This window comes from Muscardinus avellanarius, assembly GCF_963383645.1.
Source record: "Muscardinus avellanarius genome assembly, chromosome: 1".
NCBI lineage: Eukaryota > Metazoa > Chordata > Mammalia > Rodentia > Gliridae > Muscardinus > Muscardinus avellanarius.
Genome location: NC_137786.1, coordinates 38,589,877 through 38,878,234, shown reverse-complemented (window position 1 = coordinate 38,878,234; position 288,358 = coordinate 38,589,877).

Sequence of the window (288,358 nt, the reverse complement as noted above, 5' to 3'; positions counted from 1 at the left end):
AAAAAAAAAAAAAAAAGAACCTCAATCGAGAGCCAACACAATGGGAGATTTTTGCCACCCACTCCCCTGATAGAGGACTAATATCTAGAATATATACATAACTCAAGAAACTCAACACTAAAAAAACAAATAATCCAATCAAAAAATTGGCAAGTGAACTAAATAGACACTTCATGAAAGAAGAAATTCAAATGGCCAATAAATGCATGAAAAAATGTTCAACATCATTGGCAATCAGAGAGATGCAAATCAAAACTACCCTGAGATTTCACCTAACTCCAACTAGAATGGCAATCATTCAAAACACAAACTACAACAAAAGCTGGTGAGTATGTGGAGAAGTGGGAACTCTAAAACATTGTTGGTGGGATTGCAAATTACTGCAACCACTTCGGAAAATAATATGGAGAATCCTAAGAAGAATGGGAACAAATTTATCATTTGATACCACTTCTGGGTATCTACCCAAAAGAAAGTAAATCAATCTACCAAACTAATGCATGTGTTCATAGCTGCACAGTTCACCATAGCCAAATTATGGAACCAGCCAAGATGTCCATAAACAGATGAATGGGATATGTAAACAATGGGATTTTACTCATCCATAAAAAACACAATTACATCATTTTCAGGGAAATAGATTGAACTGGAGGACATTATGCTAAGCTAGATTAGTCAGTCACAGAAAAGAAATCAGATGTTTTCCCTAATATGTGAAAGATAAGGAGAAATCAGTCATAGGAGGAATTCTAGATGAAAAAGGAAATCCTATAGAGGAGCAAATAAGACAACCTAACTGAGGGAATGGGAGGGGGAAGAAGGAAACTCTCCAAAGCACATGATGTACTTAAACATATCGAAGCCAACCATTTAGCCAAGTATGAGAAGGAGGGATGGGGAGGGAATGGGGTGGGAATTGGGTAGGGGCTAACTGGGTGATGTGTGCGTGTATGTCTACACAAGATTTTTACCCCATTATGATGTATGAATACAATGCACCAATTAAAAATTCAAAAAAAGAAAAAAATCATTTGTTATAAGAACACTTCTAAATATAAAACTCTGTATTAAGGTATTCCTTGTATAACAACTCACAAATTTTTGCATTTTTTATCACTTCCTTTGAATTTCCATTCCAATTGTCTATGTGTGCCCACATTATATATTGTCTATTAAGGCAAGCTCAGGGTATCTTATTCCTTTTCTTATCTGTCACAATAAAGTTCACCGTGTAGGTACTCAATAAATATTTGTGGGATGAATAAAAGATTATCACAAGCATAGCTATCTAGTCTCACAGGTCACAGGAGATAGCAACCTAAAAATGAAAGGAGATTCTTAAGGTTGGAGAAAACATCCCTGTAGAGAGATTAACCAGTGAAAAATTTTAACCACACTATTTTGTACAAGATAAATTAGGAGCTTAAGTCAATATAAATATGTTTAATGAATGAGAGTTTTTGCCTAGACCCAAGCATAAAAGCTAAAACCATAAAAACCCAAACCAAATATGTTTAGAAAGAGATATAGGATAATCTCTTCATGAGTTGGGACTTGATATATAAATTTCTGAGTTTAAAGAAAGCAATAGCCACTTTAAAAATCAATTGTATAGCAAAAAATAAAATAGCCAGGCATGGTGGCGCATGCTTGTAATCCTCCCAGTTGGGAGGTGAGACAGGAGGATCACACAGGTTCGAAGCTAGGCGCGCTGGCTTAAGAGACCCTGTTTCCAAATAAAAATATAAAAAAATAGGTCTGGGAGTATAGCCCGAAGGTAGAAGGATTTCCAGGAACCCCAGTACCACCAAATAATAATAATAATAATAATAATAATAATAATAATAATAATATAAAATGACTACTCATCAAAAATGGAAATTAATGGTTAATTATGGTTTGGGAGGTATTTGTCAAACATACATTTGACAAATGAGTGGTATCCAATATAAAAATTATTCCAACTTAATAATAGACAATTCAAAATAAAAGAATGCTCAACTCACCTATGAAAAATGTTCAACCTCATTAATTATCAGAGAAATGCCAATTAAAATCAAAAGGCTACTACATATTCACCAGAAGGAGTAAAATCAAAGGCTGTAAGACAATCAGATGTTGTCATTGGAACACTCAGAATTCTCTTATTTTCTTGACAACATTCCAAAATGTCATAGTCACTTTGAAGAAAGTTTTACAGTTTCTTATAAGACACTAAATAAGGACTTATTTGATGGCCAAAAATTCTGTTCTTGACAAACAAAAGCATAAGTTTAACAATAAAAACACAAAAAATTAGAACACAGACACATCATTGATAATGTTCCAAAACAGGAAACAGTCAAGTGTCCAGCAGTAAGAGAATGAATAAGCAAACTGACAAATTCAGCACCACTGAGTAATGAAAGGAAATAAATTGTTGATGCACCAAATTGAATTAATTCATACACAAAGAAAAATCCTAACTACAACTTCATTTCTATAATATTATAGAGTAGCAAAAGTGTGCTGCCAAAAAGAAGGTCAATGGTACTTGTAAGAAGATGGGAATAAAGGCCAAAAAAAAAAAGTAGTCATAAGGGAACATTCTGGTTGCTGGGGATGTTTTGTGTCTAAAAATAAATTTGGATTACATAGGCATATGCAAGTGTAAAAAAAAAACCACTGATATATACACTTATGAGTGCATATTTCCTTGAATATGAACAAAAGGAAAACATGTCAAAATCTAGTTTAATGATCCTCAAGTATTTAGGGAGTATTATTGATGTCAGTAATTTATCTAAATTCAAAATAAGGTGAATTTGTAGGTACAGAGAAGATAGAAAGATAAATTTGTACATGAATAAGAAAGTAAGGTAGAACCAGGCATGATTGCACCTGGTTTTAATCCCAGTATTTGGGAAGCTGGGCAGAAGGATTGCAGGTTTAAAGCCAGTTTCTCAATATAGTTAAGTCCTGTATCAAAATAATAAAATAAAATAGGCTTGGGACATAGCTCAGAGGTAGAACACTCCTCAGTTCAAGCTTCAGTTCTAAAAAGGAAAGAAAAAATGAGGAATTATAAAAACAAATAGATTAAAAGGAGATAAACGGAAGGACAGGGAAATAAAATTTTAATCTGAAGTTTTGAATACCTTTCCAAGCCTGTCACTTCCCAAAATAGTTTTGTTCCAAGGCCCATCATTTCTAAATTTCTAAAAAATCTGAAACTCTTATAACTATCATAAATTGACTTACAAAAATGACATGTGGAGTTAATTAGCCTAGATAATACATAGATTAAGTAAAGAGGGATGATATTTTATAAGGCTATAATTCAAAGGTATTTTCCAACATATCTTCTGGTTAAATAATGGAGACCACATCAGCCTAAGGATCCTGAGCAGACAACCATAAACTCTTCCATAATCACCAGACTGATGTCATCTTCACATGCCTTCCATGCCCACTTCTTACCAATTTTTTTTTTTAAAAAAAAAGCCTGAGAACCCTAAAAGCATCACTCAATCTCCAGATAGCCCATGTTTCCCTTGAAGGTGTATCCACTTTCCTAAATAAATCTCTGTCCGTGTCTCTGACTAGTCTGTGCTGAAATTCTTTTCCATCATTTATATCAAGCACCCTCCTCATCCTAAGTAGAGGTGTCCCTTTCTGTTGGTGACATCTCTCTTATAGTAAAATGTTAATGGTAGACTCTGTAGTTAGTACATATGTGCTCAATGTAAAATTCTTTCCGTTTTGTTATTGGGAAAAATAATAGTTTGCTTATGTGTTGTATCTGGAGATGCCTTTTTATTATACACCCTCAAGAATTGTTGAGAATTCTGCCATAGTCAAATGTCTATAAAGATGAAGCATTGCCATATTTGCATAGATAATTTGCCTATGTAAATTAACAGTGTCAAAATTATGCTCTGAAAACTATAGTTAATAGTAAGATAACAATTATATATTTACAGGAAACATGAAGTCATTATGTACAAAACTTAAAATTACTTAATATTTAAAGATTAGGGCTGGAGAAAAAGGGATTAAAATAGAGAAAAGTATCATTGGCACGTTTTCTGCATTTTGATTTGTCTCTTTAAAAAAAACTATTTTTTACTCAATTTCTTGAGTATACCTATACTTATTACTATATAAATATTTCTAAAGTTTCATTTAAAACCAGAAAACCCTCCAAAAGAAAGCCAGTAATTGATTTCTTAGAATTCCACCCTTTTACATCTGTCTCCACTCCTGCTGTTTCCTTATTCCTTCTCTGTAGCTATTCAGTTTCACCCGGTTGCTCCTTGTTTTTGAAACATTGTGTGTGTGTGTGTGTGTGTGTGTGTGTGTGTGTGTGTGTGTGTGTGTGAAGATTAACTCCCCATTTCCTCCTTTTTGATCTTCATTTAGTCTTGATTACAAACCTAACTGAATTATGGTCAGCATGACATAGCTCCTTCTTCCACCCACTCACCTTTGTGAGGCCATTCACATCTTCTACTTTAAAGAGGTTTTATGATGGCCCACTTCTCAGTGATAGTTTTATTGTAGATTAAAAGGAAAATCTATGCTATAATATCTAAGTTCCTGGAGGAAGCAAATGCTAAGAGAAGAAACTCTGGAACTGATTCCTGAAATTTTTTTTTGGTAGCTTAGGGTTTAGTTGAATATATAAAAATACACTAGAACAATATTCAAGAAAAATTCTAATACAAGTTAGAATTCTTTCGTCCTCTTTTTCCTTAACGGGATCAGTGGTTCATCAAACCTGGTAATATGATGCTTTAACTTTTCTCTGATATGAAAGTCATTCACTAATTAAGAATGACAGTTTAACATCTTGAGTATTCAGAAGATAGACATAGATTAATGGGAGGCTACTGAGTCTTCCCATTTTTGACAGCCAGAAACACCATTTCTGAAATCATTTTAATTCTCTTAGATTTTTTTTGTACTTTTCTGAAATCCTTTTTATTAATATTCATTTAAAGGATTAGTGAAAGGTGACTAAAATTGAAACAATATGAATTATTTTCTGACTTTAGCTACACTGTATAAATATATGGAATCCATGGTGTCTATCATAAGTGTGAGAGTCATAAACTGGGCACAGTGGTGCACACCAGTAATCCTAGTACTTGGGAAGTTAATACAGGAGGATCGCAGGTTCAAGGCCAGCTGCAGCCACTTGGCAAGACCCTCAGCAACTTAGCAAGACTTTATTTCAAAATTAAAAAAAAAATAAAAAGAGCTAGAGGTGTAGCTCAGAAGTAGACTTCATCTCTGTTCAAACTCTAATACCCAAACCCTCAAAGCAAAAGAAATAAAGCAGAAACCAAGCATGCCTATAATCCTAGTACTTGGGAAGCTAAGTCAGGAGGACCTCCATAATTTAGGAAGATCCTGTTTCAAAATAAAAAATTGAAAATAGTGCTGCGGGTGTGGCCTAGAGTTAGAATGCTCCCAGGTTCAATCCTCAGTACCAATATATATATATATATATATATATATATATATATATATATATATATATATTTTTTTTTTTTTTTTCACAATACAAAACTATTTCCTCAATATAAATCTTCTGATTTCAGGCCCAGGCTTATTTACATCACCTCCCGATTCATCCCATTAAGTTAGTATTATAGCCTTAAATATAATAAATGTGCAATATGCATATTTCCACAAAATTTGTGGAATACGTCTGCTATTTCTTTTTCTTTTTTCTCTGAGAGGAACAGACATTTTATCTTTATCTTTTAGAACATTTCAAAATTTATCTACCAAAACAGACATTGTCAGGAAAAGTTAACATGAAGGTCATTATTTGTCCTATTCCTGTTCTCTACCTCAACCCATGACTAAACCAAACCAAAAACCCCTTTGAAGTAGCACAAAAAGTCCCTGCAAGTAGAAAAGATCCTTATTTTATAAAGATTTCAGAATTAAACCTTCAAAATAAAGCATTTGCTAATAGTTAGCAATTGATCTAATATTTCCTATTCCTTATCAGATGCAAAGTAATTTGGTTATTTTATTAGTAAGTTGTTGACAAAAGATCACATTTCATCAATGCCTCCAATAAAAATTTGAACAGGCAAATTCAAAACCTGTCAATATCCTGCTGGCAAATTTTATTCCTAAGGAGCCCAAAGAGATAAAACCTAAAACAGTGAAAATAGAAAAAAGAGATAGTATGGAGGAGAGTCCTTATTCTCTTAAAATTTTTTAATTCCATATCTTTATTTTAGAACAAAACATTTCCACAATAGAGACTGTCGTTTTAATTCTTTAGAAAATAAACATTTACAGAAACAATTAACCGCCAAAGAGATCACTAGAGTGAACTCTGGCTTGCTCTGGCCTCGGAGCCTTCCCATCTCTGAGAGTTACCTTCAAATACTTGCTCAGTGCCCCAAACACCAAGGCCAAAAAGTCCTATCCCTTTTCCAAAATCTGTGCCTTCTAGCTAAAAGTAAATACAAGACAGCTCAAATGGATTCTTATTCATTCTCAGCCTACAAATGATTCAGTGACACCACCATGACTTGCTGTGTCACGACTCAACAAACTAAAAAAGTAGGAAAATACAGCTACTTCCTCAATTGCTAATCTCTTAAAAAATAATTTCAAATCCATATTGACTCTGCATTATCGAACTCCTGGTAACCGACTAAAATTGTATTTCTGCTTAATCAACCAAGCTAATTAAGGCTTCTATTCTGTTCTTTGGATGACAAGGCAGAGTGGCTTCAATCAAATTGCTGGTTGACTCTTGTATGGGCCTAAATCATACCCAGTAATGTAATCAAACCGGTTTGGCTAAATTACACACCATATATCGGTAAATGACTTTTCTGGGTCACCAGCCTACACATGATCTGGCATTAAAGTAGAGCAGATAAAAAGAGATGTTTTAACATTTCCAAGAAATGCACATGCATTACTTAAGGTTTTAACTAATAAGAAACTATTAGAAGAAAAAGAGAGGGACATGAAAGCAAAACAGCATCGTGTCCATCCCAAATGTCATTAGCTGCAATCTTTAATCAGGCGCTCATTCCAGTTACTGGGCGGTATCACCAACCTCCCAGAGGGAAGGCAGCCACAGACCAAGAATGAGAAAACCAATTTGAAAAAAAAAAGAACCTGAATGATAACTGAGCCCAGATGGGAGAAAAGAAAGGTTAACTGTGGGGCTGGTCTTATTTAAAGGACACCACTAAATTTAAGCTAAAGAGAAACCTGCCCAAACAGGGAAAATACTGTTTCCCCAACTATAGTAAGAAAAAAAATGGATATGACTGTAGTCAGTTGGACCCACCACTAGAGACTCTCTCCAAAGTTTAGTATGGAACAGAAGTCTCATGAGCAGAAGTTATAGGGTAAATACTGCACTGGAGCCATACAGGAAAGAAGCAGCTGGTTCTTATTATTTGTGTATATTTTATTATCGGTAAAAATGTGGGCAAAGTGCCACAGTGCACCGCTGTGTGGACCTCCCAAAATGGCAGGGGCAGAGTACTGGCTTTCCTCTGACACCACAGGAGATGTGATCAACAGAAAGATATCTATCCAAAAGGGCTCCAGCAGCAATAGCACATCCCATGTGGCCCTTGACATGCACCTCTGTAAAAGTGCATCTAAGAATCTGATAAAATGGAACCCAGAGGGACTGGACCTAAATACAAATATGAAACATCATCAAGTCTTTAGAAACCTATGCTAGTTGTTTATAATTTTTTTTGTGTGTTGGTGCATTGTAGTCATACATCTTAATGGAGTACAAGGTGGTACAGGCATACATGCACACATTGCTCCTTTAGCACTTTCCCAATTTCTACTCCACTCCATCCCCCTTTTTTCCTTCTCCTGTTTGGCTTAATGATTGACTTTTATATGTTTGTGAATGTATATCATGTACATTAGTGAATTACCCTCTTTCCCACTCCTATCACCCCCAGTTAGGCCTCCTTATTTGCTCATCTATGGTCTCTCCTCCATCGTCTAGAGTTTCTCTTATGACCCTTTTCCTTCCTAGCATCCACATAATTTTAAGTGGCATAGCATATAACAAAAAGTAGAGATGCTACCAAACTAGGGTTTGGCAAGAAGGGCAGCAGAAGAGAGGAATACCCAAACCTTTTCCTCATCTCCCTTAGATCTCCTACAACTACCTTCCATTGCACACACCCATTTGGAAGTGAAATTCCAGGCAGCCCAGGGCTGCAGCAGCAAGGATGAGAGCAAGGGAGAAAAAAGGAGAGAATGACTTGGAAGGGCCCTGAAAGGGTGACCTGCACCCTCCTCTAGAGTCTGCTCTCCACGTTGCAGTTAAGAGGGGGCCTTTTAACCTTGATCAGAAGTAGGACCTCCAGGGACTTTCCATCACATCAAGAGAAATGCAGTCTTCACAAAGGTCTGCAAGCCCAGTGTGGCAGGCACTTCTCCTTCTCCTCTAACTTTTGCCCCTCCCTCACCTCTCCTAAAGCTTCCACTGGCCTTCTGGTTCTCAAGCACACAGTCTCTGCTGGCCCTTGCTCTCCTCCAGGAGCAATCTTCCCTGAATTAAGGGCATCCCATCACCTCCAGCAGACCTTGGCTCATAGGTCCCTTTTCAGTGTGACCAACACGATTGCTCTATTCAATGTTCCAAGTCCTCCCCACCCCTCAAAAGCCAGTCTTTCATGATGTTGAACTGTTTGCCACTAGCCCCACTCTGATTTTTGTTGTTGTTGCTATTTGTTTCTTTAATTGTCTGCCTTTCCCAACTAGAATATAAGCTTCCAGAAGTACACATTATCTGTTTTGTTCTCAGATATAACTAACTCAAAACACTTAGAAGAATAATGCTGGGCACAAAGTAAATATGCATTATTTCTTGAATGAATGAAATAATGCATTAATGGGCAATTTAAGATGTTTCATCTTAATGTACTTTTGATTGTTAAGTATTACTCATAGTGGCAATAATCAATACTGCCAATAAAATGACTTGTGGAAATAAATTCTTTCAAAGTTTGATCAGAGGTTTTTTTGTATTTAATGTTGGCTGAGGGACAACAGTAATTCCCACAACCCTTTCTTCATGTTATCAAGCAGCATTAAAACTGAACAAATTGCTTTAGACAAGGGAAAATGACCTCTCTTTGATTTCAGGAACAAAACAAACTTTTCTCCTTCTTAATGTGGAGTTGTAGGGTCACAATGAATGACCTACTAATTACCAAATCCCACAAACACTCCTCAGTACTTATCTTTCTTGACTTCTCTGAGTTATTTGACACTCCTGAATACCCCTTCCTTTAAAAAAAATTACTCAGTGATTTGATTTATTGTGGCTTAAAAATAGGTGGGGGACTAGTTCTTTAGTAAAATTAAATCTATTTGTTATATTTGAAGCAATACAACTTGCAACTTAAAAGTAACATGTAAAGTTCTATGAATATATAAGGAATTCATACTCATAAATTAAATCAGAAAATGAAGAAGAAAATTAAAATTCTGGCACTAGCAATAGTCAATTTAAAAGCCTGATGCACCTTTTATATACATATACATGCATTTTTAAAGACATTTTTGAAAAGTAGTTTTTCACTTTAAATTATTAGTTGTATGTATTCTTATTAGATAATACACATATACATCACTATCATATCATAATACTATAGAATATCTCATTGTAGAAATAGGGCAAATGTATTTAACCCATGCATCACTGTTACATACTTAGACTGTTTCCATTTTTCTATAATATAACTTGATTAACTTTCTTGAACATATATTTTTGTGCAATTAGCTGTTTGCAATTAACTGTTAACCTATCCTCAAGACTAGTTCTTAGAGGTATAACTGTTTAGTTATAACACCCATAACTACTAAAAGTAATGTTTGTTGCCTACTATTTATTGCCTTTCCTTTATTTGTTTTTTTATTTATTTTTTGCTGTGTGCTTTGGATGTTATTTTGGCTAGACTGAAGAATAATAGCAGATGTGCTTACTTTATTCCTAACATTAGTACAAATAACTCATATAACTGCTATTTTTTTTTTACCAGATTTCTGAAGCTTAAGAAACAACAGTAACTACACTGAGTACACGAGTACAGAATTGAATACTTTCCTAAACCTGAAATCACAAGTTCTCAGTCCTGTTGAACACATATTGTTTAAGCATTGTTGCAAAGGAATTTGGGAGGAAAATCTGAGGGAAGCTTCAATGAGAGGAATAGAGACAAGAAAATGATTTCTGCTACTGGGAATGGTAGGAAATTGAACGTGTATGTTGGTAGTCAGTAGTCATTTGAGCTTCTCCTGTCTAGAAGGCAAGTTTATATTCTTTGCCCATTTCACCAATGGTATGTTCACCTATTTCTTACTTGAAAGTACTGCTTCTTTATTATAGACGCAATTCTCTTTCCACATATATTGTCCATTATCCCTCACTTGTCATGTAATTGTTCACTTTGCTTAAAGGACTCTTCAGTCTCAAGGTGTCAAAGTTATGTACACATATCATTATGCAGTAGGACTCCATTGGTCCCCCTCATGATTCTGTCCCCACCTATGAGTTTACTAGGGCAGGTTTAATTTCTCCATACTTTGCTTTCCTCCTCTGTAAAGCAAAACTAATTTTACTACTAATCATTACTACTCTGTGGATTTCTCTATGAGGATAAATTTTTTTTTTACATGTGAAGAACTTGACAAGAAATGACTGTACAGAAATAGCTGATTTCTTGATTTTATGCTTTAAGGTTCATCCAACCTCAATAGCTTAAATAATTTTAAACTATCTTCTTATTATTTTGTTTTATATTAAACTATTAAATAAATGTCTAGTTATTTTGTCATATGAGGGGCACTCTCATCTCATTTTATATGATTGTTAAAATTCCCTAGCACTATTTGTAAAATAATTATTCCTGCTTCACTAATTTGAAATACCACCATTTTAACATGATGATATACCAAGTATATTTGAGCTTTTTTATGAGGCATTTTATTGTATGCTATTTTTTTTTTGAGGAATACTACCCTGTTTTATTTTATTTTATTTTTTTATTTGCTTCTTTTTGTGGGTCTGGGGATGGAACCCAGGGGTATTCGACCTCCGAGCTACACCCCCTGCCCTATTTTTTATTCTTTATTTTGAAACCAGGTCTCACTGAGTTGCAGAGGGCCTCACTAAGTAGCTGAGGCTGTCTGCGAACCGCGATCCTCCAGGTCTCAGCCTCCCAAATGCTGGAATTACAAGTGTGCGCCACCATGTCTGGCTACTACCCTGTTTTAAAATGGTAGGTAAAGCCAGGTGTGGTGGTGCAGGCTTGTAATCTCAGCGTCTGGGAGGTTGAGACAGGAGGATCTCACAGGTTCAAAGCCAGCCTCAGCTACTTAGTGAGGCTCTCAGCAACTCAGAAAGACCCTGTTTCCAAATAAAGTATAAAATAGGTCCGGGAGTATAGCCTGGAGGTAGAAAAGCCCCTGGGTTCCACCCTCAGTACCACCAAAAATAAATAAACAAATAAAAAATAAAATAAAATGGTAGGTAGAAATATTTTCCTAAATATTTTTATCATCACATCCAGCAAGCTTCCCCTCATTTTTCCTAATACCTTATTGACTAACCTTAACCATTTTATTTTCCATTTTAGTGTCAAACTGTCTTTATTGTACTTTCTCTCAACCCCAAATATACCTAAAAAATTTAATCATGAAAATTCTGCTCTAAAGATTTTGTTTTTATGATTTTCACTTAAAACCACTGTATTGGTTGAAAATTTTATTTTCCTATTCTTGTGTCTTCCATGCACTTGCTCACCATTCTTACAGTTTCCTTATTTCTAGCCCAGATATACTGAACTCTAATATACATTTCCCACTATTCGTTGATTTCTACAGGAGTGAACACAGGTACTGACTGCAATCTGTGTCACAAAATGAAATTCTTGTTTCTCACTTAAAAATCAATTATGCTTCATATATTTCCTAACTCTGCAAATAGAGTTCATTTTTTCTATATCTTAGTTAAGGGGGGAAAGAAAACACCTACCCAATGGCTGCAGACATCAACCTAATCTTTAGCCTCTTCCATATCCAATAAATCACATTTTCACCTTAGATATACAGTTTGAATATATCCTTTCCCTAATACATTAATGTTCAAAATCTCATCACTTCTGCCTAAAATGGTATTGCAAAAATCTCTTAAAGTCTCTCTCCATATCTTCTCTGTTAATCCATCTCATCTATACAATGTATACCTCATATTAGAGTTATCTTTCACTCATAAAAAATAGATCCTGTCTCTTCTTTAAAGACCTGTGAATCTTGCATTTCATTATAGGAACAGAAGACCCTGAAGAATTTTAATTCTTTCTTAATTGACAACAGCACTCCTTTTATATGTTCTAGAGCCATTGCTCCATACTAGTGTTCCATTTCATAATCAATAATGCTTCTCTCCTTTTGGGGCTATATGGAAACCTCCTAGTATTGATTCAATCCTATTAAAAAATCAACTCGCCGGGCGTCGCACGCTTGTAATCCCCGCGCTTGGGAGGCAGAGACAGGAGGATTGCACAGGTTCGAAGACAGCCGCGCGCGCTGGTTTAGGAGACCCTGTTTCCAAATAAAAATGTAAAAATAGGCCTGGGAGTGTAGCCCGGAGGTAGAAGGGCTTCCAGGAACCCCAGTACCACCAAAAAATAAAAATTTAAAAAAAATCAACTTACTTTTGTATTCTTCATCAAAGCCTTTTTTTATTTACCTGATTTTATTGTAGTCACAGGTTTATATAGTTGGCTTCTCTATTAGACTGTGAGTTCTTTGAGACTGAAGCTATATCTAATGTTTCTCTGAGTCCGTGGGACTTAGAAATAATTAAGTACTAAGTGAGCATTCAGTGACCACATATAACTAATACAAATATATCTTAAATACCTGCCATATATTTCAAAAATAAAAATAGCATATATAATTAATAGGAGGGAATGATTAAAAAATCATGATTTTTTTTTAAAAGCAAGGGCTACCTACCACTTTAGATCACATAAATAAAATTACAACAATCTATTCCAAGCAAACATCTCAAAGGAAATTAGGTTTTTTTTGAGAAGTGGGGAAGAAGCAATACTTCTTTTACAAATATTATAATTTAAAAGTTTTTATGAAAAAATAATGCATAAGACTAAGACTCTTTCATTTAAAACATAACTGTATGAAAGGAACTTTCCCTGAAAGGCATTAATCAGTATTTATAAATCTACAGTTAATAAAGTAGAGTGGTACTGCTATAAGAATAGACAAACTTCAGCTGAGAACAGTGGGGAAAATGTGACCGAGATAATTGTAAAAATACAATTTTATTTATCTATTATATCTCTCTTGCAACTAGTATTTTTCATGTCTATCTTAGACTGTGATTTCTTCAAAATCAGATTTTTTAAAAATCTGTTCATATTTAATTCCTATACAGTGCCCACGCCAGGAATGGTGGCATATGCCTGTAATCCCAGTACTTGAGAGGCTGAGATTGGAAGATTCCAAGCTCTAGGACAGCCTCAGCAACTTAGCAAGGTCCTCAGAAGCTTAGTGAGACACTATTTCAAATGAATAAATTGAATAAGACTAGGGGTGTAGCTCAGAGGTAAAACACTTCTGGATTTCTTCACAGTATCACACACTCATAATTTAAATATCAAATTATGTGGTTCTCACATGTAAATGCACTTTTTTTTTTACATCCAACCATCTCAAAGTACACTGTCCCATATCTATCTTGGTTATCTTTTTTTTTTTTTTTTTTTTTTTGGTGGTATTGGGGTTCCTGGAAGCCCTTCTACCTCTGGGCTACACTCCCAGACCTATTTTTACATTTTTATTTGGAAACAGGGTCTCCTAAGCCAGCGTGCATGGCTGGCTTCGAACCTGCGCGATCCTCCTGTCTCGGCCTCCCAAGCGCGGGGATTACAAGCGTGCGCGACCACGCCCGGCTATCTTGGTTATCTTCACTATCTATAAATAATCTGGTTTAAAGAAGATGGTGGGAAATCAGAAAGTAAAACCAATGAGAAAATCAAGGAGAAAACTCAAGATTTTTAACTCTATTAAAGCTTAGGCATAACAACATATCTGGAAACTAAGACCTTTCCCATGCATTTTACATACAAATAGTTCATCTATAAACCAAATTCTCAACTAAAATGTAGGTTTACCATCAAAGATATTAAGGTTAATTAGTAAAATATATAATTAATTTGAATGTTTTTAAATGTGAATCATCACCATTCCTGTATCTTTTATTTGGAAAAATATAAGCCCAATAAACATTTCTATTAAAGAAAGGAATTTAAACCTCAAAACCTAATTATTTTTAAGCAATATTAAGGAAAGGAATTTTGATTTCCCAAACATGAATATAATAAAGCCTAATTTTATAGACTCATATTGGGCCTTGAATCTTTGTCAAAGAAAATGAAAAACTAATGAGACATTGCAATAAATCTACATGATTTTAGACAAATATGTTGGCAAAAACCAATTGTTTATGTTTGCTTTAGGCAGCCAACATACCGGGAAAATGGCATCCCTATAGCTACCACCAATCTTTCTCTTAAATGAAAGAATTTTCTTATGTTAATGGGAGATCTTTTGACCAAATTCTCATTTGCCATTGAAAATACAGCTAAAGCAGTTAGCCAAATTGTGTTACAGAAACTGAATGAAAGAATATAAGGGAGTTTGTAATAAATATTACAAATAAGATGAATTGTCATTAATGATATTTACTTTTGCCCTAGGTAACAAAAACCTATGGAATAATTTCCACTAGATGGTAATAATTATTGTTAATGGAAAATTACAAATTATACCAAATGAACCAGTTTGTTAAAAGTACATCCAAAAAGGAATTTTAGAGCTCAAAGTTCAATCAAAGGTGTTTGTTTTGTTTTGTTTTGTTTTGTTTGGAATACTGGCAATTGAACCCAAGGGCATTCTACCTCTGAGCTATACCCACAGCTTTTTTTATTTTTCTTTTCTTTTCTTTTTTTTTTTTTTTTTTTAGGTTACTGGGGATGGAGCCCAGGGATATTCTACCTTTGAGCGACAACCCAGCCTTATTTTTTATTCTTTATTTTGAAACATGGTCTCACTGACTTGCAAAGAGCATCACTAAGTTGCTGAGGCTGTCCATGAACCACGATCCTCTTGTATAAGCCTCCCAAATGTTGGGACTACAAACGTGTACCATGATGCCTGGCTATTTTCATTTGTTTTTAAAACATGGTCTTTCCAGGTTGCTAAGAGTCTCGCCATGCTGCTGAGACTGTATTTGAACCTGTGATCCTCGTATATTAGCCCCACAAGTACTCAGATTGCAGCCATGTGCCACCAAGCCTGGCTCATGGGTTCTTACAGAAGCAGCTGGATACTGGCTTGACATGTTGTACAACAAAAATGTCTAAGTTTTTATCCTTAATCACAAATATTTTGGGGGAAAGTAATAAGATTTTGAAAGAGTTGTTTACAGATCACCACTTAAAAGTAGTGGTCTCTATGAGAGTATGTACAATAAGTCTGTCGACCATATGAACTGCCTAATATAGAGAAGACACCTGCTGCCTAACACAACATCTCACTGGCCTTTCCTTTTTTTCTACAAAATTTTGATGTTAGCAGTAAATAGGATCCAATCAAATGAGAAAATATTTTGTGAGTCACAGAACTTCAGAGGCACTAGCTACAACTACAAAGTCTTTGATCAGAAAATGGATGTATGGTTTTAGATTTCTTTATACTGTGTTCAATTTATGAGTTCTTCAAGGTGACATTGAGCAAAATTAACTTGTAAGATGTTTTCTGTCTTCTTTCATTCAGTTTTTGTATAAATTATTTTTAAAAGGATTGTTAAAATAGTAGCCAATATTTTGTCTCCATCTTAACTATTTCTTTGTAATGTGGCTATATGGTGATTCTTTTTCTGGTTTAAATAGTCTACCCTGTAATCTCTGCCACATTTACAGTTGAAAAGTTTCCTATTCTTTCTGTGAGCCTTTGGAGGCCTTGAATGAGGCAGTTTCTAAGCTTCAGTCTTACTCACAAATTGTGTTGCTGTTAAAAGCTCTTTTCAGAGTCAAAAAGTCAACCTCATAACCCCAAACTTAGGTCTACCTCCCTATTTTAACTCTCATATTCTGGATGCTCATTGTACCTCTGTCCTTTGGAAGGTAAAAAGGAATTGTAGAGAGGAAATTCTTAAAATTAACAACCCCAAACTCTAGACCTTGAGCCTACAAATATGAAAGGACACCGTTGCCAAATTGACACCAGTCACATAAGACTTTGAAAATTAATTCAGAAAGAGTTTGCACATGTTGCCAAATCCCTGAATAATATTGCCCTGATCCAAGTGAGCCATTATGGAAAAGTCTGAAATCTCCTATAACAAGCAAATGATTATGGGTGAAATGAGCCGCATTGATTGAAGTGGACATTTGACATCTGGGCATATTTTCCCATCCCTCAAATAAAGAGATGGTTCACGTGTTCTGGAAACACAACCACCATTTCCCATGAGAGTTTTCCTTTACAGCAGGCTACTTTTTAAGTTTGGTACTCTGGACCTAACCCAGGAGCATTCTACCTTCAAGCTACATCCCCAAACTTTTTTATTTTATATTTTGAAACTTGCTATGTTGCTAAGGCGGACTGTAAACCTGTGATCTTCCTGTCTCAACCGCCAAAGTACTGGGATTACAGACATGGGCCACGATACCCAGCATTTGCAGAAGATTTATCATGGAGGGCAAGCAACCCAAAGTCCTCTTGATCAAAGATGGTACATGGTAAAAGTGACAAAATGAATAATTCATATCAACATTTTAAAAGTATATGCAGTATCATACACAGAGGCAATCTAAAGATTAGAGGACAGTAACATCCCTGTTTCTTTATTACCTGGAAGTTGATAGCATCTGTGAAATTCTGTTTTGTTTGGGGTTTTTTTGGAACCCGCTGAGTAAACCATCTCTTTTCCCTTCTAACCCCTCCCAAGTCTTAGATACAAAAATAACTTTCATCATTCATATTTTAGGTTTATTTCTACCAATGAACGCACAGTTTTCAGAGAGTTATCTGCAGCACTCTACTGAAAAGTGAAGTATAAATAAACCTTACTATTGGCAGAAGTAACCAACCTGTAGCCCTCTGCTATGATCCTTACATGATTAGTGAGGAAAACTGGTCAATAAGGCCAAGGGAAGAAAAAACATGTCCTAACTTTGAAATTCAGATAGGTGGTTTTATGGTTTTAATTACATTGTAATAACTACATAGATGTAAATATACTCTTCCTGTTTTAAGTTAGGTGAACATCTGTCATAAATAACGACAGTGCTCTTTTCTTTTGTAAACTAATTACACAATAGCCCCTATAAATTCATGGAGTGTTAGAATGCAGAATTTAATTATATAATTCACTTAACCACATTTTTGCTCTTACTTTAGTGGAGTCCCCAGTTCTCCATTTTCCCAAGACATGTAGCAGAAACATATTACATAATGCCTCATGGGAATTTTGGATTCGAAAGGAGGATAAATAAGGCTTTGTGACTGCACCTCTCTCTTTATATCTGAACAGAACAAACTAATGTCATTCATTCTGAAACAGAGCTTAAATAATTACTCTTCATGTACAGATACATGTACTCTATTTTTAAGTCACTTAACCTACAAATGGTATGTTTTTATAAGTTTTATGAGGAGAAAAAAAGAATCTTCATTCACTTATTCATTTATTATTCATAAATCAGTACTCATTCATCTGCAACTGGATACAACACAATGGATTATCTGCTGGGGTTATAAAGAGGGACAGAAACTCTCACTATGTTGGGGAAAACAATATACTTTGTTGAAATTATTCTGCAAAAGATGTATGCACAAAACATTTTAAAATCCCAAAGAGGTCATACAGGGAGGGTGTAAGAAAAGACTTCTGACACATAAAATATAAGGTATATCTTCAAGTTTCTTTTGAGATCAAAGATTCAATATGCATTGATTGTGAGGGATATTTTTTGTATTGATATATATTACCTAAAATCAAAACTAGAAAGTTTCAAACAGAAAGTCAGCTAAAACCAAAAAATTTCCCAGGTACCAACTACCTTCTCTGTCCTTTCCCAAGGAACACATATTTTCACTTAGCAGGATGACTGCTTTGTTTTTTCTTCTTGCTCTATGATCCATTCCAAAATGACCCTTCTCGCATTATAGTCAACCACTTGCTACTGATGATCAAGACCATCAATATTTTCTAGTGCAGATCCAATTAATACAGAGTATTAGACAGAAACCTTTCTAAAGTCTCCTTAATGGCATCCAGACAATCTGAAGATGGAATATTTGGGGGTTTAGACCAGTCCTAATCCAGTTACTGGCATTCCTATCTAAGGACCACTCTATTATATGTGCTACTGTGTAGAATACTAAGAAGCAAGGTAATATTTTTAGAAGGACAAGTTGAATCTTATATGGTTCTAATGTGAATATATTGTTCTAACATATGAGTGTAGAAAAGGCTGGAAATATGTCTAAAACACATGTAGATAGGAAAATAGAATAATAACAATGATCATGGCAATAGCTACTCCTTATAAAATTTCTATTGTAATAATACTGTGATAGTGCTTTTATATCTCAAAGATGCATTAATAAGCTTTCCATCACTGTGACAAAATACCTGAGAAAAATTCACTTAAAGATGGAATTTATAGTGACCCACAGTTTTGGAGGCTTTAGTTCATAGTCAGCTGGTTCCATTTCTTCTATGCTCATGGTGATGCAGGAAACATAATAATAGAGAGTGTGGAGGAGTGTGGAAAAAGACATCTATTTGCTTCATGGCAGCTGGGTTGCAAAAAGTGTAGCAACTGAGAAGTAAAGATGATATAAAAACACAAAGCACTGATGCCTTTGAGAAATTATATGTTCCTTAACAAATTTGATTTTCTTTTTTTGGTGCATTGTAATCATATATCTTGATGAAGTTTAGGGCAACAGAAGCATACATGCACATGACACTCACTGAGCCCTCTCCCAGTTCTCACACTATTCCCTTCCCCACCCCTCCTTCCCACGCTCAGCACAGTGTCTGGTTTTGATAAGTTTGTGTATTTACATCATGTTTATTCAGGTGTTTCCCTATTGCCCATTTTCTTCATTAGGTGAAAAGGTTTCTTCTTTGTTTGGAGAAATTGGCACAATTTCTCTCAAGCTTCCACAATTTAGGAAGAACATCTGACTTGTTACTTTTTGTGACTGACCAATCTCATTACTAGCACAATATTCTATAGTTCTATCCATTTCCCTATAAATGACATAACTTTGTTCCTCTTTGTGGCTGAGCAAAATTCCACTGTGTACATATCCCATAGTTATGTAATCCATTCATCAGTTGATAGAAATCTCTACTATTTCCATAGTTTGGCAATTATTAATTGCACAGCTATAAGCATAGATATGCATGCATTAGTCTGGTATTTTGACTTCCATTCTTTTGCATAGATACTCAGCAGTGGTATAGATGAATCACATAGTAGGTTCATTCCTATTCTTTTGAAGATCCTTCATGCTTTTTCTAAAGTGGTTGCCCTAATTTGCAATCCCCAGAACAGTATATCAGAGTTTCCACTTCATATCCTTGCCATCATTTTTTATTGTTTGTGTTTTTAATAATTGCCTTTCTAATTCAGGTTAGGTAAAATCTCAGGGTAATTTTGATTTGCATCTCTCTGATTGCTAATTATGTTAAACATTTTTTCATACATTTATTTGCCATTTGTATTTCTTCTTTTGAGAAATGTCTATTTAGTTCAGTTGCCCATTTTTTGATTGGTTTATTTGCTTTTTTGGCAGTGTGTCCTCTATATATTTTAAATATTATTCTTCTACCAGAGGAGTATCTGACAAAATCTCCCATTCTGTCAGCTCTCTCTTGAGGATCCTGATAGTTTTTGTTGCTGCACAGAAGTTCTTCATTTAATTCAATTCCATGTATTGATCCTCATTTTAATTTCTTGTGTCTTTGTGGTCTTGTTGAGGAAGTTTTTTGTTTTGTTTTGTTTTTACCAATGCCTATGTGTTGGGGTGTTGTTCCTCTGCCCTCTTCAAGTAGCTGCAATGTTTTTGGTTAATTTTCAGGTCTTTGATCCATCTTGAATGGACTCTTGTGCAGGGTGAGAAAATGGGGTTGATTCTCATTTTTCTGCATATGAATAGCCAATTTTTCCAGCACCATTTCTTGAAGAGGCTATCTTTTTTCCAGTGTATGTTTTTGGCCCCTTTCTCAAAAATCAACTGGCTATAAGTCTGTGGATTTGTTTCTGTGTCTTCTGTCCCACTGCCCTAGTCTATTTGTCTGCTTTTGTGTAAATACCATGCTGTTTTTATTACTATGACTTTGTAATATAGTTTTAAGTCAGGTATTTGGATGTCTCCTGCACAGTTCTTGATGCTATTCCAATGAATTTAAGGATTTTTTTTTTTTTTGGTGGTACTGGGGTTCCTGGAAGCCCTTCGACCTCCAGGCTACACTCCCAGACCATTTTTTACATTTTTATTTGGAAACAGAGTCTCCTAAGCCAGCGCGCGCAGCTGGCTTCAAACCTGCATGATCCTCCTGTCTCTGCCTCCCAAAGCACGGAGATTACAAGCGTGCGCCACCACGCCCGGCTTAAGGATTGTTTTTTAATATCTGAAGAATTACCCTGGTATTTTAATGGATATTGCATTGAATCTATAGATTATTTTTTGAGGAATGGTCATTTTTTTTTTTTTTTGGTGGTCCTGGGGTCCCTGGAAGCCCTTCTACCTCCAGACTACACTCCCAGACCTATTTTATTTTTGGAAACAGGATCTCTTAAGCCAGTGCGGCTAGGCTTCAAACCTGCGAGATCCTCCTGTCTCCGCTTCCCAAATGCAGGGATTACAAGCGTGTGCCACCATGCCCAGTGAAGGAATGGCCATTTTGGTGATATTTAATCTATATATCCAAAGGAATAAGAAGTCCTTCAGTCTTCTAAGATCTTCTTCAATTCCTCTTTCAATGTTTTATATTGTTCTTTTAGAGCCCATTTACTTCCTTGGCTAGATTTATTCCAAAATAGTTTATTGTTTGGGGAGATATTGAGAGTGAAAATATTTTCAGAATTCCTTTTATAGTACATTTATGGTTGGCATAAAGAATAACTTCTGGGGACTTCCGAGAAGATGGCGACCAAGAAAAGCAGCATTTATGAGTCCTGCTAAAACTTGATCTCTGTTGCCATAAAATCAGCACTCTTTATAGCCAGAAAACACTAGCAACAGAGAAATAAAAATGTAAACACAAGGGACAGAGAAAAAAAAAAAAGACTAGAAGAACAACCAGACACCAGAAAAGAAATCAAGCCTCAATGCAGTGGTGGAACCATGCCGGAACCATCTTCCCTCACAGCACCAGGCTCCAGAGAGGAAAGGTAAACAAAGAACAGAAGTAGCAACTATGGATCATTCAGGTGTAATTCAGCAGTTCTTTCAGCACAAAGAATGTTTAAAACTTCCAGTGGCCAAGCTCATCATGCCTTCCGGGACTTAGAACAGAGCTCAAAACCAGAAAATAAATACTCATGGCCGAGGGCCTGGCAGTGGCGCCATATTGCCAGCAGTGAAGGCGAGTTCACAGCATCCTGCGACAGCTCCTGATCAGCATGCACAATAACTGTGAGTGAAATTGCGGATCCTAAAGGAGAAATCCCTGTACTGCACTCCCAGAGACTTGTGCAGCTTTGATAATCTCCTTGGGTCTGAGATTTTGCAGTCCAACCCAGTAAAGGAGTAGCGGTGGCAGAGATACCACATCCTAGTCACAGCTCCCTATGGGAAAAACACCTAGCCTGGCACCCCCATGGTCTTGTGCAGCCTCGATTAACTCCCTGGGTGTGAGAATTTGCAATACAACCCAGTAAATCAGTAGTGTTGGCTGAGATTACCACAGACTTGAGATACAGAGCACCCTAAGTGAAGTCCTAGTGACCCAGGGAAGGCACAAACTTCTGAAATCATGGGAAAGAGGAACAACAATAGGGTAATGAATGCCCACAACCCCACAACATCAGAACCTGATAACAAAGAAATTCAGAGATCTCCAGAAGATCAACTCAGGAATATAACTGTAGAAATAATATAGGACCTTCTGAAAGAATTTAGAGATAGTCTAAAAGAAATAAAGGATGCAATCATTGAGGTAAAGGCATCAATTCAACCTATAAACAATAGATTAGACCACATGGTGAATAGAATCTCACTCCTAGAAGAGGATCACTCCAAAAATGAATGAATAATTTATAACTTAGGAAAAAAAATAAGACAGCAGGAATCTGACATTGAAGGAATATGGGCCCATTTTAAGAGAGCTAACCTAAGAATAATCGAAATAGAGGAGGGAAAAGAAGGTGAATCCAAAGAGATCAATAATCTCTTCAAAGAAATAATAGCAGAACATTTTCCCAACTTAGAGCAAGAGGTCGATACACAGGTCCAGGAAACATATAGAACTCCCTTTAGACAGGATCAGAGAAGAGGATCACCATGCCACATAATTGTCAAAATGACCAATGTGGAAGGCAAGCAGAGAATCTTAAAGGCAACAAAAAACAAAAGGCCAAGTGATATTCAGAGGCCAACCAATTAGAATCACTCCAGATTTCCCAAACCAAGTCATGAAAGCCAGAAGGGCTTGGAGTAACATATTCCAAACTCTGAAAGAAAACAACTTCCAGCCAAAAATTTCCTACCCAGCAAAACTATCTGGTAAGAAAGAAAGCAAAAAGAAATATTGAAATGTTATCTCTAAGTGATCAAAAGTTTGATACCAGACAAATGAATCTGTTATGTGAGATAATCATTATGTGAGATCATCATTGTTAATTTTGGATAGATTGCTATAATATTAGATGTCAACCACTAAGCCAAGCATGGGAAGGAAGGATGGGGAGGGAATGGTGTGGGGATTGGGTAGGGGCTAACTGGGCGATGTGTGCATGTATGTCTACACAAGTTTTTTATCCCATTATGATGTATGAATACAGTAGACCAATAAAAAAATTAAAAAAAGAAAAAAGAAAAAAAGAAAAACTTCTGATTTTTTAAGATGGATTTTGTATCTAGATACCGTGCTTGGAGTCTGTTCTTGGACATAGCAGAGGCTCAGAAAAATTCAAGCCTTGCACCAGTGGAAAGTATGGAGGGAGACCTATGCTTAACACTAGATCAAGTAGTAGTATCTCCAGGATCACCACTGATCACCCAATCATGGTAAATGGGAAGAAGTAAGACCAGACCAGGCCTGGCTGTGGAAAACAGAGACTTTTACACTGTTTGGTCCCAGAGACATCCACCACCTATGCAGGCAGGGAGAGACTCAGGCTTCACATCCATGGAAAGCTTGAAGGGTGACCTAGGCTTAAGCCTAGATCCAACCCTATTGATACTGGCCATCTGCACAGTCAGAGAAAGACTCAAAGTACCAGGCTTGCAGCAGGAGGGGTGCCAGTGGCACTCAGTGTTTGCAGAGAAAGAGACTGCAAAGGCCCAGTCTACTGAATATTTATCTATTTGTAGGATTTTATCAACTATGCTTTCAGACAAGTCAGACCTCAACAAGCTTATCAGAAGAGACAAAGTAGGTCATTATTTTTACTAGTTAAAGGAATAATCAAGCAAGAGGAAATAGCAGTAGTCAACATTTATGCCCCAAACATAGGTGTAGCTATTTTCATAAAACAAACTCTTTGTAACATTAAGTTACACATAAGTTCCAATACAATAACACTGGGAAACTTCAACACCTTTAGACAGATTTTCTAGACAAAAGGTCAGTAAAGTGCTTCAGACCTAAAGAACACCATAAACCAAATTGACCTATTAGACACATACAGAATATTGCATCCAACTACAGCAGAGTGCTAAACTATGAAAGTTTATTGTATTTTTTTTCATAATTATTTATTTTTTCTTTGAGACAAAAATTTTGCTATATTGCCCATGTTGGTTTCAAAGTCATGAGCCTCTTTAGTAGCTGGACTTGGTTCTAATGTGATAAAAACTATGATTTTTAACAAGATCAATTTCACCAATAGTCTTTTGCTTGCTTATGAAATAATAGATTAACTTTTTAAGGTTTATAATAAGTAACCGACACTATGCTCTATTTTAATATTACCTCACATTTAATATTTCTAGGTAATTAGAATATTTGAAATTTTATAGATGAGGAAACTGAGAATCAACAAATTTAGATATCTTTTTCAAAGTCAAATGGTTAGTAACTGACCAATTTAAATTGATAGTTAGAATTATATATTTTCCAATATGAAAATTAGGATTTCCCCAGAAGATGCAATTACATAACTCTGAAACAAAAATAATTATAGGTATAGTAGAAGCATCACAAAGTTTGCAAAATGTAACATTGTTTTCTCTTGGATCATTTCATCTGGCAAAATATTTTAAAGAATTAAAAAAAATTGTAGTCATAAGACCTGTTTAGAAAACAAATATAGTGAAGTATACATGGCCACCAAATTTTGGTTTATAAGCAATAACATCCCTGTGATCTGCTTCCCTGTTCATTAACATGTGGTTTATATTTTGGCTTGCCAGTGAGTTGTAGTCAAAATATATTCAAACACAATTTGAACAAAAATGTGTGCCTTTTATATCCAAATGCATCAATGGGAAGAAAGTATTTTGATGGGATCTAACAGAAGCAAGTTGATTGTATTTTCTATTTTCATAAACCATGGCTCTTTTATATATGTATGTGTATATATATTATACTATATATACATATATGTACATATATGTGTGTGTGTGTATATATATATAATGTGGAGGGAGTAAGTTTTAGGAAAACTAGTATTTTCTTACTTTTTTCATAATCTTTTGTTTCTGTTGAAAAATAAAAATGAGTTATACAACAAATATGTTAAATAACATAATTGTCTTTAACATCTGAAAGTCTTACCATCATTATTACCAAGAATATTTAATAATTCACATAATAACTTCAAAAATTAGGTAACAATTTGGATTTTATCAAAAGCAAAGGAATAGTTTGAGTTTTATTTTGAGATATGCAACAGATGTAGGCTTACATAGTTTAGAAAATATGTATAAAAATTACTTTAGATGTCTTTCAATACAAAGACTTGTCTACTATTAGAGGGAAACATTTACTGGATCACCATAAACATTTCTGTATTTTAAAAATAAAAAAATTATTTGTGCCATAAGGCAAATATTAAGTGGGTATGATTTATCAATAGAAAATGTTAACTTTTGAATGAAAGGATAAATATTTTCTTTGACTCTTGTGTTTAAAAAGATAGACCATATACTTGGACAAATGAAAGATGAAAAATATAAGTAGTAATTGTGCAGGTTGTGTTAGCTTTTCATTACTGTAACAAAGGACCTGAGATCATTTACTTAAAAGGAGGAAAGATTTATTTTGGCTCAGTTTTCAGGATTTCAGTCCATAGTCATTTGGCCCCATTGCTTTCAGACTTACAGGAAGGCAGTACACAGTGGTGAGAGAACATGAGGAAGAAATCTATTATCATGATTTGGATCTGGAAAATCTCCCAAAAGGCTCATATTTTGGAAGTATGATACTCAGTGTAGCAAGAATCAGAGATGGGGCTTTCAGGCCATGATTGGATCATGTGAACTCTGGTTTTATCAGTGTACTAACCCATTGATAGCTGAATGGGCTACTGGGAGATGGGACACAACTAGAAGGAGTAGATCAGAGGAGCGCTCTGGAAGGATCTGTCTTCTCCCCACCTACCTCTGCTTCCTGGCTAACACGAGCAAGCAGGTCTTCTCTGCTATGCCCTTCTCCATGATGTTCTGCTTCACCTTAGCCCAGAGCAGGTGGAGCTTCCCCACCATGGACTGAATCCTCTGAAACAATAAAACAAAATAATTTTTCTTCCTCTAAGAAAAGAAGTAGGAAGAGAGCAGGGTCCCAAAAGACCCTCTGAAGGTACATCCCCAATAATAAAACCATCTACTAAGGCCCCAGTGGCTAATTCTACCCAGTGGCTCTACTACCTTCCAATAGTGCCATGGGCTGGAGATCAAGACTAAACACATAGGACCTCTGGGGACACTAGATATCAAAACTATAGCAGAGGAACTGCGTTAAATTCTAGGGAAGATCCACTTCAGTAATAATAGTATGAGTGCTCTGTGAACCCTCCAGTAAAACAACCAAAAGCATAAATAAATAAGGAAATGACAACAACCATTTAAAGTTGGATTATATTGGAATTGTTGAGGAGTACTAAGCAAATGAAGAAACACTGTCAAGAAAATCTGATTTGAGTGAGAACAGTGAAAGCCTATGCACTTGAGCCATGATCCATTTCCTTCCTCCTCCCTCAGCTAAGGACAAAGAAGGCAGTGCTCAAAGCAAATGAGTTCAAAGATAGGGGCTCTTTGTTCATGACCGAGTAGTGACTATGACATGACATGCATAGTAACAAACCACCAAAAATTCTCATCTATCTCCCTCCACACCTCACTGTGGCAGAAGCTACATACCAGGCAAGTGCGACTGTGAGGCTGAGGGATCCCTTCTTTCACCCAGCTCCCACTCATACAGTGAGGCTCCACCTCAGTTATGGCAAAAAGTGAATACAGTGCCAAGGTCACAATCGATCCAGCTACCTCAGATGGCAGAGGTCCCACACCAGGAGAGGCAGGCCAGGAAAACCAGAGGTTACTGCATACACCCAGAATACTGCATGTAACAGGATTGTTCCTCTGAGAAAAGTGGGCCACCATCCTCTCCCCTAGCCCCAGAGCAGTGAACTAGAGATTTTGCTAAAGAAAAGAGGCAGAACGTAAAAACATAGCGTTATAAAACATTTTCCAAAGGGACTTACATTGTATCGAATCGAAAATGTAAAAGTTTAAACTGAAAGTGCTATTTTATAAATACAAAGCGTATTTGGTGATAAGCAGTTAAGACACCCAAAGAAACAGGATAGTTTTCTACACCATGGCAACACCACACACACACACACACACACACACACACTCTAGAAATTTCCCATGAGAACAACTACATGTTGAATTTAACACACAAAGATTCAAGCAAGCCATTATAAATACTTTAAAGAACTAAAAGAAAGCATTATCCAAGAAATAAAGGGAGATACAAAAAGTATCTTATCACATGTAGGCCATCAGCCAGGCTTGGTGGTCACATCTGTAATGCTAGTATTTGGGAAGCTAAGACAGGAGGATTGCAGGTTTGAGACCATCCTCAGCAACTTAGTTAGACTCTATTTCAAAATTACAAAAAATAGTGCTGGGAGTATGGCTCAGAAGTAGAAAGCTCCTGGGTTCCATTCCCAGTATCACAAAAAGAAAAAAGAAAGAAAGAAACATTTTACACAAGTGAAATAAAAATGAAAACATTCCCAGATTTTAAAAAAGGAGAATGTTGTTGTTGTTGTTGTTGTTAGCATAACACACCTTACAGTAAGCACTAAAGAGACTTGGAAAAAAAGATTTCAGTGAGAGTTTATCTAAGTAACTACAAAAAATAAAGAAGCAAAGAATAACATTAGAAAGTGCTGGAGCAAGAGTTGGACATCTGTACATAGAGTTACTACAATAACAAAATTTAAGAATTTTGTTATTTAAGGGTAGTATGACCTGAATGCAATGAAACAGGATAGAAAAGATAATATAAAAAGATAATATAAAAGCACATGTTTTTTAAGAGACTGTGTAGATGCTTATATTTTATTTTTTTTCCTCATCCTTATTTTTAAAAATAAATTTTAAGCCGGGCGGTGGCGCACGCTTGTAAACCCCGTGCTTGGGAGGCGGAGACAGGAGGATCGCGCAGGTTTGAAGCCAGCCGTGCTGGCTTAAGAGACCCTGTTTCCAAATAAAAGTGTAAAAATAGGTCTGGAAGTGTAGCCCGGAGGTAGAAGGACTTCCAGGAACCCCAGTACCACCAAAAAAAAAAAAAAAAAAAAAAAAAGATTTGTCAAAGGCCGGACGTGGTGGCGCACGCTTGTAATCCCTGTGCTTGGGAGGCAGAGACAGGAGGATCCTGCAGGTTCGAAGCCAGCTGCGCATGCTGTCTTAGGAGACCGTTTCCAAATTTTAAAAAATGTAAAAATAGGTCTGGGAGTGTAGCCCAGAGGAAGAAGGGCTTGCAGGAATCCCAGTACCACCAAAATAAATAAATAAATAAATAAATAAATAAATAAATAAATAAATAAATATAAATTTTATAAAATATTATGTAATTTTGTTATTTGGTTTGTAATAAATAGAAATGCACTATAAAATAATAGTAAAAAGGGATACATAGAAGCAAAGATAATTAACATTAGGAAATTATATCAAATGTTTACATTCTAATCAAAAAGCAGACACTGTCATACTAGAAAAACAGCATTTGGAATAATGAAAACTGAACAATCAAAAAATAAATCAACAAAGTAGTTTCACTTACAATATCATAAAAACATTTGAAGAAAGAATTTAACAAACAGATACGAAACTTAAACTCTGAAAACTATGAAACACAGTTGAAAGAAATTGGGAGCATAAGTTTAATAAAAATTAACAGTATAATAATAGAGTATATGCTTCAGAATGTGTTCTAGTTTTGCAGCTCTTGTGTTAAATTTATTTTTTGGTGTCTGTGGAGGAGTGGTAATGGAATTGAAGCCAGGGTCACTCTACCACTGAGCTATTGTTTATATTTAAGACAGCATCTTGCTAAGTTGCAGAGGCTGACCTTGAATTTGTGATCTCTCTATGTCATTCTTTTTCTTTTCTTTTCTTTCTTTTTTTTTTTTTTTTTTTTTTTTTTGCAGTACCAGGGATGGAACCCAGGGGCATTCTACTTCTGAGTGACACACCCAGCCTTATTTTTTTTTTTTATTCTTTTTAATTTCAAAACAGTTCTCACTCAGTTGTGAAGGGCCTCGCTTAGAAGCTGAGGCTATCCGCCAACATCAATCCTCTGGTCTCAGCCTTCTGAATGCTGGGATTATAAGGGTGTGCCACCACACCCGGCTTATGTCAGACTCTTAAGTACTAGGATTACAGGTGTGTGGCATCATTTCTGGTTAAATTTACAGTTTTTATATTTTTATTGGTGCAGTATGGTCTCATATCATCATTAAAGAAATCCAAGTAGACTTACTATAGAACAATTCTCTTGGTAGCCTTGAAGCAAACAGTTCTTGCCCTTTTCAAGCTTGTAGTTCTCAAGAATAACTGTTAGACTATAGTAGGTATATAATATCTTGGGAGAGAGGAACTACCTGACAGCCTTTTTCATGTCCTTTCTGGGTAATATAACATCTTGAGGCAAGTAGCAACTGCCTGGGACAGACAGCACAGGCATTTTTCCTCTCCCCTAAAAATAGAATGTCCTTCAAAGTTTTGCCCAGTATGTCATATTGACCCTGGGGTGTAGTACCTTTCTAGGGTCCATACTTGTGGTATAAATAGGCATATACACTGAACAAATGTTTGATCATTCATGTGCAGTTTTCTTGAGCCATAGGGTGCCAGTTCACAATAGATCATAGGCTTCTGTTTTCCCATGTTGTCTATTTCCTTTTTTTTTTAAGTGGTACTGGGGGTGGAATCCAGGGGCCTTTATTTTTTTACCTCTGGGCTAAACGCCCAGAACTATTTTATACTTCATTTGGAAACAGGATCTCAGTAAGTTGCTGAGAACCTCACTAAGTAGCTGAGGCTGGTTTTGAACCTGTGCGAGCCTCCTGTCTCAGCCTCCCAAGCATTGGGATTACAAGTGTGCACCACCACACTCTGCCCCATGTTGTCTACTTCTAACTAATACATCATCTGTATAATTTGTATGTTAGCATGTTTTTTCTCACTAAACTCAGGCATCAGTAACATGGTAGCTCAAGATGTAGTGAGTAGAAATTTTGGGACTCATACTATTATACCTGTGTTCAGCACAACATTTAATTTTTGCTGTTCCCCACATAGTAAGAGTCTTTTCTTTAGTGGATTATCCACAAACCTGCTTCTCACCTGTATAAATGGAAAGACATAAAATGTTCATTATTCAAATAGCTGCTTATTTTTAAGATTACAATATTCCTGAAATTGATCTACAGATTCAATGCCATCCCTACCAAAATCCCAGCTGTCTGCTTTGCAGAAACTGAAAAGATAACCCTAGAATTAATGTGAAAGTTCAAGTAACCCAAGATAACAAAGAAAAAAAGAAAACAAACAAAACTCAAAGCAAAGAAAACCTTGAAAAAGAAGAACAAATACAGAGGACTTGTACCTCTGGCTTTCACAAATTTATTCAGAACTATAGGAATCAAGACAGATGATGGTACAAGAATGGACATATTGAGCAGTAAAATATAATTTAGAGTTCAGTATAATCCTTCACTTTTATGGTCACTTTTATGGTCAGTTGATTTTTAATGAGGTCAGCAAAGTAATCCAATAGGGGAGAGAATAGTTTTTTCAAAAAATGATGCTGAGGAAACTGCATATCAGCCTGTGCTTGTGTGTACACAACACACAACACACACACTCACAAACATGAATCATACCTACCTCAAACAATTAATGAAAAATAGATAATATATGTAAATGTGTAAAAATTTATAAAACTTTTAGAAAAAATGGGTATAAAGTTTTATGGTCACACATTAGGCAATATCTTCTTAGATATGATGTAAAGCACAAGTAGGAAAACAACTAAGCTAATTAAAACTAAAAACTTTAATCTGACATAAGTTTTTTCAGATGGGTCTTCTCCTAATGCTTCTTTCTCTCTTTCTGCTCCATAGGTATTAGTCCCCTGTAACTTTTGTTCAGTTTCTTAACACCATCAGAGTCTATTTTCTACAGATTCCAAACCATGAGAGTTGGCACCCACAGTAATCCCAAACATCAAAAGGAAATACATTTGTTGAGTAGATCACTTACTGTCTGGTTATAATAAAGACCTCTTCTCCAAAGTTAGACAGTGCTCAATTGACTGGTGATAGTAGGCTGTGTTCAATTGACCCCTTGCTCATGATAGACATCCAATTTTTAAAATATTCATTCAGAGTGAGCAAGGTGGCCACCCAATGAAGTAGAATTCAGTGACAAAGCAAAATAATGCAGGAGTTATAAATATATGGCGGAGCCGGGCATGGTGTCTCACTCTTGTAATCCCCATGCTTGGGAAACTGAGATGGGGCTGATCGCGCAGGTTCAAAGCCAGCCTCAGCTACTTAGTGAGGCTCTCAGCAACTTAGTGAGACCCTGTTTCCAAATAAAATATAAAATAGGTCTGGGAGTGTAGCCCGGAGGTAGAAAGCCCCTGGGTTCCATCCCCAGTACCACACACACACACACACACACACACACACACACACACACAGAAATATATGGCAGAAATAATTAGAATTAAATGGTTGTTAATAGATTACAGACTTGATACTGAAAAACTGGGATCCATAGACATTAACAAAAATGCTTTGATGTTTCCAAAGAAGCCCTTTTATCATGCAATATGGAAGGACAAAAATCAAGTCCAGGATTTGAGAATCATAGTGACTGAATTCAAAAGATAGTTGAAGGCTTAGTCAAGACATATCTCAGAAACCTGCATTGTTTGCATATTGAATGAGAATATATAAGTAGGCATGCCCAAAGATTTGATTCTTAATACTTTTCTGAACTTTTGCCACTTACACAATTGAATGATCAATCCCCATTAAGAGTTAGCTCTTGTTCCATATAAGAAGAAAATTTAGAACATTTTTCCTTATAAGACAATAGGTGCTTATCTAGAGGATGAAAAATAGATAATATATATTATTATCTATTTTTCTCCTGGTTGCCAGGATTATAATCAGAATTAAGGAAGAGCATAACCCAGCCACAAAAGTACTGGGTTGAAATGGAAGGAAAATACTATATCCTAAAGCAACTCCAACTCCTATAAAAGCAGGTTCCATGGAAATGGATTTTGAAAATGCCAAATCAAGAGGGGCAGAATATGAGACTTCAGAAGGACCAACTTATCCACTTAATGGTTGTTTCTTTAATCAGAGGATTTCATATGCCACTAAGAACCCTGGAGTTCAGTCATAGTGGTGCACAGCTACAATCTCAGTACTTAGGAAGTCGAAACAGGAGGATCACAGGATAAAGCCAGCCTCAGCAACTTAGCAAAGACGTTTAGCATCTGGGTGAAAGCTTATTTCAAGCTGAAAATGGCAAATGGCTTAGGGTATAGCTTGGAGGCAGAATGCTTCTGGATTCAGTTCCCATCACCATAAAAATAAAATTTAAATTTAAAAAAGCCAGAAAGTGGCACACATCATGTACAGGGGATGTCTCCTAGTGTGTACAAAGCAATTGCCATGTGAAGAAGTTTAATGCCAGGATCACTGTGGCAGGCAGTGGAAGAGATTAAAAGGCTCAGAGAAGTAAGCATTCTAGAGTGGACATACTATATAAGTCAAAAGAACCACCACAGATTATTTTGATGGGAGGGACCATAATTCAGAGGCCACAGCATTCACACACAGGCCACCAGGAATGCACTGATGAAAGGGGTACTGGTATCACTAAGGAGTTTAATGGTGGCTCTCCTCTGTAGACCAGAGTTAATGGTAGGCAAGACTGTGTTGAACTTAGCTCACTGTTAATCATGGGGTAGATAGAACCCCCAAATAATAGAGGTAGGGTGGTGGCCTTAATCACCAGATTCCAGCGGTTATAATCATGGCTAGAACCAACAAGTTTGAGTGGTAGCTAAGTGGGCCTCACCTGTAAAGTTATAGAGATGAATAATAGAACATAGCATCATAGGGGCAAAATAGATGAGAATCCAACAAAGAAATATATATATATATATATATATATATATATATATATATATATATTTACATGTAAATTTCACGTAAATACATGTTTTTACATATTTATTATTTATGCATAAAACTAATGATGGATGTGCGGTTACCTAAGTAAAAATTTATAATGCCTTCACTCACTTCTGAACCTGAGCTGATTTCCAAATCCATGATCTGTTAACTAAAGTCCCTAGATACTCAGAGGAAAGGGCCCGGTAACACCACAGCAAGTAAAGAGAACCACTAATGCTCTTGCCCAGTTCTTCCTCAAGGAAACCTTCAGCCATTATTTGTGTGGGTGCACAGTGTGTCATAGAGAATACTCTGACATTTAGAAGAAATTTGGCACAGAGTCCAAAGTGGCATTTATACGTGGAGATCCAAAATGTCACTATTGTGCAGTTGGTAAGTTAGGGGCATTTCAGAAATAGGTCATAAACAGGATTGTGGCCAAAGTCTAATATACAGTGAGTCATTGGGTCCACAGACTACCAAGACCATTTTTTAAATTCTAAAATATAGAGTTGTTATTGGCATACTAAGACACATTGGGTTCTTAGTATGTGGGACAAGAGTCTTTATTGTAAAAAAGCCACATAGAAGCTCTTAAAAGTGCCCAGTAACACACTTAAGTGTAAAGAGAAAGTCAAAAGCAATAGAATATTCTGGGAAAATAGTACAGATTTGTATCACCCTTAAAAATCTAAAGGATGCAGAATAATAGACACATTCCCATTTAATTCATTAGTTTTGATTCTTTAGAAAACAAATGGATACTGAGAAATAACTGTGCACTATCACAAGTTTGGTCCAGTAAAATTTAACCCTGATCAAAGCTGCCAAACACACATGCTATCGTTGCTATAGCAGATTAATAAAACCTCAGATACTTGGTGTGTGGCCCCTGATGTAAAGAATGTACATTTTCTATCCAAATCAGGGAAAAGCATTTAAAAATTTATGTGCATAGGTAATAAATAAGAATTTTTATCTATGGTTTGACCTTTCTTTTTCTCTGTCAAATTTCACCCAAAGATACATGGACCACATAGACATCCCACATAAAAATTACATTGACCCATTACATCAGTGACATTGTGCTGACCCATCAGTATCAGCCAGATGTCATCGTCACAGTGGGAAGGCCTTGGTGAGATATGTATATTTCAGATAGGATAAACCTTATAGATTTAGGTCTATCATTTCAATAAAATTTTTAGGTGTTCACAGGTAAATGGTGCCAAGATCAACTTCCCAAAGTAAAATATAAAATTGCTTCATCATGTATCCCCTATCTTGAAAGAAACAAATGACTAGAAGTCCACTTTGAGTTCTGGAGGCAACACATTCCAGACTGAGAAATAGTAGAGTGACACATGCATATCCACGTGTATAGCAGCACGATTCCCAACAGCCAAATTATGGAACCAGCTTAGGTGTTCCTCAACAGGGCAATAAATGGCAAAACTGTGGTGTATAGAGACACAGTGGAATTCCACTCCGCAATAAAGAACAATAGTATGTAATTTGCAGGAAAATAGAGGCAACTAGAGAATATCATGCTAAATGAGATTAGCCTGTCTCATAAAGTGAAGAGTCATATGTTTTCCCTCATATGTGCCTGATAGAAACAAAGGGGACCTCAGATAAAGATACAGTAGAACAGTGAAGGGAAGTATGAGGGGGGAAAAGGAGACTTGATGAAGAAAACAGTTCAAATAATATTATGTCCATATAGGAAGTTATTAATAGTGATCTCAATAGTATGTACAGAAAGGAGGAGGAAGCAAGGTGGGATCTGGAGGAAACACACCAAATGCTATGCTATAGGCACGCACATTTCTATCACGCTGAACCTCATTATGATGAATAATTACAATGTACCAATAAAAGTATATTAAAAAGGAACTATTATTCTAGCCCATATATAGATGTCATAAAAGCCTACTAACTCTGAGTAGAGCCTGGAGCAAGGAAGGGCTCTACAGAAAGTCTAGACGGCAATGAAAGTAGCACCACCACTTGGACATTACTCTCTAGCAGGTCCTACAGTGCCGAAGGCATCAGCAGTAGGAAAAGATGCAGTGTGGATTTTATGGCAAGTCCCAGTGAGAGAATCACAAATCAAGCTCTTGGGGTTTTGGAGCAAGGCCATGACATCTGGAAAGGAGAGTTATACACTATTAGGAAAACTGCCTCTGGCATGCTACTGGGCCCTGCTAATGATGGAATGTGAACATATGGACACCAAGTGACCATGCATCTGGAATAGTCCTGTTGTACCTATGAAATCATGAAACCAAGAAGGCCTAGCATACTCCATCATGCTATGGAAATGGTATGTTCAGGTCCCACCATGAACAGACGTAAAGGGTGCAAGTAAGTTGCAGGAGTGGGTAGTCCAGCCTGTCACAATGCTCATTGCAGTTACATCTGTGCCTCTGTCTCAGTGCACAATGATGAATAAATGGAGAATCTTATATATTCACCTTAAAATTTTTGTAAGGACTGAGCTTGGAGCCAGGTAAAGTGGCATTTGCCTATCATCCCAGTATTGATGAGGCTCATAGAAGATCACAGGTTCAAGGCCAGCCTCAGAATAAAGAGCTAAGGGTATAAAATGCACCTGGGCTCATTCCCCAGAACCAAAGAAAATAAACAAAAAAATGCACACAAACAAACAGAGTTTGGATTATGGATGGATGTGAATAATGAGATAAAATTAAAATTTATAGAAGCTACATCATAGCCCCATTCAAAAGTGATCATGAAAAACAGTGGCAAGGGTGGTGAACCTGGTCACATGTTTCTTACAGTCACAGATTTCATGTGCTCTATGTGAGTGACTAGCTTTATGTGACTAGTGACTATTTTATTGGATAATGTAGGGTTGGAATATGCAGAGATACATGGATAGGATAGCAGCAAGTGACCTAGACAGTTGGTTAAGGGCCAGGAGAGAATAGGTTGGAGGATGAGCTGCTAGAAAGTCTAGAATAACATGAGGATGGGCTTATGGTGAAGGGATAAAAGGGGAAAGATGGCTGTACCACACATGAACACCAACGAGATACTACGTTCCAGGCAAGAGCATTAAGTAGACAAACTGTCTTTGGCCATTTGATATTAGGTAGCCTTTGTCAGCAACCACCTCAGTACTAATAAAATAAGCTCATGAACCAGTTGGTCATGCTAATAGAAGTGAAGGCTACACATATGTCCAGTGACTATAACTCCCATTTAGCACGAATGATTTATTTATTTTTTATTTTTTTGGGGGGTGGTACTGGGGTTCCTGGAAGCTCTTCTACCTCCAGGCTACACTCCCAGACCTATTTTTACATTTTTATTTGGAAACAGGGTCTCCTAAGCCAGCGCGTGCAGCTGGCTTCAAACCTGCATGATCCTCCTGTCTCTGCCTCCCAAGCGTGGGGATTACAAGCGTGCGCCACCACGCCCGGCTAGCACAAATGATTTAGCTTTTCCCACTTCTAAATGTCTAACTTTTCAGTAACAGAGACCATTAGACATTCTTTGGGGGGGGGCTACTATTTCTTGAAGGGTTCTACAAGCTGCTTGGTAGAAAATTAACTACATTTGCTCTCTTCTGGCCTTAAAGGGTCAAGGAAATAGTTATCTATTATTATATGTTTCACTGTCTGACCATAGTACCTCACTATGCCATGCAATATAGCACTGATTTCTAAGTTTACTCTCGGCAAGAAAGGCCCTGGAGTCTGGGCATGTACCTCTGGTAGAGTGCTTCCCTAGCATGATTGAGGTGCTAGGTTCAATCCCAGCACTATTTTAAAAAAAAAGAAGAAGAAGAACTAGAGAAGTTGCTCTCCAAATAAAAATAGAGAATTAGGTCAATTCAGCACTGTATCAGACAAAGAGATGAACATTAAGAATCATTTTCAAGATAGGACTTGCTGTCCATCTGTGAAGAGTATGGTTAATTGACAGCCTCCAGGTATTATCTTCATCAGATCCTGCCTCATTCTTTAATCACAATTATGCTAATTTCAGAGCATTCCATGGCCAGTGACTGAGCAAGGTGGTGATAGACAAAAGCACACTCTAAATGGGAGAGGCCTGAGCCAATGAACAAGCAATGGTAAAAGGACCTAAGAATTTCTACCCAATGCCAGATTCTCTAATAGGCCGTCTTTGATCCAGAACCCCCCATTGGGCTGTCATATTTCCAGCAATAGCTATGAAATTTCATTCCCATTCTTTTTCTTTTCTATTGTCTAGCAACACTTCACACCTGTGTAGTCATCTTTCTGTTATTATGACAAATACCTGAGATAATCAACATGTAAAAAGGAGGGGTTAATTTTGGCTCATAGTTTTTGAGGTTTTGTCCCATGAAGAATCAACCCCATTGTTTTGGGCCTGTGATGGCACAATGTATCATGGCAGAAGCCCATGGTGGAGGAAGGCCCTTCAATTCATGGTGGGGATGCAAAAGAGAGGGTCTAGATTTCTTCTATTTCCCTTGAGGACATACTCTCAATGACCTAAGAACTCCCTCTAAAGGTAAAGGCCTTCATCTTAAAGGGTCATCCAACTTCTAGTAACACCAGGCTGAGGACCAAGCTTTTAATACATGGACATTTAGTGGATACACCAAATCCAAATAATGGTATCATCCCTATTTCCCTCTCAGATTCACATTATGGGAATATTCAACCCATATCATGCAGAAGTCAAAACCACAAATTATTTCAGATGCTAAAAGAAAAAGTGAACTGATTTTGATAGAGTGAAACTGAAATATGGAATGTAGATGGCCTTTTCTATAAATAGCACATTAACCATTTTTCATATTTAAATGGAAATTATATTTTTATAGCATATAAAATTTTATTAATCAAATTTAAAATCTTATGTGGAATTTGAAAAAGAAACACATATATTGTTTTGCTTCTCCCTAATGCAGTTCTTATAATGTCTGTAATTTATATAAATAATATATAAAATATAACATCTTACTCATATTTTACTTGATAATAGGTTACATTCTCTTATTCACATCTTGCTCAATAATGGAGCCTTATAACTTTTCATACCATATGTCAAAAATGTGTTTCTGTTTCCATTGGTAAAATCAATATCTTTCTTAATATCAGAATAACTATTAGTTATTAGCTTTTATTAATTATACTTAAGAGTTATTCAAATAAAGTAAATTGGCTTAAGCTGAAATTTTATGATCAGGATATGAGAATTCTGCAAAATCTATTTTTTTCTTGCTTTATGGTGCTTGGAACTTAAATCCTAAATAGTCTTGCATCCAGCCATTAGTTTAGTACAATTTCTGTTGATCCAATGCTTACTCTCATGGTAGTAGAATCTTGAACTATTTTTGTGTATATAAGTCTCAAGGGATGCTCCAAAAGGGGTAGAAAACTAGAATTTCATAAAGCTTATTATATAGGTTATATAAACTACTTTCTCACGCTTACTAACAGTTGTTAGTTTAACAAATGTCTGCATGCAGTGCATAATGTTTTCAAAACTTGTTTTCATTATATATTGGAAGAAGTGATGAAGAAGTAAATAACCTTTTTCCACTTCAATTTTTTTAGACTAATTATATGTATCTTCATAAAACTAAAAGGTATTAGGAAAAGATTAGCTATCTGTAATAGAAGTCTTCTAGCATCTACTTATAAAATATAACATTACTGGAGAGGCTAGAAACCCTTCATAATATTAATTTTAGTAGTACAACAAAGAAACCAAATACAATGCCTTCAAATTACATTGAAAATTTTTAACAAGATTGGAATTTTTTATTTGGAGAATATTAAATGATTCATATTTAAAAAACTGTTGAAATCTATATGGCTATGTGATTCATGTAATTAGCTATTTTGAGAGAAATTTGGCAAAAATAAAGACATAATCTTCAACAATTTGATGATTCTACTGGGAGAATATTTGTTGACATTCAAAGTAAGTATAGTCAAATCCTGGTGAACAGATACAAGTATGTGTTAAGTATACTTGTACAGTAATTTCTAATCTCAAAGCTGATTTTTAAGGAACAATTTCTTTTAAATCAAGAAAGAAATAGTTCAAGGCACATCTTCAAACTATCATAAATTTATAACAAAATGAATTCTTATAATTTTTTTTCAGTGTCTCAAAAACTGAACATAGTTGCCAGGCATGGTGGCACATGCCTGTAATCCCCGCATTTGGGAGGCAGAGACAGGAGGATCACGCAGGTTCGAAGCCAGCCTAACTGGCTTAAGAGACCCTGTTTCCAAATAAAAATATAAAATAGATCTGGGAGTGTAGCCCAGAGGTAGAAGGGTTTCATCCCCAGTACCACCAAAAAAAAAAAAAAAAAAAAAAAAGTGAACATGGTTAACCTGTGGGTTATAAATACTCCATATAGGAGTAACTCATTCAATAACCCTCCAACAGACCTTAAATAGCAGTGTTCTGTGCAAAAAACACTGTAATAGTAATACCATCTGCAAAGCAGTTACACACTAGTTAGATTTTAAAGGCTGCAAACAACAAAAATATAAACAGACCCATATTAGAGCAGTAAGTTGAAGAAATATAGAATAAACCAAAATTAGAAGATTCCCAAGGAAAAGTTTTTGCAGAGTTTTATTCTCAGCTTTGAAAATAAGCCATTAATAAACATATTAATAAAAATAACAACAAATTTATTTTTAAATAATATTACATATCTAGTAACTATATTATATTTTAATAAAGTTCTGGATCATATGTAATTTGAAATTAACATGTATTCAGTTTTACTAAACCCAAGTTAAAATACATTGTGATGTGTGTACATATGTATATGTTTGTGTTTAACTCATGTTAGTCAGAACTTTATTGCTAAAATACCTGACATAAACAACTTAAAGGAAAAAGTAAAGATTGATTTTGGCTTCTATTTTCAGAGGTGTCAGTCTATGGTCATTTGGCACTACTGCTGTTGATGAGATAGAACATCATAGTGGAGCACATAACAGAGAAATCTGCTCACCTCATCATGGCCAAGAAGCAAAGGAAAGAGAGAGGAAGTATTGTGGTCCTGATACCTCCTTCAAAGGCATATATCCAATGGTCTAACTTCTTCCCACTAGGCCCTGGCTCCTCCACCACCTCCAAATAGCACAGTGGGCTGGTGACCAAGCCTTTAACACATGAGCTTTTGGGGGACACTTTGAAGGTCCAGATCATAACAAACTAATGTTCAAACTTAAAGCAATTAAAACAGACTGAGTAATTAAAACTTAAAATTATAAAGTCCATCAAGTTATGGTTATTGCCTTAGCCTTTGGGCATAAAATTGGTTTTCTGGGCTGTAGCTCTCCATAAAAAAATTTAAGCTCTGTCAGATTATTAGTAGATAATTTAGTGTTCTATTAACGCAATATATGATAATCAACACAATAAAAGAAAGTAAACCAAACTACCAAATCAATGCATGCATATCTATGTTTATAGCTGCACAATTCACCATTGCCGAACTATGGAACTAGCCAAGATGCCCATCAAAAGATGAATGGATTACAAAACTGTGGGATATGTACACAATGGAATTTTACTCAAGCATAAAAAAAAACCCACAATTATATCATTCTCAGGGAAATGGATGGAACTAGAGGACATTATGCAAATGTGATTAGTCAGTCACAAAAAATAAGAAATTGGATGCTTTCCCTAATATGTGAAAGCTAATAAGAAATGGGTCATAGGAGGAACTCCAGGTGAAAAAGGAGATCCTATAGAGGAGCAAATAAGGCAACCTAACTGAGGGGATGGGATGGGGGAAGAAGGAAACTCTCTAAAGCACAGGATGTACTTTAAACAAACATACTGATGTCAACCACTAAGCCAAGCGTGGGAAGGAGGGATGGGGAGGGAATGGGGTAGGGATTGGGTAGGGACTACCTGGGTGATGTGTACATATATCTCTATACAAGATTTTTATCCCATTATGATGTATGAATACAATGCACCAATAAAAAAGAAGTGATAACAAAGGATTTATAAAATTCTACAAACTTAATAAGACAGCACCAGAGTTTGATGCTGGACTACTTCAGTTTTGATAGAACTGGGAAAAATGCTTTCAAACAGAATTGTATGTGATCGAGAAAACTTTCACAAAAGAAAAAGTCAGTTGAGATAGCACATTACCATAACCTTCCCAACTTTCAGCAAATAACAACCTAATTAGTCATCAGCCATCGATACTGAGAAACAATACTCCCAGCAAAAAGATTACAACTCACTAAAGGCTCAGATAATCATTAGTATTTCTTTTTCTTTTCTTTTTATTTTTCCTGTGGTACTGGGTGTGTAACCAAGGGGCTTTTCTACCTCTGGGCTGTACTCCCAGACATATTTTATACTTTATTTGGAAACAGGGTCTCACTAAGTTACTGAGAGCCTCACTAAGTAGCTGAGGCTGGCTCTGAACCTGTGTGATCCTCCTGTCTCAGCCTCCCAAGCGCTGGGATTACAAGTTTGTGCCACCACACCTGGCAATCTTTAGTATTTCTTAGCAATAAAATATTTTTAAAATTAAATAAAAAACAATAAGAAGGTTATTTAAAAGATTTTGGAAACAAATATCCTGTGTTCCATATTGAGCTCTACAACTTACTAAATGTGTCACTCTTAGCAAACTCATTAATTCTTTAATGCCTCATTTTTCCCCACTTAATGCAAAGATAAGAATAGTCCTGAGCCAAGTGTGGTGTTGCACACTTATAATTCTAGTACTGGGGATGCTGAGACAAGAGCATTATGGTTCATAGACAGCCTCAACTACTTAGTGAGGTCTTCTGCAACTTAGTGAGAACTTGTTTCAAAATAACAAAATAAAAAAATAGGGCTGGGAGTATAGTTCTGAGGCAGAATGCCCCTGGGTTCCATTCCCAGTTCTGAAAAGAAAAAGAAAAAGAATAGTACTAACTACATACATTCTTATGGAGATAATATTAATAATGTATTTAGGAAAGAATCAAAGTACTAACTTTTTGTAACTGTGCTATTAATATTATTATCTTTAACAAACTGAGAACTCACTTTATACAGAGCACAACATAATGCAAAAAGTCAGAAGTATATTTGAGTCATGCCATTGAAGTGTTTTAATAATCAAATCAAAAAGCTTTGGTGTAGGCAGCACTTTAAAAGTAGGACTGTGCAGAGGAGACTAAAATGGTCCAGAATAAAGGTGACATTAAATTTCATGAAGTATTTTATATATGACAAAACTCTATTGGATTTAACTGAATAATAAAATAGAAGCCCCAAATTGTATTATTTGTCTTAAAGACCAGAATATTAGATCCTACAGAACTGAAATAAAATCTATTTTAAGAAATATATATTTACTTATATGTACAATATATATATATACACATATATATATGTATGTATGTATATATATATATATATATATATATATATATATATATATATTGCACAACCGCCTGACAGAACTTCTGATGAATCTGCAACATGTAGCGCCAAGCAGATATGGAGGGCGTAACTACTCCCCTTGTCCCCGCTAGACCAATTTGGTAATGTTGAGCCAATCTGGCTCATATAATGCTTCCATCCTCATGAACCCCTGGTGCATTGAATAAAGATTGGCTACAAGTTATGTGCTTTGAGCATGCAAGAGTGACCTATAGCACGATAGGTTAGAATAGTTTCCTGTTGGAAATCACCCTTGCATTTTTTTGCTTTTTTTTTTCTTTTCTCATACTTTTTTTTTTAATTTATTTTTTTTATTTTTAATTGGTGCACTGTATTCATAAATCATAGTGGGATACATACTTTTGTAGACATACATGCACACATTGCCCAGTCAGCCCCCACCCGATCCCCACCCCATTCTCTCCCTATCCCTCCCTCCCATGCTTGGCTTAGTGATTGACATCTAGTATTATAGCAATTTATCCAAAATTAAAAATGATAATCTCACATAACAGTTTCATTTGTCTGATACCAAGCTTTTGATGACTTAAAGATAACATTTCAATATTTCTTTTTGCTTTCTTTCTTACCAGAGAATCTATTTTTTCTATTTTTTAGGTGAAACTATCATATACTTATATATTTATTTTCAGAAAAAAAATCTATCCTAATATGGAATATGGACTCTAGGTACCCACAACGATCTTGAAAAAGAACAAAGCTAGAAGATGTATATTTTCTGATTTCAAACCATATAAATACAATAATTGAAACAGTGTAGTACTATTCTAAAGGCAGATATATAAACCATTGGAGTTAAATAAAAGCCTAGAGCTAAATTCTTCCCTATATTGTCAAGTTATTTTTGACAAGGTTTCCACGAACATTTGGTGGTGGGAATAATAATCTTTTAACTAAATATTGTTGAAAAATAATAATTACATGGAAAAGAATAAAATTGGACCCTTACCTAATCCCATATACAAATATTAACTCAACATAGATAAAAGACCTAAATATAAATCTTAAGACTATAAACTTTTAGGAGAAAATCTGGGTCATAAAACCTCACAACATTGAAATTGGCAGTGATTTCTTGGGTATGATTTCAATGGCACAGGCAATAGAAGAGTATACAAACACAGCCCCACCGCTGATGGGCTGGACCCGTCAGTCTGGTGCCCTGTGTGAGGAACTCTTTCTCGGTGAAACGCTGACAGGCTAATTGGTACACGGGTGAGTGTCCCCTCATAACATATGGGGAAGTCCAGTTCTAAACCTGACCCTGCCCTAGAATCCCTTTGACTCTTTCTCAAGAGCTGAGAACTTAATCTCTCCGATAACCAAGCCACCCAGGCCTGGGGATACCTTTTAAAATCTGCCCCATCGCTCCCCGAAAGTAATCTTTTTGATTGGGACACCTGGGATGACATTGAGAGACTGGTTAGGCGAGCCCAGACAGAGCAAGGGGAGATCCCCCCTCCGGGGGTTCTCCCCACCATCTCCATGCTTAAAAGTTGTTTTCCCCCACAACCCCTGAAGAAACTCACTGAATGTGGCACCAAACCAGTGGAAAAAGGGGCTGCCGAGCATACAACCCCCTCCAGTCCCGAAGACCCTAAGAAACCTCCCGATCCCTCCCTCGATCCCTTTGGGGATGCTCCATCGAAGGGCTCAGCCAGTCTCTCAATGTCATCCCAGGTGTCCCAATCAAAAAGATTACTTTCGGGGAGCGATGGGGCAGATTTTAAAAGGTATCCCCCGGCCTGGGTGGCTTGGTTATCGGAGAGATTAAGTTCTCAGCTCTTGAGAAAGAGTCAAAAAAGGGGCACAGCCCCTTTTCCCGGCCAATTCCTTCTCCATACCCTCTTCTCCACCGCTGTTTGCGGGAGAACGGGGAGCCAGAAGAACTGTGGGCCTCTTTCCTGTCAACGTCAACCCAGGAGGAAACCTCCCTGCAGCCTGGTACCCCTGGGAACCACAAGACCTAAAAGAACTTAAAAAGGCTATGACAGAAGACAGGCCTAACCCACCTTGGGCAGACATCCTTATAGAAGGATTAGCCCACCAGGTGCTTGTCCGTGCGACTGGAGAGACCTCACTAAGGTTGTGCTCCCTGGGACTCTTTTTCTTAAGTGAACAGCATATTTTCAGGAGAAGTGTAAAATTCAGGGTGAACAGAATCAAGCTGCTTAACCTGTTATACCTCTAAATTATGGCATGCTCTCTGATAACAGGCAATCAGTTCACCACTGGTCTCTAACAGGAGGCCTTACCCTCCCCCTACCAAGACCAGGTAGGGACAGCCACTTTGACAGCACGGAGGAAATTAGATGAAGGGCCTACTGAAGCCCCTATTTCTGGGATAACCCAAAAAGCAAATATACAAAAGTCAATTAATAAGGCATTCTTAAGGCGATTTAATCCCACGCTGCCTTTAATTTTATGTTTTCATGGGAAGCACCCTATACATGGCTCTTTTGGCCCAGATGGGAGAGCCCATTCATTGGATTCATCTTGCTATAGGAGGGGTGCCCTGGGTCTACAAAATAATTGACCAAATTGCTGATTGCATAATTAAAGGAAGGGACATTGCAAATCGTCTGTTTGGAATAAACCCTCATGAAATAATAATTCCATACCAACTGTCAGATTTCACTTGACTACAAAAAAAAATAATACAAGGATAGTGATTGCTATAGAGGGGTTCCTCAGCAACCTGGATTCCCACTATGGTCCTTATAGGTGGATGCGCTCCTACATACAATTAGAATGGAGACCGACCCCCAAAAAATATTTGTTTTAACTCCTAATCCAAGTTTCTATTCCATTTTCACTCATGGGGGTCATGTGGGGGCCTCAGTAATTGTCTACCCCCCTTCATTAGTGGTGATGATCCTCAACCTGTACACACAATATCTCATCCAATAGAGGGCTCATCCCAGTTTAAAGAGCTTTTTGCTGTGACTTTGGCTCTACAAACAATACAAGAACCTATACATTTATTTTCAGATAGCCTATATGTGGTCAACCTATTGCCTCTTTTGATGGAAGCTTACATTAAATTGGATGCCAATCCCATTACCCCCCTAATGATACAAACACAGTGTTTACTTAAACAAAGGAGTAACCCAATCTTTGTTCAACACCTCCGTGGCCATCAAAATTTACCTGGCCTCCTTTCCAAAGGAAATCAGGTTGCTGATAAATTTGCTCCCTCTATCTTTACCCTAACAGAAGCCACACATTTTCATCAGCTTACTCATACAAACTGGAGGGGGTTAAAACACAAGTATCCACACATACCAATAACAGATCTGAAAAAAATTGTGCAGACTTGTCGATCCTGCCAACCCTTCCTTCAAATACCCCCCTACAAATCTTGGGCAGCAACCCTTGAGGATTGCACCTCAACAATCTTTGGCAAATTGATATAACTCATTATTCCCCCTTTGGTAAATTAAAATACATTTTTGTATCAGTTGATACCTACTCCCGAGCATGCTGGGCCTCAGCCCATGCAGGAGAAAAGACCAAATATGCTATTGGTCATATGCTACAATGTTTTGCCACCCTCGTGTTGCTCGACCAGATAAAACTGGATAACAGACCAAGTTTTATTGACAAGGCCTTTGCTGTTTTCCTCCAAACCTGGAATATCTCCCATACTACAGGCATTCCATATAGTCCTAGAGGACAGGCTATTATAGAAAGATTTAATCATACCTTAAAAGTTAAATTACAAAAACAAAGGGGGGACTCATTATCCCCACATGACAGCCCAGAACTTTCACCATTCCAGAAACATTGGTCATCCTCAATAGCATATGGTAAAATGGAAAGACCCACTCACGGGCATATGGAGAGGGCCCGACCCATTGATTATGGCTGGAAGGGGATTTGGGTGTGTCTTCCCTCCATATCAAAAAAGACCCCTGTGGGTTCCAGCAAGGGACATTAAATATCTTCCGCCATGCACTAGTAATTGTGATTCCAGGAAAAAAGAGATCCCTGAGATTAGCTCTTTCTTCTTAATTGCAAAAAGAGAGATACAAAATGGAGACAAAAATCCCCATTGGTCTGATTCTATTAGCACAAATTAGGTATAGTATACATGGATTTGGAGACTCAGGTAAGACAAGGGAGATCCTTAATAAAAGGATGGGGCGGCCCTGTGATTGTGGAGGGGGTACCTTCCCAGTACTCCCAATAGATGGACAGGCTATCCAGAGTAATCCATTTTACAAGCCACCTTTAGACTCCCTTGCAGATGTAGAGTTACAAAACCGAAAAGAATTAGACTTGTTAACGGCTGAAAAGGGAGGGATATATTTGTTTTTACAGGAAAAATGCTGTTTTTATACCAATACATCGGGTTTAGTCCAGCACAAGATAAATCAACCCCAAGAAGACCTTAAAAAATGCCAGCAAGATCTACAAGACAACCCATTATGGACAAGCTTCAATAGACTTTTTGCCTTATTTTTCCCTCTATTGGGTCCCCCTTGTGTCTCTCCTGATTGTCTGTACCCTGGGCCCCTGTATCCTCAATAGGTTAGTTCAGTTTGTAGGAAAATAGATCAAGTAGAGATTCAATATCAAAAGCTTACAGAGAGAGAGCCCAATCAGTACGACTGGCATTCTGACCATGAACATCCCTCCTCTGCTCCCCATGTACCCAATGACGGGTCAGATCCTCAGAGGAGGACAACCTAAGACAGGGACTGGGGTGGCTTGTGAGTGGCTATCAAGCATGAGTACCCATTGATGCGTAAGATCCTCAAAAGAGGACACCCTAAGACAGGGACCATGCATTTTGCCCTCATATATAAAAAAAGAAAGGGGGAGATGTTGGGGTCTGCCTGACAAAACTTCCGATAAATCAGCTACATGTAGCGCTGAGTGTGTTGGGGTCTGCACAACCGTCTGACAAAACTTCTGATGAATCAGCTACAAGTAGCACCGAGCATGTTGGGGTCTGCACAACCACCTGACAGAACTTCCGATGAATCTGCAACATGTAGCGCCAAGCAGGTATGGAGGGCGTAACTACTTCCCTTGTCCCCGCTAGCCCAATTTGGAAATGTTGAGCCTTTTTGGCTCATATAATGCTTCCATGCTCGTGAACCCCTCGTGCATTGGATAATGATTGGCTACAAGTTATGTGCTTTGAGCATGCAAGAGTGACCTATAGCACGATAGGTTAGAATAGTTTCCTCTTGGAAATCACCCTTGCGGTTTTTTGCTTTAAATTGTGTTACCTGAGAGAAATAAACGAGATCCTGCTTGACTCGACTCCCAGCTCATGTGTTTCCGTTCCGGCCATCGGCACTCACTTTCCTACACAGCCCCACTGCTGATGGGCTGGACCCATCATATATATGTATATACAGTGATTAGACACATTCAAAATAAATCTCCATGCTACTAGCTCCTTCTTTTGAGGAAAGGTTAATAAAGAATAATAGACTGGTTGTTTGGCTTACTTATAAGTTTTGAAAAGGACATAGTGCTAAAAAAATATAAACTTTGGCATCTGATACTACAAAAAATGTTGAAATGCACCTTTTAAAATACCTTTCAGAGCCGGGTGTGGTGGCGCACGCTTGTAATCCCCACGCTTGGGAGGTGGAGACAGGAGGATCGCACAGGTTCAAAGCCAGTTGCGCTGGCTTAAGAGACCCTGTTTCCAAATAAAAAAGTATAAAATAGGTCTGGGAGTGTAGCCCAGAGGTAGAAGGGCTTCTGGGAACCCCAGTACCACCAAACAAACAAACAAACAAATAAAAAACCTTTCAGCAGGGTGTGGTGGAACAGGCCTGTATTCTCAGTACCAGAGGTTGAGATGGGTGGATCACAGGTTCAAAGACAATCTCAGCAACTCAATGAGGCTCTCAGCAACTTACTGAGACCCTGTTTCTAAATAAAAATAAATAAATAAAATAGGGCTGGTGGGTATAGCTTAGAGGTAGAAGGGCTCTGTGTTTCACCCCCCAGTATCACAATTAAAATACCTTTCAGTTCAGGTTCTCCTGATTGCGAAGCTGGATGCTGGTATACTGTATTGGGATGAATTTCTGTTTCGTTGTCCTAACAATTCTGCGGGAATCCCTGTTGGGATTTGGATTTTTAGGCCTTTTTAGATTGGGGGTATTTATATCAGAGGCAGTTATGTTTAGGCAAGTACATTTGGATTTTGACACGTGAGATGAATTTCTTCCATTACTGTATAAAGAACAGAGAATACAAACAAAAATTAATGAAGCCATTAGAGCTGTCTCGGAAATTATTGCTAATCCAAAGACAGATCACAGGCAAAGAGAAAGTTGGAAGATGAACAATTTAGGATTTCAGTTTCTCATTTTCTTAGTATAGTCAAAGCCTATACATGATTCAGTAATGTATAAGAAAACCAAATGTTAGCTTTTCAAGAAATGGATCATTCTAAATTTATTATTATTATTGGTCATGTTTTTCTCTCTAATAAGTATCAGAGAAAAAGAGAAAGGAAATATGAACCAAGTAAAAAATACTTGTTACAAAGATGCTCATTTTAGCTTTATCTACAGTTGCTAATTGTAGGATGCCAATAATAAATTAAAAATTAAAAATTCTCTGTTGAACTGTCTGATGTTACACTGCATCTCAAAGTAAAAACATCTGAGTATCTATCTATCTATCTATCTATCTATCTATCTATCTATCATCTATCTATCTATCTATTCTAAATCAGAATCCTGAGAGCAATTCCTTAAGGTAGAAATGAAGACTTTATTTTGACAGGAGATTCCGTTCAGAAAGTATTGGCAATATTGTATAATACAGCTGGTAAGTGGTGAAGCTAGAATTTAAGGTACACCTGCCAAGTCCAAACATCAGCACATATCCAGGCTAAATATTCTCCCTTGAATATTCCCATTTCCTCTGTATTTCTTGTTCTGCTATCTGAACAATCACATTCAAATATTTGGTACAACTTCCTACCCCATACGTCAGTAATCTTTTTGAAAGAACTCTTGGTATTTTTCTTTCTTTATTAGTCTCCCATATCAACACTTTATATCTCTTAGCTGGCAATTTGCAATTGTTCTGTTTCTAGTCCCCTTGACTTTCTTCTCTGCATGCTTTCAATTCTAAGTCTATCCCCTTCACACTCAGGCATTTACATTTACTTGTTTAGCCAAATCACATCCTGTACAGGTTGGAGGCTCATGCTTGTTGCCTAAACCCTTCCCCCTTTTTGTTTACAATCAACCTAGGACAATATATTATCTACCAATTTTAATGTATATTATAGTCTTCAAGTGAATTTTCAAAGGTGTTATTTTATTTATATCCTAAATTTTCTTTCTTATGTGCTTATTGTAGTTTTTAATTCCAGAATTTTGTCCCACAATGCTTAATTTTCAGTTTTCTCCAGTAAATGTAAATAGTCTCCTGAACAAATACTTAAAGAATTGGAAGAAAATAAACAGCCACAGTGGTGCTCTCCAGATGGTGGATGATATTATATTTATTTTTCATTTTCTCCTTATTATATTCTAAGTCATATAGCATGAGCACTTATTATTTTATCATTTTAAAACTATGATATTTAGTAAAATCTTACATACATAACAAGACATATTACTTTCACACAGAGATTTCCCAGAATATCTAACTCATTAATATTTGAACATACCGTACATAGAAGCAACTAATACCTGTCAATATATGGTGATCTGAGTAGAACTTAAGGAAAATATTGGCTAAAGCCATTTATGTCTTTTTTGACCAAACTGAATTCTAAAGCATGAAGATAGAGACTACAGAATGAGAGAGAAAAATCTGCTAGCTACTCTCTGACAGAAGGTTAAATATACTTACTATATAAAGAGCTCAAAAACTTAGTACCAAAAATGAAATTAACCCAATGAGTAAATGATTGATTGATTTAAGTAGACATTTCTCAAAAGAAGAAATATAAGTATCCAACAAATACATGAAAAATATTTTAAAGATTCTTAGCAATAAAGGGAATGCAAATCAAAACCACTCTGATATTTTATCTCACTTTAGTTAGAATGGTAATCTTTAAGAATACAACCAATACCAGGCATGATTGTATACGCTTATAACCCTAGCATTTGGGAGGCTGAGACAGGAGAATTGTAGTTCTCAGACAGCCTCGGCTATTTGGCGAGGCCCTCTGCAACTTAGTGAGAACCTGTTTCAAAATAAAGAATAAAAAAAAAAAAAAATAGGGCTGATGGTATAGCTCGGAGGTAGAATGGCCCTGGGTTTCATCCATAGTACTGCAAAAAAAAAAAAAAAATACTGTGGAGGATACATGGGAAAGAAACACACATTGTTGGTGGGATTGTAAATTACAACTACTATGGAGATGAGTCCAGAGTTTCCTCAAAAGATTAGGAATGAAACCACTTTAAGATCCAGCTATACCACTTCTCACTTTCTTTCTAAAGTCAGAATAGTACAGTGAAACATGCATGTCCATGTTTATAGCAGCACAATTTACAATAGCCAAGTTATAGAACAAACCTAGGTGTCACCCAACGGATGAATGGACAAAGAAAATACAAATGTGCTATATAAGCCGGGTGTGGTAGCCCACATCTGTAATTCCAGTACTTCAGAGGCTAAGACAGGAGGATCACAGGTTCAAGGACAGCCTCAGCAAGTAGTGAGACTGTCCTCAACCTAGCATGACCCTGTTTAAAAATAAAAATAAAATTAGGGCTAGGGGTGTAGCTCGGAGGTAGAATGTTCCTGGATTTAATCCCCAGTAACACACACACAACACACACACTATGTGGCACATAAATGCAATGGAGATTTACTCAGCCATATAAAAGAGCACAATGATATCATTGACAGGAAAATGGATGACTAGAAAATATACTTAATATGTCAGCCATACTCAGAAAATCAAGAATTTTCTCTCATCGGTAGAAATGAGAGAGAAAAAAGAAAAGAAAAGGGACCTCATGAAAATGAGAGACCAATAGAAGAGGAGAAGGGGATGAAGGAGGCAGAAGAGGAGGGATAGGAGAGGTTTTGAGAAGAAAAGACCAAGTAATTTATGTTCATACATGAATGTATCACTATGAATCTCACTCACGTACAATTAAAATATACCAATAGAAAAGATTTTTAAGTTTAAAAAAGAATTATAATTAATGCAAGAAAAAGACAAGCTAGACTCTGGGAAAATATTTTTGATGGCTTTATCTGTCAAAGGAGTATTACAACTTAAAAACAAAAGGCAAGCCTCATTTTTAAAATAATGAACAATATCTTTAACAGACATGTCACGGAGAAGCTCAAATAAATAAATAACCAACAAGCCTATGAAAATGTGCTCAATATGATTAGAGTATAAAGAAAACAAATCAGAAGCTTGGTGAAATCTATCTCCCAGCCAAAATGTCTAAATGAAGACTAATAAGAAGTTTGGATGAAAACATGGAGCAACTAAAATGTTTGTTGCTGGACTGGGTATATAGTCAAAGCATTTCACTCTCATGTGTGAGGCCCTGGGTTCAATTCCTAATGCTGAAAGAAAAAAAAAAGTGCTTCTATATTGATTGTGGGAATGTAGAAGGTATAACCACTTTGGAAAAATACATGGCAATGTCTAAAAGAATTAAACATCAACTAATTTATTATGTATTTTCACTCCTAAATATATCTCCAGCATTCCTAAGTGCATGTGTCAACAAAAATCATTGTACAAGAATGTTTATAGTAAAGCCGGTGTAGTGCCACACGCTTCTAATTCTAGCATTCGGGAGGCAGAGACTGGAAGATAGCAGTTTGCAGACAGCCTCAGCTACTTAGTGAGGCCCTTTGCAACTCAGTGAGACCTTGTTTCAAAAAATAAAAAGACTAAAAAACAGGGCTGGGGGTGTAGCTCGGAAAAAGAATGTCCCTGGGTTCTGCAAAAAAAAAAAAAAAAAAAAAAAAAAAAAAAAAGAAATAAAGAAAGAAAGAAAGACTGTTTATAGCAGATTTATTCATATTAACACCCAGATGAAAACAACATGTTTGTCAGTGAAAGAATTGAAAAACAAAGGGTGATAGAAATATTACACAGCTATAAAAGAGAATGGATTACTGTCATACTTGTAACTTAAAGAATATGAAGAATCTCAAAAGCAATTTATTGAGTAGAAACAAGAGACAACACACACACATACTACACACACACATACTACACACACACTATATGATGTCATTTATGTAAAGTTCTAAAATAAAAAATCTTTGATAACAGAAATCAAAATAATTGTTGCTTCAGGTAGAGAAAGGGGCACGGTTTAACTGCAAAAAAGGCACAAGGAAACTTTTTGTGCTGACAGAAATGTTCCTATTTTTCTGGATTTAGCTGTTGAATGCATGGTATGTACATTTACATAATTTTCAGATTTTATACTTAAGATCTGTGCATTTGACTTTATAAAAATTATCTCAATACAAAAAAATCTCAGAAAAAAAAGTACTGAAGAGTGGACCTTAAGTGAACCAAAACTTGTAAAAGAATGCTAAAACAACAACAAATGCTTTTAAAGTTATGTTCTGAGTAAGAATAAAAAAAGATGCCTCATTGCTTGGCCTGCTTCCACCTGTTTACCACTTTTTTGCTTCCATCTATTCAACAAAGGTGAATGACTTTTACATAGTGGGAAAAACATAAGCAAGAGGGGATTGAAGCCCCAAAGAACTGTTTAGTGAGCCCTGGCAATGCCACTGACTTACATTGTGACCTTGGGCAATTTGCTTTACCCAACTGGACCTCTGCTTCCTTGTAAGAGTATGGAGCTCCAGCTAGATAATTCCTAAGGCACACTCCATCTCTAACATTCTGTTTGTGACCCCAAATGGAGTTCTACAGCCTGATACAAAGAACAGCACCCAGAGTCCTATGGTGACCTAATGAAAACATTTGGCACTGTCAACAGACCTGAAATCTGGCAGATATTTAAGAATGTTGGGTTGCCAAGAAAAGTTTACCAAGGTCATGAGCCTATTCCACAATGATATATTGGTCATGCTAGTGTTGACAGCATCTCATATGATCCCCTCCCAATTGCTGGTGAAGTAGAGCAAGAGGATGAATGGAATCCAGGGATACCTAATTCTCTGTATGAAACACTCTTAATAGATTCAAGAAAAGACTTGGAAGCTGATCTTGAGATCGGTTCCCAGTCCTTTGGAAAACCTTTTTAACTCATCAGACCAAGCACTCAAGAAGGAACAAACAACCAATGTTCTAAATAAAAGCATTCCTGTGGGCTTAAAAAGTTGCAGTATCCTTAAGCAAACTTCTTTCTTAAAAAAAGGTTAACCATCTTTAACTTCCAATAATATTAATAGAACTTGAGTGTACTAAAGGCCTATAGAAAAATGGCAATTGTTTTTCTCATTTACCAGATACCAACATCTTTTACATATTGAAAAAGAAATGCTTGCCCAACTCCCAAAGCTATATGAAACCAATACAAAAGTACACTGAGTTCTGTAGAAAAGACACTAATGTATTCAGTTCTCAAGGGCATTGTTCTGCACATTTCAATAATAATTGGCTATATTTGGGTAGACTAACATGATTTATCACTCATCTCCCAAGCCTTTTTAGCTCAGGGAGTAACAGGACCCTTTTCTTCCTAAACTATTCATGGTTCATGACTACTGAATAAAAAGCACTTTAAAAACAAATCCAAAAGTGATTTTATAAAGGGAAAAGAAGTAGATTTCTCATTTTGCCACTAAACACTTAAATTCATCCTGGAGGTATCCCGAGTGTAATAAATAATACATATATCATTTTCTGCAAGAATCGTTTGTTCATTGCTTTTGAGGGAAAAATAACTCTCATTTTTTATAGGATATCCTAACTGCCCTCTAATAAAAAATGACCCCAAATTTATGAGAAAGAATTTAAGGGTAGAAAAAAATTAAGGAAAGTATTTCATTGTATTTCAGTCTTGTGTTACCAGAAGTGATGGAGAGATGCAAAACTCTATAAAAATATACCAGGTAAATCTGTAGGTTTCTGAAGCATTGTGTATCTTAAATTAATTTACACTTCAGTGTAGTTAACAAACAATAGATTATTATTAACTAAAAGATAATAGTGGGGATAATTAACCTCAACAGAGTAAATTATCACCAAAAAATATTCTCATAGTGCATTTCAACATAGAGCCACCTTACTAAGATAAACTTTTTAAGTATAGCCGTGTGTGTGTGTGTGTGTGTGTGTGTGTGTGTGTGTGTGTGTTATATGGAGTTTTTCCTGCATAACTAACTTCAGAGACTCAAATAGATGGTTTTTTTTATTCAAAAAACATGTCTAAAACCTTTCTTGGGCAGGAACTCATTCAAAACTAATTTCTTTAAGGAATGTTTTATTGTTTTATTCTCCATTCTGAAGGATGTGGGCAGTTGAAGAAAAATCTATATGACTTCAGGATTCAAGTGAGGTTCAAAAGCATTAGTATTTCATCTTCCAGTCATATGCAAGTGTGAGAGAAAGTGCCATGTACTTCCATGATTCAAGTCCACAGAACTGAATTATGTTTTTTAAAAGCTTTAAGATTCTCTGTAGAGCCAGAGTTAGTAAGAGGATTTTGACAATGGATTCTGGAAAAATAGCACATTGGAATAATAGCACAGATCAGAAAGTCCATTAGGATTCTGGGGAAAGCAATACTAATCAGATAATTGCCCCACTTTAAATTTGCTAGTTGCCGAGGACCACAGAATAACTGAAAAAATAAAAGCTGTCATGAAGTTTTCATGGTGTAGTTTATCCTCATTATTTGTAGATCCCATATTTGCTATTTGCCAACTGGCTGAAGTGTACTTGTAACCCCAGTACTTCAGGTGTTTTTACAGTTATCCATGACATACACCGATGAGCAAATATTTGAGACACACCACGTTCATGCTTGCAGCTGAAGTCAGACATGGTGATAAAATGCTTACTCATTTTACCTCTCAAAATGTAAACAAATATCTTTGCCATGGTCTGTTTAATACCATTTTTGCATTTGTATAATTTTTTTTATTTTGTTTTGTATTGAGGTTTAAGATATCTCCCAGCATTGTGCTGAAGTACTGGCTAGTGTTTATACATTCAAAAAGGTTAGTATTTGCCTTTCTGAGAAAAATCTATGGAATGACTAAGCTTCTTTAAGACATGAGTGAAGGTACTATACTCCATGAATTCAGTGTTAATGATTCAACAACAGATATTAAATAAAGTTTTTTAAATAAAAACACACATATAACAGAGATATGTGTTGATCTATTGAGGAAAACCTGTGACCAGAAACTTAAAAGAACCTACAGTTGTGATTCCTCTTTGAGGCAATGATTCAGAAACCACTAATTCAGTGTTTACAAAGACTAGAGAACGCAACTACTGTGAAAAAGGAGAATCAAATTTAGATGTATGTATTTCAACAAAAACAAAAATTAGAAATTCCAAGAACTATTCTTTCTTGAAAGATGTAATCAGCTACTGATTTGTCTTAATAGATGTTAAAATTAGTTTTAGATATTATTTCTTTGTTGTACAATAAAACTGTGTCCGTAGTAAAAATATTTAAAATGCAAATAAGCAACAAAAAAATAAAAAATGAAGGATTCTTCATAATATCACTATTTGTAAAAAAAAAAAAAAAAGTACTGCTACTTTTTTTTTTTTTTTTTTTTGGTGGTACTGGGGTTCCTGGAAGCCCTTCTACCTCTGGGCTACACTCCCAGACCTATTTTATATTTTTATTGGAAACAGGGTCTCCTAAGCCAGCACGCGCTGCTGGCTGTGAACCAGCGTGATCCTCCTGTCTCCGCCTCACAAGCGCGGGGATTACAAGCATGTGACACCACACCCGGCTGTACTGCTACATTTTGAAGCTTATATTTATAGAAAAATGTGTATACATGCTATTATAAATTAGGAATAGATTTGTCAGGTTGTCTTAGAGGCTTCACATTCCACATAAATTATTGTGAGAAAATACTTTCCCTACACTCTAATATTATACATTAGAATTATTTGTAATATTATTGATGTAATCTGATATTATAATTTAAATCTGGAATTATCTGAAAAGCTTATGTGTGGAAGGCTTAATCCTCAAGGCAACAATGTTCATGGGTGGAACTTTTAGGAAGTAATTTGATCCTGAGTTCTCTGACCTCATTCATGAATTAATCTATAGACGCTTTCCTGGCTGAATGGACAACTAATGGAAACTGTAGGATGTAGGACCTAGTTGAAGAAAGTGGGTTCTTAGGGGTTTACCCCCTAGGACTATTATTAGTGCTAAACCTCTTTCTCATTCTCATTCTGTCTTTCTCTCTCTCAACCTATTCCTCCCCCCACCTCCCTTTCTCTCTCCCTTTTCTTTGCCACCATGAAGTGAGCAGCTCTGGGCCACCATGCCCTCTTAGCTATGACACTCAGTCTCACTGTAGGCCTAAACTCAATGGAGTCAGACAACCATGGACTGAAGACTGAAACCATGGGCCAAAATAAATCTTTCCTCTTGCCAGGTGTGGTGGTGCACACTTGTAATCCCAGCATTTGAAAGCTGAGACAGGAGGATCACAGTTTGTAGACAACCGCAGCTACCTAGTAAGTCTCTCTTTAACTTAGTGGGACCCTGTTTAAAAATAAAGAATAAAAAATAGGGCTGGGGGTGTAGTTTGGAGGTTGAATGCCCCTGGGTTCCATCTCCAGTACTGCAAAAATTTTAAAAAATTCTCTTTTAAAGTCGGGCGTGGTGGCGCACGCTTGTAATTCCTGCGCTTGGGAGGCGGAGACAGGAGGATCGCACAGGTTTGAAGCCAGCCTCAGGTACTGAGTGAGGCTCTCAGCAACTTAGTGAGACCCTGTTTCCAAATAAAATATAAAATAGGTCTGGGAGTGTAGCCCAGAAGTAGAAGGGCTTCCAGGAACCCCAGTACCACCAGGAACCCCAGTACCACCAAAAAAAAAAATTCTCTTTTAAGTTGATGTTCTCAGGTATTTTGTCACAGTGATGGAAAGCTGATTAACAACAAAAGATAAAAATTACTTATTATTATAGCTCTAATTGGAAGTTAATTCTGCTAATTTGAGTTATTTTCATTAATTAGGTAATTATGTACTACTTGTGAAATGCGTTTTTATGGATTTTGCCTATTTAAGTGGCATTAAATAATTCATTTTTGATCATCTATTTATAAAAAAAGTCCTTTTATGTCAGTGGAATAGCTCTACCATATCTTGCAAGAATTTCTTTTCACAGTACATCATCTGTCTTTAAATATTTTGTTTCTTTATATTTGGTAGTTAGAAATTTTTAAGGCATCATCTTAGCAAATAATTCAGACTTTTTTCTGAATTTTGTTTTCTATATATTAACTTTTTCACTTCTTTCTATTATATTCTTGATTAAAGTCTTATGTTCAAAGAATATATCTTAGATACCTTTTGAATGCTGCAACCAATCTTGAAAACAGTCTATGCAATTTGTTTTATTTTACAATATTCATTCATCTAATTCACATTATTTTTTCTTACTCATCTTAGATCTAAGTAGGTCAATGTTTACATACATTCTATTGAATTGACTATTTATTAGCGCATCACCATTGTGGTGCTAGAGATTGAACCCACACACTCAATCACTGAGCTACATCCCCAGCCAAATATTTTTGTTTGTTTTTCATTCACTATTTAGATTTACTAGTAAAGTGCTCAGCAAACATATCCTTTCCTGACTTTTACCAAATTTAAATAAAAGGAAGCAAAGAAAGAAAACTTGTCATTTTAATGTAGTAATATTTCTGCATTTCTTACGTCTTACTGCTCTAATACTCCAAAAAAGTTGTAAATAATCTTTCAAAATGTAATATCAGTTTGCACTACCACAGTATCTCCCTTATAGCACTTCTCTACTACAAAATGTAGTTTTAAGATGCATGTACTACTATCTGAATCTGTTAAGGTTTCTATAAAAAAACACCAAAGACTAGGTAGATTATAAACATAAAAAATTCATTTCTCAGTTTGCGGAACTTGAAGATGTAAGATCGAGTTGTTTCAGATTCAGTACCTCATAACAGTTCACTCTGGTTCATTGATGGCACCTTTTAGCGGGGTCCTTACAAGAAGAGATAAGACAGGTCCCTGGGCCTCTTATTTATTTATTTATTTATTTATTTATTTATTTATTTATTTTTATTTTTTGGTATGTGCTAAAGATGAAACCCAAGGGTCTTCTCCTTCATATTTTTATACCTCCACTCCTTTTTTTTTTTTAACTTGGAAAAAAAGTCTTGCTAAGTTGCTGAGATCTTCACTAAGTTGCTAAGGCTGGTTTCAAACCTGGAATCCTCCTGCCTTGGCCTGCCAAGTACTCAAATTACAGAAGTATGCCACCATGTCCAGCTTCTGAGCCTCTTTTTTTTTTTTTTTTTTGGTGGTGGTACTGGGGTTCCTAGAAACCCTTCTGCCTCCGGGCTACACTCCCAGACCTATTTTATACTTTTATTTGGAAACAGGGTCTCTTAAGCCTGCGTGGCTGGCTTCAAACCTGCACTACCCTCTTTCTCCGCCTCCCAAGTGAGGGGATTACAAGCGTGAGCCACCACGCCTGGCTTCTGGGCCTCTTTTAAGGGAGCTAATCCTACATGATAATTAGGTTTCAGCATTTGGGCGTGGGTACATAAATCTTCAGCACATATCATTCACCATCAGTTTCCCTTACATTTGAACTTTTGAACAGCCTCTAGGATTTGAAGTTGTCTGTTTGGTTTATAGTAGATAGCAAATAGAAAGGGAAACCCAGCAAGGTGTAGAGAAAGGATGGGAAGACGGCACAGAGGAGAGTGCTCAGGTCTCGGTTTATGAATGAGAGAAACAGTGGATATAGAATACGGAGCATCTCCTGTTTTTCTCCTCTGTTTTGAAAAGCAAACTCTAGATACAACATGGAACAGAATTTGGGCTCTGTTTACCTCTGTATATAGGCCTACCACAGAAAAATAACTATAGCCTGGAGCATCTTGTGATTTCATAAAGTTAAAAAAAATGCCCAAAAGAGGAAAGTAAAATGAGAGTATGATAAAGGTCATACAAGCCACTCAAACACAGTTACCAATGACAGAAGTTGGAGCGAGCCAAGTGTGGTTTCATATGCCTATAATCTCAGTACTCAAAGACTGAAACAGGTAAGCAATGTAAGCAAGGTCTTGTTTTGAAATAAAGTGCTGGGTGTGCATGGATGTCTCTACCATCTTTTACTCCATTAAGATGTATGATTACAATACACCAATTTTAAGAAAAGTGCTGGGGATGTAATTCAGAGGTATAATGCTCCTCGGTTCAACTCCCAGTACCAAAATAAAAATAAAAATAAAAATTTGGAACAAGTTGAACAACAAGATAAATAACAATATTAATTAATTATTAATATAAATAATGATGTATAAATAAATGAACAAAGAAAGAAGGAACAAAGATGTACAACCACTGAACCACTGTATAGTAAATTCTAATTAATAAATGTAGAGGGAATTAGGGAGTTAAAAATTATCATTAAGGCCTAAGTAATCATTAATGTGGGCAAGACTCTTAATTTAATGGACAGAATTTTAAGCAGCAAAGGGATATTTACAACATTTCAAAGTATTCTCCCAAATGTTTAGCACTTACAAAGAACAAAAGCAACTTTAAAATAGAGAATCCTAGCAGACATCATCTAAGCTAAATGATCAAGGTTAATTCTATTAATAATATTGCACTGACAGCATGTGCTCTGCCAGAGGCAATTTACAAAAGCACATCATTCCCAATGATGGATAATCTCAATCTAAGCTTGAAAAAACACCAAATGAACGCCAATTCAGAGACATTTTATAATTAAACTGACCAATTATCTTTAAAAGTTCATGAGATAAAAAGGAAGACTGAGAAACTCACAGATTGAAGAAAATGAAGACAACTCAAATACAAAATGGAATCCAAGACTGGATCTGGAACAACCTGAGTAATTCTGTAGTTTAATTATAGTCTTGTACCATGGTTAAGTTCTTTACTTTGATGTGTCCTGAGATCATATAAAATATTTGCATAGAAGGAAGGTGGGTGAAAGGTATTCAGAATTTCTATGTAAATTTTACAACTATTCTACAAATTTAAAATTATCTTAAAATAGAAAGCTTAAAAACCACTTATCCTGATAAGATACTTATTTTGATAAAAAATACTTATCTTGATAAAAATAATCACATATATTTCCTTTCTATCTACTTAATAAAATAATTTATAAACAAAATCTATATTCCCTTTGTCTTCAACATTACAATAACTCAGAATCTTAAAATTTCTTCCAGCCACAATTAATTTAACTTTTACCTATTTTGGAATGTTGAACAGAATCTGTACATAGATTAGATTTTATTCAGCACTGTATGCAAGTGTTACTAGAAAGTACCAATATTTATATTTCACCTAGTCTATCTTTGTCTTTTATCATGGTCACTATGTAGTTTAGAGTATTGCACAGGTTCGAAGCCAGCCTTGCTGGCTTAAAAGAGCCTGTTTCCAAATAAAAATATAAAATATAAAATAGGTCTTGGAGTGTAGCCCGGAGGTAGAAGAGTTCCATCCCCAGTACTACTAAAAACAAACAAACAAACAAACAAACAAAAAACCTGATAATTCTCTCAGCTTGTATGTTGCATCTTTAAGTTTAAATTTTATCATTTTTTCAATAATAGCACACCATCAAATTTTCCCCATAAAATGAAAAGTTCGGCTTAAATCTTAAGAGGTTTATTTCTATTAAAAATTTTTGCAATGGAATCCAGGTTCTCTCTGTCTCTGTCTTTCTCACAAAACCATTAACAACTTTCAAAGGCAGTTAGGATACAGTAGAACACAACTTAATCTCTGCATAGTGACTTAAAAATCTGAAGAATACAAATTTGTTCCAGTTGTAATTAATTTTGAAGTTTCCTTTCACATCTTTATGCATACTTACTTTTGACTTCTGACATTATTTTTTAGAATGCTTAACTCATTAAAATAAGATTCTAATTTTATTCAAGATAAATAATAGACAATTCTCAGATCATAAAATAAGATTTATGTACTATGCATGGGAAAAGATAGCCTTCCTTCATAACTTAGAACCAGCCAACACAAACCAAAGATGTTGCAACAGTGAGCCTAGCCTCTAGAAACACTTAAAGAAATAGTAATATTTTAGTCCTACTGAATTCCTACCTTGTAGATCCAAAAAAAAAGAAAAGAATAGGAGAAGAAAGGGAAGAACAAACAGAAGAATAGAAAATGACAGTTGAATTAATATAATATCCTCAAATATCACTAGATCCAAAGTCAGAAAACCTGAGCTTATCAAAAAACAAGTTCAGTGATGTTGGAAGACATAACACACACTATCTAAACTAAATGATACCCATGGACCTTAATATTAGGAGACAATTCTCCATGGGCCTCAATGAACATCTAATGACTTTCTACTGGGAGGGAATTCTTAAAGAATGTCTTGTATTTATGCACATCTTGCAAGCACAAATACTGATTGACTTTGTTCTAGACTTTCTTTGCAAGAATGTTTGTAGAGTGAGTGAACAACCTTAGTTCACTCACTCTACAAACTCTAGTGAAAGATCATGTCTGTCCTCAGAACAAAAAGGCAATTTTGCTTACTGTCTAGCAGCAAGGTAACATCTCCATTTGGAGCAATAGAGAGAAATGCATACTACCCATTATAAAAGATTCAGGTTTCCTAAAATTAGAGATTCTTCCTAGTAACTCAGCCCATACATATGTCTACATCACTGACTTTATACACATCATCCTGTAGAAATTTGGGCTCAGGGATTTGCTATAAGAACATGCTCATACTCTGGATACTACTATTAAGAAAACCCTTTGTTTCTGACTCAGAAATTTCATATTTTTCTGTTAGTATTCATGAAATGATAGCATCTTTCTAGTTTGAAAATAGAGCAATATCTTAGAATTTTCATAGAGCTCAATGCATTCTAACCTGCTTTCTTGTACTCAAAGTAAAGAACAAATTAGAGTAATATATGTGTTGGAATGTCAAATGCCTAATGGTGCTTATGTAGTATGATGTAACTAAACACAAAAGGTCAGATAGAGAAAGTGACAAACTGTTGAACTTGCTATTTGTTTAAAGGGCTTGGCTGTCATGCCAGTTGATTGTTGTGGACTTGGTGCTTCTAGACTTGTCTGATATTTTTGAGAAGCCAAACTCTTCTTTAACATGAGAAACACCTAAATTGTAAATGTTGCTTCAAATTATATTTGAGCTCAATAACATATGTCTAAGGATCAGTTAGGTCATAGGTATTACTTTAGTCTACATGTCTAAATGTTACATGAGAGAAGTCTAGATTCTACTGCTTATGAACTACATTAAGTGACCCATTTATATACTCTATATTTTCCCTCAACAAAATAAGTTCCTTATTTGTAGAATACATAGAGTGGACACTTTCAGAGTTGTTTTCTTTAGAATCATTCAGATATTTCGAGCAACCTTGGGAGAGAACATGGTAAAACCTATGAACAGGAGAGAAGTTCAGGGGAAATAAATTAAGCACTAAAATCCCCAGGATAAGACATGCTTTTGCCCCCATGTTCTGTCTTTGCAGAAATGAGGCTTGCAGTTTCAGGAAAAATGAAATGCTGTGTCTTGTTTATTGGTTATTCAATCAGATATGCACCACTGAGTCTTTAGCATTGTGTTTTAGCTGTTCTGCATTTGCTGGCCAAAGATAAAGAAAAAGTATATTAAAATAAGATGCTGGTAAGAACATCAAAGATTGGATGAAAATCTGGGCTGCTCCATTTGCAGTGTAAAAATGCCGAACTCTAGAATTTTCTCACAATTAGAATGTCCTATTGTGATTTTTATATAACATAGCCATCTCCAGTAACACAACAGAAATATTGTCTGAGAATTTCATGAAAATATTCCAGATGCTTCATCTTTAGAACTTAAAAGAAGATATGTTCTCATTCTCCATTATTATTTATTTCATCTTAAAAGCTGTAAACCCAAAAGTGATCTTTGCAAAGCAAAAACAAAGATGTAAACTGACATGGGAAATACAGAGTTTAAAATCAATGTTGTCTTAGCCAGATAATTCATATTCAGGGAAACCAAAGGTTTGGTTTAGAAGAACTCATGTGATCTTAGTTGCTGTAGGGTTGAATGAGCCAGCCAAATGGGATATGTTTTCCCCAAGTGTACAGTGCTCCTTCCAGCTGCAGAGCTGCTGTTCTGTTCTTCCATGAGATTGCCTTCCCACTGATCTTCCTTCAAATTCCAACTCAGTTGCCACAGAATGATGTCTATATTCTTACAAGACTATAAGACCCCAGAAAGATCTGTCTGTTTTGTTTCCCATTCAATCCTAAATTCCCAGTTAAAATTTTTACATACAGTAGATACTCAACTCAAAGTTGTTAAATACATAAATAAGCAGAGTCCAGAGTCTAAGCTCTAAATCTTCTACCACCAAATGACCTTGAAAAAATCATGTGGTATCTTCACTTGAAACGTGAAGAGTAAAGTAATAGGGATGTGTTAATGATTATTAATTTTTTTCATACTGGGAATGGAACCCAGGGGTATTCTACCTCCAAGCTACATCTCCAGCCCTATTTTTTATGCTTTATTTAGAAACAGAGTCTCACTGAGTTGCAAAGGGCCTCACTAAGTAGCTGAGGCTGTCCTCGAACCATGACCCTTCTGTCTCAGCCTTCCAAATTCTGGGATTGCAAGCAGGTGCCACCATGCCTGGCTGAATATTAAAATTTTAAAGCTGAATGCCAGCTATTTTATTTTCACCCTCAGGCTGATATTTATGGTTTTGTTTTTGTTCTGGTTGAGTATTTTCAGTATAATAGAGGAATCATTATTTGCAATGAACAAATTTTTGCATTTGTATTGAAATCCTAGAATAATCTTCTTTTTTATTAGTCCAAAATATTTGAAAGTAGAATACTAGAAGGGTTCGAGAAACTTTATATTACACAATTAAATCATTTAACTATTTTTAAAAACTAAACGTGCCTCTTAATTGGTGAAGGTCTCAGTGAGTGTACCTGTTTCCTCTTTAAATCAGCAATGTTTGTCAGAAAGGTAACATAATATTGTAAGATATTCAATAATAACATTGAGTTTCTATATCTAACAGGTATTTACTCAATATCACTATTTTGAGTATGAATTTACAAGTTCTATTTTCTCATTGATGGTCTGCTTTAGAACGTAATCTCAGGAACTTGTGACCTTATGTTATCAATTTTTTATTCATTTCAAAGGTCAATGACTTATACAACTATATAAGACTTAAAAGTATTTATTTTAGCAGGGTGTAGTGACACACGCTTCTAAATCCCCACACTTGGGAGGCTGAGACTGTAGGATCACACAGGTTTGAAGCCAGCTTCAGCTACTTAGTGAAGGCTCTCACCAACTTAGATGCTGTTTCCAAAGCCAGCCATGCTGGCTTAAGAGACACTGTTTCCAAAAAAATAAAAAAGTATAAAGTAGGTCTGGGAGTGTAGCCCGGAGGTAGAATGGCTTCCAGGAACCCCAGTACCACCCCCCAAAAAAATTTTTTTTTAAAATAGGTCTAGTAGTATAACCTGGAGGTAGAAAAGCCTCTGGGTTCCACCCCCAGTACTACAAAAAAAGTGTTTATTTTATTTTCTTATCAAAAAGATGATCTTAGTATTATTTGAGGGAGTTATACAAATCAACATTAATAACAAAAGGGATGTTTTAGCTCTCATTGCCTATATCATTAAACGAAAGTTGAAACTCTCCAATTTAAATTCATACTTTAGTAAAAGTTGACAATCCATTAAACAAAAGTGTTTTGAGAAATTTAAATATAAGTGAAACTCCAGAACTTGTAAAGAAATACTGTGTGCAAAGGGCAGGATGAGGGAAACTAGCAGAAATGGTAGGCAGGGATTCTAAATTTGTATCTGCTTTTATCTAGTAAACATTGTTCTGACTTGCAGTTAATATTTATTGGAGGGAAAAAAATCAAAAGAGATGAAACTATTTATTCTTCATGGGGCTAATTCATGGCTCCAGCAGTATATTAGTGTGTGTGTGTGTGTGTGTGTGTGTGTGTGTGTGTGTGTTACTTATTACTGGGGATTGAAATCCAGAGTTATTCCACATCTGAGCCCTACCTCTTTGTTGTGGTAATATGAATTGAACTCAGGAGGAATTCTACCTTTGAGCTACACCTTCAGCTCTCTTTTATTATTATTATTATTATTATTATTATTATTATTATTATTTATTATCATTATTATTATTTGTTTTGAAACAGGGTCTGGCCAAGTGGCTGAGGGTTTCACTAGGTTACCCAGGCTGGTCTTAAACCTGAGATCCTCCTGTGTCTGCCTTGCAAGTACTGGGAATATAGGCTTGCACCACCATGCCCAACTAGCCCTTTTTATTTTGAAACAGAGTCTTGCTAAATTACTCTGTGCTTGCTTTCAACATGTGATTCTCCTGTCTCACCCTTTCCAGTCCTGGGACTACCAGTGTGTATCACTTTGCCTGCCCATTGTACTGGTATCTGAATATGTATACATTGATAACTAAGTTAACTCTAAGGACTTGAACACATTGCAGTGTTAAATTAAATGGCTTTATTAAGTTATAGTTAACATACTAAACAATTCATCCATTTATAAATTATACAATGCAGCAGTTTTGAGCATATTTCACAAGGTTGTGCAATCATTGCCATAATTTGAGAGCATTTTGTGTGTGTGTGTGTGTGTGTGTGTGTGTGTGTGTGTGTGTGGTCCTGGAGATGGAACCCAGGGGCTTTCTACCTCCAGGCTATATTCCCAGGCCTATATAATATTTTATTTGGAAACAGGGTCTCACTAAGTTACTGAGAGCCTCACTAAGTTGGCCACAAACCTGTAATTCTCCTGCCTCAGTCTCCCAAATAGTGGGATTACAAGTGTGGGCCATCATACCCAGCTTGAGAGCATTTTTACCACTCAACCCTATTTTTTTATATTTCTATGGCCATTACAGCTTTCTTTGATTTGCAATTTGTGTGGTAAACCTTTTGGGATCATTTTACTTTCAGTTTGTATTTCTAAATCTAAAGTGATTTTCTTGTAGATAGTATGTAACTGAATATTGATCTAAATAATTTTTAGTTTATTTATAAGAATAGTTATTGAGATCAGTGTTAGATTTGTCCTGACTCAAAGCAGATTGCTCTTAGCTGTGTATTTCCCTGGTTTTCTCTGGTACAGTTTCTAGTTCATGCGTGGCTCATATCCCTAATCCAAAGGAATTGGCTTTAACATTATATTGAATGGGGAAAAACTGCAAGAATTTCCGCTACAGTCAGGAACAAGACAAGGATGCCCACTATCACCACTCCTTTTCAATATAGTCCTTGAGACTCTTGCTGCAGCAATCAGACAAGAGAAGGAAATCAAAGGAATTCACATAGGAAGAGAGGAATTAAAATTATCCTTATTCGCAGATGACATGATCCTTTATCTGGAAGACCCAAAGAACTCAACCAAAAGACTTCTGGACCTGATTGACAAATTCAGCAAAGTCGCAGGTTACAAAATCAACCTAAAGAAATCAGTGGCTTTTCTTTATGCCAACAACGAATCCACAATGAAAGAAATAAAAACAACAATTCCATTCACTATAACCTCAAAACCAATAAAATACCTAGGAATAAACCTAACCCAAGATGTAAAAGACCTCTACAACAAAAACTATAAAACATTAAAGAAAGAAATTGAAGAAGACCTTGGAAGATGGAAAGATCTCCCGTGCTCATGGATAGGCAGAATAAATATCATCAAAATGGCCATTCTGCCAAAACTGATCTATAGGTTCAATGCAATTCCCATTAAAATACCAGTGACATTCTTCAGAGACCTAGAAAAATCAATCATGAATTTCATATGGAGAAAGAAAAGACCTAGAATAGCCAAAGCAATTCTCAATAACAAGAAACACGCAGGAGGCATTACAATCCCAGACTTCAAACTATACTATAGAGCAATAGTAGTAAAAACAGTATGGTACTGGCACAAAAACAGATATACTGACCAGTGGATTAGAATAGAAGATACAGAAACAAACCCACACATCTTTAGTCAATTAATCTTTGACAAAGGGGCCAAACACATACGCTGGAGAAAAGACAGCCTTTTCAACAAGTGGTGCTGGGAGAACTGGCTAACCATTTGTAAAAAGATGAATCTAAACCCCTATATCTCACCAAACACAGGAATCAACTCAAGATGGATCAAAGACTTAGAAATTAGACCTGAGACTGTGAAGCTAGTAGAGGAAAGCATAGGTTCAACACTACAACATATTGGCACAGGCAGTAACTTTCTCAACAAAACCTCCAAAGCTCAGGAAATTAAAGCAAGAATAAACAAGTGGGATAACATCAAACTAAAAAGTTTCTTCTCATCAAAGGAAACTATCAATAACCTAAAGAGGAAGCCTACAGAATGGGAAAGGATCTTTACCAGCCACCATTCTGATAGGGGGCTAATATCCAGAGTATACAAAGAGCTCAAAAGACTCTACACTAGCAAAACAAACAACCCAATCAAGAAATGGGCAAATGAACTAAATAGACACTTCACAAAAGAAGAGACACAAAGGACTAATAGATACATGAAAAGATGTTCTTCATCACTGGCCATCAGGGAGATGCAAATCAAAACTACACTGAGATTCCATCTAACCCCAGTCAGAGTAGCAAGCATAAAGAAATCAAATAACAACAAATGCTGGCGAGGATGTGGGGAAAGAGGAACTCTTTTACACTGTTGGTGGGAATGCAAACTAGTTCAACCACTATGGAGATCTGTGTGGAGATTCCTAAGAAAGGTGGGAATAGATCCACCATATGACCCAGCTATACCACTCCTGGGTATCTTTCCAAAGGAGTTGAATTCAGAGAACTACAGCAACATATGCATACCTATGTTCATAGCAGCACAATTTGTAATAGCCAAAATATGGAACCAACCCAGATCACCATCAACAGATGAATGGATAGCAAAACTATGGGAAATACACACAATGGAATTCTATTCAGCCATAAAGAAGAACAAAATTATATCATTTGAAAGAAGATGGAAAGCCCTGGAGAACATTATGTTAAGTGAGATCAGCCAAGCACAGAAGAAGAAGATACATATGTTTCCTCTAATATGCCCAAACTAGGAAACACAAAGAATACCAGAGGGACTCCAGATATTGAAGGGGAAATACTAGCTAAGTTTGGATGGTAAGATAGGAGAGGAGGAAGGCCGGTCTCGATTAATAAGGGTCTACACTTGAACATGTGTAAAATTATGAATAAGACATGGTTAACCTGGACAACCATTGGTGTGTGTGGGGGGGGAAATGTGGGCGGGGGGGGGGAGGGCACCAAATATAGTGTAAATGTATACTATTTATGTTCAATAAAAAAATTGTTATAGAATAAAAAAAAAAAAGCACAAAGTTAGGAAAGATTGATGAATTTGACTACGATAAAATGAATAACCTTTATTAAAAACCCCTTAAACAAATAAATGTTGAACTTCAAAAAAAAAAAAAAAAAAAACAAAGGAATTGGCTTTCACACATTTGGTTGCAAAGAAAGTCAGTTCCTTTGGGAATAGCTGAGCTTAGTTTTATGGCCTGCTATTTCCTCTATGCAAAAATGTCTGAGCTACAAATAAGAAACTGAGGGCAAAAATATGTTCTTCTGAGTGACATTCCTGCTTCAGGAGCCTTGCACTCACTGTTAGAAAAAGGGAGAATGATAGCATCTAGTTTTCTCATCTTACATCTCCTTGCAAGGAACCTCTACCCCACAAATGAGCTCAATGGATAGAGTCCCACTGTGATCAGCACGTATGTCCAAGCTATAGCCTCCATCACCTGAGTGGAGAACAGTGCAAGAAGGAAGCAGGCCTCCCTTGATGGGACTATTCAGAAACAGAGCCTCCCAGGAATGGTCCTGCCTTCCCCAGGAATTCAGCACAGGCCTCCACTGGGAGCGTGGAAGAAGAGGAGCTGTATTCTTAGCTGCATCCACCTGGGCTAGAGTTTCCTTCACACTGGACTCAAAGAGAGAAAGGGAGGGAATGGGTCATAGTTCAAATGCCATTAACTTGCTGTTCTTACTATGTTTTAATAGACTGTGTTTGTATAAACATCTCTTCTACTAACCAAGAAATCAAGAACAGGGTTACAATAAAAGCAAGCACAGTTCTTATTTGGGTACAGAATAGATTTTCAAATATGGAGACACAGGTCCAGGGAGAAATCAAAATGTTCCATCAAGAGTAAGAACTGAGTTGTTAAAGGGTAAAAAGGGGAGCCATAGGACAAGGTGAAGTAACTTGTTTTGAACAATATTCAGTTGCCCCTGTTAGTTACACAAGCTGTTTTGAACGGGTTTAGATTGGCACTGGGGTTCTGTGCATACATTGAGTGATACAGGATCAGCTGCTAAGGGGTTATCACATGGAGGTTATCAGCCAGCAATCGTCTTTTGAAATAGCAAGTCAGCAGAAGTCCCATGATTGGAAGTTGTTGCAATCTAGAGTCTTGAAACCACATTCTTTCCAAACAACATTCTTTATCTGGAAGTTAAAGATTGAGGGACTCATGTCTCTGAGGCAAACTGCAACCTGCCAAATGAGATTTCTGAAGCTCGCAGAGAAATTTGACTCCCTTTGGGCCAAACTATAGCCATCTTAATTTTTGTTTCTACGCTTCATTTGTTGTGTGCCCCGAGGACCATTCCAGAGATCTGAGTCATTATATTTTTTGAATAATTTTAGCCAATGTCACTGGCAAGTAAGTCTTTGAGCTTCTCATATTGTGCTTACAGAAATAGCTCTTGCAGTCAACTTTTCTACAACTCAAAGCGTCTGTGGTTCTCTTTGTTATCATTCTTGTACTAACGGTAAAAAGTTGACTTAGTTTATTGAAATTATTGAGAATTTTATTCCTCATTTGTACATATTTCAGCTGATAGAAGATCTATCCATTCTTCTTCACATTGATTTCCATGGAAATTCCATCCCATGCCAATTTGAAAAGCATATAGCTTGCTAAACATAAGATTTCAAACAAATCTCATTCTTCAGTACATTAAATATATGACCATATATTTTTTGATTCTTTTTAGGACTGTGTTATCCTATGTATTATGCAATGGTCTCGATTACACTTTTGTAGCAGTTTACACACTGAAAATACTGGTGGCAAAGTCATCTGTATAGGGTGTAACTGCCTGTCCTAGTTATACATTTTACTTACTTTGAATTATCTAAAAAATAAACAAAACCATGTGTCTTTATTGTCATATTTAATCTTTCATAAAAATTCTTGATTAGTAAGCTCTTTAATTTACAGTGAAAGACACTGAGAAATCATACTTTTTATGCCCCTCTCTGTTTTGTTTCCAAATGAATTTGTAGTTTTGAAGTGAGGGAACTCAGAATTATTTGACAGAATTTTGCTGCATACCATACTAGACAACTAGAAAACTGGTTATTTTATATCTCCTAGAAATGAACCTCATATACCAAATGAAAATTATTATTGGACTTTTTTCACTTTGATTTTTTTTTTCTTTTTGGTGGTACTGGGGATGTAACCCTTCTATCTCTGGGCTACACTCCCAGACCCATTTTTATATTTTTATTTGACAACAGGGTCTCTTAAGGCAGCACTAATGGCTTCGAACCAACGTAATCCTCCTGTCTCTGCCTCCCAAGTGCGGGGATTATGTCTGCCACCAGGCTTGGCTTCACTTTGATTTTTGTACTATACTTCTTTAAAAGGTATGGGTTAGTTGGCTGGTTATTGTTGCTGTTGTTTTGTACTATTTTGACACTCTTATTTTTTTTCTTACATTTCTATCAGTTTGGTCCACACTAAATGGAGAATTAGTTAACCTTATACTGACCTTATATTATTGCATCTACTTTCAAAGTTTTTTGAAGGGCTATGCTAAAAGTAATGTAAATTGCTTTTAGCAGAAGGGGAATGATACCAGGTGAGAATTTGCATATGAAGGAAAGAAAATTCTAGAACTATCAATATGCAAATAATAAAATATTTTTTCTGAGTTACTAATTTATTTTGTCCTGGGGATTGAACCCAGGGGCCTTCTGTCTCTGAGCTAAACAACAAGGCCTATTTATTTGGAAATAGTATCTCACTAAGTTGGAGAGAGCCTCATTAAGTAGCTGAGTCTGGCCATGAACCTATGATCCTCCTGTTTCAGCCTCCCAAGTACTGAGATTATAAGTGACTAATGTCTTTAAGTGATAATTAATGCAAGATGAAAACAATGTATTATAGAATTCATATGAAGGTAAATTATGATGAATTTAGGATACATATTGTAAATCTCAGCACAAAGCATAATCACTGAAAAAGAGAAAAAAAGAGAAATAATTTAAAAGCCAACAGAAGTCATAAATGGAATATTAAAATGTATTCAATTAATCCAAAAGAGACAGAAAAAGAGAGAAATGGAATTAAAAATAGATAGGAAAATTAAAGTCAAGTTGCAAGAAAGTATTACTTAAGTGAACATAAAAGGTTACATTAAATGTGAATTATGTAGCCATTCTTATTTTAAAAAGAGACATTTTCAATGTGGAATAAAAATCCTTACTATTTCCTGTTTATGAGAAACCCACTACACAAAAAAACACGTTAAAAGTAAAAGTAGAAAAACATACCATATACATATGAATCTTAAAAATGTAATGCTAATCTATCCAGAAGATAGAAAATCCTAAATGTATAAAGCACTTAATAATAGAGCTTTATAGCCAGGTGTGGTGGTGCACTCTTGTAATCCCAGCATTCGGGAGGCTGAGACAGAAGGATCATGGCTCCAGACCAGCCTCAGCTACTTAGTGAGGCCCTTTCCAACTCAGTGAGACCCTGTTTCAAAATAAAGAATAAAAAAATAGGGCTGGGGGTGTAGCTTGGAGGTAGAATGCCCTTGGATTCCATCCCCAGTACCACACACACAAAAATAATATTAATAATAGAGCTTTAAAATACACAAAGGGGAAACTTAAAGCCCTGAAGGGAGAAATAGGAAAATCCACAATGAGAGGTAAAGATTTAAACATTCCTCTCCTAGTAATTGATGAAACATATTTTTTCAAATCCATAAAATATTTGCTAATGTATCTATATGTATAAAAGACTTAAAATCAAGTAGAGTATATTCTCTGAATAAACTAGAAATTAATGGCAAAAGACACAAAAAAATCCCCCAATATTTTGGAATCAAGCAGTGTACCTCTAAATATATTTTAAAAGAAATTAATTTTTAACCTTAAAAAGCTTTCCACAAAGAAAACTCCATACCCAAGTTGCCTTCACTTGAGATTTCTGTCAAGGAGATATGGGATAGTAGGCACCAATTGTATACATTGTTTTTCCTAGAAAATTAATTCCACCATGGAACTTATTACTGTCCTGAAACCACCTGTTTCCATGTCTGCCTCATCTATTACTCTGAAATTAACCTTTCACAATAACTAGGATGGTATAATGATTTGTATTAAATACAATCTACTGGTGAACATATGTAAAATATTAATTTTATGTTTCTAGCAACATAAAATTCCATGAGAATTCAAGTAAATATAAAAATGACATGAGAATTCTGGTAGTTCCACATTTTAGCCATATTTTATCTTTTCAGACAAATATTTTTATTTAAGCCATTTCTGAGGGTATATCGTGGTAGGTTATTGTGGTTTTAACTTCTATGCTCTCTCTAATAACATAAATATCTTCACAAGAGTATATTGACCTTTTGCATTCATTCCCTTGCAGAGTATCTACACAAGTCCTTGTTCATTCGTTATTTTTAATCTTTTAATCCCTTTTTGTTTATTCAAGGTATATTTTATTTCATATGAAATGAAACACCCTTTACAATATAAATTAGAAGCCAAGTGTGCTCATGTCCACATGTCATCCCAGTACTTGGGAGGCTGAGACAGGAGGATCACAGGTTTGAAGCCCTCCTCAACTTAGTTAGACCCTGTTTAAAAACAAAGAATAAAATATAGGGCTGGTGTTGTACCTCAGAAGCAGAATATCCCTGAATCTAATCCCCAGTACCACAAAAAAAATTAAAAAAGAAAAATATATAAGTTAGAGCTGATCAAGAACAGGAATTTTGAAAGAAAATTTGAAAATGAATGTGATATGATAGGTCAGTTTAAGGTTAACTGAGATTCTCTATATAGTGTGGACCCAACCAACAGCAATATAAGATATAAATGAGTGTCAAAATAAAACAAAACAACAGCAACATCAACAAAAACCAACCCTATTTAATTTATTTTGAAATAGTGTTTCACTAAGTTGCTGAGGGCCTTATTAAGTTGCTTAACCTTTGAGCCTCTTGTCTCAGTCTCCCAAGAACTGGGATTTTTAGGCATAGTACAGCAAGCCCTGAGGTCTAGTATTTTTTTGTTGTTGATGTAGCTTAAGGTTTGTTGAAATTCTTAAATCAGTGACTTGGTAGATTTCATGAGATTTGAAAAAAATTGTATCTATTATTTCTTAGAAAGATTTTTTTCTGCCATAATTTCTCTCCTCATTACTTTTACTGCTGCAACTACACACAGTTTAATGTTATTCCACAAATCACTGAGGCTTAATTTTTTAAGTCTTCATTCTCTCTTTCATTTCATTTGGATAGGGATAGCCTGTATTGCCCATATACAAATTCAATGTTCTTTGATTCTGCAGTGCTTAATCTAGTGAAAATTTCAATTTTAATATTATGTTTTCAATTAGAAATTTCAATGGGTTCTTTTATTATTATATAAAATTCATTGCTATACTGATTTCCTATGTGCTCCATCATTATTATTATATTTTCTCTGAAATTCTTGAACAAATTTATAGTAGCTATTTTAAAGTTTTATCTTGTCTTCTTATCTTATTGCTCTTCATTATTTCCGAATCCATCTTTACTGACTGATTTTAATCCCGATTCACAGTAATAATTTTCTCCCTCTATAAAATATCTTCTTTGTAGTTGTTGGATACTGTAGATGTATGTTGTTGAATTTATTTTGGATTCCTTAATAGAACATTGTGTTTTACTCCAACTAGGTATAAATTTATCTGCAAATCAGTTTGATTCATTTTTCTTTCATTCTTTCTTTTCTATTTCTTTCTCTTTCTTTCTTTCTTTCTTTCTTTCTTTCTTTCTTTCTTTCTTTCCTTCCTTCCTTCCCCCATTTCCTTTCCCTTCTTTCTTTTCTTTTTTGTTATGTATTACTGGTTATTGGATGCCAAAATAATGCTCTGAGTTACTCCAAGCCTTATTTTATTTTTTTTTAATTTTGAAACAGGGTCTCAATTACTACACACTGGCCTTGAATCTGCAATCTTCCTGTCTCAACCTCCAAATTATTGGGATTATAGTCTTGCACCACCATGCCCAGTCTGGCTACTTTGATCCTTTCAAGATTTGTTTTCTGTTTTTGTTTTAAACTTCATTATTATAAGTCTACTATAGATTTTACTCTATATTAGTCATACTTTATAGGTGCGATATTTTATTGGATTCTACTAAATGTAAAGATTCTCAAAGATGATTCTTCACTCTGATCTGAACTTGAGAAATAATTCGATAATAGTTTTGATATAGGAAGTAAGAAAAGGAGAGAAATTACAAGTCCATAGTTCTTATTGATCAATTAAATGGAAGATGGTATCAGTATTGAAATACTTTTGTACATGTTTCTTTATAAAATAAGGACTGTGTTTTAAGAACATATTTGTATTATTTTACTAGGGCTGCAATTACAAAGTACGACAAACAAGGCAACTTAAAAATAAATGCACTGTTTCAGAGTTTTGGAAATAAAAGGTACAAAATCAAAATATTGATACGATTGATTACCCCTGGGGGTTATAGGGAAAGACTGCTCTAGTACTCGGTCCTTGGCTTCCATTTCTCCCCAGGACTCTGCACAGCATCTTTTTCTCTACGTAAATCTCTGGTTCCAAATTTTATAAGAACACCAGTCATATTCTATTAAGGCCCAATCTAATGGACTCGTTTTAACTCGATTATTTCTAAAAAGATCCTATCTCCAAATAAGATCACATGATCATATTCTGAGGTACTAAGTCTTTTCTTTTCTTTTTTTCCTAGGTACTGAACCCAAGTATATTCTACCACTGAGCTAACGCCCAGCCCTTTCCATTTTTTATTTTGAAATAGGATCTTAGTTACTGTGAGCTGGCCTAGAACCTAGGATCCTCCTGTCTCATTCTACTTAGTACAGGGATTACAGCCATGCGCCACTGCACTAGCATTAGGATTAGGCCTTTAGTATATAAATCTTGGGGCATACTGTCAAACCCATAACAATAGATATCTCTGGAAAAAAAACCTTAAAAGCTGAAACCTTTTAAACTAATAATACTTTATAAAGTTTTAAACATATATACTAAATGGTAATGCAAGCTTTATTCTATGATCTCCAGGATATACACTGTAATATATGCATTAATATTCACTAAGATTTTAGAAACTTATAAATGATTTTATACATGATGATGCAATGCTTCTCAATGTATGTGATGCATACATGGGTGTATTGACAATTGACTCAAATATTATCTCTTGTTAACACTATTAGTATTGCTTGGTAACACTAGATTTCAAAAAGCATATTTTAAAAATCATCTCAGTAAGAGATCTATACTGGAAAGTATTAGCATAGTTGGGGTAAAGACAGAAGGTCAAAAGAAAAAAATAACTTAAAATGTTCATGATAGCAAACAAGGTAATAGTTTAGTTTTGTGAGTAGAATCTTGACATAATGAACATATTTATACAAACTCACACAATAAAAAAAGAAACTTTTTATGGCTGGGTGTACTAATAGAATATATTGGAATAAAAAAACACTAAGAAATAGAGACCACACAAGTAAGAATCACTAAATGAAAATATGTCTCCAGATCTTCAATGAGGTAGTGGTAGTTCTTTGAACTAATACCAAGAGTGATGATTTGTGCTGTAAATTTTCCCTCTACATTGAAGCTATAATACAAATATGTTGAGAACAAACAATTTCTTAATGTGTTTTACATATGTTCTAACTTTTAAGTCATAGATAATAATTTTGTATAGTCAAAGCTCTCATAATCATCAGTTTGTTGTTAACTGGAAAAGAAATTGTATGAACTTTCCCAATTTAGAGAACAGAACAATAAGACAGGAAATGACAAGTTTATTCCAGAATCAAACACAGAATTTGTTTGATTCTGGAATAAATTGTCAATATGGAGCCTTAGGTTTGAGAATCTCATTCTGAGACTTAGACCAAACAGTTATTTTTCCTATTATATATTTTCAAGCCCTTTATTAATATTATGGTAGTATATAGTGAGTTCTATGTGTATCCAAGACTATTCGTTCATATGGAAACACTGAGGTAATCATGTCTCCTGAATCAATCATCTACTTTTTAGACTAAGAGAGATTTAATTTAAGCAAAGTGAACGTTATGTTTGAACAATATGAGAATCCTACTGGGTTCTCTAGTCATAAATATTATTGATTAAAACAAAACAATGATAACTACGTTTCAGCTATGTTCTTGCAGAGGAGTTGATAGTTTTATCAAAATTATCTTTTTAATCCTTTTATGTAAAATAATTATTAGAAAATTCTAATTCTATGATTTAAAAAAATCTAATAAGGTTGGGTAGTTAGTATTCCCTAAACAAAATTCTAAACAAAAGAGCAAGACACTACCCACAAAAACAGCAGACACAAAATTTTCTTTGCCCATTCATGTCTTGAATGCCCTTTGGTCCTCAAAGTAATAACTGAAATAATGTGTTATTACTATGTCTAGAAACTGTGAATACCTGAAACATTTATAAGAGAAAAAACAAACATCATGTGATATCCAGTGACATATGTTTTAAATTGTAGCACATGAAGTAAATGTTTGCAAACAATTTTGAGTAAGTAAAAGAGATCAGGGAATGAAACAATATAATACACACTGAAAAAACATCCATATCCTAAGGCTGATGTTTTATACATTCCTTGTTTTATACCATAGCAGAAACATAGGATGTAGGAGGTGAGCTTTCTGCCGCTGGGGTTTCTTGCTTGCTAAAGTCTCGTAAGGGGGTTGTCTTCTCTAGTATACAACATCCTCCTAACCACAACAGACACTATCAGAGCGTTTCAACAGCCTGAAGAAATTAGCTTCTCTCCTGCTTTCAATTCCAAATCATCCTCCTTCTTCCTCTCTCCTATTTACAGCTATTTGTTGTAAAATTACCAACTGCTAAGGAAGGATAAGCACCTCGCCCACCTAGGTCTAAAACTTGGTCAGAGCCATGTGAGTTTCAATTGTTCTCCATGTTCACACCATCAGCATCTGCAGCCCCAGTCAGAGGTGCAGAGAGTGCAAAGTTTGCTTCCCGGTCTGCTTCTGACTGCTCTCCTCCTACGCTTGGCTTTGTGTTCTGTCTTCAAATATTTTCTTCAGACTCCAAAATCATTTTTAAAAAGTACTTTGTGCAATAAAAATTTCATGAAATAAAAAAGAGAGAGTCCTCACTATATCCCTGATCACATGTATTACAAGGATGGTGTAGAGGGAGCTTGAACTCCTCACCTGTGATCAAAAATAGAGTATGCATTCAGTATGGGGGAGTCAATAGTTCTCTGACATTCTATAACACCCAATCTTTACACTAATATTTAGTCTTTAGTTTTTTCAACATTCAAATGAACACAAAATTCTAAGACTAGCAGAGTTAAAGTGAATCTTTATCTTCACTAAAGTGTGCTCCATTTTCCAAGACACACAAAAAAAGCAATGAGACATTTTTTCCTATGTTCTAATACAATATTGCTCCTGTGTTTTTGCCTAATTAAGAATGAGTCCCACACCATAAAAATCTTTCTTCCTGCTCTCTTTTAAGACTTAGCGTTTTAGGTTGCTTTTTCATTTTTTTTCTAAATATATTTTATTTGACCTAGCTTCAAGAACCATAAAATATTGTCATAGTTCTGACAACTAAATTTACTATTATATTGAAAAGACTGAAAACAAAATACATAGTTTTTCCCCTCACATAAAATCATTCTTAAAATTTCTTTCATTCAAAATTTATCTTTTATGATTATCTAAAGATATATATGTATATATGTTTTTATATGTGTATATGTATATATAGATGTATGCATACAAATACATAGGGGTATTGCCAAGTTACTGGGCATTGGCCTCAAACCTGCAATCATCCTGTTTTAGCCTCCCAAGTATTGAAATTACAGGTGTGCATCAGCACACCCAGGTGCATTTTTATTTTAATGAAAAAAATTCCTTAAAATAACTAATGGTTTATAATGATATAAATGCTATCTTATGAAATATTTAATGTTTCATTACAAATTTTAAAATATACCTTTCTGTCCATCAAATTGACAACTATTTTTAAAATGTATGTTAGCCTGGGTTGATGAAATGGTAGTAAATTTGATATTCTCAAACATTGCTACTGAGAATGTAATTGCTTCAGTTTTTCCAGGGGCAATTTGGCAACCTTTATCAAGAGCTTCAAGCTTATTATATAAATCGATTTGGTAATGTGCACCCAAACCATAAAGGCTGTGGGTCATGGTTTATTTAGACATATTAAAAGAAAAATATTAAAAACTGCTTCTCATTTCTAGTAGGGAAGTATATAAGTAAATTATGTTATAGGCACATATTTTAATATGTATTCACTAAAAATCACATTTCTAAAGAAAACATAATAGGTAAATTCTCATATTGTCAGTGAAAAATGAATGAAAGATATAGTCATATATAAATTATTATTTTATGTGTCGGGGGGTACTGGGGATTAAACGCAGGAGCGCTCTACCTCTGAGATACATCCCTAGCTCTATTTTATTTATTTATTTATTTATTTATTTATTTATTTATTTATTGACTGATTGATTGATTGATTTTTGGTATTGGGGATAGAACCCAGGGAAATTCTACCTCTGAGCCACACCCCCAGCCCTATTTTTTAGTCTTTATTTTGAAACAGGGTCTCACTGAGTTGTAAGAAACCTCATTAAGTAGCTGAGGCTGTCCTCAAACTAGGATTCTCCTCTCTCAGTGTCCCAAATGATGGGATTACAAGCATGTGCCACTACACCAGCTATTTAATTTTTTATTTTTAAAGAGTATCTCACTAAATTTCTGAGGTTGCCTTTGAACCTGCAATCCTCCTGGCTTAACCTCCTAAGTACTGGATTACAAGTATATACCATCACACCCAGCCCAAATTATATATTTTATATAACAACAAAAATGGTCATACTAAGTGCCTTTTCTATCAACTTCTCTTGAATTATATTCTCCTATCTGGCTCTCTCCTCGACATCGCATTACATGATCATTAGGTAGAAACTACCTTCCTTCTTAGCAAACAAACTCATTTCTTCATAGGAATATTTCATTATAAAATATCTTCAAGAAAAATACTATTGAAAAATCAACCACTGTTATTTTTTATCACTCATCACACGTTCACTGTGGATTTTACAAAAGTTGAGTTTAATTGACAGTGACAATGAAGTAGCCACTAATATGGAATATGTCCTGAGTAATGTGTATGTCAAAAGAAGCCCCATTGTCTTTTATTAGTGTAATTGCATAGAAGATATTTATTTCAAAAATCTTTACTTTTACTGAGTTAAGCATTTATGTGGTAGAAGTACTTCTGCAACTCATCAATAACTTCAATATTTATTTAGTAGTCAATAAGATGACAAAAGATAGTTGGTAAACTGCTACACATGATACAAGGAGATCGATAGTCTATGTGAAAAGAAGGAGAAGGGTGAAGACATAAAAAAGGAGCCAGCGCAGGTGTGGAGCCTGTGGACTGTGCTGGGAACCTTCCCTTTCACTCAGCACTGTCACCAACCACAGACACACGCGCTGCTGACCGGCACTGCCCGGCCTCTACCCCCACCTCACACAAAAAACACTGATAAAATGCTCCTGACACAAACCAGGCCTGCTGTGAGAGAATCATTTTAATGAAACCGTGAAATGACCGATTCTGCACCGATGTAAGATGGCAGATCCCAGCGTAGACGCCAGATGTAGAGTGACACTTGCACTAAAGGCTTCCTCCACCTACCCCACCTGTGCCCGAGCTCGCCACAGGTGCCAACACAGATAATGTGACAAGCTTGGGAGTCCCCAACCTGGCCCTTCTCACCTCAGCAAACAGCGGGGGCGGCTCCCTAAGGCTGGTCTTCATCTGCCTTGTTTCTCCAAGTAAAGCAACGGAAAAGGCAAGAGCGCTGAGCATTCTCCAGAAGGAAGACCATGGTGAAGTGGGAGACCAGAAGCAAAGGGAGTTTGCTTTCAGCAGCTTCCGCTTCTGGCTCCTTGCTCAGAGACACTCTCCCTCTCTGCCTGTTCCTGCCACTTTGGCAAAGTGATGTTTTTCCTACTCTTGCCTCACTTTTCCACCACCAACAATTAGATGTCTTGACCCTGCAGTGCTCGGTGCCTGTAAAAGGATTTGTTTACGTGAGACTTCATGCTTTTCTGGAAAATGATGTTTCCCTGTTCTTCTTAGATAGTTCCTTTTTCTCTTTCCCATGGGCCTGTTTCAGCTGCTTCCCGATGACAGAGAACTTCCAGAGAGGTGTTAGGCTGGCTGCATATGTAATCCAAAAATGCCGACACTGTTGTCCTTAGACAAATAATGAGTCAAAAATTAAAATTTCTCTTCTCTTCCTAAGTAGCAACCAATGCCCTCTGATAGTTTATTTTCAGAACCTCAGAATCCAAACTTTGACTGTTAGGAACTGCAAGGTTTAGTCACTGAGTTCCTAGGAGAGCCTGGTCCATGGGAAGGAGCCGCGGGCTTAGGCTCTTTTTCCTCCTGACCCTCGCAGAGGGACCTGCTCAGCCACTTGAATAGAAAGGTCACCAGTAATCATCTGTTGCGTATCATATATACCAATCCCTCTTCAACCCAAAAGGCTTCTCCATCAAAAGATTTATAAAACTTTATCAATTTACTGCAAACAGACTTTATTGTATTTCCATATTTTAAGAGAGTCTCATACATTAACATCCTTTCACCAACACAGGGAGGTAGCTGTGATTTTGAAGGTGTGCAAACAGAATGTCAGAGAAGCTAAGTAACTCTTCCAGACCCCTGCAAAGATTAAGTGGCAGTGGAGGAACCCAAATTCTAGCCCTTTCCCTCAAAGCCAATACTAATTTATTTTCATCATCTCATTGTTGAAAAAATAAAGAATCTAAATGTCTAACAAGTTGAATCAAGGAACATGGCATTTTTAAATATATGTTGAGGTGTGTTTTAAGCCCTAGAAGCAATAGTCTATTTTCAGTGTTAAAATGAAACCTACACGAATATAAGAGCCACAACTGAAACTCAGTTCTTTCACTCAGATCCACACTGCTTTCTAGACTCAAAGTCCACTCATTCTTTTCTTTTTTTCTTTTTTTTTGCCATTCAAGCATGTTTATTTTCTGGCTGATATAAAGTATTTAATGTAGATTGGCTGAGTGACTGAATGAATTGTCCTTACATAATCTGTTTTCTTTTGCCAGATCAATTCCCTGCAACTCTGCCTATGCTTTAAGGGTGCTGAGCCTGCACAGTTGTTGCGCATACGGCATGCTCATTGGCTCAAGACTCTTAAGGTCCTTGAAACATGGCATCCAAAAGTGCTAACGTGGATGCTGAGATCATGTGGCTCTCCGGAATGGTGATGAATTAGTTGCTTAGGTGTCTGTGAGAATCAGTCCTTCACGATGGGAAAACATGACTATTGTGTATACTCTTTGCCCAACCACATGGGAATGCTACTTAACAGCTCTCTAGACAGTTTTAAGAGACTTAGCTCCACTCTCCCAGACCACAGGGAAGAAAGCCATCTTCTTTGAGCAGAACAACTTTTAACATGTTGTTTATCCTCTAGTCTCACCATAAGCCACGCTGAGTTTGTTCCTTTGTCGCTCACAGGAACATGCAGCTCACGCGTGGCCCTCCCTCGCTCAAGTTTGCATTGCCTTGTAAAGTTTGATTTTGTCGGACTGCATCATGCCATGCACTATAAATCACATTTGCATCCCATTTAGAACATAAACCACAATAGACACTGCAATACAAAAGGAACCACAGGCCCGGCTTTTGACAAAACTCCCACACGTTGATAATTGGAAGCACATAAATCTGTACACAGACCGAGTCTAAATCTGCTGCTTCGCCTTCCTGCCCTGGTTTCCCAGCCTCGCCCACTTCTAATTCTGCCATCAAACCCCCTGGAAAAGTGTGAAGAGCAAGAAAAGACTGACAGAAACGTTCAAGAGAGCAAGAGGTTGTTGGACCAATGAAATCTTCATTTCTGAAGTCTTCATTTCACCAAGACCCCTCCAGTGTCCATAGAGCATTGGATTGATATTGTTAGAATTAATTAAAATTTAAGTTAATTATTTAAAAAGCTGGTTACTAACAGGTTAAAGACCATCTTTTGGTAAACAAGTCTTATTTAAGTAGCCCAAAATTATTTTCAGAACTATATAAGAAAATAATTTTGTCCCTAGCCTATATAAATAGATTCAATCAACAGCCTGGGGTTTTCTGAATGTGTTTAATTATCCATCAAAATTCCACAGTTCTAAACTGTACCAGATTCCTTTACAATATGGCCCCTAAATTTAACTACCATGTAGGGTGCAAATCTAATGGAAATTGAAAGGCCTTCCGTTTCCATAGGATACACAGCAGCTGATTTTGCTTCACTGCTAGATACACTTTTGTTTGTTCTGCAATACCAGCCAATGCAGTATGGACTTTAGGGTGATATGAACCACCTCTAAGTAACTAAAAGAAAATTATCTCCCTTTAAGGTCAGAAAAACAGTAGATCTGATCATAGCAGGTCATCCTCTTCGGGGAATAACCTGAACATTAACACAGGTCAACTCTATGGCTAAATTGTCAAAAAAAGGCTTAACTGTAAAATGTTTTGCTATAAGACGTTGAATGTGTTTCTGGCTTGAAATAATCTGGCTGCAAAAATAGAATTTAATTAGATTATCAGAGAGCTATTTGTTAAATTCTGGAATGCTGATAAATTTTAAAAGCCCTTCTAATCTGGAGATAATTAGTTTCAATCATTAAACTTGTTCTTGATTAAGAATCTGAAAATGAGCCTGTTAAGCCTTCAGCAAAATAGTAAGCCCAATAAAACACTGAAAATAACACTGCCAAGCTACCAGGAAACTCAAACAGCTACTAGTCCTAGAATCTGCACAACTGGTAGAAATTAAACTAATGCTCAAAAAGAGACTGATGCATCTTGAATGAATTCTGACCTCGGGTAAGCTTTTGGGACCTGCTTCAGAAAAATCAAAAGAATGATTTATACTTGGATAAATCTTTGAAAAGTACCTAAAGAACAACACTTTCTTATGCTTCTAAGTGACCGAAGTGATAAAGACAAAGAATAATGTTGACTTAACTCCTTATCGTGGATTCTGAATATTTGAGAAACAGGTTACAAAGGGAAAAATCACACATCAAATATATATATTCAGTATTAATAACTATGAACTCCATAACTGGATAGTGATAATAAGACATTCTGTTTATAAGCTTTCTTCTGTACATCTTACCTTCACTAGCTGGGAACTCAAGAAGGTAGACAACTGAAGCCCACTTAGATGTCTTCCAGTGTTCCAAAAGGAAAAGATAATAATATTGATCTTTGTTAAATGGTAACGACCATATAAGACTTTCTTTATTACATATAAAATACCTTCCTGTCTAATATCTTGTTAGAAATTACTGTCGGCCTAACAGTCATTATCACAGGTAAAATGCAGGTGTTAATAATTATCTTGTTACTCAGTAAGAGAAAACAGGGATAAAGTGAATATTTGACTTTCCCAAGGTTTCATAGTAAGTTTAGAGGTAAAACTTAATGAAAAACACATTTTTCCAATATCTAATCTGTGCTTGGAACTAGTTGATGGTTTTTTAACTCAGACCATCTACAGACCATTTACTAAGCTGTTGCTAAAATTATTTGTGGCCCAAAACAGTTTACAAAGACTCATGGAATGGCTTTGGCATACCTTTGTTCTATAAATTACTGAGCATGTACAATGTGCCAGGTGTTGTCCTCAACATTTTGTATTGTGCAAAAAATAACACAGAAAGAATCAGTACCTGCACCCTTGAAGTTTCATTTTGGCTTAGGAGAAGAACAAATAAGGCAACCAGTAAATAAGATAATTCTGAATGGTTTTAAGCGGAAGGAACCAAATCTTAAATGTAACAACATTTCCCTTGGAAGCAACTGTGGGGTCTCAGATGACTTAAGGGACTAATGGCATTTAGAACTGGGACCAAGGAGGCTAAAAGTCTCTTCATGGAGGACAGGAGACAGCAAAGAGAGAAGTCCCACAAAACAAAACTCTGTCCTACCCTAAGTGCCAACAATGCCCATTGAGAAACAATGTCTTCTTAAATTATCAAACATAATCAACACTATCATCAAATATTCCTGCTATGGGAAAATCACTGTATTAGGCAATAAGAAGGAAATAGAAGAATTATGAGATACTTTCTGTTCCCAATGAACCTGGTCTATACAATAAATTATAAAAAGCATGCAATAACTGGGGAAGGAGACAGGTCAACAAATGCCAGGCAGCACCATGTGCGGATATAGAAGCTCACAGTTTAAGGAAATTTTTTTAGAAGAGAGAAAATTAAGCCATTTTAAAAGCCATAAACAAGGAGAGAGAACTTTTGAAAGCAAAGGAAAAGGCATATAAAAACAAGGAGACATTCTACTGGGAGTATGGTAGCTCTCTGTAAATACAAATACAAGAGCAATGCAAAATCTGAATTTTCTTGGATGGATACTTCTCAATTTTGTACCTAAAATTTCCAACCTGCTAAGTTGGCCTTCATTTCCCAAAAAAACCTAGCATTTCTGTTCCTCTTTTTTTTTCCACTTTTCCTCATTTCTAAATGCTTTTCAATTACCTTTGGTTCTTCTTGGTTCAGCCCATCAGGCCAATTTACTTTATTAAGTTTCCTATAAATGATTCCCAGGCAGGTTCATACACATATCCTCTGCAATAGACTTTATTTGTAAATGACCACAAAGCAAGTTTGTTCATAGTCGTTAAAATTATTGGGCAGTCTGAGAAACAAAAAATCAAGTTGTTGGGGGTTTCTCACCTACAGGCTGACTGTAAAAAAAAAAAAAAAAAAAAAAAAATATATATATATATATATATATATATATATATATATATATGGAAAAGCAGTACTCAAACATAACAAAAATGCATTTTTGTGAAATGTTACAAATATCTCTGACTTCCTTTCATGTAAAATTCACAGAGCTTCTTCAAGTGAGTTCTTCCCGTTCTTCCTGTGGTCACCCAGTGAAATCTACTGGATAGGATATTGCCACATTTCTGTTCACACAATGGGACGCAGAGCACCAACCAAAGGAATGGGATTTAGAAGTCCCCCATTATGTGGTCAATCAATGGTTTATGGAAGGCGAATTCAAAGGTATTTAAATTACATGTGACACAGATGCTATAAACCACTAAGATTTCTTACCAAGCCACACGCACACACAAAGACATGTTTGTTTCAAACCAGTTTAGAAGTTGATCTGAAAATAATGATACTATGCTAAGATTCTTATGCAAACATTTATTTAAGTCTTACAAGGAACAAAGCCAAAATATTTGTGCCTATACATTATATGATGGTTGGGTTCTCTAAGATTGGCAGGAATATGCTACATCGCTGACATATTTTTAAAGATTTTTTAAGGCGAAGTTTATATCTAAAGTAATAAGAGAACTTTATAAGACATACTAGATATTTTCTGGGAGCAAACACTGATATAAAATGTGGGAAAACCCAAGGAAGTGGAGGCGAGATGGGCTTTCAAAATAGAGCCATTCAAACACTGGCTTGCTGCCAACTCAAAACCTGGAAAGACATCTTGAAATCTTTAAATACCATAATTTTCAGCTGTAAGGAATTCTCTTTGTGTTATCAATGTGCTGAAAAAAGTATTCTTTTATAGATTTCCAGATCCAAGGTTAAAATGCATTTTAGGAGATGTTTATTTGAAAGTATTTTTGCTGCTTTTCTATACAGTCCATTTCATGGAAAATGAGGTCAAATGGAGTTCAAATGAGATTGTACCAGTAAATCGTGTAAATGGAGCAAACCCCAAATTTCTTCCTCAATCTGGCAAGACAGAGTTACACAAGAGCTATTTTTCAAAAATAGCTTATTAATTTTATTTTACATCTTACTGTTCAAATATCTCAATTAACCACTAACTAAATTACAAAGCAATTGAATTTCAAAATGCTTTGATTTAGAGAATCTTAACTCGGTATTGTTTCACTTGCCAAGTAGTTTTTCGGTCGTATATAAAAGAAAAGATGTCATAAACATGGAAACCTTTTTGAATATATCTATTCTAATAGGATATTGTATTTTTCTACTTGAAGTGATGGCAATATAGAGTCTTGTTTAGCCAGAGACTCATAAAATCACATTTCCCTCTAAGCCTGAATAACTCATCACCTATCCCCATTATTAACCATTAGGTTAACAACTCATGATGCCTAGAGTTCGCCCTTCCACCTTACTTACCAACGACTAGCAGATTCTAGAAAGGATATTAGAGAAAAATGGCTAGAAGATAAACAGGTATCAGGACAAATAGTAGGTATAGGAGCAGATAGGATTAAGTGTTCATGTGATGAACCTGGAACACCTGAAGCCAGGTGAGTAACACAATGGAAGGTGCATCCACAGGCAGAAGACACACATCAGTCTATGAAACCCAGGATACCCAGAGACAAGATTCATCAAACCAAAGGAGATGCCCAGAGGCTTCCACACAAAGAGTTAGAAGCACCAATTTCCAGGAACTGTCTAGCACCCAGAAAACCCGCTCCGCACACATCCTGTGTCTCAAAATGGCAAGTCCCATCACTTCTACCTTACTAAAATACTTGGAATCTGATTGCTACTTAAGCACTCTCCCTGGTACAGCCTCTGTTCTATGTTGCCTGAATTCTAAACCTTATTCTTGCAATGTAATCTCATTGCAGAAGCCAGAAATAGCCTTTTAAAATGCAAGTCTGACCGAGTCACTCTTCTACTTAACTCTGCTCCGGTTCTCCACCTGTGCAGATAAACCCCAAATACATTATAGTAGATAAGACCCCAAGCGACTTCTCCCCTTCCTTGTAAAGTCTCTGAACTCATCAGTGTCTATGTTAACCCTGGCCCCCTTCTTGTTTCTAGCATACTCCCTGACTACGCTCCTACTCCTGTTTCTCTCTGTATTTGGAATACTCTTCCCAGATAACCTCTTTCAAGGCCTTGCTCAAAATGTATCTTCTCAACAAGACCTTCCTTCCCTTACTACTACTTTAATTCTGAAAACTCCCTTTACCTCACACAAACTCCTAATCCTCCTTATCTCTTCAAATTTTTCTTCTATCTATAGCACTTGCCTTTCAATACATATTAAGACTGGATTATTTATCATGCTTATGGTTTATCTTTTCTCCTCACCAGAGTGCAAAGACATGTAAAAGGAAAAAATCTTCTGCTTTTATTAATTGATATATCCCAAGCACCTAGAACAGGGTATAGCCACAGAAAATCTCAATAAATATTTGTTCAATAAGAAAATATCTACAAGTATGAAATCATTTTTATTGAGTCTTGCACAGAAATTCTTTAAAGTCACTTACTGGCTCAATTTCTAACAAAATTTCTTAACTGTTCATCATAAAGAGCTCCTTTTTTATTTAATGTGGTACTCAAGATCTTAGATGGAGATACTATAGATGAGCAAATAAGGCAACCTAATTGAGGGGATGGGAGGGGCAGAGGGAAATTCCCTAATGCACAGGACGTACATGAACAAACATCAGAGTCAATCACTAAGCCAAACATGAGAAGAAGGGAGGAGGGAATGGGGTGGGAACTGGGTAAGGGCTAATTAGGTGATGTGTGCATGTATGCCTCTACTATCTGTGCTCCACTAAGATGTACGACTACAATGCATCAATATAAGAAAATTTTAAAAAAGATTCGAGATGGAAGTGTTCTTGTCAAGGGAGCTCCTCTAGCTCCTCAATCTACTCCTCCCTCACTTGTGTTAGCCATACTCAGACTCTCTTTAGAAATTCTTATTAAATATTTATAAGAGTGACAGCATTTATTGCTTTGTAATACACTATTATACCCAAGAACTCATTTGATTAACAAAAGGAAATTAGTATTACCAAAAATTCCTTAGCTTTAAATAAATATAACATTAATATTAATATGGGTATATATTATATATAAGATTTATTATTCATCAATTCATGGTTATTTAGAGAATGTGACATGGTTCTAGTTGCCCATACTTCACATATGTTTCTATTTATATTGTTTTGTAACATATCTGTAGGGTTAAATCACCAGAATAAATAATAGCACAGCTATAAGTAGTTTCATTTTCTTTGCTCAACTGAAAATAAGTAATGTTCAGTCTTAGCACTAAGAATCCACTGTTTTATGATTCTATTCATTGCACACTTTTGATTAAACAGCATGTGCAGGTGGTTGTACCTATTCCTACATCATGTAAAAACTCTCAGCACGAATGTTCACATAATTAAATTTTCATCTAAAAAATACCTTAAGTAAGAGCTATAACTGGCAATGTATGTAAACTATAAGGGAAATATGAATTACCAAATAAACCTTTGATGCAAAGTATATTTCTCTCTGACTTTCCCTGAGGAAAAATATAAATCTTTAAATAACTTCTAAGAAATTATATGGGCAGTAACAGGGGTTGATGAAGTAACAAGTGCAGCTATGCTTTGCCCTCCTGTGTATGGTCAGACCTTTCTTTTAGGCAGCTAGTCAGCCTCAGTCGTTTGCCCTCAATAAATTAGTAAGCTCTAACTATTATAGACAACCATGAAAGACATCTCTATTAAAATGTATTTTTCTGCCGGGCGTGGTGGCTCACGCTTGTAATCCCAGCGTTCAGGAGGCTGAGACCGGAGGATCGTGGTTCGCGGACAGCCTCAGCTACTTAGTGAGGCCCTCTGCAACTCAGTGAGACCTGGTTTCAAAATAAAGAATAAAACATAGGGCAGGGGGTGTAGCTCGGAGGTTGAATGCCCCTAGGTACCATCCCCAGACCCACACACAAAAATAAATACATTTTTCCCTTTGTGCAACTTAACACATAAAACTTAACACATAAAAGACTCAAGGTAGTCATCATAAGTAATGTAATAAATTTTCTAAAATCTCTATTATGCTCTGAAGACTATAATTTTTTAATTAAAATAAAGGCTGAAAGAGGGCTAAAACACAACATTTTAAAGAAATTCCTACCCCACTAGTCAAAGAAATGCATATCAAAACAGGATACTCTTTTTCATCAATTAAGTGATATACTCTCAGCTGGGTATGGTGGCACACGCTTGTAAGCCCAGTACTTGGGAGGCTGAGAAAGGAGGGATGCAGGTTGGAGGCCAACCTCAGCCACTTAGTGAGGCCCTCCGCAACTTAGTGAGACCCTGTTTCAAAATAAAGAATAAAAAATAAGGCTAGGGGTATAGGTCGGAGGTAGAATGTCCCTGGGTTGCATGCCCCATACTGAAAAAAAAAAAGAAAATATTTATACACTCCCAAGCTGATTAAACAGGCAGGGTTTAGGATGCTGGTAGAAATTTAAACTTATATGATATGTCTAGAAAGATGAATTGAAATATATATTCAGGGCTTTATAAATATGAGGAGGGGACCAATTCTGAAAAAAAAATCTGGAATGCAGTAAAAATTTTTTTTAAATATTTCTTATCTTTATTTTAATGTGCTTTATTGGTGCATTATAATATCATATCATAATGATCATAATATAAATCATGTTGACAATGGCATATGTACACACAGCTCTTGGTGGGCCCATCCCCCTCACCTTCCAATTTTATTCGCATCCCAATAAACAGTACTGAGACTGATGGCAGTATATTCACATATATACACATAGTCAATGGTAGTTTTTCTTCATTAATGAACCTCAGTCTTCCTCCTGTTCTTCCCTTAGACCTCATCCCTGGCTCCACTGAAGTTTCTTCTCCATTATCTGGAGTCCCTCTTATATCCCAATTACTTCCTAGCTTATGCATATTAGAGAAAACATATAATAATTCCTTTCTGTGATTGGCTAATATCACTTAACATAATGTTCTCCAGGTCCTTCCATTTTATTGCAAATGATATAATTTTGTTTTTCTTAATTGCTGAGTAGAATTATGTTGTGTGTATTTTGCATAATTTTGTAATCCATTGATTTGTTGATGGACACCTGGGTTGGTTCCATAATTTGGCTATTGTGAATTCTTCTGCTGTAGTAACATGGGATTGAAAATTAATTCAGCCTCTATGAAGATCAGTGTAGAGATTATTAAGAAAGCTGGGAATGGATCCACCTTAGGATCTGGCTATACCACTCCTAAGTATCTTTCCAAAGAGGTTGAAACCAAAAATGTTTATGGCATTGTTAATTTGAATGGAAAAAATGATTAGCAAACTATTGTCCAGTAACAAATTACTTAAGTATATTAAGTTTATTTGACCATTTAGCTTAATTTTCATAGAGTTTTATGTAACTTCAGAAAGTAGGCTTTCTGAGAAAGACAGCAACAAACTAAATGGCTTATAAGATTCTTTAACAAGAACTAGCCATCTAAAACAAGTAAATTGTAAGGGGAAGAAAAATGACTTTGTTACAAGGGAAACTAAGATGTTAGGTCAACCACATATCTTCACCTTTGAGAGATATTTTCTCTTTCATATCTAGGACAAGTTAAACCAAATTGGAAATTTCATGAGGGCAATTTAGTATTACAGAAAATATGTAAAGAAAATGTGTTTAATCTCATTAACATTTCTGCTCTCTAATCTGTCTTCTAGCCTTGTTTCCACCGCCTTCCAATTGTTGGTGTTCTGTTCAAAATTATGCTGGTTTCTTTCTTTTGTCAAGATGTTGTTTTCATGGTTAAAAAGTGTCAGCAGGACTGATATGTGCTGCTTCCTTTGGTTGCCATCTTCCCGGAAGCCCCAATTTAAAGAGAGGGTTTTGTGTAAAATCATAGGTAAAAATGGTAAAAAACCTCAAGGAGAAGAAAAGAGGGAGTCATATGCACTGGATTCTTTGGGCTCATCTTCTCATAACTACTTAGGCTCCTTCTATAGGAAAGAAACTCAATTCCCCAATCTGAAAATATGCTTTCTGGAGGTCACAGAAAGAGGTGTGAGACATTTGCATAGATCTCCTGACACACTGGACAACAAAGTATTCAGAGTAGCTTCAAAGAGAAAGGGCATCTGTGTCTCCCACCCTCAGCCAAGGTAGGGTGGGGATGGGCTTTTCCTCACTGGACCTCCATTACCCTGATAAACTCATCCCCAGAACGGGTACCAATCTCAAAACACATGTACATGGTGATTAATGAAGTGCACTCAAGGAGGATAGCACCAGCAGACTAAAGTACTAAGAACTTTTTGAAAGAAACAAACCAGTTAATATCAGACTGATGGAAAATTTTAGAAGAGCTGAGAAAATATGAGCATTTTGACTAGAATCAAGAATGTCATTGCCAGTGGTAAAAACTGGGTGTAAGAGTAAACTATAAAGCTTTAGGTTGGAAAAATTTTTAGCCAAGACTTTTGAACAACTATATCCATGTCCTTTATAGTACCTAGTCCCATATTTTTCCCTCAGGACAAAATCTTCTAGTTCTAGTAGAAATAAAAGAGAAGGTACAAATAAAAGAGAATAAGAGATAAAAAGAGAAGATACAAGAGAATCAATGTGTTTTAAGATTTAAAAATGGGTATTTTTAATATCTAACCTATTGATTTATTCAATAAAAACAAATTGAGCACCTAATATATACTGACATCATTTTAAGCACTGGTTATGGTAATCTAGTAGAAAAATATGTTATGAACACATGTGCCAAAAAACATGTTTGAATTATTTAAATCAAATACATTGGAAATATATTGTATTAGACTTCAATATATCTTCTCAGAAATATTCATATTAAACAAATAATATATAATTAAGTTCAGAAATGACTTCAATAACAAAATCAATAGACCATATTTAAAATGTGCATAAGATTTTATATTCAACTGAGAATGTATTTTTATACTTTCTCTGAATATTTATTTCAAATAGTTCTAAATTTTGTTACAATTCATCAATACATTCTTATTTTCCAATTTCGGCTAAAGCAGAGGAGTATAGAATAAAACTTGAAAGTCTTTATCCTATTTTTTAACCTTTATTTTGAAACAGGGTCTCACTGAGTTGCAGAGGGGCTCACTAAGTAGCTGATGCTGGCCTTAAACTCTGACCTCCTGTCTCATCTTCCTGAATGATGGAATTATGAGCATGAGCCACCATGCCCATCAAGAGTCGTATTTAAGTAGAAAATACAATCATATTCTTCAAGAAAGCCTTTTGAAGTCCTTTTTCTAACATTTTGCTCCAGGCAGGTGGACAACAAACTGAACTCTGGGGATCCCTTTTTAAGAGTTCACAAAATAATGGCTCAAATCCCTTAATATTTTGTTTCAGTTACTGCATACAATTGCCAAACCACACAATCTCAGTTAGAGAGAACCCTAGAGCTTATCTAGTTCACCTTCAGATGGACATATGAATTTTCTTGGCACCAAGAAATCAGACGGCTTCTGGCCAAGTAATCAGACAGCTTCTCAGATTCTTCATAAATGAAGGGGTCTATTCATTTAAGGGATACTCTAGAGACTATCTTTTCCATTCTTTGATATTTCAAGCCAATAGAAGTAAATCAATTCTTTAATTTTTATAATACATTTTTTTAGAATTGTCCCTTTTTTGTCCTTATTCTGTTTTCTAAAGTGACCCAGGGTAAGCCATACGTGAAAACCACTCAAATAAATGAAACTAGCCAGGTATGATGGTGCAGCCTTGCAACTGAAATACTTGGGAGACTGAGACAGGAGGATTTCAGACTTAAGGCCAGCCTCAACAACTTAGCAAGACCCTGTTTCAAAATGAAAAGTGTTGGAAATGAAGCTTGGAGGTATAATGACCCTGGATTCAATCCTCAGTATCAAAAAATAAGAATGAAATAAATGGAAACAACACATTATATCTCGAACAATCAACCCTGTTTCTCCAACTATTCTTAAGAGATGATACTTTATTTTTCCTACCTATCCTAGTAACTATACACTTTATTGACTCCAATTGTTCCCATCTCTTTTAAGCACACACACAAACAGACAGACACACAATTACACACACACACACACACACACACACACAATTTTCATGGAATTGTTTGAGGAAAACAAATCAAAATAATTGCTTCATTGTTCTTGATTACATAAGACAAAATAAAACAACACTAATATCTATAATAGAAAGAGACCATAATAACATCCCAGTACAAGTAATTAAGATTTGCATCCTTTGGGAAAGTGTTTTGTACTTCACATTAAGAGTAGGCTACAATACTGGGCATGATGTACACACTTGTAAGCCCAGTATTTGGGTGGATGTAACAGGAGGATTGCAGGTTCACAGCCAGCTTCAGCAACTTAGTGAGGCTCTCAGCAACTTAGTTACCTGTTTCAAACTAAAAAATAAAATGGGGGATGGGGAAATGTAGCTAAGAGGTAGAATACCCCCAGGTTCAATCTTCAGTATGAAAGAAAGAAAGAAAAAAGAGTGAATAGAAAAAGAGAGAGAGAGAAAGGAGGGAGGGAGAGAGAGAGAGAGAGGGAGAGAGAGAGAGAGAAAGAGAGACTACAATCAATGGCTATTGTATAGATTGTGGTTTTCAAGAGAGAATAAAAATCTCTCCATAGGAGAAATGGTAGCAACAGTAACATCAAGGAGTGATACCAAAAGAAATGTGACAGATTTTTCTAATCTTCCCAGGATTGGCTACCTGTTCTTAAGTCCTGGAAGAGTTATAAAGCTAAAAACAAGAATAAAGTTTACCCCAAAATATCTACATCTATCTGAAAAAGAAAACAAGCTCAGCCATTGACAGAGGATGAACTGATTCTCAGTCTGCTCTTGCTTAGGAAGTCTCAGGGTCTCTGCAGCCTTGCACTTAGTTTGAACATAGGAATGCAGTAGCTTTTGTAATAATTACATCCTCAAAATAATTGTTTTTATCTTGAACTCTCATCCTGAATTCCAAATATTTCTGTGTGTGTGAAGAAAGAGGAATATGCTACTGACCACATTCCATGAATATAACTGTGTGAATACTCATAAAATCTTGAATGATTAGACATGTAAGCAACCCAATAAGATATTCAAAAGTAAGTATTTTAGCTCAATTTTCTAATACAATTAAAACACTATATTGTGAAAAACAAGTAAGAAAAATTTAGAACACTGGGCCCAGTTTCAAAATAAAAAATAAAATGGCTCTTACTGAGACCCTGTTTCAAAATTAAAAAAAAAATTTTAAATGCTGGCAATATTCAGTACCAAATGGTAATCCCCAATACCAAAAAAGTGAAATATAAAAAAATGAAAATGCACTCAAATCTCCTTACTCTGTTTATGAGATTATAGAATATTTTTCCTACCCATTTCTATGAAAATGAGCCCTAAAACCATCTCAACTACTAAGAAAGCTTCAGCCATGCTGATGAGCTTCTCACCAGCCACTGACCATACTGGTAAAGATAATCCAGGTTTAACAGTGAGATATGCCCCTGAAGTTTTGCGTGGAGATTCTATTCCCGGCACAGCTGCCTCAGCCATGATTCTTTCCTACTTCTGAGTAGGTGCTGACCTGAAGCTGGGATGCCCTTTCTAGAAGCATGACCTCCAAAGTCTGCCCTCATTAACAAATGCTGGCAAGGATGAGGAGAACCTGGAACTCTAATACATTGTTGATGGGATTGCAGATTAGTGCAAATACTTTAGAAAACAGTATGGGGATCCTCAGAAGAATGGGAAAGAACTTTCCATATCATCCAGCAATACCACTTCCGGGTATCCACCCAAAAGAATGGAAACCAAACTACCAAACTAATACATGTGTATCTATGCTCATAGTTGCACAATGCATCATTGTCAGACTATGGATGCAGCCACAATGTCCATCAACAGAGGAATGAATTACAAAATTAAGAGATATGTACACAATGACATTTTACTCAGTTATAACGAAGAACAAAATTACATCATTTACAGAGAAATAGATGGAACTGGAGAACATTATGCTGAGTAAGATTAGTCAGTCACAAAAAATAAGAAATCAGATGCTCTCCCTAATATGTAAAAGCTAGGGAGAAAATGGGTCAAAGATGAACTCTAGACAAAGAAAGAGAAACTATAGATGAACAAATAAGGCTACCTAACTGAGGGGGATGGGAGAGGAGGGAAATTCCCTAACATACAAGATGTACATTCACAAACATATCAAAGTCATGCACTAAGCCAAACATGAGAAGGAGGGAGGAGGAGGAGGGAATGGGGTGGGAATTAGTAAGAGCTAATTGGGTGATGTGTGTATGTATGCCTCCAGCATCCTGTACTTCATTAAGATGTAGGACTTCAATGCACCAATAAAAAATAAAATTATAAAGATTAGTGAGCCGGGCGTGGTGGCACACGCTTGTAATCCCCACGCTTGGGAGGTGGAGACAAGAGGATCGCGCAGGTTGGAAGCCAGCTGCACTGGCTTAAGAGATTCTGTTTCCAAATAAAAAAGTATAAAATTAGGTCTGGGAGTGTAGCCCAGAGGTAGAAGGGTTTCCAGGAACCCCAGTACCACCAAAAAAAAAAAAAGAGTAGTGAAAATAAGCTGGGCATGGTGGCCAATTTAACATCATTGCAATGTCTGAACACTCTTTTCTGGAAATAATATAGAGATTTATTTATTTATGATGATAGACTAGTTGATAATAATGATGCAAATACCATAGTGTAGCTATTTAAGATAAAGAGAATAGTTGAAACCATCATAGGCTAGGATCCATCTTTGGTAGTCCATAAAAAATTTTGGCTGCAATGTTCGCTTTAAGAAGAAATATAATCTTATTTATTATGTGACAGGTATTTGAGATTATTGTCTATGCTCTCTGAAAATAAACTCACATGATTTATAAAGATTTTTCATCAAATTTCAAGACTTGGCTTGAATCCTTTATCACTCACACTCTAAATGCAAAAAGTCCACCACCACCAAGTATATAAAAGACATAGTAAGATAGGAGGATATCTCTGATATTGCCCCTGAAGAGTGAACATAGGGAACAATATAAAAAGAATAGCACAAATTAGATCAGACAGCAAGTATTTGCTGAGGGCCATGGCATGCTTATGCAGAAAAAAACTTCACTCCTCCTCCCTTTAAAATAATGAACTAAGCGAGGTGTGGTGGCACACGCTTGTAATCCCCGCGCTTGGGAGGCTGAGACGGGAGGATCGCACAGGTTCGAAGCCAGCCTCAGCTACTTAGTGAGACGTTGTTTCCAAATAAAATATAAAATAGGTCTGGGAGTGTAGCCCGGAGATAGAAAGCCCCTGGGCTCCACCCCCAGTAACAGAAAGAAAGAAAGAAGAAAGAAAGAAGGAAGGAAGGAAGGAAGGAAGGAAGGAAGGAAGGAAGGAAGGAAGAAAGAAAGAAAGAAAGAAAGAAAGAAAGAAAGAAAGAAAGAAAGAAAGAAAGAAAGAAAGAAAGAAAGAAAGAGAGAGAAGAGAGAAAGAAAGAAACCCAAAATATTTAAGGTCTCAACTGTACAGATCTACAGCATGTACCTGTTTACTGATCCCACCATTCTAGAACTGGAGGGAGGGAAGACGGGAACAGGGGGAAAAATGGAGGGTTGAAACAAACCCTTCAAATGTAAAAATGGAAAGTATGAATCAATTTAAAACTTGTAATTGTTGGCACACAAGCTTTAGCATCTGTAGTAACTATTGCTCTAAATAAATGAGAGAAAAGAAATATTTCTGTTTTGTTCACTGAAGATTTCCAGCACCTATAACAGTCCCTGGAATAAATTAGACTCATTGAATATTTGTAAAATGAATAATAAAATAATAAGTGAATAAACAGTAAATAACTAAGATTTAATAAATTTAAAAAGGAAATTTGAATGTTGTTCAGCAACCAATAGTCTACATAGTATTATAGAGGAAGATCCCTATGAGGGGAGAACACTGACTGTCTTTCGTTCCCTATCTTGAAAATTATACAAACACCCATTTAGGAGAGAATATCATTGAGATCTCCCACTAGGTGGGAAGCATTTTATGCAGGATATTTATACTTCATTGAGGGTTAGTCAAAAGTTTAATTTTAACTTCTACTATAAGATATAAATCATACTGCCTCTCTTAAATTTTTTCTTCCATAAGGACAAGATGACCTGGTAGAAACAACATTGAACATACATTAGAATACTTTACCAATGCCAATCTCAATATCTTGTATTAGGAAGTAGGAAAGTTGGGAGAGAAATGAGGGGAAACTCACCAAGTTCTGTGTGCATTTATGTCACTAACACTATGAATTACATTATGATGAGAGACTATAATGCACCAATAAAAATATTTTTTAAAAAGTTCCACTCAGCCATTTGCTGTGTGATCTTGGACAAATTAACCTCTCTTAAGCACTTACATGTTCTGAATTTTATGTTTCCCTTTTTAAAAGTATATCATGAGAATTAAATGAGTTTGTACATGTATATGAAAGCAGCTATTTTTATCTGCATGTTTGGCTTCCTCCTGCCTTTTCTTCTCCTTTTCTTTTTGCCCTTCATCCAAGTATATCTGTCTATGTTCCCCCTTTCTCCACATATCTTTATCTTGTGATACAGTCACTCAGAGTTTACCATTTAGCCTATCTTTTTCACACAATCCCAATACTTGCTACTCAATAGTTGAATTTATATTTGAATAAAAATGGCCAGGCGTGGTGGCACACGCTTGTAATCCCCGCGCTTGGGAGGCGGAGACAGGAGGATCGCACAGGTTCGAAGCTAGCCTCAGCTACTTAGTGAGGCTCTCAGCAACTTAGTGAGACCCTATTTCCAAATAAAATATAAAATAGGTCTGGGAGCATAGCCCGGAGGTAGAAAGCCTCTGGGTTCCACCCCCAGTACCACCAATAAATAAATAAATAAGTAAATAAATAAGTAAATAAATAAATAAAATATATTTGAATAAAAATGGATCATGAATAATAAGGCATTAAAGTGCTTATGACTGGCACTATGTTGGCCCTCTTCTATACTAGAGCAGAGACTACTGTAGACTTTTAAATGTAAATCTAGTCATGCCACTCCCCTGCTGAATGTTTTTCAACAATCTTCCATTTCCCTTAGGATAGACTCCTGCACAAACTTCTAAGACCTGGTCCAATCTGCTTTTTCAGGCTCATCTCAAACTGAATGCTCACTTGGTCTTTATGATTCTGCAGTATGAATTTTTTAGTCCGTTGGCTAATATGTACTCATGTTTCAGGTCCAAATACTTCCCCAGGAGGCTTTCCTTGACTCCTAGAATGAAAAAAAAAAAAAAAAATTACCCTACTACCAGTTCCTATAGCATCCCACATATTCAATTTTGTTTTCTTAAGAAGTCATATTATATGAGAGGGACTGATTGCCTTAATCCAAAAGACTGTCTCTAAATTGCCATAATTTTTAGTTATTAGAAGGCTTCAGTTAAAATATGTCGGAAAAGTAGTATGATATAAGCCATTTACATGGTGCTCACCCATAGCACTCCCCAAACTGTATGAATAAAGTAAAATACCGATTTGAGTTAGATACAAAAGTAAGGCACATTATCTATAGGAAATTTCATTTAACAAATATTTTTGACAGCTGTAATATATTTAGATTCTGTTTACTCTCCACCAAGTAATTTGTTTCTAGTACTATGGGTCCCATCTCTTTAAATGTACCTATTATCCAGTGCTCTTTCTTTAGCATATTAATAGAAGAGAAATAGTATCCCAGATGCCTACATCTCCTTTTAGAAGGTCTTATCCATAAGTGGAGCAACACTGGAAAGAGGATGACATAAAGTCAACAGAACTGGCCAACTGCAAACTCTAAGACCTGATCCATGTAAGCATACAAGTCCAGAAAGCAATACCAGGTTATTAGCTGAGAAAATAAAAATACTCCTTGATAAAACAGTAAAAAATAGTTTCTATGACGTGAGAGAAGGAAGATTGGAGGGAAGAACAGTCCTCTATTTTATAAATTTTCCTAAGATATGAAAGTTATATATAACTGAGACATGTTCACTTTCTTCATTAAATTATTACTGTTCTCTCTGGGGAAGAGGTCAACTCCCCCAGGGACTACTATTCAGGTTAGAGAAACTCACAGAGCAGGAAGTAAGATTAACCCTGGAAGTGCCCAGAAAATAAAAATCACATCCCTTTGTCATATCTTTTATTCTTAAACCTAAATTTTGAAATCTTAAAATGGGTGTCTGAGAATGTCAAGGAAATGGAAAAATATAAAGACAAGTGATCTGGAAATTTTGAACCACTCACTTGTTGAAAGAGCAGATAAAGTCAGTTTTGATTAAATGGCTGACACCTGATGACCAATAAAAAAAAAGCCCAGTTCAGTTCATTGGAGCTTCGACTTTTCCAGTTGTTTACAGCAAAGAAATTCTGAAAGTGAATCTGAGAGAAAGTCTCTCAACAAATGCACAACACGTGCCCGCTCATAGATGCATAATAAACTTACAAGGAACCATGTTGACAGTTTCATTGCTTTTGGTAAGACCTTACAAATACTTTGGACATATTATAGTAAACATTCCGGTCTTTTCCCCCCTTTTTGATCTCAACATTCTTGATAGGGGCGGGGAAAGGGTAATGACACAAATTAAGAAAAGGCGTTTCCTCTCTTTTTAAGTTAAATGACTCTTTAGGGGATAATTCAAAGGCATTATTTGTGGGTTATACATAACTTTCATTGAATTCACGAATGTTTTTCTTTGGTTTCTGTGATTTTTATTTTGTTGCAGAAAGTTCTTTTCCCTTTTCAAAAGTGTTAACGTTGTTTATCAAATACATCTGCTGCCTCATATTCTATATCAACAATAACAGACCTTGTTTATAAACTATTACACATAGCACACACTGGAAATTTTGGACATGTTGGAAAGATATAATAAGAATATAGTCAACAAGCCAGAAGGGTTTTTATAATTTAGCTCTTTATCAATAATCTTTTTAACCACAAGAAGAAAATGATTACATAAATCCAGAAAAGCCACTTGATTAAATCCAATTCATGCATGGCTCTCTTTCCCAGCATCATTTCAACATTCCATTTTTAATTAGCACAGGTAACATTTCTTAGAAAAGTTTGTGTAAAATTTCTGGTTTTATGAACTAACCCCTTTACCTCCTCAGGCTGCAAAGCTTTAGAAATAAAGTTGCAGAAATCTCTTTTTCAAGTAGTGTAAATGCCCTTAAAAAAAAAAGCAGATCCATGACTAATATGTCCCAGGTCTGTTTAACCTATGACAATTATACCAATGTCTCTCTTTTTTCCTTTCTGTGTAAGAAAAACTACTTCCACAGGCTTTGCAGCCATGAAGTTTCCTGGGCTCTGCCCTGAGCATCCCTCATTTTGAGCTCCTGGACACTGACTGACTTGTGGGGTTCTAAGCTACTGCTGGCAATCCATGTGGTCCTGCATTCCAGCACTCTTCCCACATTGTCAATTTATATGCTTACAACACCCCTTCAGGCCTTAAAAGGTTGACTTTGGCTGTGAGACAGGAAACATTGCATCCATGTGGAATTGGATGAAAAGGGAACCTTCTAACAAAGTCCTAAACATAAATCAAGGGGGAAGAAACAGAATGTTGTAGATTAGGGTCTCGGCTGAATGCACTTTATATGCTATACCAAAACACTCAAGTCTGAGGTTGAAATGTTTAGTTATCACTTCACTCAAGTAAAAGAAACTCATGCCCATTGAGTTTGATGGTTGGATTAAATGCCAGGTACAAGAAAAAGCAGTTTGCTCGCCTACAGTGTAGAGAGGTGTCTCTCTTATTTTGGAGTTTACTTCTTCTGTTTGAAGTAAATAAAATTTCCTTTGCATCACAGATGTGCACCAAATCACCTCAGACATGTCTGTTTCCTCAAAATGTTTTCAGAACAACTCAAGTAATGAAAAAAACACGGGAAAATTTATGTTAAGTCTACATTTTCTCATCTAACAAGGGCCTCTGAGGTTTACTTATTTTCATGAACACGCAAGTGAAGGAACTCTAAGCTATATCTGCAAACAAATAAAAAATGGAATAAGTAAAATGAAGTATTTAATAAGCAGAGATATTGGTATTCTTCTCGTGGATTTTTAGCTCCTCGTTCCAGAACTGACAGGTCACCAGATCTCCTAGAAGAGGCCAAGGTAGTAGATGGTGGTGGCTGAAATAAGCTGGCCAGGTAATATATCAAATATTCTACTTTTGGCCTATTACATATGAGGAGATAAGAATATACTTTCCTATAAAACAAGGATCTCAGATTGTAGTCCACAGGTCAAGTACATCATCAGTGTCAGATAGGGACTTGCTAGCAATGGAACTTCTGATGGATGCTTGAGTTTGAGAACCACTGGTGTGAAGAATAAGTGCCTGCAATTCCCCCTCTCATCCCTACCTCCATTATAATGGATTTTTTTCTGAGAGCTGAGACAGGAGGATCACAGATTCAAGGCGAGCATTAGCAACTTAGTGACACCCTGTTTCAAAATAAAATAGGGACTGGGGAGTGTACCTCAGAGGTAGAAAGTTTCTGGGATCAACCTCTATTATCCCCCAAAGTGGACTTCTGTCTAGCCCAAATTGAAAACCATCTTCAGCATCTTCAAATATAGGTCTTTCAAAAGTTCCATTTAAAAAAATAAAATGTGGTCAGGAAAATCAATAATCTTCAAAGATAAACTATATATTTGCTCTTTAGAAATCCACATCAAACACTCTTAGAGCAGTCAATAAATAGTGCAGCAAGAAGTGTTTGGGATCCATCACAAACCACTGCCACAAAGTTTCACTGCAGAGAAAATTTTCTTGTATTTGTGTCACATCATAGCATAAAAAAGATCTTTCCTTCCTTCAAAGAATGGATTCAATAATTTAATTGTTTTTCATTTCATTTATTTACTTATTTTTGTGGCACTGGGTATCTAATCCATAAGTATTCTACCACCAAGCTACACCCCAGCCCATTTTCTTTATTTTTTTATTTTTAAACAGGGTCCGCTATTTTATTGCATGCTGGCCTCAAACCTTGATTTCTCTACTCTCTGCCTCCCAGTTAGGGGGATTAGATACATGTGCCCCACATCCGGCTTATTTTGCTTTTTATTAACATGTATTAATTGTTCATATCAAAGAGCTAAGTATGACATTTCTACACAATCATAAAGCATGAACTAATTAGATCCAGCCTCATTTTATCCACTTTGCTTTGCACATATGCACCCTCCTCAATCTCTGGTAATCACTATTCTACATCCAGGTCTAGGTTTTTGGCATGCACATATGAGAGAGAGAGAGAGAGAGAGAAGAGAGAGAGAGAGAGAGAGAGAGAGAGAGAGAGAGAGAGAGAGAGAGAGAGAGAAGTAACGTGCCCTTCTGTGTCTTATTTCATAAAAACAAGTGACAGTCACTTATTTCACTTAATACTCTCCAGTTTAATCCATTTTTTATATGTTACATGATTTCATTCTTCTCTATGGCTGAGCAACACTCCATGGCATATATATATATATATATATATATATATATATATATATATATATATACCAATTTTTTTTAATCCATCCACGTGTTGATTTAAGCTGAGTCCACATCTTAGCCACTGTGAATATGAGTGTGCAGATGTGTCCTTGTTGTGCCGACTTGGTCTCATTTGGATATATAGTTAGACATGAAATAGTTGAATGATAAGGTAGATCTGTTTTTTGTGTTTCTGAGGAACCCCCATATGTTCTCCAAAACAAGTGTACCAATTTGCATTCCCACTAACAGTGTATAAGTGTTAGTTTTCTCTACTTCTTCACCAGATTTGTTATTTTTATACTAGTCATTCTAATGGTGGTGAAATAATACCCCATTGTAGTTTAGAGGCAAATAATTTTTTGTGTGTGGTACTGGGGCTCCTGGAAGCCCTTCTACCTCTGGGCTACACTCCCAGACCTATTTTATATTTTCATTTGGAAACAGGGTCTCTTAAGAGCTAACTTCGAACCTGCGCAATCCTCCTGTCTCTGCCTCCCAAGCACGGGGATTACAAGCGTGCACCACCACGCCTGGCGAGAGGCAAATAATTTTAGTATTAAATTTTAATTATATCATCTTTCTACCTTTTGAAACTATGTATTGATCATTACTCTATCCTTAGAAATTAGCATCTATTTTTCACAATAGATAAATAAATAAATGGTAGAGGAGGTATGTAATACGGTTTATGGGGACAAAATAAATTTTGCCACAAATAGAGTTGGGTTTTCTTTTTAGCTTGTCAATTTATTCACTAGGTCAACTTGAATTTAAAAGTTCAACTTTGAAGCCGGGCGTGGTGGCAGACGCTTGTAATCCCAGCACTCAGGAGCCTGAGACCGGAGGATCACGGTTCACAGTTCACAGACAGCCTCAGCTACTTAGTGAGGCTTTCCAAAACTTAATGAGACCCTGTTTCAAAATAAAGAATAAAAAATAGGGCAGGGTTGGAGCTCGGAGGTTGAATGCCCCTGAGTTCCATCCGCAGACCTGTAAAATAAATAAATAAATAAATAAATAAATAAATAAATAAATAAATAAATAAAAGTTCAAGTTTGAGTTAACCAATCAAAGTCTATTTTTTGCCTGTAAAATGGAAATACTAAAATGTGTGTTCAAATTTTTAAGGTGAAGATTAAAAAAGAAAAACTTGTGTGAAATACTTGCCATAGTACTAACCTCACTAGTAAATATCTAATGAATTGATTTATTTCCTTTCTTAGTATAAGCATGGCCCTCCTTTTTTTAATATATAAAACTTTTTCCACAATGATGATGTAAACAGTTATACAGAAGAGCCATATATGTTATGAATTAAAAAATACATATGTTGCACTCTCTGGAATTCTGCCTGAGTTTTTTTGTGTGATGAGTTCATACTTTCATCTGGTATAGTGAAGAACCAATAATAAAGTTTAAAATCTCATTATCTCATATACAATTCAGTGAAGTTTTCATATTGAATGCTTAGTTGGATGTTTCATAGTATCAATTTTATTTTTAATTTATTTTGATTTTCCCCAACCCATTATGGAAACCCTCTCTCTGTGGTGAAAAAATGTAGGTAGTTCTTTTTGTGTGGTAAAACAGAAAGGAATCATTTCTATACAGTGTCCCCCTAAATATGCAAATGAAGTAAATGCTCAGAAAATACATTATTAACTGGCACAAGCCTTTAATCCTAGTACTTGGGAGGCTGAGACAGGAGGATGATAGATTTGAAGCCAGCCTCAGCAATGTAGCAAGACTCTCAGAAACCTAAGAAGATCCTGCTTCAGAATCGAAAATGAAAAGGGGTATGGGTATGGCTTGGAGGTAAACTTCCCTTGAGTTCAATTCCAAATATCACAAAATAATAGTAGTAGTAATAATAATAACAATAATAATATACATTATTTATTAGAAAAGAGCATCCAGAAAATTGTTTTTTGTTTTCCTTAGAATTCAAATAAATCAAAATTCTCTAGGAGAAATCAACAAACAGCAAATTGGAGGATAGATAGGAAGCAAGGACCAGGCACTATAGACACATGCTTGGAGAGGAGAAGCAAAGCCAACAAAGAAGCAAGAGAAAATGTTCCAAGTCACTCTGACACCTACTCTGAGTATCTAAGCTCATTCCCCCTCTGAGCAGGCACAGATCCATATACACAGTCACACAAAATGTGACCTTGTCCCGTTGTGGGAGTGAATCCTAGTCCAAAGACTAGGACAGCACAAGCGGGAAAGAGAGCTTCAAGAATTGCAGCCAAGAAGTCTGGAAGGATTCTTAAAATCAAAAGGAAGTCCAAATGCTCACTGGTTCTTCAAAGCGTCTCTCAGTCAAGCAGAAGGGAAGGTGGGTCATTCTGAAGTAGGACCCACCAGCTTCTCTCTTTGCATCTGCCCCTTTAATGTCCTTTTATCGCTCGCTGAATGTCCCTACTTCCAAGTACTTTCCATAGTTCTATGGAGATGTGCAAAAACTTCTTAGGAGAAATTTGAGCTCGCCATGCCTCGATTTTATCATTTGTAGATATCCTCTCACTAAGACATTGGACAGTAAGTTAAATTTTATGGAAAGCAATTTGCCTAGTTCTTAGCAGGTAGAAGATATCTAATCTATCTAACTGAATCTGCAGTCATTTTCATGTCTTTTCTTGACTATATAATGTCCTTTAAACCACAAATGTTAAATATAGAAATCAGTTTAAAAGGGAAAAAAATGCTTCCTAATTCCATTAAACACCTTATCCTCATGCTGTGTATTCAGAAAAACAAGCCATGACTATGTATTTACATTATATACTTTATTTTCCAATTTAAACTATAGATTCCTATGTAACTGAATGTGTGCTTGTTTTATTTTAAAGTTGTTAAAAAGCAGGCAGGTATATAAAATAGTTATTCTGGTTTAGATCCATCCAACTATATTTCTGCCTTGTCACTTAAATATAAATTTGTGTTCCTCTCATCCATAAAACTTAGCTCTGCACAAATTTCTATCACATGATTTTAATTATAAAGATGAATGAGATTGAGAATCAGGGTAATCTATAAATCACTAAGTTGTTCCTTATTTAAATTTGAGTCTGAGTATTACAGGATTTATAGGAAAATATTTTCCATTTTTTCAGTAAATTGATAATCTATATTAGTTTAAATATCTATTCATATTTAAATTACAAAAATTAAATTGCTGATAATATCAGCAGGGGTGAGTTGAACTTCTTGGATGGTAAGGCTTAATTCTTTATTGAATTATAAATCAATTACCACTAGCTAACTGAGTGATGTGTGTATGTATTGCCTCTACCATATTGTACCCCAGTAAGATCTATGGCCACAATGCACCAATAAAAAATTAAAATAAAATAAAATGAATAGTAATGGAAATTAGTTGCATTTATGTTGGTTATGTCAAATATTTAAAAGGTAAATTTACCCAGATAGTGTATTTGTAGGCATTTTTATAAATTAAAGCATTCCTAAGTTTTTGCTTTAAAAATTATATAAAATACATAGTATTGATCTCATTAAATTCAGTGATTCAAAGTAATTTGTGGAAAAAAAGAATTGAGATTTGTTTTTCTTAGAACATCTGAGTTATTATTAGTCATATAATCTTCAACTACTGATTTTTCAAGTTTTAAAAGATTTCCAAAAATAAAAGAATGCACAAAAGGGAAGACACAAAACAATTACAAAATATAAAATAATGATCATAAAACTACATTTGGAAAAAAACTGTATTTGTACTTCAACCAAAGAAATCAGTCATTTCCAAAGTTTATCAAAATACACAATTGTCTGGAATAAAAACTAAAAACCCAGAAGAATGATCAAGCCTAGTTTGTCCAAGTTCAAAACTCTTTCCAAATACTTCTCCCATCACTCAATTTAAAATCTATAACAACTCACTGTATCCAATAAAAAATCACTGAATCTGTTCAACCATCCAAGAGGAGGAGCCAATCATGCAGATTGTTTTTATTTATTAACTGTGATGGAACTGAAGACCACATTCATAGTCAAGAATGTGTACCCATTCCTTCCCACCACACAACACATGTAAAACAGGTGTCTTTTGATTCATTAAAATCACATTGGGAGAATCATTTTTATCTTATGTTATTATGTATCTAAGAGACCAGACAAAATAGGGGAAAGATATGCCAAACAGGAGAATAAACAATAGTCTACCACAAATTCAAACATTTCGCAACCAGAGGGAATTCTGCAGTACCAAGTTTCCAAATGGATTTATTTTGGTTCATGGCTCTGTCTATATAAAGGTAAGTTTTTCTTAACTTTTATACAAATTCCAAAGAGGAATTGATCTTTACACAGAAAGCTAATCTTTTATAAAGCCCACCTTTTGGGTTTCTCAGAGTCCAAAGGAACATTTTATATGAAAGACAGAGATGATCCTGAGCCCGTGGCACTCTTCTTGCACATTTCCCCATAACTCTCTCGCCAGTGTCACAGGCAAGAGCCACCTTGCCAAAGTCTCACCACCATCAGTGAGGGTAGAGTGATTGCACAAGGGGAAATATTCTGTGCAGTCTGTTTTACTGTAAGTTCTATGCAGTTGAGTCAAGTTTGGCTATTTCAAAATGTAAATAAAAGCAAGAATGTTAAGAAAATTGTTAATAATCAAAGAAGAAATTGGCATCATCAAAACACCTAAGTAGAAGCCATCTGCTGGTCTCAGCCAATGTGAGTCAATGAAGGTATGGTTCTACAGTCTTTTCTTGTCTGCAACAGTAAGTTTACATTAACTCTAGCACTTGTTTTGTGTTCAACATTCAGAAAGCCAGTGGAAAAGGATATCTCACAAGGGTTTTTTTTTTTTTTGAGAGAGAGAGAGAGAGAGAGAGAGAGAGAGAGAGAGAGAGAGAGAGAGTGTTAGTTGTTCAGGGGCATCTACCTCTGAAAGACACCCCGAGTCCTATTTTATTTTATTTTTCATCTTGATAAAGAGTCTCACTAAATTGTAGTGAGCCCATGTTGCTGAGGCTAGCCTTAAACCCGAGATTCTCCTGTCTCAGCTTCCCAGGTACTGCAATAACAATTGTGTGCCATAGAGCCTGGCTTAATATGATTTAAATAGCACTCAATAACGACTGAATTCTATCAGACTAATAAAAAATCTTTACCAAATTATATAATGTAAGTGGGCTAGGTGTAGGCTTTTCTTTACCATAGAAATGGGAGTAGTCTTGCTAATTCTTCTGTGAATATACTTTTACCCATGGTCTCATTGGGTAAAATTCCTCTCAGGAGACCCTTTGTCTTCCTCTTTTCTTTCATCTCTCTATCTTTGCTTGTCTTCTTATAGTCATGAGGCAGAAAATATGAAAAATACTGTGGAGATCTTGGAGCAATACCAGAAAATAATTCTAAATTCTTTTTCTTGCCTTAAATTCTGGTTATAGATACAAGTTGAGGATGCCTAATCTGAAACACTTAGGACCAGACCTCAGATTTTGGAATATTTTCATGTGCATACTGAGATATCTTGGGGATGAGACATAAATCTAAGCGTGATTCATTTATTTTTCATATCTACATTCATTATTTTTCATAAACATAGGTTGAAAATAATTTTATACTATGGTTTCAACATGTCTGCATTGTGACTGTGATCTATCACATAAAATCATGTGTGAAAATTCCCATTTGGAGTTGTCTACTAGCACTTAAAAAGCTTTGAATTTTAGAACATTTTGGATTAGGGATTTTTGAACTAAGGATGCTCAACTTATGTATGATTTATTGGTCAACACAGATTCTGTTGAAATAGCAGTTGAAAATGTAAAATAATTATGTAAAAGCTAAAAACTATCACACATGGGAGAATGACACCGGAATATTGCAGGTTTGGAGTCAGTCTCAGCAACTTAATAAGAACCTCAGCAACTCAGTGAGATTCTATGTATAAATAAATAAGTAAGCAAGCAAACAAGCTGCAAGTGTGACCTGAAGGTAGCATGCCTCTGGATTCAATCCCTGGAACCAAAAAAGAGTAAGAAATAGGAAAAAAATGTTAAAAATTATCTGTAAAACTATTGCCTCTAAACATGGATGCTTCTTCTAGTTTGAGTAAAGTACATAAACTTGATGATCCAACGTTTCTTGTTCTTATTTGTATCTCTAGTAACTATCACAGTGGCATGGCAGGCATTCTTTAATAAATAAAAAGTGAATGAATAAGTGAACAAATGAATGAGTGAACATCCTAGAGACAAAACTATCAAAATAAATAAGGCTTAGAATCCCTGGCTCCTTCTGGTTCAAAACAAGTGCCAAACACATGCATCTCACATATGTTTCTCTGTATACTCTTCCCACTCCCATCCTCCCCTTAATGGCTTGCTTTTCCTGCAGGGAACAGTTTTAGATAAATACCAGGTGAAATGTGGTGCCTAAATAAAAGTTCTGGAAGTGATTTTTGAGGTGCTATAAGATCCCACACATTGAGAGACCTCCCACAAGCAATTTTCTTGGGGCAGACTCCAAATAACAAGGCTTGGTGAAGTCTGCTTCCTGGAATGCCACCTAGTCACCCATCTTAATCCACAGTTAGTTTAAGGAGTTAGCCAGAACTGGCTTTTTCTTTTTCTTTTTTTCTTTTCTTTCAAAAGAAAAAGGAAACAAACAAAAAAAGAGGTGAATTAAAAACAGAGCATCTCTTCTGAACCCAGTGGGCATATTGCAGGGCAAGGAAGGTGCCACTCTTTTCCTGGCAGGAACACTGTATAGCTGCAAACATTTCACACCATGGTGATAGTGCCTTAAGTCAAATAAAATTTAAAAGAGCAATAAAAATGATAGAAGAGAAACACAAGTCAATGGGTGACTCTCCCAAAGATACTAGGCTTCTTCTGACATACTGAAGAAGTAGAAAGTCCCCCAATGTCAATATTTGGGCTTCAGAATTCTAAGTCACATGTTCAGTTGACATTTAAATATTTACATACTACATTTCCTACACAATGCATATGTTGGCATAAACATGATTGGTTGACACATAAAAATCCTGACCTACTTTCTCAACAACTTGCCATATTTATCTAAGATGTAAAGCTTGCTGTTGAACGAAATGAAATACAGAAATGGTAGTAGTTCAGTGTTTACTTTGGAAATTAACACCTCAAAATAATGACTTAGTGAAGGTGATTGCACTTGAATAATCGAATGGCAAGATATTGTTTGGCCAAAGGACTAACTCTGGGTCTTCATATTAGGTTTCTAATTTGGGGAGCACAGTTCTCCATCCCTTAGCCTTATCTTTCCTCCCCTTCTCCTACTTTAAGAGAGTAGGAAAGCCAGTTAGGAGGATATTGCAGTATTTTTAAATTTTAAGTAATAATAAGAAGTTTTAAAATAGGCAGTGGTTCTGATCCCCAACACCGAATCCCTCTTCTAACTTTAAAGATTTCTCATACTTTAAGTCATGGAAAGAAAAAGCAAGAGTTTCCTCTCACTCTAGAAGTAGAACATTTCAAATATGGCCTTCTCCTTATATATCTCACTCTCCCTACCCAACCAAATCTGGCTTGTGTCAGTCACTTAAATATTCCCACATGAGATTTGAATTATGAATGAGTGGCACTACTTAAGTTGGGTTAACTCAAACATAGACTATGAGGAAAAGATTCAAGAACTGGGCGTGGTGGTGCAAGCTTGTAATCCCAGCATTCGGGAGACTGAGACAGGAGGATCATGGTTTTCAGACAGCCTCAGCTACTGAGTGAGGCCATTTGCAACTCAGTAAGACCCTGTTTCACATTTAAGTATTCATACTTATTTAGAAAATATGTGAAAAGCAGAAGAGAGCACAGGTTAAAGAAGAAAAGGAAACACAGTCAATAACGGTATGTCATGAAGGCAGCTGCCACAGTCCAATGGCCAGAGTGCACTTCCACTGGAAAACTGTATAACACAAACATACTGAGCTAATTCCACCTAAGGAGTAAGAAAGCTTTTGTATTTATACACATCTCCCAATAGTCATTGATTGAGGGCTGAGGAACATAATATTCGTACTTTTCAGCCTGTCACATGCAAACTGAGCATTGGGAGATTCAGAGCAAGCTCCAGGGTAAAAAGATACAGATACCTGTAGTGGGAAGTTGGCCCGAGCAACTCCAGGCAGTAAACCTGAGAAATATGAGCAGGCACCCAAGAGGCAGGGGCAGTTTTAAAACTGAGCCACAGTGATGATCATCAATGCCAATGGTGCTGTTAAATGTCCAAGGATAGTAAAGTCCAGCAAAAGGAAAGAGAACAGTAGCTTTATAACCATTGTGTTTCTACAGCTATAATATTGGCTTTGACATCTGCTGCCTCCTCATTTCCCAAGCTAGAGTCTCCTACCTTCTAGTTGATTTTGTGTGTCACTTAATATCTTTCAAATAGATTCATTTTCCACTTAACCAGTGTGGTCGTTTTTCTGACTTGCAGCAAAGGGCCCAGATGACTTATATAATGATGCTCAAAGTACGACCAAGATTGGACGGTGAATGAAGTGTCACCCATGGCAGGTTTTGAGCCAAAACATAACAATGGCTCTCAGGTTTCAAAACAATGTTTTGCCATCTTTATACTGCAATTCTTTCAATAAGTATGTGTACTTTGGAAAACATCTTCTGACAGATCATTGGACCTTGATGGATATAAATACCTCATAAGAGGCATTAAGTGATCGGGAAATTAGAAGTGCCAAGAATAAATCTGATATGCTTTATATAGTACAGCCTAAGCATACACAGCAACAATACTTAAAGTCAGTGGTTCATTTTCTCTAACTTAATTATCCAGAAGTGTCTAGAGGCAGCTAAAAGTAAGATACACCCAGGATATAGCTCTATTCTAGAAGGCTCTTTCTGTCTTGTCCCTCTACCATCACCTGAGGCACAGTCTTCATCTTTACAATCAGAGTTGGTCAACTACATGTCCATGTGCCAGGATGTGGACAGCATCAAAGAAAAGTCTAGGACAAATCTTTTTATGAAAGTGGTATAAAACATTGTTTCTACTCACGTTCCATTATCAAGCACTTAGATACACATATGTGCAGAGTCTGAAAAAAATATATTATCTAGCTGAAGGAACCACCCAGATAAATGTTATTAATACAGAAGTGGAAGAGAATAGATTTAGGAAGACAACTAGCATCCTGCCACACACAGAGTTTTTTGAACATCCTGAGCCATAAAATCAGACATATGCAGCAACATTCTTTTAGGATTTGACTATGGAATGTCTCCTGGAAAAGCTCACATGTTGGCAATGCAGCAAGGTTCAGAAGTGGGATATGACTGGAGGAAGTAGGCCACTGGGGGTGGAGTCTTGAGAACTACATCTGTTCTTGACCACTCCCCCAACTTTCTTTTCTTTTTCTCCTTCTTCCTGGTCATGATGAAAAAAGAGCCTTGTTCCCTCTGCCATGCCCTTAAGGCTTGCTGCCAAGTAGTTTCTGCCTTGGAGCCAGACAATCATGGACTGAAACCTTCGAAATCTCTAAAACCTTAACCCTCAAATAAACTTTTTTTTCTCTATGTTGTGCCTGTCTGGTATTTTGGTCATACCAATGAAAACTGACTAAGTCATATTACATCATCAAATCTGGGTAGGTTTTGGATGCAAGTCATTTATTCTTTCCATGTATCAAATTCTGAAACACAATCACCCATTGTTTAATTCCCTCTTAAAGTCTCATGAAGTGATCACTATGAAGAGTTGAATAAGAGTGACAATTCCAACTTCCACATCTCTGTGCTAGTAGCTGAAAGTACCTACCTGTAGAGATGCAGTGCCACTTAAAATTAGCTGCAAAGAAGGTAAAACTTAGGGTAGCATAATTCTAAAAATATGTCTACATGGATTTCTGGCTGATAGCTAAGGGCTTAATTGTATTTCCAAGAATATGAAAGGAACAATACTGGAAGACTATTGACAAGGCTTGGAGATGCAACGTAGTTGGAATTGTTGAAATAAAAACAAAAATATTTTGTGACCAACAAGTACTCACCAAAAAGATGATGATTAAAAAGCAAGTTCTTAATTGTATGGACAAGATGGCCACTTGTCAATTTCAATTTGCTTCCTTTCCAAGCCTGCTTAGCTAATGAAAATGTGGTGGCAAGATGGAAGCTACACTTTATCTCAATAGGAATTTTCCTCATATATATTCATCCTATTGCCAAGTATCCTATTTCCTAGTAGCAACTACCAGCCCTCATCCTCTAACACAGTTCATAGAGCAAATGGAAGGTTAATCATCTGATGGTAGATGAAGGCATCCCTTCCTTCATGCTAGGGTACATATTTATATTAGATTTGTAGTTTTCACACAAACTTCTATACTTATTCTACTCCCAACCTTTGTGTATTAACCATTTCTATGCTCTTATGCTATCATGCCATCCCTGCAACACTGTTTCTGGCAAACTTCCAAAAGTTTTTATTAGTGAGGCTTTCAGCTAAGTTTTTAATGTCACTTAGTAACCTTTGTTTTATAGAATAGAGAAGAATATTCAAAGCTGAGAGAGAGAAGCTCTAAATCACATTTAAAGACAAACCCACTAGATATAATGGGAGATTTCTCAGCAGAAATTTTAAAGGCCAAGAGAACATGGAATGATGTATTTTAAGTACTGAAAGAAAATAATTGGCAGCGCAGATTATTATACCCAGTAAATATATTTTTTGGAATCAAAGGAGAAATAAAGACCTTTTATAATAAACATAAATTAAGAGAATTCACAGCCACTAAACCAAAATTAGAGAAAATATTTAAGTGATTCCTATACCCAGAGAAGGAAGCAAGATAAACACAATTGTGATAACAGAATATAAGAAATAATAAAATAACTAGAAAAGTAGATAAGAAAATGAAAATTAGGAAAGAATCAAATATTAATAAAGAAAACAATCAAACCTTTAAGACAAATAAGAGAAGAAATGAATATAGAATATTCAAGACAACCAGAAGAAAAATAACAAGATGACAAAAAGAAATATATAACTTCTAAAAATCATCTTAAATATACACAGTTTTTATTCTTCAAGTGAAAGATAAAGACTGGCTGTCTGGATTAAAAAACAAGAGTTAATGATATGCTGCCTGGAAGCAACTGATCTCATGACAAAGACATACACAGAGTAAAAAGTAAAGGATGGAAAATAATATTCCAAGCAAATGAAATTTGAAAGCAAGCAGAGTTGCTGTACTCATATCAGCCCAAACAGACTGTAAGCCAAAATCAGTTTGAAAAGACAAAGTTCACTACATATTGAATAGAGAACAATTCATCAAGGAGATTAATAATTATAAATATATTCCTCAAACATTAGAGAACCAAATTTTATAAAAGCAAACATTAATGCAAATAAAGGGAGAAAAAGGCCCCAATACAATAATAATGGGTGACTGCAATACCCCATTCTCACCAACAGATCAAGCTCACAATCATCAAATAATCACCACAATTATATGAAATTATAGATCAAATGGACTTGAAAGGCATCTGCAACAGAATATTCCATTCAACAGCTATAAACTACACATTCTTTTCATTAGTGTATGGAACTTTTTCCAAAATAGATTAAATATTAGGCCATAACACAACTCTGACGAAAATACTGAAATAATTTCTTACATATTCTCAGATCATATTGAAATAAAGCTAGAAATCAACAAGGAAAACTACAGATTGAAAAATACACTGAAGTGAGTCATTGAAAAAAAATCAGAGGAAATTTGAACATACACAGAACTATCAAAAACAATCTCAAAATTTATATGGAAGTACAAAATAATCTGAAAAGCCAAAGTAATTCTGAGCAAGAGGAACAGTGCTGGAAGTATCACGATACCTGATTTTAAAATATACTATAGAGCCATAGTAAAAAAAACAGAATGGTTATAACATAAATTAGACATAAAGGCAAATGGAATAGAATAGAGGACCCAGAAATAAATGGATATATTTAATGAGCTGAATTCAGTCAGCTGATTATCAACCAAGGTGCTAAAAGTGACCATTAAAGAAAAGATAGCTCCGATCCCGGCCTCGGAGGCCCCAGCACCAGCCTTGCCTCACAGCAGGCTCCAATCCTGGCCATGCTGGCCCTGGCACCGGCCTAACCCCTTGGCAGGCTCTGATCCCGGCCTCAGAGGCCCCAGTAACGGCCTTGCCAATGCCGGGGCCAACGGCCGGCATCGGAGCCTGCCAGGAGGCAAGGCTGCTACTGGGACCTCCGAGGCCGGGATTGGAGCCTTCCGAGGGGTTAGGCCGGTGCTGGGGCCTCCAAGGCCGGGATCGGAGCCTGCCAAGGGGTTAGGCCGGTGCCGGGGCCAATGGCCGGCACTGAAGCCTGCCGTGAGGCAAGGCCGCTACTGGGGCCTCCGAGGCCGAGACTGGAGCCTGCTGAGGGGTTAGGCCGATTCCAGGGCCAGCGGCCAGCATCAGAGCCTTCCGTGAGGCAAGGCCAGTGCTGGGACCTCCGAGGCCGGGATCGGAGCCTGCCGAGGGGTTAGACTGGTGACAGGGCCAGCGAGACCAGAATTGGGGCCTCCCATGAGGCAAGGCCGCTGCTTGAGCCAGCGAGGTCTGGATCAGTCCACCGGGTAGCCAGGGCACTACTGGAGCCGTCTAGATTGGAATCGGTATTTGCAACGCGGCATGCACAGAGAAATATTGCAGAAAATAAAAACCAGATGCTTCTCCTAATCAGCAATAACTAGGAGGAAAGGGGAACAGGAAGAGGTCGAGCTATAGAAAGGGCCCTATAGTGAAGCAATTAAGGTGACCAATCAGAGGGTATGGAATAGGGAAGGATGGAGCCTCTTTAAAATGCAGGAGGTACATAAACAAATGTGTCAAAGTTAATCACCAAACAAGCATGGGATCGAGGGAGGGGGAGGGAATGGGATGGGGGCTGGATGAGGGCTAATTAGATGATGTGTGCTTGTATATCCACTCAAGTCTTGTATTCCAATGTGATATATGATTACAATGCACCAATAAAAAATGTAAATAAATAAATAAATAAATAAATAAAATAAAGAAGATAGCCCCATCAATCAATGGTGCTGGGAAAATTGGATATTCACATGTAGAAGACTGAAACTAGATCTTTATCTCTCACCTTGCATAAAAGCAACTCTAAATGGATTAAATTCATCAATGTAAAGCCCAAAATGTTAAAACTATTAGAGGAAACATTTCAAGACATAGACACAGAGCCAGGCATGGTGACACATACTTGTAATCTCAGTACTTGTAAGGCTAGACAGAAAAATCACAGGTTTGTGGACAGCCTTAGCAAATAGTGAGACTCTCATCAACCTAGTGAGTCCTTGTTTCAAAATAAAAATAAAATTGTTCTGGGGGTGTAGCTCAGAGGTATAATGCCCCTAAATTAAATCTCTAGTACCACAAAAAAATGAAAACAAGAATTGACAAATGGAATTACATCAAATTAAAAAGAAAGAAAATAAAGTGAAGTGACAGAATGGGAGAAAATCAGTGAGGCTCAGTGGTATATGCCTATAGTTCCGGGAGTTGGAACACTGAAACAAGAGAATTGCAGGTTTCAGCTCAGCCTCAGCAACTTAGCAAAGCCCTCAACAAGTGAAATCCTGATTCAAAATATAAAATAAAAAGAAAAGGGTATAACTTGAAGCTAGAATGCCCCCAGGTTCAACTCCCGGTACCAAAATAAAATAAAAATAAAAATGGCCAGGGGTATAGTTCAGTGCTAGAATGCCCCTGGATTTCATTTCCATTACTAAAAAGAAGAAAATGGGGGGGAAATCTTTGCTAGAAATTTATCTGATGGGGGGTTAACATATGTATAATATATATACACAGATAATATATATATAATATATAATATATAATCCATAAATCTCAACAATAAAAGAAGTGCTAATCCAATCAAATAATGGATAAATAATTTGAACAGATACTTCACAAAAAGTAAAAATGTCCAATTGATATATGAAAAAGTGCTGAAAATATATAGCCACCAGAGAAATGAAAATCAAAACTACATTGAGATTCCATCTCACCAAAAATGGTTATTGTCAAAAGTAATAATAATAACAAATATTGGCAAGAATATGGAGAAAACAGAACTCTTATATGCTTCTGGTGGAAATGTAAATTAGCATAGTCAATATGAAAAGTAGTATGGAGGCTTCATAAAAAACTAAAAACAGATATGATGTAGCTATACCATTCCTAGATGTTTATCCAAAGAAAATAAAATTGTCATGGAGGAGATAATTGCATACCATGTTTATTGTGGCACTATTCACAATAGCCAAAGTATGGAACAGCATAGGTACTTATCAACATATCGATGGATAAAGAAAATATTATAACGAATATATATATGTGTGTGTATATAGATATGTACAATGAAGAATGTAATAATATATAATGTAACAGGGACAGGAAAGGGCTATTGTCTCAATGTCTCTTTCAAGGGGATGTCCTCAGTGTTCTTACTTGCTCCTATTAGGGCCCACCTCCTTGCCCCTGAGGATATAATAATATATATACACACACAGATATATATGTATATATATACTTATATTACATATATGGGAGAATTACTGAGCCATAAGAAAAATAAAATTATGTTATTCGTAGAAAAATAGATGTAATTGGAGGACATTGTCTTAAGCAAAATAACAGATATAGAAAGACAAATACAAGTATCATGTCTTCTTTCATCATATATAGAAATTTTAAAAATAAATGACCTGCAAGTAGAAGACGAAGAATGGGAATGGGGCAAGGATGGTAAAAGAGGGTAGACAGGAAGATGGCTTTATTATCGAAGCATGGTATATGTATGTATGGAAATGTCATCATGAAGCCCATCAATTTGTTTAAGCAATATGCATTAATAATTATAATTTAAAATATTCCTATGTAGGTGCTGAGGCCAGCGAGACCGGGATCAGAGCCTGCTGTGAGGCAAGGCTAGTGCTGGGGCCTCTGAGGCCAGGATTGGAGCCTGCCAAGGGGTTAGGCCAGTGCTGGGGCCAATGGCTGGCATCGGAGCCTGCTATGAGGCAAGGCCGCTACTAGGGCCTCTGAGGCCGGGATTGGAGCCCGCCAAGGGGTTAGGCTGGTGCCAGGGCCAGCGGCTGACATTAGAGCCTGCTGTGAGGCAAGGCCACTACTGAGGCCTCCGAGGCCAGGATCAGAGCCCGCCTTTAGGCTAGGCCGGTGCTGGGGCCACCGAGGACAGGATCAGAGCCAGCTGAGGGGTTAGGCAGGTGTCGGGGTCAGCGAGGACAGAACCAGGGCCTCCCATGAGGCAAGGCCGCTGCTTGAGCCAGCGAGGTCTGGATCAGTCCACCGGGTAGCCAGGCCACAACTGGGGCCGTCAAGAGTGGGATCGGTATTTGCAACGCGGCATGCACAGAGAAATATCGTATAAAATTAAAAACAGATGCTTCCCCTAATCAGCAATAACTAGGAGGAAACGGGCAACAGGAAGTGGTCGAGCTATAGAAAGGGCCCTATAGTGAAGCAATTAAGGTGACCAATCAGAGGGTATGGAATAAGGGAGGATGAAGCCTCTTTAAAAAACAGGAGGTACATAAACAAATGTATCAAATTTAATCACCAAACAAGCATAGGATCGAGGGAGGGGGAGGGAATGGGATGGGGGCTGGATGAGGGCTAATTGGATGATGTGTGCTTGTATATCCTCTCAAGTCTTGTATTCCAGTGTGATATATGATTACATTGCACCAATAAAAATAAATGAAATAAAAATAAATAACTAAAATAAAATTCAGTTCTTTATAGATTCAAGAAAAATTTCCTATGTAAATTGTAAATTCTTCTCTTGATATCATCTAGGTTAGTCAGCTGCCTAGTACTGAAAAAAAATGAGAGATAATCAACTTAAAAAGTGTAAAAGTTGGCTCATGTGTTTGGTAGTGTCAGGCCATAATCCGTGGCCCCATTGCACTGGGCCTGAGGCAGCACAGTCCATCATGGTGGGAGCATGAGACAGAGGAGGCTTATTCACCATGGCAGCTGGGAAGCAAACAGAACGGAAAGGGCTGTGGTCTCAATGTCCCCTTCAAGGGGTTGTCCTCAGTGGCCTTACTTGATCCTATAAGCTCTACCACCTAAAGGCTCCACCAACAACCCATACTACCACAAGACTGGTGAATCCATACACACCTTTAGGAGACATTCAAGTACAAACAGATGGGTCCTCAAACAGAGATAGTCAACATATTATTTATATGTAAACCTCTAAAGCAGCACAGTCCTTTTTACATCCCTTCATAGCATAATTTACATGTCTACTGCTCTCAATACACTGGAAACCTCTGAGCAAAGACATCAGTTCAAGAACTGCAAACCTAACTTTAAACTTCAACTGCACACTTTAGACCAAAGAAATTGATCAAAAATGGGAGAGATTCTGAGGTCAGTAGTGATGTCAGAGTTAAGATATTATCAGTAATCAGTCACAAAGACATGATTCACTTTATGATTTTGATGAGCATTTTAGTTTAAGTACTTTTAAAAAGGCACTCTGTTGGGAATGGACCACCTTTTTCATAGATATCTAATTAAGATCTCCAGAACCAGCCTTTTGTTAGAAACAAAGTAGATACTCATTGAATGTTTACTTAATTATATAATAGTTTATATTATCTTTATTAAATGTGTAATGATTTGTACTAATTAATGAATTAATGGCCAGATTCAAAAAGCATATATCTCACCATAGCATAGTTATTATGTGTTTTATATGTAATTTGATAGCATATGTGTAAGTGAACTCATTGTGGAGAGTTGAATAATGAAATTCCGCTTAAAATCTTTCACCTTAAACACTAAATTTCTATAGAAGAATACAATTATCATTCACACCAATAAAATAATGTTAATAATCAAAAGTGATTATGTTTATACTAGAATACATAAGAATCATTAAGAGACTAAAACAACCATTGATTAGACTTTATTAAGACTTTATAAGACTATACAAAAATAGTCATACTCCATCCTAACTCTATAAATTGTATTTATTGTACACAGAGTAAAACTGTGAATAATTATTTCCCTTGGCAATGTTATTCAACTTATCTCTCTTCCTTTTGTTTCTTTCATTATTATTTTTTATGAGGAAAGCTATTTTTCCAAGAAATTATATCCAACATGAAAACTGTTAGTGCAATTTAATATGGAATCAGAAATGGGAAAACTAAGTAAAAAACTAAGCAGAATATTTGACAATGAGATTAATAACTTGAATCCAGAAACAACTTGATTTTGTTTCCCATAAGGCTGCATATATGTAGTATACATATGTTTATTAATTCTCATGGCTATGTACTATTGGAATTTACATGGCCAGTCACTATCCAGATTTTTAGCAAAGAGATTTTCAAAAGTTCTGGAAATTAAGGAGTTAATGGAGTGAAATTGTTATTAAAAGATTTATGCTAACCAGGTGTCTGAGTTGCTTGAAAAGTCAGCCATTTAACATACAACCTTTCTGTTGTAAATACTGTACCACCAAAAGACAGATTAAGCAGTTTTGTATAAAACAATGGTTTAAAAAAAAAGAGGGATAATGAAAAAAACATTGTGCCCAACTTTTCTTGAATAAATTGCCAAACATGTGACCCTCAGAATGCCACACTCTCCTCATACCAACAACCCATGTAAGTTGTCTCATGCTTAGACAAATGCAGTGTTTATACTTTCAAAACATACTTATAAATATAGAATATCCACTCCAGAAATATAGTTATGACTACTTTGGTCATATATTTGATTACATATGACACATGTGAAAGCTCATTGAGAAGACTCTGGGGTTATCATGGCCTATAACATCACATTTGGAGGGGACTTTCAGTTTCTCTGAGTTATGAGGTTAACCTGTTAACCCTGCTGCCTTCACACTATATCACTGGCAGTCCTGGCTGTTTGGGGAAATTGTGGTTTTTCAGGCTTATGGTTTTGAGCTTGTCTTATACAAACTAACCACTAAAAATGGGGTTGGAGGGAGGCTTCTCATGAAATGAGCATTATAGAAACTAACCTCAGGGTTAAATACTGGAATCATTCACAGGTGGGATTTCCTGGGGTTTTGTAACTTTCCGTGAAGGGATTTACATATGCCCCAAAGAAGCCACTGCCAAAACAAGTTTATATATTTCTTTTCTTTGTGGCAGGAGCGGAGGGCGCAGTTTTAACCAAAGTAGTGAAGTCACCGTGTCTGCTCGTAGTTACGAGCTGTTGTGCTTTTTGTTTAGTAGGTCAACATACTGTCATCATCCTAATAGTGTCTGGACCTATCACGCAAGGCCCTCTGCCTCACACAAGGTTTTAATCAAAGCAGCCGAATCAACAGAATAGGACGTCCTGGTCAGAATTACTTTCTCAACCTCGTTTTGAACTGTCGCTTTTACAGAGGTTTGGCACATTTCAAGATAAGCCATTTAGCAAAGTGTCCATGTTTAGCGAGAGGCAATTTTTACATAAGAAAAGAAAATCTATCAACCAGTCCCCACATATGTCAAATATCCACAATTAAACCAAGAGTGGTGCGACATTTTCAATCAAGCTGCCTTGAAATTTAAAACAGAGAATTTAAATCATACTGCTCTCTAAAAAGGCCTCTGCTTACATCATTATAGCTTGGACATCAGTCCCAAAAAGAAAAAAAACAAGTTTTTTTTTTTATCTTGAAATTCTCATACACATAAGAACTCTAATCATTGTTCATATTAAACTTTCAAGTATCTGAATTTCTCTTTCTGCTTTCTCTTATGTGGCTTAGGTCTCGCAGACACAACAACTTGTAGGTTCTCACCAGAGCCCTGCTACTGTAAAAGGAAACAGAAAAATAACCCATTGTCATCACAAATTACTGGATTCCCACTGGCTTTCCCAGAAACACAGAGTCAAAGGTACAGCCGTAGTCCAGAGATGCCAAGTGCTCACGCCAGTGTGGTACATAGCTCAAGCCACCTTGCTTTACTTCACAGTACACACACATGCCCATTAGGCCACTGATGTGCTGCTCAGAGTCTTAAATCAGGCCTCCGCTCTTCTGGCCACTGTTACTACTTCAACCACAGTGGCTAAAATGATAGGGAGCCAGATAGAGACCCCTCAACCTTGAAACATGAACAAAGAGATGGAAGAAAAAGCTGATAGATCATGAACTGATGCATTTCTGAGCAGACCAGTATTCTAAAGGTAGTATTCCAACTAGGACAGTTTCTCTCTCTCTCTCTCTCTCTCTCTCTCTCTCTCTCTCTCTCTCTCTCTCTCATCTCTCTCTCCCATAAAATCTGTATAAAATAGATTCCATGATGAACAAGTATTTTACTTTCTCCTTTAAAGATTAAAATTGGTCAAATCTTTAGACAATTAATCAAAAGACTTTTGGGGGCTTGGGGGTTAGATAGTCTTTTTGGTACTGGGGATGAAACCCAGAAGTATTCTACCTTTGAGTTATACCCCCAGCCCTATATTTCATTCTTTATTTTGAATCAGGGTCTCACTGAGTTCCAGAGGACCTCACTAAGTAGCTGAGGCTGTCCACAAACGGTGATCCTCGTGTCTCAGCCTCCCAAATACTGGGATTGTAAGTGTGTGCCACCATGCCCGGCTGGGGGTAAATAATTTTAACCAAGCCAGGGAACAACTTATTATTGAAATCATTCTATATAGCTCACAGTTTGTAACTTTCTCTATACTTCAATTTCTCGTGTATTTGAAAAACTAATTTACTTACTTGCTAAACAAATTTTTATTGTATAATATATGGTGAAAGGACTGTTGGGTGGTCCTGGGAATAGAACAGAGAAGGAAACAGATGCCATCCCTACTACAGTATATTTGGTCTTTGGAAGGAGCAATAGGTCTTTCTTTTTTATATTATTATTATTATTATTATTGTTATTATTATTATTATTGGTGGTACTGGGGTTCCTGGAAGCCCTTCTACCTCCGGGCCACACTCCAGACCTATTTTATATTTTTATATTTATATTTATATTTATATTTATATTTATTTATATTTATTTATTTATTTATATTTATTTATATTTATTTATATATATTTATTTATTTATATTATTTATATATTTATATATTTATATATTTATATATATTTATATATTTATATATTTATATTTATATTATTTATATATTTATTTATATTTATATTTATATTTATATTTATATTTGGAAATAGGGTCTATTAAACCAGCACCGCTGGCTTCGAACCTGCACGATCCTCCTGTTTCCGCTTCCCAAGCGCAGGGATTACAAGTGTGTGCCACCATGCCCAGCCTAGCAATAGGTCTTTCAAGAGCAGAAAATTACAAAGTTCTCCCTACTTAATAGTATCCTTATACGTGAAAGAATGAATGAACACTACACAGCAAAAGTTCTGAATTGTTATTAACAGTATACTAGATTTTTTACTATTATGGGTTGAATTATTTTCCCAAAAGATTCATATGCTGAAGTTCTAATCCTCAATACCTCAGAATATAATCCTACTTAAAGTTAGGATCATTAGAGAGATCATCAGGTTAAATTGAAGTAATTTAGGTGAATCTTAGGTGGGCAAAGTGGCACAAGCTCATAATCCTAATATTTCAGAGGCTGAGATAGGAGGATTATAGGTTTGAGGCCAATGTATGATAATTTAACAAGGCCCTATTTCAAGATAAAAAATAAAAAGGGTTGGGAGTATAGCTCAGTGGTTCAATCCCCAGTAATCCTAAAAAAAAAACAAAAAGAAAATCCTAATCCAATAGAACTGGAATCATATTGGGTAATGTTTCTAAAAGCCAAAAAATACCAACAATTGTCAGTAAACCTCCAGAAACAAGAAAGTAGACATGGAAAAAAAAAGCCTTTTGAGTGCCTTTGGAAGAAATAGACCTGGCCACTATCTTGATCTTACTTGTGTATCCTCCATAATTAATGATTTTATGTTTTTTGGCAATTCAATTTGTGATTCTTTATTTAACAGATTTTAATTGAAATTAACAACATATAGAAACTTTCTCAATTTAGTCTCAATATAAATATGCTTAAATAAATAAAGAATCAAATTCCCAAATTATTTGTTTTTATTTTTTATTTTTACTTTCAATGGAAACTCATGAGAACACACTACCGGAAAGTCTAGAACTCTAATTCATCAGCACTATTGTAACGCACAAGAAAATAAATACAGCAGAAAAAGAACTCCAGTCCTAGTATGCCCAAATAAAATAGTGAGCAAAGATACTGGGGTTTTTTTTGTACTATAAAAATTTTGTATTATGTCCATATTTAATTTCATAAAGTATATTAATTCAGATTATCCCCCAAGTGTCCCCCAACATCTACAACCTTACTGAAAGTGTACAACAAAAGGACAAAAGGTACATCACTCAAAAGTCATCCTTCCAAAAGTGATCTACAGATTCAACACAATGTCCATTAAACTACCAAGATCATTCCTCACACATATAGAAAAATCAGTCCTTAAATTTATTTGGAATAACAAAGAGCCAAGAATAGCCAAAGTAGTTCTCAGCAACAAAAACAATGCAGGAGGAATCACAATACCTGACTTTAAACTATACTCCAAAGCCATTGTAATAAAAATAGCATGACAAAAAACAGATACATAAGCAGGGCGTGGTGGCGCATGCTTGTAATCCCCACGCTTGGGAGGCTGAGACAGGAGGATCGCACAAGTTGGAAGCCAGCCTCAGCTACTTGGTGAGGCTCTCAGCAACTTAGTGAGACCCTGTTTTCAAATAAAATAGAAAATAGGTCTGGGAGTATAGCCCGGAGGTAGAAAGCCTCTGGGTTCCACCCCAGTACCACACACACACACACACACACACACACACACACACACACACACACAAAACCAGATACATAGACCAATGGAGCAGAAAAAAAGACCCAGAAACAAGTCCACACACTTTCAGCCAATTGATTTTTGACAAAGGGGCCAAAAGCATACACTGGAAAAAAGATAGCCTGTTCAACAAATGGTGTTGGCAAAACTGGTTAGCCATATGCAGAAAACTGGAAATTAATCCCAATTTCTCATTCTGCACAAGAGTCAATTCAAGATGGATCAAAGACTTGGAAATCAAACCAGAGACCTTGAAGCTCCTTGAAGAGGGCATAGGTCCAACACTGCAACATATAGGCACAGATAAACACTTTCTCAACAAGACCCCAAAGGCACAACAAATTAAAAGAAGAATCAATATGTGGGATTGCATGAAACTGAAGAGCTTCTGTTCAGCAAAGGAAACTGTCAAGAACCTCAACCCGAGAGCCAACAGCATGGGAGAAGATTTTTGCTACCTACTCCTCTGATAGGACTAATATCTAGAATATACAGAGAACTCAAGAAACTCAACACTAAAAAAACAAATAATCCAATAACAAAATGGGCAAGCAAACTAAATAGACAATTCACAAAAGAAGAAATTCAAATGGCCAATAAATGCATGAAAAAATGCTCAACATCACTGGCAATCAGAGAGATGCAAATCAAAACTACCCTGAGATTTCACCTAACTCCAACTAAAATGGCAATCATTCAAAACACAACAACAAATGCTGGCGAGGATGTAGAGAAGTGGGAACTCTAAGACATTGTTGGTGGGATTGCAAATTAATGCAACCACTTTGGAAAACAGTATGGACAATCTTCAGAAGAATAGAAACAAATCTACCATTTGATCCAGCAATACTACTTCTGAGTATCTACCCAAAGAAAAGTAAACCAAACTACCAAACTAATGCATGTGCATGTAAGTTCATAGCTACACAATTCACCATAGCCAAACTATGGAACCAGCCAAGATGTCCATAAACAGATGAATGGATTGCAAAACTGTGGGATATGTACACAATGGAATTTTACTCCACCATAAAAAAAACTCAGTTACATAATTTTCAGTGAAATGGATGGAACTGGAGGACATTATGCTAAGTGAGATTAGTCACTCACAAAAAATAAGAAATCAGATGCTTTCTCTAATATGTGAAAGCTAAGGATAAATGGGCCATAGGAGTAACTCTAGATGAAAAAGGAAATCCTATAGAGGAGCAAACAAGACAAGCTAAATGAGGGGATGGGAGGGGGAAAGAAGGAAAATCTCTAAAGCACACAATATACTTACACATATCGAAACCAACCACTAAGAAAGGGAAGGAGGGATGGGGAGGGAATGGGGTGGGAATTGGGTAGGGATTAAATTGGTGATGTATACATGTATGTACACACCAGTTTTTTTTTTACCACAATAGGATGTATGAATATAATACACCAATTAAAAATTTTTAAAAAACTTATTGTTTTAAAGATGAAAGAATCACAATCTAAATACAAAATGAAATTTGGCTTGAATTTATCAGCTCCTATAAAGCTATAGTGAAAAAAATAAATGAAAACAAAATGGTAAATGTCAAGCTGATCATTGTTTTGAGTTAATAAAACCTTCTAAGTATAATAGCCTTGACCCGTCATTCTTTAGTGGCTACTCTGTCCCCAGAACATGCATTCTTTGTGTTTAGAAATATTTTCCCACAATTTAATTTGTTTATGAAGACTTAATGGACTAGGAAAAGTTCCTGGACACAGGCCTTCTGACTTCATCTTTAGACTTCATAAAGGAGTCTGACCTGTAAAATAGCTGGGTCTGGCGTAGCATCCTTCCTATTGGTTGTGTTTCTCATCTAACATAGCAAATAAACACAATCTTCACCCACCTATCCTATTATTCACATACACACAAAAACACTTTTTATTTTTATTTTCTCCATTAATTACTATTTATTTATTTATTTATTTATTTATTTATTTATTTATTTATTTTGGTGGTACTGGCCTTCCTGGAAGCCCTTCTACCTCCGGGCTACACTCCCAGACCTATTTTATTTTTTGAAACAGGGTCTCTTAAGCAAGGGCGGCTGGCTTCGAACCTGCAGGAGCCTCCTGTCTCTGCCTCCCAAGCACGGGGATTACAAGCGTGTGCCACCACACCCAGCTTCATTAAGTACTTTCAAATTCACAGATTCTCTAAATACTAGCAATTACATAGCATTGGGTAGTTTAGATATTCCCAATAAGAGTGCAATATATAACACGAGTTCCTACCTAACATTCATTTTCTGTTCACATCAGAGTAGGGCTCATAATGGGATATGACAGAAGCACTAGAAGTCTCAGATGCGGCCATTAGTAGACAAGATTCAATTGGTGTTTAAGTCAGAAAGCAGCTAGGAAATCAAATAGTATCCAGGAAGCCAGTGGCTTAATCATAGCAAGTTGAAGCCAGTAGATTAACAAAGAGTAATAGTGGAAAATGAAGGAAATCAAAGCTGGCTACAGTCGAAAGCCCAGGAGAACACAAGTAAGTCCTCTTCTCAGGAAATAGAGGCTCTTTGTTAGGTGGTCTGTTTTATATTTCCTACATACAAATAGTGCAGCCTCAGGAGCTAAACCTACAGATGTGGAGAAAATTACTGTAGGTGATTAAAGAACATTAAGAGAGAGCAAAAAGTTCATTATATCTTGATCATTAGAATGATAAAACAAAGGTGCTTTCACAGTAAGAGATGGTACAAAGAGAAAGCGAATGGGCATGTTCTGCTTTCATCCACCCTGGAGTAGCTATTATTGGACTTAACTTCTCACTCTAAACAAGTGTAAAATCTAGACAGAACATATATAACAACTGTACAGGCCCTGGACGGCAGCCAGTGCAGGCTGTGGTTCTTGAGAGAAAATAGGCAAACAAGATAAACATCAATATAAACCCAAGATTTCTCCCTGGGAGCATTTTCCAGACCACAGATTAGGGAAATAGAGCCTAAGTAAAGAAGAACATCTTGCTGGACAGCAGAAACAAGAAATCAGAATAGAGGGCAGCCAGGAGAACTGGGACTGGAGTAGCAATCCTTGTCTTATGAGAAGGCTAACTAATCCTCAACTGAAAGCTATTCTATTCTATTCTATTGTTCTGGAACATTAAAAATATCATTAAAGCATCAACATTATTCTGGGGAATTCACTGACACCCCACAACATGTACTGTTCTTTGGCTTTTATGCTCTACATGGAATGATATATTATTTGAAAATAGATTACACTTTGTTAGAGATGTATGCTTGTAAATCTTTGAATAAGCATTCAAAACAAATTCACAATAATGAAGGTAAAGAAAATGATTAAAATAATTAGCTCAAAAGCAGACAGAAAAATAAGAATAAAAATGTGCATATGCATTCAAATACATGGCAGGTAAAAAGCAAATAGAAAGACAATACACTTAAATACGCCACCTCTGTGGTAGTCAGAATTCAGAAAATGACTCACAAAGAATCCACACCCTAACCTCTGGAAATTTTTTTAAAAAGTATGTATAAAAACCTGCTCACTAAAATCCACAAAACATTTCTGAAATAAATTAAAGAAAACCCACATAAAAAGAAATATATATCATGCCCAATGTTTAGAAGACTAAACATTGCTAAGATTTCAGTTCTCTGCTACTTGATCTATAACTGACCAGCAATCTCAAAAAAATATATATATCAATAGTCTTTCTTTGAAGATATTTTCACGCTGAATTGAAAACTATATGGAAACAAAATAACAACCAAAAAAAAGAAAATAACTCAAATAATTTTGAAAAGGATGAATAAATTTGGAAGACTTAAACTACCTAATTTAAAGTCTGATTAGAAAGCTCTAGTAATCATAAAAGTATAATATTCACATAAAAACTGACTTCAACAAAACAGAATACAGAGATGGGAAAGAGTCTCATATAAATATGACCAGTTGAATTTGCAAAGTTGCCAAGACTGTACAATGAATAAAAGGCAATTCTTTCAGAGAATATAACTAGAAAAATTGAATAACCACAAGACAGAAAGGGGTGAGGGAGGAAGGGTTGGGAAGTTAAGGAAAGGTAAATAAAGAAAGACTTTATCTCATGACATTAATAACTCAAAATGCATATATACCTAAAAATAAGAGTTAGAACCTAAAACTTTAAGAAGAAAACATAGGACAAAATCTTAATGATATTGAGTTAGGCTAAAATATCTTTAAAAGGATACAAAACAAACTCTCAAAGAAAACATAGCAATTGAATTTCATCAAAATTAGAAACTTTTGCTCTTCAAATAAGCTATTTTAATAATGAAAAGAATGACACAGACATGGAGAATATATTTTCATAATGTGTATTCAAAAATAGGCTTGTACCTAAAATATATTAGGAACTCTTTGAATTGAAGAAGACATGCAAACCAATTTTTAAAAAAGGCAAAAAAAATGTTTTTTTTTAAGAAGACTCACCAGAGGTATACTAATGACAACCTCATGAAAAGATGCCTGACCACATTAGTCATTAGCAAAATGAACAGCAAAACCACAATGAGATACTACACACCCACGGGAATATCTAAAATAAATGAGTGACGCTGCCAAATGCTCCTAGGGATGTGGATGACAGTGGAAAGGAACTCCAACAGTCTGGGGAGAGTGCAAAGCAGTACAGGCCCTCTGAAAAAGCATCTGGCAGTTTCTTACAAAGTTCATCATACACTTGCTGCATGACTGAACAAGCATCCTCTTAGATATTTACACATGAGAAATAAAAAATCTTATATTCATACAACTATTTTACCCGGGAATTTTCATAGCAGCCTCATTCATAATAGCAAATATTGGATTGGAAAAAAAAAGCAATCCAAGTGTTTCTCTCAACTAACTGGTAAAGGAATGACCAAATTGTGGTGTATCCACTACTGGTATGAGCCAAAAAAAAAAAAAAAAAAGAATAAATCTCAAATGCATTATGCTAAATGGAAGTCGTTAAGCATGAAAGCTGGCACAATTGGAATGATGTATGAAATTCTAAAAAGGCAAAAATGCAAAGACAGAATCCAATCAAAGGTGTCAGCAGCCAGGGGTAGAGAATTGTTTTTCAATTCATTGCTGAAATGCAATGATTGAATATATTTGTCAAAATGTATCTAACTATGTAGTTAAATTTGTTGAAATTTTAGCAATTTATCAAGAGCCTCAGTAACTTAATGAGACCCTGTTTCAAAATTTAAAAAGTAAGCTTGGCATGGTGGCACACACTTGTAATCCCAGCATTTGGGAGGCTGAGACAGGAGGATCGGGATTCTAGGACAGCCTCAGCTACTTAGTGAGGCCCTTTGCAACTCAGTGAGACCCTGTTTCCAAAAAAAGAATAAGAAATAGGGCTAGTGGTATAACTCGGAGGTAGAATGCAAAGGGACTAGGGATGTAACACGAAGGGAGAATGTCCCTGAGTTAATTCCCAGCAACAACAACAAAAAAAATGTTAACTTTACTGTGTGAAAACTATACCTAATAAAGTTGATCTCAAAAAATATGGGTTGATTTTAATTATTTTTTCAACAATGAATTTACTCTGTGAAAATGTACCAGGTTCTGCACTTATGATAAGTTACCTGGTTTCTATGTACATTACAGTTTAATTGAAAACATTTTAATGTTTAAATATAAAAAGAAATCATGTGGGACTAAACTCATTAAAGTGTAATAAGTTTTAAATGGATGAGTTTTATTGGAGGCAAATTAGGCTTTACTAAAGTGTTTTTTGAAAGCAGTCATATCAACAATAAGGAAAAGATTCTATTTGGTATGAGTTAGACTTACATATACTGGTCCAATGCTTAAAGAAATTGGCTGCAACAAATAATCATGCAGACAGTATAAAAACTGAATATGCTTTAGAGCTTATTTTTCTTTTGATTTGGCTACAATGCAAATCAGTGCTCCTTGAAATTCTGTTCATAAAGTCAGGGTCATATAGCATGGTAAGCATCAAAATGGCTCTCCAGAGAGATCCATGTCCTAAATTAGTCACCAGATGCTGTGGATATATTTCCTGATATGGCAAAAAGTATTTGTATATTCTACTAATAATCTTGGATGGAGGAGATTAATTTTGATTATCCAATTGTCCCCAACCTAAGTACAGTAGTAAGCAGACAACCTTTCTCAGCTGTAGTTAGAGGAGATATGACTCCAGCAGGTTGGTCAGAGAAAACTTGTATTGTTGGCTTTGGAGATAAAAGGAGAGAGTCAGGAGCCAAGGAGATCAGCCTCGAGGGGCTCAAAATAGCAAGAAAATAATCCTCCGGAACCTTCAAAGAGGAATGAGGTTGTACAGACACATGGTTTTAGCCCAGTAAAACATATGTTGGTCTCAGGCTAATAAATGGGTGTTGCTTAAGCCATTTTGTAGTCATTTACTACAACAGCAACAGAAAACTAATATGTATAATCTTTTAGAGGATTGACAGGGAAATACATTTATTTATATATATTTTTTAAATGTGTGTGTGTGTGTGTGTGTGTGTGTGTGTGTGTGTGTGTGTGTGTGGTACTGGGGTTCCTGGAAGCCCTTCTACCTCTGGGCTACACTCCCAGACCTATTTTATTTTTGGAAACAGGGTCTCTTAGGCCAGTGCGGCTGGTTTCGAACCTGCGCGATCCTCCTGTGTCCGCCTCCCAAGCGTGGGGATTACAAGCGTGTGCCACCACACCCTGGCGGAAATACATTTTTTTAAAAATCACAAGACTAGGAGGAAGGAAAAATGGCCCCAGTGGTAAAGAGTTTAATTTTATGAAATCAAAAAAAGGTTTGCTTTCTAGCTAGCTATGTCACTTAGCAGATCAGAACACTTATTTTTCATAGCTTCAATTTCTGCTGTAACATAAGCTGTTTAAACTAATTAATTCATATAAATCTTGAAATAATCAAATAAAATAACTCCTGGTAAAAACAAGTAGCTTAAGCATGGCACAAGGTAAGCATGCAGTAAGTTTTAGTAGTTATATTATTTTTGCTAGAGAATATTCTAGAAAAATTTTCAGATCTAGGAAGATTATAAGTCAAATTACTTCATTTTAGTGTTAGAATTGATGTTAGTGTTTAAGTAAAAGATATCTAGTTTGTTGATCTCAGGGAAACTCAGACGTTGTAAGTGACATGAATCAATAAGTAATTCCTTAGTGTTTCACCAGGAATGAATTCCTCACTCACCATTACAAGAACATGAATAAAATAGTCCAAGATGAGGTTCTACATATAACCAAGAACATGTCTTGATTTCATCACTAACCCTAGGGGGAAAATCATTCTTTGCTTAAGAGAAACTATGTAGATTATGAACAAAGAGAAGCATATCAGGTGGCTGAAGATATTGGTAAATATAAGAGACTTTAAATAAATAACAAGCCATAAAATATATTTGTGAATTACATGAAATAAATCATTTTAACTCTAATACCATGCTCACAATAATTAACATTGAAACTCAAGGCTGGGTGTGGTGGCACATGCTCGTAATCCCAGTACTTCAGAGGCTGGGACAAGAGGATCACAAGTTCAAGGATAGCCTTAGCAAATAGTGAAACTCTCATTAACCTAGGGAGAACCTGTTTCAAAATAAAAATAAAATAAGGCTAGGGGTGTATCTCAGAGGTAGAATGACCCTCAGTTCAATCCCCAGTATAAAAAAAAAGAGAGAAATTGAACAATTTTCTTTCTTACATGTCCCAATTATTCTATAACTTAAATCCAAAGCTGAGGTTTAGTATTGGGAAATATTTTTTATAAGAAACTAGTTGGGTTAATTGGGAGGAATATATGAAACATGGACTTTATGAGAAATTTCCACAGTAAATCCAGATGAATGTAGAAAAAAAATGCCTCTTTTGTACCTAAAATCAATGGCTTGCCTTTCTAAATCTAAACCAACTCTTAAAGATTTAGTAGTAGGCATTCAGGCAAAAAAAAAAAAAAAAAGTGAGAAGGTCTTACCAAATAGAAAAAAGACAGGAATAAAGAATTTTAGGAATTAAGAGATGTTTAAAATTATACAGGGTTCCCATTTTTCTCCCATATTTTTTTCATTTTCTCAACAAAATACCTCATCTTTTCTGTTTGTTATTATTACTTTTTATTTTTATACCTGTCATGTCAATGCATGTGAAGTGCTATCTCATTGCAGTTGCAAAATGTATTTGTAAACCTGCTTGACATGGGTGATTTTCCAGGGAGAGCAGGTGAAAAGCCATTTATAGAGCCAGGTGTGGTTGCAGATGCCTGTAATCCCAGTACTTGGGAGGCTAAAACATAAGAATCACAGGTTTGAGGACAACCTCACCAATTTAGCAAGACTCTTAGCAATCTAGCGAGACACTGTTTCAAAATAAAAAATCAAAAGAGTTTGGGGTGTAGCTTGAAGATGGATGACCCTAAGTTTAATTCCCCAGTAACACACACACACACACACACACACACACACACACACACACACACACACAGAGCCACTATGGTAATTGACCCCCCCAAAAAGAGTAAATCCAGAAAAATAGTGAACATTTTCAAAGAACTAATTTTTAAGTGGCTTTATTGGTAGTCAACTAACTTTAAAAAATCATTTCAAAACCTTTTAAAGTTTTCTAGAGTATAAGAAAACACCTACATACTAAGATGCAAATTAAATTTAGATATCAAAACCCACTGAAAAATGTACATACATAGAAAAGAAACTACAGACCAATCACATATATGAATATTAATGAAACATAAATTCAAAATAAGAAACCTAATCTAGCATTATACACATTAAATAAAACTCCATATATTGGCTGTGTGTAGTGTGTGTGTGTGTGTGTGTGTATGTGTATGTGTATGTGTATGTGTTACATATCTTGATAGTTACAAGATTATTCTCTGCCATGTTTATTTACTGTGCTGTTTATTTAACTGATACTCTAAAGAAAAAAAAGTTGTATATATCAATGGAGATTCAAGGTATATGTTCCATACATATATATGGCGTGTGATGTTAAAATCAAGTTAAACATATTTATCGCCTTAAACATTTATCTCTCCCCAACACATACACCCCATCCAATCCTGCCAGTCTTATTTAAAAATGAGAGGAAAGTATGTGTGAATATATAATATACCCAAAAAAAATTCTGAAGAGAAATATATTAGTTGCTTGTAGAAAGAAAAGAAGTGGCTGAGGTTTAGCAATAAAAAGATAAATTTTTCTCTAAATGTTCTATTTTCCAGATTTTTGAACCATGTGAATATATTACACATTGGAAATATCAAATAAAACAATTGGGTAATGAAAGGGAAAAAAACAATCAAACAAACAAAACAGTAAAAGGCCACTTGAAATTTTAAGATTTAATCTAGTCGGTGTGGCCCAGAGCACCTGGCAGAAGACCCTGAAGAACAGCCACAATTCACCAACCTCGTTATTTTTTAAATTTTCTTAATTTTTAACTATTACCCAACAGTACATATTGAGCATTTTAGTTAATAATAAAAGCATCCATAGATAAAAGCTTTCTAGTAAATTAAGTTAAATCTGAAATTATAACTCTATTGTGGTTCTGTCTGATGGCAATTTCTTGAATCAAAAGAAGAAAGGCCAATGTCTAGCCTTTCAAAACTTTCGTTTGACTTTTACTTTTACCGAGAACTGAACTAACTTACTAAAATCAGCAAATACAGTTCTTCACTCTATGTATTTTCCCAGTGAGGAAGACATATTTTCTAAAAGCCCAATCAGCGCTCACCACGGCTTCAACACACCATCTTTCATTCTTGTTGCTGTCTTCTCTAATCCCCCCGGAGGTTGTTAGTCACTACGTTCTCTGAGCTCATAGGCAGTAAAGACAGGAAAGTTTTGTTTTTGCTTGTTTTTAAATAAGTCTGCTTCCAAATTTAATGGGGTATAATTAATTTCTAAACATTGATGTTCACCATTTTATCTATCTTATGGTTCCATGAATTTAGCATAAGCTTGATTATTCTTTAAATTAAAAATATATTGGTTTAGAAAATTATGAATGCCATGATTCTAATCTGCCCTTCTTAATTTCATAGCAAATATACATTTGCCTTCTGTTTATCTTCAGAATTTAATGCAATGTTCTAGAACTTGGAAGACCCCATTACCGCAAATGAGCACTAGAATCAGCCAACTCAAATCTTTTGGTTTGAGCATTTTCCAAATGATGATAATTTAGGTGGATGAAAAACAATCCAACGAATCTGAAAACTTTAATCAGTTTCATAGCTTAGTGCAGAAAATAGAAAACAAAGTAGAATCTAGGGATGAGAGAAACTTCATTGACATAATGACATGAAATCAGAGGTTTTGCAAATCTAAAATATATATTTATATGCATTTACGAGGCTTTCCTTAAAAGAACAGAAATTCAGCCAAGCAAATAATTTTGCCGAGAAGACAGAAATGGCGTTTTGATAAAATACATAACACTTCTTTAAAACAAGTAAACAATAAATGTTCATTAGTAAAATAATTTATTACTCTCAATTTCAAGATCTTTTACCTCTTCAGCTGGGAAACACTAAAAATTATTTGTAGGTCATTCTCAAATAAAATTATTTTTTCTTAATAGAAAATTGCTCATATTGAAGTAGCTCTAATTCTTAGTTTCCTGATAATTTCTGGATGAATAAACTAATACAAGAATAATATTATAAAAGGATATTATCTAAATATTTAAGAAAACAAAAGGGCAGTAAATCTTACTCTTCTTGTGATTCTGATGCCCATATAAGAAATAATACTGCTAGCCTGGCGTGGCGGCTCATGCTTGTAATCCCAGCATCCCAGATTCTGAGACCAGAGGATCGAGGTTAGTGGACAGCCTCAGCTACTTAGTGAGGCCCTTTGCAATTCAGTGAGACTGTGTTTCAAAAATAAAAAAGACTGAAAAATAGGGCTGGGGGTAGCTCAGAGGTACAATACCCCTGGGTTCCACTCCCAGTACAAAATAAAAAAGGTAATAATACTGCTGAGTTGTATAAAGAATTTTTTTTTAACATTTAAGTGTATGGCTGAAAATGTAACAACTAAAAATAAAAGCAAATGAAAATAAGCTGGAAAAGGACACTAAGGACATTTTACTTATGTACAGCCACATCTTGCACATCTTTGGCAGGCTGGGTCTTACTTGCTAATGGTTGGATAATAAAACCCTGTATTTCTAACTGCATTGTTATGGTAGGGCCTCCTTCCAAACTAATTTCTTCAAATTGTTACCTTTCCATTGTCCTTCAGCATTTTATTTTAATGTTATCGAGTAGTGTCTATCCAACATCTACCCCACCAGGAAACAATATTAAACTCACATCCTATAGTCAAACATTTACCTCCTTTACTCATTTCAAACATTAACTCTTTTATCCTGAAATTATATTCTATGAAATTAAAAACTAAAGAGAAATAGAAAAATCTTGCTTTTTATATACAAGCTTTGTTTTCCTCCCTTTGTCTTCTGTAGCACTCATTTAGATGTCCCTTGAACTTCTAGGCCATTCTAAACTCTCTTTCTAGTTGTAAACCACACCCAGAGCCAGGCGTGGTGGCACACACTTGTAATCCCAGCATTCTGGAGGCTGAGACCTGAGGATCACGGTTTGCGGACAGCCTCAGCTACTTAGTGAGGCCCTCTGCAACTCAGTGAGACCTGGTTTCAAAATAAAGAATAAAAAATAGGGCAGGGGGTGCAGCTCAGAGGTCAAATGCCCCTGGGTTCCATCCTCACCCAGGAAGTAGCAGTATCAAGTCTTCCCTTGGGATATATACAGGTCCAGATCCCATATCTTCCCTGTTCATTGGCTTTCTGGACTTTGGTTTCATTTACCCTCCATGTTGACCTCAGCCAGCATGCTTGTCAGCCCAGGTTCCTCCATAAAACTGAACCTTTGCACTCCACTAAGTCTCCTTTTCTGGGACTAGACCAACCTAGCCAAATCCCTACCTCATTCTGGCATCTTAAGTTGACTGGCTCCTATTTTACCTCTGGATTAAGATCCTACCTTTAATTCTTTGCTGCTCAGCCTAACTCTTCCTAAATTCCTAGTTCTGTTGATTAGTGACATCCAAGGACACACTCTTTTAGCTCCTTGGATATGCCTTGGGTGACTGTTCCTCCAGATGGGACCTTTCTCTGTGGCTGGGCTTGTGAATCCTACGCTCACAACATCCAGCTTTTGTTTTCTTGCCCTTCTGCCAGAGGAACTTAATAAAGGGGGGGAAATGAAACCTCTTCACAGAAAATCCCATACATTTAAGTTGTGAATATAATTTTTCTATAGTTGAATAGAGTTTATATAGACTTCAATATTTCCCCATTCAATCATATCTAAAGTTTTTACTCAGAGAAAGAAAAAAGCATAAAAATGATTAAAGACATTATGTCATTCATGAGTCCTACATCATCTGTCATACCTACTGACATCAAATTTAGTAATTTTTCCATATCTTAATAAGTCTTTTTAAACCTAAGTTTAGATAACTCTCTGTGGATTAATTTGTCTTAGAAGAGCTAATAAAAAATCTGCAATCATTCTTATAGTCCCTGCTTACTTAGAACTGATCTTGTCTACCTTGTAGACATCTGGCAAAAACAGAATTCAAAAGAGAACAGGGACGAAAATAGAAAAGTTCCGGGGAGGGAGGCTCAACTAGAAACAAACACAAGAGAAAAAACTAAGAGAAAAGGGGAGTGTAGTGGAATAACTACTTAACTGCCTTTCTTGTACTTTTATTTTTTTGTTGTTTTATGTATGTGTGGGTGTTGGGTGTGGAGGGGTACTAGAGATTGAACCCAGTAACATTCTACCTCCAAGCTACACCCCAGATATTTTATTTATTTACTTATTTATTTATTTTTGAAACAATGTCTCACTAGGTTGCTGAAAGTCTCACTACATTCTGAGAGTATCCTTGTACCTGTGATCCTTTATCTCAGCCTCCCAAGTAATGAAATTACAGGCATGGGCCACCATGCCTGACTTTTTGTTTTTTTCTTAAAGTAATTAATTTCTAATATAAAGGCATTCTCCATTCTCTAGTGCCTACTTTATGTTAGGGTACTAATGGGATGAAGTGTTAATTGATATCTTTTCCAAAATCAATAATGCAACAATGCAGGCATCATAGCAGATACAGCACACCTGTATCTTCTCTTTCTACTTTCTCCAGTACTGCTTAAAGGAGTGGCCTGCATATGTTCATATCCCAACAGGTAATTCAGACAGTGATGTCTTGAAGGTTTGCAGTCAGCTTTAAAGGTAAGGAAAGAGGTACCTCATCAGGAATGCAGTCTAAGACCACAAACTGGGGTCAGGAGGGGTCATAACTGATTCACCTACTCTGCAGAATCCCCACATGATTGAGTCCCTTGATAGTGGAGCTACAAGTACCATTATCCAGTAGCATCAAGTCACAAACAACTTGATAGAAAGGACAAAAGACAATTATGATCAACCAAAGGAAGGTAAATAATAGAATCAAATCCCTTAAGAAGTATCCATGCCTTTCTGCCCACCCCATAAACATTCATCCGATGGGTAGACTGAGGAAGAGGTAGGGGATGGAGGTGAAAGTGCATGTGTGATAGAAGCACATTCTCTCCAAAACACTAGTCCAGGCTGTACTGAAGGTGAGGATTGGAAGAAGGGGGAAGAAGAAAGAGATGCCAAGGTAATCATGAGAGCCCACACGTTTTCAGGTCCTAAAAGTAAGAAAAATTTTATAGAATCAAATTAAGAAGTCAGTTAAAGGAGCCTACTACATAACAGAAAGTGCTGGGGAAGTTGAAAAACTATAGTAGTAATATAAAAAATATATATATTCCACATATATATCCCAGTGGGTTGAAATTGTTCAAAATGATTACAGTAGCATTAATTTTCTACGTATTGTTATCAATAATTAAAAATACAACAATCCCTAGAAGAACCCTTCTAGGCTTTGCCCTGAATGTCCTCAAATAGTTTCAAGATGAATGTCTCATCTAGTAAAAATGGCACTTAAAGGAAGTCTTCTTTTTAAAGTTTTTCTAATGTTTAATAATTCTACTGACAGAGCATTTTTATGAAGTTGAAAATAATTTATAAATATTAGATACCTATATACTAGTCCTCATATATCATAAAAATGATAGATTCTCCATTCTGAAAGCATTATTCTAGCAAACAACATGATTGTAATACAAGCACAATGTAAACACAAAAGATGTCATAAGTAGTTTTTCCACTTTAGTAAAACCCTTTGCTCCTGACCATGTACTTTGTACCTACACCTTCAAATGGCCAAATGACTCTTAATCTGTTTTCTGCTATTATAAAAGAATACTACAGACTAGGAAGGCCTGGAAATTCAAAATCACAGTCTCTGTGTCTTTTCAGATTCTAGTGAGAAGGTGGAAGGGGAGGTGTACATAAGAGAAAGGAACAAAGAGTCAGACTGCCTGGTAACAACCCACCCACAACAACCCCTCCATCAAGAGCTCACGCCCAGGAGAACAGCATCTATCCAATCATTAGGATGGAGACTTCATGATCTAAACACCTCCCATTAAGCTTCACCTGCCAACACCACTGCATTGGGAACCAATATTCTAGCACGTGAACTTTGGGGAAATATATTCAAGTCATAGCAAAAACTAAACATGTCTACAAAACTCCAAATATTTAATAAACATGATGCATGTATAAAGCAAACAACACAGAATAGGTAAGTATTTATTACTATTTTTTTACTTGGGTAAATAGTGATTAAATTATTTTTTTTTTCAAAAAGGTGACAGGATGTTTGAGCACCAAGTAGAAAAACAGGAGGGACATCAGGGCAGGTGAGAATTGGGAGTGTGGAGAGTTAACAGGGTAAGTGAACTGGACTAAAGAATTTGCCTTGTCTTCCAATATTTATGGACTAAACACATCTTGCAAGAAGTTAATAGTCAACACTCATGAATTGTAAGTCATTTATAATTTGGGAGTAGGTAAAATTAAAAAGCCTAAGGGAAATTTGAAAGATATTACCAAAGAAATAGAGCCACCATTGATTAAGTTTATTGCCTGGAAAATATTTGGTAGCACAACTGTCATTGCTTACGTAGAAATGTGTGGGTTTTTGGGGGTTTTTTTTGTTGATACTTGGTCAACATAAATATATGCTGTCATCATTGAATAAAAATAAACAAGAAGATAAGAACCAGCACCCCAAATTATATTGGAAGAAAGAAGAGGGAAGTCCTTGCTCCAGAAGAATAAAATGTCGCAATTTTAGAATAGTGTCCTAGGCCAAATATTCACAAAAAGATCTCTTGCCAAGAAAAAAAAAAAAAGCTTTCCTAATTTGTTTCTTTTGTTGTGCATTGCTTTGAATTTTGAAAGTTCTTTTTTGTTTTGTTTAAAGGGCAAACTCATAAATATTTACAGAGAGATCTTACTAAGCAGAAAAAGAGATTAGAAAATGTTCTTGAATGAATGCAATATGTTTCATGTAAATTGAATTACACAATCAATTTTATATTGAGGAGAAAGAAATTATAAATCATAAAATATGATCTTTAGGAGAAAACATTTTAAATAATATGGGAAGTTAAGATAAATCCAAATTGTTTTCTTTTTTGTTATGGTTCAAGTTAAATTTAATAAGCATATTGGCACCTAAGACAGTAAGCTCAATTATATGGCAGTACGAAATGCTAGCAAATGAAAACATTAATAGTTAAAAAGCCTTTAGTTCAAATTTTTAATTTAAACATAGGCTACATTCACTGCAAGCTACATAGAATTGTTTGTTAAACAGTCTTATGAAAACTTTCATTTTATATTTTCTTGTATGTCTGAGATTATGGTGAAGTTTATCAATTAGTATTCAAAAATATAAAGTTGAATCATATTTGTGTTTCAGTATACAGTGCTACTATTTTGCAAAAGCCACATTTCTGTATTGAAAGACAGTATGTTCTAAAAAAAAAGGTGCATTTGCTATAGTTATTAAGAGCGTCCTTGTATGACATCATCACAGGGACATCTAAATTTGTTGCTTCTGATAGTCTTTTGTTATTATTCTATACTAACGAAAGTCATTATTAAATACTAATGAATAATACTATTCATTGTTAAATATTAATTGCAGGCTTTAAAAATGTTTATTTGAAGATGGTTTATACTTAAGGAGCCTTAATAGTCTGTCATGGTAATACATGTCTATAATCCCAGTACTTGGGAGGCTGAGACAGGAGGCTCACAGCTTAGCGAGACTTTCCACAACTTAGTGAGACTCTGCTTCAAAATAAAAAGTAAAATAGGACGGGGGTGTGTAGCTTGAAGGTAGAATACCCCTGAGTTCAATTCCTAGTAACACGCGCACACACACACACACACACACACACACACACATAGCCTAAATTATGAAACTATTTCAATAAATATACATTAAACTCTATTAATTTTCTTAAATATTATATTCATTTTTTCTAGAAACTTCCTATTCCCAGATACAACTACTACACATGAAATCAATGAGGCCTTTAAGCACCAAGAGTGAGAAATGAATTGTGTGATACATCAAGCTCAGCTATAAATTGTGTCTCAAAAAAATTCTCCCAACCACATAAAATTTTAGATATAACATTTTCAAAGAAGATGTGTGCATCATTGATCTTTGGTTTAAAGATAAAATAATCATAAAGTTTGTCATAGGCCCTGGAAAGAGCAACGAAATAGAAAAAAACACAACTCAAAGAAGAATCTTTCATTACCTTGCTCCCAATTTTATATTTTTCTCTTACTAAAATGATATAAAATAAACATTATAACCTATAGTTATAGAAATATTAACACTATAACCTACAGGTACTTCATCTTCTACTTACAACGGGGAGAAATTTATCTATATTATTTTGCCCTAAATTCTGTAAAAATATGGGTAAACTGGTTACCACTTACCCATTCATACATTAAATATTGAGGCCTCACAAAAAGTAAGTTACCAAGGTGTATATTAAGTTATTAAGGTGTATATTATTTTTGTCACAAGAGCAATTTAAAGATAAAAATGCTTACTCATTTTACTTGATATCCTAGAAAATTATGTGTTCTTACAAAAGCTGAAAAAAAAACAATATTTTGAAAACCCCAGCAGTAAAATAACTGTTAGGATATTAATAGGAGCACAGTAAATTTTCTAGGTAAATAGTTTCAATATTAATGAGTCTATGAATTCCCCCAATATCTCTTACAGCTTTCCCCTTCCTCTAAGATCTAGTGACTAAACTTCCATATTTTAGACAACTCTCTTGAACTATGGGAAAGGCAAATCATGTTTTATGTGTCTGAAGGTCAGTACTTAAGGGATAGATTAGACAAACTAAAATACATTTTCAAAAGCATCATATTGGGAACTATACTAAATTTAGAGTTAAGAGATGAGAGAATTTATAGATGTGATTTTATGAGTTCTAAATAAAGGCTTTTAACAGAAGTTAAATATGTAAATATGTATTTCTCTAGCTAGCCATCACTACTTAGCTAATAACTTCCATCTTATGTTTAAAATTGTATCAAGTAAATAAAAACATCTGCAATAATGAAAGTTGTTGAATAAGAGTTATTTAAAAATTAATAAAATATATTAGAGTTCTAATAGGCATTGTGATTATTTGAAAAAATAGTTTGAGACCTAATATTCCTACACATTCCTAGTGCAGTATCATCATCATTTTTATTATTATTATTATTATTATTATTATTATTATCATCATCATCATCATCATCATCATCTCCCAGAGGTTAAGCCCAGGGCATTCTACATCTGAGCTACACCCTCAGCCCTTTTATTTTTCATTTTTAAACAGAGTCTCATTAAGTTGCTGAGACTGAGGCTAACTTTGAACCAGCAATCTTTTTGTCTCAGCCTCCCAAGTGAGATTATAGGCATGTAGCACAAGGCCCTGTCAATATAGTACTGTAATGTGGCCTCTATTTTCCTTAGCATCCTGAAAAAAGTTTATATATGACAGATAAGCTTTTTAGTAGAGTTGCATGAAAAATAATAAATTTTGTTCCTGATTACTTTAAAAGCAATTTTAAAAGGGGACAATAATTGTTTTGACATAAATAATGTTAACTGAAAACAAAAGTATATAGTAGTTTCAATGACCTAATGTAATGTTATACTCCTCAACGAATTCTAAAACTAGGGTTCAAAGGCAATGTTGACAGCCCATGTGCACATGCGCACACACACAGAGTACATTTTTCTGTTGAGTTCCTTTAATATTTCCAACTCCATTTCAAAGTCCCTGTCTGTACTTAAGATTCTCATCTTGGTATCAAACTCTACTCCTGGCCATAAAGTCATTATTTTTATTGTGTTGGAAAACATCAATGTGCAGGAAGAAAAACAGAACGTTACAATACACATTTATTTCCATTAATTTTTCTAACCACTGCTCAAATTCAGAATTTTTCTCGTTTCTGTGTGCAGCCTTTTCTCTTCTGGTCATAAGGATGCCATTAATTCAGAGGTTCAGAAATCATAACTGTTAGTAAAAGAAGTTCAAGAATAAAAATGCGAATTCAATTTCTTTTAAATGTTTTTTTTTTCCCAAAAAGAGTTCATAATTTCTTTAAAAGTAACTATATAAAAATGACAGTTGTAAAGCCGGGTGTGGTGGCCCACGCTTGTAATATCCGTGCTTGGGAGGCAGACACAGGAGGATCACGCAGGTTCGAAATCAGCCTCACTGGCTCAAGAGACCCTGTTTCCAAACAAAAATAATATAAAAAATAGGTCTGGGAGTATAGCCCTGAGGTAGAAGCGTTTCCAGGAACCCCAGGACCACCAAAAAAAAAAAAAGATACTTGTAAAACTCAAAATCTTTTTCAACAAATTGTATACCATATATCAATTAGCATTAAATAAGCTATTCATTAAAAAAGAGAAAAGGTAAAAAGGCAAAATGTTCAGGACTGTGCTCAAAAAATAGTCAGGAGGAAGTCCCCTGCGGTCTCCCAACTGAGGAGGGAGGGAATTCCTGTCTTCTTGCTGCAAGAGGGGCCCTGGAGAGACACTAGGAAATGTTACCAAAAAAATCCACAAATCATTACCTGGCAATAGTAATTTCTCTGCAAATCCAGAGAGAAGAGGAGAAAAAGAAAAACTTATTATACAAGATGTAGACAATTATTCCAATACTTAAGTGAGAAGAGATAAAATTGAATAAAAATCAACACTTTAAAAAAACCACTTGGAAGAATCTTTAAAAGTCATAAATGAACCTAGATTTTTTACTTTATTATTTTTCCAAGCAGGAAGAGGAAAAAAATTATTTAAAATAAGAATTTTGCCGGGCGCGGTGGTGCACGCTTGTAATCCCCACACTTAGGAGGCGGAGACAGGAGGATGACGCAGATTCAAAGCCAGCCTCCCTGGCTTAAGAGACCCTGTTTCCATTTTTTTTTTTTTTAAGTATAAACATAGGTCTGGGAGTGTAGCCCAGAGGTAGAAGGGTTTTCAGGAACTCCAGTACCACCAATAAATAAATAAATACATAGATAATAAAATAAAATACGAATTTTGAATAGGAAATAGAGGCTTACTGTAGGTAAAAGCAGGTAGTTTATGCCTACAATTGTGTATTTAGTTAGGCCTGACTCTTCTAATATTAATAATAATTATGCTTATCCATTATGAAGCTGTTTTTCTGTCATTACAATGAGCGACATTAATGGAATTAGAAGTTCTTAAACCCAGCCAGGCGTGGTGGCGCAGGCTTGTAATCCCCGTGCTTGGGAGGCAGAGACAGGAGGATTGCGCAGGTTCAAACTTTGTGAACTCTGCATCGTAATCCTATTTCCCACTGCCCAATCATATTTCCTCCCTTTTCTTGACAAGTACTAATCTCCAAATAAATTTTTCCATCATAATTCTGGCTTAGTAGTTGCTTCCCAGGTTGAGAACACTTGCTATCCTGATATATAAAATGGAAACATCTGGGTGGGATGTCTCTGAATATTTGATTTCTCCAGACTACTCTTAAGCTCAGAACGAAGAGTGCCCTATCCCTTCCCACCAACACTCAGCACTTCCTCCTCCTAATAAAAACCTACAGAAGCCCCAACCTTGGAAAGCACTCCCACTTAGGATATGCCCTCACCACCTCTGTGCTAAATCATGCTAAGAGCATTAAGTAGTAGTAGTAAACTATTGAGGTGGATTCAATCTTAGAGAGAAAAAAGGCTTTGCCCAAGCAAAAGCCAATCAGCACGTACTAGCAACAATCAGAATTTTGAGGGTATTTGATCCAGGCTGCTGTACCATAAACTGGCTTGGGGACATTCTTTGAGGATGTGGCCTTTGAACTCTAGAAAGAGAACTAGGAGATGGTATCAATTTGCAGTGAGGGTGGCTCCTGGAAGCTTCCAATAACGGCAACTCATACTAAGCGAAGCTGCAATGCCTGAATTGCCATAGCTAATGGTACAGAAAGAGAATAAGACGGAAACAGGCCTAAAATCTCATCATAGGATGCTGATCCTAAAGAAACTCTAAAGGTACACCATTCACCAAAGGTATTAGAATACCCTGATGAAAAGAACACCATCATTAAGAAGTTTATAGTAGCTTTCATCTACAGATCAGATTTGATGATGGGAGATGCACTAGCAGAATTTGGTTCACGGATAGCAACGAAGATGATGGAACTCTAAAGCAATAAAGAGGCCAGGCATGAGGACTCAACTACCACAAGCCAGCATTCCAGGATTGTAATCAACATTACAAAGGAAAAGGTCGAAATGGATGGATGGATGAAACAGGTAGATAAATAGAGAGATGCAGAGCTAGATAGATACAGAGATATAAATATGAATTTTTAACAAACAGTACAGAAACATCAATATCCTCATATAAAACAAGATCTCAACCCTTACCCCATAAACAAATGCTAACTCCAATAGATCATGTACTAAGTGCAAAAATTAAATTAAAATTTTCTAGAAGAAATTCAGAAGAAAAATATTATGGACTTAACTTTAGCAATTATCTGGAATACAAGTGTGAATTATAAAAGAAAAATCAATAAAATGGGCTTTATCAAAATTTATATATCTTGCTCTTCAAAGGTTACCAAGAAAATGAAAATGCAATCCAAATAGAGCTGAATAAGATATTTTTAAATATTTCTGATTTTAAGCTAGGTATGTTGATACCAGCTACTCAGGGGAATGAGGCTGGAGATTGTGAGTTCAAGGCCAGTCTTGAAAATAGAGAAACATTGTCTCAAAAATAAGTAAATGAATAAATAAAATAAGTGTATTAGAATATATAATGAATTCTTGTAATTCAGTACAAAGAACAGAAATTACCTATTAAAACGGGTGAGAAAATTGAACAGACATGTCATCAAAGAAAATATGCAAATGACCTAGAAGCATGTGGAAAAATTCTCAGCTTCATTATTTCTTTGAGAAATCCACATTAAAACCATCAAACTAAGTGTTGGAGAGATCATAGAACAATTGGAATATTTATTCACTGCTGAGGAAAATAAATTAGGTGGTCTCTTATAAAGTTAAGCACACACTTGCTATACAACCCAGGAATTCTATCCCTATTTATTTATCCAGAAAAAAAAAATGAAAGTGTTTCTTTGAACAAAGACTTTACTGAAAATTCAGAGCAACTTCTTCATAATTCTAATTGTGATTTATATAGTCAATGGAATACTACTCAATAAAAAAGGAAGTACTGATGCATGTTACAACATAGATATGTATAGAAAGTATTATGTTAACAAGTGTGTTCTCAAAGATTATATACAATATAACTCAATATCTGTGAAAAAAAAATTTTTGTGGTACTAGGGGTAGAACCCAGGGGCTTTCTACCTCCAGGCTATACTCCCAGACCTATTTTATACTTTATTTTGAAACAGGGTCTCACTAAGTTGCTGAGAGCCTCATTAAGTAGCTGAGGCTGGCTTCAAACTAACTTTAAGAAATAATTTCAAAACCTTTTAAAGTTTTCTAGAGTATAAGAAAACACCTACATACTAAGATGTTAATAGAATTTAGATGTCAAAACCTACAGACCAATCTCATATATGAATATTAATGAAACGTAAATTCAAAATAAGGGATGTAGCTTAATGGTAGAATGCCCCTGGGTTCCATCCCCAGTACTACCAAAATTACCAAATATATATATATATATATATATATATATATATATATATATATATATATATATATATATATAAGTTTGCACTCATGTAGAATAAACAGCAACATACATTCTTGATTTTGTCCAAGGACTTTATTTATTCTGCTACCTTTTGTCATATAATACAGATTGAAGAAATCTGAGTCATCTGTGTATTCTACAGAATATCACGTTGACACATCGCACCAGTGAGAGTTGGATAAGCAAAAAGTAGCTGCAGAGCTGGATAATAAATATGTGCTTCAGAGAATGGGAGTCAGATAAGCTTTATGTACCTTCAAGAACCTGCTACTCTAGCTGTTTCCGGGACCCAGGGATGAAGGACATGTCAAGATAACCTCTACAGTAAATTTTAAATTGCTGAATCTATGGCAGTTTTTCCGTTTCCATTTGTGGGTGAATTTTTAATTTAAATGCAGGAATGTAAAGCATTAATGCAATTCAAAATGTTTCAGTGAACAAATTTGAGCAGTCCAACTTTATAACAATTATAAATAAATCTGTTAATTTTTTTCTGGAAAATGCCAGCATTTATTTATTTATTTACTTATTTATTTATTTATTCATTTCGCAGTACTGGGGGTGGAACCCAGGGGCATTCTACCTCCAAGTCATACCCTCAGCCCCATTTTTTATTCTTAATTTTGAAGCCAGGTCTAACTGAGTTGCAAAGGTTTAAGTTGCTGAAGTTGTCCGTGAACCATGAACTTCCTGTCTCAGCCTGCCAAATGCTGAGATTACAAGCATGCGCCACTATGCCTGGCTGGATTTTTTTAAACAAGCAAATTTCTTGTTGACAGAAACTAAATGGTGTTTGTAGAATTTTTTACTTTATATTTGTGTGAATTTTTTATTTAAATGCAGGAAGGTAAAGCATTAATGCAAGTCAAATTTGAGCAGTCCAACTTTATTAGATAGATAGATAGATAGATACACATATATATATATTTAATTGGTGCATTATAATCTTACATCATAATGTAGACTGTTTTAACAATGGCATATATACACACAGTACTTAGTACCTCCCCCCCCATTTCCTTCCCTCCCAATATCTGGTGTCCAGGTTAACAATATTATAGTCACATGTATACACATATTTGCACATAGCATTTCCATGAATGAACCTTCTTCTTCTCCTACCCTTCCTCCCTGGCTTCAGTGAGGTTTCTCCTCCATTATCTGGAGTCCTTCTGGTATCCCAAACACTCCCTAGCTTGAGCATATTAGAGAAAACATTTGTCCCTTCTCTTTATACCTTGGAATAGCCCTAACCAATATATGACCACAGGTGCCTACATAATTATTAATCCAAAATTTCCCTTCATGATCTGGTCCCCATCAGACCTAAAAGCCCCAAAGTTGGATGGGTCTATTAGTGATGCATTATAGGATGGAAATAGTACTTGTAGGATCAAAAGACATAAGCAATTTGTTTTTCATGTCTCCCAATGTGTGGCACTAAGCATCCCTTTCCTCAACCTTATACTCATACAATGTAGGAGATCTGGTCAGCGGGTTCTGGCTTCTTGCCTTCCAGCTTCCTCTCCAGACTTGGGTCCTCCCTTTCTGCCAGTCCACTGGGATCTAAAATCCAAGCGTTTGGTGATCCATTTTCCTCCAGTCCATTGGGACCTCTGGTCCACTAGGACCACTTTCCCGTTAGTGATGACTGGGCTCTTTGGGTCAAGGCTCCCCAGATGACCAGGTCATGCTCCAGTCTTGAGAAGGGAGACATCTCTCCTGCCCTCTTGACCCCCATTTCTGAACATTGATCATGATAATTGGGGATGCCTGTTTCCTGTTCTCACCCGCAGACCAGACATGGGAAGCCAGAATTCCAAAATAATGGGTCACTGAAGCCCCAAAATAGGACTTTGGATTTAAATACCCTGAGTGAGATCAGCAACTTTTGTAAGCTGTCTGGTAAATGGTCAGAAGTCCTTTATGACCAGGCTTTTTTCTTCCTGCACTCCTGTCCCTCCATCCCTCCAACCACTCTCCCCCGTCAGCCGCCATTTTGTGATGGTGCATAATCGCTACCTGGTGACATCACAATCACCATGTTGGTCGCCATCTTGTGACGTTACACAGCCACAACCTAGTGATGTTACATGGTCTCCATCTTGGTTGCAATCTTGTGACGTTGCAGTCACCGTATTTTGATGATACCTGTAACCTTGCTGGGTTGCAGACGCCATTTTATGATTTAACCCCAACCCCCTAAGATCTCTCATCTCCCCAACCATGACCCTGGCCTAAGACAGCCTCTCATTCTAACCTGCTTCTTCCCCCAACCACCCCCCACCGTCCTCCCTTACATTGTGCAAGCATACGATCTCACATGGTGGGATCCTCACATTATTTTAACCTCTGCCTTAACTCTGGATGAATGGGATCATATTGTAAAGGCCACCCAAGAATGGGCCAACCAGGCTCATTTAACTATAGGAACTGCCATGGTACCTTCTGAATATCCCCACTGGGAGCATCAACCAGCCCAGTGGGAGTGAGGGATTAAAAATGAGAGGCGACACCTTAACAGGTTGGGTAGAGGCTTTCCCCCAAAGGATGAGACAGTCAGCATGGTGGCCAATGTTCTATGCTCAGACATTATCCCTCGGTTTGGACTCCCTAATTTCTTATGGTTTGATAATGTAACAGCTTTTATTTCTAAGGTTACTCAACAGGTGGCACAAGCTGTGGGCATTTCTTGGAAGTTCCACATCCAATATCAACTGCAGTCATCAGGAAAGGCAGAAAAAAATGAATGGGATTCTTAACAACCATCTAACAAAACTTTCCCCAGAGCTGAGGGTGTCATGGCCTGAACTCCTACCACTGGCTCTGGCCCACATATAGGCCACCCCTTAATCCCCCCCCCTTCATAAGCCCCTTTGAATTGCTGTATGGTCATCATTTTTTGCTTAATCACTCTCTCTTTTCAGATCCCCCTCCCCTGTCTTCCTATCTCCCTTACTTGTCTTTTCTCAGACACCTCCTTAGGGAACATGTTGACTGATATCTTCCCCAACCTGGGACTTGAAGAAGCAGCTTCACACCCAGCAGTCAAGGCTCCTTAAGCCGGGAGACCAAGTCCTCCTCAAGTTACTCCAACCAAAATATCTCCAACCACAGTGGACTGGACTTTTTACAGTGATCCTCACCACACCTACTGCAGCCAAACTGTTAGAGGACCCCAAATGGCATCAATTTACTCAGCTAAAAAGGGATCCTTTACAGCAACCTCATAACAAATTCTCCTGTACAGTGTTGGGGCCCACTAAGCTCCATTTTTCTCGGCATAATTCTCTTTACTGATTTTATTTCAGCAGGTCCACTTGTTTACATAGTATGGTACTCTCCCTCTCTGGATGCCAGACAACCATAAGTATTAAACTCTCTAAAATCTGGTAGTGATGCTCCTGACCCAATAGCATGTTTTCCATTTAACCAGACTGACCTATACTTACTAACTGCTGGAAAGAGTGGTGTATGTCTCTTTCTCAGGAAAAATGCTGCTATTATATTAAAAAATCTGGTCTAACAGAGGAAATTGTCTAACCTCTGACCAGGTTAGACTATATATAGGTAGACTATATTGACAGTCTACCTCATATCTGGAAGTGTTTGAAAGGCAAGTAGCTTCTGGAATCCTACCCCTCCTGGCAATGGCTAGCAGCTGCTGGGCACCTTCCCCTCCTAGCAAGGACCAGTAGTTAATGGGCTCCTTCCATTCCCGGGACCCTTTCTCACTATTTGCCTTTTTTGTTCTAATAGCCCCTTGTCTGTTAAAGTTTATTCAAATGCGCATTAACAAGCTGTCCAGGGTAACCTCCAATCAACTCCCACTGCAGCCGTACTCCCACTTGCACACTTCCGAAGGACCTGACCTCTCCTGGCTGAGGGGCCTCTTACGATGCCCCCTGTCAGCAGGAAGTAGTTATGGACTCAGTTGTGGCCCAATATCACCAAAAGGCTGGGATGATAGGTCAGATCTCTCCCTTCCCCCATGAAACCCTGCAGTGGGGACAGGAGGTGGAACCCCAGAAGCCAGAGCAGAGAAGCTGCAAGACTCCCTCCCGACATTGTGGGGCAGACTCCAAAGGTCACAAGACTCCAGATATCACAAGAAGACCAGCATTCCCACGCCGCTAGCTCCACCCCAAGACCCCAGCTACATAAATCCCCTCACTTCCTCTCTGCTGCACGACTCTGCTACTCTTCTGACTGACCATGACTCTGCCGACCGTGTAACTCTGCTTACCACGTGACTCTGCCCCCATAGTTGGCAGACCTCACCCGAAGGTGCAGTTTGATTAAAGAGGCCCTTCATAATATGGCTGGTGTTTACCTTCCAACCCAGTTTTAACCACATGTTGATATTAGATGGACTTTGTCAGAATCTACCTCAGTACTGACAAACAGAATGAGCCCTGGAAGAAAGTTACTATCCCTGCCACTATGGTGGCAGCAATGGATGTTCTGCATGAACTTCCACTGACTAAGGTCAGTCTAGTTACTGCTGTCTTTGGATGTTCATCCCAGGATCAAAAGAGACTAAAGTTCAACACCTAGTATATATATTATACTACACTGTAGTTTTTGTGTCTTTAAGGGCCAGTGATTTGTTCTCTCAGTAATAGACATTAGTACCAAGTATGGTTTTGCCTTTCCTGCCCACATTTTCTCAGCCAGCACCCCTCTGTGGGGCTTTGGGGCTTCTGTCCTACAGATGTAGAATCAAGTGTAAAACGTGGCAGCTGAACAGGATACTCACTTCACAGTAAAAGAGGCATAGAAATGAACATAGATATTGGTCCATGTCTTTGGTATCCACTGTTTGTATTAAATTCCAAAGCATCCTGTGGCAGTAGGCCTCACAGAAAACTAGAAAGGTCTGCTGAAGTCACAGCTGAGAAACATCAGGGAGACACTCTGCAAGGGTGTGCGGACATCCTCCAGGAGGCAGAATTTGCTGAATCATAGATACTATGTCTCAGTAGGAAGAACACATGGTTGTGGAAACCAAGAGATAAAAGCAGAAGTGGTTCCCTTAAAGTCATCCCAGATGACCAATGGGGCATCGTATGCTTGATGCAACTCTGGACTCTGCAAGATTAGAATTCCTGGTCCTCAAAAAAGGCACGCTCTACTGAAAGACCTAATAAGAGGTGTCAGAGAACTAAAAGCTACAGCTGTGTCCAGATTATTAATAGGCTAGAAAAGGAGTCACATTTTGGCAGAACTAACTGACCTTGATCATTAAATAGTAATCAGACTGTTGTTAAACAATAGGGGCAAAGAGGAACACATGTGGAATTCAGGTACCACTTGAGTACTGGCTAGTATTCTCTTGTTTGGTCATGACCTTTGATGGACAAATGCAGCAATCCTGGACTCAGAAGAGATAGCTTTTGACCATGAGGAAAGATACCTGCATTAGCAGAGGTGAGAGATAAGGATTCATCTTAACTTCAAGCAACTAACATGGAGTCTTCATGAAGACTCTTCCTTTATTGTGTGAGCCATCAATTGCATATTTAAGGCCAGCTTCAGCTACTGAGCAAGACTCTCAGCAACTTAGGGAGAACTTTTTTTAAAATAAAATATAAAATAGGGCTGAAAGTGTAGCTCGGAGGAAGAATGCCCCTTGGTTTGATCCCTAGTAACACACACACACACACACACACACACACACACACACACACACAGTCTGTTTTAGATCACTGCCATCCATCTGCTCAGAAGCCAGATTATATCTAACCTCAGTATTATTTTTCATATTATCTTTAATGTTGGGTACATATTTTAAAGCTATATTCTTTTCCCTCTACAAATAGCATAATGCCTGCAAGATTACAGAAAGGCCCAGACACATTAAACTGAAGGACCATATTCATATGACAAATTCAGTAAACAACATTTTTACATTTAAAGAAAATAAATAAGATTCAAAGCACCAGCTAATTTGGATGACTATATAACTAGTCATTCAAACAAGTATGCTGCTGAGAGTAGAGGAGACTATTATTAATAATTAAATCAGAACAACAGACCCAAATTAGTAGTGTCCTAGGAAATTCACATTCTTTCTACTCAAGAGAAATTTTGCTCCAAAGGTTGCAAGCCATAGCGCTCAAAGAGAAGGACAAGACCACCTAAACTCTCAACATTTATCCAGGCCTTCTGTGTGCCAGGTTTTTTACTAAGCACTGAGATACAAGTCATAAATTAGGCAAATATAGCCCTTGCCTTTGTGGAAGAGTAAACCACAACAAAAAGGGGGGAAAACACATAATTAAAATAATTACAAATTGTGACTTTAAGTTCTTGTTATGGTTTAGATATAGAATATCTGCTGGAAAAGTTGATGTATTGGCAATGCAAAGATGTTCAGAGGTAAAATAAAAAAAATAGGTCCTAAGGTTATCAGTAGATAAATCTATTGATGGATTAATAATTTGAATGGATTTATAGGGTGCTAACTAGGCAGGTGAGGCATGGCAGGAGGAGGCCTGCCATTATTAGGAGTGTTGTCTTTTGGACTGTGTTTACCCACGGCTCACTCACTCTCGCACTCTCTCTCTCTCTCTCTCTCTCTCTCTCTCTCTCTCTCTCTCTCTCTCTCTCTCTCTCTTTCTCTCTCCCTCTCTCTTTCTCTCTGTCTCTTGCCTCCATAATGTGATAACTGCACCCCTCTGGCCACTCTGCTGCTACTACCACAATTTATACTTCAGAACTAGCTCTATGGACTGAAACCATGAACCCCAATAAATCTTTCTTCCTCTGAGTTTTATGCATCAGATATTTAGGTCACAGTGGTTAAAAAAAAAAAAAACTGACTGAAACCGTTAAAGGAAACAAGAGGTTTTTTAAAGAGAAGATCCTACATGTTCAGGAAAAGCATGTCTAAAAGTGGTGACTTTTGACTTGAAAGGTCAAGTGATTAGCCAAGGGGTGTCCAGGCAGCTCAAAGTAGGGGAGTGTTCCAAGCTCAAAGAATAGTATGTGCAAAGGCCCTGACAGGGAAAGGTTTTACTCAAGAGAGAAAAAAAGGGAGACTTGTTTTCTCATGGTCTGGAGAAAAAAATAAAAAGTATTCAAAGCAGCTGGAGAGATTAAAAGTATTACAATCTCACCTAAAACTTTCCATCTAGAACTGCTATTCACTCAGCAGAGCTAATTCAACAAGGATCTAGTCTTCTGTTCCCACTTAACATAAGCCCACCCTGAAAAAGAGACACTAACAGAGGGTAAACATACTGTGTACACTTCCTCCTCTAGTGCCAGTGAGGAAGGTAAAAGAGATGTGAGTATCTCTATGGCAGCAGAATGGTGGTGAACCCCAACAGCTTTTTTTTTTTTTTTTTTTTTTTTTTTCGGTACAGGAGATGGAACCCAGGGGCATTCTACCTCCAAGCTACACCCCCAGCCCAATTTTTTTTTTAATTTTGTATTTTATTTTTTTCTTCCATATTTTATTTTATTTATAAGTGGAACATATGGAAAATGGTGTATATTTAGATTGTGCTACATGCCCTTTCCCCCATTTCCCTTCCCCCTCCCAATAAAGAGTGTCCAGGTTAACCATGTTGTATTTATGCTATTACACATATTCATATGCAGCTCTTCCATTGAACAACCTCAGCTTTCTTCCTCTCCTATCCTTCCATTCTAGCTTTGCTGAGATTTCCCCTCCATCATCTGGAGTCCCTCTGGTATTACCACTACTCCCTAGCTTGGACATATTAGAGAAAACATATGTCCCTTCTCTTTCTGTGCTTGACTAATCTCACTTAACATAATGTTCTCTAGTTCCTTCCATCTTCTTGCAAATGCTATTATTTTATTTTTCTTTATAGCTGAATAGAATTCCATTGTGTGTATTTCCCATAATTTTGTAATACATTCATCTGTTGATGGAGATCTAGGTTGGTTCCATATTTTGGCTATTATAAACTGTGCTGCTATGACCATGGGTATGCATATGTTAATGTAGTTCTCTGATTTCAACCCCTTTAGAAAGATACCCAGGAGTGGTATAGCCGGATCAAATGGTGGGTCTATTTCCAGTTTTCTAAGGAATCTCCACACTGATCTCCATAACGGCTGAACTACTTTGCACTCCCACCAACAGTGTAAAAGAGTTCTTCTTTCCCCACATCCTCGCCAGCATTTGTTGTTGTTTGATTTCTTTGTTTGCCACTCTGATTGGAGTTAGATGGAATCTCAGCATAGTTTTGATTTTCATTTCCCTGATGGCTATTCTCTATTTTGAAATGAAGTCTCACTAAGTCGTAGAGGGCCTCACTAAGTAGCTGAGGCTGGCCTCAAACCGGAATCCTCCTGTTTCAGCCTCCCAAACTCCCAAGTACTGGGATTACAAGTGTGTGCCACCATGCATGGAGTTTTTTTTTTTTTTTTTTCAACTGGGTGCCACTGTGTTGATCTCTAAGGAATTGGGGCCAGATATCTGGAACTTTAAAAATCCTTCTGGTCTATGCTTTTTTCCAGCTGCAGTATGGGGGAAAATTCAAGACAACTTACATAGTACTTTTACGTTTGAATAAGATATAAAATTAAGATTATACAATTAGTGGCAAAGAAGCAAGAGTGCATTCCTTCTATCAAAAGAACATGCAGATGTAAAGTTGGGGGTACACTTAGGAGGGGGGTTAGCAATAACTCAAGAAAGCACAAATCCAGGGAAGCAATTAGAGGTCAGAATAAAGCCATTTTCAATTTTAAAAAATAAATAGTATTAGGCCTAAACATGAATTAATTTTCAGAGAAGAGAGACTCCAGCATAATTTTGGGGTCCAGGAAAACACTGAGTTTCTTCTAGTATTTTGGGTTCAGCAAAATACATTTTGCCAAACATTTTACCCCTTAATTCAGAAAAGGCATGCATATTTCAAAGGAAATTTAATCCATATGTTTCTGATTCATTTACACTTAATTCATCAAAATGTTGTTTTGTAAGAGTTATTTGGTGTCCAAGAAGTCTTATAAGACTCTCTTCTCTTTGAACCAGAAAGCTCTGTGTTGCCAGGACTAAATGGAACTTTGTTTGCAAAGAGTAGGACCTGGTGTTCCTCTAGGAAGTTTGGCCCATAAACTAGACTCTCCTCCCAGAATGATGAGGTCAAGAGTAACAGGTAATGCTGAGAATTAGCAGGGAGCCTTCAGCGAGATAAAGAAAAAACTGCCAAACAATACTTTATAGCGAAACAAACTCATCATTCTGTTATTGAGAAGTTTTTGTTTTCATCTTTTATTACAGAAAATAATTCCAGTGTTTCAACAAGAAAATGAAAGACTTTGGTCCTTAGCATGGAATGTTATACTTGGTTATTAACCATGAATAAGTATGTTATTTTATAATACAATAGCAAAAGTGTATTTCCTCTGGTATTTCAAGTATTTTGTTATACAGATTTTAAGCTTCCTCTATGCCTTCATGCACTTTACTACTTGTTTTGGATCTTAAGAATGTTATTTTTTTATCTAATTGATGTTCAAGTTTTTCCAGTAACCAGTAAGCTTTTTTTCCTTTGGGCATGATGTGCTTGCTTACCTTTCAAAACTTCCAATATTAGTTATTTTGCTGCTTCTTTTTTAAAGAAAAAAAAAACAAGCATGTAAAATCTCTACATTTAAAACCATTTAATTCTATGGTGCATTTACTGTACTTATTAACTTGATTGTGCATATATTATGGCAAAAGTTCAAAACCTCTTTTCCAATTATCCAAACATCATGATACACTTACAATGCCATCCCTTGATAGATGTAGAAAAGCCACAGTCACTTGAATGACAATGAGACATAGGAAACTAAAAATACAGAACTCATCAGATTCCAAATGACTATGAAGATTTCCCATGATTAAAACCATAAAATAGTTCAGTGAAAATAACTTAAGCAAAACATTAACAGTAACAAAAGTGGTTGCTATTAATATGTTTTAAATAATTTCAACTAAAAACAGTAATTTTTCAAAGTTGCATACTATAGAGTTTTATTATTTGATAAGATTGGTTATGGACCTTTATGCATATTGTGTATATATACCAGATGTGTATAGCTAGTGCCACAACTTCTTTTAAGTTTCTAATCTAAAATATTTTATTTCATATAATTAAATAAGACAATTTTCTTTGAAAACTTTTCCAATTATCTGCATAGAGAATTTTGCATAGTGCAACCCTCAAATTAAAAACAAAGGTTAATAAATACAGGAATTTCCAGAGAGCATAATATACAAACAACATTTTTTCAATACTAAATGTTTATCTTTATCATTCAAAGTATAAGATTTGGAGCTTCAAGGATAATTACTTTTTACCTGATTACCTGATCATTATAACAAGAGACAGAGGTATCCATAAATACAACTTAAAGAACAACTCCATCATTTAGGAACAATGTTCCACTTACTAATTTTTTAAAATCCCTATGAACCACTTTTAGCATTTATACTTAGGGTAAGATATTATTTCTATCCCAAAGAGCAAGAAATTATGCAATCTGTGTATATTGAAGTAATAGTAGCAATTACAAGTAAATGTCCAGATGAATAATGATTTCAACATGACAACAATTTATTTCTCATGCACATACAATCCTGAGTGGCTATTTATGATTGTCAGGGGGCACTGGTCTAGGCAGAAATATTGGAACTAAGACTATGTATCTTGTAACCCCACCCTTTTCAGCCCATCCCCTCTAAGACAGTCTTGCTTATCTATATCCAGCCCACAGAAAAGAGCACAGAGCATCACATATAAGAAATTTTTATGGGCTGGACCTAAAAGAACTAATTCACCTGTCTTCATGTAATTAAAATTGAGGCTAGAAATGTAACTGGTTGGGCTTCTAGGAAGAAATGGAAATAGGATGGGAAAAAATTAGCCACTCTTTACCCAACATGTAGAGTGCCTCAACCTCTTCAAGTTAAATAATGACTACTTGACAAATGTCAGCTCTCAGAGACAGGCATGGTGGTACACACATTTTAATACCAATATTTGGGAGGCTAATAAAGAAGGATTTCAGGTTCAAAGTCAGCCTCAGAAACTTAGGGAGACTTTATTTCAAAATAAAAAATAAAAAGGGCTGATAGTATAGCTCAGATGTAGAATTGCCCCAGGTTCAGTACCCCTCCAGAAATAATTTGTTAGATATCAGCATTATTGTAAAGTTTTTTTAACATCTACCATGTGGGAAACTGGCCTCACTGACAGGGTAAATTAATACATATTTCCTAAATGTATACTATATTATTATGTGGTTAAGAAAAACTCATCTTTATGTGGCATTAAAATACAATAGAAAATGTTTAAAAATGCATTTAATGACTATATATACCAAATAGGGTTCAACACAAAAGACTTCCAATCTATGAATATTCTTTAAAAGTATCATACTGAAGAAGAAAAAAAGTGACTTTCCTTAGACATCAAATATTTAATGATCTAAGCTTAGTAGATTAGAACAAAAGCCTTACTTTGACAGATGCACTTCAAGTCCTATTTTATAGAAAACCTCAAGCTACTGTCCAGTTTCCTTTGCTTCATTATCATGGTGCAAAACACACAGCTTTCATGGTGTACAAGTTGAAAATGATTTCCAATGTCTGTATCAAATTACCATTAAAATGTTTTTTCCACCGTGTGAATGAGACCCAAGTACTCCACCAATACCTTCACATAATTTTCTTTAAGATCAAAACCTATGCCTATCTCTTAATAGCAATGCAAAAAGCCTTGTAAACAGATCATTTCTTTCTTCTAAAAAGTTATTTTTTTAAAAATCTCTAGGTCTCCATCAAGATATGAATGGATTCCAAAATTATGGGAAATACACACAATGGAATTCTATTCAGCTACAAAGAAGAACAAAATCATGTCATTCGCAAGAAGATGGAAAGATCTGGAGAACATTATGTTAAGTGAGATCAGCCAAGCACAAAAAGAGAAGGGACATATGTTTTCTCTAATATGCCCAAACTAGGGAGCATTGGGGCTACCAGAAGGACTCCAGATAATGGAAGGGAAATCTCACCAAAGCTAGAATGGGAGGATGGAGGAAGAAGGCTGAAGTTGATTAATGGAGGAGCTCTATCTGAACATGTATAAAAGTATAAATATAAGATGGTTAACCTGGACAATCATGGGGGGGGGGCGGGTGTGGGAGAGGGCACCAAGCAGTCTAAATGTATACCGCTTTAAATATGTTCCACATATAAATAAAATAAAATAGTAAAAAATAAATAAAAAGTAAAAGATTAAAATTTTTTTAAAATCTCAAGTAAAAGGAAAGTTCAAGGTTTTTCAGGGTCTGATTCTAAAGGCCAAGTGTTGCCAATCCAAGGGGCAGATTTCAGCAGCTTTAAAAGAGTTAGTTAATTAAAATCACCCTTCTCTTAACTTGCCTCTTTTCTGTCTCTTTAGTTGGCCCAACTTGTCCATTAGTGTAATATTAAACAAATGAAAGCCAAAAGGAAAAATGAAGCAAGGTTCTTTCTATGCATATTTCTAAGACCAGGCAGTTGCATGCTCCAAAACCATGTCTACAAGAGCCAAAATTGTTGTGAAAATAAAGCAGCTTCTTGAGCTGATTGAAAACTACTTGAATTCAATGCTTGTTTTACATACCAAAAACAATTCCTATCCCTGGAGTTTGAAAGTAATGGCAAAGGAGCGCTACTAAAATACAACAGCCTTTTCGACACACAAAGCTTTTGAGGGGCTTCTGAAAAGTACCCAGGAAAGCAAGTTACCTCTTAATCCTCTAAGGCAATGTCTATAGAGGTCTCATTATCCCTCCTCCTCCCTTCCCCCATAATTTGTTAACAAATTCAGGAAAGCTTTGAAAAACAAAGCTTTCCTGAATGTCCCCAACAACCTTGGCTCTCTGATCATGTGATCAGAGAAATACACTCTGGCTTTCATTAGTGTAAGGACATCTGCAAGTAGAACTTACAACACAAAACAATCTCGGTTGCTGATCTTGTTCTCTCATCTGGACCGAACAGTGTTAGTGTCAACAATTGCAGTCAACAGCACGGCTAGAACTAATGTAAACATTTCAGAAATTATAAGCTTAATGTCCTTGTTCAGAAGTTGGACCAAGCTATGACTACATTCTTCTGCTCTCTAGACCGCAGGCTGGAGGCTGGCTTTGATATATTTCCAGAAAGAAAGTGTATCCAAACCTGCATGCTGGGAGAAAAGTAACGGTTCCTGGCACTGGGAGGAGATGTGGCAATAGGTGCCTCTGCTGGGTGGATAGATGCAGAAGGTAGAACAAAGGGCAGTCATGCCCTTGCCCGCAGCGGTGGGAGGCATTCTGCGGGTCCCATTGTTATTAAAGTCAAGTCATAAAAGTAGATACTGTTTATTTCTGCGGTGGCAGTTCTTCAGCACTAGCTCCTCCTCTGGCCACATTTTTTAAAATAGCTCCATGCCATTCCTATTATGTGCAGGCTTTCTTTAGACCAAGGGCGAGACAATGGAAAAACAAATCTAAACAAAAGCAAACGGGAACTAAATGCTTTGGGCTAGCTTTATAAACATGCCAGCCACAAGGTAGGTAATTACCTTCAAATAAAGGGGTAATTTTCTGGGTCGCTGTGTCCAAGTGAGAATCTTGATGCTGTTTGTAAGTTCCTAATATTCTTTTTTAGACTGTTTTGTCATCCCCAGTTCTGTGCAGCCAAAGATACTTTTGAGCTCCATGTTTTTTTCTTCCAAGGTTAATTGTTTATTCCCCTGGCTAATTCCTTGAAAAGGATAAGAAAAAAATGGACGATAGAGCCTCTGTCACATCTTCAATAGTATGCTTCCCATCCTTGGACTCAGTCTGGATGGTTAGGCCCCATACCTTGTATTTCCAGAGTTTTTAGTTGGAAAAATAGAGCTGCTTTCTCCTTTTCCAGAATTACATTGGGCGGCCTATTACAACTTAAAAGTTAATGTCTCCTTTGTCCTGTTATTATTGCTCTTATCAAGGTTAAGAGATAGAGCAAAAGGAAATCAGGAACCACATTTAGCAGATAAGGAAACAAGAGGCAGAAAGTATCTGAGATAGGACTGAAACCTGGGGTTACAGTGCTAATCCCCACACTCCACTTCAACATGCCATCTCTCCACAAAAGGAGCTGAGTTTTGCATTTGATCTTTTTGCATTTATTACCATTTTGCATCTGATTTTTATAGCCTTTTCTTGATTAATAGTTGCTTAGAGAAAGAAAGGGGCAGGGAATGCCTGATAAAAATTCATACAAAGGGGCCGGGCGTGGTAGCACACACGCTTGTAATCCCCACACTTGGAAGGCGGAGACGGGAAGATCGCACAGATTCGAAGCCAGCCTCACTGGCTTAGGAGACTCTGTTTCCAAATAAAAATATATATATAAAAAATAGGTCTGAGAGTGTAGCCCGGAGGTAGAAGGGTTTCCAGGAATCCCAGTACCACCAAAAAAAAAAAAAAAAATGCATACAAAGAATAATCATTATAGATCCTTTACAGAACAGTCTTTTCCAGAAACCTACAATGATGAGAAAATAATATTAGGAATCTAGTATATATACTGTATATATACTGTATATTACCTCCTCAAAACCCTTTTGATACCCATAAAAGGTGACTATGATAGATTTCTTCATTTATACATTTAAAATGCAATATGAAGCAAACTAAGCAATTTGTTCCAGATTATCTTGCTAGTGAATAGCAGAGATAGGATTTGTACCTGAGTATGTCTGGGTCCATGGTGCATGCTGTGGGCAGAAGACTACACTGCCATAACTCACATCGAGCCAAAGATGATAAAGTTTGCACTATCCCTGTAGGACTGGGATGTAGCTCAGTGGTAAAGCACTTGCCTTGCATGTGCAACACCCTGAGTTCCACTCCCAGTACCAAAAAAGACAAAAGAAGGCCCCCAGAAAGAAAAAGGCAGGATTGAATGTATAGTACTCTGCCTTGAAACACCATAGCCAGAATGATAGGTGAATCAGAAGGCCAAGCACTTGAGGTTACTAAAGGACAGTTATTTTAAGGGGCTTGTTAGTGAGCTACATGAAATGACAGAGCTATAAAGCTGACAATAAATGTCACTGGTAGTTAAAGATAATATGTACACGGTGGTTCATTTAAGAAGAAAAAAAAGGACTGCATTAAGAGAACAGCAGCTTGGCTACTGTCTTCTTCATATATTATTAGTAACCCCCAAAGATTTTTGTGGAAGAAGGGATTAAGTACTTCAGAGAAAAAAAAATCCTTAACATGTGGCAGCTGGTTTCTTAAGGGTTTTATCCATTTTCTGCCAACCAAAAGAGATTCGATAGTCGCAGCACTGGCTTTTCTTCATATACCTTGACTACCTAGCCATTCTTGACACGTAAAGGAAATCTACATCTTCAGAATCAACCATTTGCTTTCAGTGGTTTAATTGGCATAAAATAAGAATAAACAAACACAAAACTTCTTGTTTTGCAATATTAGCAAAGAAAACACTGACCTTCCACCCCCTACCTAATCTACCCCCAATTGCTTCTTTGACACCATGCCTAGTAAAATGAAAAGAGGTTTTCATAAGAAGGGAAGAAACATCTGCTTAGGCTTCAGATTCCCCTCCGAAGCAAAAATCAAGCCTAGAAAGGTTACGCGTTTCAACGAGCCACGCACAACTCAGGAGAAAGTTCAACTGCTTATCCCATTTGACCTTGGCTTCAACACAGGATCACGTTGATCCTGATGAGGAGATTAAAACGCCAAGTCCAGAACCGCTCACCAAGCAAATTCACAAGGGGAGTTCTAAGAGTTCTTTGGCACTCTGACTTCATATGGAATTAGCAGGGACGATCCCAGGCCACGAGTGTAGCAATATTTTAACTCAGTGTGCAAAATTTCAAAGATAAAGGCTGAGATTGGAGGCCATACTGAACTTTTCAAACGCTGCTCTCCTTGGTAAGTCTTTTTCAAGAAAATACAGGCATGTATATGTAAGAGCTATTGAAAAGATTTCTTTGAGGAGAAGGAAGAATATCATTAGGACTATGAAAGGTCAAGGACATGAATGGGAGTAATGATAAACCTCAAAATATTTTCTTCTACATACCTCTAGTCTAAACAGCAAAATCTCACTGCCCTCAGTAAAATCACCTTCATACTACAGAAAAACGTACTATGGTCATGCCTTTTGTCAGTAAGCAGTACAACAGCTTCAAACAATTAATCACAACTAGAAACTTAGAACCTAAGCCATTGAAAATTGGAGAGAAAGATTAGCAACAACAACAAAAAAAAAATTGACATGAGCTCATCTCTTAAATCGGTCCAGTTGAAAGCACCGTAGGCCATTGACCTGGAAAACTGAGTTCCAGCCCCTTCTCTTCTCAGCCACTACCTGACTGCTGCTTCAGCCGAGCATCTCATATCCTTGTACCTCTAATCAGGAAAATTAAGGTGTAAGTAGGGACATTCTAGATTCAAAACATTTGTAGATATTTATGGAAGTTGTGCAAGGCTTTTCATGAATTACACGCCTCTGTGCTCAGCTCAGTGCCTGACTAGCCCAGCTGAACATGGTTTCCATCGCTTTCTGCTCAGTTAACTCGGTAGCGATCACACCGATCCAGCTCTTAACTTACCTACTTTTCATAATTTGCTCTAATGTCTTCTCTCTCCATGAATTTGTAAATTTCCCTCAGGTACACAATAACTTATTCTTAAGTGATTCCTTTCTGAAATTAAAATAGTGTTATGCATGTGGCAGATGTTTAGCACATGATTTTTAGATAAAGTTCTGAGCAAATGGAAGTTTGGTACTTACTAACTATTGGATTGATTGTCAAGTCACTATGGTTTGGGATGAACCAGGAAAATAAGCTGAGAAACAAAATCCTGCTTATACTCACTGTTTAGACTAAAAGGAAAATATTTTTCCCACCACTTTAAAATCCTCACATTTAGCTAGGTGTGGTGGTGCATGTCAAATCCCAGTACTTGGGACACTAAGATAGGACAGTCACAGAGTCAAGGCCAGACTCAGCAACTTAGCAAGACCCTATTTTAAAATAAAAACTAAGAAGTTCTGGGGGTGTAGCTCAGAGGTAGAATGCCTCTGGGTTTAATTTCCAACACCAAAAAAAAATCTCTATGTTATATCTATTTTAACAGAATCACTATATTTATAGATTCCATTTGAAAATCTTAAAGATACATGATGAAATAAAAAATCAACTGCATAAAACTTATTTGTTGCCAGAGTATCTTCATGTACTTAATTTCCAATATTTCTTGGGTCTTGACTCTTTTATTAGTTGATAAAGAAATGCTTAATACTATTAAATGTACCATCTTTTTTTGTGTGTGTGGTACTGGGGGTGGAACCCAGGGGCTTTTCTACCTCTAGACTATATTCCCAGACCTATTTTATACTTTATTTGGAAACAGGGTCTCACTAAGTTGCTGAGAGCCTCACTAAGTGCTGGGATTAAAAGCATGCACACCACACCCAGCTCTAAATGTACCATCATTTAAAATAAGTTAAATTGTCACCATTTTTCTGTTCCTAGTAAAACTTAGTTCATCACAACTACTATAAATTTTTTGGCCATTTTTGTTGAGAATATCTACTGTTTTAACTCAATTCCTACCAGATATATACTAAATAAAACATATAAGTGCATTGGACATAAGAATTAATGTGTTAATCGAGGTGTGGTGGCTCATGCTTGTAATCCCAGCATTTGGGAGGTTGAGACAGAAGGATCATGGTTCACGGACAGCCTCCACAGCTTAGTGAGGTCCTTTGCAACTCAGTGAGACCCTGTTTCAAAAAGAATTAAAAAATAGCGCTGGGGGTATAGCTCAGAGGTAGCATGCCTCTGGGTTCCATTTCCAGCACTGCAAAAAAAAAGAAAAAGATGTGTTTATGGGTTTTACTGGCTCCTATAGCCAGATACTTCCAGTGTTTATCATACCAGAAAATTTCTTATGTCATATGATTGTACCAAAGAATTAATTAGTTAACCACCTTGGGAAAAGAAAATAATAAGAAACTGACAACCCTACCACCCAATCATACAATCATACACAGGGGTCAGCACATCCCAAGTGCAATGGAGAAGCCTCAGTCTAGGAAAACCACCTTGGCAATCATGACATCTTCCCCTGGAGACTGACGTTTGAAGAGTCTTGCAACAGTAGCAGCAATGTCAGCTTTCTCCTACTAATACAGGAAAGGTTTTCTTCCTTGCTAGATAGACTTTATCATCCCTCTGCCATTTACTACATAAACGCCAATTTTATTCTATATATAACCTCAATTAGTTTTTGCTATGCTAATAGATAAGGAGACACAGTACATTTTCCCACCCTGGGTTTTGGTTATAAGCTTCTATCTGAGAGGGAAGCATATAGAGGAAAATCAGAAGTAGATGGACAGAATTAATCCCTAAAAGAAACATGTTACAAATAATGAAGAAACACAAATTAGATGAGCAAAGAATAAGTCGACTGCTCTACGTGCTACATATTTAGTCTATGGTTGGGATTTGAAGAAATAAATGTTTCCTTCATGTGTGGTTTTTATCTTCCTGTTATAGTTTACTATTGCACACTTTGTGTCCAAAATATGTTTTAAAATTCTTGTTCACTTCATCTAGTCACAACAAAATAATTAAGAAGCCCCCAAACCAGTTGAGTTCATTATAAGTTGGTCAAAATCACACAAATACAAACAAGTGACTACACTATTTTTAAAATTCCTCTTGTCACTAGGACTTTGTTTTGGAAAGATTGTCTCTCTTCCCACATCCCTACCTTAAAAGGACAATTTTCAATTTCAAGGGTCTCAAATTAAAAAAAAAAGCACTAATAAAAGGAGTTGAACTGAAACGAACACTAACAAGAATAATACGTGACGTATACTCGCCCTTCCTGTGTTGTTTCAATTGGGTTCAGCTTGGATCATAAACAGTGTGTCTTGCAAGCCATCTGAGGTTCACAGGGCTAGAGTTGTGAGCCTGAACTCTAGGCAAACCAAAAGGGACGTGTGGCCAGAGAGCCAAATCAAACCTGTGCTATGCCTTCTGGCCTTGACTATGAGAAAGGTCTACTAGAGTAACTCAGTCACCGGAAGAGCAGAGTAGTTAGACATCTTATCAGATTGGCCTGAGTCTCATGTGGCAGAAACAGCATGTTCTGCTATTCAATGATCCCTTTGGTGTAAATATCACTCAAGCAGCCCATGAACTTCAGCAGGGACCTATTTATTTTGAACATGGAAAAAAGAGGAAATTTTTTCTGACATTTTTGCTTGTAAGTTCACAGAAAAAATTTAACTACCGAATTGACCTGATGCAAAAGAAAGCAGAAAGTTATTATTTGATATCAAAAATATGCCCCTGAAAATTTAGTTATCTTAATTTAAAAAGAAAGGCTGGGATGTAGCCCAATGGTAGGACATTTGCCTAGCATATGTGAGACCCTAGGTTCGATATCCAGCACTACAAAAAGCAAATAAAATAAAAACAGTTCAAGAATACTCTTGAGCAGCTACATGATGAATCAGAATAACTGTGTCTCAAGCAGAATATAAGGTTTTCAGAAAATATAAATTATTTCCAAGGAATAAACCTTTATTTCAAATGAAACTGTGTAGTTTTCTTTTTCTCTAATATTAAGTGAAATACCTTAGCAAAAAGGAAATAGACAAGCCGGATGTGGTGGCATAGGCTTGTAATCCCAGTATTTGGGAGGATGAGACAGGAGGATCCCGGGTTCATACTTAGCTTCAACAACTTAGTGAGGCCCTGTTTCAAAATAAAAAATAAAATACAGGGTGTAGCTCAGGAGGTAGAATTCCCTCATACCACAAAACAAAACGAACAGAGGAAAGAGTGAACTGAGAGAAATGAACACTTTTAAATACTGATGTTTTGGGAATGTAAACACTAGTATTGAGAACATAAAATGGTACAATTTTTTCAGGGGGCAATTTGGCATTGATTAACAAAAAAACATGTTTAAAACTTTTACAATAATTCCATTTTCAGGATTTTTTTTCTAATTAGTAAACTGAGATGCAAAGGAAGTTATATATAATAGTATTCATTGTGGAATTAATATTGGAAATAATCTTGATATCCTAAAATAAGAAATTTGTTAAATAAATATGCTATATTAAATGCAATATAATACCATCTAATGGTTTAAAATGATGTCAAAGAAAGCCACTTAACATTAGAACACATTATTGATCATCTGATAAGTAAGAAAGCATGCTATAACACAAATATAATAAAATCACAATTTTTAATTTATGTAATTACATAGGAAAATATATATATTGCAGATCAGTACTGTTTAATAGAAATTTGATATAAGCCTTTATGCATTTTAATATTCTAATATCATATTAAATTAAAAACAGGTAAAACTCACTTTAATAATATTCTTTAATTAATACATACAAAAGAGTATTTCAATATATAATCAGTGTGAAAATTATTGATAGGGTTTTTTTTTTGCAGCACTGGGGATGGAACCCAGGAGCATTCTACTTCTAACCTACACCCCTAGCCCTATTTTTTATTCTTAATTTTGAAACAGGGTCTCACCTAGTTCCAAAGGGCCTAAGTAGCTGAAGCTATCCACAAACAATGATCCTCCTGTCTCAGCCTCCCAAATGATATAATTACAAACGTGCACCACAACATTCAACTTGATAGGATATATATATATATATATATATATATATATATATATATATATATACATATACATATATATATATGTATATATATATATACACACACACATATATATGTGTGTGTGTACATCTACATATATATACATATACATATATACATATAGATAGATTTTTTTTTTGCAATACTGAAGACGGAAACCAAGAGCATTTTACCTCCGAGCCACACTCCCTTCCCTACCCTATTTTTTATTTTGAAATAAGATCTCACTAAGTTGCAGAAGGCCTAAGTAGCTGAGGCTGTCCACGAACTTGTGATCCTTCTGTCTCAGTCTACCAAATCCTGGTATTACAGTGTGTGCCACCACACCCAGCTTATATTCTTCTTTTCAAAGTAAGTGTTTGAAATACTGTATACATTTTATACTTACAGCTCATGTCATTTCAGAATAGCCAAATTTCACATGCTCACTAGCCTCATGTGCTTATGTGTTCCGATGCATATGTCAAGAATATGGGAACATGAATGGTTTCTGTTTTCATCTTTATGTTTTCCTATATGTTTTACTTTTATTATCACAACAATCAATATTTTAAAATAACTAAAAAAGCCGGGCGAGGTGACGTACACTTGTAATCCCAGCACTTGGGAGGCTGATGCAGGAGGATCACACAAGTTTGAAGCCAGCTTCAGCTATTTAGTGAGGCTCTCAGCAACCTAGTGAGACCCCGTTTCCAAATAAAATATAAAATAGGTCTGGATTGTAGCCTGGAGGTAGAAATCATCTGGGTTCGATCCCCAGGACCACAAAATAAAAATAAAATAAAATAACTAAATAGAAGCAGCATAACAAAAGGGAAAATATGAATTTGGGAATCAGAGAACTAGATTCAGAGTGTTCTGATTCCATTACTTTGTCTAATTTATAAGATGCTCTTCTTTAAATAACTGTGGTCCAACCATGATATTCTACCTCCTACATAGTATTCCATTATATACCTCCACCATATTTTACTTATGCATTTCTCCCCTAAATTATGTTGATAACTCCCAGCTGCAAATAAATATCCTCACAAATCTTTTTCTGCAGAGTTCAAGTTCAACACTCAGGAGTGGCATGGCAGATTCAAAGGGTATAAGTAAATTTCATTCCAGTGAATAAAATTGACAGGTGCTGACAAAATTTCAGCTGCAAGATGTAAGTAGCTTATAAGTTGTCGCCTTTGTCCTGACAACAAGAAAAAAACTGAAAAACTAAAAAAAAAAAAAATTAACAACTTTTTTTCAATCTACTAAAGAACTGAGATTGTAAGGCAAACAACCACCCTGAGAGCTGAAGAAACCAAGAAATCCAGAATGTCACAATCAATATTTACTTTTCTGGAGCAGAAGTCACTGGAGCCATAAACTAGGAGAAATACTGAAATGCATTTGACAAACCACTGAAGATTGTGTATGGACTATTGTGAGAATACGAAACTCCTGGCAGCCACAGCCTTAGGAAAGCCCCACCACACTCAGATTTAATCTCCTAGATCACCACCATGTTCTCACAGGAAAACACACACACACACACACACACACACACACACACACACACGAAAGAGTTGCTCTTATATCTGTCAGGGAGAGAAGAAGAATAACCTTTGCAAAATATGACCAAAATATTTTCAACAGCAAGCCCTCCTCCCTAAGGGAAAAGACTATACTAGAACCTATTTGGTAAGACAATTTCCCATACAACAGATCCTTGTAGCCTTCCTAATTCACTTAAGGTGAGATAAAAGCTATGAAGTATATGTGAGTCGCAGCCCAGGAACACAGACCCACTAAAGAGTTAAGGTTTAATCATAATATTGTAGAACATCTCTCTTTCTCCACATTGGGCTGCCACACTAACAGGACTTCAATAACAGTGAATTACAGATGCAAGAACTGCAAGATACAGGCTCTGTCTAAAGAGTTCTTAGGGAAGCCCAAAGATAGCAGAGAAGACAAAAAGAAGGATACTGGATGAAGTGGATGGCCTTGGTACCTAAAACTACAGATATAACATTTAGTTGAGGAAGTTATGATGTATTTCATGGAGCCTGAACTTGGAAACAAGATTTACCTCTATCCGTTGCCCTTGCTACCTGGGTGAGCTTTATGAGTCACATGGCTTTAACTTCAAATTTTCCATCTTTAAAATGTGATAATAATTCACATAATGTTACTATGAAGACTATGCAAGACAAAATAAAATAATTTAAACATGAACAGTCATCATAGTACCTAGGTGTAATAAATGATTTTTAAATGTTTGTTTACAGTTTGTGTGTGTGTGTGTGTGTGTGTGTGTGTGTGTGTTTTGCAAGGGATTGAATCCAGAAGCATTTTATCTCCAAGTAGCACCCCCAGCTCTATTTTTTTTATTTTTTATTTTTAAACAGGGTCTCACTAAGTTGTAGAGGGCCCCATTAAGTAGCTGAAGCTGGTCATGAACCTGTGATCCTCCTGTCTCAGCCTCCCAAGTACTGGGATTAAAAGCATGGGCTACCATGCCCGACTTGCTTAGATTTTTTTAAAAGCTAAATTATAAAAGCTAGAACATGGATAAATATAATATTAGAAGAAAAATAATTATTTAATTTTAATATAAGTAGAATGAAAAGAAAGCAGTGTTCCATCTTATTTCTTTCCTCTAAGTTTTCTATACTTACCTATTTCAATTACACCATCAAAAGGATAGTCTCTCACCCCCTCAAAGCTTTTATGATATATTTAAGAGTATTTCTTAAAGTTTACACTACTTTATATGATTTTAGAATAGTACAACTAAATTTTTCATTGTTGTGGAATTTCAAATAAACTCGGATTCATAAATGCATTGAGGCATATAATCAGAGCAACCTGAAGCATCTGGACCTACTTTTAAACTGCTGTAAGAGACTATTTCAGACAGGACTTTCTTCTTGGGTCAACACAAGAGTTCTAGAATTCATATTATCAAACAGTGACTATTAGAAAGTTGGGATTAAAAACTTAAGCCAATATATTTCATGGAGATTTTATAGTGCGAACACTTAAATAATTAGGATTTTTCCAACAATAATAAGAACTTGTAACCAAAGTGAAAGTGCTATATTGCAAAAAGGGGAAAGGGAAAAGGAGGAGGAGGAGGAGGAGGAAGAGGAGGAGGAGGAGGAGGAGGAGGAAGAGGAGGAGGAGGAGGAGGAAGGGGAGGAGAAGAAAAGGAGGGGGGAGGAGAAGGAAGAAGAGGAGGAGAATTGCCTTCAGCTAATGTCAACAGTTAATGTGGAACTGCTTACCCCAAAACAAATGTTACAAAATTTTTCTGGGATAGTCAGTGTGGTATACTGAGAGTTATCTCTAGATAAAATGGGGAACGAATGTAAAAATTGACTTCTAACAGCAATAATTAGCATTGCTCAGGTACCCGTATTGCTGTATCAGACCAACCAGCATTCTATTATACCCTAGGCAATCCCCCAGTCTAAGAGAGCAGGCTGGTGGCACTGTTTGCTGACTTAACTAGCTCAGTATCCATCCACCACTCACATCTTCATGGAATTTCTGTACTGGTATCATGAATTTAGCTGTTTCTTCCTCCCAATTCACCTAGAAGAGGTCAACCTATCTATGCTGCATTGATAAAACAGGTTCTTCATGGATGTTTAGAAGTTATAGAACCTAAGTATATCTGGAATGAAAAGTCATTTCAACTGAGTGTCATACAATAGATTTTCCCCAAAGCCTAGATTAGACCTAGCCATACTGGTAAACTTCAATACAAAGCACTGCGATAAGGATCCCTATCAATTTAGCCAGTGCTTGGACATTGACATGAATCTTTTTCTAGAGTCTGCACTAGAATAACTTACTTTCATCACATCATTAAGTGCTAATCGATTATATAACATCATTGTTGTAGATTTTATCTTATCATTTAGTAGTGTAAAAAATTCATTATTGGTGGCATTGATAAAAAAAAAACTGCCTCATAAGTGGGATAAGACCTAGATAGCAGCAACCATGTCTTACTCCAAGATCTCCCCAAAGTAGAACCCGAGATAAAATTTGTATCTAGATTCCTTGTTTGGGAGTTAATTGTGTGTCATTTATATGGTTTATTTTATGTATCAGGTTGACTGCCTACCAGGTACCCAGGTTAAACATTATTTCTGGGTGCACCTATAATATAATTTGAGCCAGTGGGTACACTAGATTGCCTCACCAATATGAGGAGATATCATCCAAATCCTTGATGGCCTGAATAGGACAAAAAGCATAAGAGAGACTCATTCCCTTTCTATTTGTGTGGTTAAGGTGGGATGGATTTTCTGTGCTTGGAATGGAATTTACCCTGTTGGCTCCCCTTTGTTTTGCCTTTGGATTTAGTCTAAAATTACACCACTGGCTTTCATGGGTCTCCAGCTTACAAACAGCATATCATGAGACCTCTCAGCCTAAATAATGAAGTAAGCTGATTCCTCTTAATTGGGAAATAATAAATCTATCTCTAAGTTCTGTTTCTCTGTACAAACCCTGACTAATATAGTTTTGGTATCAAGAGTGGTTCTAGAGGAACAAAATGTTAAGAATGAGTTTTCCAAATTTTTTCTGGGGTTTCTGAAATTATCTCTAGTCTAATAAGATTTAAAGATCCTAATGACTCAATTTCTAGTAAAAAGAGGTCACTGATAGTCCACAACATGATGATTAGGAGCGATTGGTACTCCTAATCAACCACTTATAAAAAGCGAGAAACTAGGTGCCTCTGTATATGATACTTTTTAAATGCTTTTAGAAAGCTAATTAATATAATTACAATCAATGAGCAGTTGCTTCTAATGTCACTGGACAGAATGCTGCAAAAAAGTTTTAAAAAAGAAAAAGAAGCTCAGGGGACTGAAGACCTGAATCTAGCTTCATATAAATGACATAAGTGCATCGATGTAAGCCCTGAAAGAGATCCCTACTACCTGTAGCTTCAGGGTTGAAATTGCTAAAACTCAAACATAATCATCTTATGACTAACTGGATGACAACACATTGTACTCTCAGCCTCACAGAAATCCCACTGTGAAAACACACACAATGGACGAAAAGGAATGGAACCCAGCAAGCTGGATTGCTGTTGTGTGAAATAATCATGATGAAGCTGGGGACACTGAGCTCCTAAATCTGAGGTCTCTTCTTCACTAAACAAAAAAACTCCTCCTACCTCAAATGAAAGTGCCTTCCCCACTACCAGCAGCATTGGCCTCCCCTCCACCAAGAAAAGGGACCCCTCCCACCCCAACATACATGACCTTCCTAAACTCAGTGGCAGCAGCATCTCTACTGCAGTACCCCAGTGCAATGATAGAACCCTCCCCACATCCAGTAACCCTGCATTGCCTGAAGAAACTGAAATGGCCTCCACCGAGGCAGTCACCATACAAGACAAAGTTGCTTCTCCGGACCCACCTCCAAGGCCACTCTCAGTTTACTTTTATTTTTTGTATTTTTATTTTTATTTTATTTATTTATTTACTTTTGAGGTACTGGAGATGGAACCCAGGGGCATTCTACCTCCAACCTACACTCCAAGCCCTATTTTTTTATTCTGTATTTTGAAACAAGGTCTTACTAAGTTGCAGGAGGCCTCACTTAGTAGCTGAGGCTATCTGTGAACCGTAATCCTCCTGTCTCAGCCTCCCAAATGCTGGGAATACAAGCGTGCGCCAGCATGCCCGGCTTTATTTTTGTATTTTCATTTTTGTGGTACTGGGGATTGAACCCAGGGACATTCTGCTTCCGAGCTATACCCCCAACTCTATTTTATTCTTTATTTTTAAAACAGGATCTCACTAAATTGCAGATGGACTCACAGATTCCTGAGGCTGGCACGAACCAGCAATTCTTCTGTCTCAGCCTCCCAAGTACTGGGATTACAAGTGTGCACCATCACACCTTGCCAACTCTGCACTTTAAAGCTTTTATAAGTATTACTAAGTCTCAATAGGCACCTAAAGGTGAGGTTTTATGTATGATCATGAGCAAGCACAGCAAACTCCAATATAACTACTTAGTTTGCTAATTTATACAGACAAGAAATCTGGAGAACATGTGTGAGAATAAATATTAAGGGCATTGGATTGTGGTGGGAGGAACATAAAATTAGATCAGATTAAATTTATTGATGTGGAATCACTAAGCAGAGATTCCACATTTTATATTGCAGTTTAGGAAGATTTAAAACACAGCTTTGACATTTTCTTTTATTGGTTGGCTGGAAGAGGGACCAAAAGATGGCCTAGAGTCAGTGAATTGGAAATTCCAGACATGACTTAAAGCACAGAAAGGGATTCAAAAGTCTTAGAGAGGTTGGAATATTAGAGTCTATTGGTCATTTAGGGCCTAATCATTCACTCTAAGTCTAGAGGACTTATCTTTCACCATAACTGTGAAAAACAAATTTGTGAGGGGAGCCCTGGCATCTTTGAAGAGTTTAAAGTTATGACTTCATTTCTCTTTTGGCCAAAAATCACAGTGAGAACTGTAGTCAGTGAATTGAGAAATCTAATGCAATAAGAGTAATTTGGATCTTAAAATGACCCAGGATCAGTCAACACCATTCACCTGCCAAAGAAAAGGGCATGATGGTTGTTGCAATGGACACCTGAGTCAAAGCAGTAATTAGCATAATCTCACTTGAGCAGATCTGGTCTTCTTAGATGTTAAAATAGATAGGACATCCACTAAATTCTTATTTAATTTGTGCTGTCAGGCATGATGGCGCACACTTGTAATTCCAACATTTCAGAGGCTGAGACCAGAAGATCGCGGTTCATAGACAGCCTCAGCTACTTAGTGAGGCCCTCGGCAACTTAGTGAGACCCTGTTTCAAAATAAAGAATAAAAAATAGGGTGGGGGGGTATCTCAGAAGTCAAATACCTTTGGGTTTCATCCCCAGACCCAGAAAAAAAATTCTTATTTAATCTGTGTAAACTGAGAAGTACCAGATCAAGTGGAAAGAATTATAATCTGAATCATAAGAAAAGGGACTTCAGATAAATGAGGAGTGAGATCAGTAGAAAAGTGGAAGAAGGTTTGGTTAAAGAAAAGGGAAGAATTGAGAAAGGAAATAGTTCAAATAATACTATGTCCATATATGAAGATATCACCACCACTCTCAGTAACATGTTTAGGGAGAGAGAGGAGGTGGGGAGCTGGGGTTGCAGAGGGAAATGAATCAAGGGATTTGTGCCTGTATCTTTGGAGCTCTTTGAATTCCACTATGAGATATAATTATAATGTAATGAAAGTATTCAAAACAGAAGAAGAATGGAATCATAACCTTTCAATCAACTTGGAGACTTGAGTCAGTTTACATACCTTAAATCCTTTAAATGAGGAGTCTGTGGCCCTTGGAAGAAAAGTCTAATGCACTAGGGAATATTTCATTTATACCTTTTTGTGTGTGTGGGGGTCTGGGAATGGAAACCAGGGGCATTTGACCTCTGAGCTACACACAGGCAGGCCCTGATTTTTTTAATTATTATTCTTTATTTTGAAACAGGATCTCACTAAGTTGCAGAGGGCCTCACTAAGTAGCTGAGGCTTCACTAAGTAGCTGAGGCTGTCCACGAACCGCGATCCTACTGTCTCAGCCTCCCAAATGCTGGGATTACAAGCGTGTGCCACTACACCCGGCTCATTTATACTTTTAATCTTTCTGCTTGCCAGTCCATAAGTAAGTTACACTCTTTTACAAGGGTAACTGTACATTGGATGAAATAAAATAGAGTTTTCAAAGTCCACTGGAAATGAACTTTAAACAGACACTAATCTTAGGAAACCCAAAATATCATTATGGTCCAACTGTCAGAGTAAGAGCTTATGGAGGACTGGTTATCAGTGGAATTTTAGCTCTGGTCTCTCTCACAGAGACAGTTTTTCTGGTGTGTCCCCAACCTCATTCTATAGCTATTTACCAAATTCCAGAATGCATAATTAGAATAAACATACCGGCAAAATCTCCACATTTGCCTCCGACCCTAACATAGAGAAAGGACTACTGTAATGTAAAAGGTCCAGTGAAAGCCATTAGAACTGTTTCTCCTTGGAAAAATATAAAATCAGAAGCAATACTAGAAGGATTGCAGAGATTTGTGCCACCAGCAAAACATTTAAAAACTTAGTAGTAATTTCCATCACATCTGCATTCAACTCACCTATTTGTCCTATGCAGAAGACAGAGAAATTTTGGAAAATGACAGTGGATTATCATAAGCTTACACAAGTGGTGACTCCAATTGCAGCTGTTCTACCAGATATAGCCTCATTGCTTAAGAAAATTAACTTACATTCTGGTACAGCTATGCAGCTGTTGATCTGATAAATAATTTTTCTCACTACTTATTAGTAAAGACAATCAAAATCAGTTTCCTTTCACGTGACAAAACCAAAAATACATGTTCTGCGATATACCTCAGAGGTAGGGCAACTCTTTACTCCTATGTCATAACTAAATTTATAGGGAGTTTAATTGCCTTCCTCCCCTTTTTATAATTTTATTGGTTTTATATAATTATAGATTATCATAGGGAGATTTGAAGTGTTACATTAATACATGCACACAAAATCTATTTGTATGGTTTCTTCTTAAGCCAAATCCTAATGCCTACCCCCACCCCACACACACACGGCAGTTAAGTTGTTAGTGATACCTTCATAGGTGGACATAAACACTACGGGGTCTATTTTCTTCCTAAAAACTGTCTCTGGCCCCATTTCCTCCTCCCTCCTCCCATATCCTTTCACTATTCTACTGGACTCACTCCTTATTATCATTAAGTCCCTTTGTTTTCCTATTTTCTCTCTAGCTTCCACATGTGAGAGAAAACATAAGACACTTGACTTTCTGCTTTTTTAAAAGTTACATTTAAACTTTTATTGCTGTATTATATTCATTGTTGCTATAAACATCATAATGTCGTTCATAGTGATGCTGAATTACATATGCATAGCACTTAGTGGGCTTTTCCCGGCTTCCCTTCCCCATACAGGACATTGAGGTTGGAAAAAAAATGTCTACTATTTTAAATAGTATAAATTGTATTAAATTTACATCAAATTATATTAGATTCACACCATTTTAAAGAGTATACATTTTTAAAGTGTTTAAAATATAAAACAGAAGAAACTGACAAATTTCTAAACACATACAACCTACCTAAATTGAACTGAGAAGATATAGGAAACCTAAAGCAACCAATAGCTAGCAAAGAAATAGAAACAACAACAAAAGGCATTTTATCAAAGAAAAAAATCCAGGTTCATTAGGATTGCCAGGTGAATTCTATAAGATCTTTACAGAAGAACTAAACCCAATACTTTACAAGTTATTCGGTAAAATCAAGTGATGGAATCCTTTCAAATTCTTTCTGTGAGTCCAGTATCATGTTAATACCCAAACTGAATGAAGAGCTCTTAAAAAAAGAAAATTAGAAACCAATATCATTGATGAACATAGATGCAAAAATTTTAAACAAAATACTAACAATACATACTCAAAACCATAATTTTTAAACTCACAGACCCCACCAGTCTGTTTGTTGCTACGCAAGTTCTTTTATTTTTTATTATATTTATTTTTTAAAAAATTTTTGGTTGTACTGGGGGGAGAACCCAGGGGCTTTTTACCTCTAGGCTATACTCCCAGACCTATTTTTATATTTTTATTAAAAGCCAGGGTTGGCCGGGCATGGTGGCGCACGCTTGTAATCTCCGCGTTTGGGAGGCGAGACAGGAGGATCGCGCAGGTTCAAAGCCACCTGTGCTGGCTTAAGAGATCCTGTTTCCAAATAAAAATATATTTAAAAATAGGTCTTGGAGAGTAGCCCAGAGGTATAAGGGCTTCCAGGAACCCCAGTACCACCAAAAAAAAAAAAAAAAAAAAAACAGGGTCTCACTAAGTGGCTGAGAGCCTCACTAAGTAGCTGAGGCTAGCTTCGAACCTGTGCGACCCTCCTGTCTCAGCTTCCCAAGCACAGGGATTACAAGTGTGTGCCACCATGCCAGGCTGCCATATAAGTTCTTTTAGCCATGCAGGTTCCTGCTGGGATGGTTTGTAAATTCACCATCTTAATGAGTGCTGCTTTGGTCCCTGCAGTAAGGAATGAGTTTAGCTACAGCTACAAGAATTCTCTGGGTGATTTGGCTGGTTGGTCTGTAGATTCACAGTGGTCTTGAGAAGGTGGGTTGTGGCCACTAGAGTCCCTACAGAAAGGTCATTCTTATTTCAACTGCAGCTACAGTAGTTCATTGGGTGTTTTGGCTAAGTTGTCTGGGAAGTCACAATTTTGAGGTTTTGAAGAGTTGAAAAAGTAATATGATTTATTTTGATGATGGTTTTTCTGCAATCGGTGGCTCAATAAGATTTTGCTTCTTCTCATCTAGGGTTAGTCTTTGAGAGCTACCAGGTCTGGCAGACACAGCTCCCCTGTGGGATCACCAAGATGGTGCCTGCCTTTAATTTTCAGTCATAAGAAAATGCGTGGAGCTCTTTTTAGGCTTGTGCTCTCTACTGTATTTATTCTGTTGAGTTCTTACTGGTTTTCTCCACTTGCCTCTGCTTGAGTTCTGAGTCTCAGAGCAACTGAAATGTACTGTCATCCTATGTTCTGCCATCCTTAATTCCTCCAATTCTTGGCTTTCTGAAACTGCTGATTTTACTTAGCATACTGTTCTTTACTTCCATCCACTTCATGCAAATAATTTTATTCTTCTTTATGGCTAAGTAAATTTCCATTCTGTTATATACCACATTTTCTTTATCTATTCATCTGTTGATGGACACCTGAGTGGGTTCCATATTTTGGCTATTGTGAATTGTGCTGCTAGAAATATGGGTGTGCATATATCACTATAGTATTCTAACTTGCATTCTTTTCTAAAGATAGCAAGGAGTTTTATAGATGAGTCATATCGCAATGCATGCGTCTTTTATCCATGCAGGCTCCTGTTGAGATGGATTGTAAATTCACCATCTTAATGAGTGCTCTTCTACTTTAGTAAAATTTCTAGAGGTCCAGTCAGTGGGGCGTGTCGTGGTAGCTTTTCCAAAGTGAAGAAGTTATTGTATCCGATCCTTCCTATAACCAAAAAAGAACTACAAAGCCTAGTATGATTCTTTAAACTTTAGAGGCAACATATGCCCATGTGGGTTTGTTACTTTAGCTCTAAGCAACTCAAAATACTGATAGTTTTGAGTAGGGCCCAGAATTATAGACGTCCCTACAGCTGGTCCAGGCTGCTCTTCTATTCAAGCTGCCCTGAGGCTTGGCCAATTGTGCCCGAAATATCAATGGCAGACAGTGATATTGATAGGAGCCTTTGATCAGTGAATAATAGTGCAAGCCCTTTAGTATTTTTGAGCAAATCTTCCCATCTTTTATACACAAATACTCTCCTTTTGAGAGTGAAAGCATTTAATACTCTACTATACCCCAATAGAGAGTGAAATCTTAGCCATTGTCCACCAAGTTACTGTGCAATCTGAGCTGTCCATAATAAATTTGATCTTATTTAATGACCAAGTAAAAAATTTGGACATGTACAGAAAAATTTCATCATAAATGGAAGTAGGATGGACATGATTAGGCCCAATCAGGCCCTGAAGGCAGAAGTTCTGAGAAGTAGCTCAAATACCTTTGACCCCCATTTCTTCTATGCTGTTTTCTCTCTCCCATCCTGCATCTATATCCTTCTGGAGTTTCCTTAAATCATTTGACAGAGGAAGAGAAGACTCATGTGTGGTTTATAGATAGATCTACAAAATATGCAATTGCCACACAAAAATGGGTGACTTCAGCACTAGCCTTTCTCTTGGCTATCCCAGAAGGATAGTGGTGAAGAGAATTCTTCCTAGTGGGGAGAACTTCAGGCAGTATACCCAGGTGTTTACTTTTTCTGGGAAAGAAAAATGGTCAGATATGTGATTATATACCCATTCCCTAATGGAGATCAATGGTCTGGCTGGTATGCTCAGGGAACTGGAAAAAAAATGATTAGCAAGTTGGTTAAAAAATATTTGGAGAATTTCCATTAATGGACAAAAATAAAAGTAAAATTTTCATTCCATGTGAATGCTCACCAAAGGATGATGATATTAGGAAAGGCCTATCATAACACATTGAATATATGTCCTATTTTGTGGATACAAAACAGACTCATTCTCTATTCACCCCTGTCATCATACAATTGGCTCACAAAAAAAGTCACCATGGTGACCAGCAGCAACATGTATACCCACTCATCAGGGCTGACCTTGATACAGCTACTATCACAGAGTACCCAATATACCAGTAACAGAAACAAGCACAAAGATGTGTGTGTGTGTGTGTGTGTGTGGTACTAGGGATGGAACCCAGAGACATTCTACCTCCAAGCTACACCCCCAGCACTATTTTCTTTTTTCTTTATTTGAAACAGGGTCTTATTGAGTTGCAAAGATCATCACTAAGTAGCTGAGACTGGCTGCAAACCGTGATCCTCCTGTTTTAGCCTCCAAATGCTGGGATTACAAGCATGCGCCCCCACGCCCAGCTAGCACCAAGATCTTGATATGACACCCCTTGAGAAGTGGTCATCCAGCAATCTGGTGGTGGGTTCTGCTACTTATTTATGGAAGAAAAAGCATTTCTTAATGCAATAGATATTCACTTTATCTATTTTGTTCTTAATGTACATAAGAATTTTCCTTTCCTAAATGTAATACATGTGACTAAAATACCACCCATGGATTTACAGAATGTCTTATTCACCCTCCTAGTATTCTACACAGCATTATTTCTGATCAAGGAACTCAACTCATAGTTAAGAGAATTATAGCACTGAACTCATGTTTGTGGAATTCACTGGTCTTACTATGTTCCCCACCATCCAGGGCAGATGGCTGGATAAACTGGTGGAATCACCTTTTGATGACACAGTTGCAGCACTAGATAGGTTGCAATACCTCCCATGTCCAGGGTAAGGTTCATCAGATAGTTGAATGTGTTCTGGATCATGTGTTCAAGCCTCAGGTATATGGTGCTTATCTCCCATAACCAGAAAAGGAGAGGTGGAAGTAGAGTGGGAGCATTACTTCTCATGACTCACTTTCAAAATTGTTGCTTTCTGTTCCTATGACTCTGCTCTACTGGCCTAGAGGCCTTAGGAATACTTGGGCAGAGAGTGTTTCCACTGGAAGAAATTAAAAATTTAACCGGAAGTTAATACTGCTATCTGGTCATGTTGTATTCATCAAATGTCTGAGTGATAGCCGGGCATGGTGGCACACGCTTGTAATCCCAGCATTCGGGAGGCTGAGACTGGAGGATTGCGGTTCACAGACAGCCTCAGCTACTTAGTAAGGCCCTCTGCAACTCAGTACGACCCTGTTTCAAAATGAAAAATAAAAAAAAATAGGGCAGGGGGTGTAGCTCGGAGGTCAAATGCCCCTGGGTTCTATCTCCACAGTCTCAAAAAAAAAATCTGAGTGAACAGACAAAGAACGAATTTACATTGCTGACAGGGGTGATTCGTCCTAATACCAAAAGGAAAATGGATGATTAATCCATAATGGAGAAGTGGAAGAGTATGTGTGGAATGTAGGAGATTCCTTAGAGTGTGTTCCATGGCCTAAATGTTTGTGTTTATCCAGAATTTGTATGAAAACTAATCCCCAATGTGTAGTATCCAGAGGTTTGGCTTTTGAGGAAACTAGGCATAAGAGAAGAGCCCTACTGAATAGGGTTAGTACTCTTGCAAAAATGACTTGAAGAAGCTTGTTTGTCCCTTCCTCTCTACAACAGGGTGCCATCTATGAAGCAGAAAGCATTTGCCATACACAAAATCTGCTAGTACCTTGATCTAAGACCTTCTAATTTCCAAAATGTAAGTAATAAATTTCTGTTGCTTATAAATTGCCCCAAGATATTTTTCTTATAGAAACCCAAACATAATAAAGCAGGGTAAAAAACTACAATCCAATTCCAACAGGCTACTAATGGTCTTTATCCTTCAGAACTGAAGGTTTGATGAAACCAGGCCATCAATTTGGGCATGCACAGCAAAACTCCATCATAAACAGAAGTGGTATCTATGTGACTAGGCCAAATCAGGCCCTAAAGGCACAAGTGAGTCATAAGAAGTTGTCCAAATACCTCTGGTCCCCATTTCTGCTTTGCTTCTTTCTCTCTCCCATTCTTCACCTGTATAGCCTCATGGAGTTTCCCTAGATCAGTTAAGAATGCAACTGGCTGAGGTACTTGCTGAACACAGAGGAATGCAGAGAGGGTAATGGAAGAAGGTAATTACGAATATCTACTATCACCCCATGTCCAGTTATAAAAATTAGAGCTATAATTGTCATCAGCATTTCTTCCAATGTTTCTATGTGTATGTATATGTGTCTTTGTGTGCATGTGTGTGTGTGTGTGTGTGTGTGTGTGTGTGTGTGTGCCTTTGTTTTCTTCCCTCTGTTATTACCTCTTAATATAATATAAAATGCACTGGCTATATAGCATGGCATTTATGTATAATTTTATCTTATAGGATTTAAGTTGCAAGGTATCAGGAAGAGTAAACATTACTCAAGGACTTTGTTACTTCTTCTCAGGATGAAGCTGATATGTTTTGAAGTATATGCAAGATAGCTGTATCATTTAGGCAGAAATATATTGTTGGTTATGTTTCAAAATTAAGTGTGGTTAAAATAGTTATGAGAACTAAGTTGACAAAAGGTGGGTTTTTGATGATTAATTTAACATAACTTGCCTGGGCCATGGTGTGCTCAGATTAAACATTCCTTCTGGGTGTGTCTGTCAGAGTGTTTCTAAACAAAATGAGCATTTGAATTGGTGGGCTCAGTAAAGTAGATTGCCCTCTCCAGTGCGGGCTGGTGTCATCTAATTCAGTCAGTATGTGAATGGGAAAAAAAAAGTAGAGGAAGAGCCATGCATGGTAGTTCATGCTTGTAATACCAGTACTTGGGAGGCTGAGACAGGAGAATCGCAGGTTCAAGGCAAGCTTCATTTACTTAGTGAGACTCCCTGCAACTTAGAATGTGTTTCAGATTAAAGAATTGAAATAAAATAGGGCTGAGGGTATATCTCAAAGGTAGATTGCCCCTGGGTTCAATCACCAGTACAACAAAAAAGGAAAAAAAAAATGAGGGAGAGAAGATTTAGTACCTCCTTTTCTACCTATTTGAGCTGGGAAGAAAGAAGATGGGCTTCCTTCCCTTCATTATTATGGTCACTGCCCATAACTGGAGTAGCACAGTCTAACCTCACCTTGTACTTTCTAAGGACCTTATACAATCCCTTTCAGAATTGCAAGCACACAGATCAAATGAGTATTTATCCTCTCCTATTCCACATCAGTTGAAGATTTCCCCATGAGAATGTTTGCAAGTCTATTTAAGAGGATTCAATTCATACCTAAAATCTTTTCCAATCAAAATGGAGCAAAATTAGAAACCAATTGCAGAAGGAAAGCTGGAAAATTCACACAAAAAAATGAAATTACACAACATAGTCTTTAATACTCAATGGGACAAAAAAAATGAAAAAAGAAATTAAAAAATATCTTGAAGCAAAGGAAAATAAAAATACAACATACCAAGACTCACATGATATAGCAAAAACAGTATTATGATGGAAGTTTTTAGTACTAAGTGCCTAAAAGAAAAAAGATCTCAAATTAACAATCTAATCTATCCTTAAGTACACCAGAAAAAGAACAAACTAAGCCAATATTAGAAGGAAGAAAATAATCAAGATTACAGCAAAAATAAGCAAAGTTAGAAGAGAGGGATAACAATGTAGTTAAATGGTAGAGTACCTGCCTAGTATGTCTGAGGCCCAGAGTTCAGTCCCCAACACTACAAAGAGAAAGAATCAGGGAGGGGATAATAGAAAAAATAGATAAAACTAAGAGGTTTTATTTTTAAAGATCAACCAAGTCAATAAACTTTTAGCTACACTAACAAAAAAAAGACAGAAATGAAAAGATTAAAGTTGAAGTCACAGAAAATTCTTTTTGGTTTTTTATATATTTTTATTGGTGCATTGTAGTCAAACATCTCAATGGAATACAAGATTTGTGAGGATATACAAGCACACATCATCCAATTAGCCTTTATCCAATCCCCATCCCATTCCCTTCCCCTCCCTTGATCCCATGCTTGACTGGTGATTAACTTTGATACATTTGTTTATATACATCATGAGTTTTAAAGAGATTCCATCCTCCCCTATCCCATCCCCTCTAATTGGTCACCTTAATTGCTCCTCTATAGGGCCCTTTCTTCAACTAGATCTCCTCCTATTATCTATTTCTTCCTAGTTTTTGCATATTAGGGAAAGCATCTTTTTTTTTTTTCTGTGATATTTCTCTGTGTATGTCACATTGCAAGTTCTGATTCCACTCTTGAAGGCACCGGCACTGGCCTGGCCACCCAGCAGACTCTGATCCCAGCCTCGATGGCTCCAGCACCAGCCTTGCCTCATGGCAGGCCCCGATCCTGGCCTCACTGTCCCCGGCACTAGCCTCACCCCTCAGCAGGCTCTGATCCTAGTCTTGTGGACTCCAGCACCAGCCTTGCCTCACAGCAGACTCCAATCCCAGCCTCGGTGGCTTGTGCACTGGCCTAACCCCTCGGCAGGCTCTGATCCTGGCCTCGGAGGCCCAAGCACCGGCCTTGCCTCACAGTAGGCTCCAATCCCAGCCTCACTGGCCCTGGCATCGGCCTCACCCCTCAACGGGCTCTGATCTTGGTCTCAGACAGAGGCCCCAGCACCGGCCTTGCCTCACAGAAGGCTCCAATCCCAGCCTCCCTGGCCTCAGCACTGGCCTATCCACATGGCAGGCTCCTATCCTGGCATCAGAGTCCCCAGCACCAGCCTTGCTATGCAATGAGCTCTGGTCTCTGTCACTATGAGCAGGTCATCTACAGATGTTCCCTTTTTTTTCTTTCTTTTTTTCTTTTTTTTTCTTTTTTTTTTTTGGTGGTACTGGGGTTTCTGGAAACCCCTCTACCTCCAGGCTACACTCCTGGAGACCTGACTTTTTTTTTTTTAATATCTATTTTTATTTGGGAACAGGGTCTCTTAAACCAGTGAGTCTGGCCTCGAACCAGTGCAATCCTCCTGTCTCTGGGCTCCCACGCACTGGGATTACAAGCATGCGCCACCATGCCCGGCGTTCTTCCTTTTTTTAAAAAAAAATATGAGAAAGCAGAGCATGTCTTTTACAAAAGCTGGGACCCCCAAATACCTAGTGACAATAAATGTTGTCTTTCCTCCAAAGGCAGCGGTTCACAGATTCACCTCGGAAAGCAGGCTCTGCTGTTCCACATGAACCTTGGCCTCTCACTCTGCGCCGAAGGGAGTAGTGGCCATGAGGGCTGATGAATCCCAGAACATGCAGCATGTAAGCCCATCCCGGCTATGCGGGGCCCCCTCTAGTACCCCCCAAACCCTTTTGCCACTTAGCATGTTGTCCAGTCTTCTCGAGCATGTGTGGCAAAAGCAGCCAGTCTACTTTTGGGGAGATTTCCTCAAAAGCTCAAGGTAGACTGGGCTGGATCTGTCTGCCCCTCCAAATTCTACCTTAGGGGCAATTTCTTCAGGAGATCAAGTTGTGTTGAAACAGATGTCTACCTCTCCAAAATAATAGCCTCCATCTCTGCTGCTGCCGGCACCAGGGCCGGAGCTGTTGCACTGCCAAGGCGCTGCACTGCCGCCCCTGCCTCTCTGCAAGCGCCACAGCTCTGCTCCTCCACTGGCTCCGCTGCGCCTTTGGCACCACCACTCAGCCACCTTCAGCCTGGTTCCCCGCTGAGCTCCCTCCCCACATGGCATGATGTCCAGAATTCCTAAGCCTGTGCGGCAGGGGCAGTCCCCCTTCACAGAGATTTCTCCTCCCAAAAGTTCCAGGTGAATTGGATAGAGTCCATCTGCATCTCCTGAGTCCTAGCTGCCACGGTCGCCATCTTGGCCCTTCTCCAATATTTTATTTATTTATTTATTTATTTATTTATTTATTTATTTTGAAGAGGTTGTGAGATCGAGCACTCAGCAACAATGAATTTTATCTCCTTTCCAAAAGCAGAGGCCCACAGCCCCACTGGGAAGAGCAGGATCTGCTGTTCTGGGTGCACCGCGGCCCCCCGGCGCAGCATAGGAGTGCAGTGGCCGGGTGTACTGAGTTCCCAGGATGCGTGGCTGAGCTCCACACCTGGCACTGCTCGGCTCCATCCACCATGCCCGGGTCATTTTTCTTACAATATATGATGTTAAGAGTCCCAGCATGCGCGGCTGAAGTGGTTTTTTTTCTCCAATCCCTTCTGGGATAATCTCCAAAAAATCGCTTTTCTTGCATGGCTGGTGCCTCCTCGTCATCTTGCTTCCAATTCCACCATTATCCAGTCTCTCTCCTGTATTCTAGATAGGAAGTCGTGGCTGGAAGTGTCTCCTTAAGTTGTCCCAATCCAATATTAAACCAAAATCTGGTGTCCAGGGCTTCCCCGAGGAAAGCTTATCCTTATTGGTGGCCGCAATTGCCAGTGGGACCGCAGCCGCTACCATTTTAACCGTCTCTCAGAAAATTTTTGAAAAGATTGTAAGACATCAGTATGGATAATTATTTGTCAACAGATTAGATAATGTAGAAGAAAAAGACAAATTCCTAGAAACAATTAGCAAGACTAAATCATGAAGAAATAGAAAATCTGAATAGACATTTAATCAGTAATTGAAAGTTTTCCAAGAAACAGAAACCTAAAACCAGATGGCTTTACTGGTCAATTCTACCAAATTTCTAAGGAAGATTTAACACCAATCCTTCTCTTCAAAAAAGTTAAAATAAAGGGATACTTTCAAACTAAGTTTATTAGACCAGCATTACCCTGATACCAAAGTCATAAGAACACACTACAGAAAAGAAAGCTACAAGCCAGTATCCCTGATAAATACAGATGCAAACATTCTCAACAAAATATCAGCAAACTGAATTCAATAGCATATTCCAAGGATTTAACTCATGAACAAGTGGGATTGATTCCTGGAATGTAAAAATGTTTTAACATTAAAATCAATCAATGTAATAGACCACTTTAACATTATGAAGGAGAAAAATCTCATCATCATCTCAGTAGATGCAGAAAAAAGTATATAAAGATTCAACATTCTTTCATGATAAAGACTTTCAAAAAAGAATTTAAGGAATCTGCCTCATCATATACAAAGCTCACAGCCAATATCATATCAATAGTGAGAACTGGAAACCTTTTTTCTCTGAAATCAGAAACTAAGTAAATATCTTCTATTCTTTCATCATTTTCTATTCAACATAGTATTGGAAGGCTAACCAAAGAAATTGGGGAATAAAAAAAGACATCTAAGTCATAAAGAAGAAGTATAATTATTTGCTTGCAGATGATATAGTTATATGTAGTAAACCATAAAGCCTTCACAAAAAGACCTAAAAATGAAGTCAATAAAGTTTTCAGATGAAAATATCAGTGGCATTTCTATATACTACCAAATACATGAAGAGGAAATTAAGAAAACAATACCATTTACAACAGCATTAAAAAGAATAAAATATAGAAGGAAGAAAAAATGGTGACTGTGAGATGCAGCATATCTCAGTAACTATAAAAAAAAAAAAATCAGCTAAAGAGAAGGCAGCTCCTTGACAAGAAAAACAAAGCAGCAAAGACAAATAAAATCCTAGCCAGAACACAAGAGCCACAGCAAGGAGCCAGAGCATGCAACTGACCTGGTGTGGCAGCCGGCGCCATCTTGGGCCACCAGCCCGAACTGAGACTGCCAGCTCTGCAGCCCCAAGAAATTTCGGCAAGTAAACCAAGGACTTGAAGTGCAGTAAAGGGCGGCAGAGCTCCAACATCTTAAGCAACCAGCTCTATGCTTCAAGGACAAAGAAAAAGAAAAAAACCCCATGCACTCACCAGAAGTCAACACCCGCAAAGGTAGACCGTGCCCTCCAGAGACCCAGGCCTACAGGATAGTAAGGTAATTGCATTTCTCAGTGGACGACCACCCAGAGCAGCTGCAGGGACCCCAGTGGGCTAAGATCTGGCAGCATACCCCTGAGGTGGCTGGGTTATAACCTACAGAGACACAGGAAAGGCCCATAAAATGCAGGGCACAGTACGGGCATGAGGTCACAGGACGTCACTTCGAGATTACACTGGATACCGCCAATGCGGCAGGGAGGTGCAGGCCCAGAGTCTGAAAGTGCAGAGCCCGTGTCCAGAAAGTGCAGAGTTAAAGGCCTGAAAGCCCAGAGCCCAGGTGTGGAAATCAAACAGCAGAGGGCTGGGAAGTGTAGAGCTGAGCACCTGAAAGTGCAGAGCACAGGGCCAGAGATTGCAGAGTCCAAAGAGGAGTGTGAATAGCCAGAGCCAGAGAGCACTGAGCTCAGGGCCAGAGAGTGTGGAGCCCAGGGTGGGATAACGCAGAAACCTGTGCTTACATGGAACTCATTTACAGTGACACCCACCACGCTAACACCTGAGCACAAAGCAGTTAGAGGAAGGGTAGGGGAGGAAGAAGGCTGAGGTTAATTAATGGAAAAGCTACATTCAAATATGTGTATACATGTGAATATAACATTGTTAACCTGGACACTCAGTATTGGGAAGGAAGAAAAAGGGGAATCGGGGGAGGGGAGAGGGCACCAAGTACTGTGTGAATATATGCCATTGTCAACATGATCCACATTATGATGTGAGGCTATACTGCACTAATAAAATAAATTATATATATATATATATATATATTAATTTTAACCAAAGTTTTGTATACTGTAAAACAAAAACACTGCTTGAAGAAATTAAAAATTAAAGAAGACACAAATTAATGTACAGATATACTTTGTTCATAAGTTGAAAGACTTAGTCTGGGAAACTTCTGTACAAACCAAAGAGTCTATAGATTCAATGGAACCCCTCTCAAAATATCCATTGGCATTTTTATCAAAAATAACTTGACAATATAGGGAAGAATTTAGCTCTAGGCTTGTATTTAACTCCAATGGTCTATATATCTGCCTTTAGAACAGTACTACACTGTTTCAATTATTGTAGCTTTATATGGTTTGAAATTAGAAAATATATATCTGCTAGCTTTGTTCTTTTTCAAGATCGTTTTGGGTATCTAGAATTCATATTCCATATTAGGATAGATTTTTTTCTGAAAAATAAATATATAAATATATGATAGTTTCACCTAAAAAAACAGAAAAAATATGCTCTAGTAAGAAAGAAAGCAAAAAGAAATATTGAAATGCTATCTTTAAATCATCAAACGCTTGGTATCAGACAAATGAAACTGTTATGTGAGATTATCATTTTTAATTTTGGATAAATTGCTATAATACTAGATGTCAACCACTAAGCCAAGCATGGGAAGGAGGGATGGGGAGAGAATGGGGTGGGGATCGGGTGGGGGCTGACTGGGCGATGTGTGCATGTATGTCTACAAAAGTTTGTATCCCACTATGATGTATGAATACAGTGCACCAATAAAATAAAATTTAAAAAAAAAGTCAAAATAAATAAAAAAAATAAAATGCACTCATAAAAAAAAAAAAAAAAAAAAATATCCATTGGCATTTTTTAAAAAAAAATAGAACACGCAATTCTACAATTCATTTGGAACCACAAAGGGCCCTAAATAACCTTGAGAAAGAAGGGCAAAGCTGAAGGCCTTATATTTTGGATATTTTCTGGCTTCATCTGCTCAATTTCAATAAACTAAAATCAGGATTTTATTATGACTTCTTATTTTAAGAAACACATTAATATATAAATTTCATTAAATTCAGCAAAGGCAAACTATGAAATGACTAAAATAAAGTTATCACAGGAAATGTGAATACTGTATACAAACAGCTCAGTCTTCAAAGTCCCTCAAAGAACATGAAGGCTATACAGAAAAAGGATGCAAAGAAAGATTTATCATAGACAGTAAGTATTTTCATTCACAAAAGCCAGAGAATTCAGGCCAGGTTTGTACTGAAAATAAGTGTAGATTCCAAAGCAAAATCTTTCAAAATTTGATATTTATCAAAATTTTAATAAAAGTCACAGTGATCCCAAAAGTTATATCAATAATCAGAGTTTGAAGGGATGGTGGACACAGTACCTATCAGTTCTAGCTAAAACAATCTACTGCTCACCCGGTCTGAGAGCTGCCATTCTTGAAAAGTCCAAGGATAGAAAGCAGCAAGGCACAGCTTTTTTTGTTCCTATAGAGCACTATCAAAATTCATAAGCAGAGTTTCAGAACAGATGGGCCTAAATCATCAGGCTAGTCTCTGATGTGTCCTTTGTTTTAATAGCTCCCTAAAAAGATAGATGTGATTCTGTAGTTCCACTCACAGTCTTCTAATTAGTTGGAGTGATTTCAGAGTGCTTTAGCCTAACTGGGTAGCTTAAATATCATAGGACCAAGTTCAATACACAGGATTCTCCCAATGAAGGGTAAACTTGTTTCAGACACCAACCTCAGAGGTAATGAATACCACACCACACCTCACTCCCCAGCTGTCTATTTATAGAATAAGCATTACAGTGTTGTCCATTGTATATATAGAATTGTACAACATATACATTCCCATGTAACTTCTTTTTTTTTTTTTTTTGTGGTGTTGGGGATGAAACCCAGAGACTTTCTACCTTCGGCTACACTCCCAGACCTATTTCCTATTTTATTTGGAAACAGGGTCTCACTAAGTTGTTGAGAGCTTCACTAAGCAACTGAGGCTGGCTTCAAACCTGTGTGATCCTCCTGTCTCAGCCTCCCAAGCGCTGGGATTACTAGCGTGCACCACCACACCCGGCTTATAATTTCTTAATAAGGACTATTCACTTATTGTCCTTCCAGTGTCTGGTTTCCCATATCATATGTGGCATCTTATATTTAGCCTCCTACAAACTCGACTGTCATCTTGAAGATCATCCAGAGATTTAGTCACCAAAAGCACTAGTCAAAAGGCTGATAGGACCATTACATCAACCCCAAGGAGCCCCAAGATGGTACTTAGCAAAGCCCAAAAGAATAACAGAGTTAAGTAAACAATGTTTTCATTTATATAATTTTCTAGTAATAGGAAATATTTATGCTCATAATAACTAAAGATTACCAGTAGTATTTAATTTTTTTGATTAAAAATTAATCAAAATTTGAGAGTAATAGAGAAACTATCTAAAATTATTTTTATTTATAACCATTTATAATTATTTTTATTTTGTTTTCTTATTTTAGACATGGAGAGTAGAAAACATGAGGGTATAAGAGAGAAAAATGTAGAGAATTTGAACAAGGTTAAAATAAACTTTAAGTATCTACTTTTGTTTTAAACTATCTTTTGCCATCATAGCCAGCACAAAATAAAAATTATGAAAAATTATATAACTTATTTAAATAAAATAAGTGGAATAATAGAGATCCTGAATATGGAAAATGGTTCTTGTATGCAGAATGTAAGCCAATAAAGGAAATATGTTCTTACAGGTGGAATTAACTAAAGGAACATAAATTACATAGAATTTCTAAGATATATATTTTTCAATAAAATAGCTACTTGCCACAAATGCCAACTGAGTACTTAAAATGTGACTAGATCAGTAAAGGAGGTAAGCGTGTGATTTAAGTTTAATTAACCTGACTTAAATTTAAGAACTAATTTCAATTGAATTATTTAAAAATATTTAAAAGTATGTTTAAAACAAGTTGGGTATGTTAATCTATTTTTTCAACTATTGGCCTTATGAAAAAGAGATTTATATTAAGTATTTCTAATGAAAATTGGTGTCCCAATTGTGATGTGTTTGAATGTAAAATATACAGTAGAATTTGAAGATTTTATTTAGACAAAATTATGATGTATCTCACTTATAATTGCTATGTTAATTACATATTAAAATGATGAGTTTAGCCGGGCATGGTGGCGCACGCTTGTAATCCCCACACTTGGGAGGCAGAGACAGGAGGATCGCGCTGGCTCAAAGCCAGCCACGCTGACTTAAGAGACCCTGTTTCCAAATAAAAATATAAAAATAGGTCTGGGCGTGTAGCCCGGAGGTAGAGGGATTCCACGAACCCCATTACCACCAAAAAAAAAAAAAAAAGATGAGTTTAAGCACATTATTAAATTAATTTTACTTGTTTATTTTTACTTTTCATGTGATTAGTAGGAATTTTTAAATTAAACATGCAGTTCTCATACATGTCCATCTAGTGCTGTAGATCTAAAGCCTAGTGACATTACTATAGCCTGGAAATTAGCACAGCATTGCACATAACTGATTCTCACAAAATATAAGTTTTCTAAATTAAAACTGTCATATATTAGGGAACATAGTTCTAATTATCCTATTTATTTATTTATTTATTTATTTATTTATTTATTTTGGTGGTACTGGGGTTCCTGGAAACCCTTCTACCTCTGGGCTACACTCCCAGACCTATTTTTATATTTTTATTTAGAAACAGGGTCTCTTAAGCCAGCGCAGCTGGCTTCGAACCTGCGTGACCCTCCTGTCTCTGCCTCCCAAGCACAGAGATAACAAGCATGCACCACCACGCCCGGCTTAATTATCCTTTTTAAAAATGAGTTCATGTTTAGGCAAAAAGATGGTTTTGGAAAGAGGTCAGGCAAAGAAAGAAATGGGAATTTTTTTCCCCCCTCTTATTCAAAGAACTCACAATCCATCAAGAGAAAACAAACCAAATCATCACATTTCTGTCAAGTTTCAAAACACTTCAAAATGTCTATTAGACTAACCACTCCTTCTAATGTTTTTTTTTTCTCACCTACTTCATCTTGGTTGTAACAAAAAAATTATCAAAGTTCTAAGAAACTCTTCAAGTGTTTTGAGAAACTCCGGGAATAAGTAGATAAATGAAGTTAAAAGCATAGACATTGGCATCATACCTAGACTATGAAAAGTCATTTCAATTTATAATCCTCATTTTCTCATCTATAAATCTGGATTAAAAATAGTAACTATCTATTAAGATCAATTTTTGTAAAGGATGGGTAAAATTCTTAGTTTAGGCTTGAAGTGTAGTAGGAGTTCAATGCATGGCAGTTAGAGGATGGAGATAGTCAATTATCATTCTTGCCGTGACTACATCTGTACTACCCTTTTCCAGCAATTCTCAGAAATTCTAGAGTCTTCCTAAGTAGTTCGTTTTGTTAGTGTTCATCTTTTTCAAGGGCAAAAGTCCTTTTAGCTTTGGTTTCTTACATATCCTGGTTGAAATTATCAATCAAACTGCTGATACTAAGAGACATAAATACAAAAATGAAAAAAGAATTTCAAAATCAAATTAGCTTTATAAATGTGCACTGATATTTCACCTTTTATCATAAAATTTAAGATAATCCCTCTTGGTATCTTCAGATACCCCATACTGAAAAGATTAATTGTAGCTAGATTGAATAATGCTATGTATACTCTATGTATACTTGTTTCAGTCATGTACTGGGTCTAAAGTCCAAAGGTTTCTATATCGAAGGATGTCACATGTAATTATACTCTATTTTAAAACAACCAGATAGCTTATAAACGAGGAATGATTTATGGATCAGTCGTAGTAGGGACCATAATACTTCTAGGAGCCTACAAAAAATGTTTTCATTTCTTTTAAAATCAGAAGAAAAATGAACTTTTAAATTGAAGAAAGTATTTTTGTAGAACATTGTAATACACTTGTTAGATCAACATAAAGATAAAACATAATTTTTTGTATTATGGAAAAAAGACCCACAAAGGCAATAACGCCTCATCATAAAACGACCCCACATAAGCCAGAAAGCCAGGACAAACAAGATAAAACTGAATGACTGAACACTGTTCTGATGTGAGGAAACACAGGTCCAGGGGGAGCAATGTGAAAGCCCAAAACATTTACACAGAACCAATTAGCAGCCAGGCACTGCGGTGAGGGCGACTGGTCCCAGTACTTGAGAGACTGAGACAGGAGGATCCCAAGTTTAAGGCCAGTCTCAGTAGCTGAGTGAGGAAGAACCTATTTCAATTTTTTAAAATTTTTTTATTGGTGCATTGTAGTCATACATCTTAAAGAAGTACAAGATGGCAGAGGCATGCATGCACACATCACCCAAATAGCCCTTACCAATTTTAAAAACTTAAAATAAAATCGGCTGGGGGGTGTAGATTAGTAGTCAAACGAAACTGGGTTCAGGTTAGTAATTACTGAATATGTGTGAATCTAATATTTCAAAGGAACATTCTGACAATTTTGTATCTGGCTCTACACCATCCAGACACCTTTGAACTCACCCCCAGCCCACACGCACAACTTGTCACACAGAAGCTAGCCTCTAATTTCCTGCATCATTTTTAGCCTTGATTTTGTCCTATTTGGTCCTGGGTATCTTAACCTTTCCGGGTATTTCTATCTATAGACAGCATAGTTATACTTCCTGTTCCTTTGCTTCCATCTTCAACTATGAAACTGCACACACTCCTTGCCCTGGGCTCTGACCTTGGCTTCTTTGCTTCACTAAAACTGTGCCTCTCACTATGCAGTCTCAGGTTATCCTGGAACCATTCTGCTCTGTCTCGTTCTGAAGATCAGATTTCTTGTTAGAACTCTGTTGCCTTCCAAAGCCCTCAAGAAAGTAAGATAAATTTACCTCCTGTGGTACAGAACCTGGAAGCCAGACAGACATGACTTTGGGCTTCTTGTTCAGCCAAATGACTTTCACTTGTAGGAAATAATGTGCAGCACCTCCTGATTTCCTGACCCTATCCCTTGTAAGTGGGAAGCAGGCAATAAATTAAGTAAGTGGTCTTTTCAATTGGGCTTCATACATAAAGGTCTTGAATTAAATTAAACAAACATTCACAGATTGTAGTGTGCATATATTGTTCTATGTACTACTGCTGCAGGTAGTGAAAGTAGAACTCCTGCCTTCAGAGAACTTAATATGTGGAGACAGATGATAAACCAGCCAGCAAATAGCATGTCAGGTAATAAGATAATAATAACTATTATGGAGAAAGACAAAACAGAATAAGGAATATAGTGAGTGGGTAGCGTATAATTCTTTATATAGGAGGAGTAAGGAAAGTGACATTTGGATGTAATTTTTTAAAAAGTGAACAAAAAATTCATATACATATCTTTTTGGAATGAAAGAATGATAAGTAAATCAGCACTGAAACAGAGGCATGTTTGCCATGTTAGAAAAAGAGTAAAGCATGCAGAGTGACTTAGAACATAGTGCACAGAGAACTCTAATGACTGTGGTTGGTGGAACAGAATGACTGGATTACTGTGTATTTGAGGAACATTTAAGAATTTGAGCTTTCACTGTGACTAAAGTAAAAAGTCGTTGGAAGATTTTGACCAAAGACCCGATAAGAGATGTTAAAAACATCTCATTGGCTATTTATCTTGGTCACAAGGAAGCCTGAAGAATCAGAGCCACGGATACAGTCTAACTCAACAGCAATATAGCTAAGCTAAGCTTTACTGCTTATTCAGCTATCAAGTAGTAGCTGTTCTATTGTTAGCCAAGATTTTTAGTGTGCTAACATAATTCCTATGAGATATTTTATAGCATTTATTTTCTGAAATAATATTTTGCTTGTATTATAATGCCACATCAATTATTGGTAATATTTGTATTTGATTAGTAAGATTTCAAAACATAATAAATGCATGCTCAAATACATCTAAACAATCACTATAAAATTCTTTCTTTAAGCTTTTCAAAGATAACTTTACTTACTCTGTTTTAGTCAATAACTTGTTTTTCCTCTCTCAGCAGAAACTGAAGGAACAGCCCTGTTAGAACAAATCTTTAACGATTAATTTCAGTAAATACTTGAGCCAAATGGATGGTGTGTAAAGTTCACTCTATTTTCAAGCACCGTTGCTGCAGCTGTGGGTGATGCTGTAGTTCATCCCCCACCTGGAATGTAACATGGGACAGAACAGAATGCAAACTGGGGAAGCTCAGAGCTAAGGACTGGCAGTTAGTTGCATTTTCAATGTCAATTCAACAAACAATTCTTCAATAAATGTAAGTCTCTACACTAGCTTGTAAATGAGGGTGAATTTAGATGAGGTCACAGATACCAATGAGCTGATATTATCTGAAAAGCTATAGATATTCATAAATACTACTTAAAACATAGCTACAAAACTCCTCAAAAAATACAACTATTTGGGGGGTTTTCATCAATTTTGCTTATCCATCCCATGCAGCTTTTCTCCTAATTAGTGAAGATAATTAAGAGTTAAATTTCTTTTCAAAGCAGTGAATAGCAAGTTGGCCGACTAGTTGGAAAATGGAGCATTTCCAGATTGTAATCTTAATGGTTATTTTAAGACTAGAAGAAACCAAAAAAAGAGTGTCATTTCATTCATAGTTCTACCTGTTCTACCTACACATCTCCAACATGCCCAGACACTCAGGCCTCATTGTTCCAAGTCCATGTCCACAGATGTGTTTTGCCAAGTTTTAAGCCAACTTATATTTGTCCATCTTAATGGAAATATTAAGTTGTGTGTTAATTTTACACATGTGAAAATATTTCATATCTACTAAGTCAAAAATTATATAGTAATAAACTCAAAGAGAACTCTTTCAAATTAATATACAAAAGTAGAAATTTTTAGGAATTAGTGGTTATCCTAGGCATTGTGGAATTGGTTTTAAATTTTTTCTTTTTGGATGGAACACTATAAAGCAGTAAGTTCCTTTCCTGCTATTAAAGCTAAGCAAAACAAACGTTATTGTAACCTTTGTTATGTTTCTGGCTCACATTTACTCCACCATTTTACTGGACTTTCTCTTGCATTGCCCAATGTTGGGTGTTTTGTACTTTTTCCCCTTACATCTGGTTTTCCTCAAACTCTATTAAATTTCTGAACTTTCTCTGTAGCTAGCATTTTCTTCCTCTGCCTATTTCTCCAGTTCTATTGTTTTTATTGATATAAATATGTATATATATTGATGTTTTGTTTGATATGTATGTATGTATATAAATATATAAATACATGTCCTTATATTTTTGTTATTACTAAATTTTGAAAATAACCTTTGAGCCAGGTATAGTAGCACACTCCTATTATCCCAGTACTTGGAAGACTGAGACAGGAAGATCACAGATTATTTTTCAAAATAAGAAATAAAAGGGCTTGGGGGTATAACTCAGTGATAGAATGCCCCTGGATCCAATACCCTGTAACCGCTCTCCCCCACACCTACACACACATAAATACTCTTTGACCTTTTTTTTCTTTTCCTGTTTTTGTTTCCATCGCTTTTTAAATTCCACATTCTACCATGGTAAGTACAAGTCTTATGCCATTTTGAAATGGAACTATAATTTTAGTCCTCTTCAATAATGTGATCAAGCCGTGGCTGTTCTGTCGGTTTGTTAAATAATGATGTAAACTGGCCAAAAGAGGCAGAAGAGAGAGCATCCAAGTCTAGGGTATCAAGTACTAAAATGTTACCATTGCACAATTTTATTCTACACTTTCTCTACATCTAAAGAAAAAGTAGAGCTAGCGACCATTTGAATAAAGGACTTGTCGGGGTAGAGAAAATACTACCTCCATTTTTAAAACTTTTGTCTCCCCACCTCAATCTTGTATCTTCTCTAAGGTCTCAAAAACTACTGCAACCTGCCATAAATTAGGAGGAGGGCCACTGCCTGGTGGGTATCTCTGGGGAAGCCCACATATTCAATGGCAGAGACCAAATCTTCAACCATTCTCAGTTTACATGCATGTCATGCCACCTTTCTCATCTGTCTTGAAATTTATCCATCTTTGCTGAAGACAAACAGCACTCACTAACCTCTCGAATAAGTTTCTCTTTTTTAATTTTATTTTTTATTTTATATATATTTTTATTGGTGCATTATAGTCTCACACCATAATGTAGATCATGTTGACAATGGCATATATTCACATAGTACTTGGTGCACCCCCATTTCCCTCCCTCCCAATACTGAGTGTCCAGGTTAACAATGTTATATTTGCATGTATTACACATAGCTGCACGTAGCATTTCCATTAATGAACCTCAGTCTTCTTTTTCCCTATCCTTCCTCCCTGGCTCCACTAAGGTTTTTTTCCTCCATTAGCCAAACACAGAAAGAGAAGGGACATATGTTTTCTCTAATATACTCGAGCTATGGAGTATTTGGGATACTAGAGGGACTCAAATAAGTTTCTAAGAGCAAAAGTAGAATAGAGCCCCCTTTACAAAAATGCTGTATTTGGATTTCTGGTTCTGCTTTAAATTTTGCTTTATGTAATACAGATTTCTGTTGTTTTAGAGTACTACATGATTCCTCTTTCTTAAAAATGTGAAACGCTGTCACTTGGCAGATGGTTTTATTTTATAAACTTGCCACTGAGCTATTTTGCATCTCTTGGCTTGATTTGCCAATAACTAATTATAGCCATCACTGACTTAACTCTAGTCTCACAGCCTTCTAATAGGTGAGGAGTATGGTGGTCTTACTTATGTAGAAATCCTTATGATAGAAGTAGATATCTTACTGCTACACTCCCGGGTCAACATATACCCGACTTATTTCTCCAGGCTTTCACGCCTGAAATATATTTACTGGAATCCCAGCCTCTACTATATGTTAGGCCTACAACTCAACAACACTCAGGCCAAAGACATAGTGTTCCATCTTTACAATCAAATACAGATTTCCCATTAAGAGGAAAATTGTCTATTTCAAAAGATTTAATAGTATGGTACTTTAAAAATAATTCCAGATGGCTAAATTTTATAACTGAAAATATCCCACTACAAGAAATTTTTCTTGTAGTTTGTACAAATTTTGAACACCAAAAGTCTTATCATTTAATTTCTTAAGAGGCAGTTTACCATTAGGAGTTTCACCAAAATTTTTATACTATTCGTTCTTGCTATATTAGTTCTCATTCAAGATGGCTTCACTCCTATTGACACATTTTCCATGATTCATTGTGCAAGACCTGTTGATATTTTTCTACACTGTTTTTCTATTTTTTGTATCAACTTGGCCATCTTGTCTCACTCACTTGCAACCCCACCCTCTTTTCTTTGAAGTATCTGTCTGATTAAATTAAGAATAAACTTTATTAAGCCTAATAGCTTATTACATCAAGAGGAAAAAAATTCAAACATGACAGTGATTAAGTACATAACCTTTAACTGAAATGGTATTTTCAAAATAAGAAACTTGAATATTTTCCTAACAGTCTATAGAGAGCTTATGTATACCATAATAGCTATATTTCTAGCACTTTCCCATTATATTTCATAGTAATGTGCTCAAAGAGGATTTAAATTTTTGCTGTGTTCTATGACATTCAAATTATTGAATAATGAGTCGAGCTTTTCTTGATCACATGACTCTAAGTGAGGTCGATTGCTACTAGATGGCTATACTTTTATTAGCTTTCTGAGATAACAGATGTTCTTCAATTAAATACTGATAGTTAAGCACAGATAATGATGGCTAAAATTCCAAAGATACAGAGGTCTCATAATGAAATACGTTTTTATATTTTGCACAAGACATGGTTTATGAATTACTACTCTGAAATGGCTAAATAACCCATATGTTGCAAGGATGCAAGCAAACAATAAAGGAATTACTTTATTCCCATCCTAGAGTGTGATAACCTAAATGCATAAATTTCTGCCCCATTTCAGAGTTTATATTAAAGTATCACTAGCACATTGTCTCTGATGTCCTGAAAGTCACTGGCATATGACTCTGTGATATCTCCTAGGATTTGGATGGGTGGATGGGGAGTGTCTTCCATAGGCCTATAAAATCTGATTTACCAAGCTTTATGCTCCTTTTCTTCTGCAGCTCTATAAACTATTCAATTCTTCTACTTAGGTTAAGATCCTATTGAGTCTGTTTTCTCCTAGTAGAAATTATTTGTTAAAGGAACTACACAAGTCTTGAAACACTTTTAAATACTTAATTTTAATATAGCAAAAAAAAAATTTGAACAGAGAAAGCTTAGTTCCTTCGTGCCACTTACCAAATGATTTTTTCTCCTCACTAATATAATCAACATCAGCTGAGACCTCACAATATCATGTGAAATGCACATTCTTTCAGAACCATACTGCCTTCTTATGTCACAGAATAAAGCACACAATGTACTTATTCATATCATAGTCAACCACTAAGCCAAGCATGAGAGGGAGGGAGTGGGGTGGGGACTGTGTGGGGCTGGCTGGTGATGTATGCATTTATGTCTACACAAGTTTTTTGCTTCATTATGATGCATAAATACAATGAACCAATAAACAATTTTTAAAAAACTTGTTGAGTGAGTAAAAGAACAGATGACAGATTTTTCTTCTTGTACATTACCTAAACTACTTGACCAAAGAGTGCTATCATGAGAGTTACATATCTCCTATTCTATCACTGGCTCCTAGAATTTATAAAATAAATAAAATCTAAAACATTTGCATTTCATAAGTAACTCTAGAATGTTAATGTTTGCAAGTCATACTAATTAATTATCACATCCATGACTCTTAGCATCCTGAAAATACCATATTAGGGCCACGATGTAAACAGCACGCCCTGCACAAAATCCCTACAATTGTCATGCTACCCAACTTTGTTGGCCCTAGTCTAAATTTATATAGGGACAGGCTGAGGGGTCTGTCATATGGGGTTCATTTACCACCACACTCATTTTAGGAGGCATCTAGAGTTCTCCCCAGCTCTAAAAAGGTGTTTTGACCTTGAATTACATCAACACGTGGTTTGCAGTAGAATAAGTTAAGCAGTGGCTAGCATTTTTTCACTTTTAGGATATAATCACAATCTTCCCTCCACTGCTATCCATGTAGAGTATACAACTACAGAAAACAGGAGGCCAACACCAGGCTGTCAGAGCGCAAGCCAGCAGATACCTCAGGCAGGAAAGGACTTTACGAGCCGGGCGTGGTGGCGCACGCTTGTAATCCCAGCATTTGGGAGACTGAGACTAGAGGATAGCGGTTCATGGACAGCCTCAGCTAATTAGTGAGGCCCTCTGTAACTCAGTGAGACCCTGTTTCAAAATAAAGAATAAAAAACTAGGGCAGGGGGTGTAGCTTGGAGGTCAAATGCTCCTGGGTTCCATCCCCAGACCCGCAAAAAAAAAAAAAAAAAAAAGGAAAGGAAAGGACTTTACACTCCTCTCTGGCTTTTGTGTAACCACTGGACTGGGTGAGCATTGTTTTCTTGGCATTAATTCACAATGATTATTTAATCAAACTTAAAATAGAAACTTTGTTATACTCATACAAAAAATAGACTTTTAAAAATGGCTTATCACAAGTGAATGAAATGTTTCCATCTCATTAGAGTTTCTATGGGAAGAATACCTAAAAATAAGCATTACTAAATTTTTTTCCACTCTTCTGCTAGCTGAAAGTTCATTTCTCCATGGGTAGGACTTTTTTTTTTTTTTGGTGGTACTAGAGGTGGAACCCAAGGGCTTTTCTACCTCTGGGCTACACTCCCAGACCTATTTTATCTTTTATTTGGAAAGAGGGTCTCACTTAGTTGCTGAGAGCCTCACTAAGTGACTGAGGCTGGCTTCGAACCTGTGCGATCCTCTTGTCTCAGCCTCCCAACCACGCCACCACGCCCGGGGGGTAGAATATTTTAAATGAATGATATGTGCATGTATGCCTCTACCATCTTGTACTATAAGATGTATATATGACTACAATACACCAATAAAAAAATTTTTTAAAGCAGGAGGAAGAAAAAGATAAGTGAAAGTAAAAAAGATCGGGACTTGTTCTCCTTTGCGCATATCTAATTTCTGAAATCCCTGACATGAGATGGAGACATTGTTGAGGCTTTCTACGTGTGGTATCCAGTGAATCTACAAGACAGAAACTTTTTTTCTATACAAGGAGAACCATTTGTAGGCCTAGAGCCGGAAGCAATATGGCATCAAATAATAGCATCTCCTCAAATCTGCAAGCCATTTTTAGCTTCAATAAACTGCAAGCCTTGTCTTAATCTAGCTCAGTATTTCCATATTATCTGTGCCAAAATGATTGTTTAGGCAGACAATTTTCAATATTGAGAAAGATAGTAAAAATAAAAACAAAAGTAACTCCATCCAATAGCCAATTTATTTTCAAGAGTCAACCAATCCTGTCAGGCCCTTTGAAAAGTTACCATTCAATTATCAAGCAGTTTTTGTTGTAATGGAAGTGTTCTTAGGTTCAGATAACTTTCCCAGGCCAATCTTGTGCCAGGATAGCATGATCAATTGACTAGACAGTACTTTATATCAGTCTTTTAATATTCAAAATAAAATATTAACTTTCTACATTGATTCCACATATCTAAATTATGTTTTGTTTTATAAGCAAAAGGAGAGGATTCCTGAACTGTTAGCTCTTTTGGTGGCCCTAGGCTCAAACTTGGAACTTATACCTAAAAGAAGATAATATCTAAATGGCTTATGAATACATGGAAAAATATTCAATTTCATTAGTTATCCAGAAAATATAAACTAAAACCACCATAAAATTACCTTCCACCGTCCAGAAGAGCTAAGATGAAAAAGACTGCCAATACCAATTGTCAAGGAAAGATGTGGGGCAAATGAATCTCACCTACCTTGCTGGCAAAAATATAACTGAAAAACTACTTAACAGTATTTTTAAAAATTTAATGAAGTGGAGCACAGTGGCACAAATCTGTATTCCTGGCCCTTGGGAAGCTAAGATAGGAGAATCATGAGTTCAAGACCAGCCTCAGCAACTTAGTGAGACCCTGTTTTATCAAGGGGGGTGGGCTGGGGTACAGCTCAGTGGGTCAATGCCCCTGAGTTCAATCTTCAGCTCCACAATAAAATAACAAACTGAATATGTGCATCCTAGAATACAGAAATCCCATGCTTAAGTACACACTCAGCAGAAACGTATATATACATCATAAGAAAACATCTACAGAAAGGTCCATAATAGCACTATTCACATTAGCCAAAAACTAGAAACTACTAAAACATCCATCAACAGCTGAATGAATAAATAAACTACATTCTATTCACATGACGGAAAACTAAAAGGTAATGAAAATTAATGATCCATGTCTATACTCAAAAATAATGAATGAATCCCACAAACATAATATCAAGAGAAAGAAGCCAAATACATACCACCTGATTCCTTTTATATAATGTTGAATCACAAATAAAACCACGCATACTTTTGGAATTCCAGATAGTAGTCATCCTGAAGAGAAGGACCATAACAATACAGGGGTGCATTTGGGGGAGGAAGCTCAAAACTACTGGCTAATTTTCTTTCTTTCTTTCTTTCTTTCTTTCTTTCTTTCTTTCTTTCTTTCTTTCTTTCCTTCTCTCTCTCTCTCTCTCTCTCTCTCTCTCTCTCTCTCTCTCTCTCTCTCTCTCTCTTTCTTTTTGGTGGGTTTGGGGATGGAACCCAGGGGCATTCGACTTCCATGCTACACTGCCAGCCCTATTTTTTATTCTTTTTTTTTGTGTGTGTGTGGTACTGGGGTTCCTGGAAGCCCTTCTACCTCCGGGCTACACTCCCAGACCTATTTTTGCATTTTTATTTGGAAACAGGGTCTCCTAAGCCAGCGCGCGGGGCTAGCTTCGAACCTGCGCGATCCTCCTGTCTCTGCCTCCCAAGCACGGGGATTACAAGCGTGCGCCACCACGCCCGGCTTTTTATTCTTTATTTTGAAACCAGGTCTCACTGACTTGCAGAGGGCCTCACTAAGTAGCTGAGGCTGTTCGTGAACCTCCATCCTCCGGTCTCAGCCTCGCAAGTGCTGGGATTACAAGCATGCGACACCACGCCCAGCTAATTTTCTATTTTTTGATGATGCTGAGAGTTAGTTACACAGGTGTCTTCACCTTGTGAGGATTCATTAAGATTTATACCTGTGATCTGTGCATGTCTTTTTGGTATGTATCCTGCATTTCAGTAAAATTTATACCTAATAAGTACAAGATTGGGAGGGATATGTGACAAATATTTCTTTACCTTCTGCAAAATTATTGCTGGCATGCATACTTCTTAACAAAATTTATATGGTAAATTCCTCTTAGAATATGTCATAAGAAAAATGTTTATCCCTCCTGAATACCTGTATGGTTCATTTACTAGAAAGTTCAGAGCTAACTTTCACACTTCAATACAGTAATTATTCTAAGTCAAAGATTTCCAGCATTTTTAACTCTACAATTCAATATTTACTTTTTTCCTTTAACCCAATTTTGAATAAGTCCATCGTATTTTTTTATATTTAAGCAGCTAGTATTTACGAAAGTTTTCTGGAGTTAGTCAAGGTAAAAATTTTTTTTTAATTTTTATTGGTTCATTGTAGTCTTAGTCAATAACAAAAAGTAAAAAAATCAGATGTTGTCCCTAATATGCAGAAGCTATGAGAGGGAAATGGTCATAGGAGGAACTCTAGATGAAAAATAAATATTTAATTCAATTCCCAGCACTACAAAAATAAAAAATAAATAAGTATACTTGAGAGTAGTGAGGACAGTCTAGTGATCAAATGTAGCCTACAATTATATATAATAAGTGTGGAGCTAAACATTTTACTTAGTTTTCAGTATATTCTTTATATTCTTACAATATGATTAACAGCTCTTAAGCAAAAATCTATTCTTCATGCAACCAAGTAAATATTCCTAATCTATTAGGTACAAATATTAAATCCGTGGACTCAACCAACCTTCTAACCATTACATCAAGATTTCTGATTGAGCCTATCTCTTATTTCTTATAGAAAAGAGGAAAATTTACATTATCTTCATCATGAAAGATTAACATTATGAAACTCACAAAGACATTCTCCAGACAAGAGGAAATTGACTACAACAAATGAATTTGAATGTGTAACCCAAAACTCTCATTATATGAAAAATGAAAACAAATGTAACAACACAAGTGGTGGCAAACCAATAAAGATATTATTTGATGAGTTTACTATGAACTCCAAATAAAGGAAACTGGGAAAGAACTGATTTGGAGCAGAGATAACTATAAACTGAATAGCCCTTATTTTCCTATTGTTTGCAAAAAGCAAATAAATGTCAAATTGTGTAACTAATGAAAATAAGCAAACATCAAATATTTGGAAAAGGGTTCATTCAAAAACAAAATCCGAATTGACTTTCAACTATTAATAACTTGATTTTCCCACGGGGATTGTTTGGTTTGGGACTGCTTCTGCTGTTGTTGTGATTGTCATTGTCATTGTTCTTGTTTAAAAAATAGTGTGACAGATTTCACCACTAAGCAGAAGAATCTGAACATTTTCATTTCTTCTTCTCCCTGGTAAGTAGACTAAGAAATTTCTTTACTGATCTTTTTAATTCCTTAACTATGTAGATTAATCTTATTTTGTTCCTCTGGAGTTTTTGTTGTTATTGTTGTTGTTGTTTGTTTTTGATTTTGTCTTGCTCACTAAGAAAAAATTCTAAAATATTAGGTGACATTAAAATAATGAACACTCATTGAGTGGTCACTAAGGGATCAGACATTATTCCAGGATTCCAGGTACATTGCATATGACCATTGATTTAATCCTCAAAACAACCTGATGGTGTAGGTGCTACTGTCATCACAATATAGAAATGAAGAAACTAAGGCCTAGTACATTTATATCATCTCACAAATGTATCCAGCTCATGTGTAAAAAGTCAAATATAGTAAGAAATACAAGAAGGCAATACAGGTTAATTACTCACCGTATGAGAAAATGAATATGTTAAATGAAAAATTTAAAGGTTATATCTGAAAAAAAAGAATTCTCAGCAATGTTCAATTATTTAACTCAGAACTATCTTCTTCTTAACTACCATTAATCATATAACAAGTTTTGCCCAAGAAAGAATGAGCCCTTAACTACACTGAGACCTTGAAAGACAATGATGCATTTTATTTTGAAAATGCATCCATTTTGAAAAATAAAATGCATCAGTTAGGTGTTTGTCAATAGATTAATGGATAAAGAAAATATGTTATACACACACAAAATGGAGTTTAACTCCATTAAGAACAACAAAATTATATCATTTGCAAGAAAATTAATGGAACTAGAGAATAATATACTAAGTGAGATCAGCCAGTCTCAAAAAATCAAAGACCAGATGTTCTCTCTCATAAGTGGAAGCTAGAGAGAAAATTGGAAAATGGGCAAAATGTCTTGCTGACACCCAATCTCCATTGCCTCAAAAACAGCATTCTACAAAGCCAGAAAATACTATCAGTAGAGGAATAAAAATGATAAATACAAGAGCCAGAGAAGAAAATTAGAAGACAAACCAGGGAGCAGAAAATAAACCCACCCACCTTGTGGTGGCAACATTTTCCTCACAGCACCAGACTCCAGAGATGAAAAGGAAAACAAGGACCTGAAGTGAGCAGCTGCAGATCAATGGGTTGCATGTCCTCAGTTCTTCCTGTGTAAATACCAGCTACAACTTTCAGCGGCTGAGCTCACCATGCCCTCTAGAGACCCAGAGAGGAGCTTAACACCATAGAAGCTCGCACCCCTCACAGCTTAGGGTGCTGCAGCAGCATCATCATGCCAGCAGCAGCCAAGCTTAACATGCCCTCCAGAAATCAAGACCAGCACACACCAAAATCATAAGTGAAATTGCAGTCCCTGCAGGAGAACTCCCAGCACTGCACCCCCATGGACTCATGCAGCTGCGATAAACTCCCTGGGTCTGAGATTTTGCAGTACAACCCAATGAAGGAGTAGTGGCAGCTGAGATTACCACATCCTCCAGAGCTAAAGAGCAGCACTCAATAACACCATAATAGAAGTCGTATTTCCCATGAGAAAATGCCCAGCCTGGTGCCCCCAGGGACTTGTGTTGCCCCGATAAACTCCCTGGGTCTGAGACTTTGTGGTACTACCTGGATAAAATGGGAGTAGGGTCTGTTGTTGGACACAGCAGAGGCTCAAACAGACTCAGGCTCTGATGAGTGGAAAATGTGGGGGGAGACCTATGCTTAACACTAGACCCAACTAGTAGTATCTCCGGGATCATCACACACCTACCAATCACCAGACCATCCCTAGCTGTGAAAAACAGAGACTCCTCTGCTTACCTGCTGACACCTCTAAATTCCTACTACTAAGATTAGATCAGACATAATATCTAAAAAAGACATGATGCCAAGACATCAGAAAAACAAACCTGAAAATATGAGAACTAGGGATAGTGAAGAAATAGCAGAAATCACAAATAAAGACCTACAGAAAATACAAGGAGAATTCCAAATCCTGATCTTCAAATGATGCAAGGCCTCACAGAAAGTGTATAGAAAATGAAAGAGGAAATGGAAAAATTCAGAAAAAGAGAGGAAAAGGAAAAATTCAGAAAGAGGACTGGAATGAAATGAGTCAATAAATGAAATGAAGATAGCAATAGAAAGAAATTCTGGAAGATTAAATGAAATGGAAAATAGAATCTCACTGTTAGAAGAGGATTTATTCAAAAGTGAAAGCTCTTTCAACAGTATACAGAAGTCATTATAGCAACAAAACCTAAACATCCAATAACTATGGAACAATATGAAACATCAAAGAAAAGCCAGGCCCTGATTGGTTTAGAGCTGAAGTCTACAAAACCTTCAGTGAAGAACTAATCTCAGTACATCACAACTTGTTACAGAAAATTGAAAGAGATGAAATTCTCCAAAATTTCTTCTACGAGGCCAGTATCACATTAATCCCAAAACAAAATAAAGATACCTCAAGAAAATTACAGAATAATATACTTGGTGAATACAGTTGCAAAAATTCTAAACAAAATACTAGCTATATGCATTCAAAACCATATCAAGAAAATTGTATACCACGATGAAGTTGGTTTCATCCCAGAAAAGCAAGGCTGGTTCAACATAGACAAATCAATATACATTATTCACCACATAAATAAAACTGATAACAAAAACTACATGATCATATCAATATATGCTGGTAATGCATTTGACAAAATCCAACACCCATTCATGTTAAAAACAATGCAGAAAATGGGAATAGACAGGACATATTTCAATATCATTAAGGCTATATACAATAAACGCAAAGCCAACATCATATTGAATGGGGGAAAACTGCAAGAATTTCCTCTAAAATCAGGAACAAGACAAGGATGCCTACTATAACCACTCCCTTTCAATATAGTCCTTGAGACTCTTGCCACAGCAATAAGAGAAGAAAATCAAAGGAATTCAAATAGGAAGAAAGGAATTGAAACTATCATTGTTTGCAGATGACATGATCCTTTATCTAGAAGACCCAAATAACTCAACCAAAATACTCCTGGAGCTGATTAACCAATACAGCAAAGTTCCAGGATACAAAATCAACCTAAAAAAATTAGTTGCTCTTCTATATGCCAATAATGAATCCACAACTAAAGAAACAATGAAAACAATTCTATTCACTCTAACCTCAAAACCAATAAAATACCTAGGAAATAACCTAACCAAAGAAGTAAAAGACCTGTACAATGAAAACTATAAAACATTAAAGAAAGTAATTGAAGAAGACCTTGGAAAATGGAAAGATCTCCCATGCTTATGGATAGGCAGAATAAATATCATCAAAATGGCCATTTTGCCGAAAGTGATCTACAGATTCAATGCAATTCCTATCAAAATACCAATGACTTTCTTCATAGACCTAGAAAAATCAGTCATGAATTTTATATGGAGAAAAAAAGACCCAGAATAGCCAACTCATTCCTCAGCAATAAGAACCATGCAGGAAGCATCACAGTCCCTGACTTCAAATTATTTTATAGAGCAATAGGAGTAAAAACAGCATGGTATTGGCACAACAACAGGGATAAGACAATTGGAACAGAATAGAAGATACAGAAACAAACCCACACACTGATAGTCAATTAATTTCTGACAAAGTGTCCAAACTCATACACTGGAGAAAAAAAATAGTCTTTTCAACAAATGGTGCTGGGAGAACTGGCTATCCATTTGTAGAAAGATGGAACTAAATCCTTACCTCTCACCATACACACGAATCAACTCGAGATGGATCAAAGACTTAAAAATTAGACCCGAGACTGAGAACTTATTAGAGGAGGACATAGGCTCAACACTCCAACATATAGGCACAGGCAGTAACTTTCTCAACAAGACCTCCAAAACACAGGAAATTAAAGCAAGAATTATCAAGTGGGATGGCATCAAACTAAAAAGTTTCTTCTCATCAAAGGAAACCATCAGCAACCTAAAGAGAAAGCCTACAGAATGGAAGAAGATCTTTACCAGCCACCACTCCGATAGAGGGCTAATATCCAGAATATACAAAGAACTTAAAAGACTCTACACTAGCAAAACAAATAACCCAATCAAGAAATGGGCAACTGAATTGAATAGACACTTCACAAAAGAAGAGATACAAAGGGCCAATAGGTAGATACATGAGAAGATGTTCAACATCATTAGCCATCAGGGAGATGTAAATCAAAACTATGCTGAGATTCCATCTAACCCCAGTCAGAGTGGCAAGCATAAAGAAATAAGGTTGATTTTATAAAGAATTTAATTTATAAATACATGATAAAAAAATAAGACTGGTTTATAAGGGATTATGGGTATTAACTCAAAAACAAATAATTTGACAAAAAAATCACTCTTCATTTTTTAATTCTCTCAATATTGTATTATACTTGTATTTTGCTTATGTTAATTTGATTAAGCTGGAACTTTTACCCCAGTGTCCTCTGCACTATATAGTTCTAAGGTAGCACTGTCTGAAAGAGGAATTTGCTTGAGTCTTAGGTGGCAGAAGAGAGGCAGCAGTTTTAGTTCTTGAAAATCATTGTGGTTAGATAGAGTGATGATCCCCAAAGTACTCATTGTTTTCCAATTTGTTATCTTTCACACATGCAGTATTTCTATTGATAGACCCTGTTGACTTATGGCAGCTGAGCCCCATCACAGACACTTTGCTTGGGATCACAGAGATGGAAGTTGTTCAGAAGTACCATTCCATCATTCCCACATGTTTCTGCCTTCTTTTTGCAATGCCAGTTTAGCATTTAAATATATTTGACTTCTCTGATAATCAGATGATTTTTTTCTCTGATCACCCAGATTCTCTCCTGGATCTTAGCTTTCTCAACTCCTTTTTATAATTATGTGAGATTTAATTTCTATAGAAAATCTATTATGGTAAATGTAATGATTTGGATTTTAAATTTCTCCAAAGATTATATGTTGAAGGCTTAATTGCCAGCCCATAATGCTATTGGGAAGTAATAAAAAAAATGTAAGAAGTGTTGGGGGTTGCCCTTGAAAGGAATATTGGACCTTCTCTCTCTCCATATCTCTCTCTCTCTCTCTCTCTCTCTCTCTCTCTCTCTCTCTCTCTCTCTCTCTCTCTCTCTCTCTCTTTCTTCCTTGCTGTTTCTTTGTTTCTTGATCACTATAAGATGAACAGATCTTCCCTGCCAGGTAATTCTGCCATGATGTACTCCCTTGCCATAGACCCAAATGCAATGGGACCAAGATACCATGGAATGATCCAAGAGCCAAAATAAACATTTCCTCATTTTAAGTTAATTATTTAAGGCATTTCAGAAATGTGACTAACATAGTAAGCTTTTTCTTAATAAAATGTCAGATGGAGAATATTTTTGGCTTTGCAAGCCACAAAGAAAATATCAAAGACATGCTGGTATGTGTATATTTATTGAGGAAAAACAGATTTCTCCAAAGTATTACTAGTATAATTAAAAATAAAAGAATAAGAGGGGGACATTTGTTTGTAGTTCCAGTCTAATAATGAGAAGAATGAAAATTTGGGGGGGAAATAAAGGTAATATTCTATATCTCTATGAGCACATGATACTTAAACATATGTATCACTTGCAAGGCATGTATAGAAGTTTATTATATCTTCTCTTGATATTTGCCTTTTAGCATGTCATTACATATTGAAAGATAGATGAATGCTGTTCAGTTAAATGAATCTCAGTGTACGGAAATTCCCTTTGCATTTGCATCAAGAGTAAAGTTTGATTTCTGGGACTGGAATAAAATATTAGCAAAGTGCATACCCAATATGGAAATATCTAGAATACATGCAAAGTTACTACAACTCAACAGCAACAACAAATACAACTCCAATTCAAAAAATGGACAAAAGACTTGAATATACACTTCTCCTAAGATATACAAATTGCCAATAAGTACATAAAATGATGATCAGTATCAGCCAGGCTTGATGGTGTACACTTGTAATCCTTGTGCTTGGGAGGCAGAGACAGGAGGATCATGCAGGTTCGAAGTCAGCTGCCCTGGCTTAAGAGAACCTGTTTCCAAATAAAATTAAAAAATATATATAATAGGTCTGGGAATGTAGCCTGGAGGTAGAAGTGTTTCCAGGAACCCCAGTACCACCAAAAAAAAAAATGATGATGATCAATATCACTAATCATTAGGGAAATGCAAATCAAAGCCATAGCTAAATTCAACAGATTCATGGTTAAACAAAATGTGATACAAATATACAAAGAAATAGTATTCAACTTTTTTACATTCTGAAGCATGCTACATCATAGAAAAATATTTAAGACATGCTATGTGAAATAAATCAACAAAAAAGGAAAATATATGATACATTTATATGAGATGCCTATCAAAAGTCAATATATAAAAACAAAAAAGTAGAATGTAGGTTACCAGAGGCTAGGAGGGGAGAGGGAAACGGCGAGTTATTATTTAATGGGTACCGTTTCTGTTTGAGAATGAATAGTGGTGATGCTTATTTAACAATGTGAATGTACTTAATGTTACTGAATTATACACTTAAAATGGTTAAATGACAAAATTTTGTTGCATGTATTTTATCACAATAAAACAAAAAATTAAACTAGGCATGAAGGCATAGACCTGTAATCCCAGCAACTCAAGAGTCTGAGGTAAGAGGATTACAAGTTTGAGGCCAGCCTGGATAACTTAGCAAGAACCTATTTCTAAATAAGAAAATAAAAAGGCCTGGGAATGTAGTTCAGTGGTAGAGCCCCCTGGTTTCAATACCTAAGTATGGGGGGGGGTAAAGAAGAAGAAGGAGGAGGAGGAGGAGGAGGAGGAGGAGGAGGAGGAAGATGGAGATGAAGAAGAAGGACTGACTGAAGAACTATAGCTTGTACTTGGAAAATGTATCTGCTACAAATTTGTGCTGAATAAAGATCTTACTTCTTATTTTACCATTGCCAGCACCTAAATGAAGAAATTAGTTTAACATTAACTTTTTATTGAAATGATGTTAGTTGGCAATTAAATAACTTCCCACAGTATAAATTATTATATAAGTGCTATTGTGCCTTGGTAATTTTTTATCTATTTAGTTTTATTTAAATATTCCTTTTAAATGGGTGTAAAACTGCCCATATGGCCCATCTCCAGGCTCTGACAAATGATATAGTACAGAAAACAACAATTTTAAGTTGAATTCGTTAAGAAGTATTATCAAGTTTTGGCACAAGCTAATTTTCAAAAATCATACCGTATGCTGGATATGGGCAAATCTTTTAAAAATTTCCACTATTTTCTATGAACTAAAAAGTCACAGCAAAACTTTATTGCTGCTAAGCCTTTGATTTGTTGTGTGTTAGGGGAAGAGAAATTTTAACTTTTATTTCTGGCAGAATTTTGTGGAGCTGACATTAGTTAATTCCATGAGAAATAATGAAGTTCGCTACTGCTGGCACTGGTTCGATATTACATGATAGATTCAAATATTTTCCAAAAAGTGCCTCTGGTTAAAAATAGAATAAATAATCATGAATTGTAAACACCTTATATTTTCATAAGCTTTATATCTTTGCCCGAGTCTTTTTCTGCTACTGATATATTTTACCACCATCAGTTTTAGCACATCTTAGCAGATTCCACTTCAAGTTGTACTGATGAATTTTTCTCAATTTCTTTGAAAAGTCTCCCTAATGGTTGTTCCAACAGCTTATTTATAAACGTTAATTCTTGATTCACTTCAAACTTAGCATTAACTTGGCATTCACTTTAAAAAAACAACCATTGAGCAGCATCAGTAAGTAACATCTCTTGATTCATCAAGAGCCAAAGAAAAAAAACTCTCACAATCATTTTCCTTCTTTCTGGATTGACCGTTGATGTTGTTCCCAATGTTTTTGTCTCTTCCAGTAACTGTCTTTGCCAAAAGGTTAGCGTTATTGAACAATTTATTTTTTCTAAACACATTTCTTTGGCTGCTGCAGTCAAACACAACTTAATTAATTCACCAGTGTTATAGCTTTTTCCTAACAAATGAAGCACCCAGAAACTTACTTTGCTTTTAGTCTAATATTTATTTTTTATTTATTTTTTTATTTTTTTATTTTTTTAATTTTTTATTGGTGCACTGTATTCATACATCATAGTGGGATACAAACTTTTGTAGACATACATGCACACATTGCCCAGTCAGCCCCCACCCAATTCCCACCCCATTCTCTCTCCATCCCTCCTTCCCATGCTTGGCTTAGTGGTTGACATCTAGTATTATAGCAATTTATCCAAAATTAAAAATTATAATCTCACATAACAGTTTCATTTGTCTGATACCAAGCTTTTAATGACTTAAAGACAACATTTCAATATTTCTTTTTACTTTCTTTCTTACCAGAGAATATTTTTTTCTATTTTTTTAGGTGAAACTATCATATATTTATATATTTATTTTTCAGAAAAAAAAATCTATCCTAATATGGATTATGGACTCTAGATACCCAAAAAGATCTTGAAAAAGAACAAAGCTAGAAGATATATATTTTCTGATTTCAAACCATATAAAGCTACAATAATTGAAACAGTGTAGTACTATTCTAAAGGCAGATATATAAACCATTGGAGTTAAATAAAAGCCTAGAGCTAAATTCTTCCCTATATTGTCAAGTTATTTTTGACAAAGTTTCCACGAACATTTGGTGGTGGAAATAATAATCTTTTAACTAAATATTGTTGAAAAATAATAATTACATGGAGAAGAATAATATTGGACCCTTACCTAATCCCATATACAAATATTAACTCAAAATAGATAAAAGACCTAAATATAAATCTTAAGACTATAAACTTTTAGGAGAAAATCTGGGTCATAAAACCTCACAACATTGAAATTGGCAGTGATTTCTTGGATATGATTTCAATGGCACAGGCAACAGAAGAGTATACAAACTCCCTAAAAAATAAAAAAAAATATTGTATATCCAAAGACAATGTAAACAGAGTTAACAGTTACTGATAGAATGGGATAAAATATTTCCAAATGCTATATCTGAAGGTATATTAATATTCCAAGTAGAAATCCTAAAAATTAACAACAATAAAGGCAAACAATACAATTTAGAGATAGGTAAAAGACTAACATAAATAATGAATCTCCACAGATAACCAATCTTAGTTGTCTGTTGGATGGAAAATCTTGTTTCTCTGGTTCTGGTGTGTGTTACCTATTTCTTCTTTGTAGTTAATCTCTTTGAGTATTTTCTCTAGTGCTGGTTTTGAAGACATAAATTCCTTCAGTTTCTGTTTGTCATGGAAGCTTCTTATTTCTCCATCTAATTTGATAGAAAGTTTTGCTGGGTAGGAAATTTTTGGCTGGAAGTTGTTTTCTTTCAGAGTTTGGAATATGTTACTCCAAGCCGTTCTGGCTATCATTACTTGGTTTGGGAAGTCTGGAGTGATTCTAATTGGTTTGCCTCTGAATGTCACTTGGCCCTTTGTTTTTGTTGCCTTTAAGATTCTCTGCTTGGCTTCCACATTGGTCATTTTGACAATTATGTGGCGTGGGGATCCTCTTCTCCGATTCTGTCTAAAAGGGAGTTCTATAAGTTTCCTGGACCTGTGTATCAACCTCTTGCTCTATGTTTGGAAAATTTTCTGCTATTACTTCCTTGAAGAGATTGTTGATCCCTTTGGTTTCACTTTCTATTCCCTCCTCTATTCCAATTATTCTTAGGTTAGCTCTCTTAAAATGGGCCCATATTTTTTCAATATCAGATTCCTGCTGTCGGATATTTTTTTCTAGATTAGAAACTATGCGTTCATTTTTGGAATGATCATCTTCTAAGAGCGAGATTCTGTTCTCCATGTGGTCTAATCAGTTGTTTGTGCTTTGAATGGAGGCCTTTACTTCATTAATTGCATCCTTTATCTCTTTTTGGCTCTCTCTGAGTTCTTTTCGAAGCACCTCTATTATTTCTACAGTTATTTTCCTGATTTGATCTTCTAGAAATCTCTGATTTTCTGTTTTATTGGGTTCTGATGTTGTGGAGTTGTGGGCATTCATTGCTCCAGTATTATTCCTCTTTCCCATGATTTCGGATATTTGTGCCTTCTCTGGGTTCTTCCCTTGGGTCACTATGACTTCACTTAAGGTGTTCTGGATCTCGAGTCAGTAGTATCTCAGACCCCACTACTTCTTTACTGGGTTGTATCATAGAGTCTCCGACCCAGAGAGTCGATAGAGGCTGCTTTAGACTGTGGGGGGTGCCAGGTTGCATGTTCTCCTATGGTGTGATATCTCTGCCACTGCCACTCCCCCACTGGGTCAAGTCCCAGGGAGTACAGTACTGGGATTTCTCCTCTGTGGCCCGCAATTTGACTCACTGTTCTTGAGTACACAGATGTAGCTGTACTGGACTCGGCGAATTCCCTGCTGCTGCCACCGGTGGCAATATGGCGCCGCTGCTACGCCCTCGGCCGTGAGGCTGGCTTATTTCTTCTTGGTTTTGAATTCCACTCTGAATCCCTGCAGCATGTGCTGAGCTCAGCCACTGGGAGCTTTAGATGTTCCTTCGCCGAGAAATCCCGCCTGGTTGTTCTGCAGCGGCTTACCTCGGCTTGCTGTAGCCGTCCGGCGAACTCGCCGCTGCTGCCGGCAGTATGGCGCTGCTGCCGCATCCTCAGGCATGATGCCGGTGTATCTCCTCTGTGGGTCTGAGCTCTGTTCTCAGTCCGCTTTCTCTCTGGAGCCTGGTGATTTTTTTGTTTCTCTGGTTGATGGTGTTTTCTGGCCATGAAAGGCGCTGATTTTGTGGTAATGGAGATTGGTTGTTAGCGGGGCTCTTAAGCCCCGCTTTTCTCGGTCGCCATCTTCCCGGAAGTCTCTATTTTTTTTTTATGAACATATTTTCTGTGATAAGATATCTCATTTTAAATTGTTTTATGTTTCTGTTTAATGCATTCCTTTGAGTTGAAATTACAGCTATTTGTTCTTCTGCTCATGGATTCTGTATCCATGGATTCAACCTACTGTGAATTAAAAATGTTCAGGGAGCTGGATGTGGTGGCGCACACTTGTAATCCCCGCACTTGGGAGGCAAAGACAGGAGGATCGCGCAGGTTCCAAGCCAGCCTCTCTGGTGTAAGAGAACCTATTTACAAATAAAAAATATATTAAAAAAGAAATAGGTCTGGGATGGTAAACTGCAGGTAGAAGGGTTTCCAGGAACCCCAGTACCACCAAAAAAAAAAAAAAAAAAAAAAAAAAAATGAGGCTGAGACAGGAGGATCGTGGTTTGAGGACAGCCTCAGCTACATAGTGAGGAGACCTTGTTTCAAAATAAAGAATTAAAAAATAGAGCTAGGGTTATAGCTCAGAGGTAGAATGCCCCTGGGTTCCATTCCCAGTGCCCCCCCCAAAAAAAGAAAAATGTAAAAACTTCTCTTAACTCAGAAGCTGTACTATTTTGGGATAGTAGCTCTGTGATAGAGTGCTTGTCTGGCACAATCCCCTTATCCCCACCCCCAACACACACAGCTGTACAAAAACAAGAATAGAGTTAAATTTGACTGGAGAGTTATTATTTGCTATATTATTCCTTAACTGGTAATAGTTATGTCTCCTTGACTGAGCCTTAATTGACACAACATATGTTTAGTGTCAACTGTGTGCCAGACTCTTGCCAGGTAAAGGAAATGCAAAGATGACTATTTTAATCTCTCTGTCTTCAAAAGGCCAGTATACATTTAGTAGCCTTTGTGATTAAAAAAAAAATTAAACAAGTATTTATGCAATGGTATTGCCTGAGATACCAACAACTTTACTTCTCTGGGCCTTCCCAACCTCATTTGAGAAATAAGACATTCTCGTACTAGTTACCTATTGCTGCAAATCAAATTACCACAAACTAAGCCACTTAACACTTATTTATTTTTCACAGCTTCTCCCGGCATGGATTCAAGTCATTATGAAACTGGTTACTCTGGTTACTCAAAAACTACAATCAATTCTGAGACAGGAGGATCAAAGGTTCAAAACCAGACTCAGCAACCTGGCAAAACCCTGTTTCAAAACGACACAATCACTTCATTTACAGAGAAATGGATTGAACTAGAGGACATTATGCTAAGTGAGATTAGTCAGTCACAAAAAATAAGAAATCAGATGCTCTCCCTAATAGGCAAAAGCTAGGGAGAAATGGGTCATAGGAGGAACTCTAGATGAAGAAAGAGATTCTATAGATGAGAAAATAAAGTGGCCTGAGGGAATGAGAGGGAGGAAGAGGAAAATTCTCAAATGCACATAATGTACTTTAACAAACATATTAAAGTCAATCACTAAGCCAAGCATGAGAAGGAGGGAGGGGGAAAGAATGGGGTGGGAATTGGATAAGGACTAATTGGGTGATGTGTGCATGTATGCCTCCACCATCTTGTATCCCATTAAGATGTATGACTACAATCTACCAATAAAAAATTAAAAAAAAAAACAAGCCAGGCATGGTGGTGCATGCTTGTAATCCCAGCATTCATGAGGCTGAGACTGGAGGATCATGGTTCACAGATAGTCTCATCTTCTTAGTGAGGCCCTCTACAACTTAGTGAGACTCTGTTTCAAAAATAAAAATAAAAAAAATAGGGCTGGGGTTGTAGCTTGGAGGTAGAATGCCTCTGGATTCCACCCCCAGTACCAAAAAAATAAAATAAAAATCAGTAAAAAGGGCTGGAAGTGTTGCTCGGCTGTATAATTTCAGAGTTCAATCCCCAATACAAAAAAAAAAAAAAAATGCTACCCAGGCTGCTTTCTCAACAGGAAGGTCAACTGAGGAAGATTCCATTACCCAATTTACTCAGGCCTTTGACAAAATTCATCTCTTTGTGGCTACAAGGATGTGAATCTGCAACCCATATGGATTTGACACAACACATCATAATAAGGGAGTGGCAACTCATTAACTTTGCCATATCCTATGGCAAAACACAATTGCTACCCACAATCAAGGAGAGAAAATTTTAAAAGGGGGGGGGGGTTGAACATCAGGAGGCTCAACATCATGGGAGAAAGGGCATTCAAGACTGTGTTTGCCACTGCAAAAAAAAAAAAAAAAAAAAAAAAAAGTGTGTTTTCCACATGCCCAAAGAGCAATGCAATAGTGTATGCAGTCGAAGGGAAATGGTGTTGGTTTTCAAAGCATTTAAATAATAGAGTACAGTATACACCAGAATTATGAGATAAGGCCTCATAGAAAAGGAGAGATGACAGCTTATGTCTGAAGATTATATAGGCCAAAAAATTCATACATTATTGGAAAGTTACACTATGCAGGATCATGAATTAATAGCTACATAACTGGAGATTTACAATAAAATGCTCATTAAGACCCACCCATTGGAATTTTAAAAAATCTTTTGCAAAGAAACTTTACATCATTACAGGTTTTGCCAATGTTAAAATACGTTATAGCCACAAGTGTTTGAATCCAGAACAAATACAGCTACCCCAAATGAAAACCCTCTACAAAACTTACTAACAAATAACAGAAGAAAATAATAATTCATTTTAATTTTAGTCCTACCTTTTATCATGTAAATAATTTGTTAAAAGTAGTGATAATGATATTTCCCATTTAATAAATTCTGGAGGAGAGAGAGAAATGGATGAGAAAGGAGCGAAAGATGATTTCTACTTCTTCAGCATCCTTATAGAGTTCTTACAGGGCTGCAGAAAACTGCTCCAAATATGGAGTCTGATTCACTATCAGCACAGACTACTCAAAGCTTAAGAGGAGCAGAATGCATGTTTGCAAGTCTTTATAGTCAACAGAAGTAGTTTCATAATTAAAGGAAGTGGGAATTTCTGGCTTCTCATATTAAAATGTTATTTTTGATTCACTTCTAACTTCCTTCTTTAAACATTCTTTTTTCCCAAATTAGCCAAGAGATTCTTTTTCAAGTGAACACAAAACCACATGGAAAGTTCCAGTTTTTAAGTTGCTCCCATTTCTTAGTTGTCTATGAAACAAAATAGATAATATTGCTTCAGATCCTGACATCTAATTTTAAAAATTCAGATTTGAGTCAAAAATTATATAAATTTTCTTTCCTAGAAACTAATTTTAGGAGATCTATGGAAATTAATAAATGCCAATTGTGTGGTCTCAAATACTGATCAAATAATCCAAAATGCTAGATACATCCATATAGATAGACTGTGATATCATAAACCCTTACATTAAGTGCAAACTGATACTGATGAAATAAATATGAGATAAAAGAGAGGTAGAGATAGAATTTGGTCTCTAAAAACCTGGAATATTTTGTACTAGGAGATATTTCAACACCATTTAATATCCCTAGATGCGGGTGACTGGAAAAAAAAATGTAATTCTGATTCTACTACAGAAAAGTCTATGAGGAAATCAGTGGCTTGTTCTAAATCTAAGTTCCAGAACAGCTGAATCTATATATAAAGGTTAAATGCCAAGTAATAGATACTTGATTATTATCTGCATCATTAATCAAAATATGGGTCTTTGCATCCACTAAAGATAATATGGCTAATTATCTTCTTGCATGTGCCCTCAGTCCAAACTCATGTCTGTCTGGATGTCTTTATCACTCTCAATTATGGAACAATTAAGAAAAATTCACTTTTTGTATGAAAAAATAAGATCACACAAAATTTATGTGCTATCATGCAAATAAGGTTTAGGATAACTTAATGTAAGTTGGTATAAATGCTGAAAATAATACATTTTATTATGCCAGTCAGAGCCACTAAAAAAAAACTAAAATAATTATATAAAAAAGTTTTGTGTGCATTACCACTTACATGTAGTTAAAAGAACTATACATTTTGGTAAAATCATGATAATTTGAGAGTATTTCAGAAATTATTCAGTTTCTGAAATATATTTATTAAGTTCTGAAATATATCTATTCAGTTCTGAAATAATTATTCAGTTCTGAAATATATTTATAAATAAGTCTTTATCTTTAATGGAGTGAACTTCATTGAGATACACCTAAATATGTAATAGAAAAATATACTTCAATATGTAATAGAACCATGGATAAAATAACACTACTCTATAAGAAATTGTTTTGTTTTTTAATTGACTCAAAGTAACCTAGAAATTTAAGGTCAAACCCAGGTTACTAAGTGCTATATTTCTTTGTGTGTAATAACTAGGGTATATGAAATAGTGTTTTTTCTTTTTTATTGCCAGTGGGAAAAATAGTACTTTTATATACTTGCTATAGTCTTGGGAGATATCTGTTCAATCATTCATTCAATAACTAACCTACATATTGAACCATGTATACAGCAGAAAAGAATACAAATAAGATGTCCCGCTCTTGTGGCACGTACCCTCCTCTGCATGGGACAGTCAAACAAGTACACAAATCAGGAAGTCAGTTACCTTGAGATACTGTCAAGGAACAAAAACTATTTCAGTCACATTCTCACTTGTTTGACCCAAGACGTTTAAATGACAACAACTTAGAGGAAGGAAGATTTCTCTGCTCACAGTTCTGGAGATGTTAGGGTTTCAGTCCATGTTAAGACAGGTGAAGAGCACATGAGGGTCAGAAGCAGAGACAGCCAGGGAAGAAGTGACTATATATTGTTCCCAAGACCACATCTCAGAGACCTCTCCTCAGGAACTAAACCCTGCCTCCATTAGGGCTGTCTTGTTTCCATGAGGTTCAGAGGGACATTCTAAGTCCAAACCAGAGGCTAACTTAAAAAAGGGTATCTAAAGGGGTATATTAAATTGTGTGGTCAGGAAAAATTACTTTGAAAGGACTGCCTCTGAGCAAAGAGCTGAATAAAAATAGAGCCAAGTCCAGGGAGGCCTGGTGAAGAGGATTCCAGAGGTAGAGAGAGATGCATGAAAAGGCTCTAAGATGGGAAGAATGTCTAACAGTTCAAGGAAAGGAATGATCAGTGATCAGAGTGGAGCAAGACAGGAGAGAAGATGGGACTGGAGAGACAGGAAAGAGCCAACTCAAAGCTTTATTGACCATATGAAGAACATTAATATGAATTGCGACAGGAAGCAAGGGTACTAGATAGTGAATGGCATGACTTATCTTACATTTCAGAGAAAATTAGGTGCCATAATCTGATGAAGACCTTTAAACAGTTTAATCTTAGGTACAAAAATAGAATTACAGTAAATGTAATTCCTGGCTTGCTTTTATAAAGTAGCTTTCTCCCATAGATTTTTCTCTGGAAATTGCCATCTATTTTATTCTTCCGACATAGATGCCATTCTTCCTTTAACAGCTAGGGACAGAGGCAGAGTAAGATTAATTCATTCCCATTCCTTATGCTTAATAATGACCATCACCACCAACAACGCATCCAAGTACAACTTTGGGTCTGCTGTCAGATTTGAGCGAGGATCTACTCTTGCTGATTTCATTGAACAGTTTTCCTCATCCTTCACTTCTGATGGACGAATTCTTTTGAGTGCTTCTGGAAGACAAAATGCTGCTGGCCAAATTATAAGCAGACAGGCCATCTTGCCTTAATTGATGAATGGTTTGAGTGTTATGAGTCACTAAGTTTCAAACCAACTTGTCTTAGTCATTTGAAGTATTCAGTCATATCCTCGCAATCCAGTGTAGGGAGTGACTGTCTTGCTTCTTTTATGAAATAGAATTTATAAATAAAAATAGATGGTATTTGAGATGCTTTGCTGACTCTGCAGTACAGACAAGTCAAATAAACACCATCTTCCAGGGATTTTTTTTTTAGCCCAGAAATCAGAAAAAGAAGTCAATCTTGAAAGCCAACCCGTTAACCTCTGCTGCCCCATTATCTAGTGTTAGACTTTTAGAGAAACTTCTGTACAGCTACAGCTCCTTAATGCTTGTAATCTCAAGAAGGGCTCAGAGGACTTGAGTTGTCTTAGAAAATGTTAAAGTGGGGTTAATACATTTCATGAAAAATAAAAGATCCTAGAAAATTTTTGCAGGCCAATGAATGTTTTTCCTCAATCTTTCAGCAGGACTTTTACATATATCCCTTTAATAACATTTTTGCAAAACAAATCAACACAAATGTCACTCAAAATTATGTGCTGCTACACCCACCCTGGGACACACAAAAAAATATATGTTGGCACGATAACAGCAAAATGTTTTTGAAGGGGCAGGCTTCTTTGAATTTTTTTACTTAAAATTTTTAAGAGCACGAACATATTGATGGGAGAGTCTCTGCACTGTTCAAGTGTCAAATTGATGGCAAACGTCTTGTGGAGCACCCTGTCTCATGATAAGTTGAAAGAGTAATTACAGCTTCCTGCCATAGCTGGTCTTAGGATGCATCACCATTCCTTATTGGTTTCCTTAATCATATCCATACCTCACTAAATTATTTTCCATTAAACTCTTTTGACTGTGACAGCTGCTAGAATCTGTTGATCTGTTAGAATCCTGACTGATGCTTTTCTTCACCTCTAATCAAAAATATAGCAGAATCTTGTTAAAGGACAGCCTATTCTGATCATTCTGAAACATCAGACCCAACCTTGGGCCTTTGCTCCTCGGTCCATGCTGTTGCCACACTGATTCTGAAGATTAAAAGCTAGTAAAAAAAAAAAAAAAAAAAAAAAAAAATATATATATATATATATATATATATATATATATATATATATATATATATATTCCATATCCACTAGTCTTTCTTGAGAATATACCCTGCCAGGAGCTTTGCTAAGAAATGGAAAGTCAGAGACATATTTCTCCTATCCTCAGGTATATCACATTATATTGGGTAAATATGTCTTATCAAAACAAAAGACTTCCAAGAGTCCTTCTCACAGATGTTTCTCCCACACAAATCACTTTCCAGCTCACATGTAAAGCAGGGAATTATGAAAGGTTAGCTCTACAATAATTATAGTCGAGACTCTGCAAATAGGGCATTTAGGCAGCTTTGAAGATTTGGATACATACTAGAAAGTAGTAAAGAGGCAAAGCTAGAATTTTGTTGCAAGCAGATAATAAAAAGCATTGAATATAATATCAATTAACTTGAGTATAACTTTATAAGAAATAGTAGACCTGAAGATTTGTAAACAGGAGAATGAAATGATCAGGTGAAAATTTAGGAGTATTACTCTGAAATAAAAAGCCAATTAATTTGAAAAATAATAAAATAGAGACAAAGATTATACATGTAATTCATACAGTTTCCCCAGAAAGAGGCTGAAATAGTGGGGAAAAAGAAGATGGAAGGGAAAATACCATACATCTGAAAAACAAATAGAGATGGTTCATTAATTATAGCAGTCATCTTGAAGGACAGAAATTTTGGGGTAAATTGTTATGGGTTACACACTTGTTCACTCAGGTTAAGTTTGGTCTCAGCTCAAGGTTTAGTGAATTTTCCCCTAAACCATACTATTGCTCTGTGTCAGTTGCTGGCATATTTCCTCCTTGGAAATAATTAACCAAAATGTCCATTTGCCCCACTTTGCTCCATTTTAGAAAAATTTCTAAAATGTATCTGTTCCAATAAAACAGCTGGGTGTTCATTATTCCATTAGGAAGAATGTAATGTAGTTTTACTGTATTACATCAGACAATAAGACAAACATTGAAAGCTTTGTCATAAGGAACTGAAGCTATAATCCTGGTTCAAACATGATTCCATCACGTTTTCCTTTCTATTAAATTCTTTTTGGAAATGCATGAGGAAAAAAACTAGGTAAGGTTTTTCTGCTCTTAAAACAAGAGAACAGAACGTAATAATTATGGAAATAGGAGATGAATCAAAATCAGATGGGCGGGTCATTATGATTGTATTGTTAAAAGCAGACATATTGTAGAATGAACAGTAAACAAGTTTCAAAGCAGGCAGATCACCTAGATGCAATTAAACAATTCTTAATGGTCTCATTTCCCACTTACTTCTTCATATTGAACACTTTAGAGAAAGTCTAATATAAAAATCAATGCTCTTCCATCTTCGGCATCCCCCAAGGCCCAGTTTTCAGTCCAGTTCTCTTCTGTCTTCATTTTTACTCCATCTAAGAGCTCATCTGGTACCACACTTTCATTGGCATCTCAGTATTCTACAATTCCAGGTCTACATCTAGCTGAAACCGAAGCCTCTTTGTTTCTTTCTATCCACAGGACATTTGCATGTAGATGACTTGTACTTGTCCCAGCCTCAACATATCTGAAACAGAATCTATCACCTTCTCTCTTCTGCCTCTAAATAAGTTCAAAACTATCCTTCCCTATATCTCTATTTTATTCATTCCTATAAATGTTTCCTTCTAAGTGTACATTAATCTTTATCGCTAGTGTGTTCACATCTGGAGTAATAGCCATGTCAGTTTTGTGTTGTATATACTATATTGCCCAGAACTCCTGAGCAAAATGTTGAAAAACACTGTCTTGAACTACACAGCTGACTCTGACTAAAATGTGTAACCTTAGGCAAGTTCTTAAATTCCAGTATTTTCTTCTGTCAAATGGGGATAATAACATTGAGCATTCCTAATTTAAAAATATGAGATTCTCCAAATCTGAGAGTTTTTGAATGCCAACATGACACCACCAGTGAAAAATTTTTATCACAAATGTCACAAATAGGCAATATTCTACCTGACTTCCTGTGCTAAATCACAGTCAAAATATAGGTGCTCTGAAAACATTGCATAAAGTAACCTACATGCTATGTGCATATAAGATATATATGCATTCTGTATTTAGACTTGTGTCCTATCACTAAGATATCTTATGCATATAAAATATTTGAAAGTAAAAAATGTGAAATATGAGACAATTCTGGCCCCCACCATCTCTCAGATAAAGGATATTCAATATGTAGTGATGGTTTCATAGGGTTGCCAAGAGGTTGATATGAAATAATGTGGGCAAAAGGACAGCACCATCTTCAGTAACTAATGAGAATGTACAAAATCTAGCTGCTGATATCATTACCTCACTCAGATCTAACACATGATATAGTATCGCCAAGTTACTTAAATTATGCATTCTCTTCTTCAAATTCTGTTTGTTCATAAGCCACCGAAATCATTACAATTTATTTATCCAAATATTTCTCTCTTGGACCTTGTACTATTTGCAAAGAAAGCATTTCTTTCTCATGATGGTATTGAAAATACCGTACAAGATGCCTCCTTACTTTGTCATTCATAACACCAAGGACACTGTCCTTTTTTGGTTCTTCTTCTAACTCAAAACCGAGAGAGAGAGAGAGAGAGAGAGAGAGAGAGAGAGAGAGAGAGAGAGAGAGAGAGAGAGAGAGAGAACAGCTATTAGCCTATTCCATTCTGGAACTAAAGCTTCAAAACTCCTGTTCACATCATTCGCTTTTTTTTTTAAAGTGAATTCAGTATCAAAATAAGATCAAAACATTCCAGTTTTCTTTAAATCTTTACATCATCCTTCCCCATATCTCTATTTCATTCATTCCTATAAATGCTTCTTTCTAAGTGTACATTAATCTTTATCTCTAGGGTGTTCACATCTGGAAAATGTGAAAGCCTGGAATTCAGTATCAGGTGGAAGCATAACTTCTTTTGGAATGTAATGTCTATGGCCCGATCAGGCACTGAATACCACATCATGGAACCAGAAAACTGATTCACTTGCAGGGGTTTGTAGGGACAGGTGAGGTCCACCATGAACCTTTGTCCATGTGCTGTGTTAAGTGAGCCCCCACAGCTCTCTGAAGCTAAAAAATAAAAAAAAAAAAGTGTCAGACCCATTTCCAAAAGTTGGGGATTTGGCATTATTTTGTCTCCCCATCATCTTTAAATCCTATTGTGTTTCAAGGGAAATTCAATCCATCTGTTTCTGATTCTTTAAACCACTGTTGTTTTGTAAGAGCTATTTGGTGTCACAAAGCCCAGTGACTCGCAACAAAGCCATTTGATTCCCCATAGAAGGCTGTATAGACCTCTCCAAGGAATTAGCGAAACTAGAACCTCAGGCATTTTAGACCTCACAGATTTTTCTGTGGAGCAGTAAGACTAGAACTTCAGGTATTTCGGACTTTAGGCATCTTAGATATCACAAATTTCTCCCAATTTCAATATCTTGTTTAGAAAACCCTCAATAGAAAATTATTCCCTGATCGCCTCATTAGCTAAACACTTCAAAATGTAATGTTCAACTCATGTTTATCTTTTCAGTAAATTTTAGTTCTGACCACACTGTAGCATATAGGTAACATTTTACTGCCCGAATAAAACTCTTATAATAAGTATTTAAATTTTATTTATTCTGTTTTTCAAAGGATAAATAGCAACCTTATACGACAATAATAAAAGCCCTCCTTTGCATAAATAACCATTTTATATGTTTCTAGGAAACAAAACAGTAGATATAGAAACCACTGTATAAAAATGAGCTGAAGAATATAGCCTTTTTCTTCTGAGAATAAGCTACAGTTTTGAAGAGAGTCCTGGGGCTCTGAACTGAAGCAATGAGGGAAATTAAATTGCAACATAATTAAGAAAGATGCAATGTAACCAAAATACAATTTTGCCTTCCTGATGTAACTGGGGCTTTTGTTACTTTTTTCTCAAATAAATCAGTGAACTAAGAAAGAGGAAATAACTCAAATTAATGTCTGTTTTGAACTCCATCAATCTAGTAGCATTAAGCTTTTCTATGGAAGCTGAATTTAATCAAAACAGCAATGAGAACTGTTCATACTAATTCATTAACATATTGGAATCTGAAAAGACCAGAATTCCAAAATGCCTCCATAATTAAGTGATATGTGGGGATGCCATGGCAATTTTTTTAGAAAATTTTCTCTCTAAATACATTTACAATGATGACTGTATTATAAGCAGGAAGCCAAGACTGATATGAAGGACTCAATTAAAGACAAAAATGCCCACTGTCTTGGTTTCTTGGGCAATACAAGAAACAAATCTCTGAATAGATTACCAGAAATATGTCACTATATATGTGGGGATTTAACCTTTTTATAATCTTTTCCTGATATTCAGTCCTTTTAGTAGTTTTTCTTAAGTGTTGGGTGTTTCAGGAGACAAAATTCTCCAAATTATTAACCTCAGTTAAAAAATATCAAAGGCAATCCCAACCTACATTGTACATAACTGAAAAATAGCAAAAGAGAAATAAATCTCAGGTGAGCCAGTGAAGAAGCAGAACAGGTTTCACTTGTATTCAGATCCCACACAGCTATGACACCCCAGGATGGGTATCAACATTGACATCTTGCACAAGTTCCTTTTTCTTTGATATAGACATTATCTAGTTAAAATGAAAATGTATTAGAAAAGTCAAACAATTAATTGATGCAAGAAAGGTTGTTTCATGTTTTGTGTAAATCAAAGCTAAAAATTAATTTGAAGAACAGCACTGTATTGTAGACTAAACACAATCTGGCCTGAGGATAGGGTTCGGTGCGGGTGTCAAAGTTGTTCTGGACTACACATGTTCGGTAATCCTCAGCAGAAATGTTAACTCAATTTGTCAGTATTATCTTTATGTCAACAGTAATGCTTAAATATTTACAATAGGCATAGTCCGCTGAGAGTTAGTAACACAAGATAAATTGGAAAAATGCTAACAAAATGGATGGCACTAATAGAAAACCCTGGCATAGTGGACTCTGATTTTATACACAAGAGATTTGCCCAAAGGTAAGATTTTATTAGGTTCTATTGTTAATATGCTGCTTCAAATGTTTCCTTAAACTCTTTTTAAAAGATTTAAAGCTTTTTAAAACAAAGCAAAGCAATAAATTTACTAAATTTATCTCATACGATACAGTCAACATTTGTATCCAAAGTACATGGCAACTACCATTCTTTTTAAATAGACATAAATAATATTAGACTATTTGAACTATATGCATTCTCCAGATATACTGCCTTTATTTAACTTTATATAGAATTAAACAACTTCCATGTAAAAATATAATAAAGAGCTATTAAGAAACAGAAAATGCTCTTCCTCTTTCTGTTTCCTCTGTCTTGCTTCCATTGCTACTGTTTGTTGTGTTAAAGGACTGCCATGTGTTTAAATTCTTTGTGTCCTGATTTATTGAGAAAAAAGGAGAGAGAGATAAAAGTACTAAAAACTTCTCATTGACTAAAACATCACCACTGCACCACTCCATCTAACAAAAAGTCTCCCCTTAAAAATCAGAAGTAGGTAGAATAACCCTGGGCTCAATCCCCAGAACCACAAAAATATGTGTGTGTGTGTGTGTGTGTGTGTGTGTGTGTGTGTGAGAGAGAGGGGGGGGGGAATGTACCCCAGGGGACCAAAATCAATAAAATAAAATTTCTTGTATCAAGTTTAAAAAGAGAAAACATAAAGAAATGAATGAAAGAGAGCAATGAAATAGATAATTTAAGAATCAGTGGAGTATTTTTTAAGAATGAGAACAATATTTTAATAAAATTCTAAAATTACCACAAGAGACTACCATTTGTGATCCACAGTATGAAACATAAAATAAGTAGATAAGAAGACAGATTTACTTTAAAGCCACTTTTAGTTCTCAACTCATCTTTAAATTTAATGTATCTATTTCTATGTTTAAAGAGAAAAAACAAAGGTCATTTACTTGACATATTAGCAGCCTGCATCTCCATATTTGTCTCCGTCCCACAATTCAAGCTGATCTGGAGTTGTTTTGTTCCAACTTTTTAAGAAAAAGAGACAGCCTCATCTACTTAGTGAGGTGAGACCCTGTTTCAAATAAAGAATAAAACATAACGCTGTAGCTTAAAGGTAGAATGCCCCTGGGTTCCATCTCCAGTACTGGAAAAAAAAAAAACTATTCAAATGCCACCTCCTTTTCCCATATTCTCTTGGGTGACTGAAGCCTCCCTTAGGCTCTGATAGTACTATTAGTACAATTACAATTAAAGCAGAGATCTCCTGTTGCTGAGTCTTTCATCAGAAAATGAACAGTTTGAGGATCATTTATCACTTTGAATCCTTATACTTATCATGACTCTGATGTGTAGCAGCTCAACTATTACAATTCATCATACAAATCTCCCCCAAACTCTGTGGCTTAACCACCACTTGCTTACAAGTCTGTAGGTCAACTAAGCGGTTTTGGGGGGCCACAATTAGATTCATTCACATTATCTGTAGTGAGTAGTGGGTTGAGTAGGCTTTGCTATTCTTGCCTGTTCTGGAACATCTCTGGGTCAGCTGGTCTCTATTCTTCTCCATATGTGTCTCACATCCCTTCAGCAGGCTAGTTCAGGTACTTACTCATAACCAGACAGAGATGAAAACTCAGACAACTTAAAGTTGCAAAAGGGCAAGTGAAAATGCAGAAGTGCTTCTTAATCCTTTGCTTGTGTCACGTGTGCTATTGTTTTTGGTCAAAGTAAACCCATGGCCAAGGTCAGAGTCAATCTGAGACAATGCTATCAGCCTGCATGAATGCAGAGAGGTAAAAAAATTATGGGCATTACTGAAAGTGATGTATTGCAGGAAATGATCAATAAATTCTCATTAAATGAATAAAGGGCAGATTTATTCATGGAAAGATTGGGTACAATAATACATTGAGAAATTACTTACTCTTCATGACTCCCTTGTTGAACACATGATCTGTGCGAACACTAAGTAGATATAAATTTTCTTCCTTTCCTCTTTTTTTATTTTTATTTAGGCTTCAATTTCAGCACTATCTTTCCCAATCCTTCACTGGTCTCATACAGAAAAAAGATAGAAACTACTCTTTGAGACAATATCCTGTTTTCTTCCTTTCCTTCAAACCTTATCTTTCCTATATCATATTTCCTTAAGAAGTTATAAAGAACTGGTTATCAGTTCTAAGAAGCTAATTTCCAAGTGTTAATGACTATGATAAGTTTTGCATTTCAAACAACTTGATTTAACTAATGAGCAATTAGGAACCACAAAGAAAAGTAGAGGCCTTCCATATGCCTAAAATCACACTAACTTTTTGGGCTCCTATTACCACTGTATATGAATCTGCCCAAGATTTCATTATAGATCTTAAAGAGCCAAGGCAGAAGAATGGAAGTTATCATAATAAAATTTGATTTCTAAAAATGTATGATTAAGTGGGTTATATTGTACAATTTAATGTAAAGTACTGCAAAAAATAAAAGAAATGCAATCATTTCTCAAAATCCCTTAAGTTGATAACCATATGACCATAAACTAACCCCTTCATGGTTTTTTTTCCAGAGAGATGAACTTCTGAAACTTTATTAATAGATCTTACTTTAAATTAAAGTGAAAACATCATTAAAACAAAAAACTAACAACTAAGGAAGACAAACACCTATTTGAGAACCTCAGTGGCCATTTAACATCATAACCAAAAAGGTGGTGATCTCAAACTATCAGGCCACCAGTGGGTATTGGGACACCATTATAAAATGCCTGGCCCTTAAAATAGATTAATAAGCAAAAACATTTATTATGTATTACTGCATGCCACTAGGAATTAAATTTGAGAAAGATACACAGATAAGATAGGATGGCTTTCCTCAATAACTAAACTAGAGCAAGGTATAGACTATCAATCTCTATACAGCACAACTTATCATATGTGTTCCCTGAAGCTGACTTGTTTTGTTTTGTTTTTGAACATGTAACATATTTATTATAATTTAAAAAGTAACTGCTAAGTAAATATTATCAAAATTCTCAGTTTTAGTTTGTAATATGGTAAATATTGACATAACCTATAAAGAGTGTTTTTTTTTAAGATACTATGAGCCACCAGGGAAAAAGTTATTTTAACTCAAAGAAGAAAGCCTAGAGAAAATAATGAGTATTTTTTAGAAACATTAAGATATTAGTTTATTTATCACTCTGTTATATCGGTGAAATAGAGGCATATTCAATGTTCAACAATGGTACTTTTAAAATGATTCATCACAGCAGGGTGAGGTGACCCATACCTGTGAATCAGTACTTGGGAGGCTGAGACAGGACAACCGCAGGTTTGAAGCCAGTCTTGGCAGTTTATCAAGGCCCTCAGCAATTGAGTGAAATCTGGTTTTGAAATAAAAAATAAACTAGGACTGGGGTATAACTCAGAGGTAGATTGAGCCTGGGTTCAAAACCTAGAACTGCAGGGAAAAAAAAGATTCAGCACATAATGATACAGGGCAATATTAGACACCCAATAAATAACAAATTTTCAAAGAAAGTTTAATGTCCAAAATGTTTATAATGTTGTATTTTATTTTAAAAATCAAGATATAAAACACACACACGCCGGGCGTGGTGGCACACGTTTGTAATCCCTGTGCTTGGGAGGCGGATAGAGGAGGATCATTCAGGTTCGAAGCCAGCCATGCTGGCTTAAGAGACCCTGTTTCCAAATTTAAAAAAATATAAAATAGGTCTGGGAGCATAGCCCGGAGGTAGAAGGTCTTTCAGGAACCCCAGTACCACCAAATAAATAAATAAATAAATAACATATATATATGGTTTTAATTAAGCAAAAGAAACATAGTTCACAAAAGAAAAATGAAAGTAATTTACTTATAAATCATAAAGAAAAAGATAATACCCTAAAAATTTTTTTAAAAGATTAATAGATTAGTTTGAATTTAACAGTGGTGATTGGAGGAAGGGCATTTAAGCTTAGTGAAAGGAAGCATTAAAAAGTCCCTAGAGCTAGGCATGGTGGCTCATACTTGTAATCCCCGCACTTAGGAGGCAGAGACAGGAGGATTGCACAGGTTTGAAGCCAGACTCGCTGGTTTAAGAGACCCTGTTTCCAAATAAAAATATAAAAATGGGTTTGGGAGTGTAGCCTGGAAGTAGAAGGGTTCCATCTCCATTACCACAAAAAAAAAAAGAAAAAAATTTAAAAGTCCCTAGAGGAGAGAAACCAGGGCCACTGTGAGGGTGGGTGTAAAGGATTTTTTCAGAGAAAATGTGTCTGGGACAGTAGCTTGTAATCAGGCCTAGTGAATCTAGTATAACATGTTAAATATTTAACCTGGAAGTCACTACTCCCCTTCTTCACAAACCAGTATATTTCTATGGTAGTTGCTGATAATAAAAAAATAGTTTACTTTTTCAATACTGTCAAAGCTGTAACCTTCAGCCATCTTTACCACTGCTACCCAGTGGAAGTTAACATTATCCCTTGCCCAGATAACATCACCATCCTCCTCCCAGGCCTCTCTTCTTTCCTCTTGCTAATCTCCAATCCAGTCTCCAAACAGCAGCAGGAATAATCCTCTAAAAATAAAATTTAATCTTGTTACTATCCTATGTATTACTTAAGAGCTTCCTAATTCCTTTGGGATAAAGTCCCAAATCCTGAGCACGGCTACTGAGGCCCCACGTGCACCAGCCCTGCCTGCCTCTCCAGACACGTCTTATTTCATTCTCAGTCCAACTCTGCATGTTAGTCAAAATGAATCTCTTAAACTGCTCTCCTGAGCCACATCACCTGACAAGTTTAAACGTGCTAACTTCCATTTTCCTTCCCTCCCTCTTCACATATATACACCTCCTAAGTGAGATATTGGCTTTTAAATCCTTTCCCAAGGCTCTGTTTTCTAGAGAATACATGCTATAACAAGGGTCCTTGAGAACGCACCATGACCTCACAAAAAAAAAACAAAAATTAAATTGTTGCAAAATTTAAAATATGAAAAATAAACTAGTGAGAAATCCATAAAATGTAAATCTACTAACAGCAAGGTCATAATAAATTTAACACAAGTACATTATTTCTGAGAAGTAATAATGTGCTTATTTCTTTGTCTGACTCTGTAACAATCTCTCTCATTGGCCCCAGGCATCCTTTCGCCTAAGGAGAGATCTGGTCTGTTATGGAAGGGATGTGAAAAGAAAGAGTTGTGTAATACTCATCTTCTTTTGTTCTGAAATAGAAATATTTTACAAGAGAAAATTCTTACAAGCCAGTTATTGTCTTAATAGAGTACCTGTTTACTTTTTCTGGCTTCTACTTGTCCCATATCAAGACTAAACTTGGAGACAGCATTCATGAGGCCTACCTACAAGGCAGAGCTCTAGGTCATGAGGCCTGTTGCTCTGTGACTGACAAGAAAAAGATGTGAGGATGATTCTTGTCCACACTCCCAATATGCAACTCAGTACAAGAAGCTCCCCAATAAAAAGAAGGCAATGGAGAAAAGATAAGAAAGTGATGTACTGTGGACAGATGGAGGAAAATCCTAAAGTGTGGTTTTCCTCAGCTATCTTTCCACTCAGTATAGATAAAGCCAAGTCTGAGCAGAGAATAGATAGAGGTTGAGGAGCGGGAAGGATCTCTGTGAGGGAGGCAAAGTGCACCACTCAGAAAGCACCCAGAGAGAACTATGGCCCCAGCAGAAGATGGGATGCAAATGAAATTGCCTGAAAGTACCAAGAGGTAGTCTGCCACTGACTTCACCTGCAAACATAAGCAAGGCAAGCACCAACCATCTGGGCATTGACCCAGACGACCCAGACACTAGACAAACAAGAGATATCTTGCCCAAGTACCCCAAGTTTTCCCAAAGCCCCCAACCTCACTCATATAATAGGTCTCAAAAAGGAGCCAAGCAGAAGAAAGATTGAAACTTTTTTAGAGGCTAAAAATTTGCTCCTAAAGCGACTGAATATTATCCAAATGAATTATTCATATTATAGGGCTAGACTAATGTTTAAGCATACTTGATTTAACCTAGTTTTTCTGGAAGATGGTACTCTCAGGGACAATATTTTCTGCTACCTAAAGGGTAGCTTTCAGTAAGGAAATGAGATTGATTATAAATAAAATTAATAAATTATATTGCTTGGCAAATGTAAGTTATGAGTTGAGGTTATGGCCCTCCATAGTAATAATAATAATGACAATATTGTTGGCACTACTGGCTGGATGGGCCTTTTAGTTGCCCATACTAGTAGGTAACATGTACCTGTCTCAATATAAGGTACCATTTGACCTAATGAAAGAGGCAGGGAAAACAGTCTATTGAATGGACAGTTAATAATATTAACAATGTTAATAAGCTGGGCATGGTGGCTCACATCTGTAGTCCCAGTAGCTGGGAGGCTTAGAAAGGAGGATCACAGGTACAAGGCCAGTCTTAACAAATTAGCAAGACTCTATTTTTAAAAAAAGTCTGGGGGTGTAACTTGGAAGTAGAAACCAAATAGAATCATTCCAGACTTCCCAAACTAAGTCATGAAAGCCAGAAGGGCCTAGAGTAACATATTTCATATCTGAAAGGGAAAAGCTTGCAGCCCCAAATTTTCTACCCAACATAACTATCTGTCAAACTCAACAAGAAAATAAAAATATTCCATGACAAACAGAAACTGAAAGAATTTTTGTTTTCTTCTAGACCAGCACTAGAGAAAATACTCAAAGAGATTAACTGCAAATAATAAGTAATACACGCCAGAACCAGGGAAACTAGAATTTCCATCAAGCAAACAAATTAAAAAAAAAAGAAAAAAATACAAAATGTTAGGAATTAAAAATTATCTCTCAATAATCATGCTGTACATAAATGACATCAACTCTCCAATTAAAAAAGGTATCAAAATGAATTTAAAACCAGAATTGACCTATCTGCTGCATGCAAGTAACACACCTTACTAGTAAAGATAGTTACAGTTTCAAACTAAAGTGAAGAGTTGGAACAAGGTAATCCAATAACTAAATAAACTTGAGGACAAGCAGGAGTATAACTATGATATCAGACAAGTTAGACCTCAAGCCCAAGCTTATCAAAAGAGTCAAAGCAGGTCATTTTTATGCGTGAAAAAAAATACAGCAAGAGGAAATAATGATAGTTAACATTTATGCCCCAAACATAGGTGCAACTACTTCCATAAAACAAATTCTTTGTAACATTAAGTCACACACGGAGCTGGGCCTGGTGGTGCATGCTTGTAATCCCAGCATTTGGGAGGCTGAGGCTGGACGATCGTGGTTCACAGACAGCCTCAGCTACATAGTGAGGCTCTCTGCAACTTAATGAGACGCTGTTTCAAAAAAAATAAAAAATAGGGCAGGGGGTGTAACTCAGAGGTCGAATGCCCCTGGGTTCCATCTCCAGACCTGCAAAAAAATAAAGTTACACATAAATTCCAATATAATAACACTGGGAGACTTCACACCCTGCTCACACTGCTAGAACAATCTTCTAGACAAAAGGTCAGTAAAGATGCCTCAGATCTAAGGAAGATCATAAACTAAATGGACCTATTAGACACATATAGAATATTGTACCCAACTGCAGCAGAGTTTAAATTTTTCTCAGCTGTTCATGGAACCTTCTCCAAAGTAGATCATAATCTGGGACACAAAGTAAGCACTAGCAAATTCAAAACTTATGACATACATCTCTATGTCTTTTCAGACCATAATGGAATAAAACTAGAAATCAACTATAAGAAGACCCAGAGAAACCACATAAATATGTGGAGAATGAACAACACATTGCTGAATGAATGGGTCACAGAAGAAGTAAGGGATAAAATCAAAAAATTCCTAGAAACAAATGAAAATAAAAAGACAACATATCAAAACCGCTGGGACACCTAAAAGGCAGTATTAAGAGGAAAGTTCATAACACTGAGTGCCCACATTAAAAAAAAACAAAATTACCAAATATATAATCTAATGACACAACTCAAAGCCCTTGAAAAGCAGGAACAATCTAATCTCAAAGCCAGTCAAAGACAGGAAATTATTAAAATCAGAGAAGAAATCAACAAAGTAGAGAAAAAATACAGAAAATCAACAAAACCAAAAGCTGGTTTCTCAGAAAAATTAACAAGAAAGATAAACAACTAGCCAACTTAACCAAAAAAAGACAATCCAGATTATGAAAATAAGAGGTAAAAGAGGAGATATTACCACTGACAGTGTAGAAATCCAGAGGATTATCAGAAACTACTTTCAAAAACTATTCTCCAACAAAATGGGAAATATGTAAGAAATTGACAACTTTCTAGATAAATAGAACCTTCCTAAACTGAGTAAAGAAGATAAAAAAATTAAACCTACCAACAGCAATCAAAGAGATTGATGTAGCAATAAAGAGCCTACCAGCGAAAAATAGTCCAGAACCAGATGGCTTCCCAAGTGAAAGTTATAAAACCTTTATAGAAGAACTAATCCCAATATTCCCAAATCTATTTTGTGAAATAGAAAGAAAAGTGACTCTCCCAAACACATTCTATAGGCCAATATCACATTAATAACAAAACCAAATAAAGACAGCTCAAGGAAGGAAAATTACAGGCCTATATCACTGATGAACTTTGGATGCAAAATTCCTAAACAAAATACTAGCACACATTCAAAATGACATCAAGAAAATCATTCACTATAACCAAGTAGCATTAATCTCAGGAATGCAAGGCTGGTTCAACATAAAAAAATCAATCCATAAAATTCATCACATAAACAGAACCAAAGGAAAAAATCACATGATCATTTCAATAGATGCTGAAAAACCATTTAACAAAATCCAACACTCATTTATGCTAAAAGCATTGCAGAATATCAGAATAGAAGGAACATACCTCAACATCATAAAGGCAATCTACAATTGGCCCACAGCCAACATCATATTAAATGGCAAAAAACTGCAAGAATTCGCCCTAAAAACAATAACAAGACAAGGATGTCCATTATCACCATTTCTTTTCAATATGGTACTTAAAACTCTAGCCAGAGCAATAAGATAAGAAAAAGAAATCAAAGGAGTACCAATGGGAAAAGAAGAATTAAAACTATCACTATTTGCAAATGAATAATACTATGCTTGGAAAACCCAACAAATTCAACAAAATGGTGTATAGAACTGATCAGCAAATTGGGCAAAGTGTCTGGATTCAAAGTCTATCGTAAAAAATCAGAAGATATTTTTGTGTGCCAACCATAAATCCACTGAAAAATAAATCTAGAAAACACTTACACTCAGAATATCCCACAAAAACAATACTTAGAAATAATCCTAACCAAGGAGGTAAAAACCTCTACAAAGAAAAATTATAAAGCATTGAAAAAAATCAAAGAAGACCTTAGAAAATGGAAAGATCTTCCATGTTCTTGGATAGGCAGAATAAATATCATCAAAATACTTCCAAAAGTGATCTACAGATTCAATACAATACCCTTTAAATTTCCAAAATCATTCCTCACAGACATAGAAAAATCAGTCCTTAAATTCATTTGGAACAAAAATAAAAACCCAGAATAGCCAAAGTAGTTCTCAGCAACAAAACCACGTAGGCAGAATCAAAATACCTGACTTCAAACTATACTACAAAGCCACTGTAATAAAAACAGCATGGTACTGGCACAAAAACAGATACATAGACCAATGGAGCAGAATAGAAGACTCAGAAACTAATCCACACTTATACCCAATTGATTTTTTATAAAAGGGCCAAAAACATACACTGAAAAGAAGATATCCTCTTCAACAAATGGTGTTGGAAAAACTGGTTAACCCTCCATAAGACTGAAAATAAACCCCACTTTCTCACCTTGCACAAGAGTAAATTCAAGATGGATCACAAAGACTTGGAAATCAGACCAGAGACCTTGCAGCTCCTTGAAAAGTCCAACACTGCAACACATACCTGCAACACAGGTAAAAACTTTCTCAACAAGATCCCAAAGGCACAAGAAACTAAAAGGCTGATCAATACATGGGATTTCATTAAACTGAAGAACTGCTGCAAAGCAAAGGAAACTATCAAGAACCTCAAACAAAAGCCAACAGAATGAGAGAAAATTTTTGCCAACTACTTCTCAGATAAGGACTAATATCTAGAATATACAGAGAACTCAAGAAACTCACTGCTAAGAAAACAAATAACCCAATGAAAAAATGGGTGTGTGAACTGAATAGACATTTCACAAAAGAAGAAATTCAAACGGCCAATAAATGCATGAACAAAGGTTCGATATCATTAGCAATTAGAGATATGCAAATTAAAATTACCCTGAGATTTCACCTAACTCCAACTAGAATGGCAATCATTCAAGACACAAACAACAACAAATGCTGGAGAGAATGTGAATAAGTGGAAACTCTAATACATTGTTGGTGGAATTGCATATTAGTGCAACTACTTTGGAAAAAATATGAAAGAACCTCAGAAGAATGGGAATGAACCTACCATATGATCCAGCAATACCACTTCTGGGTATCAACATAAAAGAATCAGAACCAAACTACCAATCTAATGCATGCATATCTATCTTCATAGCTGTACGATTCACAATTGCCAACCTATGGAACCAGCAAAAATGTCCATCAACAGATGAATGGATTACAAAACTATGGGATATGTACACCATGGAATGTTACTCAGTCATAAAGAAGAACACAATTACATCATTTACAGTGAAAGGGTTTGAACTACAAAACATTATACTAAGTGAGATTAGTCAGTAACAAAAAAATAAGAAATCAGATGCTCTTCCTAATATGTGGAAGCTAGGGAGAAAAAGTGTCATAGAAGGAACTCTAGACAAAAAAGGAGAACTCATGAGAAAATAAGGTGACCTAAGTGAGGTGGATGGAAGGAAAAAGGGAAATTCCCTACTACACATTCACAAACATATCAAAGTCAATCACTAAGCCAAACATGAGGAGGGAATGGGGAGGGGATGGGGTAGGAATTAGGGAAGGGCTAAATGGGTGATATCTGCATACTTTGCTCTACCATCTTGTACCCCATTAAGATGTATGACTAGAGTGATAAAAATCCAGTAGAACGCTCCTGGGTTCAGTACCTAGTACCACAAAAAGAAAAAACCCACAGTGCTAATACTATAAATATTAATAATGCTAATATTATATAAATTAACTCTTATTAATATTAATGTTATTGTTGATAATAATGATTAATAATAACAGTTTTAGAAGATTTTCTTCAAGATGAGTGGCTAGAGATGACACAAAAGCTAGGGGGAAGAGTGTAGAAAATTTAAAGATCAAACAAAGGAATTGTTCTTTAAGTATTGAAATAAAATAATATTTTTAAGTATAGAAGCAACATCAAGGAAATCTGCACTTTAAAATTAGACTTACAGTGTATGAGACATATTTGAAATAGGATGTCAACACACATGGGTATCAGAGATGGGGAAATCTTGGAAGATAAGTGGTCTTAGGATATATATTTATCTATCATATGGTCTCTCTGTAATCTCCCTACCAAAACAAAAACAAAAACACAACATGGAGCATTTTACTAGCATAAATCAGGTTGAAAGGAATAGCAGGAGAAGTCTTAAAATGGGAAAAACAAAAAGTATTCAATTCAGGCTCCTGGAGGGAGAGTGTAAGAGCAGGAAAGAAGGGCTCTGTATTACAGATGGATGGGTGACATAACAACCCCTTGTCTTCGTCCTGTTCTTTGACTGTTAACTTGCTGAGTATGCCTAGGGCATAGTAGGGCAGACTTTCAAAATTTGAAGTGTACATCCTAGCAACAGCACTGTGGCCGCTGACCATGTGGAGGATGGTAGAGGCAGAAGCAGGATGATGACCTCAACATGAATGGAAGAGGACAGACAGTTATCAATGATCCTCAGAAGGAGCCACTATCTCAGAAGGCAATTCAAAGACCCAAGTTTAAAACAGCACCACATGAACTAGTTACATGAGAGAGAAAATATTTTAATCCCTCTGGACCTCGTTTACTACTCTTGTCAAAATGAGGCAGGGTAAATATTTGCTAAGGTTACTTCTAACAGCCAATGACTCTAAGATCATAAAACTTCTTTCTTTTTACCCTAATATGCACAGAAACATCAATATCAAAAGTCATGTCTTCCAAAATCCAGCAGAATAATAGCCTTTTTTATTTTAGTAAATCTGTATGTTGAAGATGGGTGTCTATTTCCAAATCAGTGCCATATGTAGGTTCCACTTCAGTTCCAGTCAAGAATGTTCAGGCACTGAACTGGAAATTTACTCATAAAAAGTAATGGCTGGTACTTTTTTAATCCATCACAGATTTATTTTGTTGTTGCTTTTGTCTTAAGCTACCTTGAAGGGAACCTACTATAGTTTGAATCTTTTTTTTTTTTTTTTTTTTTGGTGGTGGTACTAGGGATGGAAACTAAGGGCATTCTATCTCCGAGCTACATTTCTAACCCTATTTTTTATTCCTTATTTTGAAACAGGATCTCACTGAGTTGCAAAGAGCCTCACTAAATAGCTGAGGCTGTCCATGAACCTTGATCCTCAGGTCTCAGCCTCCCAAATGTTGAGAATACAAGCATGCACCACCACACCTAGCTAGTTTGAATCTTTAAGGTCCTCAAAGGCCCATGTGTTGAAGTTACTGTGCCTGATGACACTATTGGGAGGTGGTAGAACCTATAGTAGGAGGGACCTAGTGGAGAAGGGTAGGTCAATGGGGTTTACCCTTGAAGGGAATATTGGGACCAAACCCTTCCTTTCTCTCTTTTTCTCCTGGATTCCATGAGAAAAAAAGTTTCATCTGCTACCATTTCTGCCACATGCTCCACTATGATATACTGCCCTGCCATCGACCCAAAAGCAACAAACCCTGGACGACTGAAACCATGAAACAGAATAAACTCTTAAATGTATTAAGTTGGTTATTTGAACTAAACCCATCCCAGCCATATATATATATATATATATATATATATATATATATATATTTTTTTTTTTTTTTTTTTTTAACAGGGTCTCACTAAGTTGCTAAGGGCCTTACTATGAACTTGCAATCCTCCTGTCTCAGCCTCCTAAGTCCTGGGATTACAAGTATGTGCCACCACTTCAGCTAAACCAATTTTTCTCATAGTCTATTTGGTAAAATACCACAACTACTTAATTTATTACTTTTCTTCAAAAAAGTTTAATCAAATATTATTGGCTTTAAAAATAAATGTAATACAAAATATATGATAGTATAAATAGACTGAATATTCTCATCATTGATATCACATCTTTAAATTCCTTTTACAGAAATGACCTTTAGCTCATAAATTCTAATTCAGCTTTCACCCTAAACCCATATTATTTCATCATACTTACTTTAATTATGTGTTACTTTTCACTCTTCAAAAAATTTTTAAATATGTAGTCCCCTGAAATTGTGTCTTTAAACAATCTTTCAAACTTGTAGACTTTTCTCTATTTCACATTATCTTACCTTTTTATCCCTTGAATACTTGCTTCCTAGCAGTATTATATTTATCATTCATTCAATAGTAATGTTAAAGGGTTTTTATAATTGCCCTAATTAGTATCACTTAAATGATCAGAGATGAGTTCGCTTGAATAGTACTGTTATAAAGAAAAAGAATAAGATATTTCTTATGGATATTTTCAAAATTAAACAGAAATATTTATTTGCTTTAACAATTTAACAGGTATTTATATTTAGTAAGCTTTTTAGGGGTAGATTAATAATCCTGCTAAATTAGATATGACCAAGATTTTCTTTCTGTCACACAATCTATTTTCATGAATAAAGATAAAATTATATTCATAGCATAAATTAAATTATACTCATATATGTAGAGAACTAATCTGTACAATTTAATTTCCAATGTGAATTTTTTTAGGACCCAATTACTGAATGAAGTCCATTAAAATATAAATGTTTCCATCACCCATGAGTAAATGGAGGCCCACATATATGTTCAAGCATTGACTATTTACTACCATTCAATTTTTTTAAAAAAGACAGCCAGGTGCTTCAAAGTAGAGCACAAAGTAATGTTTTGGAAAAGGGTGAAATCCCATCTTGTCTTTGAGCTGTCATTCAAGCCATTAGACTTTGCCCATATATTCTATCTGCTATTCTTGTTCTCAACCTGTGATACCTGATTCCTAGTTCAGTTATTTCCACCTTTTGTTCACAAGTATTTCCTCTTAACAATACACCATTCAGAAAAAGGTATGTCTTTGAATTGTCAGCTAGTACTTTGTTCTGACAAAAGATACCACTATAGTATTTCAAGACCATATGCTACAAATCTTGAAATTAACACCATTTGTGACTCCTACAAATGAGTTTGACAAGTGCTACTTTAGAAAATAGTCAATAACATTAAAAAACAATCTTACATTCCAAAATGTGTATATATATATATATATATATATTAACTTAATATAATTTAAGAAATCTAAAAGTATTATTTTCAGATACAACTTCACACATATATTGTCACTTATTCAATATATGGTATAGTATCTCTTCCCTAGATCAAAAAAGGGGAGAAAGGGAGATAATGGGCAAATTTATTTAATTGAAAGGAAAATAAAATGACCATAATTTCTATGTATTAGTGTAAGTCAAATGTATAAAACAAAACAAGATTTCTTCACTTGCCCAGAATATGAAAAAAATGCAACCAAACTAAAAATACAGATAAAAAATACTACACGCTCTTTAAATTTTTATAGCTTATTTTCCATACAACTTTGCAACAAGGAAATTATATAAATCTGTTTGGATATCTAGATAGGTTATCTAGATAGATTATCATAAGAAATAACAAATATATACATAAAAATTAAGAAAAATTAAAAGGACTAAAATCATTTAACTTTGTTAAAATCCAGTAATTCATTTAATACTTTATTGGTATTATATGTGAAATAATATGTTTGATACTACTGAACATATTTCTGTATGAAATGAGTTACATTGATATGCAGCTTATTATATATGACACCCCATATTGTGAAAATTTATCATTTATTACAATATATTACTGAAAATAAACTGCAAATAACAATCACTTGTATAAAACCAAAGATTGTGTATTTTCTCTCATATATAGAAGCTTGAGAGATAAAAAAGAAAAAAGTAGGTGGGGAAATTTGTGAAAATAAAAGTAGGTGGGGAAATTTGTGAAAATAGAAGGAAGACCAAGAGAGTCAACCAAGGGGGGCAGCCAAAAGGAAGACTAGAGGGAAAGTTGACTACAAGAACAAACTGACCAAATTATGTTCTGTACCTGTACACATATGTAACAATGAATCCCATACTTCTGTTCTATTTTAGTGCACCCATGAAAACTTTTTAAAAAGAAAAAATGACAGTGAAACCTCTTGGCCTCTTGAATATAAATTATTTTAATTACCTGATATTTTAACATGGTAATTGCCTACAAATAAAATATTCAGCTACTAGTAGAACAGTGTTAAAAATCATAAACTTTATTATTTTTAACTTTAAATCTCACATATTCCTGTTTTTACAGATACATCTTTGATTAAAACAGATCATCATTTGAAAAATGTAGCAAAGTACTCTCCATGTAAAATGTTTTAAAAATCTTTTATATATCCTTCCAGAGATGTTTAGGCATATGAAAGCCTATATATGTTTATGTGTGTGTCATTTATATACATATAATTTTTCACAAATGTACCAACTATATATACTGATCTATATACATTGATATGTTATTCAATAATACTTCCCAAAGATGTCACCCTACCAATAAAGGGTTATCTTATGGCTCTTTTATAGCTATGTTAATTTCATTACAGAAATGTACCACAATTTATACATCAATCAACTACTGATTCATGTTTAAATTGTCTCATCTTTTCCTATTATATAGGGCTATAACAAAAAATCTTGAGTAAATTCACTTCCCACATATGTAAATATACCTGGATTGCCTGACTTAAGAAGTATTTGCACTTGTATATTCAGTAAATATTTGCCAAATACACCTCTGTACATGTGGTACAAATTACACTCCAACTAATAGTGTATACAAATAACAGTTTCTCCACATTCTTTCAGCACAGTTTGCCATCAAATTTTCTTTAATTTCTGCCAGTCTGATAGGTTAAAAAATGGTAGCAATTTTATTTTCCCTTTTCCATGTCTCTTACACTGAATGAGAATGAGTGTTTTATTATATCAAAGAATGCACATTTAAATTTAAAAATCCAAGTAACAATTTTCTAAATAGCTTACTTTTTGATAATATCAACTTATTCAATCTAATATCATTCTTATTATTACAGCTGTTCCTGCCAAAGGTAAACTCCTCTGTGCATATGGTTTCATTCCCTCACATCTGCTCAATAATGGTGCTCTGGAAATTCTCCTCACTCTCCTACTTCACAGTGAATCATTGCTATTGCATGAAAGCACCCTATGTTCCCTCTTAAAAACAAAACTACCCAAAACATTTCCTTGACCCTACATCTCCAGGCAAATTTTATTTCTTTGCTTCTTTTTTTTTTTTTTGCTCTCATCTTTTTCTTTCTCAAAATTTCCTTCCAAATTATATAGTCAGCATTATTTCTCAATGGTTCAGAGAAATATCTCTTGTCAAAGTCACTAGTGACTGTCATACTGCTAAATATAATTGATATTTCCCAGGTAATCTTACTTGGCCTAACAGTGGCATTTGAGATTCTTGACTACTTTCTTCTCCTTAAAACATTATTTTTACTTAACTTCCAGGACAGTACATTTTCAGTTTTTTTCCTACCACACTGGGAACACTTTTTTTTTTCCCTGTGGCACTTAGGATTGAATCCAGAGGCATTTTATTTCTGAGATTTAACCCCAGTTCAATTTTTTTATTTTTTTATTTTGAAACAGGGTCTCACTAAGTTGCTAAGTGCCTCACAAGTTGCTGAGGCTGGCCGTGAACCTGTGGTTTTCCTCTCTCAGCCCCCAAGTACTGGGATAACAAACGTGTACCACTATGCCCAGCTCTGGCAACACTTTTTAACACCTTTGCTTGTTTCTATTTGTAAGTGTTGGAGCATCCCAGAGTTCTGTATTCAAAACTTTTTTCTGTTTATGCTCATGTCCTAGTAATCTGATCCAGTTTCTTGCTTTACACACCAACTAATTAATGAATTCAAGGTTATATTTCCACTTGAATAATTCCTTTAACTATAGACTTTTATACCTTCCTGTCTACTTGAAATCTCCCCTTGGATGACTAATGGGAATTTTGAAGTGCTCATAACAAAACTCTCAATTTCTGCCTCCTCCCAAAATCTATGATAATGACACTCCTCCTCATTTCAACTCCATCATGCAGCCATTCAGGCCAACACTCTAGAGGTCATCTTAGACTTCTTTCCTCTCTCACACCCCACAACCAATCCATCACTAAATCCTGTTGGTTCTAGTATTCAGAAAGCAGGATTGGTATTAAGTTTCATGCTCCTTGGTTACAGTTTTTGAGATTGACATGTCTACTGTTCCATGATTCTGAAAAAAGGAAAGGATATGTGAGAGGAGAGGAGAGAAGAAGAAAGGGAAGGAAAGGAAAATAGACGAGAGGAGAGGAGAGAAGAGGAGAGGAGACGAGAGGAGACGAGAGGAGACGAGAGGAGACAAGAGGAGAAATGAGTACCAGAACACAAGTAGTAGTTGGAAGACTGGCAACCTAAATCCTGAGACCAGCACTTTCTCCTGAGCACCAATTCAAAGCTTCCTTAAACTTGAAGAGTCACTAAAATTCTAACACGCACACACTCACTTGGAATATATCCATATGTATGCATGAGATGACAGATAGACCAATAGATAGATGATAAATAGATAGAAAAATTTTAAAAGATAGGTGACAAGAGATAGAAAAGTTTATTTTCCCCTTCTAACATCTCTTTGTTTCTTGGTGCATTTCCACTGGTTTAGATAATCAAAAACTAAATTATAAATAATCTGGTCCTCCATTTGATCTTTCTACATATATTAATCAGGCAACACTTGAGCAGTTACATGAAGAAGAAACACTTACTGAACACCTGCTGTGTGCAAAACACACCGCTTATCCCTGATATTAAATTAAATCTCCTCTACTTGAGCAGTGAATTTAATACTAACACTTATTGTCCACCAGTAGGTCTTACCTCATTTCCTCTAAACTCTATAATCTCTAGACCAAGAAGGATGTAAGTTTCAGAGATGAAATATTCCCCCATAAAATTTAATTTATTATAAGTCCCATAAAATTGAGAAATGGAGTGTAGAAACAGTTGGATATATATAGTTATAGCTATAAGTATAGATATATAGATGATGGTACTGGGGATTGACCAAGGAATGTTCCACCTATGAGCTACATCCTCAGACTTTTTCAATTTTTATTTTTAAAGGTCTAAGTTACTGAGGTTGGCCTCGCCTCAAACTTATGATCTTCCTGCCTCAGCTTCCTGAGGAGCTTGGATTACACATGTACACCATTGTGCCTGGCAAGAATCAATGTCCTGACATAGTGCCTGAAATGATATTTAAAGATAAAACATATATCTGCAGACTTTATTTTCTTAGGCAGCAGAAGCAAATAGATATATCTATGCCATTTTGCTAATACAGACAATATTATCACTTCCAGGAGATTTTCAAGCATGTGTATGTACCCTGAAGAAGACAGGAGACCCTACCCAAAGTCAAAAGGCACTAACAGCAAAAGAAAAAAAGGCATTTCAGGAATTTAAGATCAATAACTCCCTCACAAATTCAGATGTGTTACATGAAGAAGAAACACTTACGGAACACCTGCTGTGTGCAAAACACACTGCTTATCCCTGAGATTAAATTAAATCTCCTCTACTTAAGAATCAGAAACTATGCTACTTATTATGTTTTCTAGATTTACAAGTCTGTAGTCTGTCATGTCAAAAGTCTCTTTCTACTATAGTAGAAATAATCTGGCCCTCCATTTGATCTTTCCACATATATCAATCAGGCAACACTTGAGCAGTTAGATTTAATAGTAACATTTTTTGTCCACCAATAGACACTATTGTCCATGATAGTAGATGACTCCTTTCAACTTGGTCTTCAGTTCAGATTGATTCTGGAAAAGCCCAGTGAGACTGTCCATGGGCTTGACTACTATACTTATGCTACTTTTTAGTGTGCCCAAAATTATTTATGTCTAAAATACTTTGAAATTTCACTTCTTTTAAATGGAAAAAAAATTTAAGCAAGTCTTTGTCTCTAATTCTTTACATTTACTTTGTCATAGTCTATTCTGTATTCTAAAAATATCCTTCTAAGCTTACATGTATCTTCCCACAACTTTTCTGATCAGAAAACTCATGTTTCAAGATAACCACTTCATGCTTCCAACAGCACATATATTTCATATGTATATATATGGCTATGGTTTTCATTTATATCTGAAATACATCATGAACATCCTAAAATAAAAAAAATCTCATCTTGTACTTTTTACTCACTATCTAATCCACAGTTTAATGTGGATGTATATCAAATTTTTATAGGCATCAAATCGAACTAAAATCCTACTTCAAAGAGCAGGCATGGGAAGATTTTGGTAGACAAGATTTTATTGTCAGAATAGAAAAAAAGTAATATGATAATGCTCGTAAATCCAACTCTAGACCTCCCCACACAGCTGCCTTGACATCTCACCTGGACCTCTTGGGAAAGACAGGAAAAAGAAAAATGAGAGATTGGGCCAGAGCCTGGACACAGCCGTAGGCTAGGATTTGCTGGTAAGTAAACAACTTCTGACCTGAACTTACTGGCATTCTCATTTATTCTCTCTCTCTCTCTCTCTCTCTCTCTCTCTCTCTCTCTCTCTCTCTCTCTCTCTCTCTCTCTCTCCCTCCCTCCCTCCCTCCCTCCCTCCCTCCCTCTCTCTCTCTCTCTCTCTCTCTCTCTCTCTCTCTCTCTCTCTCTCTCCTCCTTCCACCCTCCCTCCCTCCCTCTCTCTCTCAGCTAGGAACCAGACCATACAAAGGAGCTCCTAATTTTCAGTAGGCCTTCAATTCAGATCATTTTACACCAGTACATTTTATCATTTGAACATTTTACTCTTTCCAAAGGGATGCTTTCTCAAACTGGATATTCAGAGTCAAAAAAGCATGGGTGCGGGGAGGCTTCTGGAATCAAAGCTCATCAACCACAAAAGATATCCACTTAGGTTAGTTGCATGTACTCAGTTGTCAAGTTTGGACTCTATTCTAAGTACACATGGATCACTGACACTTTCTTTTCTGGTTGTGGCTCTTACTTAGGGCTAAAAAGAAATATCTTACTCCTATCTTTAAAGTATTTTCTGAAAAGGTTCGAAATATGATTTTTATCATCTCTATGAAATGCAAAATAAGGGTAAATAAAATTTTTTTCAAATAAAGGCATAATCCTCTATTTAAAACTAGTATAAAGTAATAAAACATTAATGATAATGCTTTATAGGTACATGGTATTTGTTCTTAAAATAAGCCCTGTTCTAAGAGTTTTACATACATTCATTCTTTTCATTGCAATTTATTAACTTCCAGTAAATGTTTTTCAACAACCATATTCAAATTCCACAGAAACAAAAATAATGAACATCAAATGTTTTTGTTTGTTTGCTTGCTTGTTTTTGACTGGGTACAGTGGCACATACCTGTAATCCCAGTGCTTGGGAGGCTGAGACAGGAGGATCTCAGGTTCAAACCCAGCCTCAGCAACTTAGTGAGACCCTCAGAAACTGAGTGAAATAAAAGAAGAAGGAAATACAAATAAGTAAAAATAAATATAATTGGCCTAAAATCAGCAATTCAAATAACTTTTGTTTATATCTTGGTGTATAAATGTATGCCAACATGTTTTTATTCATTTATTTTGTAAATGGCTATTGATGGTATGAAACATGAATTTTTATATATACACTGTGAAATGGATAAATCAAGCTAGTTAACAGGCATTACTTTATACACTTTTGGATTTTTTTTTTTTTTTTGCCCATGTGGAAAGAACATTTAAAATCTACTCTCAGCAATTTTCAAGAACACAATATATTGTTCTTAACTAAAGTCATTATGTTGTCCAGTAGATATCCTGAGCTTATTTCTCCTGACCACAATTTTAGATTCCTTATATGTAGCTTTTTAAAATATACTCTATAAGCCGGGCATGGTGGTGCATGCTTGTAATCCCCGCACTTGGGAGGCTGAGACAGGAGGATCGCATAGGTTCAAAGCCAGCCTCAGCTACTGAGTGAGGCTCTCAGCAACTTAGTGAGACCCTGTTTCCAAATAAAATGTAAAAAAAAATAGGTTTGGGAGTATAGCCCAGAGGTAGAAAGCCCCTGGGTTCCACCCCCAGTACCACAATAAATAAATAAACAAATAAATAAATAAATATTCTATAAAAACAAACAAAAAATTTGAATAGAAAATAGGGCTGAAGATACAGGTTGGAAGTAGAATGTCCCTGGACTCAATCCCCAGTATCAAAAAGTAAATTTTTTAAAAAATGTTTTTCCTATAGAATTCCACTTGCCTTTTCCAAGAGGGAACTGTCAGGAGGACTAGTAGAACATGTAAAATGACATAAAACTTCCCTGTCCCAACAGTTACTGTTCACTTCCTGTATATAGACATATCTTCACAATAACAGAGCCAGCACGCGTCTGCACCCTTTGGAGACCTGCCTTTGCTCACTGCCCTTCTCAGCATCCAGGCAATGCCAAATGGGAAGTGCATTTGCTCCTCACGGCAGCTACTCCCCAGCAGATTGCAGAGCTGTTATTGGCTGTGGCTTCAGACTTATCTAGGGATGTGTCACATGCTTTGGCTGTTATGTGATCCATCCTGGCTGTCTTGTGCTCCTAAAAGCTTTTTCCATTCAGTGTCTTTTTACACATCTCTAACAATTGTGAATGAGGTGCCATGTGACTTTCCAGTGCGATCGATCGCAAGGGAAGGCTTTTGTGGGTAAAGAAAGGGAACTCTCGCCACCTGAATGCAGCCTGACTGTGAAAGCTGAGACTTCACTCCATCCACTTTCTGGGCACCCATACTGCACCTTCCAGCTGCCAACCCTATCCCAACAACAGTCTCCCACTCCATCCTATGCCCATACTTCTTTCTTCTATTTCTTTGCAAATTCTCCTTCAGCCATCTCATCTGTGCTTGTGATGTGAACTCTTTCCCTCATTTTCAGTTCCCAAACCCCTCCTGAGCTCCAGATACAGCCTCCTAACTGCACACTTAAACACTTTATTCTATCACTCTCTCCTACTCAGCAATCTCTCTCTATGCTTGTGAGTCCTTTTCATCAATTACTGGCCTCATAATCTTCAAAGTTGCTGTGATGGTGGGAACCATGGCTATAAATTTGTTGACATACCTGAAGTTGAGTTATTTTAAAGAAGAAAGAAGAAAGCAAGAAGAAAGAAAAAAAGGAAGGAAGGAACAAAGGAAGGAAGGAAGGAAGGAAGGAAGGAAGGAAGGAAGGAAGGAAGGAAGGAAGGAAGGAAGGAAACTTGCAGCTTCTTCCCTTGTTTCAGAGAATACTTCTCCTAGGAACCTGAACCATATGCAAAATGCCAGTCAATACTAAGACTACAATGCCCAAGAGAACCCACTTGGAGGTGGAACCTCTAGCCCCAGTCCTTCCAGCCTTCAGCCATTACAAGCACCCCACCATCTGCATCATTCCAGAAAAGGCCCAATATGTCATGAACCAGAGGGAAGTTGTCCCCAATGTGCCTTTTATGAATTGCAAACCAACAACCATGACCATTTTTTAAAATAAGTTGTTTTAAGCACTAAATTTTGGGATGGTTTATTATGCAATAACAAATAATCATATTAGCTACTCAAGCTTTAAACACAGAACTCATTACCTTTCTCTCCCCCATGTTTTTATTTAACAAATAATTTCATTATAGGCCTACTATGTGCCAGGCATCACACCAAGCACTGTTGTCACAAATAATTAGAAATCTCTAGCAGAGACACAGTGCAAAGAAAACAAATCAGAATACAATAAGACAGCATTTCCCAACCTTGTTTCAGAGGAATCTGCAGGCAGATGTTTCTCAAAAGAGATGTTTCATGGTCAATTAATTTGGGAAATGCTGGGTAAAAACAAGTTTGTCTGTTGTTTCTCTGAATTAGTTTTCAGGATCTTCAAAACTCAAATGTGTATAATAAATATATGAATTTAGAATCCATAGCATCCTAAAATTATTGACCACAAAACAGGTCTGGGGAGTGTTTGTTGCATTGTTTTGAAGAGAACTCAAAGAAACAGAATTCTGAAAAAGACTATGGAAATAGTATTTCTTATCATTAGATATATAGAAAATATGCACAGGGCATCAGAAAGGAGTGATGCCTAAGCCTTTCTTCAGTTATCAGAAACTGTAATTGAGATTTGAGCTTTTATAGAAATACTGAATGAGAGGACCTACCTATTTGAGGAAATGTAAGGAAATGTTATAGAACTCCAGTATGTCTCTGTCTCTCTCTCTCTCTCTCTCTCTCTCTCTCTCTCTCTCTCTCTCTCTCTCTCTCTCTCTCTCTCTCTCTCTCTCTCTCTCTCTCTCTCTCTCTCTCTCTCTCTCCCTTTCTCTCTCCCTCTCTCCTCTCCCTTCCTCCCTCACTCCCTCCCTCTGTCCCTCCTCAAACAGATGCCAGAATTTCAAGTTCAGGTCAAAAGCTGTTTACTTACTCACAAATCCTAGCCTAAGGCTGTGTCCAAGCTGTTCTGATCTCTCATATTCTTTTTCCTGTATTTCCTAAGAGAGGCCAGGTGAGGAGCCATGGCATCTGCCTGGGCTTTTTCTATTCCCTTATTTTTCTATATTTACAGTAAATGTTGTCTTACTTTTAAAGTCTACTTCTTATGTCTGCAGTTTGAAAGCAAGAGATCAGTTTGATCAATGTACCTAAAACTTCCATGAAGCTATCTAGAAGATGCTGTGGTTTAGATCATCCAGACCCCATGCTATATGTAAGGTGCAATTTCTTCACTTAATAACCTTGCATGTTTCACATAAGAATAATGATTTAAGTCTGAGGCTATTTAAAATATATATGCCCTGAGTCCATATGAGCAATTCATATGCAAGCATTGATATCTTATCTAACAATAAAGTGTCAGTATTTCTTTTAACAAATATTAAAAGAATTTACAGAAATTTATGAGACTTTTTAAGATAATAGAATATGTTATAATAAAAGGTGATAAGTGGAGGCATCGATATTTTGAGATTTTTTAATACATACATATGTTATATATATATATATATATATGTAAACTGGCTGCTAAAATATATCAGAATTAAAAGTCATTTTGATATAAGAATAACTATCTATGTTTTTATCTCTGTCCTTCCAAGAAATGGAACTTACACGAGGGAAGTCTAGCAATCCAGTATTAAAAAAAAAAAAAAACATGGCCAAAAATCAAAATAATCTGCCAAATACCTTTAATTTGGGGAAATTTTAAATGAAATAATTTTTATTATGGAACTGATGAGTTATTTACTGAAAAAGTAAAGCATACTGGATCAGGATTCCTCACTCTTACAGGCAAAATGGGAAGAGCAGCAAGATAAGGTGCAGTGGGTCATAACTACCAAGTGCAAATTGCAAATTAAGTCTGACGCATAGAAATGCTAAGGATATCACTCGGCTGTCCATATAAAGGTGCCACTTTAATCTGACACATTTAAGAATCACAAAAGCAGCAAATTGTATGTGGTGACATATCCATAGAACACTGAAACAACACACACTTCCTATTCATGTTGCAGAGAGGAAAAGAGGTGTATTCAAACGAGAGCTGCTAATCTGATTTTTAAAACAAAACACTTCCCACATCAACTATATCTCACAGTGTAAATGCACCAACTCACCACCTTAAGAAACTTATAGGAACAATTTCAAATTTAAGATATTTTTTGGTCCACATAGATATGGTGACAGCTGGTATCTGGAGTGGCCCCACAGAAAGCTCATGTGTTGAAGCCTGGTTCAGAGGTGGTGTGAGCTTAAGGACTAAATCTATTTCTGGCTTCTTTCTCTCTCTTTCTGTTTCCTACCTGGAATGAGCTGAGCAGCTCTACTCTGCCAGCTGGCCATGGATTGAACCTCTGAAACTATGAACCACGTCAACCTTTCTTTCTCTAAGCTGTCCTTGTTAGGTGTTTTGGTCACAGCAACACAAAACTGACTAACACACATACTTGCTTGAGGATTAGCTTAAATTTTCAGGTCACACAAACACACACACACAAAAATAAAAAAAAAAACTTCATGTTGACAGTATTTTTTTCAACCTAGAATCTATAAAGTGTCCCTTAAAAAAGCTTCTTTGTAAGAAGTATAAGCTTTTAAAAGAAAGAAAAACTTCAGAAGCAATCTTAGTTTGGAAACCTGTTTTCTTTAAAAGAAGCAAAAATTCTTGCTGATGCAAAACACGAGGAAAATTGCAATCTCATAATAACATGAAAAGCAGCACAACTTTAACTGCAAAGAACTAAATATTTAAACCTCAATTACCATGCAATACAATTTCACCCATCAAATTATCAAAAATTTAAAGTTTAAAATATTAGAGTTTGGTCAGTATGGAATGCAGCTGGCTCTCTTTCACATTGCTAATTAGAGCAATTGGAAAACAATTTAATATTATTTATTAACATTGACAGCTCATGCTCCAATAATCCTATTCCTAAATATCTGTCCTAGTGCAGTAAATTTCAATATGACTCATAGTAAATAATATATTTTATGTCACAACCCAATGCATGTAACGTGCTTCACATACATGCAGTTATACAAACTGAAAGAAAAGATTTATGAAATAATCCTTACCTTTATATGTAAGATGTACATATAAAAGACATCGTATGTAGAATGCACTTTGACATCTTCTACTCTATTCTAACCTACTCTAAGCATTTTTAATGCTAGTCACAACTTACTAAACTGGCTTCATAATCCACTAATGCATCATAAATCTGTTTGGAAAGCACTGTCATGTATGTGCAACTTCTTTGCCTGTGTACCAGAAGATATGTACAGGAAAATTCACAGCATCAGAATTTTTTAAGGAAAAAAGGAAAAAAAGTCCAATTTTATATTTATATATAGAAGTCTAAATATATTCATATTTATATGTTTATATAACAGAATATAGATCACTTAGTTACATACATCATCACGAATTAATCTCAAGAACATAATATATGTGGAAGTTAGGGAGAAAAAGAGTCATAGGAAAAATTCTAGACAAGGAAGGAGAAACCATAGATGAGCAAATAAGGGGACCTAACTGAAGGGGCTGGGAGGCAGGAAGGAGGAAAAAAATTCTAATGTACATGATGTACATTTTATTTTATTTTATTTTTTGCAGTATTGGGGATAGAATACAGGGGTATTCTACCTCTGAGCTACACCCTCAGCCCTATTTTTTCATTCTTTATTTTGAAACAAGGTCTCACTGAGTTGCAAAGGTCCTCACTAAGTAGATGAGGCAGTCCTCAAACCATGATCCTCCATCTCAGCCTTCCCAAAATGCTGGATTTTAAGTGTGAGCCCCCTCACCTGGACCATGATGTACATTTAAAAACATATAAAAGTCAATTACTAAGCCAAACATGAGATGGGGGAAGGAATGGGGTGGGAACTGGAGAAGGGTTAAGTGAGTGATATGTGGATGTCTGTATGCCTCTATCATCTTGTATCGCATTAAGATGTATGAGTACAATACACCAATAAAAATACATTTTTTAAAAAAGAACATAATAGCCGGGCGTGGTGGCACACACTTGTAATCCCCGTGCTTGGGAGGCGGAGACAGGAGGATAGCGCAGTTTCAAAGCCAGCCAAGCTGGCTTAGGAGACCCTGTTTCAAAAAAAAATTTAAAAAGTATAAAATAGGTCTGGGAGTGTAGCCCAGAGGTAGAAGGGCTTCCAGGAACCCCAGTACCACACACACACAAAAAAAAGATAATATAGAATGATGAAAGCAAGTTATGAAAGTATAAACTTATGAAAGTAAAAACTTCATTTATACAAGGACCAAGAGCATAAAAAACTAATATGGCAAACTATAATTTTTATGGAAATGAAAAATGCAAATTCCAGACAAAGAAATGGCTGAAGTCATAAAAGGGGCCACACAGATCAGGTGCCAAAGTCTCTGTGCCATCTCGGACTGCTCTTTGGGGCAGCCACTGATGCACAAATTACTCCCCATTTCAAACCTCTGTCGAAATAAGGTTCTCCTCTCACTCATTACCTTGGGTCGAAGCTCATTAATGAAACTTGCACTGTTTAGAAATAGGAGTTGTGAACCTACAGAGATATAATATTTGTAATGCAGAGACATCAAAATGAGCTGATAATGAAGTTAGAACTTAAAGAGATTTGACAAACATCAACGGGAAAGATGCACCACAGTAGGTACTTCTGTGACAGTGTCAGACCCAGCGTAAATTCATCAGGGTAGTTGCCTATAAAGCTAATAATAATAATAATAATAATAATAATAATAATAACAACAACAACAACAACAATAACAATAACAACAACAAAATGTACTTGTTTGAAGAGGAATCAGAAACAAAGGATTATGATTCAAACACAATCAAATGTATGCCTTGTATAAAAGATAAAGGACAATGGTGTGTCACAGCTAGCATTATTTATATACCCAGCTTAAGCACAAATGAGTGATACCTCACATTATGCGATTGCAATAGTGTATGGTAACTTAGAGTACAATGTGCACACGTTGAAGTTTAGGAGCATTTAATTATGTTGTCATGTTTGTTTATATCATCAATTCAGCAAAGATTCCAGATTATCTATCTTTTTTACCATCAATGTCAATAACCTGAAAATAAATTTTAGTTTGATAAGTTAAACAGCCACATTTACCTGTGGATTTGCCTGATAATGGCAAAAATTATTTACAGATAAACGGTAGGCATTGAACCTTTTTAGGATTTTCTGAACTGTTATATAGAAGTTTTCTTGGAAAAGATAAATAATATATAACAGTCATTTCTTTTTGTGTTATTGTTCTACATCTTTAGTTAATTGAAACATGTTCATGAATTTAGAAGGCACTAAACAATTTCAAAATATTATTGATACCAATACATTTTATTACTTAAAATAAGCAGAATTACTCTCAGGCTAACACAGAAAAAATTGATTCATAAAAATTTCAGTTTAAAGTAGCAATATACAACAGGAACAATACAAAATCATACTAATAACAAAAATAAGATAGGATCTGTAAACTCTGATTTTTCTAAAAACTAAAATCCAGGCTATTTTCATATTTTAGGGTATTATTTTTACTGATGTAATAGCTGCTATTCACATTTATGACTCCAAGTAGCCAAAAAAATAAAATGGGCCGGGCATGATGACACATTCCTGTAATCCCAGTCTTTGGGAGGCTGAGACAGGAGGATGCAAGTCCTAAGCCAGTGTGTAGTAACTTAGCTAGAACCTGTTTCCAAATAAAAAAATAAAATAGGGCTGGAGTATAGCTCAGAGGTAGCATGCCCCTAGGTTCAATCCTCAGTACAAAAAAAAAATGTTAAATTATCTTTTAAATGTTTTGTATTTTAAATCCCTGGATAGGTATGTGATACAGAATAATAAAAACGTCTAATGTTGAAAGCAGTGATATGTTAAAATTATCTTCTATGGAACACTGCCTTAATTCTGCATATTGCATTCCATACACACAAGCTATTCGCATACCAGATGTCAACTACTCAGAAAATGAACCTTTTATCTGAAATGTCTTACTTATCCTTTGCAAAGCTTTATTCTGAAGGCAACTTTGGAATTGTTCATTGGAAGATCTTTGTAGGCATCTCATCTTGAATCATTTTGGCACTCTTAAAAGCCATCCTTTCTTCAGTGTTTGCAAATGACTTAATTTAGATTTAAGTTCTCTGGCAATGCATTTGTCAAGACCCCAAGCACTGTCACTAATAATAAATGTTAAAAAACAATGATATGCCATATAAGTTTGGCAGCCACCAGGAAATTTTACCATCCAAAAACAGGACTTTGATGATCTCTGTGTATTGTAAAATAATGGCCTCATCTTTTCCCAGAAATTTAGTCCTTCCATGCATTTCTGTAATTTTTCTTTTAGAGATCTGGAAAACAATGTTTTTCTATGACTTACAGTTTTCTCAAAAACCCTCAATGATAAGAAAGAAAAATAAACACTCATTTTAATTTTGCTTCCTCAAACAATATACTTATATCCAACTCAAATTGCTTCTGACTCCTTGCTGCAAGAGAATTAAACACAAATTGTAGCATTCATTAATAATATGAGCTGACTTTTAATAGTTTTCCCATTGAAGCATTTTCTCTCCAAACAAACCAGCAAAACCCTAACTTAAGCCTGGTTTCAGTTATACTGACTTATCTAAAAGCCTTCACTAACATTGAAAAAGATGACCCCTGCATCATAGGACACATTGGCATGATCCATCTCATTATGCCATGGTGATCCTTGTCACATGATAGCTTCTCAGATGGACTGGATTTTCTAAATTATTCTGCACCATGTTCTAGTTAATAAGTTTATCATCTGATAGAATTCTCTAAGTTCATTACAATTCTGCTAACATGTATTTTCACTAACACTGTTTTGCAATTTACATGAGGTTTATTTTGAGTTGTAAATTTTTATATTAATTCCAATGTAATCTAATTCAATAAATTAACTTAATATCATCCAAACTTGTTCATATCTGTCCATTTATTAACATAAAATTATATGAAATTTTCATATAAGCCATCTATAATCAAACATCTGATGATTATTTTATATAAAGTCCAGACTATCAATTAAAATTTGATTAATAAATATATACGTGTGTAAATATATATATGTGTGTGTATATGTAGAAGCTTTTCTCTAGAGAAAAAAAGAGAAATCAATGGAAGAATATTATGCCCATTACAAAGCTAAACATTATACAAGCAAAATAAAATATCAAACAATCACAAAACTTTTTATATGCGTGATACTGGGAATTAAAACTAGAGCCTTATTCATGCTAAGCAAACTAAATCTGATCCACATCCCCAGTTCTTAATAAAAACATTTTCTGGGAGCTTTAGATGTCCTCTGCGCCGAGAAATCCCGCCTGGCTGTTCCGCAGCGGTTCCCCTCGGCTTACTGTGGCCGTCCCGTGAATTCGCTGGCAGTACGGCGCTGCTGCCGCGTCTGCCGCGTCCTCGGGCGTGAGGATGTCCTCTGTGGCTCTGTTCTCAGTCCGCTTTCTCTCTGGAGCCTGGTGATTTTTTTTGTTTCTCTGGTGATGTTGTTTTCTGGCTTTGAAAGGCGCTGATTTTGTGGTAATGGATATTTGTTGTTAGCGGGGCTCTTAAGCCCCGCTTTTCTCGGTCGCCATCTTCATTGTCTTTGGATATACAATATGTTTTTTATTTTTTAGGGAGTTTGTATACTCTTCTGTTGCCTGTGCCATTGAAATCATAACCAAGAAATCACTGCCAATTTCAATGTTGTGAGGTTTTATGACCCAGATTTTCTCCTAAAAGTTTATAGTCTTAAGATTTATATTTAGGTCTTTTATCTATTTTGAGTTAATACTTGTATATGGGATTAGGTAAGGGTCCAATTTTATTCTTTTCCATGTAATTATTATGTTTCAACAATATTTAGTTAAAAGATTATTATTTCCACCACCAAATGTTCGTGGAAACCTTGTCAAAAATAACTTGACAATATAGGGAAGAATTTAGCTCTAGGCTTTTATTTAACTCCAATGGTTTATATATCTGCCTTTAGAATAGTACTACACTGTTTCAATTATTGTAGCTTTATATGGTTTGAAATCAGAAAATATATATCTTCTAGCTTTGTTCTTTTTCAAGATCGATGTGGGTACCTAGAGTCCATATTCCATATTAGGATAGATTTTTTTTCTGAAAAATAAATATATAAATATATGATAGTTTCACCTAAAAATAAAAAAAATAGATTCTCTGGTAAGAAAGAAAGCAAAAAGAAATATTGAAATGTTATCTTTAAGTCATCAAAAGCTTGGTATCAGACAAATGAAACTGTTATGTGAGATTATCATTTTTAATTTTGGATAAATTGCTATAATACTAGATGTCAACTACTAAGCCAAGCATAGGAGGGGGGGATAGGGAGAGAACAGGGTGGGGATCGGGTGGGGGCTGACTGGGCAATGTGTGCATGTATGTCTACAAAAGTATGTATCCCACTATGATGTATGAATACAGTGCACCAATTAAAAATAAATATGAAAAAAAAAAAAAAAAACATTTTCAAGGTCATCTTTGACCTTGCATGCTCATAAAAGGGGAGAGCTATGGATAACTGCACAATCTGTCTCTGAGAGGCTGACTTCCCAGAGAGGTTGGCCTCCTGCAATTCTCTATAGCCAAGTGCTAAAGCAATAAAAAGTGGTCAATGACAAAATTTGGCCTCCAGCTCCCCATTACACCAAACAAGACCAGTGTTTCCTTCACTACTAGTGAGACGAATATGGCTGGGAGTTCCTTACTTTATATAGTTGCAACTATACAGCTTATATCCAAGAACCTAGATCACCACTGGAGAAGGGTACCTACCAACTCACCTCCTGTGAGCTGGCAGCTTAGATATTGAGAAAGGTTCTGCAGTGTCCTATTGCTAATATATTCCAGCTTCTAATCAAACCAGGGGAAAAACTTGTGCTTTCCTAACCATACAATTCAAAAGTCCCATTGAGTCAGAGTCTCTCAGGAAGTCATATATGCACTGGGGAGAAAATGAAACAAACATGGATGATTGGCATGTTCTTTGCATACCAACCTGATAGTGAAAAGTAGAATATGAATGTTACCTTATAAAATTCTCTAGATCAACTCGCATCTTTTTCTCAAAAGCAATAATGTGTGTCTGATTCCTCCTACATCCATCTAGGAATCCACCAACCTTGTCCAGTGAGCTGTCTATCAGTCCTTTTGTGTATACTTTGCATCAATTTTTCCCCTGCTCCAATTCAAGATGGTAACAGGTCCGGTTACTGCAATAGTAAAAGCGCAGTTGCTGCCACTGCTCCTCCAGAGCACAGTTACTTCCAGAGACCAAGGTACATACTTGTCATCCCAGGACTTGGGATGCTGAGATAGAAAAATCTCACATTCAAGGCCAGCCTCAGCAACTTAGCATCATCCGGTTCCAAAATAAAAAAAAAAAAAGTACTGGGGGGGTCTAGCTCAGATGTAGAATGTTCCTGGGTTCACTTCCCATTAACACACACATAAAAGGAAAGGGGCTGGGAGTGTAGTTCAGAGGTAGAATGCTACTTTTATCTGTCATGTTCTCCACTGAGGTAACAGAGGCCTGATGTCCATATTAGCTCTGTATCTGCAAAGGATGCTACAACTACATTTAGGATAGAGAAAATAAAGAAGCTCTCAAAACTCCAACATCTTGCTCACATGAGGTTGAATGCTTCTAAGCTGCAGTGGATTCACTGGAAATGAACATGAACCAAAAGAACTTATATGATTTTTTTTTGGTATTTGCTATCAGAGGTAAAATGGATGAATAAGACAAACCCTAATCCTCACGATGCTCTCAAGCAAAGAGCTAAGATATGTCATAAGCATGAAGGCTATGGGGCAAGTCACGTGGGAGGAGTGCACAGAGCTGTAGGAGTCCAGTCAGGAAGACAGCAACTGCCAACCATGAAATGCAAGAAAACTCAAATGGAGAAAACAGTCTGCAGGGATGGATGAGAAAGTTCTGAAGAGCAACAGCTCATGATCAGTTTTCACTGTACCCTAGAGCACATATTTTAAAATGGTAGGACCATATATTCCAGTTCATTTGGCCAAATCTTAGAGAACTCTGAATGATGGATTATCCATATATTCCTGTTACCCTCACCATTAAGTCACAACTTCTTTTTTTATTTTATTATTGGTGCATTGTAGTCATATATCTTAATGGAGTACAAGATGGTAGAGGCATACATGCACACATCACTCTATTATCTTGACTTCCAACCTGCTTACCCTCAACTGGAAGTAACTTATATGTGCATTGTGGCAAAAACAAAAAATAATATAGATGATTTACATGTATTGTGTGCACCAGCACAGATGGCCATAGAAGAGTTTGTGCAAGCTAAGTAATACATAAGACTGTGTGTCTGAAACTTGCCCTGGTTCTACCTACTTTATATCTCAAATGCTCCACAAAGAGCAATAAAGAATCATTATTCACAGGAGGCCATATAAGGTATCAACTGCTGTGACTTGAGTATTGTTTGTCTCCTCTGAAACTCAAAACATAACTTAATCCCCATTATGAGATGTTAAGAGATGAACTTCCAACCTACTCACACCCCAGGCCATTCTCTCCTCTTTCCACCTCTTACGCTCTACACTGGGCTTTCTGAGTGTGCTCTGTTCTCTCTGACCAATAAACCTATCTCCATGCTATCTTCTTTGCATAATGCTTTCTGACTTTTTCTTTCTTCCAGCCTGTCTGCTTCTGCCCTAGATCATTAATGCTCTTTTCTTGGGCTGGACTTTTTTCTTGGGCTGGACTTTTCTCAAGAAGTCTTAGACTCAGCTCTTATACCTGTGTTTTCTTCATCATATTATTCTTAGGTGCCTAGTTGTTGTCCACAAGTCTGTAAACAATCTTAGAGCAATGATTGTGTCTTTTTCATTTGCCATTTTATTCCCACCACCTAACACAAGTTGGACATATCATAAAGACTCAATAAATACCTCTTGACTGAAAGAGTAAATGGATAAATAAATCACAAATAAGTCTTTTAACTAATCAAGCTATTCTTAAAATATATACAAATTGGAGTAAATGATGGTGGCTGATATTTTAGTGTTTCAACAATATCTTTAAAAATATGCAATATGGGGGCCAGGATGTAGCTCAGTGGCAAAGTGCCTGCTTTGCAGGAGTGGTGCTCTGGGTTCGATCCCCAGTTCCAAAAAAGACAAAAAAAAAGAACCTTTAAAAAGATGCAATATTTTATTAGTGAATTCTGTTTTATATCTAGATGGTTATTTCACAAATATTATTTTCTAGAGAGGATTCCATGCTGTTGCCAGATTTTTTAACTTCCATACATTCTATCTTAGAAGAAGCCTTCTCTCTCTGTTATGACTGCAAAAGATAAAAATTCTGCCTATGATTTCATATTTCAGAAATCTTTGATGATATATCATGGGAAAGAATCTTTTTCTCAGACTCCCGTAAGGGATCAAAATTCTACCATCTCCCAGGTTGACACAATTACAATGTAAAGTGAGCCTTAGATTTATGACTGTTTATATTGAGCAAAATGTGGGAGAACTATCCTTATGATTTGAAAAGGGAGGATAATAGTAAAGTATAGCATTTTTAGAGAAAGAATTTTAAAACACGAAGAATTTAGAGAATATTAAAGTGGAATTCTTTGTGGTGCACAGAGAAATCTAAGAGTGTCATGATACATCTGAAACTGGAATAAGACTGGAAGCAAAAAGAAGTAGTGAAGAATGAATTCTGCAAGTGAAAAGAAATATGTATTGCCATTCAAACTATCAGACAACTGCGGGTAGTTAAGAAAGATGAAGAACTCTGCTGCTCTAGCAAGGAATGCAGGACTTCCATTTCATTTTAATCTTCAAAATGCCTACGGAGAAAACTATTTCAATCTGGAACTGATTGCTAACCGCAGGGCCAAGAAAAAAAAAAACACTAAGTGAGCAAAGAATTAAGTCACCCATTCTTTCGTAACCAACCACTCAAGTCAATCCAATGGTCACAGATGGCCATAGAAGAGTTTGTGCAGACCAAGTGATACAGAAGAATTAGAATGTGTGTCTGAAACTTGCCCTGGTTATACTGAGCTTATATCCAAAATGCTCCACAAACGGCAATAAAGAATCATTATACAAAGGAGATCATCTGATTTGTCAGCCGCAGTAGTCTGAATCCTGTTTGTTTCCTCAGAAACTCATTATGAAATTGAAGTCTCTTTATGAGATGTCAACAGGTGAAATCAATAATTGGTGATTAGGACTCTGCAGTCATAAATGGATTGATCTACTTAAGTGATTAATAGATGAATGAGTTCTCTCAAGAGTGGGTCTACCTACGGTAAAAGCCAGCTTGGCTGGGATCTCCTGCCCTCCTATCTCTTTACCTCCTGGTTCTCTGTACTGCCTCAGAACATGACCATTAAGAAGGCTATCACCAGAGGTAGCCTCTCAACCCTGAACCAGTGCCAGGAGCCAAAATAAACCACTTATCTTTATAACTTAACTAGTCTGTAATAGTGTTGTCATTAGCAATCAAAAACAAACTTATGTCATCATCCAAACTGGGAAACTTTCAAGAGTGTAAAGGCTGGGTGTGGTGGTCCATGCTTGTAATCCCAGTACTTGGGAGGCTGAGACAAGAGGATCATAGGTTTGAAGCCAGCCTCAGCAACTAGCAAGGCCCTCCACAACTTAGTGAGACTCTGTTTCCAAATAAGAAATAAAATCAGGCTGGGGGTTTAGCTCACAGGTAGAACACCCCTGGGTTCAATACCCAGTGCCACAAAAAAAAGAGAGTAAAGGGACACTATACTAATAATTAAACTAATACTTTATTAAATTGAAACTGACTCAGTCAAACTGGGAGGTAGGGTCAAACTAATTATACATTAAACTTCTATGATATGCCAGAGAAACACTCTGAAGAAAAGACAGCAAAGATGAAGTCTTCAGAGCAGTTAGCCAAAAGTTACCTAAGCAGGAGAGAATCAGAGTCTTCTGTTCAGGAGCTGACTTGGTTGTGCATACTTAAGTGCAAACAATCCTATATTATTAAGCATACGTAATCTTTGCACAACCTGTAAATAATTTGCATTTGAAATGTATCAGTATTTGCATAGTTCTTCATTACGTTATCTAAGAAGATTTCTGTGCAGTTTTAATTTCTTAGCTGTCATGATTTTTTAACGATTTTCTGTACACAAGAACTCCTGCATATAGCTTAGCACAATATTTTGTATAAGCTTAGCACATGTTGTTACAACATAATGCACGTAAGAGAATATAAGGATTTCTTCTATCACTAAAGAAATATCTCCTGTTATGACTCATTAATTTATCACCATCATTTTCTTAAGTGTGGAGATGCAACAAAAAATATCTTTGGGTGAGATAGCATTGTATAGGAGTCCCAACAGGATATAGATGGCATACTCAAAAGGGGTGATCGATCTGAGTTTTAATGAAGTGACCATATATGAAGGTGGGGCGGGGTTAAATGTAGCCACCAAGAATGATAGAACCCACAGGGTTAAAATCTCTGAGATCACTCTCATCCTTAGGCTTGAAATGGAAGGGGAAGGATCCATTATAGGAACTTGAAAGAAGTAGTTACATATTCTTTGGTAGAGAAACATAGGCACTAAAACCCCAAAAACTTACAGTAAAAAAATGACTTGAAACAAATACAACAAATTCTCTTTCCTCCCATAATTCAGTCTCTTCTGGTACTTCTATAACAGGAAATACAAAAAAAAACATATTCCATAGGTTAAGGGTGCCTAGCTGAAAATAATCCATAGAGATTGGTCTTCTAGATGACAGAGCAGAATGGACAAGAATAGGGAATGGATCTAGAGAGACAAATACAAAATAACCATCAGAATTAATTGAATTCTATAAAATTTTATAAAGTCTATATATTCCCCATACATCCTTTATATTCACTTGTTCAAAACTACTAACAAATTAATCTTCACAGAAGCCAGAGATAGAGCAGGTGTTATTAGTGTTACTGTCCTCATTTTGCAGATGAAGAAATAGAGGACAGAGAGAAAAAATCACTTGTCTAAGTCATCCAAAAAAAGATTGAGTGAATGTCACTGTGTCCATGGACCTGTCCGAAAGCCAGTTATTTCCCAATTTTCTAAATATTCTAACTCTAAATGCAGAGATCTTCCCACTTGTCCTTAACAACATAAGATTATTGATGCTAGGCTAAACAACATAAACCCCACTGTATGACAAAACAAGACTAAAAACTGATTTTCCAAGCACAAACCTACAGAGACTTACAGAATGAAGGCACAGTGTCTGCCTTTCTGGGGGCCCCAACCATGGCTGGGAAAAAGGATTTTAAAAAATTAGAACATTTATCAATCAATCAAAGGATATTCCTTCAACATCTACTATGCACTAAGTGCCACGTACACAAAATTTGTGTGGCTACAGTGAGCTATTTTATTTTCATTGTCTTGTGCTACTGTGACCTACAGTTGATAAGATCAAGGAATCTTGGTGGCAAGACTCTTGTAAAAAAAAAAAAAAAAAAAAAAGGTCAAGACAACAGAGTATGAGTAAGCCGACGCCATATTAAAAAGCTGATCCCAGGTCGTGTCCACCAAAGGACCCTCAAATAGAACTTGTTGCATGCCTCAACATCTGATGGCTGCAAGGGTTGTAAAAACTAGCACAAAATCAAATGATGATATTCATTGCTTTCTGACTAAATCAGAGACACAGAAATCTAATGAACACTTAAAAACAGAATGAAACCTGGGAATGATAAAACATATTTACCAGGCTCTCACCTGAAGCAGGAACTCCCATATGTTCACAAAACTCACTTCCTTTTTCTCCTCCTACCCTTCTTACAATCAATTACACATGGCCACACAACTGAGTTCTGATTAATGTGGCAGAGGTGATCTATTCCACTTTTAGTTGGCCCACAAAACTCTCCAGATATCTTCCACTCTTCTTTTCTCATTTGCCAGCTGTTGATGCTCAGGGCACCCTGGGAATGTGGAGGTAAAGATGGTGGAGTAAATGTGAGTCTGAGGCCTTGAGGGACTATGTGAAGCAGGCCCTGCCATGGTGCTGCTCTAGCCAGCAACAGATCTAATCATATTACTGGGGTTACTATAGCAACATTAATTAATACACTGCCTTTCAAGGTTATAAGCACTCTTAACATACTCATGTACCAGTATGAATATTTATTTCCAGTAAGTATATTCTGTTTTGTACATTGTCTTGTGGCCTATTTGACACTGTATTATGAACAATTTTCCATATTCATGGACTCTTTCAATAACATATATAATAACATATATATGCAACTATATTATGTATATATTAATGTGTATTTACTATATTTTTGTCTTGTACTGGAGATTGAATCCAGCAGTATTCTGCCTCCAAGCTATATCCCCAGCCATATTTTATTTTTATTTGGAAATAAAATCTTGCTAAGTTGTTGAGAGACTCACAAAGTTGCTGAGGCTGGCTTCAAACCTGTGATTCTCTGGTTTCTCAATATTATAATTTGTAACGACTCCTTAGTGTCCCAACTTGTGGCTGTACTATGCCATCATGGTTTTATATTATATAACATTCATTTTTAAAACATTCAATAGTGTATGATCTAAAGAGTTTTGTGATCCTGTAGTATGAAAGAAGCCACTTCTTCATCATAGTTACTTGTTGACCTACAGCGGCTATTCAAAGTAATGGACCATTGATTTTGTGATGTTCAACCTCATACAAGTTAATAACATTCTTTCAGTTTGTTCCATATGATAAAGCTTTCTCACCACTAAAAGGAATATATTGTGTAAAAGTTAATAAATGTCCTCTACTACTTTACAGAATAAAGGCACCAGTGTGAATCATCAGACACTGATATTAAGCCATTAACCATTTTGTGACCTCTATTAACATACAAAATGATTGGTTTCTTTGCCCCAAATTCATAATTGCTAAAGTAAAAAATAAAATATGCCCCCAAAATGAAATAAAATATTGGCAAACTAAAAACCTGACAAGGAGTTAATATATAAAATACATAAAAACTCAGCTCAATAGCAACAAATAAAATAAAAAGATTAACCAGATTTTAAAATGAGCAATAGACCTACCTAGACAGAACTCAAAAAAAAAAAATGTCAATGGCCAACATGTATATGAATAAAAGGCTTACCCTCACTGGTTATCAGGAAAATGCAAATCAAAACTACAGAGGGAAACTCTCTAAAGCACATGATGTACTTAAACAAACATATCAAAATCAATCACTAATCCAAGCATGGGAAGGAGAAATGGGAAGGGAATGGGGTAGAGATTGTGTAAGGGCTAATTGAATGATGTGTGCATGTATGTCTACGCAAGTCTTTTATCTCATTAAGATGTATGACTACAATGCACCAATAAAAATTTTATTTAATTAAAAATAAAAAATCCCACAATGAGCTAGGCATGGTGGTGCATGCTTGTAATTCCAGCATTCGGGAGGCTGAGACCAGAGGATTGCGGTTCGTGGACAGCCTCAGCTACTTAGTGAGGCCTTCTACAACTTAGTGAGACCCTGTTTCAAAATAAAGAGTAAAAAATAGGGCAAGGGGGTATAGCTCAGAGGTTGAATACTCCCGGGTTCCGTCCCAAGACCCACAAAAAAACACACACACACACACAATGAGACATCATTCTCAATGCAATAAAAATGTACAAACTAAAAGAAGCAAACTAAACTAAAAGAAACAAGAGCTAGAAAGGATGTAAAGACAAAGAAATGCTTGCACACTCTTAGTGGAAAAAAAATTAGTACATCATTGTAGAAAACACATGGCAGTTCCTCAAAAATGTAGAACTACCGTATGATCCATAAATAGATAAAGAAAAAGAAGTATGTTAAAGAGACATCTATATATCCATGTTCATTGCAGCATGATTTGCTGGATCCAAGAAATGGAAACAATCTAAGGGTCCATCAAATGAATAAATAGAGAACATGTTGTAAATATACACAATTAAATACTATTCAGCCATAAAGAAGAAAATATCATGACATTTGTGACAATATGGGTAGAACCTGAGGTCATAATGATAAGCAAATAAGCCAGGCACAGAAAGACAAGCACCTCATGTTCTCACTCATATGTGGCATCTAAAAAGATTATCTCATAGAAGTTGGGAGTAGAATAATGGTTGCCAGAGGCAGGGGAGAATAGAGGAGGTAAAAGTGTGGTGAAGATTGATTATCAGGTAGTAAGTTGTAGTTAAATAGAAAAAAAAAGTCCTAGTGTTACATTGCAAAATAAGGTGTCATAGATGAAAATAATGTAATATATATATATTTTTTTTTGGGGGGGTGGTGGTACTGAGGATGGAACCCAGGGGCCTTCTACCTCCAGGCTACACTCCCAGACCTATTTTATATTTTATTTGGAAACAGGGTCTCTTAAGCCAGCAGAGGCTGGCTTTGAACCTGCGCGATCCTCCTGTCTCAGCCTCCCAAGCGCGGGGATTACAAGCGTGCACCACCACGTCCGGCTATATTTTTTGAATATAGAAGAAAGGACTTTGTTCTCACCATAAAGAAATGATAAACATTTAAGGAGACAGATATGTTTACATGGACTTGAACATTACAAAACATTATGTATGTATTAAAATATCACATGGTCCCCCATAAATGTGTACAGCTTTAGGTATCAGTTAAAATAAATCTATTTATGAGGCTTAGCAAAGTTTTTCCTTTAAAGTGAAAACAAGACCCTCATAATTTACTGAATTAATTGCACATTGTCTACTTTTTTTTTTACCTTTTTTGTTAAATCTACACATAATCTTCTTTGGAAGCTTATGAGTAAATATCTCCATATGCCCAGAAACAAATTCAAAAGAAAGTGAATATTATTACACTACATTTTGTAGAGTACATAGCTGCTGTAGGGCAGAAAACAGAAGCTATCTCAAAATGTACAATATGACACCACCCTAAAAATTTATGTAAGTCAGGAAGAGTTTTTCTATAGCTTCAAAAAAAGAAGTTTTTCTATAGCTGCCAATTTATAGTTTATATTTCAATACAATTACATTCTGTTTATGAGTATAACCTTGGAATGGTTTTTTTTGAGTATATAAAATAAAAACATGTGATACAATTAATAGCACATTTGATAAAATACTGGATCATTATTTTCCCATGAATATTATAACATGTAAGTATTTTAAGATATGAATATTTTAAGAAAAAAGATTGACATTAATGTTCATCAGAAGAATATAATCCATCTCAGTATCTCCTGACTTTTTCAGCTTCTTTTCAAAAGGCATCACATAAAATCTTTATGACATTTAGAATCAGTATTAGTTTTGAAATGCATCTTTCCATTTACTAGTCAAGTGACTGTCAGCTATTCATTTTACTTCTCTGAGTTCCAGCTATTATTTTTATTAAATGATTAAATACTCCCATTACAGGAAATATTGTAAATATTTAATTTTATACTGTATATAAAGAAGCTATCATAAGGCTTGGAACAGGGGAAAGTCAATGGCTGTTCATCTCTTTTTCCCTACTCCCCGACTATTTTTTACTGAAACATTATCTCCCTCTAACAGTCACTTAAGGCTTTTTCTTAAAGCAGCCAGATTTTGCATCTCTAAGTGATTAGTATGCTATTCATTTGCCATCTTCTTATTTATTCATTCTTCTAAACCATATTTGACACATATCTACTATGTATAAGATATTGTTGTAGGTGCTAGGAATACAAAAGTAAATAAAACAGACCAAAGGAAAAAAGTCAGCATTAATGAAGCCTGTGTGTCCATAGAAAAATATAGAGGGTTTTTTTTTTTTTTTTTTTTGGTGGTACTGGGGTTCCTGGAAGCCCTTCTACCTCCGGGCTACACTCCCAGACCTATTTTTACATTTTTATTTGGAAACAGGGTCTCCTAAGCTGGCGTGCACAGCTGGCCTCGAACTTGCGTGATTCCCCTGTCTCTGCCTCCCAAGCGCGGGGATTACAAGCATGTGCCACCACGCCTGGCCTAGAGTTTTTTTAAAAAGTAAAATATACAATTTAGCATCTCGGTATAAATGTTGTAGTCAAAAAGGGTAACAGAGAATGAAAGGGTTTCTTATGGTTGCAATTTAAAATATTTAAAACAGAATATGTTTCTGAAAATATTTAAACAAAATGAGAGCCCTTAGAATATCTGGGGGAATAACATTCCAGGCAGAGAGAAAAACAAGTGTAAATGCCCTATACAAAGGGGGACCAATAAGTCAGAATGGGGGCTAAGTCATCTACAGTTTTAAATAGTGTCATAAGGACTTGGATCTTTACTCTGAGTTAAGTAGGAAACATTGGCAAATCTACCAGATTGTGGCAAAAGTGAAAAGAAGGTGACCTACGTTGTGCACTTTGCAATATTCTAGGTGTAAGATAGCTTGATCATATGGTAGCATTGGTATCAGTGAGAAGACATGAGAAAATGTCAAATTCTGAGCTCATCATATTTCCTAGTAGACTGAATGTGGGATGTGAAAATAACAAAAAAGAGAGAGGGAGTATCATTCCAAGGTTTTCGGATGTAGCAGCTGGAAGGATAGATTAATCATTTACTGAGGAAAAAAATATGAAAGGAGAAGGCTGAGGAGTTAAGGACACAAGTATGATTTCATACACACTAAATGTGAGATACCTACCAGAATCCAAACGGATTTATAGAGAAGAAACCTAAGAGTCTGGAATTGAAGATAAATTTGGGCCAGCAGTCCAAATCTTGGCGTCCGGAACATATGGATGATATTTAAAGCCATGAGAGAGGATGTGGTCTTTAATCAGGAATGAGTATACATGAGAGGAAGACAGGCAACTAGGACTGAGTCGTGGAGCTCTCAGTGCTTAGAGATAGGGCAAACATGGTGAAGAGTTTAGTTTTTTTTTGGTGTCAACCAATTCTCTACCTCTCTAGCATCAACCAGGTCTGCAATTCAACTTGGTTCAGAAACTACCTACCCAGAGCTATCGTCAGACTCCACAGGTCTGAGGTAAAGGCTGACCCTAAAGGCTAAATCCTAATCACTAAAGGCTGACCTCACTTCAGATGACATTTGAAGTTTCAAGTGCTTGAGTTACTGACATTTCTGTCCAACTTATTTGTACAGTCAAAGGTTCCCACAATATCTCCTTCAAAAAATATGCTACAATGACTCATAGGACTCTGGAAAATGCTTTACTTAGGGTCACAGTTTTTGATGAAGGAAACAAATGCAGTCAGAGGAATAGGTACACAGAGTGAAGTCCAGAAAGATCCCAAACACAGGAACCTCTGTCTCCATGGAGTTATGTGTGTCAGCATTTTGGCACTTGGATGTGATTGCCAATTCAGAAATTCCCAAACCCCATCATTTAAGTGTTTTTATGGAGGTTTCATTACATAGGCATGATTCTGGCCATTGGTAATTAACTCTGTTGCCAGCCCCCTTCTCTTTCCCAGAGGTTGAATTTGAGGGAACTAAAAGTTCCAAGCTGCTAATCAAGGCTGGTCTTTTCAGTAATGAGCTCCCCATCCTGAAGATTCTAAGGTCCCACCAAGAGTCATCTCATTAGAACCAAACATGTTCCTACCATCCTGATCACTTGAAAATCCCTAAGGATTTCAAGATCTCTGGGTCAGAACCAGAGACAAAGACTAAATATCTTTCTTATTATATTATAGTCACCCCCCACCCTGGTCTTTGACACAGATCCTCTACAGTAAAATGATCATGCCTTCAGGACACACGCCTGGTTGTAAGATTAATAGAATAAATATAGCAACCGTACTCAAATGAATATGGTCAACACTTGGAAAATCTAGTGTGGGATAGAGATAAATTTCAAGAAATTTCTCTATGTATAAACTATATACATACATATATAGATAGATATAGATATATAGATTTACATATATTTGTGTATATATAGATTTACATGTATATACATATATACATATATACACACACACAAACACACACACACACACACACACACACACACATATATTGCTCTTGCTTGGACACTCTCTACCTCTTAAGATGGTCTACCTTTCCCCTCAAATCCCTGAATTGTTTTTTTTCTTCTGCCTTTATCTCTGACTGGTATATGTTGAAATTCTTTTTGCCACAGAAACCAAGAACCCACAGAAGTTATTGTGTTTTCCTATAACATATTCATTGGCTAGCCCAATGTGGGGCTTCAGAGATTGGCATTTTTAAGCTTGTTTATGGCATATTTTTCAGCACTCAACTGAGGAGCTTTGGACAAATCGACATTCATAAGTCCAATGAAAATGTTCGGGTTGTTTTTATCCCTGCTTTTAAATGCTCTCTTTGTGTGTGCAGATCACAGGGGTGTGTGGATTAGAGAGACAAGTGGTGGGGCCAAGCCCAAGGGTGGTGGAGCCCAGCTGGAGGCAACCTGGTGGCCTTCTTCCTGGCATAAGAGGGGACAGGTCCACCTTTCTGCCTCACTAGCCCACTCTGGATTTCGCCCCAGAGTTGCATGCTCAGCAGCAGCTGCCAAATCACAGTAGTGCAGTCTGCAGCTTGGCACCACAGTTGCATGGAGGATCACCCCCACCTCCACCTATGGCTTGCCAGGTGCTAGCAAGCAGGCTGTGGCATGGACATTCTTCACCTCCTCCAGCCAGTGCCCGCCTGCTGCCACTGCCAGAGACAGATGGTGCTCTATCTCTCTCTGCCTGTCTCTCAAGTACACTCCCTCCTTTCCTGACAAACCCAGTTCTCCCTTAAAGTGAGTGCTTGAAAGCACCATAGATATGGGGCCGACCCTTTTTAGGTTAAATAACACATATATTTGGGCCCTGGCACATTTTAGCAGCCAATCTGTTAACTCCTTAAAAGCCTTTTGTTATAAGTATGAGCTCTGAATTGTGTGTGTGTGTGTGTGTGTGTGTGTGTGTGTGTGTGTGTTTCAATGCTTTAGTTAAGCTTGCCAACCAAGTGGTTACTGATGCAGACACTTTTAGGATGAAAGTGTTAAAATAGTTTTTTATACTGGAGACAGAAACTGCTTAAAATGTGCTCTGTCTTAATCTCTTAATTTTAACTGAGAAATGTCCTCAAGTTTTTTTTTAAAAAAAAAAAAGCTTTGCAAGTTATATAGGAATTGTTCATTTTGTTCTAAATTGTTTGCTTGTATGTTTCAATTGCATGTATGAGATTATACATTTTTTAATTACTGGGGATGAGATAAGGGGTATACTGGTCATAAAAAAATGGTGGGGTTTTTTGTCTTGTTTTACTTTGTTTAGTTTTGTTTGTTTGTCTTTTAGTTAAGGTCCCTGAACTGTCACAGAGGATCTAGTAAAAGGTACCCATTGGAACAAGGACACTTGTATTTCCAATGATGGCAGAGGGAATTAATTGGTGCTTCATTTGGAATCTCGGCTGCAACTCCATTACAGGGATGCCTAGTTACAGATGATTGACAGCATGGGGGGGGGGAGCAATGTCTACCCTGTGGAGCTGGATATTTCCATGGCTGGGACACTGGCTATGGGAGATACTGACAGACCACAAGGACAAATAATAATCCCACCTCTATTTCCTTTAATTCTGTCTCGTTTGTTTGTTATAAAATCCTAGTTTTGTGTTTTCTCTTTATCTTTTGAGAAAAAAAAAACTCTTTAAGTGCACAAACAAGATCACAGGTAATTTGGCTTCTATCACTTAGAACTCTCCCCTTGAGTATATGCTAAATAAGTAAAAAGCAAAAATAATAAGAGAACTTAGTTCATGTGACTTGAATTTTTAATAAGTTTAAGTATGATGGTAAAATCAAAGCAAGAGATGTCACTAAAAGAGCAACAGATATTGTTTTCCTCAGGTTAAGCCATTTACTATTATATATTGTCTTCCCAGTAAATGTTTAAATTACAATATTCAGCTGGGCATGGTAGCGCACGCTTGTAATCCCCGCGCTTGGGAGGCAGAGACAGGAGGATCACGCAGGTTCGAAGCCAGCCGCGCGCGATGGCTTAGGAGACCCTGTTTCCAAATAAAAATGTAAAAACAGGTCTGGGAGTGTAGCCCGGAGGTAAAAGGTCTTCCAGGAACCCCAGTACCACCAAAAAATAAAATAAAATAAATTGCAATATTCATTGCTTTTTAGGATTTACTTTGTTAAAATTATGGATTAAGGTATTGACTGGCTATTAAAATGAGTAAATTAGTAAATTGTTTCTAAATAAGTTAAAAGCTAAACATCAACTGCCAAAATAAAGTATATATCTCTGACCATAGATAATATATATCTGAGAGTTAAATGTTCTGCATATCTGGGTTCATCTAAATATTTTATAAGAGCTTATAAAGATAAAGGTGTATGGGATATATTTATATACATGTATAAACTAACTAATAAGTGATCTCTTTATGCAGTGTGCATTGTATTTGTATCTTAAGTTACCAAAACTTTTGTCATCAATATTTAATACCTTTCTTTTTTGTGTGTATGATACTGGGGGTGGAACCCAGGGGGCTTTTCTACCTCTGGGTTATACTCCCAGACCTATTTTATATTTTATTTGGAAACAGGGTCTCACTAAGTTGCTGAGCGCCTATATTCTTTTTTCCTTCCCAGTTTGTCTACATTTTACCTAAAATTTTATTTCTTCTATTTTGCCTCATCATTTTCCCCCACTGAGACTTTTGGTCCCTTTATCAATAAAGTTGCCAAAGGACAAAGTTCCAACTTCTGTAATTTTTTCCCAGCTGACAAGGGGGTGTTGATCCTGCCTATCCAGGGACTGAAAGTCTTATCCTAACTAATCTAAAGGAGACATTGGGTGGTCAGGTTCTCTTTAGGCTGCAGAACCATCATCCTCTGATTTTCTGGAACAGAAATTTTAAAGGCTCACAGGAATAGTGCTCACAGGTCTTGTCAAATTAGTACAAAATACGAGAGCGTGGGCTGCCCACGCTTTTAATCACAATGGTCCCTTTCCCTACCTGGGAAGGCTAGGATTCCTAGTAAACAAAGAGTCCCTAAGGAGGAGGACAATAGTGCTCACCAGCCACACACTACCCCTTCCCTTGCCAGGGAAACCTGAAGATGAAGAGGAAGTCCAGACCTCCACCAGCTCATGGAAGTTCTATAAAAGAACTGAAGAAGCAGCAAAGACTCTTTTACTCCTGACCAGACATTCTCCATTTCTTAAGATGGCCTGCCTTTCCTCTCAAATCACTTGTTTTTTTCTAATTAAAATCTCCACCTTTATCTCTGAAAGAATAAATTATTTAATAAACCATATATATGGTTTACATATATTGTCATATATATTCATTACATATATATCATATTTTGTACTAATTTGACAAATCAATGAGAATTACAGAAGCTTTGTGTTGCCTTCCCAACAGAATCTACTAAAAAATGGAGTGCCCATTTCATCCTCCATTTGTTTCAAAATACTCAAGAGATCCAGGTATGGTAGCACACACTTATAATCCCAGTACTTAGGAGGCTGAGACAGGAGGATCACAAGTTCAAGGCCACCTCAGCTACTTAGTGGGTTCCTTTGCAACTTAATGAGACCCTGTTCCAAAATAAAGAATAAAAAAAGGGGGTTGGTGTGTGGCTTAGAGGTAGAATGCCTCTGGATTCAATCTCCAGTACCTCAGAAATAAATAAATAAATAAATAAACAAACAAACAAATAAATAACTCAAGAGACCCCATTGGGCCCAATTATACAGCCCTTTGGAACACAGGGTTCTAACAGAATTTAGCATTGTTGGTTGAGTCAGTCATTTCATTACCATATCAGGCTGACTCCTGTCCTTTGCCTTCCTCCTGGAAGAGAACTCCATCTAGTCTGTTCATTCTACTTAATAAATTCTAGTCCAGTGTGGGGGTACATGCCTTAAATCCCAGGACTGAGGAGGCTGAGACAGAAAAATTACAGTCCAAGGCCAGCCACAGCCTCAGCAACTTGGTGAGATCCTGAGCAACTTAGACCCTGTTTCAAAGTAAATAATAATAATAATAATAATAATAATAATAATAATAATAATAATTAAGGGCCTGGGGTGCCCCTGGATAAGCCTCAGTATAGAACCTGTCTACCCTAATGGCCCTTTTCTTTCTGGTAGGCTGTGCTGTTTACTCTACCATGCCCATTGGTTCCATCATGTATTAATGGCATAAATGCAGTTAGTATACATGTTTTGCACTCAAAAGTTCTAGGTTCCCCACACTAGGCTCAGATAAGTAGTACTTTGATCTGGATGTAAGTTAGTTCACACAGGAAGGCATCCCACAGCATTCTACATCTGGGGTGAGGAGGATGCATATCTGCCAAATGATGCCCATTGCTTTGATTACATCAAGAACTCAGTTTTGCCCAATTCTTCTTAATACCTTTCCATCTACAAATACGAGGGTTACATATATCTGTGGATAGCACACTGTGACATGTCGCACATGCTGCCATTATATGGTGTCCAGCTATATGTTGTCCTTTTAAGTATTTAATCATCAGGATTTGTAGTTGTATAGTGATCAGTTTGCTGAGAGCCATGCTTTACATGGTTTGACGTCACAATGAGAAACAGTTTGCAGAACCTCCTATCCTAGTGATATGTAGATAAAACCTAAAATGTGGGAGTCAAAAGATACTGGCACATTATTAGCATTCCAGGTAGTTATTAACAGTCAATCCAGTTCATCATCTGAGTGCATGACCAGACATTTCCCAAGGAGGCACCACTTGGATTTGCCAAGCTGCCATTCAGCCTTGTTGGGTTCAAAAAAAAAAAGAGGCCTTTGCAAATATACAGCTGGGACTCTATCTTTGTTGGAGGAAAGTCCTTGATCCAACCTCCCTGCAGATGAGGTAGTCGGTGTGCTAGTGGGAATTTGAGAAAGTTAGTCTCTTCCAATTGCTTTTGTTTTCTCAAATGGAAATGTAGTAAGACCAACAGATGAAAGTACAGACAAGAGGGTTAGAAGTTTAGAGAGAGAAAAGGTATGAAATGCTCTACACAGACATTCTCAATCAGCATAAACATTTGGGGCAGGGAAATTATTTGATGTAGGGGATGTTTGTGTAGCATGGGATGTCCATCAGCATCCTGGACCTCTACCCACTTTGATGGAAATATCACACCCTCCCCCATGCTGTGACAGCCAAAACCATTTTTAGACATTGTCCCCTAGGGGCAAGATTACCCAAGAAAGAACTAGAACCTTCACTAGGAGTTGGGGAGAGTGGATGAAGTAGATAAATAGAAAAAGACTGTACTCATCCAAGGACTCTCTTGAGCTTAATGGTCAAGAATTCTAATGAAGCCATTCAGTTTGCTTGTGTATATTTTTCCAGCCATGTTCACAGGATGAGAGCTGGCAAAAAGTTAGTACAGCCAAGTGCAGTGACTTGTGCCTGTAATTCTGGCACTTGGGAGGCTGAGGCAGGAGGATCACAGGTTCAAGACCAGTGAACTTAGCAAGACCCTGTTTCAAAACAAGAGATTGGGGCATGTAGTTCAGAAGCAGAATGTCCTTGGGGGTTCAATCTCTAGTATGAGAGAGAGGGAGAGGGAGAGACAAAGAGAGGAGGAGGAGGAGGAGGAGGAGGAGGAGGAGGAGGAGGAGGAGGAGGAAGAGGAGGAGGAGGAGGAAGAAGAGGAGGAGGAGGAGGAGGAAGAGAGAGTACAACAAAGTGAGAATGAGGCAAAGAGCTGAAGATATATGCAGGCTGTGATTATAGTGACAGATTAAAGCCAAATAATGAGGAAAGGGGAGATATAAGAGTAGGGAGGGACAATGAAAGATGGATGGGTCAACAGATTATAGATGCCAGAAAGATGTTAGAGCCTAGGTACAAGAGAATTATACACTGGGAAAATAAGAGATAATAGTCAATGAGATGCTTAAAACTAAGTTCCTCTCAATTGATAACTATATAAAGTTAGGTAGAGAGAGTTATTATATATAATTATTGCTGTCATTCAATTCTGAGCAAACCTTAGCCCCATGAAAAGCCAGTACTTGTGTTTCCAATGTCACATTATTGGAACTAACAAAGTGTAAGATTCAAGTCTCCCATAAACTTTATTTATAGAAAACACAAGCCTAATAAAGCCTATCAAGCTGAATTCTATATTATTTGCTCAGAATCCCTATATCTCAGTAAGTATGTAAAAGCAGCAGGGGTTACAACTTGCTATGATTTAAAAGATTAGCATGATATTTAGCTTGCTTACTTGTAAGAAAACTTTAGGCAAGAGGGATTTTTATTTTGTTCTTTTGCCCCTGAGAAAAGAGGCTATCAAGCTTGTGGAAATCAAAGCAGCTGAACAAACCTCTTATTATTAGAATAATAGCCATGATATTCAATATCCTTCAAAGAAAATTTAACCTGGTCTTTGATTCTGGCACTTTGAAATTAGGTCAAACAATATGAAGGAAAAGGGAATACAGAACAAAAAAAATCCTGTCTCAATTTTATTTTTCAAGCACAACTGAATAAAAAATACAAACAGAAAATTTTCCTGGTGCTTTAATATTCTACCCTTCTACTTCTGAAGAAAAACGTGTTTTTCTGTAGTCTTATAATAAATCTAAAGTCATATTTTTTCATGAAACACTAAGTATTCCTTTGCCAAAAATAGTCATTCCATGCTACAACCAATCCAAATTTGTTTTAATAATCATCAGATACAAACTACCACTATATCAGCCCCTCGATACATGACTACGATTATCTATTGTTTAAAATAGATGTCCTAAGTATGTTATCTAAGTGAACAAAAGCATAAACATTTCAACTATCAAATCATCAGAACTGCTTAGGCAAGCATAAATATCTCCTGGCTCCAATGTATCCCTTATGGAATCCCCCTCCTTCCCTGTTACTCGCAATGAGAGTGGGCCATGCTGGGATGATGGAATTAGGGATCTTCTTTTTAAAGCTTAAGTGCTTGTCATTTCTCAAGAAGTAGAGCTTTACTTCCAAATAATAACACATTAAAATTTATAATCCAATACAGAAAAAAAAACAAATGCAATCAGTTAAGGATCCCACAGGCAGGAAAATAATCAATTGAATTTAAGAATTGTATTTGATTCCCACTTCACACTGTCCAAATTTTTCTCAGCGCCACCAGGCAACTGAGTTCTGCTTGCGTGGTGCTGCGTTTTCAAATTCTCCTTTGACATTGGGTAGTGAGGAACCACTCCAGACTCACTGGTTCAGAGATTTCATTTGTGTTAGGCCCTACCTTCACAGGACTCAAAACCAAGGACTCTGTCCACTGAAAAGGGTGACATGCCATAAAGGATTACAGAGAAATACCAGAGAAACCAAGTCTGATCCTGGGCTCATTTGGTGAGATCATTTCTTTTGGATTGGTATCAGATTCCATTTAATACTGTCCCATTTCCGAGAGCTTTCTTTGCTTCTACTGCCTGCCACACCGATCAGTTAGCCTGTTTCTGATGTCCCTAAGTGGCTACACAACCAGGGATTCAGTTAGTAGCTGAAGCTGAGTGACTGAGTTAACTGATAAAGTTGCTAATTAAAGCCCCGTTTTCAATACTCCTGAAAGATGGACCAACTGGGCCAAAATTTAGAACCCAAAGAAAGTTATACTTTTAACCATGCACAACAGTTAAATAAAAGGCTTGCTTTCTAAATAAAATAAATAAAATGCTTTATTTATTTTTAAATAAATAAAAGGCGCGTGTGTGTGTGTGTGTGTGTGTGTGTGTGTGTGTGTGTTTACTGGAGATTGAACCCAAGAGTATTTTACCTCTGAGCTATACCCCTAGCCCTTTTTTATTTTAGACAGGGTCTAAATTTTGGAGTATCTCGCTAAGTCGTGGAGGGTCTCGTCAAGTTGTGGCGGGCCCCGCTAAGTTGCTGAGACTGGCCTTGAACCTGTGATCCTCCTGTCTTGTGTACCACCACACTTGGCTGCTTTAACAATTTCAAAGACAGCAACATCAAGAAATGTCCATTGACATTGTTTCCTCCAGAGAAGGATATAAATGGGACTGGCTAGTAATTGTGGTAACATTGTGAACATTGTTGTTGATCAGTGACATCTATATACATCACTGTGTTGGCACAATTATAGCAATACCAAGACAGAAAAATATTTTTCTTCATTTAAAGAAAAATACATCAAATCTACTTATTTCACCATTACAACAATGAGAAATGCAAAATTTATGTCTTTGGCTTTCTTAGTCTGATGCTGCTAGAAACAGCATACATGTGTTGATCAGGGCACAGCTCAGCAGCCGAGTGCCTGGCTGTGGTCCCACTTCTGCCACCGCTGAGCTAGCTGACCTCGGAGCCTCACTTAACTTCTCTCTGCCTTAGTTGTCCCATCTGAAAAAAATTGGAATGATAGTATGTACCTCATGTAAGTTAAGCAAATTAAATCTAACAAGTTCTTAGAAGAGTATGAGGCTCATAATCACATATTAATTGTGTTGTCATTACTATTACGAGTCCATAGGCAAAAATGACCTTTACTGTCTTAACACAGATTTAATTCTCGCGTGCGTGTGTGTGTGTGTGTGTGTGTGTGTGTGTGTGTGTGTATTATAATGAAAAATAGACTTTCAAAATCTTTCAATACTATCCTATATATACTTCAAATAATTTGATCCTTGAATCTTTTTACATTAAAGTCCTGATTCGTGTGTGTGTGTGTGTGTGTGTGTGTGTGTGTGGTACTGGGTATGGAACCCACGGGCATTCTACCTCTGAGGTACACCCCCCAGCCCTATTTGTTATTCTTTATTTTGAAACAGGTTCTCACTGAGTTGCAAAGGGGCTGTCCTTAAACCATGATCCTCCTGTCTCAGCCTCCCAACTGGGATTACAAGCGTGCGTCATCACACTTGGCTGACTCTTACCAAGAAAGCCCTCATCTGTAAAATGAATTTCTTGTACAATCCAATTGTTAAACTTTCTTTCTGCTCCAATGATCATCAGGTTGACGTCAGGATGACGAAACTTGGACCATTTGTCTTCCCAGGCCCACTTGCTAACTATCATCCTCCAGCGACAACCTCCCAGTGCTATAAATCCACCAAGTGCTTAACCCCAACTATGAACATCACCCACTCTGCTGGGAAAAGTCAGTGTAGAATGAGCTCTTGCGGAATACTTTTTTAACTTGTAAAAAGAAGTGGGTTCATTTTCCCTGAGGGTTTTTTTTTTTTTCCAGAACCAGTCTATCCTGCTGGTGACAGACATGTGGCATGTGGATCCATGTGGGGAAGGAAGAATGAATGTCTATGGGCAGGAGAATTAAAACCAGAGGAGAAACACAGCCTCAACCACACTTTCCTTTGCCTGTTACCCTGACGGGGTAAAGGACCATTAAAATGTGACCCCCTTTGATATCACTTCAAATATGGCTAGAAACTGGACTCTTGCAGTTCAAACATGGGATGTTTAGACTGTATTCAAACACAAGGCTCCAGTAACATCAAAGGCGACTTGTGGGTGGTTTGGGCCAGGGTGAGGTCACCATTGTCCTTTGCTGTAATAGGTGTGGAGACACTGTGTACCTGTGAAATGGTGCTGTTTGCTTTTTTCCAGCTGATAAATGTGGAGCTGGGAGAGGAGATGCCTCTGTGTGCCTAAGGAATGATCTACTGGGGAAGGTTTAAAGGCAGACAGGTATCAGGTTAGGGTTACAGGGGGCAAGTTTTTGAAGGAGGATGTCCTTTGTTCTTAGAGAATAGGCCTCTTTCTTCATGGTGCAAGAAAAGACATTGATAAGAAAGGCTTAGGGCTTGACCACCCAATTAAAAATAACAGCAACATTATTCTTACAATAGGTACTTTGGATGACATCAAGGATAGACATAAAGTGCCAGGGTAGGTTAACCTCATTTTATCTTTTTATACTTAAGTATCTTTATCTTAAATTAGTCCACAATACACCAAATATGTTTGTTTAAATTACAATTACATAAAATATAGGTCACAAAATTGTATGCAGTTTCTACTAGCCTACAGGTCAAGTTCTAAGAAATTAACTTTTTTATTTACACCTATAATGGCTTTAAAGGTTTTAGTAAATGGCTTTAAAATGTTTTGGCATGGCTAGTGCCAATAATTCCAATACTTGAAAGGCTGAGACAGGAGAATCATAGGTTTGAAGCCAGATCAGCAATTTAGGGAGACTTTGTTTCAAAATAAAATGAAATTAAAAGGGCTAACAATATAGCTTGAAGGAAGAATACCCTAGAATTCAATCCCTAGTCCCCAAACAAGAAAAATTTAGCATAATATTCTAAAGATCTTTAAGATCAAGAAGTTATTCCATAAAATAGATATGTTTGAAACATTACAAAATAAAGAGAAATATTGTATTCATTAAAAAATGGGAGGATCAATGACTTACTAAATAGTATGTGGCTTCCAGCACATAGGGCAGTGCAGTTACAAAGCCAAATGGAAGCCAGCCAACACAGAGGAAACGAAGACCATGAGAACAGACTGACACCTGCAGAACCAGCCCAGGGAGGGCCACCTCCCCCTCTCACAGATCCGAATGAGTTTCATTCTCTTTCTCTCACAGTGTCCACTGGGAACCTCACTTGCAGGTTATTTCCTAAGTCTCCGGCTCTCCCAAACTCCAAACTCTGTCCATAACACAGTTTCAGCGTAGCCTGTAAAATGCCTTAAAGCTGTTCACTCTGCTGTAACTCCTCTACTCATTTGCAAATCCTAGGAAATACTTCACTCTCTATTTTCTTTTCATCTTGTGCACACCTACTGCAGCACCATCTACAAAAAAAAGAAACCTAACAATATTGAAGTACAAATGTCATCTCCATTCAGGGAGGTTGGGGAGAAAGAATAAAAATAAAATCTCTTATGAACCCTTTATGCATCTTCTCCACGACCTATAAAGTCATGCCATTTCCAACTGCTGTGTTATACATTTTCTTGGGGAGTGGGGAGGGTTCATTTGCTGCTATACTCAGGCCCAATCTCCACTGTGTGTTTTACTCTCAAGAAATAAACATCGTGGTCAGGATGTCTGCCCAGCATCCTTCTGGCCAACAAAGTAGTGGTTTTCAATGAAATGTGATTGCTTGGTGAGACTGTGCGGGCGCTATGCTGCAAACTCACATGAACCACAGGTTTTTAACCACTAGCAGAGTTTCAAACCACTTAAGTGAATGACAAGTCCCTCAAACAGCTGTCACTTAAGATTCTTGGGTTTAGATAAAAGACTAAAGGGACTTGTAATTACTCCCCTCTAGCACCCTTTCCCTAAATACAGTACATAGTACTGGCAACAATTTTCCATAAAATGATCAGCCTGGACATGGGAAGAAGAAGCAAACATCTAAAGATTGACTTAAAAAAGAAGAAAAAAGACATAAAAGGGTTTGTTTTCTTTTTCCTTTTCTCTTCTTTTTTTTTAAACAGAAAAACTTCCTACTGCTATTAATCTCTACATCTTTCATCACAGGATTAGGATTCCAGGATTCAATTCTTGTGGCAACTTTGCTCTATTTAAATAGAAATTTATAGTTTGCCACATAATTTTATTTTAAATGGTAAGATTATTTTCTTTAAAGAAATAAATATTTAATATGATCTTAAGATATACATGATCACAAGGCAGCCTTTAGAGAAATATCTAGAAAATGTCACCATCCCCTATTTGCAGATTAAGAAATGGACTCAGACATGTTAAGTCACTGGCCACAGGGCTCTAGAGCTGATCACACTGCAATCCACAGAACACTAAGCTGATCTTAAATCCAATAAAGAATCCATTTTTAGAGCTCCTGATAAAGGTATCTCTTTCCTCCCAATCAAGTTTCCCCAGCCACCTGCCTACAATTCCCCTTCAATTACCTTTGCTCTTCTAAGGAGAAGCCTTCCACTTAGGCCATGTCTCCCGTCATCTACCCATTTCTAGAACTGTCATTTCCTTTCATTATGTCAGGCACTTGCTCATAGTCTTCCTCTCCACACCAGCATCATCCACTGTGCTCAGTAACCTTATCATCCAGGCTGATGGCATTCTAATGCCCCGGTGTCTAGCTTGTCAACCTCCTTAATGCTAGTAGCATTTCTCCTAACTTAGTTAACCATAACTACATGCGGCATCCAAAAGATTGATAGATTGGGGTTTGCAGAGAATAAAGGAAGGAGCTGTTATCCAAGTGAGAGCTATGTAAGAAAAGGCAAGGAGCTTCAAATGTGTTTAATGGAAATGGGAAGGAGTAACACACTTTGAATAAAGGTTGTACAAGACAGGAAACAGGGGAAATTGGGTGTCAAAGAGAGCCTGACCTGTTCCTCATATTTATTTGTCTTATCTTCATTACTTGCCTCTAAGATTGTTGAAGGCAGAGGCGCCACTGAGATTATTTCTAACCCTTCTAGTATGACATCCAATAAGTGATTTCTAGAAATGCAATCACTTATCAGGCACAAAACAAATTACTATAGATCAGAGAGTCTCTACAAGACCTATCTTCTAATTATTTCCAACTTGAATAACACCTTGTGAATCTGGAAAAAGACTCAAAGATAAGATGTTTTCTACTGTGCAGTTCAAAATTATTAATATTTCAAAGGCTTTATTGTTCATAATCCAGGATCTTCTTTTGACATATGAGCTACATCAAAAACACACTACCGCCGGGCGTGGTGGCGCACGCTTGTAATCCCCGCGCTTGGGAGGCGGAGACAGGAGGATCGCGCAGGTTCGAAGCCAGCCGTGCTGGCGTAAGAGACCCTGTTTCAAAAATATAAAATAGGTCTGGGAGTGTAGCCCGGAGGAAGAAGGGCTTCCAGGAACCCCAGTACCACCAAAAAAAAAAAAAAAAAAAAAAAAACTACCTCTCCTCAGTCTGCTATTCACAAATTGCAAAATTTCTCAACAATCAATATGATTTGCTTCAAACTGTTTTGTGTTGTCTTTTTACTCTTGAATCACTGTTAAACTTCGAGATTTCCCCTTAGCCAAATCATTTATGACTGCTCCTTAAATTTTTAAGACAAAATAGTTCCTAAATACTAAATTACATATGGCTTTGTTACCCTGGAAGATAAATAAATGAACACCATGCCACCACATTTTTCTCTTTCTGGGATATACTAAATCTTAGCTCTATTTCTAAAATCCTCCTCATCTACTATGCCAAAATGTTCTAACATTTTAGTGAGGAAGATAAAATGCTTCCTTTCTTCTTCCATATAAAACCAGTGATTTGTTTTTCCCATGATATTTATTGCCAAAGTAAAACAAATGTCACTCTGGAGAACATAGCATAGTCATATTACATAAGATTCCATCTCAAATAAAGTGCCCAGTGGTCACCTATAATTTAAGGATAAATCATCTCGACTGTGAGAAGAATTTCACTTCCCAGTTAGATATCAGTTGGATAAACCTCTCCTGGGATAATATTCATAAAAGTTATAAAATTGGACAGACTCCCTCTGGGAGATAATATGGTAAGTATAGTGGAAAGAGTGCTGGACCAGAACCCAATACATGCGGCATCTAGTAAGTTGAGACACATGGTTTCACAAATAAAAATGTTTCTTGGGTACCATTGAGCAGAAATCTGAAATCATGACTCTGCAAGAAAATTAAGAACATATGATTGCTGCAGCTCTCACTCAAGTTCTTGTATTTACTAACCCTGAGACTGCACAAATCATATCATCTTTCCTGTCTCTTCTGCAGAGTGGAGATAACATCTAATTTTCCGACCTCAGAGCACCTGTTATTGTAACATGGGAAATGGAGTTCTTTCTGTGACTGCCCTAACCCTTCAAATCCATGGCTTCCTGTAACCTTGGATTCAACCAAATGCAGCTAAAAATATTCAGAAAAGAAAATTTAAAGTGTCTTATTTCATCCAGCCTTCACTCATTCTGCTCCATATGCATTACCAGTGGTTCTCTCCTCAGTCCATGATCATCCCCTGAGTTGTAGGCTCTCAGCTTGTGATCTTTGTACAGGCTCTTCCTTCATGAAGAGGCTGAACTAGAAGTTTTCACCTGAGACTTTCATCAAAAAAGTTCCAGGTAAGCCGGGTGTGGTGGCACACGCTTGTAATCCCAGCACTTGGGAGGCTGAGACAGGACAATCCGGGTTCACAGACAGCCTCAGCTACTTAGCGATTGCAACTCAGTGAGCCCCTGTTTCAAAATAAAGAATAAAAAAATAGGGCTGGGGGTGAATAGCTCAGAGGTAGAATGTCCCTGGGTTCTATCCCCAGTACTGAAAAAAAAAGTTCAAGGTATATATATTTGTACATTTCCATACATAGGCCCTGCATCTGACAGAGCATTTGTAGCAATGGCTACATTCCAAAAGATATCAGTGATGGTTGGTGATGGAGCTTATGACAAGACAGGCTTACTCATGATCTTCAGTGAGCACCAATTCCAAGAGGGGGGTGTGTACCCATGGCATTTGATAACTATGAAGTGGACAGAAAGTGGGTAGCATTGGCTTGTGGACACAGCTGGGCAGGAAGATTATGATTGCTGGAGACTTCTCTCCTAACCAGACACTGATGTTATGCTGATGTGTTCCCCCATGGACAGTTCTGATAGTTTGGAAAATACCTCAAAAGAGTGAACCCCTGAATTCAAGCATTTATATTCCTGTGTGCCCATCAGGAACAAGAAGAATCTTTAGAATCATGGGCTCACAAGGCAGGAGCTAACCAAGATGTAGCAGGAGCTGGTACAGCCTGAAGAAGGTAGAGATATGGCGAACAGAATTGTCCACAAGGAGTAGGCCCATGGAATGTTTAGCAAAGATCAAAATTGGAGTGAGGAAAGTTTTAACTGAGAGCTGCTCCAAGCCATAACTGGTTGTCTTTGAAAGTTTATTATTAATTTTAGTGTATTATTCCTGACCTTTCTCATTTATCTATAATTTATCTAAGATTAAAACTCAGAAATCAACCAGCTACCAGTAATCAAAACCAGTCATTATTATTAAGGATGCCCACCCCTCCTGACCTGCCAGGGTCCTTCTGAAATTACTCTTAGCATCCCCTCTGAACTCCACCTCACACACCAGGTATTATTGTAGGAAATTTTTTAACTTCTTTCTGCAAAGAGAAACAGTTGGTAGATACTGTCAATCAGGCTGTCAACTAATATGCCCTGCCTCTCATCTGCAAATCACCACTCAAGAGTTTTACACTACTTCACAGATCACATTGACAAGAGTCCTGAGCTGAGCATCCAGTCTTTTTAAGATGTGCTCAGTCAGGAAGGTCCAAGTCTATACAGCTATGACAGAGTCAAAGTTCCACAGTTTCACATTAGTTGTTAGTGTTACTATATAATTAGTGCCACTGAGTGTATGTTACCAAAAATAAATAGATCTACCCTGGACTAGATGTAGAATTGTTATATAACTGGATTTTCTAATAGTGATCACTATCATTCCCATAGAAAGAATATTAGTTATTTTAAAGAAACTGTATTTTGAAATAAAGTCAGATGGAGAAAAATATTTGTTTCTCTTCCTCCCAAGCCACTCTTCTCCTTTTGCTCTTGTGTCACTCCTCATCTAAAGGGTGAGCTGAGCTTCTGGGTCTTTCTAATTCATAAGCATAGTATGGAAGATATTGCCAACTTTTCTGACTCCTTTTCTTCTAAGAAGACTTAACTGTTCACCAAAAATGGGCTGCTCAAACAAAAGCTGAAAGTTGACCCAGACTAGACTCTTGGTTTTGCGTCTACAAAATTCCCTTCAGAATTCATAGTTTGCGTTTTAATTTTTTTGGATCTCATTTA